Source organism: Zootoca vivipara, chromosome 17 (genome assembly GCF_963506605.1).
Source record: "Zootoca vivipara chromosome 17, rZooViv1.1, whole genome shotgun sequence".
NCBI classification, from domain to species: Eukaryota; Metazoa; Chordata; class Lepidosauria; order Squamata; family Lacertidae; genus Zootoca; species Zootoca vivipara.
In genome coordinates, this window is record NC_083292.1 from 9094573 (window position 1) to 9380508 (window position 285936).

Here is a 285936-nt window from a genome sequence, read left to right on the forward strand (position 1 = left end):
CTAGTGTACAAAAGTAAATTTTGCAATCATAGTGAAGTAAAATTTAAGCTGGTTCCTATGAACCCAGAGAAATGGATCCTGACCCAGGGAGAGCCCAAGGATCCAGGCAAACAGACGAATTTAAGCGTCTCCTGCCCACCAAATAACAGAGACCAAACCAGGACGTACGAAGCAAGGCACTTTTATTTCGCTGTTGCAACAGGGTCCTTCCTCTCACGCAGGAGAACAAGGAAGGGACCCCAAACAAAGATGTCTTGCCCTTAAAAAGAAATTTGAAATTGGTTTCAGCCCACCCCCCAGAAGCATCATCCATATGTCACAGAAGGGGTGTAGCCCAAGACCGCTCTCCCTAGATTCATCATAGGTACATCATGAACGGGGAGGTCTGGTGGCAGTAATCTGAGCAGTCTGGACCCTGCCCCCTGCCCCCAAAACCTAATCAACAAAATTGAGAGATATTTACATTTCCCTGTTTCCCAGCCAAGTTAATCACACCCTTTTGTCTGGCACTCAGGTATCAGGATGCCAGGGTTATCACTTTAATTCCTGAGACAATGAGAAGGTTCCCCCCACCCCACTTCTTCCTTGCAGAGGAATGCCAGGTCTGAGAGAGTCAAAATGGTGTCAGTCAGGCCTGTTTTCCTGTGCTGCTTCAGACATGTTTCTGTACATTCATGTACATGTTTTATGAACAATTATTATATATATATATATGACCTCAAAATTCTTATAACAATAGCTTTACCCATGTTTGCCCCTGGCCTTGCCCCCTTCTGGCGTGTCACAGCTTGTGCAGAAGGGAAGGCACCCCTCAGGCTCAAAGGGGTTCCCCAGCCCTGGCCTGGTTCACAAAACAGGAAACGAGAGGGCATACTATCCATTTAAAGCATATCTCCCTCACCCACCTGCATTCTGGGAACTGTGGCTTACCCAGATAGCTACAATTCCACCACCCTTAAGCAAACTACAGTTCCCAGGATTCCCAGGATTCTAAACGCATGGTACCCATGGCAGGCTTTGCAATATCCCCTAAAAGCTTCCTCTTCCTGCAGTTCCACAGGTCGGTTTGGAGGTTGCAGGCTGCCCTCTGCTGCTCAGTCCTAGCACTTTGGGGAAAGAAGATAAGATTCTTGCAGTAGCAAAAAACCCGCTCCATCTAACAGCCTCTTTTTTCACTTGCTCCTTCAGTCTTCTCAGACGAACCATAGGATGTTTATGCTGATCGGATTACATGCTGATTACCAGGGGCGGCTTGCCCATTGACTCTAGTGGTGCGGGGCAGCAGGGCGGAAACCATGCTGTGCCCGCCCACCAGCCGCGGGAAGAAACAGGGCAGGGCGGGGGCGCCGGAGCGATCTGCGCGCCACGGCGCCTGACCTGCTTAAGACGGCCCTGCCAATTACATGAAAAATCCACCTTTCTACTAGCTGGCACAGTAAAGGTTTCACAACCAATTAGAATAGGTGCCGATTTTCTTGACCATATGCCTTTGGGGTTATGCAATTTCCCCCGTCTCTTAAGTGCACTTTTGTGGTGTTCCCCATGCCCCCTCCAGCTAGGGTAATCTGCCCTGCTTGCCTCGTTTCTTTTATGTTGCTGCTGTTGATAATTTCTGGGTGCAACTTTCTCTCCTATCTGAGGGCAATTTACTTGGAAGAAAGTCTCTTTGCACTTCGTGGGGTATGCTTCTGAGTTGGAGTGCCTGAGACTAAGGAATACAGGCTGGAATTCTGGGCTGCATCAATAGGAGTATAGCATCTAAATCAAGGGAAGTAATAGTACCACTGTATTCTGCTCTGGTGAGACCTCACCTGGCGTACTGTGTCCAGTTCTGGGCACCACAGTTCAAGAAGGATACTGACAAGCTGGAACGTGTCCAGAGGAGGGCAACCAAAATGGTCAAAGGCCTGGAAACGATGCCTTATGAGGAACAGCTTAGGGAGCTGGGTATGTTTAGCTTGGAGAAGAGAAGGTTAAGGGGTGATGTGATAGCCATGTTCAAATATATACCATAGAAGAGGGTGAAAGGTTGTTTTCTGCTGCTCCAGAGAAGCAGACACGGAGCAATGGATTCAAGCTACAAGAAAGAAGATTCCACCTAAACATTAGGAAGAACTTCCTGACAGTAAGAGCTGTTCGGCAGTGGAATTTGCTACCAAGGAGTGTGGTGGAGTCTCCTTCTTTGGAGGTCTTTAAGCAGAGGCTTGACAGGCATATGTCAAGAATGCTTTGATGCTGTTTCCTGCTTGGCAGGGGGTTGGACTGGATGGCCCTTGTGGTCTCTTCCAACTCTATGATTCTATGATTCTATATGCTTTATTCACTTGTAGGATCACTGATCGTCGAGGCGCATTGTTAGCTACATGCAGAAGTGAAGTTTATCTTGCAGTAGCAATCTAACGATGCCCCGAAACCACAGGCATTTCCCTTATTTTAAACAGGAAACAATGATAAAAGGATGCGTTAGCTGATTTTATGCAATATTTAAACATTGAACATGGGCTTTTTATAAAAAAAATGAGCATCATGACTCTAGATCTGAAATACAAATACTGTAGGTAGAATATGTGGTCCTGGTCTAATGATAGGTGAGAACAGTGAACAGGCCCTCCGTAGTTCTACACTTGAGGGTGTCTGAAGGCAAAACGGATTTCAAAAATGTGTATTTTCAGCTGTGGTGCAGACGTGCCTAAATTGATTGTGGATCAGGGGCGTAGCAACATGGGGGCGTGAGGAGCGCTGCGCTCCAGGTGTCATTCCTAAGGAGGGTGATAAAATCCCCCCCCCCGGGCGGATCAGAGTTGCGGTGCTCACACCCCCGGAGGTCGTATTTTAGCAATCAGCATGATTGTCGCCGTGAAAATCTGCCCGCAATCGTGCAAATGCACGCGGCAGGTGATGCTTTCACCCCCTGGCGGTCGACACTTGCACCCACAGCGGGCGGGGGGCACTCCCCCGGCGCCACGCGAGGATGGCAGCGGCAGTCCCCAATCAAGAATCGTGGGGGCAGCCCCCGCCGCACTGGGTACCAGAGGAGCTAGCTATGCCCCTGGCTGGACATTTCCTCCCACTTCTGGTTACAGGTAGGTAGCCGTGTTGGTCTGAGTCGAAGCAAAATAGAAAAAAAATCCTTCAGTAGCACCTTAAAGACCAACTAAGTTTTTATTTTGGTATGAGCTTTCGTGTGCATGCACACTTCTTCAGATACTGAAGAAGTGTGCATGCACACGAAAGCTCATACCAAAATAAAAACTTAGTTGGTCTTTAAGGTGCTACTGAAGGATTTTTTTTCTATTTTGCTTCGACTTCTGGTGAGCCAGGGCGGCTCAGCATCGCAACTGGTTGTCTCAGTTCACAGAGCAGCCATCCTTCTAGGCGATGGGAGTCTGTGTCCGGCCCTGGGATTCTCTGAAAGGCTCTCAGCTTCCCCTCAATCCATTAACATGGCTCGTTAACATGGGTTCGAGGATCTCTCTTTGAGTTCTGTTTCTTCTTCCTGTCACCAGATCTAGCCTCACCAATGCCTCTCTGGAGAAGAGCGTTAAAAGCAAGGAGATCCACTCTATAGTCTCTGTGATGGGCAGGCAAGCTGGATGCCAGGGTAGGAACAGGAACCTGACCTGGAAAGGATGAGGGGAAGATTGGGTCAGGTAGGACCAGGAAAGGAAGGATTCAGGAAGGATGGAAAACCCATGGGGTCAAGAGCACCAAAGCAGACCAGCCTCCCTGAGAAAGAAAGGCTCTCAGGGATCATTCTGCATCCTTGTGGGCAGTGCTATTTTCTAAAAATATGTGGGGGGTACTCTCCTTTTCCTGCTCATATTGAAATATTGCCCCTCAATGAGGCCAAACTTAGATTCACAAAATGTTTAGGGGTATACGTGTCCCCCCCATGTGAGGGATTCCCTGTTTCCCACCCCTCACTGCTTTAGCTCTCCCTGTGCTTCTCTACAAACAGGAGAAAACCTCCAGTGTCCAAATTGGTCTTGTCTCCAGAGTACCTCAGGCACCGCGTTCGAAACCTACTGCCACCAGTGGGGTCTCCCTCCCATGGATCCCTACTGCTCCAGTTTGCCTCTCCCTTAGGCAACAAGGTGGCTCCCTTGGCTTCACTAACCAGCCCTTTGTATGACAGGAGAAAAAGCAAACAGTTTCCTTTTCCACAGGAAAGCTTTGTTCTCGCCTCTTTGTCACACCTCTGAAGGTACTGAAACACTGCCGAGTCAGTGAAGGTTTAAGCACATTTAACTTTATTATTTAACTTATAAACATGAATATCTCTGGTTCTTAGAAGCACATACAGTGGTGCCTCGCTTAACAAACGCCCCGTAAGACAAAATTTTCGCTTAAAGAAAGGATTTTTCTAGCGGAGGTTGCCTCGCTAGACAAATTCATTTTACGAAAAATTCGTCTAGCAAATCACGGTTTCCCATAGGAATGCATTGAAATTCAATTAATGCGTTCCTATGGGCAATTTTTTTAAAAAAAAAATATCAATGGCATTCCTATGGGATTCGCTAGACACATTTTTCGTTATAAGAATAGACCCGTGGAACGAATTAAATTCGTCTAGTGAGGCACCACTGTATCTTCTTTTCATATAACACAGACTTGTTAATACAGCTCCTGCATCCCTCTCTAACACTCTACTCCAACTGCCAACTCCCAACTGCCTTTCAACGGTTCTTCCCCCTCCATTTAGAATGCCATCTAGTTCCGCCTCCCAGGGACAGAGGGTGGAAAGAGGCCAAGGCACAAACAGCTTTCTCTAGATCTCATCCGCTCCATCTGCCGGAGCCTGTTCTCTGACAGAGGGGAAAGTCCCTCACTCACCGAGGGTTTGAGACCCTCCCCTGGTTCCCTGGCCTCTTCTCCCTCTGACTGCTCAGCCTTGTGCCCCCACCCCTTGGCCTCTGTCCCTACAAGGCAGCTTCCCCCTACCTGATCTGGGCCCACAGCCACTGCTTCCCTTCTGCCCCCACGAAAATATGGAAAAGGAGGTCCTGCTGCCATCATTCTGTCACCTGCAAGAGAAAAAAGGACGCCAGGAGTGCCTGCTTCTCTCACAAATGAAACAGGGCATCTCTAACTACAGATGGGCTTTTGAGAAAGTCCTACCTGCTGAAAGCCCGAAGTCCACACTACCTATAAGTCTTCGATGATGATGTCATCTGGATGGAAGAGAATGAGAATGAAAATGAGATTTTCCCACAGGCCTTTCCTGCCCCCATCCTTCAGTCAAAGGTCCCAGGTTGGAAATGTAGCTGGAGTCAGTCCGGACGCTGCCCTCCCAGGCCAGGTGGGAAAGGCCTGCCAGGTGGGCTTTTGAGAAAGTCTTACCTGCTGAGTTCATTTGGATGTTGGCCTCTCTCTGGTGTCTGCACTGCCTATAAATCCTCAATAACAATGTCATCTGGATGGAAGAGAATGAGAATGAAAATGAAAATGAGATTTTCCCACAGGCCTTCCCCCCCCCCCTCCTTCAGTCAAAGGCGGGAAAGGCCTGCCAGGCAGGGAGCAGGTCCTGCAGGAGTCCCAGCAAGAAGACCTCAGAGGTGGGTCTTGGGCAAATAAAGGGACAAGGTAGTTTGCTGTCTCCAAGGTGTAGGGCTCACCTTCTTCCGGATTCTGTCGGAAGCAGGCCAGGTCCGGCCGAACTACCGTCATCTGCAGAGGAAAGAAAAATCAGGATCAGTTGGGAGCAAGAGAGCACAGAAGCAGCGCCAAGCCAGGAACGACAGGTCTCCCTCTGTCTTGGGCCCAATCCCTTGTTCCAGAGGACCTCCAGGGGCCCTGCAGCCTCCTGGGCAGAGGTGGAAGGGCAGCAGCAGGAAAGGGGGCAGGAAAAGCCTCTGGCCTCACCCTGGCCCCCAGGGACACACACCGCATCATCTGCGTTAAAGGTCTCTCACGGATGTGCTCTTGGAGGGATGGAAGAAAACAAAGGAAGGAATAGAAGAAGGCGAGCTACTTGCTCGGAGGCGGGGAATTTTCCGGGCAACGACCAGCAGCAATGAAATGCTGCTGGCCGCTAGTTTTTGAGCCTCCCCACTTTCCCCCAGGGCGTATCCTCGCAGGTCCTGCAGGAGGAAAGAGCGTCTCAGAGTCAGGGACCAGTCTGGGCCAAAGCGGCTCTCACTGTCCCCACCACAGAGTTCCTGGCACTTCTGGACCATGAGGGTTTGCCAGCTTTGGTCTTGGACCAAATTGAGGGCCAAACAGGCTCTGTGCCCCAGAAATGGGGCAGCCCATTGGGTAAGGGACGGGGGGGGGGCGAGCAACCCTAAAACCACCCCTGATGCCATCGGGACACTTATGCTTAAAAGTTGCAGGAGGGTGCCAGGATTGGGGGCTTCCATAAGGAGACTTCCAAGGAGGAGACGGAAGTGGCGCTTCAGCTCCTGCGTGAAAAGAGAGAAGAGAGTTTGAATGTTGGTGAAATATGATGATGATGAAGAAGAAAGAGCCATGCAAAGGGAATTCAAGACAAAGGACATACCTCTCTTTCCTCCTCCTTTTCTGGGCCCTGAAGAACTGCCTCCATGGTCCTATGGAGGATCGCACTGATCATGTCACAGCTGAATTTGGGCCTCATGGTACTGCAGAGATGAAAGCGAGAGGGTTAGACGCTTCCTCCTCCGAGTCTCCCCTGGAGTTCTGCCCCCCACCCACCCTCCATCCCAAAGACCCCACTCACCTTAGCTGGAGGAGGGCCTCCAAGGCAAGGGCCAGGGTCAGGGGGCGATCCCTGAAGTGCTCCAAGGGCCCCAAGATGTCCTGGAAGAGAACAGAGGAGGAAAATCAGCTCTTTCCGGGGCCTCCGGGGGACAGCTCCGACCCCAAACACCAGGCTTGGCTTTCCAGGGGACCCTAAGCCGGCAGGGTCCTCCTCTCCGCAGATGTACAACCCCTTCCCTAAAACCCCTCCTTCCCCCCACCTCCCCGCGGGGGTCCCTCACACCACCCCTCACTCACTAGAATGGCTTTGGCCGTCTCCTGCTTGGAGCACTTCAGGGTTCGCAGCCCCCTGAGCTCAGCTGCCTGGCAACTCTGGATGACCCCGAGGATTTATAATTGCTCATGATGATGAAGAAGAAAGAGCCATGCAAAGGGAATTCAAGACAAAGGACATACCTCTCTTTCCTCCTCCTTTTCTGGGCCCTGAAGAACTGCCTCCATGGTCCTATGGAGGATCGCACTGATCATGTCACAGCTGAATTTGGGCCTCATGGTACTGCAGAGATGAAAGGGAGAGGGTTAGACGCTTCCTCCTCCGAGTCTCCCCTGGAGTTCTGCCCCCCCACTGAGGGATCCAGTCCCTGTTCTTGTTTTCTGCAATACTCACCCCTGGGGAAGGGATGTGGAACCGCAGAACTGCAAAAAGAAGGACATGCGAACAGGTGAGTCCGTCCCTGAGCCCCTGGCAAGGCTATTCCAAGAGTTTTCTCCTGGATTCCAAGTCCTACTACAGAGGTGGGACACCCCAGGCCTTGGTGGCAAATTGTGGCTTCCCAGGGAAGGTGCCCCTCCCACTGACAATTGCCCCCCAGCCATGCCCCTCAGCCCAGCCCCCTGCTTCATTCATTGGACTCCACAAAATGGGTTGGCCGCTGGGGGGAGGGGATTCCAGCCACTGGCCCAATGGACCCAATGCACCATCTGGCTCTTTCCATCTTTTGACTAGCTCCCCCCCATGCCGATTCCTGCCCTCCTCTGTCCCAAAAAGGAGGGCCACTTGCTCACCTGGCACCACGGGCTGCTCTGGGCCTTGCTGGGGGGCCACCCTGTGGCAGCGCCTGAACAGGCGCCTTAAGCACCTCATCCTAGAAGAGATGAGCGGAGAGAGCTACTCAGATGCCGGCAGCCCCAATTCTTCGGGGGAATGTTTGTGTGTGTGGAGGGGTGTCTGGAGAAGACAGGGAACCACCGCTGCATTGGCAGAACAGAAATATGTATGTGGAGCCTAATCAATCCTTGCCAGCCCACTGTGACAAATTCCTTCCATCTCTCTGCAGTTCAGTGACCTGAAGGGGCATCACCAGAGCCCGGAAGAGGCAGCCCAGAACATGAAGGGCTGGCAGAGAGAGAAAGGAGCTCTGGGTTCAAGAGCTACGGCCATGCCAGGACCTAGAGAGCCAGACAGTTAGCCATCTCAAGGACAAGAGTGGATCCAACCTATATGGATTGGGGACTTGGCCAGGACAATAGGGGGCACTCAACTTGGCTAGGAAACAGGAACATATCTATATATATATATATATATTCCTTTGTTTTACTTAATGGGTGTAAGGTGTAAGGTGGAGGTCAAGGGAGGGACTGGGACAAACCTGATACTCAGGTTTCCACCAGAAAAACCTCCCAGTTTGTGACACAAATGTGATGTATGTAGGGCGTTTTATTTAAAGGCATTGTGGAGACGAAGAGAAAGGGAAGGAATGCTACTTACAGCCTGCCCATTTCATCCACGAAAAGATCCCACCCTCCTCACTAAAGTAACTAACTATCTAAATTCGTGTGTGTGAGGAGGGGTGTCAGGAGAAGACAGGGAACCACCACCAAATGGGCAGAACAGAAATACGTATGTGGAGAGGGGAGAGCTTTGGGTCATTCATTAACAATGTTACCAGAATTTATGGAAAGGGGGGGGGTTTGCCCTCCAACAGGAACCGTACCCCCCTCCAACTGTAGCCCAAATCAACAGCTTCACTTCTGCAAATGTCCCCACAAAACACATCATCCTGACACAGTCCTTTCCTTTTTCCATTCCAAAGGCTCCCGTAAATAAGGCGCTCAACCAATCTGCTCAGACTATCCAAGTAACTGTCCAATAGCAACCAAGGAGCGCCGCTAAACAGCGCCCCCCCAGCACAAAGCACACAGGCACTGCAACTGCCGACCAGCCGTGGCCTCTGCTCTACAAATAGGAATTCCCACTGGGAAAAGGGAAAAGTCAGAACCAGCCATGAAAACCGTTCTTGGTCCATTGAAACTAGTCTTTTGCGTTTCAGTCTAGGCTCTTGTACTACCAATCCAGCTGTAGGCTTCTGAAACATGAACCACTTATAAACGCCATCTCCAACGCCTTGAAAGATTCCATCAATGGTGTCCCCACGACTCACCCCCACCCCCACCCCCCGGAGATGAAGAGAAAAGGAAGGAATGCTACTTACAGCCTGCCCATTTCGTCCACGAAAAGATCCCACACTTCTCACTAAAGTAACTAGCTATCTAAAATGCCCACCCAAGCCTAAATCTGACCCCAACCCCAACCCCTGCCCTAAGTCTACACCTAACCCCCGCCCTAACCCTACACTTAACCCTAGCTACTCTATGTACAAAATATATACAAACTATGCACAGATGTGCACAAAAAACAAAGAACAAAAAATAATATAATAAAGAACAAAAAATAAAAGAAAATAAATAAATAAAAGTTAAAATCAAATCAAATCAAAATAAATCAAATAAAGGTAAGAAATCAAATAAAAGTAAGAAATCAAATCAAAATAAGAAACCGGAAAAATATCAACAAACCAAACTCCTCTCCTCTCCTATTCGCCACCAATCACCACCAACCACCACTAACTCCTCTGTCTCTCCTCGCCTCACTACAAACCCACAATGGCCGCCTGCAAGTCAGTGGCTTTTAAAGGAGAAGCAAGAGAAGTCACAAGGGAGGGCTGCACCAATATGAGATGAGGGACACCTGGTTTGCTGGTAGGGAAAAGGATGTAGGGATCTTAGTGGACCATAAGCTTAACATAAGTCAACCGGAAAGTGATGCAGCAGCAAAAAAATGCTAATGCTATTTTAGGCTACAACAACAAAAGTGTCCAGATCAATGGAAGACAATAACACAAGGAAATTCAAAACAGTAACAATTTATTGTGCAATTATTCAAAATCCATTAAAAAATATTTGTTTTTATTCCATGCTCTTCCGGTTCTCTTTCTTCTTTTCACCAATCGGTGAAATCCCGTCTCTGCCTTCAATCAGCTCAAGACTCAAGCACGTGGAGTTACACAGGGAGTAGATAATATATCCTAAGGAACGGGAAACCCAAAATTCCGTGAGATCTTTTGAGGCAAAATAATGTTAACAATTTTCGGATCTTTCTCTGTCCCCTGCCCTGCCCTGTCTTTTGCCTGGCCCCTCCTGAGTGGTGATGCTCCTCTGTCAGAACTCGGAGGCACCTGCTGTTCCGCCTGCAGCTGGGCTGCATCTTCCTTTCACATCCCTCTTCCTGCAGCCCCATTCCCCAAGGGAGACCACCCCCACATCCTTCAAGGCAGGCTAGGCATCTCTATAGCGCAGGATTGGACCATCTGCTTGGCATGCACGTCTTCCGTCCTGGGGGCTGGGAATGTGTCCCCCCCCCTGAAATCCTGGAGAGCTGCTGCCAGTCGGTGCAGGCTAGTGGAAGAAAGATATTGAGCAGCTGGAAAGTGAGCAGAGGAGGGTGGCCAGGATGATGAAGGGCCTGGAAACCAAGCCTTATGAGGAGCGGTTGAGGCAGTTAGAAACCAAGCCTGATCCATATTATAGATAACATTAAACAGAAGTGTGCGTGCAAAAGGAAAGAAAAAAGAAAAAGGGAGGGAAACTATTTTGCAAAAGGTTTATGATGGAAACGTAGAGCTGACTCTTCCCCATCCTTAGATAGATTCTTTATTGCGGCTAAAAGCCCACACAAGTGAAGTACATCAAACACAAAAAGTAAAAAACTGCAGTTCAGAAACAAAACAAAGACAAACAGAGGTAGCATCTCTGTAAAAGTTACACCACAACCATTTGGGGTGAACGCAGTCGAATATCTATATATGTGTGTAAAATTGCCGAGAAGTAATAGAATAAAATAATATATTAAAAGGTTTCAATAATCGTGCAGCATTCCGGTTCGTCTCTTGTGGGAAAGACCTGAGGTTACGAACCTTGCCACCGGCAGAGTTCTGTTTGAGTCATTCATTGTCTTGCAAAAGGGGTGCAAGATGGGACTCTGATGGTTTATCCGCAATTTCCTGAATTATTGAATTCAATATATTTGCACGGGCCACACTGTATAAGGGGCAGTGGAACATTATATGCTGGAGAGATTCTGTCGTTCTTTTGTCGCAACCACATAAAGCAGAGACATGACCTTTGGAAAATCTGTGACAAAACATTTGAGGGCAAAGCTCTTCCCCATCCTTTTATTATTTATGGAGTGAATATTGCAGTTGTTTTATAAAGGATTTTTTTTTACCTGAATGTAATTGAAATTCATAAGATTTTGGAACACAGAAATAAAATCGTCAACCATCAATTCTAGCACATGGGAGGCCACCTAAATTATAGAATTTTGTATTTGAACAATTGGTATTAGTAATTGTATTATAATTTGGTATTGTTATAATGAGGCTATTATTGGATTGAAACGGAAAATGAAAAAAAATTGAATATGTTAGTCCCTTTTATTGCTTTGCCAGTGCTTGCCATTTGCTAATCAGCATGCAAATCATATCCAATTGCGAATCATTCAATCAGTCCTATTTTACTGGATTTTGTGTGAATTACCATATATTCAAATTTCTATTTCCCCTTTTCTGTATACATTCTGTATTGTTTGTAATTCCATTTCATATCATCTCCATTTATCATTTCTATTAAGCTTTGTATAGCAACAGAGCCAAGAGATTTGTTTTTTCTGCAAACACACACACACCCCAGGCTGAAGGGGGGAGGGGCATCAAATTCCCCACAGATTGATTGGGGGGAACCCTGTGGATTTGTGCTTTTTATCAGATGTGCAGAATGCTCTAATCCCAAACTCTCTAGCCCTACGACTGGTTCTGCCATGATAAATCCATTGGTTTCTAAGGTGCTTGGTGGCTCTTTTTCTACGTTTGCTGCCGGGGGTGGGGGGTGGGGCTTAATAATATCACTACCCTTCTGCACTCTGTGAATTAAGCAGGGCATGGATTTGCAAGCATTTGTAACTTCTGCCACATGATTTTCAGGTGGAGCTCAAATTGGGAGAGAAAAGGGGAAATGCAGCCTGCTCTTTCTGCCGTATGTGGATGGGACATTTGGTCCTGCATGCAAGTTTAATGGTGGGCCATAACATTCAAAGCAGGCACGTGGGGGACCTGTCTGGCCTAAGTGGGGAAAGGAACCATCAAATTTGCTCAGCAGTGAAATTGACCTCATAAAACCTCTCTGGCATGGGAGCACATGAATTCCAGAGCCAGGGGCGCATGGGGCACATTAATGCTTCACAGTCTGTTGTTTTTCTGCTGAATTCACATTTGGAAATATGCCCAGTTGCAAAGAGCACATACCTGCTTGTTTCCAAAGGAGTGCTCAAATAAATTAACAAGTGCTCAAACAGGCAGGCCTTTTCCAGTCCCCACATCAGAGAGTCTCAAAGCGCGAGGAAGCCAGGGCAAATTTATCAGCAATTTCAGCAGAAGTGTCTAAAGAGTGCAGCAACTACCTTTTGGCTGACAAAAATTCTGGCAACTTGGCTGAGTGTCCTGGAGCATGCACAGAAATCCTTGACCTCCAAGGGGGGGTGTAGCCTTTCAAAGACCGCAGGAGAAATGTGTTCCTGAGCATATGCAGAATCCTTTTCCTCTAGTGAGGTGCTAGATTGCAACTCCTGTCAACTCCAGCAAGCAGGAGTTCAGCAACATCTGGAGAGCCAGAGGTTCCCCACACCTGAGCTAGAAACTGTGCAGGTATCTGTGGATTCTGGAGTCCCAGAATTTGCTTTAGGCCCCCCCCCCGGATGTTAGTGACTTCACCTGGTTGATGCTCGGATGAGATGGCAGGCAGGTGCTCATGCTATGGCCTGGCTGACTTGCTTACACAGTAAACGGGAAATGAGTACTCAGTGTGTAATCTTATCGCAGTGAAGAACGGTAGCAGCTTCCCCAAATCTCTTGCTAAGCAGCAAAACTCTGTATTACTGTGTCTGCCTGCTGGCATTTACAGCAGAAAGCCATTCGTACTTCTGCCTCTCTTCTGGTCTCTGAATGGAAGCATGTTTCGTAAACTGGAATGGGTAACTTAGCATCATTTTAAACTGCTCTTGTAATGTTGGAAAGGACCGCAAGGGTCATCTAGCCCAACCCCCTGAAATGCAGGAATCCTTTCGCCCAACATGGGGCTTCCACCCTGGGATTAAGAGTCTCGTGCTCTACAAACTGAGGTGTATGATCTGGTTTAAAATTAAAATAAATTCAGCTGATCTTAAGAAAGACCCTCAGCTGTGGGTTGTTGGTTGACACTGCAGGGGTGTGTGTGAGAGAGTACAGGACCTCCAAGTGACTCTACTTTCCAGGGACAGTCCTGGATTTACAGGCGCCATTCTGGTTTCTGATTTAATCCCGGAACGTCCCGCTTCTCCTTACGATGGTCCCTATTTTCATCGGAGAAATGTTGGGAGGGCATGGAGCCAAGAAGAGCAAGTAACTCTGCAACCTTTAGAAAGCAGCTGAAGGCCGCCCTTTATAGGGAAGTGCGAAATGTTTATTGTTTTTATGTATGTTGGAAGCAGCCCAGAGTGGCTCCGGCAGCCTTAAGTCAGATGGGAGGGGTATAAATAAAATCATTATCATTATAACATCATCATCATAATTTATACCCCGACCATCTGGCTGAGTTTCCTCAACCACTTTGAGTGGCTTCCAACAAAATATTAAAATACAGTAATCCCTCAAACATTAAAAGCTTCCCTAAACAGGGCTGCCTTCAGATATCTTCTAAAAGTCTGGTAGTTGTTGTTCTTTGACATCTGGTGGGAGGGCGTTCCACAGGGTGGGTGCCACTAACGAGAAGGCCCTCTGCCTGGTTCCCTGTAACTTGGCTTTTCCCAGCGAGGGAACCGCCAGAAGGCCCTCGGCGCTAGACCTCAGAGTCCAGGCAGAACAATGAGGGTGGAGACGCTCCTTCAAGTATACTGGACCGAGGCCGTTTGGGGCTTTAAAGATCAGCACCAACACTTTGAATTCTGCTCGGAAACGTACTGGGAGCCCACGTAGGTCTTTACAGTGGTGCCTCCCTAGACGAATGCCCTGTTAGACGAATTTTCTGCTAGCAAGCGGCTAGCAAGCCTGCTGTTGCAAAGGGGGGCGGAGGGAGCAGTGCCCGAAAGGAGCCCTTTTGGGCCCTGCTCCCGCCGCCCACCCCCTCACCTGGGCAGGCTTTCTAGGCGCTGTTGGAACGGCGGCTAGCAAGCCTGCTTTTGCAGGAGGGGGGGCGGCGAAACAGAGCCGAAGCGCGCCGATGCGGGGATGTTTTCGCTGGCTGCCTTCCCCAAGCCAAGGGGAACGCAGCCTGCAAAACACCCCCGCACCGGCGGATCTGCGGGCGGGGGGAGGGAAGAATGGAGGATCCGATGGGTCCTCCGTTCTTCCCTCCCGCTGCCTGACAGAGCCAAAGGCCGGATCTGTCAGGCGGGGGGAAGCAAGAACGGAGGATCCGATGGGTCCTCCGTTCTTCCCTCCCGCTGCCCGACAGAGCCAAAGGCCGGATCTGCCAGGCGGGGGGAAGGAAGAACGGAGGATCCAAGACTTGCTTCGAATGGCAGCCTCAGAGAGAACTACACCCTACACCTTTTGCGGCAAGGAGGGCATCCTGAAGATTCACGGCGTAAGATTTGCAGCAAGGGACTCCCTTCTGCCTGTGATAGAACTGCCAGCTGAGGGATCAGAATGCTTGCCGTCTCTCCATCTCTCTCCATCTTCTCTCCATCTCTCTACTACCTCCATTCCGGTTAACATATTGAGTGTTTGCGCTCTGTGTGCTCTGATATGCAGATCAAGCACAAGTTCTGCGAGGACCTGGACCAGGATGTCAGGAGCCTGCAAACACTTTCTCGGTAGTGGTGCCCGCCCTGTGGAATGCCCTCCCAGCAAATGTCACAGAAATAAACAACTATCTGACATTTAGAAGGCATCTGAAGGCAGCCTTTTTTGGGGAAGTTTTTAATGTTTGCAGTTTTATTCTGTTTTTGTGCTCTGCGGGGAGCTGTCCAGAGTGTCTGTGGAAACCCAACCAGATGGGTGGGGTATAAATAATGAAATTATTACTATTACTATTCCTGCTGGGAGAGTTCATCACAGCTGGGATAACCGCAGAGGCCCCCTTGGAATCGGGAGCCTGAACAAGAATGGAGAAAGGCTACCTGAACTGTGCTCATACCACAGCCTCTGCGTCACGAACATGTTATGCTCTACCAAGGCAAAACACTCAGTGTCCTGGAGACATCTTAGATGTCAGGTCACTGGCACCAGCGGGACTGGATTGTCACCAGGCGATTGCACTGAACTGTGTTAATGCCACACGGAGGGACCACAGCACTGACTGCGATGTGGTCACTCCCTGGTGGCGAGCAAAGAGGACCTCTAGCCAATCGTTGGCAGTTAGAATCAGCTGCACCAATATGAGATGAGGGACACCTGGTTTGCTGGTAGGGAAAAGGATCTAGGGATCTTAGTGGACCATAATCTTAGTGGACCATGAACTGATGCAGCAGCAAAAAATGCTAATGCTATTTTAGGCTACAACAACAAAAGTGTCTAGATCAATGGAAGACAATAACACAAGGAAATTCAAAACAGTAACAATTTATAGTGCAATTATTCAAAATACATTAAAATATTTATTTTTATTCCATGCTCTTCCAGTTCTCTTTCTTCTTTTCACCAATTGGTGAAATCCCGTCTCTGCCTTCAATCAGCTCGAGACCGAGACACGTGGAGTTACACAGGGAGCAGATCATATATCCTAAGGAATGGGAAAACCCAAAATTCCGTGAGATCTTTTGAGGCAAAATAACGTTTACAATTTTCGGATCTTTCTCTGTCCCCTGCCCTGCCCTGTCTTTCGCCAAAACAAAGGTGGCCACCCTGTGCCCAGGCAGCAAGACAAGACCCCCCTCTCTCTCGGCCTCCCTGAGGTGGTCCAAAGGAAACAAGAGCAAGGCATAAGGCCCCAGCTTGGCTGCAGAAGGAGGTCTACAAAATGCCATCCAACCATCTTAGGGACTCCACACTGCCTCTGTGGAGGGTTTACTCTGGAGCCTTTCCTTCTCCTGAAGCCATCCCATGAGGCAGCAGAGGTTTAGAATCAGAGTTCTCCTCCATGGGCTCCCTTCTGGGGGGATGAGCCCCATCAAACCCATGTGAGGGATCCCCTGTTTCCCACCCCTCACTGCTTTAGCAACAGAGGCTCTCCCTGTGCTTCTCTACAAACAGGAGAAAAACCTCCAGTGTCCAAATTGGACTTGACTCCAGAGTACCTCAGGCACTGCGTTCGAAACCTACTGCCGCCAGTGGAGTCTCCCTCCCTGGGATCCCTACTGCTACAATGTGCCTCTCCCTTAGGCAACTATGTGGCTCCTCTGGCTTCGCTAACCAGCCCTTTCGCTAACCAGCCCAGGAGAAAAAGCAAACAGTTTCCTTTTCCACAGGAAAGCTTTGTTCTCGCCTCTTTGTCACACCTCTGAAGGTACTGAAACACTGCCGAGTCAGTGAAGGTTTAAGCACATTTAACTTTATTATTTAACTTATAAACATGAATTTCTCTGGTTCTTAGAAGCACATATCTTCTTTTCATATAACACAGACTTGTTAATACAGCTCCTGCATCCCTCTCTAACACTCTACTCCAACTGCCAACTCCCAACTGCCTTTCAACGGTTCTTCCCCCTCCATTTAGAATGCCATCTAGTTCCGCCTCCCAGGGACAGAGGGTGGAAAGAGGCCAAGGCACAAACAGCTTTCTCTAGATCTCATCCGCTCCATCTGCCGGAGCCTGTTCTCTGACAGAGGGGAAAGTCCCTCACTCACCGAGGGTTTGAGACCCTCCCCTGGTTCCCTGGCCTCTTCTCCCTCTGACTGCTCAGCCTTGTGCCCCCACCCCTTGGCCTCTGTCCCTACAAGGCAGCTTCCCCCTACCTGATCTGGGCCCACAGCCACTGCTTCACTTCTGCCCCCACGAAAATATGGAAAAGGAGGTCCTGCTGCCATCATTCTGTCACCTGCAAGAGAAAAAAGGACGCCAGGAGTACCTGCTTCACAAATGAAACAGGGCATCTCTAACTACAGGTGGGCTTTTGAGAAAGTCTTACCTGCTGAAAGCCCGAAGTCCACACTACCTATAAGTCTTCGATGATGATGTCATCTGGATGGAAGAGAATGAGAATGAAAATGAAAATGAGATTTTTCCAAAGGCCTTTCCCGCCCCCATCCTTCAGTCAAAGGTCCAAGGTTGGAAATGTAGCTGGAGTCAGTCCGGACGCTGCCCTCCCAGGGCAGGTGGGAAAGGCCTGCCAGGCAGGGAGCAGGTGCTGCAGGACTCCCAGAAAGAAGACCTTGGAGGTGGGTCTTGGGCAAATAAGGGATAAGGTAGTTCGCTGTCTCCAAGGTGTGGGGCTGACCTTCTTTCGGCTTCAGGCGGAAGCAGGCCAGGTCCGGACAAACTACCGTCATCTGCAGAGGAAAGAAAAATCAGGATCAGTTGGGAGCAAGAGAGCACAGAAGCAGCGCCAAGCCAGGAAGGACGGGTCTCCCTCTGTCTTGGGCCCAATCCCTTGTTCCAGAGAACTTCCCTGGGTCCTGCAGCCTCCTGGGCAAAGGTGGAAGGGCAGCAGCAGGAAAGGGGGCAAGAAAAGCCTCTGGCCTCACCCTGGCCCCCAGTGACACGCATCGCATCATCTGCGTTAAAGGTCTCTCACGGATGTGCTCTTGGAGGGATGGAAGAAAACAAAGGAAGGAATAGAAGAAGGCGAGCTACTTACTTGGAGGTGGGGAAATTTCCGGGCAACGGCCAGCAGCAACGAAATGCCGCTGGCCACTTGTTTTTGAGCCTCCCCACTTTCCCCCAGGGCGTATCCTCGCAAGTCCTGCAGGAGGAAAGAGCGTCTCAGAGTCAGGGGCCAGTCTGGTCTTGGACCAAATTGAGGGCCAAACAGGCTCTGTGCCCCAGAAATGGGGCAGCCCGTTGGGTAAGGGATGGGGGGGGGGCAACCCTAAAACCACCCCTGATGCCATCGGGACACTTATGCTTAAAAGTTGCAGGAGGGTGCCAGGATTGGGGGCTTCCATAAGGAGACTTCCTAGGAGGAGACGGAAGTGGCGCTTCAGCTCCTGCGGGAAAAGAGAGAAGAGAGTTTGAATGTTGGTGAAATATGATGATGAAGAAGAAAGAGCCATGCAAAGGGAATTCAAGACAAAGGACATACCTCTCTTTCCTCCTCCTTTTCTGGGCCCTGAAGAACTGCCTCCATGGTCCTATGGAGGATCGCACTGATCATGTCACAGCTGAATTTGGGCCTCATGGTACTGCAGAGATGAAAGCGAGAGGGTTAGACGCTTCCTCCTCCGAGTCTCCCCTGGAGTTCTGCCCCCCACCCACCCTCCATCCCAAAGACCCCACTCACCTTACCTGGAGGAGGGCCTCCAAGGCAAGGGCCAGGGTCAGGGGGCGATCCCTGAAGTGCTCCATGGGCCCCAAGATATCCTGGAAGAGAACAGAGGAAAATCAGCTCTTTCTGGGGCCTCCAGAGGACAACTCCGACCCCCAACACCAGGCTTGGCTTTCCAGGGGACCCTAAGGCGGCAGGGTCCTCCTCTCCGCAGATGAACAACCCCTTCCCTAAAGGCCCTCCTTCCCCCCACCTCCCTGCGGGGGTCCCTCACACCACCCCTCACTCACCAGAATGGCTTTGGCCGTCTCCTGCATGGAGCACTTCAGGGTTCGCAGCCCCCTGAGCTCAGCTGCCTGGCAGCTCTGGATGACCCCGAGGATGTATACTTGCTCATCCTCGAGCAGCTGAAATGCAAAAGTCAGGCTGTCAGTTCCTTGTGAGGGGAGGGCTTCTCTGCATCTGAGAGTGCAGAGTGGGGGGCAGGTCTGAGGGATCCAGTCCCTGTTCTGGTTTTCTGCAATACTCACCCCTGGGGAAGGGATGTGGAACCGCAGAACTGCAAAAAGAAGGACATGCGAACAGGTGAGTCTGTCCCTGAGCCCCTGGCAAGCCTATTCCAAGAGATTTCTCCTGGATTCCAAGTCCTACTGCAGAGGTGGGACATCCCCAGGCCTTGGGGGCCAATCCTGGCCTCTTTCCCCCAGAATGTGGCTCCCCAGGGAAGGTGCCCCTCCTGCTTTCAATTGCCCCCCAGCCATGCCCCCCAGCCCATCCCCCTGCTTCATTCATTGGACCCCACAAAATGGGTTGGCCGCTGGGGGGAGGGGGTTCCAGCCACTGGCCCAATGGAGCTTGGGTCAGATTCAGCCATCTGGCTATTTCCATCTTTTGACTAGCTCCCCCCCCATGCCAATTGCTGCCCTTCTCTGTCCAACAAAGGAGGGCCACTTGCTCACCTGGCGCCACGGGCTGCTCTGGGCTTTGCTGGGGGGCCACCCTGTGGCAGCGCCGAAACAGGCGCCTTAAGCACCTGATCCTAGAAGAGATGAGCGGAGAGAGAGACTCAGACGCCGGCAGCCCCAATTCTTGTGTGTGAGGAGGGGTGTCAGGAGAAGACAGGGAACCACCACCAAATGGGCAGAACAGAAATACGTATGTGGAGAGGGGAGAGCTTTGGGTCATTCATTAACAATGTTACCAGAATTTATGGAAAGGGGGGGGGTTGCCCTCCAACAGGAACCGTACCCCCCTCCAACTGTAGCCCAAATCAACAGCTTCACTTCCGCAAATGTCCCCACAAAACACATCATCCTGACACAGTCCTTTCCTTTTTCCATTCCAAAGGCTCCCGTAAATAAGGCGCTCAACCAATCTGCTCAGACTATCCAAGTAACTGTCCAATAGCAACCAAGGAGCGCCGCTAAACAGCGCCCCCCGCACAAAGCACACAGGCACTACAACTGCCGACCAGCCGTGGCCTCTGCTCTACAAATAGGAATTCCCACTGAGAAAAGGGAAAAGTCAGAACCAGCCATGAAAACCGTTCTTGGTCCATTGAAACTAGTCCTTTGCGTTTCAGTCTAGGCTCTTGTGCTACCAATCCAGCTGTAGGCTTCTGAAACAAGAACCACTTATAAACGCCATCTCCAACGCCTTGAAAGATTCCATCAATGGTGTCCCCAGGACTCACCCCCCCCCCCCGGAGATGAAGAGAAAGGGAAGGAATGCTACTTACAGCCTGCCCATTTCGTCCACGAAAATATCCCACCCTCCTCACTAAAGTAACTAGCTATCTAAAATGCCCACCCAAGCCTAAATCTGACCCCAACCCCAACCCCTGCCCTAAGTCTACACCTAACCCCCGCCCTAACGCTACACTTAACCCTAACTACTCTATGTACAAAATATATACAAACTATGCACAGATGTGCACAAAAAACAAAGAACAAAAAAATAATATAATAAAGAACAAAAAATAAAAGAAAATAAATAAATAAAAGTGTTAAAATCAAATAAAATCAAAATAAATCAAATAAATCAAATAAAGGTAAGAAATCAAATAAAAGTAAGAAATCAAATCAAAATAAGAAACCGGAAAAATAACAACAAACCAAACTCCTCTCCTCTCCTATTCGCCACCAATCACCACTAACTCCTCTCTCTCTCCTCGCCTCACTACAAACCCACAATGGCCGCCTGCAAGTCAGTGGCTTTTAAAGGAGAAGCAAGAGAAGTCACAAGGGAGGGCTGCACAAATATGAGATGAGGGACACCTGGTTTGCTGGTAGGGAAAAGGATGTAGGGATCTTAGTGGACCATAAGCTTAACATAAGTCAACCGGAAAGTGATGCAGCAGCAAAAAAAATGCTAATGCTATTTTAGGCTACAACAACAAAAGTGTCCAGATCAATGGAAGACAATAACACAAGGAAATTCAAAACAGTAACAATTTATTGTGCAATTATTCAAAATCCATTAAAAAATATTTGTTTTTATTCCATGCTCTTCCAGTTCTCTTTCTTCTTTTCACCAATCGGTGAAATCCCGTCTCTGCCTTCAATCAGCTCGAGACTCAAGCACGTGGAGTTACACAGGGAGTAGATCATATATCCTAAGGAACGGGAAACCCAAAATTCCGTGAGATCTTTTGAGGCAAAATAATGTTAACAATTTTCAGATCTTTCTCTGTCCCCTGCCCTGCCCTGTCTTTTGCCTGGCCCCTCCTGAGTGGTGATGCTCCTCTGTCAGAACTCGGAGGCACCTGCTGTTCCGCCTGCAGCTGGGCTGCATCTTCCTTTCACATCCCTCTTCCTGCAGCCCCATTCCCCAAGGGAGACCACCCCCACATCCTTCAAGGCAGGCTAGGCATCTCCATAGCGCAGGATTGGACCATCTGCTTGGCATGCAGGTCTTCCGTCCTGGGGGCTGGGAATGTGTCCCCTCCCCCCTGAAATCCTGGAGAGCTGCTGCCAGTCGGTGCAGGCTAGTGGAAGAAAGATATTGAGCAGCTGGAAAGTGAGCAGAGGAGGGTGACCAGGATGATGAAGGGTCTGGAAACCAAGCCTTATGAGGAACGGTTGAGGCAGTTGGAAACCAAGCCTGATCCATATTATCGATAACATTAAACAGAAGTGTGCGTGCAAAAAAAAGGAAAAAGGGAGGGAAACTATTTTGCAAAAGGTTTATGATGGAAACTTAGAGCTGACTCTTCCCATCCTTTCTTATTTATGGAGTGAATAGTGCAGTTGTTTTATAAGGGATTATTTTTTTGACCGGAATGTAATTGAAATTCATAAGATTTTGGAACACAGAAATCATCATCATCAACCATCAATTCTTGCACATGGGAGGCCACCTAAATTATAGAATTTTGTATTTGAACAATTGGTATTAGTAATTGTATTATAATTTGGTATTGTTATAATGAGGCTATTATTGGATTGAAACTGAAAATTAATAAAAAATTATTATCGAATATGTTAGTCCCTTTTATTGCTTTGCCAGTGCTTGCCATTTGCTAATCAGCATGCAAATCATATCCAATTGCGAATCATTCAATCAGTCCTATTTTACTGGATTTTGTGTGAATTACCATATATTCAAATTTCTATTTCCCCTTTTCTGTATACATTCTGTATTTGTAATTCCATTTCATATCATCTCCATTTATCATTTCTATTAAGCTTTGTATAGCAACAAAGCCAAGAGATTTGTTTTTTCTGCAAACACCCCCCCCCAGGCTGAAGGGGGGAGGGGCATCAAATTCCCCACAGATTGATTGGGGGGAACCCTGTGGATTTGTGCTTTTTATCAGATGTGCAGAATGCTCTAATCCCAAACTCTCTAGCCCTACGACTGGTTCTGCCATGATAAATCCATTGGTTTCTAAGGTGCTTGGTGGCTCTTTTTCTACGTTTGCTGCCGGGGGTGGGGCTTAATAATTTCACTACCCTTCTGCACTCTGTGAATTAAGCAGGGCATGGATTTGCAAGCATTTGTGACTTCTGCCACATGATTTTCAGGTGGAGCTCAAATTGGGAGAGAAAAGGGGAAATGCAGCCTGCTCTTTCTGCCGTATGTGGATGGGACATTTGGTCCTGCATGCAAGTTTAATGGTGGGCCATAACATTCAAAGCAGACACGTGGGGGACCTGTCTGGCCTAAGTGGGGAAAGGAACCATCAAATTTGCTCAGCAGTGAAATTGACCTCATCAAACCTCTCTGGCATGGGAGCACATGAATTCCAGAGCCAGGGGCGCATGGGGCACATTAATGCTTCACAGTCTGTTGTTTTTCTGCTGAATTCACATTTGGAAATATGCCCAGTTGCAAAGAGCACATACCTGCTTGTTTCCAAAGGAGTGCTCAAATAAATTAACAAGTGCTCAAACAGGCAGGCCTTTTCCAGTCCCCACATCAGAGAGTCTCAAAGCGCGAGGAAGCCAGGGCAAATTTATCAGCAATTTCAGCAGAAGTTGTGTCTAAAGAGTGCAGCAGCTACCTTTTGACTGACAAAAATTCTGGCAACTTGGCTGAGTGTCCTGGAGCATGCACAGAAATCCTTGACCTCCAAGGGGGGGTGTAGCCTTTCAAAGACCGCAGGAGAAATGTGTTCCTGAGCATATGCAGAATCCTTTTCCTCTAGTGAGGTGCTAGATTGCAACTCCTGTCAACTCCAGCAAGCAGGAGTTCAGCAACATCTGGAGAGCCAGAGGTTCCCCACACCTGAGCTAGAAACTGTGCAGGTATCTGTGGATTCTGGAGTCCCAGAATTTGCTTTAGGCCCCCCCCCCCGGATGTTAGTGACTTCACCTGGTTGATGCTCGGATGAGATGGCAGGCAGGTGCTCATGCTATGGCCTGGCTGACTTGCTTACACAGTAAACGGGAAATGAGAGAACGGTAGCAGCTTCCCCAAATCTCTTGCTAAGCAGCAAAACTCTGTATTACTGTGTCTGCCTGCTGGCATTTACAGCAGAAAGCCATTCGTACTTCTGCCTCTCTTCTGGTCTCTGAATGGAAGCATGTTTCGTAAACTGGAATGGGTAACTTAGCATCATTTTAAACTGCTCTTGTAATGTTGGAAAGGACCGCAAGGGTCATCTAGCCCAACCCCCTGAAATGCAGGAATCCTTTCGCCCAACATGGGGCTTCCACCCTGGGATTAAGAGTCTCGTGCTCTACAAACTGAGGTGTATGATCTGGTTTAAAATTAAAATAAATCCAGCTGATCTTAAGAAAGACCCTCAGCTGTGGGTTGTTGGTTGACACTGCAGGGGTGTGTGTGAGAGAGTACAGGACCTCCAAGTGACTCTACTTTCCAGGGACAGTCCTGGATTTACAGACGCCATTCTGGTTTCTGATTTAATCCCGGAACGTCCCGCTTCTCCTTACGATGGTCCCTATTTTCATCGGAGAAATGTTGGGAGGGCATGGAGCCAAGAAGAGCAAGTAACTCTGCAACCTTTAGAAAGCAGCTGAAGGCCGCCCTTTATAGGGAAGTGTGAAATGTTTATTGTTTTTATGTATGTTGGAAGCAGCCCAGAGTGGCTCCGGCAGCCTTAAGTCAGATGGGAGGGGTATAAATAAAATCATTATCATCATAACATCATCATCATAATTTATACCCCGACCATCTGGCTGAGTTTCCTCAACCACTTTGAGTGGCTTCCAACAAAATATTAAAATACAGTAATCCCTCAAACATTAAAAGCTTCCCTAAACAGGGCTGCCTTCAGATATCTTCTAAAAGTCTGGTAGTTGTTGTTCTTTGACATCTGGTGGGAGGGCGTTCCACAGGGTGGGTGCCACTACCAAGAAGGCCCTCTGCCTGGTTCCTGTAACTGGCTTCTCCCAGCGAGGGAACCGCCAGAAGGCCCTCGGCACTAGACCTCAGAGTCCAGGCAGAACAATGAGGGTGGAGACGCTCCTTCAAGTATACTGGACCGAGGCTGTTTGGGGCTTTAAAGATCAGCACCAACACTTTGAATTCTGCTCGGAAACGTGCTGGGAGCCCACGTAGGTCTTTACAGTGGTGCCTCGCTAGACACATGCCCTGTTAGACGAATTTTCCGCTATACGAATAGGTTTTGTGATCGGAGGTTGCCTCGCAAGACGAGGTTTTTTTCTGTGGCCGCCGCTTCGTCTTGCGAAGCATGGCCATAAAAACCTTCAATCATAAAACCTACAGGGCATTCCTCTAGCGAAAGGGGAACGAGCTGCAGCACAGGAAGAAGGCAAAGGAAGATCAGCTGAGAGGCGCTGACAGCTGTCACTGCCTCTCAGCTGATCTTCCTTTGCCTTCTTCTTGCGCTGCAGCTCATTCCCCTTTGTGTTCTGCTGGTCTCTGCCGGTGAGGGGCAACCGGCAGAGACCAGCAGAACACCAAGGCTGTAGCGCGGGAAGAAGGGGGGGAGAAGTGGATTCTTCCTCCCTCCGCCTGGGGGGGGGGGAAACGGAGGATCCTCCGCTCCCCCCACCGCCCGACACTGCGAGGATGGGACAAGGCTTCTCCAGCCTCGTCCGATCCCCAGGCGGGGGGGGGGAGCGCAGGATCCTGCGCTCCCCCCGCCTGACAGGGGCTTGCTAGGCGCCATTGGAACGGCGCTGCTCCCGCCGCCCACCCCCTCACCTGGGCAGGCTTTCTAGGCGCTGTTGGAACGGCGGCTAGCAAGCCTGCTTTTGCGGGGGGGGGGCGGTGAAACAGAGCCGAAGCGCACCAATGCGGGGATGTTTTCGCTGGCTGCCTTCCCCAAGCCAAGGGGAACGCAGAATGCAAAACACCCCCGCACCGGCGGATCTGCGGGCGGGGGGAGGGAAGAATGGAGGATCCGATGGGTCCTCCGTTCTTCCCTCCTGCTGCCCGACAGAGCCAAAGGCCGGATCTGTCAGGCGGGGGGAAGCAAGAACGGAGGATCCAATGGTCCTCCGTTCTTCCCTCCCACTGCCCGACAGAGCCAAAGGCCGGATCTGTCAGGCGGGGGGAAGGAAGGACGGAGGATCCAAGACTTGCTTCGAATGGCAGCCTCAGAGAGAACTACACCCTACACCTTTTGCGGCAAGGAGGGCATCCTGAAGATTCACGGCGTAGGATTTGCAGCAAGGGACTCCCTTCTGCCTGTGATAGAACTGCCAGCTGAGGGATCAGAATGCTTGCCTCCTCTCCATCTCTCTACTACCTCCATTCCGGTTAACATATTGAGTGTTTGCGCTCTGTGTGCTCTGATATGCAGATCAAGAACAAGTTCTGCGAGGACCTGGACCAGGATGTCAGGAGCCTGCAAACACTTTCTCGGTAGTGGTGCCCGCCCTGTGGAATACCCTCCCAGCAGATGTCAAAGACATAAACAACTATCTGACATTTGGAAGGCATCTGAAGGCAGCCTTTTTTGGGGAAGTTTTTAATGTTTGCAGTTTTATTCTGTTTTTGTGCTCTGCGGGGAGCTGTCCAGAGTGTCTGGGGAAACCCAACCAGATGGGTGGGGTATAAATAATAAAATTATTACTATTACTATTCCTGCTGGGAGAGTTCACACAGCTGGGATAACCGCAGAGGCCCCCTTGGTATCGGGAGCCTGAACAAGAATGGAGAAAGGCTACCTGAACTGTGCTCATACCACAGCCTCTGCGTCACGAACATGTTATGCTCTACCAAGGCAAAACACTCAGTGTCCTGGAGACATCTTAGATGTCAGGTCACTGGCACCAGCGGGTCTGGATTGTCACCAGGCGAGTGCACTGAACTGTGTTAATGCCACACGGTCGACCACAGCACTGACTGCGATGTGGTCGACCGTGTGGCGAGCAAAAAGGACCTCTAGCCAATTGTTGGCAGTTAGAATCAGCTGCACCAATATGAGATGAGGGACACCTGGTTTGCTGGTAGGGAAAAGGATCTAGGGATCTTAGTGGACCATAATCTTAGTGGACCATGAACTGATGCAGCAGCAAAAAATGCTAATGCTATTTTAGGCTACAACAACAAAAGTGTCTAGATCAATGGAAGACAATAACACAAGGAAATTCAAAACAGTAACAATTTATTGTGCAATTATTCAAAATACATTAAAATATTTATTTTTATTCCATGCTCTTCCAGTTCTCTTTCTTCTTTTCACCAATCGGTGAAATTCCGTCTCTGCCTTCAATCAGCTCGAGACCGAGACACGTGGAGTTACACAGGGAGCAGATCATATATCCTAAGGAATGGGAAAACCCAAAATTCCGTGAGATCTTTTGAGGCAAAATAACGTTTACAATTTTTGGATCTTTCTCTGTCCCCTGCCCTGCCCTGTCTTTCGCCAAAACAAAGGTGGCCACCCTGTGCCCAGGCAGCAAGACAAGACCCCCCTCTCTCTCGGCCTCCCTGAGGTGGTCCAAAGGAAACAAGAGCAAGGCATAAGGCCCCAGCTTGGCTGCAGGAGTTGCCAGAAGGAGGTCTACAAAATGCCATCCAACCATCTTAGGGACTCCACACTGCATCTGTGGAGGGTTTACTCTGGAGCCTTTCCTTCTCCTGAAGCCATCCCATGAGGCAGCAGAGGTTTAGAATCAGAGTTCTCCTCCATGGGCTCCCTTCTGGGGGGATGAGCCCCATCAAACCCATGTGAGGGATCCCCTGTTTCCCACCCCTCACTGCTTTAGCAACAGAGGCTCTCCCTGTGCTTCTCTACAAACAGGAGAAAAACCTCCAGTGTCCAAATTGGACTTGACTCCAGAGTACCTCAGGCACTGCGTTCGAAACCTACTGCCGCCAGTGGAGTCTCCCTCCCTGGGATCCCTACTGCTACAATGTGCCTCTCCCTTAGGCAACTATGTGGCTCCTCTGGCTTCGCTAACCAGCCCTTTCGCTAACCAGCCCAGGAGAAAAAGCAAACAGTTTCCTTTTCCACAGGAAAGCTTTGTTCTCGCCTCTTTGTCACACCTCTGAAGGTACTGAAACACTGCCGAGTCAGTGAAGGTTTAAGCACATTTAACTTTATTATTTAACTTATAAACATGAATTTCTCTGGTTCTTAGAAGCACATATCTTCTTTTCATATAACACAGACTTGTTAATACAGCTCCTGCATCCCTCTCTAACACTCTACTCCAACTGCCAACTCCCAACTGCCTTTCAACGGTTCTTCCCCCTCCATTTAGAATGCCATCTAGTTCCGCCTCCCAGGGACAGAGGGTGGAAAGAGGCCAAGGCACAAACAGCTTTCTCTAGATCTCATCCGCTCCATCTGCCGGAGCCTGTTCTCTGACAGAGGGGAAAGTCCCTCACTCACCGAGGGTTTGAGACCCTCCCCTGGTTCCCTGGCCTCTTCTCCCTCTGACTGCTCAGCCTTGTGCCCCCACCCCTTGGCCTCTGTCCCTACAAGGCAGCTTCCCCCTACCTGATCTGGGCCCACAGCCACTGCTTCACTTCTGCCCCCACGAAAATATGGAAAAGGAGGTCCTGCTGCCATCATTCTGTCACCTGCAAGAGAAAAAAGGACGCCAGGAGTACCTGCTTCACAAATGAAACAGGGCATCTCTAACTACAGGTGGGCTTTTGAGAAAGTCTTACCTGCTGAAAGCCCGAAGTCCACACTACCTATAAGTCTTCGATGATGATGTCATCTGGATGGAAGAGAATGAGAATGAAAATGAAAATGAGATTTTTCCAAAGGCCTTTCCCGCCCCCATCCTTCAGTCAAAGGTCCAAGGTTGGAAATGTAGCTGGAGTCAGTCCGGACGCTGCCCTCCCAGGGCAGGTGGGAAAGGCCTGCCAGGCAGGGAGCAGGTGCTGCAGGACTCCCAGAAAGAAGACCTTGGAGGTGGGTCTTGGGCAAATAAGGGATAAGGTAGTTCGCTGTCTCCAAGGTGTGGGGCTGACCTTCTTTCGGCTTCAGGCGGAAGCAGGCCAGGTCCGGACAAACTACCGTCATCTGCAGAGGAAAGAAAAATCAGGATCAGTTGGGAGCAAGAGAGCACAGAAGCAGCGCCAAGCCAGGAAGGACGGGTCTCCCTCTGTCTTGGGCCCAATCCCTTGTTCCAGAGAACTTCCCTGGGTCCTGCAGCCTCCTGGGCAAAGGTGGAAGGGCAGCAGCAGGAAAGGGGGCAAGAAAAGCCTCTGGCCTCACCCTGGCCCCCAGTGACACGCATCGCATCATCTGCGTTAAAGGTCTCTCACGGATGTGCTCTTGGAGGGATGGAAGAAAACAAAGGAAGGAATAGAAGAAGGCGAGCTACTTACTTGGAGGTGGGGAAATTTCCGGGCAACGGCCAGCAGCAACGAAATGCCGCTGGCCACTTGTTTTTGAGCCTCCCCACTTTCCCCCAGGGCGTATCCTCGCAAGTCCTGCAGGAGGAAAGAGCGTCTCAGAGTCAGGGGCCAGTCTGGTCTTGGACCAAATTGAGGGCCAAACAGGCTCTGTGCCCCAGAAATGGGGCAGCCCGTTGGGTAAGGGATGGGGGGGGCAACCCTAAAACCACCCCTGATGCCATCGGGACACTTATGCTTAAAAGTTGCAGGAGGGTGCCAGGATTGGGGGCTTCCATAAGGAGACTTCCTAGGAGGAGACGGAAGTGGCGCTTCAGCTCCTGCGGGAAAAGAGAGAAGAGAGTTTGAATGTTGGTGAAATATGATGATGAAGAAGAAAGAGCCATGCAAAGGGAATTCAAGACAAAGGACATACCTCTCTTTCCTCCTCCTTTTCTGGGCCCTGAAGAACTGCCTCCATGGTCCTATGGAGGATCGCACTGATCATGTCACAGCTGAATTTGGGCCTCATGGTACTGCAGAGATGAAAGCGAGAGGGTTAGACGCTTCCTCCTCCGAGTCTCCCCTGGAGTTCTGCCCCCCACCCACCCTCCATCCCAAAGACCCCACTCACCTTACCTGGAGGAGGGCCTCCAAGGCAAGGGCCAGGGTCAGGGGGCGATCCCTGAAGTGCTCCATGGGCCCCAAGATATCCTGGAAGAGAACAGAGGAAAATCAGCTCTTTCTGGGGCCTCCAGAGGACAACTCCGACCCCCAACACCAGGCTTGGCTTTCCAGGGGACCCTAAGGCGGCAGGGTCCTCCTCTCCGCAGATGAACAACCCCTTCCCTAAAGGCCCTCCTTCCCCCCACCTCCCTGCGGGGGTCCCTCACACCACCCCTCACTCACCAGAATGGCTTTGGCCGTCTCCTGCATGGAGCACTTCAGGGTTCGCAGCCCCCTGAGCTCAGCTGCCTGGCAGCTCTGGATGACCCCGAGGATGTATACTTGCTCATCCTCGAGCAGCTGAAATGCAAAAGTCAGGCTGTCAGTTCCTTGTGAGGGGAGGGCTTCTCTGCATCTGAGAGTGCAGAGTGGGGGGCAGGTCTGAGGGATCCAGTCCCTGTTCTGGTTTTCTGCAATACTCACCCCTGGGGAAGGGATGTGGAACCGCAGAACTGCAAAAAGAAGGACATGCGAACAGGTGAGTCTGTCCCTGAGCCCCTGGCAAGCCTATTCCAAGAGATTTCTCCTGGATTCCAAGTCCTACTGCAGAGGTGGGACATCCCCAGGCCTTGGGGGCCAATCCTGGCCTCTTTCCCCCAGAATGTGGCTCCCCAGGGAAGGTGCCCCTCCTGCTTTCAATTGCCCCCCAGCCATGCCCCCCAGCCCATCCCCCTGCTTCATTCATTGGACCCCACAAAATGGGTTGGCCGCTGGGGGGAGGGGGTTCCAGCCACTGGCCCAATGGAGCTTGGGTCAGATTCAGCCATCTGGCTATTTCCATCTTTTGACTAGCTCCCCCCCCATGCCAATTGCTGCCCTTCTCTGTCCAACAAAGGAGGGCCACTTGCTCACCTGGCGCCACGGGCTGCTCTGGGCTTTGCTGGGGGGCCACCCTGTGGCAGCGCCGAAACAGGCGCCTTAAGCACCTGATCCTAGAAGAGATGAGCGGAGAGAGAGACTCAGACGCCGGCAGCCCCAATTCTTGTGTGTGAGGAGGGGTGTCAGGAGAAGACAGGGAACCACCACCAAATGGGCAGAACAGAAATACGTATGTGGAGAGGGGAGAGCTTTGGGTCATTCATTAACAATGTTACCAGAATTTATGGAAAGGGGGGGGGTTGCCCTCCAACAGGAACCGTACCCCCCTCCAACTGTAGCCCAAATCAACAGCTTCACTTCCGCAAATGTCCCCACAAAACACATCATCCTGACACAGTCCTTTCCTTTTTCCATTCCAAAGGCTCCCGTAAATAAGGCGCTCAACCAATCTGCTCAGACTATCCAAGTAACTGTCCAATAGCAACCAAGGAGCGCCGCTAAACAGCGCCCCCCGCACAAAGCACACAGGCACTACAACTGCCGACCAGCCGTGGCCTCTGCTCTACAAATAGGAATTCCCACTGAGAAAAGGGAAAAGTCAGAACCAGCCATGAAAACCGTTCTTGGTCCATTGAAACTAGTCCTTTGCGTTTCAGTCTAGGCTCTTGTGCTACCAATCCAGCTGTAGGCTTCTGAAACAAGAACCACTTATAAACGCCATCTCCAACGCCTTGAAAGATTCCATCAATGGTGTCCCCAGGACTCACCCCCCCCCCCGGAGATGAAGAGAAAGGGAAGGAATGCTACTTACAGCCTGCCCATTTCGTCCACGAAAATATCCCACCCTCCTCACTAAAGTAACTAGCTATCTAAAATGCCCACCCAAGCCTAAATCTGACCCCAACCCCAACCCCTGCCCTAAGTCTACACCTAACCCCCGCCCTAACGCTACACTTAACCCTAACTACTCTATGTACAAAATATATACAAACTATGCACAGATGTGCACAAAAAACAAAGAACAAAAAAATAATATAATAAAGAACAAAAAATAAAAGAAAATAAATAAATAAAAGTGTTAAAATCAAATAAAATCAAAATAAATCAAATAAATCAAATAAAGGTAAGAAATCAAATAAAAGTAAGAAATCAAATCAAAATAAGAAACCGGAAAAATAACAACAAACCAAACTCCTCTCCTCTCCTATTCGCCACCAATCACCACTAACTCCTCTCTCTCTCCTCGCCTCACTACAAACCCACAATGGCCGCCTGCAAGTCAGTGGCTTTTAAAGGAGAAGCAAGAGAAGTCACAAGGGAGGGCTGCACAAATATGAGATGAGGGACACCTGGTTTGCTGGTAGGGAAAAGGATGTAGGGATCTTAGTGGACCATAAGCTTAACATAAGTCAACCGGAAAGTGATGCAGCAGCAAAAAAAATGCTAATGCTATTTTAGGCTACAACAACAAAAGTGTCCAGATCAATGGAAGACAATAACACAAGGAAATTCAAAACAGTAACAATTTATTGTGCAATTATTCAAAATCCATTAAAAAATATTTGTTTTTATTCCATGCTCTTCCAGTTCTCTTTCTTCTTTTCACCAATCGGTGAAATCCCGTCTCTGCCTTCAATCAGCTCGAGACTCAAGCACGTGGAGTTACACAGGGAGTAGATCATATATCCTAAGGAACGGGAAACCCAAAATTCCGTGAGATCTTTTGAGGCAAAATAATGTTAACAATTTTCAGATCTTTCTCTGTCCCCTGCCCTGCCCTGTCTTTTGCCTGGCCCCTCCTGAGTGGTGATGCTCCTCTGTCAGAACTCGGAGGCACCTGCTGTTCCGCCTGCAGCTGGGCTGCATCTTCCTTTCACATCCCTCTTCCTGCAGCCCCATTCCCCAAGGGAGACCACCCCCACATCCTTCAAGGCAGGCTAGGCATCTCCATAGCGCAGGATTGGACCATCTGCTTGGCATGCAGGTCTTCCGTCCTGGGGGCTGGGAATGTGTCCCCTCCCCCCTGAAATCCTGGAGAGCTGCTGCCAGTCGGTGCAGGCTAGTGGAAGAAAGATATTGAGCAGCTGGAAAGTGAGCAGAGGAGGGTGACCAGGATGATGAAGGGTCTGGAAACCAAGCCTTATGAGGAACGGTTGAGGCAGTTGGAAACCAAGCCTGATCCATATTATCGATAACATTAAACAGAAGTGTGCGTGCAAAAAAAAGGAAAAAGGGAGGGAAACTATTTTGCAAAAGGTTTATGATGGAAACTTAGAGCTGACTCTTCCCATCCTTTCTTATTTATGGAGTGAATAGTGCAGTTGTTTTATAAGGGATTATTTTTTTGACCGGAATGTAATTGAAATTCATAAGATTTTGGAACACAGAAATCATCATCATCAACCATCAATTCTTGCACATGGGAGGCCACCTAAATTATAGAATTTTGTATTTGAACAATTGGTATTAGTAATTGTATTATAATTTGGTATTGTTATAATGAGGCTATTATTGGATTGAAACTGAAAATTAATAAAAAATTATTATCGAATATGTTAGTCCCTTTTATTGCTTTGCCAGTGCTTGCCATTTGCTAATCAGCATGCAAATCATATCCAATTGCGAATCATTCAATCAGTCCTATTTTACTGGATTTTGTGTGAATTACCATATATTCAAATTTCTATTTCCCCTTTTCTGTATACATTCTGTATTTGTAATTCCATTTCATATCATCTCCATTTATCATTTCTATTAAGCTTTGTATAGCAACAAAGCCAAGAGATTTGTTTTTTCTGCAAACACCCCCCCCCAGGCTGAAGGGGGGAGGGGCATCAAATTCCCCACAGATTGATTGGGGGGAACCCTGTGGATTTGTGCTTTTTATCAGATGTGCAGAATGCTCTAATCCCAAACTCTCTAGCCCTACGACTGGTTCTGCCATGATAAATCCATTGGTTTCTAAGGTGCTTGGTGGCTCTTTTTCTACGTTTGCTGCCGGGGGTGGGGCTTAATAATTTCACTACCCTTCTGCACTCTGTGAATTAAGCAGGGCATGGATTTGCAAGCATTTGTGACTTCTGCCACATGATTTTCAGGTGGAGCTCAAATTGGGAGAGAAAAGGGGAAATGCAGCCTGCTCTTTCTGCCGTATGTGGATGGGACATTTGGTCCTGCATGCAAGTTTAATGGTGGGCCATAACATTCAAAGCAGACACGTGGGGGACCTGTCTGGCCTAAGTGGGGAAAGGAACCATCAAATTTGCTCAGCAGTGAAATTGACCTCATCAAACCTCTCTGGCATGGGAGCACATGAATTCCAGAGCCAGGGGCGCATGGGGCACATTAATGCTTCACAGTCTGTTGTTTTTCTGCTGAATTCACATTTGGAAATATGCCCAGTTGCAAAGAGCACATACCTGCTTGTTTCCAAAGGAGTGCTCAAATAAATTAACAAGTGCTCAAACAGGCAGGCCTTTTCCAGTCCCCACATCAGAGAGTCTCAAAGCGCGAGGAAGCCAGGGCAAATTTATCAGCAATTTCAGCAGAAGTTGTGTCTAAAGAGTGCAGCAGCTACCTTTTGACTGACAAAAATTCTGGCAACTTGGCTGAGTGTCCTGGAGCATGCACAGAAATCCTTGACCTCCAAGGGGGGGTGTAGCCTTTCAAAGACCGCAGGAGAAATGTGTTCCTGAGCATATGCAGAATCCTTTTCCTCTAGTGAGGTGCTAGATTGCAACTCCTGTCAACTCCAGCAAGCAGGAGTTCAGCAACATCTGGAGAGCCAGAGGTTCCCCACACCTGAGCTAGAAACTGTGCAGGTATCTGTGGATTCTGGAGTCCCAGAATTTGCTTTAGGCCCCCCCCCCGGATGTTAGTGACTTCACCTGGTTGATGCTCGGATGAGATGGCAGGCAGGTGCTCATGCTATGGCCTGGCTGACTTGCTTACACAGTAAACGGGAAATGAGAGAACGGTAGCAGCTTCCCCAAATCTCTTGCTAAGCAGCAAAACTCTGTATTACTGTGTCTGCCTGCTGGCATTTACAGCAGAAAGCCATTCGTACTTCTGCCTCTCTTCTGGTCTCTGAATGGAAGCATGTTTCGTAAACTGGAATGGGTAACTTAGCATCATTTTAAACTGCTCTTGTAATGTTGGAAAGGACCGCAAGGGTCATCTAGCCCAACCCCCTGAAATGCAGGAATCCTTTCGCCCAACATGGGGCTTCCACCCTGGGATTAAGAGTCTCGTGCTCTACAAACTGAGGTGTATGATCTGGTTTAAAATTAAAATAAATCCAGCTGATCTTAAGAAAGACCCTCAGCTGTGGGTTGTTGGTTGACACTGCAGGGGTGTGTGTGAGAGAGTACAGGACCTCCAAGTGACTCTACTTTCCAGGGACAGTCCTGGATTTACAGACGCCATTCTGGTTTCTGATTTAATCCCGGAACGTCCCGCTTCTCCTTACGATGGTCCCTATTTTCATCGGAGAAATGTTGGGAGGGCATGGAGCCAAGAAGAGCAAGTAACTCTGCAACCTTTAGAAAGCAGCTGAAGGCCGCCCTTTATAGGGAAGTGTGAAATGTTTATTGTTTTTATGTATGTTGGAAGCAGCCCAGAGTGGCTCCGGCAGCCTTAAGTCAGATGGGAGGGGTATAAATAAAATCATTATCATCATAACATCATCATCATAATTTATACCCCGACCATCTGGCTGAGTTTCCTCAACCACTTTGAGTGGCTTCCAACAAAATATTAAAATACAGTAATCCCTCAAACATTAAAAGCTTCCCTAAACAGGGCTGCCTTCAGATATCTTCTAAAAGCCTGGTAGTTGTTGTTCTTTGACATCTGGTGGGAGGGCGTTCCACAGGGTGGGTGCCACTACCAAGAAGGCCCTCTGCCTGGTTCCTGTAACTGGCTTCTCCCAGCGAGGGAACCGCCAGAAGGCCCTCGGCACTAGACCTCAGAGTCCAGGCAGAACAATGAGGGTGGAGACGCTCCTTCAAGTATACTGGACCGAGGCTGTTTGGGGCTTTAAAGATCAGCACCAACACTTTGAATTCTGCTCGGAAACGTGCTGGGAGCCCACGTAGGTCTTTACAGTGGTGCCTCGCTAGACACATGCCCTGTTAGACGAATTTTCCGCTATACGAATAGGTTTTGTGATCGGAGGTTGCCTCGCAAGACGAGGTTTTTTTCTGTGGCCGCCGCTTCGTCTTGCGAAGCATGGCCATAAAAACCTTCAATCATAAAACCTACAGGGCATTCCTCTAGCGAAAGGGGAACGAGCTGCAGCACAGGAAGAAGGCAAAGGAAGATCAGCTGAGAGGCGCTGACAGCTGTCACTGCCTCTCAGCTGATCTTCCTTTGCCTTCTTCTTGCGCTGCAGCTCATTCCCCTTTGTGTTCTGCTGGTCTCTGCCGGTGAGGGGCAACCGGCAGAGACCAGCAGAACACCAAGGCTGTAGCGCGGGAAGAAGGGGGGGAGAAGTGGATTCTTCCTCCCTCCGCCTGGGGGGGGGGGAAACGGAGGATCCTCCGCTCCCCCCACCGCCCGACACTGCGAGGATGGGACAAGGCTTCTCCAGCCTCGTCCGATCCCCAGGCAGGGGGGGGGGAGCGCAGGATCCTGCGCTCCCCCCGCCTGACAGGGGCTTGCTAGGCGCCATTGGAACGGCGCTGCTCCCGCCGCCCACCCCCTCACCTGGGCAGGCTTTCTAGGCGCTGTTGGAACGGCGGCTAGCAAGCCTGCTTTTGCGGGGGGGGGCGGTGAAACAGAGCCGAAGCGCACCAATGCGGGGATGTTTTCGCTGGCTGCCTTCCCCAAGCCAAGGGGAACGCAGAATGCAAAACACCCCCGCACCGGCGGATCTGCGGGCGGGGGGAGGGAAGAATGGAGGATCCGATGGGTCCTCCGTTCTTCCCTCCTGCTGCCCGACAGAGCCAAAGGCCGGATCTGTCAGGCGGGGGGAAGCAAGAACGGAGGATCCAATGGTCCTCCGTTCTTCCCTCCCACTGCCCGACAGAGCCAAAGGCCGGATCTGTCAGGCGGGGGGAAGGAAGGACGGAGGATCCAAGACTTGCTTCGAATGGCAGCCTCAGAGAGAACTACACCCTACACCTTTTGCGGCAAGGAGGGCATCCTGAAGATTCACGGCGTAGGATTTGCAGCAAGGGACTCCCTTCTGCCTGTGATAGAACTGCCAGCTGAGGGATCAGAATGCTTGCCTCCTCTCCATCTCTCTACTACCTCCATTCCGGTTAACATATTGAGTGTTTGCGCTCTGTGTGCTCTGATATGCAGATCAAGAACAAGTTCTGCGAGGACCTGGACCAGGATGTCAGGAGCCTGCAAACACTTTCTCGGTAGTGGTGCCCGCCCTGTGGAATACCCTCCCAGCAGATGTCAAAGACATAAACAACTATCTGACATTTGGAAGGCATCTGAAGGCAGCCTTTTTTGGGGAAGTTTTTAATGTTTGCAGTTTTATTCTGTTTTTGTGCTCTGCGGGGAGCTGTCCAGAGTGTCTGGGGAAACCCAACCAGATGGGTGGGGTATAAATAATAAAATTATTACTATTACTATTCCTGCTGGGAGAGTTCACACAGCTGGGATAACCGCAGAGGCCCCCTTGGTATCGGGAGCCTGAACAAGAATGGAGAAAGGCTACCTGAACTGTGCTCATACCACAGCCTCTGCGTCACGAACATGTTATGCTCTACCAAGGCAAAACACTCAGTGTCCTGGAGACATCTTAGATGTCAGGTCACTGGCACCAGCGGGTCTGGATTGTCACCAGGCGAGTGCACTGAACTGTGTTAATGCCACACGGTCGACCACAGCACTGACTGCGATGTGGTCGACCGTGTGGCGAGCAAAAAGGACCTCTAGCCAATTGTTGGCAGTTAGAATCAGCTGCACCAATATGAGATGAGGGACACCTGGTTTGCTGGTAGGGAAAAGGATCTAGGGATCTTAGTGGACCATAATCTTAGTGGACCATGAACTGATGCAGCAGCAAAAAATGCTAATGCTATTTTAGGCTACAACAACAAAAGTGTCTAGATCAATGGAAGACAATAACACAAGGAAATTCAAAACAGTAACAATTTATTGTGCAATTATTCAAAATACATTAAAATATTTATTTTTATTCCATGCTCTTCCAGTTCTCTTTCTTCTTTTCACCAATCGGTGAAATTCCGTCTCTGCCTTCAATCAGCTCGAGACCGAGACACGTGGAGTTACACAGGGAGCAGATCATATATCCTAAGGAATGGGAAAACCCAAAATTCCGTGAGATCTTTTGAGGCAAAATAACGTTTACAATTTTTGGATCTTTCTCTGTCCCCTGCCCTGCCCTGTCTTTCGCCAAAACAAAGGTGGCCACCCTGTGCCCAGGCAGCAAGACAAGACCCCCCTCTCTCTCGGCCTCCCTGAGGTGGTCCAAAGGAAACAAGAGCAAGGCATAAGGCCCCAGCTTGGCTGCAGGAGTTGCCAGAAGGAGGTCTACAAAATGCCATCCAACCATCTTAGGGACTCCACACTGCATCTGTGGAGGGTTTACTCTGGAGCCTTTCCTTCTCCTGAAGCCATCCCATGAGGCAGCAGAGGTTTAGAATCAGAGTTCTCCTCCATGGGCTCCCTTCTGGGGGGATGAGCCCCATCACACCCATGTGAGGGATCCCCTGTTTCCCACCCCTCACTGCTTTAGCAACAGAGGCTCTCCCTGTGCTTCTCTACAAACAGGAGAAAAACCTCCAGTGTCCAAATTGGACTTGACTCCAGAGTACCTCAGGCACTGCGTTCGAAACCTACTGCCACCAGTGGGGTCTCCCTCCCTGGGATCCCTACTGCTACAATGTGCCTCTCCCTTAGGCAACTATGTGGCTCCTCTGGCTTCGCTAACCAGCCCTTTCGCTAACCAGCCCAGGAGAAAAAGCAAACAGTTTCCTTTTCCACAGGAAAGCTTTGTTCTCGCCTCTTTGTCACACCTCTGAAGGTACTGAGACACTGCCGAGTCAGTGAAGGTTTAAGCACATTTAACTTTATTATTTAACTTATAAACATGAATATCTCTGGTTCTTAGAAGCACATACAGTGGTGCCTCGCTTAACAAACGCCCCGTAAGACAAAATTTTCGCTTAAAGAAAGGATTTTTCTAGCGGAGGTTGCCTCGCTAGACAAATTCATTTTACGAAAAATTCGTCTAGCAAATCACGGTTTCCCATAGGAATGCATTGAAATTCAATTAATGCGTTCCTATGGGCAATTTTTTTTAAAAAAAAATATCAATGGCATTCCTATGGGATTCGCTAGACACATTTTTCGTTATAAGAATAGACCCGTGGAACGAATTAAATTCGTCTAGTGAGGCACCACTGTATCTTCTTTTCATATAACACAGACTTGTTAGTACAGCTCCTGCATCCCTCTCTAACATTCTACTCCAACTGCCAACTCCCAACTGCCTTTCAACGGTTCTTCCCCCTCCATTTAGAATGCCATCTAGTTCCGCCTCCCAGGGACAGAGGGTGGAAAGAGGCCAAGGCACAAACAGCTTTCTCTAGATCTCATCCGCTCCATCTGCCGAAGCCTGTTCTCTGACCGAGGGGAAAGTCCCTCACCCACCGAGGGTTTGAGACCCTCCCCTGGTTCCCTGGCCTCTTCTCCCTCTGACTGCTCAGCCTTGTGCCCCCACCCCTTGGCCTCTGTATCTACAAGGCAGCTTCCCCCTACCTGATCTGGGCCCACAGCCACTGCTTCACTTCTGCCCCCACGAAAATATGGAAAAGGAGGTCCTGCTGCCATCATTCTGTCACCTGCAAGAGAAAAAAGGACGCCAGGAGTGCCTGCTTCTCTCACAAATGAAACAGGGCATCTCTAACTACAGATGGGCTTTTGAGAAAGTCTTACCTGCTGAAAGCCCGAAGTCCACACTACCTATAAGTCTTCGATGATGATGTCATCTGGATGGAAGAGAATGAGAATGAAAATGAAAATGAGATTTTCCCAAAGGCCTTTCCCGCCCCCATCCTTCAGTCAAAGGTCCAAGGTTGGAAATGTAGCTGGAGTCAGTCCGGACGCTGCCCTCCCAGGCCAGGTGGGAAAGGCCTGCCAGGCAGGTGAGCTTTTGAGAAAGTCTTACCTGCTGAGTTCATTTGGATGTTGGCCTCTCTCTGGTGTCTGCACTGCCTATAAATCCTCAATGACAATGTCATCTGGATGGAAGAGAATGAGAATGAAAATGAAAATGAGATTTTCCCACAGGCCTCCCCCCCCCCTGCTTCAGTCAAAGGTGGGAAAGGCCTGCCAGGCAGGGAGCAGGACCTGCAGGACTCCCAGCAAGAAGACATTGGAGGTGGGTCTTGGGCAAATAAGGGACAAGGTAGTGTGCTGTCTCCAAGGTGTGGGGCTCACCTTTCGGCTTCAGGCGGAAGCAGGCCAGGTCCAGACGAACTACCGTCATCTGCAGAGGAAAGAAAAATCGGGGTCAGATGGCAGCAAGAGAGCACAGAAGCAGCGCCAAGCCAGGAAGGACGGGTCTCCCTCTGTCTTGGGCCCAATCCCTTGTTCCAGAGATCTTCCCTGGGTCCTGCAGCCTCCTGGGCAAAGGTGGAAGGGCAGCAGCAGGAAAGGGGGCAGGAAAAGCCTCTGGCCTCACCCTGGCCCCCAGTGACACGCATCGCATCATCTGCGTTAAAGGTCTCTCACGGATGTGCTCTTGGAGGGATGGAAGAAAACACAGGAAGGAATAGAAGAAGGTGAGCTACTTACTTGGAGGTGGGGAAATTTCCGGGCAACGGCCAGCAGCAACGAAATGCCGCTGGCCACTTGTTTTTGAGCCTCCCCACTTTCCCCCAGGGCGTATCCTCGCAAGTCCTGCAGGAGGAAAGAGCGTCTCAGAGTCAGGGGCCAGTCTGGTCTTGGACCAAATTGAGGGCCAAACAGGCTCTGTGCCCCAGAAATGGGGCAGCCCGTTGGGTAAGGGATGGGGGGGGGCAACCCTAAAACCACCCCTGATGCCATCGGGACACTTATGCTTAAAAGTTGCAGGAGGGTGCCAGGATTGGGGGCTTCCATAAGGAGACTTCCTAGGAGGAGACGGAAGTGGCGCTTCAGCTCCTGCGGGAAAAGAGAGAAGAGAGTTTGAATGTTGGTGAAATATGATGATGAAGAAGAAAGAGCCATGCAAAGGGAATTCAAGACAAAGGACATACCTCTCTTTCCTCCTCCTTTTCTGGGCCCTGAAGAACTGCCTCCATGGTCCTATGGAGGATCGCACTGATCATGTCACAGCTGAATTTGGGCCTCATGGTACTGCAGAGATGAAAGCGAGAGGGTTAGACGCTTCCTCCTCCGAGTCTCCCCTGGAGTTCTGCCCCCCACCCACCCTCCATCCCAAAGACCCCACTCACCTTAGCTGGAGGAGGGCCTCCAAGGCAAGGGCCAGGGTCAGGGGGCGATCCCTGAAGTGCTCCAAGGGCCCCAAGATGTCCTGGAAGAGAACAGAGGAGGAAAACCAGCTCTTTCTGGGGCCTCCAGAGGACAGCTCCAACCCCCAAGAACAGGCTTGGCTGTCCAGGGGACCCTAAGGCGGCAGGGTCCTCCTCTCCACAGATGAACAACCCCTTCCCTAAAGGCCCTCCTTCCCCCCACCTCCCTGCGGGGGTCCCTCACACCACCCCTCACTCACCAGAATGGCTTTGGCCGTCTCCTGCTTGGAGCACTTCAGGGTTCGCAGCCTCCTGAGCTCAGCTGCCTGGCAGCTCTGGATGACCCCGAGGATGTATACTTGCTCATCCACAAGCAGCTGAAATGCAAAAGTCAGACTGTCAGTTCCTTGTGAGGGGAGGGCTTCTCTGCATCTGAGAGTGCAGAGTGGGGGGCAGGTCTGAGGGATCCAGTCCCTGTTCTAGTTTTCTGCAATACTCACCCCTGGGGAAGGGATGTGGAACCGCAGAACTGCAAAAAGAAGGACATGCGAACAGGTGAGTCTGTCCCTGAGCCCCTGGCAAGCCTATTCCAAGAGATTTCTCCTGGATTCCAAGTCCTACTGCAGAGGTGGGACATCCCCAGGCCTTGGGGGCCAATCCTGGCCTCTTTTCCCCAGAATGTGGCTCCCCAGGGAAGGTGCCCCTCCTGCTTTCAATTGCCCCCCAGACATGCCCCCCAGCCCACCCCCCTGCTTCATTCATTGGACCCCACAAAATGGGTTGGCCGCTGGGGGGAGGGGGTTCCAGCCACTGGCCCAATGGAGCTTGGGTCAGATTCAGCCATCTGGCTCTTTCCATCTTTTGACTAGCTCCCCCCCCCATGCCAATTCCTGCCCTTCTCTGTCCAACAAAGGAGGGCCACTTGCTCACCTGGTGCCACGGGCTGCTCTGGGCTTTGCTGGGGGGCCACCCTGTGGCAGCGCCGAAACAGGCGCCTTAAGCACCTGATCCTAGAAGAGATGAGCGGAGAGAGCGACTCAGACGCCGGCAGCCCCAATTCTTGTGTGTGAGGAGGGGTGTCAGGAGAAGACAGGGAACCACCACCAAATGGGCAGAACAGAAATACGTATGTGGAGAGGGGAGAGCGTTGGGTCATTCATTAACAATGTTACCAGAATTTATGGAAAGGGGGGGGGGTTCACCCTCCAACAGGAACCGTACCCCCCTCCAACTGTAGCCCAAATCAACAGCTTCACTTCTGCAAATGTCCCCACAAAACACATCATCCTGACACAGCCCTTTCCTTTTTCCATTCCAAAGGCTCCTGTAAATAAGGCGCTCAACCAATCTGCTCAGACTATCCAAGTAACTGTCCAATAGCAACCAAGGAGCACCGCTAAACAGCGCCCCCCCCCCCAGCACAAAGCACACAGGCACTGCAACTGCCGACCAGCCGTGGCCTCTGCTCTACAAATAGGAATTCCCACTGGGAAAAGGGAAAAGTCAGAACCAGCCATGAAAACCGTTCTTGGTCCATTGAAACTAGTCTTTTGTGTTTCAGTCTAGGCTCTTGTACTACCAATCCAGCTGTAGGCTTCTGAAACATGAACCACTTATAAACGCCATCTCCAACGCCTTGAAAGATTCCATCAATGGTGTCCCCACGACTCACCCCCACCCCCAGCCCCCGGAGATGAAGAGAAAGGGAAGGAATGCTACTTACAGCCTGCCCATTTCGTCCACGAAAAGATCCCACCCTCCTCACTAAAGTAACTAGCTATCTAAAATGCCCACCCAAGCCTAAATCTGACCCCAACCCCAACCCCTGCCCTAAGTCTACACCTAACCCCCGCCCTAACCCTACACTTAACCCTAACTACTCTATGTACAAAATATATACCAACTATGCACAGATGTGCACAAAAAACAAAGAACAAAAAAATAATATAATAAAGAACAAAAAATAAAAGAAAATAAATAAATAAAAGTGTTAAAATCAAATAAAATCAAAATAAATCAAATAAAGGTAAGAAATCAAATAAAAGTAAGAAATCAAATCAAAATAAGAAACCGGAAAAATAACAACAAACCAAACTCCTCTCCTCTCCTATTCGCCACCAATCACCACCAACCACCACTAACTCCTCTCTCTCTCCTCGCCTCACTACAAACCCACAATGGCCGCCTGCAAGTCAGTGGCTTTTAAAGGAGAAGCAAGAGAAGTCACAAGGGAGGGCTGCACCAATATGAGATGAGGGACACCTGGTTTGCTGGTAGGGAAAAGGATGTAGGGATCTTAGTGGACCATAAGCTTAACATAAGTCAACCTGAAAGTGATGCAGCAGCAAAAAATGCTAATGCTATTTTAGGGTACAACAACAAAAGTGTCCAGATCAATGGAAGACAATAACACAAGGAAATTCAAAACAGTAACAATTTATTGTGCAATTATTCAAAATCCATTAAAATATTTGTTTTTATTCCATGCTCTTCCAGTTCTCTTTCTTCTTTTCACCAATCGGTGAAATCCCGTCTCTGCCTTCAATCAGCTCAAGACTCAAGCACGTGGAGTTACACAGGGAGTAGATCATATATCCTGTTGTTGTTGTTGTTGTTTAGTCGTTTAGTCGTGTCCGACTCTTCGTGACCCCATGGACCATAGCACGCCAGGCACTCCTGTCTTGCACTGCCTCCCGCAGTTTGGTCAAACTCATGTTCGTAGCTTCGAGAACACTGTCCAACCATCTTGTCCTCTGACGTCCCCTTCTCCTAGTGCCCTCGATCTTTCCCAACATCAGGGTCTTTCCCAAGGATTCTTCTCTTCTCATGAGGTGGCCAAAGTATTGGAGCCTCAGCTTCACGATCTGTCCTTCCAGGGAGCACTCAGGGCGGATTTCCTTAAGAATGGATAGGTTTGATCTTCTTGCAGTCCATGGGACTCTCAAGAGTCTCCTCCAGCACCATAATTCAAAAGCATCAATTCTTCGGCGATCAGCCTTCTTTATGGTCCAGCTCTCACTTCCATACATCACTACTGGGAAAACCATAGCTTTAACTATACGGACCTTTGTCGGCAAGGTGATGTCTCTGCTTTTTAAGATGCTGTCTAGGTTTGTCATTGCTTTTCTCCCAAGAAGCAGGCGTCTTTTAATTTCGTGACTGCTGTCACCATCTGCAGTGATCAAGGAGCCCAAGAAGGTAAAATCTCTCACTGCCTCCATTTCTTCCCCTTCTATTTGCCAGGAGGTGATGGGACCAGTGGCCATGATCTTGGTTTTTTTGATGTTGAGCTTCAGACCATATTTTGCGCTCTCCTCTTTCACCCTCATTAAAAGGTTCTTTAATTCCTCCTCGCTTTCTGCCATCAAGGTTGTGTCATCTGCATATCTGAGGTTGTTGATATTTCTTCCGGCAATCTTAATTCCGGCTTGGGATTCATCTAGTCCAGCCTTTCGCATGATGAATTCTGCATATAAGTTAAATAAGCAGGGAGACAATATACAACCTTGTCGTACTCCTTTCCCAATTTTGAACCACTCAGTTGTTCCATATCCAGTTCTAACTGTAGCTTCTTGTCCCACATAGAGATTTCTCAGGAGACAGATGAGGTGATCAGGCACTCCCATTTCTTTAAGAACTTGCCATAGTTTGCTGTGGTCGACACAGTCAAAGGCTTTTGCATATATCCTAAGGAACGGGAAACCCAAAATTCCATGAGATCTTTTGAGGCAAAATAATGTTAACAATTTTCGGATCTTTCTCTGTCCCCTGCCCTGCCCTGTCTTTTGCCTGGCCCCTCCTGAGTGGTGATGCTCCTCTGTCAGAACTCGGAGGCACCTGCTGTTCCGCCTGCAGCTGGGCTGCATCTTCCTTTCACATCCCTCTTCCTGCAGCCCCATTCCCCAAGGGAGACCACCCCCACATCCTTCAAGGCAGGCTAGGCATCTCCATAGCGCAGGATTGGACCATCTGCTTGGCATGCACGTCTTCCGTCCGGGGGGCTGGGAATGTGTCCCCCCCCCCTGAAATCCTGGAGAGCTGCTGCCAGTCGGTGCAGGCTAGTGGAAGAAATATATTGAACAGCTGGAAAGTGAGCAGAGAAGGGTGACCAGGATGATGAAGGGTCTGGAAACCAAGCCTTATGAGGAACGGTTGAGGCAGTTAGAAACCAAGCCTGATCCATATTATCGATAACATTAAACAGAAGTGTGCGTGCAAAAAAAAAAGGGAAAAGGGAGGGAAACTATTTTGCAAAAAGTTTATGATGGAAACTTAGAGCTGACTCTTCCCATCCTTTATTATTTATGGAGTGAATAGTGCAGTTGTTTTATAAGGGATTATTTTTTTGACCGGAATGTAATTGAAATTCATATGATTTTGGAACGCAGAAATCATCATCATCAACCATCAATTCTTGCACATGGGAGGCCACCTAAATTATAGAATTTTGTATTTGAACAATTGGTATTAGTAATTGTATTATAATTTGGTATTGTTATAATGAGGCTATTATTGGATCGAAACTGAAAATTAATAAAAAATTATTATCGAATATGTTAGTCCCTTTTATTGCTTTGCCAGTGCTTGCCATTTGCTAATCAGCATGCAAATCATATCCAATTGTGAATCATTCAATCAGTCCTATTTTACTGGATTTTGTGTGAATTACCATATATTCAATTTTCTATTTCCCCTTTTCTGTATACATTCTGTATTGTTTGTAATTCCATTTCATATCATCTCCATTTATCATTTCTATTAAGCTTTGTATAGCAACAGAGCCAAGAGATTGGTTTTTTCTGCAAACCCCCCCCCCCAGGCTGAAGGGGGAGGGGCATCAAATTCCCCACAGATTGATTGGGGGACGGGACCCTGTGGATTTGTGCTTTTTATCAGATGTGCAGAATGCTCTAATCCCAAACTCTCTAGCCCTACGACTGGTTCTGCCATGATAAATCCATTGGTTTCTAAGGTGCTTGGTGGCTCTTTTTCTACGTTTGCTGCCGGGGGTGGGGCTTAATAATTTCACTACCCTTCTGCACTCTGTGAATTAAGCAGGCCATGGATTTGCAAGCATTTGTAACTTCTGCCACATGATTTTCAGGTGGAGCTCAAATTGGGAGAGAAAGGGGGAAATGCAGCCTGCTCTTTCTACCGTATGTGGGTGGGACATTTGGTCCTGCATGCAAGTTTAATGGTGGGCCATAACATTCAAAGCAGGCACGTGGGGGACCTGTCTGGCCTAAGTGGGGAAAGGAACCATCAAATTTGCTCAGCAGTGAAATTGACCTCATAAAACCTCTCTGGCATGGGAGCACATGAATTCCAGAGCCAGGGGCGCATGGGGCACATTAATGCTTCACAGTCTGTTGTTTTTCTGCTGAATTCACATTTGGAAATATGCCCAGTTGCAAAGAGCACATACCTGCTTGTTTCCAAAGGAGTGCTCAAATAAATTAACAAGTCCTCAAACAGGCAGGCCTTTTCCAGTCCCCACCTCAGAGAGTCTCAAAGCGCGAGGAAGCCAGGGCAAATTCTGGCAACTTGGCTGAGTGTCCTGGAGCATGCACAGAAATCCTTGACCTCCAAGGGGGGGTGTAGCCTTACAAAGACCGCAGGAACCCGGAATCCCCTCCCCCCCCGCGGCGCGCTCCACCCCGCCAGCTGCGGGCTCCTCCCCTTTGCGAACCCGGCGCGCTGCTATGCTCTGGCAACGTTTCGTCCCTCCGCGGCTGCCGTAGTCGGGCGCCGCCCCTGCCGCCCCTTCCCTTCGCTCCCACGTGGTTCCAGGGCAGGAGCAGCTGCGGCGCCTGAGTAAGTGACCGGAGCGGAGGGCAGGCGTGGGGATCAGGGCGTCCCTCCTTCCTCCCTGCCTGCCTCCCTCGGTGGAGGAAGGAAGAGAGAGGGAGAGGGACCTCGGCTGCGCCAACCGGATGCATGCGTTGCTCAGTCGTATGCCTTCCTTAGCCTGGCTGGGGTCGGGGCGTCTGGCCGCTCATTCCCTCGGGAGACCAGCCAGGGGCTGGCGGCTGAACGGCATGGCTAGCGTAGGTATCTCTCTGGATCTTCGTCCCTTGGAGGTGGTGGCGGCGGCGGCGGCCCGGGAAAGCTTCCTTATAATAGGGCTTTTATCAGCTGGCGATTCTTAGGAAAGGAGTTAACTTCAGGGCGTTGGAAACGGCCTTGATGCGGAGCTAGCTCAGGACTGCCTCCTCTTGTAAGGTTTGAGAGAGGGGAGCTGGAGATGCCACGGGGGGGGGGCGTTCTGCACCGTCGTCATCCTTCTTGTTGTTGTTCATTAAATTTCTATACCGCCCTTCCTCCGAAGATCACAGGGCGGTTTACGAAGATACAAATAGTCCTACCGCATAGCTGCCAAGTTATCCCTTTTTAAAAGGGATTTTCCCTCATGCTGAATAGGCTTCCTCGCGAGAAAAGGGAAAACTTGGCAGCTATGCTACCGTAATAACAAACCCAATCCATACAGGGGGGAAAAGATTCCGTACAGCTACAAAGATAACATGCATGCCAAGCAGATGCTCATGTCACTGGGCTAAGCTTTTGCCTATGCAACGTGGTGTTTCCGTTGGTTTATATTCAGTTCTTTTTTAAAAAAGTGTATTTTTAACTCTTCGTCCCCTGAATTGCAGGGATTCTTCTGTTGTTGGTGCATTACCTGATCTTCAGAGATGTGCATTGTGAGCTGCGCCAAAGTTGCTCGTTTTAGCTCGGCGTATGGCATTGCATTGAATGATGGTGTCTGTATACTGTACTGTACATATCTATATGTGAAGCAGAATTCAAACTCCACCAAGCAAAACTGGGGCTCTTGACACTGTTGGCTGCCAGGTCTGCGGAGCGAGCTTCATGGCAAAGTCAAGGATTCATTGCTCCAATATGGCCCTTAGGGATTCTTATTCTGAGCAATCTTTGCCAGATGAGAGGAAAAATCCAGCCAAGGGGGGAAATGTATTGATTTTGAGTGATTGATTCCATATCTGTGTAAACAAGGTTTCTATGGCTGACGTGCCCGTTAAATGAAGGACTTAGTGAGCTTTTGGGTGATCTCTTCTAGTGCTTTGCAATGGCCGAGGAGTTGAGGACCGTGGCCAGCAACCAAGCCAAGAGGCTGAAGAGCAGCTGCAGCAACAGCAACATAGAGGAGGCAGCGGAAGAAGTTGGGAAGCAGGAGGAAAACGGGCATGAAACGAAACGGTTCAAGACCAGTGGGGAGGAGGTGGAGGACGGGGTGAAGAGGTTCCCCAAAAGGAAGGTTGTGCTGCTGATGGCATATTCAGGGAAAGGCTATCATGGGATGCAGGTGAGTGGCTCAGGCACTTTTACCTGTGAAATGGCCTACCATAGGGTGTGTGTGTGTGTGGAGTTGCCAGGCTAATTTGTCATTGGCCTTTGCTTAGGCATGCATGTATGAGAAGAGGATGGGGATTGGTGGTCTTGCTGTTGCTGCTGCTCTGTTTTGTTCACCTATTTATTTATTTATTTATTTAAAGTGGTGGGGAGCCACTGGCCCTGCAGATCTTTGAGGCTGGTGGGAATCGTAGTCCAACGACATTTGGAGGGCCAAAGGCACCTCACCCCTGCCCTATGATTCACACAGGTGAATACCACTTGCTTCCCTCTGTGCTATAGAGGGAGCCTTCACTGCCTTTGTGACAGTAGAATTTGAACCCAAGGCTGCAGAGCGGAAGAGAAGCAGGGCCACTCCCATCTCGCCTCCCTTGGGAGACCATGTGCCTTTGGGTCCCCTCTCAGCCCCCACTTTTAAGACTTGGTGTCTCAGTTTGCTTTCCTCCCTTCTTCCTCTCCATTACTCTCCCCCCCCCCCACGTGCCATGTCTTCTAGATTGCAAATCTGAGGGCAGGGACTAGCCCACTACTGATGTTTGCAAGTTCTTCTTTTTAGCGTAAGGGCAAGCTAAGGAAACCAGGCCACTTGCCACGTTAACTCTTTTCTTCGATCCATCCCAGGCGCTTGTACCTGGGCTGACGTCTTGATCCTTAGCTCATCCTTTGTAGCAGCCAGGCAGCTCCAGCTCTGGTGAGTGAGGTGCATTCAATCTTCTTTTTCATTCCAGCGCAATGTGGGGAATGCTCAGTTCAAGACGATTGAGGATGACTTGGTGTCAGCCCTCATTCGATCCGGCTGCATCCCGGAGAACCACGGTGAAGACATGAAAAAGATGTCTTTCCAGAGATGCGCCCGGACAGACAAGGTGATGCGGTTTTGCGTGTGCGAATGGGAGTTTCAACAGCAGGGAGTGTTGGCATTGTGGATTGCAGCCCTGGGAAGCTCCTGCCACACAGTGTAGAAAACACTGAGCTTGGTGGGCCAATGGTCTGACTCTGTATAAGGCAGCTTCTTATGTTTCTATATGTGGCACGCTAACGCATATGTAAGGTTCATGGTCCCCAGGTTATGGTTCGGCATAGAGACCCTTGCATTCTTCAACTCAGTTCCGTTTTGTTTGCTTTCAGATTATACTAACTTCCTGAATCCGTGCTTAGGACCATTAGTCCATCACTGTCTGATGGAGACTTTTCTGGTTTCCTCCCCCCTGTTGATTTTAATCCCTACCTGTTGATCCACGCAGGGTGTATCTGCAGCTGGGCAAATCGTGTCGCTGAAGGTCTGGTTGATAGAAGATATCTTGGAAAAGATAAACCACCATCTTCCTCCTCATATACGAATTCTAGGTAAGGGAGTAAATAACAGGAGCTGTTGGTTGTGGGCCTCAATCTTGGTGATCTCACCTTTCAATCCTTCATAAGCAGAGCAATAGGGATGAGTCCTTCTCGCCAGCTTTTAAATGGATAGGCGAGGTGGGCCTTAGTGTTGCGGGTGCTTTGAGTTAAGCTCTGTGACATCAGAAGACCCCCTCCTGTCCCCCAGGTGCAGGAGTAGCCAACCTGGAGCCCTGCAGATGTTGGACTCCAGTTTCTATCAGCCCCAGCCAACATAATCAGTGGTTAGGGATGATGGGAGCTCTCATCCAACTCCTTGACTACCTGGCTCTTCTGGAAAGACTTCAGAAGGGACCTAAAATTAATTAGGAACACCACGTTTCCTCATTGGTATCCACATGAGAACAGGGCATTTTAGAGCTCGTTAGATGACCAAAATCTTGCCAGCTTTCTTAAGAAATGCCTTTACTGAGTTGCGTTTCCAAGTGATGCTCGCTGCAGTCTTGGATGGCCGCTATAACTAAGTTCCCATACACAGACAGACTTTGTGTTTGTGGTCAACCACAGGTGGAAGACATCACTCATTCTCTGTTAACCTGCCCCCTTCTATAGGTTTCTGAAACCTTGGTTCTCAGGGACAGCTCAGTCGGTAGAGCATGAGGCTCTTAATGTCAGGGTCGTGCGTTTGAGCCCTCTGCTGGGCGAACAGTTGCTGCAATGCAGGGGGTTGGACTAGATGACCTTCGTGATCCCTTTCAACACTGAAAAAGCAGAAAAAAACCCATCATGGCAGAAAGGGTTTGGTTTCTTTTTAGTGACAGTAATATCTTCGTCAGCGACACAGGTGGCACTGTCTAAGCCACAGAACCTAAGGCTTGCCGATCAGAAGTTCGGCGGTTCGAACCTCCGCGATGGGTTGAGCTCCTGTTGTTCGGTCCCAGCTTCTGCCCACCTAGCAGTTCAAAAGCACGTGAAGTGCAAGTAGATAAATAGGTATCACTCCGGTGGGAAGGTTAACGCTGTTTCCATGTGCTGCTCTGGTTCGCCAGAAGCACCTTAGTCATGCTGGCCACATGACCCGGAAAAACTGTCTGTGGAGAAACGCCGGCTCCCTCGGCCTATAGAGCGAGATGAGCGCCGCAACCCCAGAGCCGTCCGCGACTGGACCTAATGGTCGGGGGTACCTTTACCTTTATATCTTTGTAACACACAAAGTAACCTTTTCTGCATTGTTTACAAAAAATATCAGGAAAAGGGGGTTAGATAAAATCGCTATAAATTGTTTTGATGATTCGGAGTTTCAATCTGAGATATAAGCCTCTCTCTTTTACATCATTGAATGTTTGTGTATGTATTGCATTATTTTATTAATCCTATTGCTGCAAGTTTGTCATGGCCTTTGGCTAGAACAATAAACTACTGAACTGAACTGGCTACCCATGGCCCTTGAAGGTTAGCAGAGGCAGGGTCTTTGGCAAGCAGTCTCTCCCCCCTCCCCCGCTTTCCCCCACCAGTACCAATGTTACCCATGACCTGGGGTGAGTTGGAATTTATAAGTAGGCCCTTCCACTTAGATGGGAGAAGCTTATTTGCCAGGCCAAAATGATAATTGTTGATTGTGAACAGCGCAGCAGCCAAGAGATGCCCAAAGTTGTGCCAAGCAGGATGCACTTCCTTGTGTAGTCAGTTCCACCCCCTCCTCCCCGCTAAAAATAAACCCCAAAGAAGCTGGAATGTGAAAAGGTTTGCCACCTGTACATTTTGAAGCCTCGGTGTACTGAGAAATTGCAGAGTTCCATTAAGCCGAAACTGTGGACCCCTGAACCTAAAGCAGGTCTGGGGGAGCCTGTGATCCTTCTGATGTTGGGACTCCAGCTCCCATCGTCCTCTGCAAGGATGGACAATGGTCAAGGATGATGGGAGCTGAGCTTCAGTGACATTCGGAGGATGACAAGTTCTGCCCCCCCATCCCCGTGCTTAGGTATCCTTGGTCCACGGTTCACCTACAGCTTGATGGGATTGTAAAGATTCTGTTAATAGAACATGCGTGTTTTAATCTAGGACTGAAACGGGTCACAGGAGGGTTCAATTCCAAGAACAAATGCGATGCCCGGACATACTCTTACATGTTGCCAACTTTTGCCTTGGCACACAAAGACTGTGACCTTCAGGACGACACGTACCGCCTGAGCACTAAGACGCTGGAGACTGTCAACAGCCTTCTGGCTTGCTACAAGGGGACGCACAACTTCCACAACTTCACCTCTCAGAAGGGACCCAAAGACCCCAGCGCCAAACGCTACATCATGGAAATGTACTGCGAGGAGCCCTTTGTGAGGGAAGGCATGGAGTTCGCCGTGATCAAGGTGAAAGGGCAAAGCTTCATGATGCATCAGATCCGGAAGATGATTGGGCTGGTGATCGCCATTGTGAAGGGCTTCGCTTCCGAGGCCATCATGGAGCGTTGCTGGGGGGAGGAGAAGGTGGACGTCCCCAAAGCCCCGGGGCTGGGCCTGGTTTTGGAGCGGGTTCACTTTGAAAAGTACAATAAACGTTTTGGGAACGATGGGCTCCACGAGGCCCTGGAGTGGGTGGAAGAAGAAGAAAAGATTGCTGCTTTTAAAGAGCAACACATCTACCCCACAATCATAAGCACGGAGAAGGAAGAGAAGTCCATGGGGAGGTGGGTGGAGACGCTCTCCAACCACGACTTCAATTCCACTGTCTCGAGGGCACCGGTGGACAACAGAGATTTGAAGGTAACCCCGTTGGTGGCCATCACTGCATTCCAAAGTTTAACAATGTGCAGTGTGAAGAAGTGTTTTTTTCCACCTGCCGTGTTTTACCATGAGTTCATTGTTTTTCCATGAGTTCAAGTTCTATGAGTGTGGGAGGAAAACCTCCCTGGATCCACTTTCTCCATGCATTCTGTAATTTTTAAATCCGTGTTTATGAACGCCACTGACAGTTGTGCTTACGCTGTTTCTTTCTCTCCCTTTTCCAGAGTGATGATCCTGAAGGCAGCGATGGATGCGGAGATGACTCGGACTGAACTGAAATCCGCTCCAGAGGGCAGAAATATACCGGCACGTGGGTTGCCCCACACCATTCTGGGAAACTTCTGCTCGATAACCTTGGGGTCATCTCTCAACTGGTGGTGCTCATCTGCTTGGTTGATGAGCATTGCCCATGACGGAACACCAGGTCAAGCTGTGAGAAGAGAAGAAAAAGGACCTTTAGAGCAACTCTGTCTACAGTTACTGGATGGGAAATAATGTCAGCTGGAGCCAATAGTGCATTAATTATGCTTTACAAAAGAATTATGTCATTTTTACTATGTCCAATGCACAATGGAAAGTAATTAATAATCGGACTCTTAAGACAATGGAAAGGTTTTTTAAATATCATTTCCCCCTCCTTTTTAAAATGAAGGCCAAAATTTCTTCCTTCTTTCTTTTGGGCTTTTTCTGATTGTACTTCATTCCAGCTCAGCTTGCGGAAGGGGAGACAACCCCTTCCCTTCCTTAGCTTGCTATGTCTTTGCCTCTGGTGTCCCAGGAGACAAAATAGATTCTCTGAACAAAATCTGACTGGAATATCAAAATTTTCTCTTTCTCTCCTTAAAAAAATGAGCTACTTGTGTCAGAGGGCTTTAAATTGTCTCTGGTTTTTGTTTCCTTTTTTGAAAATAAAATAAAGACTTCTCGTGGCACAATTAGAAAAGAAAAATCATCCCTATGTTTTCTGTGTATGAAATAAAAGACCTTAAGATTGTGAGAAGAGCCATCATCCTGTTCTCACTGTGGCCAGCCAGACTCTTGTGAGAAGCTTAAAACTAGGACCCGAATGCAACAATGCTCGCTCCACTTGTGATTCCTAAAAACTGGTACCCAGCAACACATTGCCTCTGACAATGGAGGGAGAACATTGACATGACATGTGTGTGTAATAATAGTAAGAATGGAAAGCTTTCCTGCCCTGATCCTAGGTCTGCAGTCATATAGTGCCTGGGTCAGTGACTTAGGGGTCAAAGTTCTGTGTAGATCTCCCCCTCCATGGGCAGAGAGGGGAAGTTGCATCTGGAGCGACAGGTGCCCCATCTTCCTTTATTTCATCACATGAACACCACACCAGCTTTAAAGTGGGATACGCGGTTCTCCTCCAAGTTAAATCGTTGCAACAATGCTGAGAGACAATGGCTGTCCCAAGGAGACTGTGAGCTTCCTGGCTTGAGTGCAAATTTGGACTCTGGTTTCATAGATCCTAGTTCAGCATCCTAACTGCTACACTGCACAGGCTCTCAGTGGGATCTTGCTTCAATACTGGCAATGGGGAAGCTTCCTCCTTGACACCTGAAGGCAGAAGGCTTTGCACAAACTTTGTGACTGTATCACTAACTGCTAAGCTGCAGTGGTCATATACACAAAGCACTCTTACACAACCTGAACAGTCACCCTAAGAAGAATACTAAGAACCAGTGGTTTCCCCCCCCCTTAAAAATGTTTAGGGCTACTCTCCTTTTCCTACTCGTATTGAAATATTGCCCCTCAATGAGGCCAAACTTAAGATTCACAAAATGTTTAGGGGTATGTGCCCCCCCCCAGAAAAAAAACAACTGCTGAGAACTGTAGTTTACTCCACAGTGCTACAGTTCCCAGGATTCTTTTGTAAGGCTTTAATATTGTGTGCTTTAAGATTGTGCTTTGCATGCAGCCAAAATATGTTTTCTCATTTATATGTGCGACTTTCACTTCAGAGGAGGTAGGGATCTGTGTCTGAAAGTGAAGTGTGGTGTCGAGGTTGAGGATAGGTTTGCAGAGGCCCACGTTTAAATTGTTCTTTGGCCAGCGACTCCACTGAATTTTTTGGGGTTGGTTGCTATTTCTCAGCCTGTCCTTCCTCACAGAGTTGTTGTGGAGGACAGCAGAGTAGTTAGTAGTAAAGTGGGTGGGTGGGGGATTAGTGGTCCACCTTCAAAGTTTGCTTTTCAAAGATTTCCCAAGCAGCCTCACAATAATTACAACTCCCATGATTCTTTCTCTCTGTGAAATAGCCCTGTCAGTTGTTTTTCATCTGAATATATACTGCAGCGGCATTCAATTGCTGCCAGGTTTGTTTATTATGCATTAAAGAGAATTATACCCCACCTTTCCTCTTAAGGAGCTCAAGACAACTTACATAGTTTTTAATAGATTATAACTATCTATATGGTTTCAATTGTATCAATGTCTGATACTTTTTTAAAAAAATTGTTCTGTGTTTTTAGCAGTTCTTATTTTTTTTGTCTGTAAGCAGCCTTGACTCTGTCAGGGTTCAAACAAACAAACAAACAAACAAACAAACATATGTATGTATGTATGTGATAATATGGTTCCTATTTCTTCCCTCACCCATTTTATCCTCACAAGAACCCTGCTAGGTAGGCTCAGGCTAACACTGAGAGAAAGCAGCTGGCTCAAGGTCACCTTAAGCCCAAAAGCCTTAATAGCTGCACCTCGTTGGTGTAAAAGCCAGTTCTGAGAGGGGGGATTTAGGGGGGGTGACTTGTGACGTAATACGACGTCCCAAACGTCATGGTTCATGGCTTCCGAACCGTCATGCATCTTGAGAAAGAGAACGCGCACCGCGCATGACCCTCCTTATTGCGTCCCTGCTGGGTTTCCGTACCCTTACTCGCGCGCCCGCCCCGCTATTTGACTGCTGAGCTTGTGATAGGCGGGCCTGTGTAACAGTCACTACCGCTTGTCCAATACCGCGAGAGCTCTCGCGCGGCGCCGGCCAGTGGCACCTTTAGGTCGCGCAGCCCCTCCTTCCCGTGTCAGTACCGTATATGTATTGTGGAAGGGGAGATCTTGCGCGCGCACCTCCCCATGGTGTCCTTCAAGTGGCGTCGCCCACCGTGGATCCTCCGCGCGGGGCGGTGGCAGGACAGACCAAATGCAATATTTCGAGAGGGGTGATCGTGTTTAATGGGTAGGTAGGCTTGGTGCAAGGGTGGGTGGGGTATTTAATGTTAGATACTGAGGTGGTATTAGCATATATTTGCATGACGGCCTTTTCTTTTCCCTCGGCAGGAAGGTGGGGGGACACGACGTCAGCAGTTGGTGTGGCGCAGGCTGAAGTTCCACTGGGAGAGTTTTCCCCCAGCCTTGCATTCACTACCCAGAGGACACGAAGTGACACAGAAGCGAAGACGTAACCTCTTCTGTCTTAATCAGGATCTCTGTTGGGCCTTCTGCGTGGAAAGCAGGTGCAATCCCACTGAGCTGCTTTCCTTTCTGCGTGGCGCTTTAAAAATGCAATAGGAGCAGGAGAGGTAAAGTGATTAAAGGAAGAGATCAAAGCCACATCTGTGTGCATGTGATGGTGGTCTCAGCATCTTTATTCCTTGCAGCATTCCAGTGTGGTGGTATCTAAACTAACAACGCTGAATTTTGAATTGCATTTTTAATGCTTGATGTTTTGTTATGTTTCTGTATATGCTGGAAGCCACCCAGAATGGCTGGGGCGACCCAGTCACATGGGCAGGGTACAAATAATAAAATTATTACTATTATGGTAATATAATCTACCAGTACTGTGGTGGGTAATTAGTCCTGAGCGCCTGTTTTAGCACTTGTTTTCCTCTACCTTACTCCAGAGGCTCTCTAACCCGTAGAGTGCTTTGGCATTGCCTGAGGATATAGTGAAATCATGCTCATTTCCCTCCCCAGTAGGGTGCTTGGTTCCCTTTGGGGTCTACAATTTGAGCAAACATTCATCTGATGGTAGGTACTTACAAGACTTTGGGCGCAGGCGCGCAGGCATGTATACAGATTGTATACAGTGGTACCTCGGTTTACGAACCTAATCCGTTCCGGAGGTCTGTTTTTACACCGAAGCCGTTCTTAAACCGAGGCACGCTTTCCCTAATGAGGCCTCCCACCACCGGTGCCCTTCCACTGTTTGTTGACCGAGGTAAAGTTCACAAACTGGAACAATACTTCTGGTTTTGCAGAGTTCATAACCTGAATAGTTCGTTAACAGGAGTGTTCGTAGACCGAGGTACCGCTCAATTGGCAAATTATGGCAATGGATTGCAGCTTTACAGCATGCCCAACCTCTCTGTGAGCAAAATTGGGGGATGGGGCATGAGATCTGGGGCTTAGCACAAAAGCACTCATTAATAATTATCCCACATCTCTGCAGTTGGTGGTGCTTGTAGTGGCGACCATGTTGGCTGACAGTGCCTTTGAGAGTGTGGCGGGTTTAAAAGTTGATTGATTTATTTGATGCAGCTTTGTAAGGAAGCGCAGGATAGCTGATTAGCTTAAAGGCTAGCAGAACAATCTGCAAATAGGCTACTGTTGTGTGTTTCCATACTGGCTGCAGAGGAACGTGACATCCAGCTAAGTCAAACTTGGATAAGAAGAACCATTGAAATAAATGTGCTTAAATGGGTCTACTCTGAGCATGAGTTACATCGTATACTGCAAGTGTCCCTGCCCAATCTGGTAGAGATGATATGATAGTGAAAAAGAAAAGAGGAGCACCAGAGTAGCAGGAAAATTCAGGCACTAATACTTCATAGAGTATTCCCCAGTATCAACCGTATTGGGTCCTAAGATTGGCAGGGGCCCCCCTGATGGTGCTGCTGACACTGGATGTTGCCCAGTTGGTGTTGACCTATGTCAGGGCCTTTTTGGTGGTGGTTTCCCATTTTGGAATGCCCTCCCTGGTGAAACACATCTGTATCCCTCACTATTCACTTTCATGAGGAATTTAAAGATCTTCTTGTTTACCCAGGCACTGGATGGCTGAAAGATACTGTTCCTGGCAACCATGAAAATGATTAGCTTCAAGAGTATGTGACTGCTTTTAGACAACTTTTTAAATTTACTTTTAATTGAACTGTTTTATCCCTTTTCTGTGTTCTGCTGCCCTAGGTCCCCATGGGAGATAAACTTAATAAACGAATACATAAAGTTAGTTATATATGTTTATTTTATTTATTAAATATCTATTCTTCCCTTCATTTGAGGATAAAATGTCAGTTTACAATATAAAAACACAAAAATACATACCATAGTAACAAAAAGAAACAATACCCCACAGTTTTAAAGATTTATTTTTATATGGCGACAAAAAGATGTGGCGTTTTGATTTTCTATTCATATATAGTTAATACTCTTCTGTTGTTTTTTAAATATTATTTCTTTAGGAACTTTGATCACAGCTGCGGTATCCATGCAGAAGAGAGATTGTGGCTCAGCATCATGTTCAGCCATAGCAACCCTATTTGTACGATTGGACTCATTCTGCAGTTAAGCCAAGTTTCCAACACACCTGCTAGAAATGGAACCTCCTGGAGGCATCTAAACTCTGAACTTTTTAAGTTTGTAAAAGGAACAAAGGTTTCGTTGAAGGAACCATTAGTGCTGTTCTTGTAATTAGCCACACAGCCGTGAATAATTTGTATGCATCTATGGCATTGCCTATTAATGTTCATATTTTTCATTCATCCACACTTTGTTAGATACAGTATTTATATAGATATAGATACATATATAATTTTTGAACTTTAAAGCTCTTTAATTTTTTAATGCTGTGTCTGATGTAATAGATTATTATTTGTTAATTGAATAAAAGTTAGATAGTTATTCATATTGAATATTATATTAATATATTATTAAATAAAGCATACCTTTGCACAATTCTTCTTGAGTCTTTGGTATTTTCCTCATCTCATCCTGTTTATTAATATAATCAATAAAGCAGAACCTGTTTCATAAAATGAATCCATTTCCTGTTTTTGTCTTTGATTTAGTTAAGTTTTTCTGCTGATATAAAAATCCAAACTTTATTATACCAAGCTTCTAACGATGGATCTTTAGAGTATTTCCAGCATTTTCCAGCCAGTCAATACCATGATACCCTGATAAAAATAAGAAAAAACATTTCCTTATACAGTATAGGATGTGGACATTTTGGCAATTAAAGATTTGATAATGATGCTAATTTTGGAGCCCTCTGTATTTCCTTCTTTACAATAAGACCATACAGTATTTTATTTTTTTAAAGATACCCTGTCAAAACCCATGCAGCATATGTAGGAAATATGCCTCCCATCCCTTGCATCTCCTCCAACAAGTTTTGTGCCCATTATTCTTTTAAACTTCGGGCTGTTCCCATTGTCCCATTGTAAATGTTTGATGCCAGAACTTTCATTGTACAGTGGTCCCTCGACTTACGAAGTACTCTACTTACGAAATTCCGAGTTAGGAATGGAGGGAAAATGGCCGCACGCTTACATTTTTTTTGACATCCAAAAGGAAAACCATTGCGGTTTAGATGGGGTTTTCTCGTCTTATGAATTTTAGATGCGGTTTACAGTACTCGACTTACAAATTTTTCCGTTTCCAATGCATTCCTATGGGAAACAGCTTTTTTCGACTTACAAACTTTTCGACCTACGAATGTGCATTCGGAACGGATTAAATCCGTAAGTCGAGGGACCACTGTAAAGTCAAAAGCATCAATTGCTCAAATGCTGTTAAAGTAGCCTGATTCCTGCCATTTTGGTTTGAGATAAAGAAAAGACTGATGTAACTGGGACCAGTTTGCTCATATTGTACCCAAGTTGACCTACAGTAATTTGGGAGCTGCCCCTTCAAACAGATCACGTATAGAAACTATGCCGCACATTTGCCACTGGCTTAAGTACTGAATTTTGCTCCTCCAAAAGAAAAAAAGTATTTAAAAGGGAGTAACCTTTTAAATAAGCATGTAACTGAGGTAGGGATTATCTGTAGTTTCTAGATCCCACCCCCCTAAATTTGTAAGGTAAACTGCACTGCCCAGTACTTAGTAAAACCCACAGGGAGACTCACCTGATACCATAATTGTATAGTGTACTTTTTTTCTGGGAAAAAGTGCTGGAAATACCATAGGTATCCTTCAGTACCCCTAGAAAAAAAAGCACTGATTATATACAGCTTTAGGTGCCAGGTTTTTGGCTCTGAATTCTGTGGCCTCCTTTTGAGTGGTTGTGAAGTTTCAATCTTGCCTTTTTTTAAAAAAAAAAGATTGCCTTTAAGATTTTTCTTTGTTTTTCTTCGATGCCGGTTTTGAGTTATAATAATGATAATAATTTTATTATTTATACCCCGCCCATCTGGCTGGGTTTCCCCAGCCACTCTGGGTGGCTTTGGGTTATCACAGTAAAAAAGAAAGATGAATAAATCCAATAAATAAAAATAATTGAGAATTTATTATTCTCCCTATTTTAGTGGATTGCTGTTTATTCATGTCCTTTCAAGTTGGATGGTTATTATGGATGATTACGTATTTTTGTATTTGATTGAAGTGGTGCACATCACACTCTTAAAAATTTCTGGCATTTATTGCTTGAGTTTACAATTAGGAATTATAGCAGATTTTAAAAATGGCTATTTCATAGCTGCCAAGTTATCCCTTTTTTACAGGGATTTTCCCTTATGCTGAATAGGCTTCCTCGCGAGAAAAGGAAAAACTTGGCAGCTATGCTATTTTAATTTTTAAACCCGAGTCTAAAATTATGCAGAAAATAACTAGTGCGCATGTACCAATTCAGATTCTCTCTCCCCACCCCTCTCCCCCCTTCACGTTCCTTTTTATATCTCACTTTGGCGCATGCGCCGTCAGGGCCGTCCCTTCCCTGCGCCTAGAGAACGTACTTTACGTTCACGTTGGGCGGAGCCTCTATTCGCATGCGCATTTCTCTGAACCGAAGCCAACTAGTGGAGCTGGGAGGACGAGGTTGGAGTAAGAGCGCTTACCCGGGTTGACAGGCGCGACGTTCCGCGAATTGACCCTCACCGGCGCCCGTACAAACAGCGGATGCGCACGCTTCTCTTTTTTTTTGTTTTGTTTCCCCCTCCTCTTCCTCCGCCAGTTTCCTGTCAGGAGGCGGATGGCAGAAGCAGGGCCCGGCTCGGAGCGGGAGGGACGAGTTGGGGAGGCGCCTTGACTGGAGCGCAGCGGCCTGACACCTCGCCGGAGAGACAAGGTAGAGCCGGCCGGTCGGGGGAGTGCTTGGCGGCTTGTGTACGAGGGCCGAGGTGCTTAGGCCGCTCTAGGCCCGGCCTGAGAAGCGAGCCAGGCCTCGAACTCGGACCTTCCTCCCCCCCTTTTTTCCTCTCCCGCGCGCCTGAGAGAGTTAACGGGCGCCGGGAAGGGCCAAGAAGGGCCGGTTCCGCCGGCAAGAGAACGCAGACGCCGCTCCAGGCTCCCGAGGGGGAGCTTTTTCTTTCCGTTCTGCAGCTCGGCGCTGCCGGCTGGGTTACTCGGGCGCTTCCGCGACAGGGTGACGGGACTTCGTTCGCCCTGCCGGATCGTGCCAGCGGCCCCTGTATCCCCAGCATCCTGGTCTCAACAGCGGTAGGGAGGGAAGGGTTGTGCCGGTCCGTGGCCCCCGGTTTTGGGCATCCGCTTTGCACTCAGGATCAATCCAGGTAGGCTGTGAGGAGAGGAGCCAAACTGAAACCCTGGAGAACCACTGCCAGTCATTGCATTTGTTTGTTTATTGCAGGCACCCCCAAACTCAGCCCTCCAGTTTTTTTGGGACTACAACTCCCATCATCCCTAGCTAACAGGACCAGTGGTCAGGGATGATGGGAATTGGTAGTCCCAAAACAGATGGAGGGCCGAGTTTGGGGGTGCCTGGTTTATTGCATTTACACCCCGCTTTTCTCTCCCCAAGGAGCTCAAGGTGACACATAGTTCTCATTTAACCCCCTGCAACAACCCTGCGAGGTAGGCTAAGCCGAGAGGCTGCAGTGGGCCAGGTTTCGTGACTGGGGATTAGACCGCTAACACTAACCACCACACCACACTGTAGAACAGCCTTTTTCAAGGCTAGGGTGTTGTTGGACTACGGCGCCCATCATCCCTGGTTAGCAGAACCGATAGTCAAGGATGATGGGAGTTGTAGTCCACAGACCCCAAGGTTGAGAGGTGCTGCTGTAGTTGTACCAAGCAAGATGAACCCAACTGTATGACTTGTTTAAGGGATTTTCTTGTGTTTCTATGCCTATTTTTTTGTACTGTATTGTTGTTAATATTGATATATTATGGGCACAGAGAGCTCTCGCTTTGGGTGTCATCACTTCTCACGGCCAAACCCTTACACAATGACTTGGAGAAATAAAAGTAATAGAACCATTCATACAAGAGTACAGATTTATGTGATTCATTTTAAAAGGATCATGAACTGCTTATTCAAATAGATCTTTTAAGTGCTATGCATAATAAAATTGTCAATAAAATACAACTAAACTCCACCAAAAAAGTATGCATAGAATAATTTTTAAAATTCAGATTTAATTTGTAAAATGTTTGAAACAAATGTAAGTAATTAAATTACATGTCTGGATAGACTTGTGGAAGTGCTACTTGGTGCAAAGAAAGAGATACTGTACTGGATTAAGACACCAATACTTTTTTCCTTAAGGAAAGGAAATTAGCAAAAATAAGGTTTTAATTCCTACAATGACATTTATTTTAAGTTTGTTGCAGCAAAAACCTACAGAGAATCTCGTGGCTCCAAATTTATTATGGCACAAGCTTTTGTGGGCTACAGTCATCTGTATCAGAAGCATGAGATTTTTAAGGCTTTCCTGAATATTAGAACTGATGTTAACTAGAAGGGAGTTCAATAGTTGCAGAGCCACCACCTGGAAATAACTTACTAATTAAATATTTAAGAATTATTTTATTTCTATTAGCACTTTGGGAACCTGCTGCTATTATTCAGAGGCAAGTGAATGTGGTTCTCCCTCTCCCACTTTTTAAAAACGCCCACAACAACCCTGTGAAGTAGCAAAACAACAAAACAATAACAGATGTATTATGACGTAAGCTTTCAAGGTCTGCTAGAGTCCTGTGCTTCGGATGTGTGAGGTGCTGCCCTGAGTTGAAGGGGAAAGCTTGTAGACATTGAGGTTAGAGAGAGAAAAAATGCTGAATAATTATGCTAACGGTGGCAGTTCCTAAACCCAAGTTATTAGTAACTTGCATAAGACTTCATGCATCATATTGTCCACATACATGAAAGTCATAATAAATGTGTTTGGTTTTAAGATGCCATTTCATGCTTCTATTTAAGTTTCACATCATAAAAATGAGACAGTAACTGCAGAAAACAATTTTAATCCTTCTATTGTGGTTCAGCATAAAACATTTAACAGAGCAGTATGCAGTACTATCCAGGAGAATATTAACCTTTCCTTTCTTGTCTTACACTTGAAAGGCGCAACTAGTCGTTATAGATCTAGTAGCAATCAGGTGGAGCACATCTGCTTAAATAATTTGGAAAAGTTGGAAAGAAATTAAATACATTTATTTCTATAGTTCCTTCAAGGTACATACGTGCATTTCCCAGGGTAACACAAAAAGCCTGGACTGGAAACTCGGGGAAATCTTTAAAAACCTCTCACAATCATTTAATCTCATAAGTGGTAGAGGGCACAAAGGGAGTGGAAAGACAAGCCTGACAAAACATTGGAGGAATGCTGTCTTTACTGTGTTGCTTAATGAACTTTTCTAAATTTCCCTTTAGGCACTGAGAATATTAAAAAGGTGATAATGCACCATGGCAATGGTCCTCAGAATGCCCAACGCCAGCTCCAAAGGTCCCGCTCCTTCACTGGCAGTGAGGGTGAAGACCAACAGGCGAACCTGCCCCAGTCCCCAGCACCTTCGTTTGCTCCTTCAGCAAGCCCATCAGCACCACAGTCTCCCAGTTACCAAATCCAGCAGTTTATAATGAGCAGAAGCCCAGTCACTGGGCAGAATGTGAACATCACCCTGCAGAATGTGGGACCGGTTGCGACAGGAAACCAGCAGATCACGCTTACTCCGTTGCCGATCCCGAGTCCGACCTCCCCGAGTTTCCAGTTCAGCCCTCAGCAAAGGAGGTTTGAGCATGGGTCCCCCTCCTACATTCAAGTTACTTCGCCGTTGCCACCACAGGCTCAGTCTCAGAGCCCCACACAGCCTAGCTCTATGCCAGTGCAGTCCATATCAAATGTTCGGGCGGGCACCCCAGGGCCTGGCTTGGGGATGTGCAGCCAGAGCCCAACACGAGGCTTTGTTGATGCAAGCGTTCTCGTGAGACAGATTAGTTTGAGCCCTTCAAATGGTGGACACTTTGTGTATCAGGAAGGCTCTGGCATCACCCAGATATCTCAAGGCACCACAGCTCAGGTGCAGCTTTCATCTTCTGGAGCACCTGCTGCGGTTAGAGAACGTAGGCTGTCACAGCCCCACTCGCAAACCGGTGGCACCATACACCACCTTGGACCACAAAGTCCCGTCGCTAGTGGAGCAAATATCCAACCTTTACCTAGCCCTGGTCACATTGCAACAAATAACCTGCCACCTCATATCAGCAACATCATCCAAGGGATGCAGCAACAGCAGCAGGTTCTCCAAGGTCAGCAGTTGAGCAGATCCCTGGGATATGACCGGACTTCTAGTGGGCTGATAGCTGGGGTTGGAGGAGCTTCTGCTTTTGGAATGACATCACCGCCACCTCCCACAAGCCCTTCCCGGGCCAGCATGCCCCAGGGCCTGACAAGCCTCCCTCTTGCTCCTTCAGTAAGTGCTGTGGTGAAAAAAACAAAGAAACTGGAAGAGATCCCCCCAGCCACTCAAGAAGCCGCTCAACTGAGAAAGCAATGTTTGGACCACCACCTCAAGGAAATGGAGGTGTTGAAAGATGCTTTCAAAGAGTATTTGATTGAGTTGTTTTTCCTGCAACACCTGCATGGAAATATGATGGATTTCTTAGCTTTCAAGAAGAAGCCTTGTGCGGCGTTGCAAGCATACCTCAGGCAGAATGACTTGGATTTGGAGGAAGAGGAGGAAGAGGAACAATCTGAGGTTATCAATGATGAGGTAGGAACTTGCTGTTCCAATAATTTAGAAACTTACTGAAGCCTAGAATTTATACCAGTTATTTGATTACTAATTCTGTAGTCTGTAGCGTGCATACTTGGAACTCAGTACATTTGAAATCAGTTAGATTTGCATTGGAGTACGAAGTATGAGTGGGTTGCAAGCTTTATTAGGCCAGTAGGTAGCACAGCATATCCTGCAGCATTCGTCTTTCAGGTTTGGTGTTTTGATGTTGAAAACAGATTTGCTGGACTTATGTTTAGGATCTTAAATTTAGCTGTTAGTTGTAATTCCATCTGATCTTATTTGTGGTTTTGTTCATGGATTGGTTATGGTGTAGCAGGTAGAATGTTCCTCTTTGATCAAGAAGATGCGAGTTCAAGTCCTGTTCTTACTTTAGCCATGAAGTCCAGTTGGTGACTCCAGACAAGTAGCCGTCTCTCAGCTTAACTTGTCTTGCAGTGTTGTTATGATAAAATTGGAAAGTGAGGGAAATGGAGAAAATTCCTATGCAATATTTATAGAGGAAGGGCAGGATACAAATACAAATATGAACATGATATAAAGCTATGATGTGCTGGCTTGCAGTGTTACAAAAATAATGGCATAATCCTTAGGGGACCCCTTAGGGAATTGTCACTTTATGATATAAATATTTTCTTCTAGTTGTAACCAAAGTGTGTCAGAAAAGCTGGTTTAACATGGAAGCAGAAGTTGTAGGGCATTTTTTTGTTTTTTGTTTGCTTGCTTTCTCACCAGGCATACTCACACAAGAATCTTAAACTTGAGTATAAATTTGCACAGTAGGTTTACTGGCACTCAGCTAAAATGGCAAACTTAGCTGTCAGCTAAAAGAAGGTTCAGCTCTGTAATTTGTGGTGAATCCAGTGTGTGGTTACTCAGAAGCAAGTCGCACTATGTTCATTGGGGCTTATACCCAGGTAAGCGTGCATAGGATTGCAGCCATAATTTTGTAATAACATCAAGTGAAAACTTAAAGCAGGCTTAATTTAGGACTCCACCAATTTCTCTAAGTTTCACTGTAGTGCAAAATAATGATAAAGGCTGTAATGATACAAAGAACCCCATAATTGTAAATAATGATACAAACTGTAAATAATGATACAAAGAACCCCATAACTCGTGCCACATGGGCAAATAATACACTCTGGGGCTATGTTTTTCAAATAGCTTCCTCCTTCTCTTGCTGCATAGCAGAGTTTGAAACTGAACTTCTCAAGCAGGCTCTGGTGTCTGCTGTTGAAAAATGTCCCCCCATGTGTCTAAATTTGTTAAATTTTTAAAAAGTGCAGTCCAAAATAATTTTAACCTCTTCATTATCTGTAACTATCTGGCACAAACACCACTTTCTGTTGTTGTCTTGCAAAAAACTGTCAAGCCTAAAGTCTGTGTCTTGTTTATAAAAAGCAAATTAATAACACAATCTTATACATGCATACTCAGAAGTCAATTCTATTGAGATTTGCAGCTTGAATGGTTTTGCAAGCTTAGCAGTAAATTGTCTAATACTTATACTGTACAAATGTTTACTGGTACAACTTAGGTATAGGATTTCTGGAGGTCCCATATTTTCAAAGGGGTTCATTCCAATTTATGATACTTTTGATTCTAAAGACGATGTTTACCTACTTTAAACTTCCAAATACTGTAATGTGTTTATTTTTTAATTTAAATAATTTATTTACCACTTAACTACAATAGTCTCTAAAGATACAAGACAAAGAATAAAAATCAGTCAAAATTATAAAATCAAACTTCAATTAAAATGACTGCTGGAATAAAAAAAGCCTTCAGTAGACACTGGAAGTTCAATAGGTGGCTCTTTACGTGATGCCAGATCCCCAAAGTGTTTCCTTTTGTGAAGGGTTGGAAGCCTTTGGAACTCCAGTTTGGAATAAATTGGTCACTCACATAATGGGAGCTTGTAATGTCATGAGTGAGGCATATAGCACTTGTATGCAGGGAATACCTCTGAAACAATTTCAGGACTGAGACCTTGTACAGTAATAGGTTGAAGGATGTATAGTTGCTGACTTGCAAACTACCATTTCCAAAGAGCCAGTCTCTTCTTCCAATTCAGTATTGTATATATATTGACATTTTCAATACTATCTTGATTACCTATTTAATGGCAGTTGTTAGTACTCAAATTACCTATTGCTTCCATCAAAATGGTGGGGGCTGTGTGGTCTCACAAAACCATAGGGTGGAAAGCAGGTGAACATCACTTTGAAATTCATTTTAATGAAAAGTGACATAATCAACAAAACAAAAAGGACAACAAATAAAAACAAACAAAAAGGACAACAGGTTCTTGACATAAAACTCCTTATCGCAGCTCAAGGGGTTTCAGAGTAAGATGCTCCTCCTTCAGGAGCTTGAAATGCTTGATAGTTCTTAAAATTCAAGAATATAATATAATTCTTAAATATAACCAGCTCAAGCTTGAAAAAATAGTACAACCAGGGCTTTTTTTCAGCCAGAAATCACTGAAACTCAGTTCCAGCACCTCTCAGGTGGGCACCATTGCCATTCTAATGAGAAACCTCGGCCCTCCAGATGTTTTGGACTACAATTCCCATTATCCCTGACCACTGGTTCTGTTAGCTAGGGATCATGGGAGTTGTAGGCCAAAACATCTGGAGGGCTGCAGTTTGGGGATGCCTGATGGTTAGTTTCAGTGCCTCTTTTTCTAGAAAAATAGCACTGAGTACAACTATGTTTATTTAATTCATAAAATTTATGTACTGCTTGACAGTAGAAGACCTCAACATGGTTGAACCTAATCAAAGTGATACTACTTAGGACCAGTGTTTCTATGTTTTACAGGAGTGCTTGTCAGGCATGATGAATACCCAGAACACTAAATGTGGAATCAACTCTTGCTTGTCAAACAAAATCAAATATGTTTCCCCTGCAGAATCAGTTCTAATGAAAAATAGAGCAAAAAGCTCTATCATTGGTGTTGTGCATCCCTTTGGTTTCAAACTTTTGCTATGAAGACAGAAGCTCCTAATTTTCAAAATAGTTACGTACTCTTCAGAAAGTCTTTCTGAAATTCATTATAGAGGTTGGGTAAAGGCATTTAAGCTCACCTGAGTAGGTCTGGTGGCATGGCACATAAAATAAAATGTATCACTTCTTAAATTTTGATAAAGTACATTCCTTTCTATAGACAATAATTTTTAAGGAGACTGATTTTAACCTATATCCCCCCCCCACAGTATATCATGCCCCCTTTTCTTTTTGAATGGTCAAAATGATTTATACCTGCTTAACCGGTCCTGTGTGACATGAATGGATGTTTAAAGCCTTTCACTTAAATTTATAACAGTTTTGTAGGTATGCCTATTTAACACTCAATTTAAGAAAACTTTTTTCCCCTTCGTAAAAAAATAAAATGGACTTATGGAAGACGTTTGAAGAAACAAGGAATAAACTTCTAGGAACATTGACAATGTTACATTTCCTTTTGAAAAACAAGGCACTTTGGGGGTACCTCCTTCTCTTCGTATTTTGTGCATTTCCTCACTCTTATTCCCCCTTCCTTTTATCACCTTCTGCTAAAGCAATGCAACTTCATCCCTTGCCTGGGTGGGCTGATTATTATGGGAGTTTGGGGGAGGGTGCGAGGAGGGGAGAGAATGCAGGCTATGCTCATTGCTTAATAAATGTTGGGGCTCTTCTGAGTGTGAACTGTCTGTCATGCTAATTTTGTTGTCTGCTAGAAAGCCAATATCTCAAGTTAACCCATGTTATTTGCCTATTCTAAATTTCAGTGGAGACTTTAGGTGGCGAGTGGTTGCAAGTAGCCTGTGCCTCGCCCCATTCTGCTGTCTATAAAGACAAAGCAGAACATCTTGCTACTTTTCTTTTTTCTTCTTAAAAAAAGTGGATTCAAGTCCCATCACACCTATGGGCCTTTTCCCTAAAATCCCCTCTTCAGCGAGGAACCATCAATGCAATGCAAAGTGGAGCGTGTTGATCAGATTTTTTTAAAACAGAAGAAAAGAAAATGATTTCCCTTTTTGTTTCCCCCCAAAATATCTTCTCTCAGGTAAAGGTTGTGACAGGAAAGGATGGGCAGACTGGTACTCCTGTTGCTATAGCAACCCAGCTTCCTCCAAATGTTTCTGCTGCTTTTTCATCCCAGCAGCAACCATTTCAGGTACTTTTTCAATGGTTCTAAACTTGTAGTTTCATCCCAGGTGATTATTACTATTCCTTTTTTTCTCATTCAGATTTGGTATTTGAAAATAGAACCTGCATTTCCCGACCCCACTCCCCGAGAGCCCATCCCTTTTCATCTAAAAAACAGAAATGAATAGTAAAACCTCTTAAAATTTCAGATGCATGAGTGTTTATGGAGCTTTGAGCAAGTTACTTTTCCCCACCTCTTGTCTCAAAGTTGCTGGCTTATTTCATTAACTTTCAGCTTTTGATGTGTTCTGCTTTGGTTTGCTTGTCTTTGGTTCCCTTGTGCGTTCTGCCTAGTAACAGTGTGGGTCTCTGTGTCTGTGGAATATGACTGTGGATTCTTTCTGAAATTCTGTTATCTCTCCCCCCCCCTTTTGTCCTTGATTTTGAAGGTTTTGAATACAGATACAAAAAAGGGGCAGAACTGCCACCGCACCTTTTCTCTTTCTGATGCAATTTAAGCTACCACACTTTACAAATGCATAATAAATGCCTTGCTGTTTAATAGTCAAATGTATGCACAACAGACCTTATGAATTGATGGATTAAATTGTGGGTGGCAGAAAATAGAGTGAAAGAGTTATCATGCCCTGCGCTGAAGGGTTGTGCTCGAAATAATGGTCTGGTTCAGATGTAATGGCAAACCATGATTGATTGTAAGGTGAGAGAGCCTAACTCACACACTGTTTTCTCTCTCTCTTTCTCCTGAGAGGACAGCTTCTGCTTTGAACTAAGCACAGTTGTGGGACCACCTGTAGTCTGCTGTAACTATGGCTTGTTATTCACAAATCAAGCTGTGGTTTGGTGTCTTGGTTTGTTAACTAACCGCAGTTAGAGCAAACCATAGCTCTCTGAGTTCAGAAATAATGGAATTGTGGCTTAGTTCAAAACTGAAAGGTTTTGATCATAGGAACATAGGAAGCTGCTTTATACTGAGCCATGTCACTGATCCATCTAGCTCAGTATTGTTTACACTCCTGGGCAGCATCTCTCTTGGGTTTCAGGCAGAGAAATGGGGAGCTCATTCTAATAAAGACAAAATACTGTAGCTTTTTTTGTTTCTTAAGCAGGCCATTATGACTGACTAGGGTGCCTCCTAGGCAGAAAGGCAGTTCAAAAGATTGTGTACAGAAAATGTCAGTGTGTGTGGGACATAATTTTAATGATATTTTAATTGCATATATTCAAATATTAAGAACTTGTTTTGTGTTCCACATTGTTTCGAGAGAGGAACACTTTATTTGATATTACAGTTTCTTTTATTATTTTGTTCTAAACCATATCTTTATGGTTTATGGCAAGCATCAATTCTTTACACAGGGTGAGGTTTTCCCCCATCTTTGCCTGATATATCATATGTGCATCAGGTATTATCTCCTCTAAACAAAACGAAACAGAAACCTAATGTCTACAACTATATCTCAATCTGTAAATCTAAATTTCATATATACCTAAAGTGTACATTTTTAAAAATTGCAGCCTCTATTATAGTTATAATTCTGAAGCCATTTGGTAGACCTTGATGAAACTCTGCCGTCTTAGGCTGCTATGCCAACACACTTACCGGTATGCCAACACACACATTCAAAGGAGAATTCAAAGTAGGACTTGCTTCCAAATAAATGTGCTTAGGTACAGGTGCTAATGGTAATACACAATTTGTAGCAATGTTAGATCATAATCTTAGACACTCTTACCTGGGAATGAGGCTACAGTCCCATATCCCTTTATTTGTGAGTAAGCTCCTTGAATTCAATGGGACTTACCTCTGAGTAGGCATATGTAGTGTTGCACTGTTAGTTGGGTTCTTTCCATTTAACATTTTACACTATATTGACATTTTCATTGGAATCGAGATGAGCTCTCCGATGGCAGCAGTCTAATGACCAAGACAGTGGTGGCTATGCAGTTCCAGAGAACTAGAGACACTGACTACTGATATCTGCCCAACCTGCTGCCCTCCAAGCAGTTTGTACTTCATCTCCCATCAGCCCCAGCCAACATAGGCATGTTCAGGGGTGATGGGAGTTATAGTCTGAAACATTTGAAGGGCACCAGGTTGGGAGGAACCAATGGGGGAGGTTTCTTCTCCTGCCAGTGGGAACTACAAGCCAGTCAATAGGCCTATAATAATGATGGACTTTTTGGATTAATGAATCACTTTTACTGGTACCCACTTTGTTTTCAGATTTCTGCCTCCAGTATCTTGATGACTGGCCTGTCCTAGCATTGTTGTTTCTTGCAAACATTGGCACCTACTATTTTGGGGAAAGTGGATGGTCCCTGAAAACTAGGGGTGGCAGGAAGGGCACAGAATCTTGGTGGGATTGGTTGAGGTATTGAAAGCACAAAATTATTGGTGTCTCTATATGTGAAGTAAAAGAAGGTTATGATTTCATTCCAGGATCAAGCAAATGGATTTTTCAGTTGTGGGGGATAAACCTTTTACCTTAACTCTGCTTTGCTAGGAAAGAGAGAGAGAAAGCTGCGTAGATTTCCCTTTATGTAGCATTAACTGTGTCATATAAAAATATTTTTTTTGTAAAATGGATTCAAAATCATCTTTAATAACAATCATTGAAAGCTAAGAGGTAAGTATATTGGAGTTGCTTTACATTCCTTCATTATAGACATGTTTTAAAAAATAGCCAGCAGCTCTTGGACAGGTTTTCCCCTAGATTTTCTCACGCACCATTTTTCTTATTTAAAAAAGGGTTCGTGCATATAAGGTTCTGTCAAAGAAGTTGAGGATTTAATTGAATTCTGACTGCTCTGTTTTTGTTTTATAATAGCAGGCGCATGCAGGGACTCCAGTAACAGGAACTGTGAATACCATAGAAATTGAAGCTTTTAAGAGACAACAGGTGCTTACATCAGCAGGTATGGTTCCTTTCAGTGGAACTTTGACCATCCCTTTCGGCTATTAACACCAGGACCATCTTAAGTCTAGTGCTTACTTCTTTTTAAAAAGCGTGCTTCAGTGTGACCACGTGGCCTGTTCATTGCGATGGGAGTTTTGGCTTGTGCCACGTGCTCCTCCCACAGCCAGTAAGCTGGACTTCACGTGGGCATGGTGTGCATTTGAGGCAACTTAACTGCTGTGATGCTGTACTATTCCACAGTAGAGTTGTAGATAAACAGAAAGCCGAACTTAAAACTCACGGGGCATCTTTTTTAAATACTGTAACCTGAACCCCTTCCACTATACCCTGCCGTAAATGGAATTTGAATATCACCAGATTCGTCTAAGAGACCCCGAATTGAAGTGGGCCGTCATGGGATGGTTTTTCAGCATCCAGGTGTGACTTCAGGAGTCCCTCTTCAACAACTCATGCCAACAGCACAAGGTACTGTGTTGCCACATGCCAACTGCAGATTAATTTGGCAAGGGGGGGCCGTTGGCGCCCGAAGCAGAAACCTCACAAAACACAGCCCTTCTGAGATCTCTGGTTCTGCCCCATGCTTTCCCCTTGTAAATTAATATTTGGTGTGAAATGCCTCGTTCCCTTTGGAGGAGCTGTGTGGTGGGCTCCAGTAGTGCATGTGGGCCTGGAAAACGGTCACGCGAGTTGATGCAGAATCATTCCCTTGGGAGCTTTCCAGTTTGCAAGAAGGGTGGTTCTCTTGTAGACGTTTTTCATTTTAATTCCACATTAGTTCTTTCGCTTGTGTGTCCTTTGTTTTTTTTTGCTTACAGTTACTGTGTCAACAACATTTTAAAACCATAGGACATGTAGTTCACCATTTAATAAGTTCGTGTTGTGTTGTGTTGTGTGTACGTGACTCATGATTGGAAAAAAACCCATAGGTTTTTGTGCATGGTAGATTGACGTTGGCCGAATTTCTTATTGTGGTTTGCCAATGCTAATCTTATTTTAAGAGATGCTGTAGTGTGTCAAAGTAAGTACAGTTGAACCTCCGCTTACGTATCCCTCCGCTTACGTATCCCTCCGCTTACGTAAACTTCAGTAAGTATATTTCTGAATTTTTGCCACATGCGCAGAAGCGGTCCCTCCGGTTGCGGAAACCTCAGGATCCAACCGGAGCTCCGGAATGGATCCCATCCACAACCGGAGGTACCACTGTAAAGAGTTAACTTTTTTCTCCTTGTCATGCTCCGGTGTCCTATGAGTCCAAAAGCCTTGCCTTTTGTAGTTCAGCTTTTCCCATTTTTCTTCTTGCTTGCAGGTGGAATGCCTCCCACCCCTCAAGCGGTACAGCTCACCGGGCAGAAGCAGAGCCAGCAACAGTATGACCCCTCCAAAGGGCCTCCTGTGCAGAATGCGGCAAGTCTCCACACTCCCCCACCTCAGCTGCCTGGGAGGCTGCAGTCAAGCAATGTCCCCCTCCTGCCTCTCCCAGCAGCCCTGCAGCTTACGCAGCCGCCACAGCCGCCGATCACAGACTCTCTGGCGCAACCTCAGATTCACGTGAAGGCCCAGCCGCAAAGTGTATCCGTTGCCGCTGCCATGCCGCATGGCCAAGTTCAAGTGCCGCTTCAGCAGCAGCTTCAGTCAGCGGCACTTGTACAAGGGCAGATAACAGCCCAGGTATCCCAAGCACAAGCTCCAGCACAGCAACAGGTATTTTGGGCGGGAGCATGTGAAAATGTAGCCTTGGTGAAAAGTATATCCCAGATGTTTATTTATCTATCTATCCGTGCAATCTCAGGAACTTCAGCCTGCACTTCTACAGGCACCACACTGTTTCCGTTCTGCATTTGCAAGAAGTCATTCCTTTGGTGTGGTAGCACCTGTACTTTGCAACTCCCTGCCTATTGATATCAGGCAGGCACCACCACTGTACTCCTTTAGACTTGCCTGTTGAAAAAAAAATCTCTCAGCAGGCCTGTTAGACACATGATTTCCTAAAAAATCAGATGTTTTATTGTGTTATTTTTAGACGCTTTTTACAGCTTTAAAATGTTTCAAATGTGCACTCATTTTATTTTTTTGCTGCTCTGAACCCCTTTGGGAGAAAGGGCTGGGTATAACCTGAATGAATGCACAGAAAAGTAAGGGGCTGGCAGGTCCCATCTAGAAATATATAACTGGCCAGTCGCATGTGTGTTTTGCAGCTGACCAGCTTGTTCCCTTTTATGGAGGGTAAGTGGTCATGCAAACAGGCTTCAACACAGGAGTACCACTAACAGAATTATTTTCTATTCAAGTGTGATACCAGGATACAAAATGCACAGGGTGCACACATGTGGAAATGCACACGTGTGATGTCAGCTGCTTGCCTTCTTAAAAACATATGCAAGATGGGCAGCTGATAATTGCCCAGTCACTCCTAACATCAGGAGAGAACTAGCTAAAATGCACAGGCATTCATATCGGATACAATATATAACTTGCATACTTTGTTCTTACACATCATAACCAATGCCTATCAAGGTGCTCATAGGTGGTCTAGATTTGAACATTCCTTGTGGTTTGCTTCCCCCCCCCCCATGTGAAAGCTGAAGTTTCTTAGAACCAGGAGATTTATTGGGATGTGTGTGTAACTGACATTGTCCCCCAACACTCCCCTGCTTTTCATGTTTTATGGTACAGTTTCAAATGTTAGAATCTAAGCCATGTAGTCTGAACCCCCGAATTAGCAGAGAGTTTCAGTTGCAATGCTTGTTGCACCTTAAAAAGCTATAAATGAATAAATTCATGAGAACAAATGTCTTTAAGGTGAATTGACATTTGATGTTTTATGATCTTTTATATTCTGCTGGAAGCCACCCAGGGTGGCTGGGGAAACCCAGCCAGATGGGCGGGGTATAAACAATATTATTATTATTATTATTATTATTATTATTATTATTATTATTATTAATTTTGCTTACATGTGTATATTTGTGCACCCAGAGTGAGGCTAATCAAGATTAAGGATGTCTCAGTTCTCAGTGGCTTCCATTGACTTCCATAGAACAAGGAAAAAGGATGAGATGGATGTTGCTTTTGGGGACGATGAATGCAAAGACTACCCTCAGTTTCTGACATTGGGTGGCATGGCCTTTACTTGTAGGTAAACTGTAGCTCTTCAAGCTTGGGATGGCGCTTGCTTGTGTGCTCATCTTTGCAATACAAAGGCATCACACCAGGCACCTCACAGGCTAAAACAGCTGGTGTTTCCTATGTGCTGTTGTAACTGGTTACAGTGGTATTTTCGTTGAAACAGCTTGGTTTGCATAATTAGGCCAATATTTGGTCGGTGTGTCTATGTATCATACTGTAATACAAATGGCAGCAGTGTCTCACTGCTGAACCCCTTTCATTTGGTCTTTTTAACATGGATGTGTGCCTTTAACAGGCAGTGACCACAGCACGACCTTCGGCAGACACCGTCCAAAATTCCCAGCGTCTTCCAGCAAGCGTGCTTCCTCCTACCTCATCCAACCCACCAGCAACTGTTTCCAGCATGGCACCACAGCCCGCTTACCCGGCACAAACCAGTCGAACTTCGCCAGCGACAAATAAAGCAACTTCTCCCATTGCTTCCAAGCCCCCAGGTTTGGCTGTGACAGCAGCACCAAAGATTCAGAGTCCGGCTCAAAATACAACAGTTCTAGCACAGGACAGCTCCCAAGAGAAGCTGGCAGAACAAGTTAAGCTGGTAAGAAAACTCACCGCACAATCCGATGCCAGAATTCCCAGTATGCACACAGATTATTCATTTTTTAAAAAATAGAATCTCTGAGGTGATGGCTGGATTCTTTTGCTGCTACATGAGAATATTTGCAATATCATGTGCCTTACGATTAGCGGTAATGAACAAGGAGCATCCTTTGTTAGCATTGTTGAGTTTCTCAGAACAACCATCCCTGATTGCAGATCAAAAACAGAACTTGGGTTTGTCCTCTAGCCGTGATTTGATTCCAGATAGTCCACAGGTTTCCTGATCTTTCAGATAGTGCCTAACCACAGGGCACCCATTCTCAATCCTGATAAACTGATAAGTCACCACAGATGCCAGTCTGATGCGATGGGGCATAAACTGCCTAGAATAGATCTTGCAGTGTGGGAGGTGTGTTCTTTCTAGGTATCCAGGCATAGCATCAGCTGACTGGAAGTCAGAGCAGTGAACCTTGGCCTATGTGCCTTTTAACTCTTTCTCTACTAATGCCATGTCCTGGTGAGGATAGACAATACAACAACCAAGGCCTGTGTGAACAGACAGCAATACCAGGCCCAACACCCTAAGCTTCCAGACCAAATCCTTTCTCATCTGAACAGAAGCCAACCTGTTACCCATCTTGGCACAGCTCATAGGACAAATTTTATTACTTGAGTTTCTAAACTATGGATCTAGGAAAGTGGGCCTTGCCTCAAGAGGTACTTCCGACCCTTAAAGTGTACTTCTGTCCTCCCCTCTTGATTTTTTTTTTCATCTCCAGAAAATGCAAAACCACCTTACTTTCCCATAGTACCTTTTCATTTGAGCATAGAGCATAGATGTGTTTCACTCTACTGGGCTGAGGGGCCTCCTGTATGTCTTTATACTCATCCTCTCCGCCTGTCCAGAGTGCTGAGAGATAAAAAGCTGGAAAGGGCTACACTGTGTTTCTGGTTGCCCCTCAATTGACTGAGGAGGTCTTAGTTTTCAGAAATCTCTGGGAGTGTGACATCTCCCCCAGTCCCACTTTCCTAGGGGCGAGTACTGCTCCCAGATCTCAACTGACTGCATCCTGGTGACTGAATAATAGGCTCTCCTCAACTTTGGAGGTGTATCCTGAAAGGTACATATAATGTTGTTCTCTAGGTAGCATTCCACTGATGAGACAACCTGGAAGGCCTTCATAAGGTGCTTCTGCTGAAAAAGCCTAGACTACTAAGATCTCTTCAGGGTGGCCTGGACCAGGGACTTGAGCCCAACAGCCTACATGGGCAGGCTTCATCTCCCTCTTCCATGCTGTGAAATCAAGGAATCCAGCCACATTTACAACTATTATGTAGTCCATAGGTTCTCATGGAGTCTTCAGAGGGTCCTTAAAGCTCTCACATTCACTTTCTTTGAACCTGATGAGGAGGCACCACGTGATAAGGAGGTGGCCAATAATTGCAGCTCACAGAATATATGAACTGGGGGGTCCTACCCGTGAGCAGTCTACACTTACGGAGCCATCCTGTGGATGTATTCCTGAGGTGACCTTGGCCATCCATTGCGTGTAGGAGCTGATTCTTCCATATATTGCACCTGATACATCATAGAGCTTTACAATATGGTTTATTCCCTACTTTTCCTGGGCAGAAGGATTACTTAACCCATTACCTACTGAAAGTCTTGTTCAATCCAAAACAGAAAGGTCAGACAAGTGCCCATTGTGCCTTTTTATTTAAGTGGGCCTTTTAATCCAACTTGTTTCCATTCTTGTTAGTGTTAAGTACTGCCCCCTTTTAGACTTTTGCAGTTTTCAGTTTCGTGTTAAAATTGGATGGTTTTCTTTATTTTACTCTTTGTGTTTTATTATTATCAACATCACAGACCCCGATGGGTTTTACTTCTCTGTGCTTCAGATTTTCCTGAACTTTTGCCTGCTGCATGTGGAGAAATAGAATGGGGGTGGGAGCAGCCTCTCTCTTGCTTCCTAACTCTTTATGTGTCTTAATCACATCCCTCCTCTTAAGCCACACCAGCATGTGTGTGGATTCAGTGAGCTGTAACCCCTCCACCCCCCTGAAATATATTATGTGACAGTGCTTCAGGTAGCTGAATTACCTTTTCACCTGTTGCTGTTGCTGTTTTCTTTGGCCTATTGGAAGTGCAACTTATTTCCAACAACACTCATTTTTATTGCTTGCTTGCTTCAATAAGGAAAACCAAGTCCATCAACGAATAGCAGAGCTGAGGAAGGAAGGTTTGTGGTCTCTGAGACGGCTGCCCAAACTTCAAGAGGCTCCCCGACCCAAATCTCAGTGGGATTATCTCCTGGAAGAAATGCAGTGGATGGCGACAGACTTTGCTCAAGAAAGGAGGTGGAAGATGGCCACTGCTAAGAAGGTATTGTTGTCTTTCATTTGTACTGTATTGGCAAAATGTTGTTAATTAAATTTATGTAACCCCCTTCATCTAAAGATCACAGGGCACATAAAAACTCAAAATAAAACCACAAACTACTTAACATTATAACCAAAACAATAACAACCCCAGACACATTTAAAAGGCCGTAGATCAGGGGTCGGCAAAGTTTTTGTGGCTTGGGCTGGTTCACGGTCCGGCAGATGCTGCGGTGGGCCGGAGTGTGCTTGTGTGTGCGCATGCATGCGCAAATGCTATTTTCGTTGCTCCTTCTGGCGTGGAGGAGGTATGCACAGTTTCCCAATGTCTGTAGGAGCCGTCTGAGTGGGAGGCAGGGGTCTATGGGGCGGTTAAATGACCTGTTAAATGACCCCCATGGGCCACTTGTGGCCCATGGGCCTTAGGTTGCCGACCCCTGCCGTGGGAGCGGATCCACTGTATAACAGTGCCCCCAGCTCCCAACCCCTCTAGACGGTCCAGAAGGATGTTATGGTCGAAGGTGTCAAAAGCCGCTGAGAGATCCAGCAGGACTAGGAAGCAGCTCTCACCTTTGTCTCTAGCCCGCCGGAGATCATCAACCAGTGCGACCAGGGCCGTTTCAGTCCCATGATGAGGCCTGAATCCTGACTGGAAGGGATCCAAATGGTCCGCTTCTTCCAGGCATGCCTGGAGTTGTTCAGCAACCACTCGCTCAATCACCTTGCCCAAGAATGGAAGATTTGAGACTGGGCGATAGTTGGCCAAATTAGCCGCATCTAAAGATGGTTTTTTAAGAAGCGGTTTAATGACAGCCTCTTTCAGCGCGTCTGGAAATACTCCCTCACAGAGGGAAGCATTTACTACCTCGCGGAGCCCATCGCCCAGCCCTTCCCGGCTCGCTTTTATTAGCCAGGATGGGCAAGGGTCAAGGAGACAGGTGGTTGGTTTCACTCGTCCAAGCAGCCTGTCCACATCCTCGGAGGTAACAGATTGAAATTGATCCCATGAAACGCGACTAGACAGGGCTCCAGCACTCTCCTGCCCCGGCCCTGCTCCCACGGTGGAGTCTACCTCCCTCTGAATCTGAGCGACTTTATTTGCAAAAGCATTACAGGAGATATTGGGGTCCCTACCAGGCCCCGATGACAAAGGTGGTTCAGATAGATTGTGAACCACCTGGAATAGTCTCCTGCTGCTGTTTTCTGCAGATGCGATAGAAACGGCGAAGAAGGTCCTCTTCGCCGTCACCATTGCCACTTGGTAGGCTCAAAGTTGAGCTCTAGCCCGTGTTCGGTTCTTAATGCTGGAAAAGCTTAAGTGACAAGGAGGGCTTGGTGTCCTCCATGCTAGGGAGCTTCTGTTACAATATCAGAAGTAACAGTAAAAAGTTTTGGTTTTTCCTTTTCCAGAAATGTCCTATTTCTGGCTTCACTTTTGACAGTTTGCTTTTCAGTCCCACAAAAGTGGAGTCCATTACCCACCCCCATTGTATATAAAAGCTCCCAGGTTCATTCCCTGACATTGCCAGTTTAATATATCGGGTAGCAGCTGGTGTGAAAACCTTGTGCTTGGGACCCTGGAGAGCCACTGCCAGCCACAGAAAACCAGCCTCCCCCAAATTGGTGCTCTCCAGATGTTGCTGCACTCTGAGCTCCCATCAGTCCCAGTCACTGTGGCTTATGGTCAGGAGTGATGGGAGCTGTGGCTCAACAACATCTGGAGGGCACCAGTTTAGGAAAGTCTGGAGCAGACAGTACTGAAATGGATGAACAAATAGGCTAACCTGCAATACAGCAGTTATCATGGAAGCTGGCTACTCGATAATTAGATATGCTAAAATGGTCACACAAGTAGTTGTAAAAAGCAAAATTGTATTGGCATGGAAGAATCCTTTCTCCTTGCCTGGTGATTTTATTTTTATTAGATGGTTCGGACTGTGGCTCGATACCATGAAGAAAAGAAGCTTAATGAAGAGAGGGCCAGGAAAGAAGAACAGAACAAGCTGAGGCGCATTGCTGCGACAATTGCGAGAGAAATAGAGTATTTCTGGTCTAATATTGAGCAGGTAGTGCTTTCCTTCTTTTCCTTTGCCCACTCAGCAATCAAACGGTATTGGTTTTTAAAGCCTTATGCCACAATCCTTCAAAATAAAACCTTGCCTGGAAGTAAGTCCTGTTGTGAACCCAGTGAAACTTAACTTCTGAGTAGACATGCAGTAGACATTGCATTGCATGTCATGTTTAATTATTGTGTATTTAAAATATAAAATACTTCATTTAAAGCATTTTAACCTCCTATTTGAAGGCTCTTTGAGTGGCTTCCAGCAATTAGCAGTAAGGCAGTCTCTCTTACTACCTTGGCTCTCTTAAATTTTCTCCATCTCTCGTTGTTTTCTTCACTGCCTCCTGAAGGGGGGGGGGAGCAGAGTGAGCTGCTGGCAGCTGCTCCATTGCTGGTATGGAGGGTTGCAATAGGTGGAGCACAAGTAAAAATCGGATGCCCTGAATTGTAGGATACAATCACCGTATCTCCACTAAGATACTGTAGTTTTATGATCTTCAATGTTAGTTGATTGTTCTGTCTGTCACATTTCATATACCCACCTTTAGGTTGTGGAAATAAAGCTTCAGATTGAATTTCAAGAGAAAAGGAGAAAAGCGTTAAATTTAAAGAGACGACATTCCAGGAGAGGTAAGAATTTCTACTTTTGGATTGCTTCGTGCAAACAAGGCCGCTGCATAAATTGCAGGATGTGTGTTGTTGCTCAAAGATAGAATGCCCATTGATAACTACCTGTAGTATACCGAGAATGGTGTAAAGACCTTTGCATTCTGCAGTGCATTTGGAGATGCCTTAACTAAACAACTACCCTAATCTTCTTGCTCTCCATGCTGGTCCTACTACTGCTGCTGTAATCTTTGTTTATTAAAGGGTTTTAAAAATGTTAATACAAGCTTTACAGGACAGGCGATGCTAAGTGTTTCACTTACATTGCAAGTTAAAAACAGTTTTTATTCTTCTATATTTATTTTAATATTTTATATTTATTGTATTTGCATTGTGAACTGCGAAAGGTTCACAGTGAACCCTGAAAACAGTACCTCCCTGTGATCTCTCCATGAATATTCACCTGTTCTTCTTTACTGTGCAAGAGTACGTAGCGTTGGATCCTTTATGATTTGATGTATTTATTTTCCCCTTGTTTCTAGGAAATATAAATGTTAGGCCAATAAATACAGGAAGTGTTTAGTGATTTATAAGAGGCATAACACCTAACCATTTTACAGGTAAAGATGCAAGACATTTAGAAGATATTCTTATGGACAAAGAAACAGACTTGGTAAGATTATAGGTTAATGGCTTTTGCAAATAACAAAATGTATCATAGAGTCCCCTAACTAAATCCCGTGGGATGCCAGGTGACACAGTTTTTGCACACTGTTTCCCAAGCACTGACAATCAGCTGATCATCAGTGCTGATGAAGCCCTGTGCACAACCCTTCTCACCCAAACGCTACCTTTAGTGAGCCAGTGTGGTGTAGTGGTTAAGAGCGGTAGACTCGTAATCTGGGGAACCGGGCAGCTGCTGGGTGACGTTGGGCTAGTCACACTTCTCTGAAGTCTCTCAGCCCCACTCACCTCACAGAGTCTGTTGTGGGGGATGAAGGGGAAAGGAGATTGTTAGCCTCTTTGAGACTCCTTTGGGTAGTGATAAAGCGGGATATCAAATCCAAACTCTTCTTCTTCATCTTCTTTACCTGCCCTGCATCTGATCATAAATTCCAACCCTGATTTATAGAGAGAGGTCCATATAGAAATATATCTTTTTTTATGTCATAGAATCATAGAGCATAGAGTTGGAAGAGACCACAAGGGCCATCCAGTCCAACCCCTGCCAAGTAGGAAACACCATCAAAGCATTCTTGACATATGCCTGTCAAGCCTCTGCTTAAAGACCTCCAAAGAAGGAGACTACCACACTCCTTGGTAGCAAATTCCTCTTGACCCATAGAAACAATGTGTTTCAATAACATGGTTAAGATCCTCACCAAGTTTGATTTGGAATAGTGAAATGTAGTAACCCCCAAGAAGCATGAGCTCTGTCCGTGGCTCTCTTAGTTTTCCACCTGTCATTCATGTCATGAAGTTGGCCCACTTTATGGATGGGGCTTGGATCTTACAAATACCAGGAAATATGCCTGGGTTGTAGGAATCTCTTTCTCTTCCCTTTGATGAAATGAGCAGGAGGAAGTAATTGCATTTTGACTTTAAACTTAGGGACCCTTGTTCCAAATAGGAAGTGTTAGATAAAGGTCTCCTCTAGATTTTACTGTGTGTTTGGCATGTATGCCAGTAATTCCCTTGCTGTTTTTAAAATTTATTGGAAACATTTATATGTATTTTCAGGGGCCATGGACATCTGGAAGAAAAAGAAAGGCAAGCACATCATTGACAGATGATGAAGGTTGGTCACTTAAAATAGTAATTTTCAGCTCCACTGCTTTAATCTTAGCTTATCTCACCCATTTCTCTGTAAATCTGATAAAACAGACGGGGCCCACACAAAATGGTGAGGTGTGGAAAGCTCCTGTTCACGATGCTTCATTGCATTCCCCTTATCTCTAGGTTCCCCACCACCCCACACAGGTGAGTCAGCGTTCTGTGGCTACTGAGCATGCTCAGCCCTCACTGGGCTCTTATAGGGGATGGGGATTGTCACCTCAAGGTATTCTCCCTAAAGATCTGTTGGTACTTCTGCAAACCTCGTGAGTTCCCTGACCTTGTTGATGCTTCCCACTTGTCCATGAATGGTGTCATTTTGGCGTTGTAAGGACTGGAACTCACATAAGCTGCTTTTCAGCCATACAGTTCCCAAGGGTGGCTTAGTACAGGGGTCGGCAAGCTTTACCGGATGATGGGCTGGGCCACGCTCCGTGCGCCGGAGGATGGGTTGGAGCCTGTGCGCACATGCGCTCTTCTGGGTCGGAGGAGCACCTGTGCGCATGCACACACGCTATTTCTGGCACTCGTCTGACCTGGATGTGCGCCGAAAATAGTGTGTGCGCATGTGCACAGGTGCTTCTCCACCCCACATGCGAACAGGTGCCATCAACCCATCAACCTGGAAGTTGGTCCCTGCGCTGTGCCACACCGTGCTGGGAAGAGCGGGCAGCAGGGGGCAGCAGGGGTCACCATGGGCCGGTTAGACGAGCCTGGGCCTTAGGTTGCCGACCCCTGGCTTAGTATAATTTAAATCACTATCACAATGGAAAAACCACGCCAGAAACCCAAAGGGATTAGTGAATTTTTAGAGTGGAGAGAAAAGTACAGCTTAAAAATACAGAAATTGGTTAAATGCCACTAAATTATTGCTTTGGAAACTTCAAGCGGTGCAGAATTCAGCGGCCAGTTCACAGGGGCAAGACGGTTTGAGCATATAACTCCAATCCTGGCTCTGCTGCGCTGGCTGCCAATTAGTTTCTGGGCCCAACTCAAAAGTGCTGGTTTGGACCTATAAAGCCTTAAACGGCTCAGGACTGCAATACCTCAAGGACCACCTCTCCCCGTATGCGTCATAACCCGATCCTTCTACACGTGCCCTCTCCACGAGAGAATGGGTGGTGGCTCCCCATTGTGGAATGCTTTCCCCAGGGAGGCTTGCCTGGCACCTTCATTACACCTCCTTAGGCGTGAAGCGAAAATTTTCCACTTCAAACAGGGCTTTGGCTGATTAAACAATCTGTGGCCTTTTAAACGGTGTGTGTGTGTGTGTGTGTGTGTGTGTGTGTGTGTGTGTGTGATTGTTTTGTTTGTTGTTATGGTATGGTTTTTTGTGTTTTTATATTTTAAACTGCCCTGGGATCTTTGGATGAAGGGTGGTATATAAATTTAATTAGATGATGGTGATGTAGTAGAAGATAGAATATGACCGTGAAGAAGGTCCTGTCATCTCTGGTAGCTGCCTGCCTCATCTCTGAAGGCACGAAGACCCAGATCAGGTCCTCTAGTGAAAGTCTTGATCCAGGTGCCCTCGCCCTTTTTGGGGCCTGGTGGCACATTAGGAAATAATGAGAAACTGTTATAGGCACCACACAATGCCCATTTCACTTAAAGGAATACTCCTCAGAGAGACACTCCTCAGCAGGCAAAATACCACATGCGCTCCCCCACATAACCACAGGCAACTCCCTTTGCAGCAGCTAACTCCTCTGAAACAAACCAACAATATACACACTACCACCACATTCTCAATTAAAATAGGCATACACAAAAAGCAGGAAGCATCCCTTCTTAAAAAGCAGCAAACGAAAGGTCAGGGAAAAATGCTACACCCTAGTTTTCCCTCCATTTCTCAAACTTACTGGGTAATGGCAGCATTACTAGGAGTTTAAGCAGGAGGGTGGAAAGCTCAGATGCCTCTCCAGCTGCCCCACTTTCTCCTTTTCCTTTTAAAAACGTGAAGGGAAGAAGGAAAGGCAGCTTAATGCCTACATATTGTTTTCTAGCCAGTGCAGTTGTTGCTCAAGTTTAAAAATAAAAAAGTTCCGAACTTTAAAAGGTTTCAGACTTAAAGAGAATATCAGCATCTTAGTTGGGACGAAGGGTAAGAGTGTGTATATATCTGGGGGTGCTGTGTGGACCCCAGCTCTTGGAGATGGAGCCTACAATAGATGCTGGTCCCTATTAATGGCAGCGCAACTTAGGTGAATGTATTATGAATGGGTGTATCTTTAGCACTATGTTTGATTTTTAGTTCTTTTTACAGGGGCAGGGTGGGAAAGCTTTATATTGTAATGCTAAAGGTGGCCAGCTGAATCTTACACCAGCAACATGCAGCTTCCTACACTCAACTTGATACATTGAATATGTGTTGTCTTCTAGTTGAAGATGAAGAGGAAACCATTGAAGAGCAGGAAGCTAAAGAAGGCAATGTCAACCATCAAAGTGAGCTATCCAATTTGGCAAAGGAAGGTGAGTCCAAAGATTTCTGAATAGAATTTCCACTGAATGACTGAGAATATATGTCTGGTTCTCTCCCCCCCCCCTTCTCTTTGCATACTGTTTTCAGCCGTAGCATCACTGATATTCTTGTTGACTTCATATATATTTGGAGAGGTGGTAGGTTAGACTCTTGGATTTCAAAATGCTTTCCAATTCATATGTTGGAACATGGCACAGATAAGAAATGCATGATGGTCTGGTTCACACATAGCGAATGGTTTACTGTGAACACACTGATATTTATGTTGTTTTATTCCTCCCTGCTAGTACACGGAGAAACAAACCACAATCCTTGGCTTAGTCTTCCATCTGTACCAGTGAATTCTGGTTTGTTTTGCTCCAAACAAACCATGACTGGCAAACCAAGAACAAACCTTGACTTGTCACTATGGTTTGTTTTGTCTGTGAAACAAACCATAACCTCCGGTTTGGACATAATGCGAAGTTATTGTGTGTGTAGCGAAGGAGGTTAGTCAGGATCAGGAGTCTTTCTCTCTACCCTCCCCCCTCCACTTCCCATCATCCATAGATGCTCCTTTGGTTAGACTTGGTCATACTACTCCATATTGGTTTGAGCACTGATGAGACCAGCTGTGGAAGGAGCATGGAGATCCAGTTGGAAAAACCCAAAAACCCAAGAGAGGTGATAGGGAAGGAGTGGTGTGACATACTCAGAATGCCCCTGTGGCTGGGAAAAAGAAATCCAAAAGGAGGCTGAACCACCTTCCCCCCTGGTGAGAGACTGCATCTGTGAATGAGTCCTCTTTTTCCTCTCCCAGCCCTCCCAATGCCTGTGGGAACTCTGCTCCCTGGTGAGCCTGGGCATATAATCTCATTTGTGATCTTAATTAAATGGAAGCTTGAGAATGCAGACACAAAAAAAAGGCCTTTTCTGCTCTAAAAACAAATACCTTCCAAAATGATACCGCTCCATCAATCTGCGAAACATTTTTTTTAAGTGCTCTGTTGATGTTAACATGAAAGCCTCGTGTGGATGTTAATTAGGAAGTACCCTTTTACAAATAACATTGTCCCGTCTGAAATGGTTTTCGGCGTGCTCTGCTTTGGTGCTAAGTAACTGCAGTGGCATCACACTTTGCTTTTTCAATCTCATTCAGCTGAACTGTCTTTGGATGATTTGGTGAAGATGTATGAAGGTGCCTTTGCCGATAATTTTCACTGGCCCCAGCCGAAGCTTGAAGAAGAGACTAGTGAAGAAGGTATATTTTGGTGGCCTTTCATTCCAGAATGCGACTGGGCTGCTCCCACCTTTTTAGGGAGAATGTTTTGCATCCACAGTACCACAGATGTTTTATTTATTTATTTATTTAAGTAGCCTACCTTTTTTTTGTTAAAGTTCTTTATTTCAATTATTAAAACATTACATACCATAACATCGCGCTCAAAGAAAGGAAATATAACATAAGATAATCTGAGAATATAAAAAGAATATCACAAAAGAAACATAACGTAATCAAATAATACATAACATAACATAACTTAACATAACACAACTCAAATATAACTCTGATAACTCAAATAACTCAACTAACAACCGAACACAAAAGAAAAGGTAAGGTAACCTTCATCCTGTGTCCCTGGGATGGTTAATATAATAATACTTCATATTTATGTAGATCTTTATAATTTTCAGAGGATGCTGTCGAGCAATCTGTGCAGCATAAACTTCTACAATACACCAACAGTGTATTTGCTCATGCTTTAATGTTAGGAAGGTTGCAGGGGAGGAAGACAAAGGAGAGAACATAATTCAAAGCATGTGTAAACAATTAGCAGTATTTCCTCAGTTACGCATGCTAACAGGGATTGGACGTACTCATGTGCACAGGATCCCTACAGTCAGTGTGCATTTGTCCCATGCATTTTTGTATGGTTGGTGGCTGCCACAGGAGGCGATCAGGCTGCATTACTTAATAAAGCATGATTTCTTCCTTTCCCCCCCCTCAGCAGTAGGGCACTGTGGGGTGTCTGAATGCGCTGGCCTTTTCCAAAGACCCTTTCACAATTCTGTTTAATTTTTATTTTGTTCTCTTGACTGTTTTGTTTAGAAGTGCAGCAACTTGTAAGAGGTGGGTTTGTCTGAGAAAGACTGACTTTCTCAAGGCCCCCCGGTGAGCCTTGTGGAAGAGCGTGGATTTGAATCTAAGACCAGCTCTGCACTATATTTCCTGACAGTGGAACAGCTGCGTGCTGTCTCCTGAAAGCCTGCATGCTGAGATGGAATGCCATCTAAACCAGGTGGGGTAGATAACCTGTGGCCCACTTTTTGGGCTCCCAACTTCCACCAGCCCTGCCTATTGGCTGTGCTAGTTGAGCCATATATGGAAGTTGGTCTCTTCAAAACATCTGGAGGGCCACAGGTTACCCTTTCCTGATCTAGGTGGTTCTTCTATTCTCACCTGGATTCGCTGTCTTGGATTCTAGTATGTGCAGAAATATTTTAACGTGTCAGGTTTTGCCTGTGCAAAATTGATTGTTTGGTCTTTCGTTTTGTCAGAGATGGAAGACCACACAGCTGAAAGGGAGAGTGTCCAGAAGGAAGTTATCCTGATCGACTCTCTCCTTAGCATTGATCAGTATAAGGGTGCCGAGAGAGCAGTTCCTACTAAGAAACACGGGAGGGACATTGCGGAGGTAGCGGCTGCAGCTGAAGCACTTTTGCCAAAAGGCAGCGCCCGAATCACAACTTCGGTAAGTATTTTCTGTTCCATTTGTGAGGAACGGTTAACTGCATGTAGAGATGTCCCCACCGCATTCTTGCAGTGCAATTCTAAACTCATTGGCTCAGAAGTGAACTCTGCTATGTTTAACGACACTTTCCCCCCAGATAAGTATGCACAGGATTGCTGTCTTAACTGCTCCTATCTGCTGCCTTCTTCTTGCAAACCCTGCCCCCCACAATCCATAGTTTTACAAGTGATCTTTAGTTTGAGTGCTCAGCAATCTTACAAAACTGTTTCCTCTTTGGAAGCCTAAGAATTGATATGAAGGTGTCATTTTTGTTCAATTGACCATTTGAGTGCCCCTGGAATTCCTTTAACATTTGTATTATGAAAGGATTCTGCAATGGTGGGGGTAATGCTGCTAGATAGAAAGTGGCGGTGGGCTAAACAGAATTACCCCATAGAGTATTTTTAAAAAGAAATACCCACCGGCATCCGAGACAAGTTCTTTGTGAACTGCTCTGAGATCTGAGGATGTAGGGCGGTATACTACTACTAATTCTGTTTTGAGAAGGGGGAAACTTGTCTAGATCTATATAAATAAACTTTACTACATTAGTAAAAAGCTGCTGGTTGTCCTGTGAAGGAAACTTTGAAGTTTCTGAAGTGTGTGTCTGCATGTCATTTTGTTGCAGGTCAAATACAACACTCCTCCCCTCTTGTATGGCTCCCTTCGAGAGTATCAAAAGATCGGATTGGACTGGCTTGCCAAGCTGTACAAGAAGAATCTCAATGGCATTTTGGCAGATGAAGCTGGGCTTGGCAAAACAGTGCAAGTTATTGCTTTTTTTGCACATCTGGCGTGTAATGAGGGTAAGCCTGCCCTCTGCTTTGTGGCTACTAGTTAGTGAAATTGGAAATGGTCAAGGGCTGGCTTTCATGCCAGGGTTGGGCTCCTCAGAAGTGAACAGCTCTCCTACATCCTGCTGCTTCTCTTTCCTTTGCCAGGTGACTGGGGCCCTCATCTCATTGTTGTTCGGAGTTGTAATATATTGAAGTGGGAGCTTGAACTGAAGCGATGGTGCCCTGGGTTGAAAATCCTGCTCTACATTGGCAGCCAGCAAGAACTTCGAATGAAAAGAAAGGTACAGCACTCTGTAGATTTTTTTTAAAAAAATAGTTCAACTTCTGACAGCTCTGCAAAATTCCACCTATATTCATTATAGTGATGCCCCACCTTCCAGCTGAGATAGGCTTAGCAAGCAAGTGGTTTACAAAAATTTTAAGGCCAAAATATATGTTCAATATATTAGGAATAGTGTATGTGCACGTCAGGGTCTTTTGGCTCCTGGAAGTTGGATGTCATACCCCAGGTCCCAGGCTTTTGCCTATAAAGGAGGAGGGAGGGAGCATCAGACCTAGCAGACAAAGGCATCTAGTCTTTGGAAATCTCCGCAGGTCAGATCTCCTTCCCAGGGTTCAATCCTTAACTGGATCACTATGTAGTTTTCCTTAACTGGAATGTCTCCTTGAACTCTGATAATGCCCCCTTGCTTGTCTGGATAGAGGATACAGAGGGGTAAGTATGTGTAGAAACTAGCATGCTGTACAAAGGCAGAAATTCACATTCATTGCCCACTTTTGCCTCTGGCCATGCCCGCTGCATGCATTTTGCCCCCAGAGGATTGAAAAGAAGGGAAAGTAGCCCTTAGGCAGGTTCCCTCCCCATGCAACAGAGGGGTGAGGCAGATTGACCTGGGCTGTTGGATGGCAAATGGTGCCAACTCAGAGATAACCGCGTTCCATTGACCTGAAGGCCTCTTCTGACCCCTGTCATGAGACATAGTCCACTCCACAATCTGTGGCTACAGACAGTGTGGCCGTGAAGCTCACTGGGTGACCTTGGGTCAGCACTGCCTCTCAGCCTAACCTACCTTGCAGGGTTGTTGTTGAGGATTAAATGAGGAGCAGGAGAACCATGAGATCCTTGGAGAAAAAGGTGGGATATAAATGCAATAAGTAAATAAATTGGTTGCATTTATATCCCCTCCACCACCTTCCTTAGAGTTGCTCAGAGCAGCACTTACCGGTAATTCAGTATTGGAGGATTTGGCTCCTTGCAGGAGATCCCCTGTAATAGTTTAGACCAAGAGGAAGGGCCAGTAGTTCAGTTGTAGAATATGTACATTTCACGCAGAAGGCCTGGAGTTCAATCCACAGCATCTCCAAGGAGGGTTAGGAAGGTCTGAAAACCCTGGGAGCCCCTGTGTGTCGGTATAGACAAGACTGAGCTGGATGGACCCAGCAGGGCCGTCTTAAGTGCCCCTGGTGCCGTGGAGTGACGGATCCCTCCGGCGCCCCCCCACCCCGTTTCCCAGCATGGTGGGCACCGCGCGGCTGCCACAGGCGCTGCTGCACGGCGGGCGGGCAGGCAGGCACAGCGCAGTTGCCGGCGCAGCTGCGCGTCGAACCGGCGGACCGGCCGGCCAGCGGGTGGGCGCAGCTCGCGGCGCCCTCCTGGCGGGCTGGCACCGTGGTGCCCTGCGCCACCGGGGGGCTACCTAGAGCTGGCCCTGGGACCCAGTATAAGGCAGTTTGGTGTAAGGTATCTTCCCATGTTCCTGTTTTATCTATGGAGCTGCACACCTCACCAGGGACTTTGATTTGGGCTTACAAGCTTATTTAACAACAAATTATTTAGCCCTTGAGGTAGTCAAGACTCTTCCTTGCTTTCAAGTCAGAATCTTGAGAAGACAGGCAAGATGGGCATGATTTCTAGTCCCGAATCTGGATGTTTTTCGCTTTCCTTACATTCGTGTGAGGGTCCTTTGCAAGAAAATGCAATATGAACATATGAAGGCGCCATTATCTGTAAGACTTAGCAGTTCATTACTGTGATTGGCAGTAGCTCTCTTCAAGAGCCCCAGCAAAGGTCTTTCCTAGCCTTGCTGTCTGGTATCTTTTCAGCTAGGGAATCAATTTGCAATCAGTTCGCAAAACTTGTTCTCCTATCCCCGGGCTCAATGGCCCCCTTTGCCGGGCAGATCCTGCTTATTTGTTGTTGCCTGGAGAAGCTGCAGTTCATTGGGAAGGAGCTGCTGCTGCAAGAATTCCCCATCCCTTTGCAGAGTCTAAACAGGGTAAGGGGCAGGGACCTGCCTGAGGGAAGAAAGTGTCCTGTGTGCTGATGGGTATTTATTTAAATGAACATCCTCAAGGCAGCTTAGAACAGAGCAATAAAATGCAATAATAAAAACCAGTGAACATTGTTTATCGAATCCAAAGGGACCAGTAAAAATAGAAATAAAAAAACTGTTACTCTAATAAATGCTTAGTGGTTTAGCAAGTATGCTGTAAAGTGCCAGCAAAGCAGTGAGGTTTCTGGAAAGAACACGCCAGGGGAAATCCCCAAGTTGTCTCAAAGGGGGAGTAGCCAAGAGACTGATACTTACCACCCCCTTGCTCTTCATCCACCTTGCTTGCCTGCTGCCACACGTATAACTGTATGAATGCCCTTATTTTGAATAAAGCCATAGGCTTGGGAAGGTCTGTTTTCTGCCTGTAAGTTTTGACAAGTTTAGTCATCTCCCTCCCTCCCTCGTTTTTTTGCAGGAGTGGATGGAACCCAACAGCTTCAATGTGTGCATCACATCCTACAAGCAGCTCTTCAAAGGCCACCAAGCCTTCACAAAGATGCGATGGAAGTACCTCATTGTTGATGAGATGCAACAGATCAAAAACATGACGGAGAAACACTGGGAAGCACTTTTCAGTCTCCGCAGGTCTGACATATGTAGAAGTCTTGCACCTTGCACTTCGTAGTGCTTTATGTTGGTCTAGGGACAGTGGTTGGTAGCCTGTGGTTCTGCAGATATTGTCGAACACCTACAGTTCTCATTATTCTTGACAGTTGGCCTGGTGGCTGTGAGATCCTTGTTTGGACCAGGAAGAAATCTGTAGGTTGAAAGGGGGTGAAATTGCTAAATGGGACACCCCAAGTACAGGTGAACACAGCATTCAGTGGCAGATGGGCATAAGCTGAAGACTTGCTCCATCATACTGAGTTCTCAAAATAACACCAAAGGCCAGGGCCAGATTATATCTTTGCCATGTGATTGTCTGTTGTGAAGACAGCTGCAGGGAGATAGATCTGGATCACAGCATGCAGAGAGGGGGCGTGTTGGCACTTTTGCAGTCAAGTAGCAGCTGGGAAGTGTAATTTTTGCCAAGAAAATGGGGGTAGTTGTTGTGTTAGAATCATGCCCCCCCTTCAGTTCTAATTGGGGAACCCAATTGCAGTTGCTTTTCTAAGGGAAACCTAAGCCAGGCATAGATAATCACATGACCACTTTATTGTTAGTTCCTGGTCTTAACTGGGGCCTGAATGTGTTTCCTTTTTACTTGTGTGGGGTAACCTCTTGTGTGGGGTAACCTGTGTGGCTACGTTTTGATTTTATTTACTAGTTCTAGTAAATTGCTAGATGGACAGCAATGGGATGACTGTCCTTCATAGCATTTTTAACTATTCTTCACAGCCAGCACCGCTTGCTCCTAATTGATACACCTCTGCACAACACATTGATGGAATTGTGGACCATGGTGCACTTCCTGATTCCAGGAATCTCCAAACCTTACCTGGATTTCCCAGTAAAAGCAGCCAATGAGGAGAATCAGGATTACTGCCACAAACTTGTCATCAGGTTACACCGAGTGAGTGGCCTACTTTTGTTTGAGCGCATGCATGGCTCTCCCAGCTTCGCTTTGGTAATATGGTTTAATTTAATGAAGACAATATTTATATTAACTTTGGTTTCTCTATTTTCACCCCCCCAGATGATCCAGCCGTTTATTTTGCGAAGATCGAAAAGAGATGTTGAAAAGCAGTTAACCAAAAAATATGAGCACGTGCTCAAGTGTCGGCTTTCAAACAGACAAAAACTTATGTACGAAGATGTCATTCTGCAGCCGGGGTATGAGCTATGCAACTTGATGAACATGTCGGTTATGCAGTTCACAATGCAGAAATTTCAGATTGCGTTTAACATGCTAACCAACCCTTTAGCCACCTTCAAATAATAGGATGTAGTTTAGTTGTAGGCACCTGCACAAAAAGCACCTTGTTGCTGCTTTATTCCCGCTCCTGTGCAAGCTGCAAAATGAACCAGGAATCATACCTTCATGTTGGATTCAAACTAGGAAGTGTGGTTGAGGACTTCTAAATGAGCCAGATTCAGAACCATGGTTTAAAAATTGGCTTCTGAATCTTGCTTATTTGTGAAGCCTTAGTTTAACCAAACCTAGGTGGTTTGCATGTAGCAGGAAAGTATGGTTGACTAGTGGGTTCCTGTTACAGGTAGTGGGTTCCTGGTTTGCTTAGCTTCTTGCGTGAAAGGAGGAACAGACTGGCTGCAAAGACCACACATAACTCATGTATATTCTGGCATATTAAGTCAGGATTTAGTCAGTGTATTGTAGCAAGGGTTGGGGTGGGGGGAAAGAGGCCTAGCTACAATTTTAACGTAGCTTTTAGAACTAGAATTGAATTGTGTGAGTTCTGGTCAACACATGCTCAGAATGAGGTAGAATGGGTTGTATCTCTTCAGTCATCAGGTGTGGAGACTTGCAGTTTGGAATGTGTCCCTGTGTTAAAAATGCTTTCACTACTGATCTAGGAAGAGTGCCCACTGTTGCAGAATTGCTTAAGCTAAGCTGCTGTGGATCTGATTAGTGTTTTGATGGGAGGCTGCCTTGTGTCTCATGTAAGCTTCTTTGAGCTTTCCAAGGAAAAGTGGGATACAAGTTGTTGTTGTTTAGTCGTTTAGTCGTGTCCGACTCTTCGTGACCCCATGGACCAGAGCACGCCAGGCACTCCTGTCTTGCACTGCCTCCCGCAGTTTGTTCAAACTCATGTTCGTAGCTTCGAGAACACTGTCCAACCATCTTGTCCTCTGTCGTCCCCTTCTCCTAGTGCCCTCAATCTTTCCCAACATCAGGGTCTTTTCCAAGGATTCTTCTCTTCTCATGAGGTGGCCAAAGTATTGGAGCCTCAGCTTCACGATCTGTCCTTCCAGGGAGCACTCAGGGCTGATTTCCTTAAGAATGGATAGGTTTGATCTTCTAGCAGTCCATGGGACTCTCAAGAGTCTCCTCCAGCACCATAATTCAAAAGCATCAATTCTTCGGCGATCAGCCTTCTTTATGGTCCAGCTCTCACTTCCATACATCACTACTGGGAAAACCATAGCTTTAACTATACGGACCTTTGTCGGCAAGGTGATGTCTCTGCTTTTTAAGATGCTGTCTAGGTTTGTCATTGCTTTTCTCCCAAGAAGCAGGCGTCTTTTAATTTCGTGACTGCTGTCACCATCTGCAGTGATCAAGGAGCCCAAGAAAGTAAAATCTCTCACTGCCTCCATTTCTTCCCCTTCTATTTGCCAGGAGGTGATGGGACCAGTGGCCATGATCTTGGTTTTTTTGATGTTGAGCTTCAGACCATATTTTGCGCTCTCCTCTTTCACCCTCATTAAAAGGTTCTTTAATTCCTCCTCACTTTCTGCCATCAAGGTTGTGTCATCTGCATATCTGAGGTTGTTGATATTTCTTCCGGCAATCTTAATTCCTGCTTGGGATTCATCTAGTCCAGCCTTCCGCATGATGAATTCTGCATATAAGTTAAATAAGCAGGGAGACAATATACAACCTTGTCGTACTCCTTTCCCAATTTTGAACCAATCAGTTGTTCCATATCCAGTTCTAACTGTAGCTTCTTGTCCCACATAGAGATTTCTCAGGAGACAGATGAGGTGATCAGGCACTCCCAATTCTTTAAGAACTTGCCATAGTTTGCTGTGGTCGACACAGTCAAAGGCTTTTGCATAGTCAATGAAGCAGAAGTAGACGTTTTTCTGGAACTCTCTAGCTTTCTCCATAATCCAGCGCATGTTTGCTATTTGGTCTCTGGTTCCTCTGCCCTTTCGAAATCCAGCTTGCACTTCTGGGAGTTCTCGGTCCACATACTGCCTAAGCCTGCCTTGTAGAATTTTAAGCATAACCTTGCTAGCGTGTGAAATGAGCGCAATTGTGCGGTAGTTGGAGCATTCTTTGGCACTGCCCTTCTTTGGAATTGGGATGTAGACTGATCTTCTCCAATCCTCTGGCCATTGCTGAGTTTTCCAAACTTGCTGGCATATTGGGTGTAGCACCTTAACAGCATCATCTTTTAAAATTTTAAATAGTTCAGCTGGAATATCATCACTTCCACTGGCTTTGTTATTAGCAGTGCTTTCTAAGGCCCATTTGACTTCACTCTCCAAGATGTCTGGCTCAAGGTCAGCAACCACAATACCTGGGGTGTACGAGACCTCCATATCTTTCTGGTATAATTCCTCTGTGTATTCTTGCCACCTCTTCTTGATGTCTTCTGCTTCTGTTAGGTCCTTACCACTTTTGTCCTTGATTATGGTAATCTTTGTACGAAATGTTCCTTTCATATCTCCAATTTTCTTGAACAGATCTCTGGTTTTCCCCATTCTATTGTTTTCCTCTATTTCTTTGCATTGCTCATTTAAGAAGACCCTCTTATCTCTCCTTGCTGTTTTTTGGAAATCTGCATTCAGTTTCCTGTATCTTTCCCTATCTCCCTTGCATTTTGCTTGCCTCCTCTCCTCAGCTATTCGTAAGGCCTCGTTGGACAACGAGTCCAACGAGGGATACAAGTACTGTATAATAATTTAACCTTTGAGAATTTGCACCACAGCACTGGTTCAAGCGACAAAGGATGTTTCATGCTTCTTTCCTTCTTTCCTTTGGCAGAACCCAAGATGCTCTAAAAAGTGGGCATTTTGTCAGCGTTCTTCATGTTCTGATGCAGCTGCAGAAGATCTGCAACCATCCTGATCTGATAAACCCTCGGCTCTCCAGTTCCTCCTATGTCTCAGAGACACTGCAGTATAGAACTGCTTCGCTGGTCTTCAGAGCACTTGAACGTGACCTTTGGAAGGTGAGTCTGTGGACAGGGATGGGGAAGCTGTGGCTCTGCAGATGTTCTTGGACTCCCACCAGTCCCTGCCAGCATGGGACAAGAATGATGGGAGTTGTTGTTCAGCAACATCTGGAGCAGGGTGGTCCAACTTTTCATACCAAGTGGACTGCAAAAGTACTTTGACATGGAACCTGCAGGCCACATACTGCCTTGTGTGCGCAGCAACGGGAGGGGAGAACAGCAAGGCCAAACTTTGACAAGCTTGTACAGTGGTGTCTCGCTTAACGAATGCCCTGCTTAACGAAATTTCCACTTAACGAAAGGTTTTTTCTAGTGGAGGTTGCCTCGCTAGACGAATTCGTTTTACGAAAAATTCGTCTAGCGAATCACGGTTTCCCATAGGAATGCATTGAAATTCAATTAATGCGTTCCTATGGGCAAAAAAAAATCCCCCCAAAAATCAATGCATTCCTATGGGATTCGCTAGACGAATTTTTTGTTATAAGAAAAGACCCGTGGAACGAATTAAATTCGTCTAGCGAGGCACCACTATAACTCTATTTTAAAAGAAGAAGAAGATAGAGTCATCTGGCATGACTTGTTTTTGTGCAACCCATGCTGGATCTTGGTAATCTCAGCATCCTTTTTTAAGTGCTCACAGGCTGGCCATTTAATTATCTGTTTTATGACCATTCCTGGTTTACTCCAAGGGCATTGTAGAGGGTGATATTTACAAGCCTGCTTCTATCTACACAGAACAGCATGGCATCTTCATCAGATAGTTAGTAGTACAATGTTGTGAACTGGCCTGATCTATAGAATTCAGTGGCAGCCACTCGGAGATCAGGATCCAGGACTCTCCCTGTGAAGATTCACAGTTGCTTTTCATACAGAAATTGAAAACAATTTTGATTCAGGCAGCCTGGATAATTTTAATTAGGCGCATCATTGACTGTTTGAATTTTTGAATGTGTGGAATTGTAATGGTTCTTCATATAATGTATGCTGCCTTGACAACTTTATCTGGAAAGGTGCCACCCAAAATACTTGAAGTAACTAACTTGGTGGGTTTTTACCATATAAATTATTATTTCATTGTTGTTTCTTGGGTTTGTTTTGTTTTGTGAACAGAGGAGTAGGTTATAAACAATAACGATAGGATGAGTGGTGCTAATGCTTTAAATTTCTCTTTGTCTGCCTGTAGGATACGGACCTGAGTCTCTTTGATTTGATTGGGATTGAGAATAAAATGACTCTGTATGAGTCACAAGTGCTTCCAAAGCAAAAAGTGACCAGAAAGCTAATTGAGGAAATATACACCTCTCCTCTACCTCCCCCAAGGCCTAATCCAGTGAAGTTGAAGCCAAGCAGGTATGCAGCTTTTAAAACAAGCCTTGAAAACCCATTTACAGTGGTGCCTCGCTTAACGAATGCCCTGCTTAACGAAATTTCCGCTTAACAAAAGGATTTTTCGAGCGGAGCTTGCCTCGCTAGACGAATGCGTTTTACGAAAAATTCGTCTAGCGAATCACGGTTTCCCATAGGAATGCATTGAAATTCAATTGATGCGTTCCTATGGGCAAAAAAACATTCAAAAAAATTTCAATGCATTCCTATGGGATTCGCTAGACGAATTTTTTCGCTATAAGAAAAGACCCGTGGAACGAATTAATTTCGTCTCGCGAGGCACCACTGTAATTTGAGCAGCTATTCAGTTGAGGCATTGAGCTGGGCATTCAACTGTTTAATGACTTATGTTGCTGCTGGTTTGAAATTATTTCTGAAGGGAGAACCCCCCCTCCCGTGTGTGCCCCCAAAATGTACTCCAGAGTGCTGGGGGGGGGGAGTCTTGTGGAGCAGATGCAGAGGGTGAGATACAGATCGGAGGAGAAGAAAGGGAAGCTAACATTGGGAACAATCCAATTTGTTTACATAGGTTTTACTGAGCGTTCTGCAGGACTGTGACATGTTTTAGACTGCTGTTTCTAATGGTTTAGTTTTATTGGAATGAGGCTTTGGGTTTGTTTGTTTTTAATGTTTTATTTATGTTTGCAAGCTGACTTCAGAAGTGCTTTGCCCTACAAGGCAGTATGGAAAAATGTTCTAATAAACTGGGACTCAATTGCACATATTTTTCATTGAGAACGGTAAAGTGGCGTCTTTTCCGTTCTTTAAAGTTTATATGTTTCTTGCGCACTGCCTTGAGTGCCCTGTGGCTGAAAGGTGACTTGTAAAAGCTACTTTTAAAACATTCTATTTACTGTGATAATTACCACGCCCCATGTTGCACTTTGTTTCTGTTCTGTTGTCCAAAACTGTAATTCAGAATGAGGTTTTGCTCTGTTTTGTTAGTGTTGTGCTTGTGGGAGAAGGTAATAATGAAGTAACGCCCAACATTTTCAGGTTGTTCCAAGCCGTTCAATATGGGCAGAAGCCTGAAGGCAGAATTGCAGCTTTCCCCAGTGCTCAAGTGCAGCAACGCACAGTGACAACGGCTACAGTGGCTCAACAGGGGCAAGTGCGTGGAAGGTCGCCTGTAGCTACAGTGTCTGCAAATCAAGGTACGAAAGGTATTGCCACTCTAGTTTTCTTCTGGGTCTTAGATTGTCATATACCAGTCTGATAAATTGAAATTGTCCACCCATCTGACTACAAGTATGGCCATTTCTTTCAACTAAACTGCCAGGTTAAAGCTGTGCACTGAGTGGATCAGGGTGAAATTTAACACAGTTGTGATGGTGTAAGTGCTTTCTCTCTAACTCTGTTCATCGCTCTTACCTGTGTTTACCACGCCATCGGACAGCTGCCCAAAATAGGTTGACGGGGATTTTTTTGCGTGTGAAATGCGAAGTATTTTTGTGACTTAGTTTGCTGCCTTCCAACCTAAGCAGGGTCCTGTTTTAGCGGTTTGAAATTGGCCCTTAGTTGCATGCAGTTGTGGTCCTCAAAATGTGAGGTGAGCCTCCCTGAGAAGAGATTTAAGCTATGTCCTGACCACACCACTTTTTGTGGGTGCTGACCTTTTCTGCCACCTGAAAAATGCTGCACCGTAGGCGTTTGCCTACACAACAGTTCGTTTTGAGATCAAGCGGGGACCACTCCACGATTTTTCACGAGCGTCTCTCTGAAAGCTTTTGAACCAGTTAATGGGAAAAACATACTACTATGGTAACAGTTCTTTGGGGTCTATGCCAATATTAGGATATGGTTAGCGAACTGTGTTTTTTTTTTTAATGCTTTCCCATGGGCAAGAGCTCCTTGTCACATTGAGAACAAGGATTCTAGCCTAGTCTGTTTGCTGATGTGCTTGTTTTCCATGTGCAAGGAAGCCTTGAGGTGGGAAGAACATTAAGGCCTCTGAATACCCGACGCTGGGAAAGGAGTTGTTGTGCTCAGGTCGTTCTTGTGGGTTTCCCATAGGCACCTGGATGGCTGCCACGAGAACAAGGTGTTGGACTAGATGGGCCTTTGGCCTAATCCTGCAGGGCTCTTCTTATGATGCTCATCTTAAGTGTGCTGTTTTCACCTTCACTGCCCTGGGAAGGATAATACCATATGCATTTTTTTTGGGGGGGGGGGAGAGATTTCTAATGCGGGATATTCAAGCCAGCACTCTTTTTGCTTGCAATGTCCTTGCACCATATTCATCCACTCCCCCAGCATTTCCATCAGCTCGGAGAATGAGCATTGTAAGATTTTATCAGCCTTAGTTATGCTGGCAGGGGGACAGGGGCATTATCCCGATTTGTTCATCAGGATCTTTGATTTTTGTATTGGTTTTTGTCCGAGCAGCTCATCTTTGGCACAGCTCGAGAACCCCACGTCCTACAATACTAACGGCTGTGGAAACAAACTAATAGCCGGCTGATGATTTTGTGACCACCTAAAGTTGTGTGTATGTGTGTGTGTGTGTGTGTGTATAATGAGCAGGCGAGCCTAATTGATAACACATGGAGTTTTTCCATGACTTCTGTGACACAGTTGGTATTTACGTTGCTGGTTGTTGTTGTTGTTATACCCTGTGAAAACAAAGGGTTTTGCAGCACTTCTGTACCTATAGCTGTTTTTTTCCTTAATTAAAAAACAAACAAACTCCAATGCTATAACCATTAAAAAGCGGACTGATTCTAACAGCTTGCACAACCCAACCTTATTGATTGCAGCCTCCGCAGCCGTCTCCTCCGCAGCTCCACAGTTTCAGACAACTCAGTCTTCCATCAGTGCTCCTCCAAGACAGCAGCCAGCAGTGACCTTCACAGCAGCAACTAGCCCAGCCAATCCTGCGAAACTGCGGGGTCAGACCACTGTGCAGGCCTTACAGCTAGGCCAGGCCCAGCCACAGGCCCCCCCGCACACCATCCAACAGAGTGTGCTGCCTCAGAGGCTGGTATTGACCTCTCAGGCACAGGCACGGTTGCCTAGTAAGTGCCCCACCTCCCCACCCCACCCCACCCCACCTCCCCTTTACAGGTTTCTCCCACTTTTTTATTTTTTATTTTGTTTTCAAAGCTTCCCTGAGGTTAAGTTATTAGGCACCCTAAAAAAAATGTGTACAGAATGATTTTGTGGTGGTGGCTTGTTTTGTGGTTTTTTGTTTTTTGTTTTAAACACAACTCCACCCCCCCTCACTCTGAGTAGCCTTGCTCACTGTTTCCCAAATTTGGATAAGGAAAAAAAAATAGAAGAATTTTTTTTTTTGCTGTGGACATAACATTAGTGGTGTCAACTTAATCTCGTCATTTCTGCATGTTTCCTTCGCTGGCCAGACTTCTTTTGGACCCGGAAACAACTTCTACTCCCCCTGCCTTTTTTCTTTCCTGCAAAGCTCTCCTCTTCCTAATTTGACTCTTTTCTTTCTTTTCTTTTTCTTTTTGAAAACACTAACTCCATCCTGCTAAGAAGGCCTCTCGACTTCCTTGGAGGCGAAAACTGCAACTGTTAGGTGGAATGGGGAGGGGAACGGTTCAGATTGTATGTGCACTGCCTACAAGCATGTCTAGAGATTATTGAGCACTGATATACTAATGTTTTCATCCCTGGGGGAATAAACTGCCTTTGCAAAAGTTCAAAGATCCATGGTGACTCGGATCCAGAAATTCAGGTGCAATTTTTATTTGAAGCTTTCTCAGTGCATTGAAGCACAGAGCTATGTTTTCAGGTTTTAAAAACCTGTTGCGAATATTTTTCCAGTTGACCTAAATTCTTCTATGATTGGTGTCATCATTACTTAAATCTGTTCTGAGACACCCTAATCAACTGCTAAAAAAAAACCCCAACAACCATACCTTAACAATGCAGTTTTTTGAATTAAGTAGATCGTGGAACTGATGTGAAACAAACTTAGCACATTTTGAAAATCCATTATAAAATGCTTTCAGTGGACGTTCTACCACAGGAACGATAGTGACTTATTATTCTTGATTTGCTACCTTCCTTCTTTCTGTCAAAAAAGGCTTACAGGCAGGGAGTACAGAAAACAAAATTGCTTCATTCAGGTCACTAAACACTGACAGTCCTGCTGAAATTCTTGGTGTCCCATGAATGCGTTTTGCTTTTGAAAAGGCAGTGGAGTCCCACTTAATGACTTTCTACTCTCTGGTTTACAAAGTGTCACATGAGTTTTTTCAGGTTGCTGTTGTTTCCTGCAAAAATGGAAGGGTAACTTCTACACACCGCAACCCCCTGCGTTGTTCTACATTAAAACAAAACAAAAGAAACATATTTGTCCACCCCCTGTATGCAAGCAGTACCTGTGGAACTTTTATATGACACTTTCCCCCCTCTGCACTATGTATAATTCTGCATGGGAGCAGCTTCAGCATCAGTTTTACTAACTGGAGTGAGGACAAAGACTGTTTGGAAGGCAGCCCCTCCCCTCAATGTGTGGTTCTGTTTCCTCCCCCTCCAGGTGGCGAAGTGGTAAAGATAGCCCAGTTGGCATCCATTGCAGGAGCACAGGGCAGAATTGCTCAGCCAGAGACTCCTGTGACGCTGCAGTTTCAGGGGAATAAATTTACTTTATCTCACAGTCAGCTTCGCCAGCTCACCGCAGGACAACCTCTGCAGCTGCAAGGTAGTGTACAAACCTAATTTCAGAAGAGCACATCTCTCTCTCCCTTTCCAAATACACTCTCTCTCATGCACACAATATATTTAGGTTGGGTATGATGGCTTGCATCATCTCTGTCCATTCACTATGCTGTCTGGGGCTGTTGGGGTCCAAGAACTTGTGAAAGAGCCACAGCTTATGGCTCGTCCATGGGCTAAGAAAAGGAGTTGGATTTTTTTCCCCGGGGGGAGGAGACATTGTCACTTTTATTACCTGCATTTTAAGGATAACTTGAGATGTGGAAGGTTTAGGCTTGCCTGCTTTCGCGATGCATGGTGCAAAAAGAAAACCGGGGGTGGGTTTTTCCTTGTTAATTTTTGGATCTTTAAAAGTCAGTTTATGACCTTTTATGTTTCAATTTCTACCAATGCAGGCAGCGTTCTACAAATTGTGTCAGCTCCTGGGCAGCAGTACTTGCGGCCTCAGGGCCCAGTAGTCATGCAGACAGTGTCTCCAGCTGGGACTGTTCAAAATGCTCTGAATGCTTTGGGAAACCAGCACCCAGCTGGCTTGCCAGCTCCGGCAGTAGCACAGCAAGGTAGGGGCTCTTTCCTGCATGTCTACTTCTGGGGCATTTTAAGAAGCAGATTTTTTTTAAGCATATGGGGATTTCCTGGCCTTTCTGCCTTCCTATGTTCTCCCCTACCCATCCCATAAGTAAGTAGAGGAAAGGATTTCAATTAGATGAAGCAGATGGGATTACTTCCCCATCCCTAGCCTTGCATCTGCAGCCTGCAGGGCTCTCAACTGGAGCTGTTCCTCTGTGGCCAGCTTTTTACATCCCTTACTAGAACTCCTACACCCCAAAATTTAGGAAACAGTTGAGCCTTCCTGCACCCTTGCCCCTTTCTCCCTCCTTGGTGAATACCACCTCCCCCAGGTAATCATTTGCCCCCACCACAGAAACTGTGTTTGGAAATCGCCATAAACTATGGTTTACTCATGACAGGAGTGGTCTCCCAAGGGCTAGTACAAATAAAATAAAATTGCATGCTAGAAATGCAGTGGGCGGGCAGAGAAGTAGAGTATTTTGCACCTCTTATAGCAGCTCATTTAGTTTCCTACACCTGGTGTGCTGCAGGAACAGACCTTTTCTTCTCCCCAACACAGCGTCCAAACGAAGTAGGCTAGCTAACGGTAGAGGAGGCACAGAATGCTCTGTCCTCTCGTCTGCCGACCTGGACGGTCTACAAATCCTTGTCCCCTATGGCGACCGACCAGGCATGTGGTTAAATGCAAGGCTGGCCTTGGGATTGCCTTGGGTGGGGTGTGGCATGTTACCGCTTGTAGTAGCTTGAAGTCCTTTGTAAAGAGTGTATTTGGGATGTATAAACACATGGTTTATCTTTAAGTGTGTGTTCTAGGTAGAACAATGGGTGGTACTAATTTAGCTTCGGGGGACTCGGCGTCATCTTTAAAACCCGGCCTTATTCTCGGAGGACACTCACAGGTACTCTTACTGATTTTTACTGTGTGCGTTCAGTTGTCAGATGAAATAGCTTCCCTTTCAATTCCTTTGAACACTGAAAAGTGAAAATAAATGAAGTTGCAATATTTAGCTCTTTGATTTTTTTACTTTATTTTGCTTGTTAACAAAGTTGTATGTTGTAGCTTCTACTCCCCAAGTGGTGTGTGTGTGTGTGTGTGTGTGTGTGTGTGTGTGTGTGTGTACACACACACACACACAGATACAGATGCCCTCTTGCAGGTGAATTACTTTTGATAAAATTTAGGGCTTGTAAATAAGTGAACCCCACCTTTAATTATGTAGAAGCAACTTTTGGCACGTTGGAGAGGTTATGAACATATTTTAAATGTGGAGAAGGAAAAATGCTGCTTGGCTCACTTTCAAAAATTAAATGGTGAAATTTAATTTGTGAAAGAGGGACAATGAAAGGTATCCACAGAAATATGAAAGGGAAGCTATGTATTAAAAAAAAGGAAAATATCTCCTGTCTGATTTGGAAGCTGTATAATGTTCATTATGCAACAAAATAGATGATTGTAACAAGCTACCTTTTATACTGTACTGTTAGACAATCTGGCTCAGTATTGTCTACAGTACTCTGACTGGCAGCAGTTTTCTGGGGTTTCAGGAAGAGTTCTTTGCCCTTCCCTTTTTCCTATGACCTTTTTTTTTTAATGGAAGGTGCTGGGAAACTGAATCTGGAAGCTTCAGTATGCTATGCATGTACACTGCTACTGAACTATGCCCCCACCTGCTAAATTTATGCTTAAGACTAAAATGTAGACTATAACCTTACAGAATTTAATTTAATAGAAGTAGAGAAGAATGGGGGGATTTAATTGATTATTTTGGAACAGAATCTGCAGAGCGCTGCAGTAGTGATGCTAGCATATAGCTGTATGAATCAGAACTATTTTGTTGGATGTTGTGCAAAAAAAGGGGGGGGGAGGAAGGAAGGAAAAAAAGATCCCTTTGCCTTGGGCAAAGAATGCAGTTGCATTCTTATGCATCTTTACTTGGAATTAAGACCCATTGAATTCAGTAGAACTTACTCTGGGGTAAGTGATTTTAGGATTGTAGCCAAGTAACAGACTTTGAACTCTATATAGTTCTGACTTTAAAGCATTCTGCCCATGGGTATACACTTTTTCTTGTGGTTTTTTCCAATTTTTTATTGCAAAGGAGTCGTTTGAGGAAAAAAACAGGAATCTAAAGGAGCGCCTTGACCGGATCTTTTCTTGCAATGAGCGTCGCTGTTCCAGAGCACCAGTGTATGGCCAGGACCTTGTGAGAATTTGTTCTCTAGTTGGGGACAGAAAGATGAGCCCTCAGTTTTCCACTGGAGGCAGCAAATGGAGCTGGGCTGGTTTTGCAAACTGTCTCCTCTCGTCGAATCCCTCTTGGGACCACAGTGATCCACTGCAAGGGCTGACACGGACACTGGAGCAGCAGCAGGGCTCTCTGAGGGATGCTGTTAACAGGTGATCACTGGAATGTTTCCCTTGCTCTTGATCCTGAGGCTGCAGTTGGAGCAGAAGCCTGCCTTCAGCCACCTCTCACATTCCTCTTCCCCAGCCATGCCACCCCTTTGAAAGAGACCGGAATGAGAATCTAGGCTCTTTAAGGAGTGTCATTCCCAAGCTGCCGGTTCTGTAGTTAACATGGCCACCATGTAATGTTTAATACATCCAAGGTACTTATCCAGGTGTCTGCTTTTTGTTTCCCAGGCTGCTCTGTGTGCTGCCATCTGCAGTGGCTGCTTCTCCGTCTTTGCACATGGCGAGGCTTCCTCCTTTGTACAGCCATAGAATGAAACTACTCAGGCACCGTCTGAAAGAGGCGGCCTCACCTTACTTGAGTCAGCTGCAGCAGCTCACCACCCCACAATTGCTTCAGTTTCCTGATCTCCGACTTGTTCAGTACGATGCAGGTAGAGGAGAACCTTTTTTTTCTCTTCTCTTCTCTTCTCTTCTCTTCTCTTCTCTTCTCTTCTCTTCTTATCGACTGGATTGCGTACAACCTGGAATCAGGCAAATGTTATGTGGGAAGGCTTTACACTTTTTTTATTTTCCAAAATTTAGGCAAGCTGGAAGCCCTGGCGGTCTTGCTTCAGAAGTTGAAGTCGGAAGGACGCCGCGTGCTGATCTTGTCCCAGATGATCCTCATGCTAGACATCTTGGAGCTCTTCTTGAATTTCCACTTCTTCACCTACGTGAGGATTGATGAGTGTGCTAATCAGGAAGAGCGGCAGGTAAACTTTACTTGGAGCAATCCCTCCATCTCATTCTTTATACGAGGGGTGACTAACCTGGTGCCCAATGGATGTTGCTGGACTCCCAACTTCCAGCCAGCATAGTGAATGGTCAGGGGCAATGGGAGTTAAGTGGGTTAAGTCCATTCCCACTTGCCCAAGAGAGACAATGAATCATGAGCTTTAGCATCTATCCTGCTCCGTGGTAGCTCCTCATCGGTTTAATGCTTTACCTTGCCCAGTAAAGAGCACTTCACTCCTTCTCTAAATTGTTTGCTATCACTTTTGATTTCTTTCTTGCTTCTGATTTTCAGTTTGTTGTTCATTTGTTCTCAAAATCTACTGGGTGGGTCTGGGTACTTCATCACTTTTCCCACAGGGAGGAGGGGATCCTTGGATGGTTTGCCCCTCCCACTTGTTCCACTTGGCAGGTCCTATGTTAAGTGTACTTACTGTACATCTACATGGGTGGGGAACCTATCTCCAGTTCCTTCCTGTCTAGCTCCCTGTGCAGGCCAGGTAAAAGGGATCCCTGTACGCTCAGAAACTGAGAAGAGGCCTGGTTGTTTTTTGGATTTGGAATGTCACATCCAATCAGATATGGTGGCCCAGCACTTGATCCCATGTGTGACAGAGGTGTCTGCTCTGAGAATGAGTAATGTGATACTTGCCATCTCAACCAGTGATTGCTATATGCCTTATGGTCTGTGATGCTTTTCCTCCCCACCCCTCTTTTCTGATCAAGGAACTGATGAAGACTTTCAACAGAGACAAGCGCCTCTTCTGTGCAATTCTGTCTTCACACAGCCGCTCCACAGGCGTCAACCTTGTGGAGGCTGACACCGTTGTGTTTTATGACAACGATTTAAATCCAGTGATGGATGCTAAGGCTCAGGAATGGTGTGACAGAATTGGCAGATGCAAAGACATCCATATCTACAGGTGATGCTTGCAAAGTAGCTGTTCTACAAATAGGAAATGGTTCCTCTAGTGAGTTTGGCAACATGCAGCCTTGGTTTTGTAGCCCATGGTAGGAGCATACCTGCCAAGTTCCCGATCTGAAAAATAAGGGACCGGACCGGAAGTAGCCTACCGGAAGTAGCGCGACGGCCATTTTGGAACTGGGCGGAGCATGCTCAGAAGTGACTTTTGATGCTGCTGTGCCCAGTTCCAAAATGGCTGCCGCACCAGAAGTCGCGCTGCAGCCATTTTGGAACTGGGCAGAGCAGCATCAAAAGTCGCTTCTGAGCATGCTCCGCCCAGTTCCAAAATGGCCACCACGCCAGAATAAACAGGGAAAAAACAAAAAAAATCTGTTTTTTCGGCTGGGGACAGCTGGAAAAATGGGGGTTTCCCAGGGAAAATGGGAGACATGGCAGCTATGGGTAGGAGGCATGACAGAGGCTATTTGTGCTCTGGAGATTCCTGATACCATAACTTCATCATGTCGTCTGAAGAGGGCAGGCGTTGCCCATATTTTGTGAAAATCTTAACAGATTTGCACACACCATCACTTGGGAATTCTAAGGAAGGAAGGAAGCAGTGCAGTTTTGAAAGATTAGTCTGTCAGATTGATTCAATATGACATCAGTTTGTATTCAAACAAAGAAGAGGACCTGCTTCTTGATCCCAATAATCATGATGCAAAATTTGGTTGTGAGGGGTGTCCATAGTGAACAAAGAACTTTTCAAAATATGTAGTAGATAAATGATGATGTCCTAGTGCAGTCAACTTTGCTCTACTAACATGCCCAGCAATAAAACATTGCCTAAAAAGCATTTTCTGATATTGACTACTCAGTAAATTCAGCCTGTTCTAGCTATTCTCATTTTGCTCTCAGCTTTAAGGTTTTGGTACATCTCCTTGGTTTCTTCTCTAGGCTTGTCAGTGGAAATTCAGTAGAAGAGAAGCTCTTAAAAAATGGTACTAAGGATTTGATCCGAGAAGTAGCAGCTCAGGGAAACGACTATTCTATGGCCTTTTTAACACAGGTATATATAGTTTTAATAAGTATAATAATTTTATCAAGAAACCTTCCTTGTTTCCCCAAATACTTTATACCCTTTGTTTCAAAGCATCAGCTCCTGAGCCTTTATTGTTGTCTTGAGACCCAATTAAGAGGACTTCTAATTGGCTTTCATCATGGAGGTTATTTAGGATTGGGCTGCTCCAACTTGGCTTTAAAAGGTGGGAGGACTATGCAAATGTATTTGTGCTTGAGCCCTCCCAGTAGGAGGAGCCTCCTAGTCCTGCCAGCTTCAAAGCAACTGGGACTTCATAGCTGATTGGGTGGAGAGTGTTGATCATGGTGTCTGATGGCTACAGCTTTTCTATTCTCCACCCACATAGTTTAATCATAAGAAAGGAATTGGAGTAAAAGATGCACTTATTAGTTTGACCTCAATGAGGAGTGTTTCTGATTGTGTGAATCCTTTGGAGGAGAAAAGGCTGAGGATACTTCGCACAGTGCCTCATAGCAAGGTGTCTCTGTGGTGTCAGGTTTCAAACCCACCCTCTCTGGTCCCCTCTGAACTGGTTTCCCAAATCCTGGCCAGCAGCAGCAGCAGCAGCAGCAGCAGCAGCAGCAGCAGCAGCAGCAGCAGCAGCAGCAGCAGCAGCAGCTGTATTTTATTAATGAGTGAAGAAGGAGTAGGTGTGTCAATTTTCATTTCTTTTGGCCACAAATACCATCCCTTCAAAGAGAGCTGAAACTGTTCTGCAGAGTTAATGGAGTGCTGCGGGGTGGGAGGCATTCAACTTTTGTTCCTCCTTCGGATAGAAGTCTAGCCCTGAGATAAGTTAGATTGGGGGAAAAGCCCATAAATTGACACTTTTTCAGGAGCTTGATATGAGATGTATTTCCCCTCCTTCCACAGCAAACGATTCAGGAACTCTTTGAGGTTCATTCTCCAATGGAGGACTCTGGCTTCCGCGTGAAGGCTGAAGAATTTGTGATGCTTACACAGGAGCCCTCCCCAGCTGAAACCATATCTCCTAAGGTTGCAAGACCTTTTATAGAGGTAATTAAGCACAAATAATTTGAACAGAAATAAAAGAGGCAGGATATATAACTGTGCGGCAGAACTGTTGTGATTGCCTTTTGGAACTTTCCAAGTGCTCCCTTCAGAATAATCATGCCTTTAAAAAAAATCTTCTGAATCATTTCTTTTAAAGGTTTCTTGAAAGCTTATAAACTATTCATATAGGTAATACACTACTTCCCCGAGAGCTATTTAAGCCTTTTAATAATACATACATTCTCTCCTTTTTCTCTGGGCGCAGTATTTCAGCACGTTTAGGAGATGAATAGGGTGAAGTATTTGCATGATGCAAATGTTTATTGGTTTTGCAACTATTTTGACAGAAACCTAACATGGGATGTACTAGTTAAACCACAGGTGGGCTGTCTGCAACTTGGCTGCATTTTATGCAGCCTCCTACACCTCTTGAAGCTGCCCCATTCTCCCATCCCATCAGAGTTCCTCCCTCCCTGATTTGTCGTGCCTCTTTGATGTCTCTCCCCCCCCCCTATATAGTTTGAGAACAACTGAATGCCATAGCATTTTATTAAATAAAAGCATACAGCTATTGATAACCGCCACCATCATCATTTAGCCGTTGATCTCTTTCTATACAATCATCTTAAGGCAACGTACAATAACAACTGCAGGAACCAGTTGAAAGCTTAGAGACAGCAGATGCATTTAAGATAAAACGAAAACCCTATGGAATAGATACTCACAGCTAGGACTCATTTATCCAGCTGGGAAAGCCTGTGGGAACAAAAACGTCTTCCAGTTGTTTCCAGAAAGCCCAGATAGTGGGTGCCTCTCATATCTTGATATGGATTCTATTTCACAGATCAGGGGCAGCAGCAACACTAAAAACCCTGCTTTAGTTACTGCAAAGTGGGCTTCTGAGATTTTTCTAGTTGCGTTTTGGGTTTTTATAAATAAGATTATTTTTAATGGGGCTTAGTTTTGAGTAGACCTGCATCGTATTAGGAGTCTGAGGGAGCCATGGTGAAGGCTGAAATGGGGAGGTCTTTATCCTGGATTAATTATTCCAACTCCGGACAGATTACTCTCAAGGGAATGCAGCCCTTGACTAGGGTGGAGTTGGGGAGGTTGTATGCCCTTTAGTCAAAGCATCACATTCCCCCCCCCCAATTTCCTCGTTATTACTGCAAAATCTAGAAGGCCCTTTCCATGCAACATGCTAAGAATACTTACAAAATAACCCAAGTGAATAGTTCACTATCCAACAAACAAGTGTCCTGTACATATCTACCTTGAGAGCCCATGTGGCACAGTGGTGAAGTGTTGGACCAGAATGCTGGAGACTTGGGTTCAGATTCTTCCTGAACCATGAGGCTTACTGAGTGACACTAGACCAGTCAATATCTCTCACCCCACCTACCTCACAGGTAAAGTGAATATGAGATTTCCATTGCTCCGAGTGGCGGGCTGAACAATGTCTTGCAACTTCCTTACCTATGAATAGCAGCAGAAATTGCCTTAATTTGCTCAGTTTATATAACTGATAGAAATTTGGTTTTCTCATCAGAATAACTTTTTTTAAAAAATGTGATGGATATGCTGCTGCATTTATTTTGTGTGTTTCAAAAAGGCTCTCAAAAGTACGGAGCGAGAAGAGGAGGAGGAGTTGAACACATGCATTCAGGTCTCAAAGACTGAATCAGCTTTGGAACCTCTCATTTCTGAAATCGGCAAGTCCCAGTATCTTGATGAGCCTTCTCAGCTGCAGGAGTTGGTTGCTGTTGTGGATCAGGTACACTTGCTTTATATTAACAGTTGAAGGTATCTTTAGAACATTGCAAGCCAACCTTCCACAATGTGGCGCTTCCCAGGTATAGTTCATTCCCAGCTCCCATCAGCCCCTGCCAGCATAGCCAGTGGTCAAGTGTGGTGGGATCCGACAGCATCTAGAGGGCACTAGGTTGGGGAAAGGCTAGTGTAGATAAAATCAGTTAGATGGATCAATAGCTTTGACTGTGTACGCAGTAGCTTCCTAGGGAAAATGCCAACTGTACCTAAGTTGTCTGAATTGCTTTGGAACTTATTATTATGGCTGTTAGTTAATTCAGGGAAATGACAGCTGATTGATTAATCATTTTCCAAATGAGCAGAAGCAACCGTTTTGAAGCAGGAAGCACACTTTAGTTTGTGAGATACACATTCGTCATCTAAAAACAAGAACAATCTTAGAAAAGCCTTCTGCCCTGGACAAGAGAGAAGGAGGAGGGGTTCCTTTTCTAAGATGATTCTCGCCATGTGCTTTTTCTTTCTTCCTTTTTTTAACAAACACATATGTTAAAAATAATGCATTTAAATCTGTTAGCTGGTCAGTTGGATGTGCTTATTACATTTATGGTTTGGTAGTCCCTGGAAGAAGCATTGACGTACTCTTTGTCAGATAATTACTTATTTGTATCTTCTCTCAGCTCACCCCAATTGAAAAGTACGCTTTGAATTACCTAGAGCTCTTCCATATTTCCACTGATGAGAATGAACTGAAGGAAAATGAGGTATGGCATGTATATGCAGTTACTGCCACAGTAGTAACCTTTTGGGGGGTTGGGGGTGCATGCCCTTGTTGTGTGTGGCCAGACATACCGCGCTCCCCATCCAGGCAAGCAAGAGGTCTTACCGCAGTTCAAAGACACATTACAGCCTGGTAGGAGGGCGGCCACTGAGAGATCTGGCCTGAGCAGAATTCCTAAGGGCAGATAAAGTACTGTGGGAGGGCTTCCTCTGCTCTTACAGTATTATGCAGCAAAGTATCTGTAAGGATTTCATGTGAACGGAAGCAAAATCTACTGAAGATGCTTAGCAGACCCAGGATTCTTTAAAAATAAATAAATAGTGGGAGGGTGACATTTCCACCCCGGTAGCCCATGAAAGCTTATGGCATGGTACATCTTGTGGCACCTAGACCAATATATATAAAGGTAAAGGATTCCTGACAGTTAAGTCCAGTCACAAATGACTCTGGGGTTGCGGCGCTCATCTCGCTTTAATGGCTGAGGGAGCCAACTTTTGTCCGCAGGCAGTTTTTCCGGGTCATGTGGCCAGCATGACTAAGGCGCTTCTGGCGAAACCAAAGCAGCACACGGAAATGCTGTTTACCTTCCCTACCTATTTATCTACTTGCACTTTGATGTGCTTTCGAACTGCTAGGTTGGCAGGAGCTGGGACCGAGCAACAGGAGCTCACCCCGTTGCGGGGATTCAAACTGATTGGCAAGCCCTAGGCTCAGTGGTTTTTTAGACCACAGCGCCACCCGCGCCCCATATATATATAAATACACACACACACACACACACACACATACTGTATATAAATAAAATAGTTATTTCCTCCCTGGAAATCATTGCCTCTGAAATAATTAGCTCAGGGGTGGGCAAATTTGGTGGATCTACTTCATTGGGCTTTATTGTGGCAGAACCTGGAGATCCACCAACTGGCCATTGGTGTTCTGAGCCCACAGGATTGTTTTGAATACCAGAACGGAGCTTTCAGTCTTTCCACACTAAAGTCCCCTCCTAATTAATCCAGCCTAGTATAATTTAGAATGCAGGGAGTTCATTTTGTTGTTGCTATTGTTAAAGTAATATTTGGGGTCAGAGATCCTGATCAGTCTACTGCAAGTCACCCAGAGATTTATACCTTCTGCTGATTCCTGAGTTAGTTTTGTAATTGACCTTAATACATTAAGTTTTTCCTTTTAAATATATATAAATATATCTTACCTAGATGGAAGTAAGAACTGCCAAAAAGGTGTGGGAAAATCATCACCTGAAGTCGCTGAAAGAACAAGAGGAGAAAATGCTTTTGGATGGGGAGGAGGAGGAACTTCTCACCTACACTCGGGAAGATGCATATAACAAAGTAATAATTTACCTGCCAGCTTTTATGAAGTTCTTAAAACATTAGAGGGAAACCTGCAGGAAAACAACACTATGTCCCTTCATCTCCAGCAGAGTGCCAGCTTAGCTTGCCTCCAGGATACTAGAAGCTATAAGAACCTCAGGCAGGGCTGTCCATTTCTTCCATTCCATTCCATTCCAAAGTTTTTCAATTTTTCTGATATTTCATTGGGTACTGATCCTTAGTTTTCATTGGACTTTTTTTAAATTTAAGGGGGGGGGTATTACCTACCCTTAGCTTTTTCTTTTTTTTAAAAGGGTTGTATCCACTGTTAATCCTAGACGGATTGAAATTAATGGACCAAAGGTAGATGCATAATTTCAATGAGTATACTCTTAAGTAGGACCACCATGGGGATAAAACCCATAATGAATTGTGCTTCTCATAGATTCTTGTAGAGTTGGAAAGCATTCTGAAGATCGTCTAGTCCAGGGGCGGCCAACTCGCAAGAGACTGCTATCTACTTACAGAGTTAAAAACTGCCAGTGATCTACCCCCTTTCTTGAGGTTCAGGTCAATGTTGTTGAGCTTTTTTAGGGAGGGGGAAAGCCCCGTTTGTGTGTGTGTGCAGGACAAAAAAGTTGAGCTTTTTTTAGGGGAGCCAAAGTAGCTGAGCTTCTTTGGTGGGAGCCAGTGATCTACCAGTGATCTACCACAGACATCCAGTGGATCACGATCTACCTGTTGGACATGCCTGGTCTAGTCCAACCCCCTGGAATTCAGGAATCTCAACTAAATCATACATGACAGGTGGCCACCCAACCTCTGCTTAAGAACCTCCAAGGAAGGAGAGCACACCAGCCCTTGTGGAACAGCTCTTAACTATCAGAAAGTCCTTCCTGATGTTTAGTTGGAACCTCCTTTCTTGTAATTTGAATCCATTGGTTCAGGTCCTAGCCTCTGGAGCAGGAATAAACAAGCTTGCTCCATCCTCCATGTGATAGCCTTTTAGATATTTGAAGACAGCTATTTCGTTCTCTGGTTTAATCAGAACTAAGTCAGTCTCTCTCTCCCTCTCCCTCCCCCCCCCCCCGGCCTGACTCCAGGAATATATTTATGAAGGCCCAGATGGACAAACTGAAATAATGCCGGTAAGTCTGTATTGATTTTATTACCTCCTCGGCGTGGGGGTGGATGTGTGGTTGAGGCGAAGAAAACACATAGACACACACTGTATGCAGAGGGGCAGTATGCTCTTGAGTACCAGTTCGTGGAAACTGCAGGAGGAGAGATTGCTATTGCACTCATGGTCCTGCTTGCAGGCTTCCCACAGGTAGCTTGTTGGCCACTGTGAGAATAGGATGCTGGACCAGATGGGCCATTGGCCTGATCCAGCGGGCCCTTCTTATGTTAGTACAGTCGTACCTCTGCTTGCGTATCCCTCTGGTTACGTAAACTTCGGGATGTGAACGCGGCAAACCTGGAAGTATTTTTCCAGGTTTCGCTGCTCACACATGCGCAGAAGTGGTCCACCAGGTTGCAAAAACCTCGGGATGTGGCTGGACCTCCGGAGCTGATCCCGTTCGCAACTGGAGGTACCACTGTACACACTCTTTTCTCTTTCTCTTCCACACGCACACACACCCTCTGCTTATCCAAGAGCACAAAGCGAGGTAACTCTCTTCTAATGCTTTGTACAGCTCTGGACTCCCCCAACTCCACCTCAGGATGACAACGACATCTATATCGACTCCGTCATGTGCCTGATGTATGAGAGCACCCCGATTCCGGAGTCCAAACTGCCCCCCGTGTATGTCAGGAAGGAGCGTAAGCGCCACAAAACGGATCCATCTGGTAAACATTGGGTTTTTATGTAGGATAATATACATTGCCAGCAACCTCCCGGCTTTGCCTCTGTGGGTATGGAACTCCTTTGTTGCAGGAAGCCCAAGCTGAGAATGTTGCTGTTATGGCTATGGAACCTGTCGTAGGCTTTCCAAGGATTATTTGAAATGTTGAGAAACCGGCTTTGCCTATATGGGAAGTGGGGTTGTGCTGTTGTCAGGCCCAGTAGGAGGAGGCTCCTCAGGCAATTAGGTTGTGGGAGGGTGCTGGTGGTCAGTCCGAGGCAAGAGGCAGGCATGGATCAGATTCTGAGCATTCCAAGATAGGCAAGAGATAAAATCAGAACATGTGCTTTTCACGGTTCACGGTTCAACCTGTGGCATCTCCAGTTTGTTTGTTGAAGTAGCTGATGATGCAGAAGACCTCTCTCTGCGTAAGACTCTGGTCAGAAGACCAGGGATAACCAGTGTAGTACTCTGGATATTTGTTGGACTACATCTCCCATCATCCCTGGCTGAGTCTGATGGGAACAACATCTGGAGCGCACCACATTGACTACCCCTGCAGTAGACAACCTTGGGCTGGGTGGACAAACAGTCTGACCTTACACAAGTTTCTTACGCAGAAGTCCCAGGGCCAGAGGCAGGGAGTGCAAACCAAGGCAGACAGGAGGAGGTGGTATTACAAAAGCCAGCAGTATAAGGGGATGGAGAAGGAGATTAGAGAGGTCAGGTTTTCTGAAATGAACAGGTGGGTCAGGTTGAGGAGTCTGTGGCCCTCCAGATGTTTGTGACCTTCAGCTCCTGTCAGCCCCAGATAGCATAGCCCAGTGTTTCTCAACCAGTGTGCCTCCAGATGTTTTGGGACTACAACTCCCATCATCCCTAGCTAGCAAGACCAGTGGAATGATGGAAGTCCCAAAACATCTGGAGGCACACTGGTTGAGAAACACTGGCATAGCCCAGTGGTCAGAGATGATGAACCTGAAGTTGAACCCGAAGAGCCCCCCTTTCCCCATCTCTGGGCTAGAGCTTTTGCGGGAGATGTTCAAGGATTGACTGTTACGGTCAGCTGACAAGGTGCTCAGGCAGGTGATGACACTTCTGGTACTGCAGCCCAGGGGGCACCTACGAAGCACAGAGCTCAGTCTGCCAGGTTTGTGGATGATACATCACATGAGTGGCAGAGGGGCTAAAGCATTAGAGCCTACTGGGTGTTTGCAGTGGCACAAGTGCTCTTTGCCCCTCATTTGTCTTATGGCTGTGGGTCTCCCCCTGCCATCCATATTGGGACAACTAGTTCCTGCCCAGACCACTGAATTTATGACCGTGTTTGGGATTTTGTTTTGTTTTTATTCCCCAGCAAACAGCTCAAAACCTCCCTGATGTGCCAGAGTACCATAGGCGTTGGGGTGGAGCAAAGCTTATTACGCCTTTGCGGGCTTTGGGAACACTTTCATAACTTTTAACATCCTTGCGTAGTTTGTATGCCCATTGCCCCTTCCCACTCCCCCCCCCCATCAACTGCTTCACTGAGCCCAGCATCCCTCTTTCCAGCTGCAGGAAGGAAGAAGAAGCAGCGCCACGGGGAGACGGTTATCCCTCCCCGGTCACTCTTTGACCGAGCCACTCCGGGGATGCTGAAAATGAGGCGGGAAGGCAAAGAGCAGAAGAAGAACATCCTTCTGAAGCAGCAGACCCAGTTTGCAAAGCCGCTCCCTACTCTTGTGAAGCCGGCTGCAGAGGCGGGCCAAGACAATCCCGAGTGGCTCATCAGCGAGGACTGGGCGCTCCTCCAGGTGAGATGGCGCCTGCAACACTGGGTTACGCTCACCTCTGGCTTTACTCTGAACAGACCCATTGAAACTGATGGGCATAAACAACGTAGGCCGGTTGATTTTCAGTGAGTCTGCTCTGAGTAGAATTTAGTTGGCTAGAACCCCATTGCTGAATAGATGGATGTGCACTTTTCCCCAGTTTGTCGCCATCTGGCAGTCTGGAAAGTTTGATGCTTTCCCACTCCACTAGGTGCCAGGTATGTTCCAATAAAGGCTTGGCCAGAACTGGACTCAGGGGCGCCTCCCACTTCCAAGTTCTTCACCTGCCTCTGTGGCGAACAGGCATAAGGTCTGGCGGGGTGTGTGCTCGCTGCTTATGTGTATTTATTGAGTCCCTTGTGCCTCCTCCCAATAAGAGTATTCCCAGGGTGGTAGACATTGCTACATGAAGTCATTTAAAAGGCAAAGGCAACAGAATAAACCACTGCAAGAATAGGTGGATTTGGTTGCAGTATAAACCAGCATCCTCAGAAGTTGTAAAAGACTTTGAAAAGAATAACTAAAAAAGTGCCACACTTTCATTTGATTGCCTTTCTTGGAATGTCCTAAACTACAACCGTTAGCCACTATTTTTCTTTATTTTCTGTGCAGCTACTAAGCTCTGTATTCTTTGTATGGGTATGTTTCTTACCTGAAATTAAAAATCGGTTTAAAAGCTTAAAAATAATAATTGGTTGAGTGGGATGCCAGGTAACCCTCCCAGGTGGGGGTATTCCATAGGCAGAGCTCCCCATCTTACCCCGCTTACCAGAGACACTCAGAGGGGGTGTGTGTCCAAAGATGACCTTATATTGATTTATCTGGTATGTGTTGTGCCTTTTGGGATCGCGCTTGGTGGACATAATGGCCAACCAGTGTTGAGCCAGTTTTGCTTCAACCACAATGACAGCCTTGCTAATTTTGGAGAAAGTTAAGGAGACACCAGTGGGGTGTTGACTAAACCTACCCCACTGCCCTCAGTTAATATGGAGGAGTCAAATTTTCGCAGTTGTGTCGATTTTGTTTTGCAAAACTGCAGCCCCACTCTGCATACCCCATTCTTTCATTTACATAGTCCTCACTTGCCACAATGGCAATCTTCTGCTTCCACTGTCAGAGGCAGTGCAGCTCTGATTACCATTTGCTGGGGGTCAAAGGAGAGTGCTGTCTGTTGTGCTCATGCTCTGCTTGCAAGCTTCCCATGCGTATTGGCCACAGTGAGAATAGGATGCTGGACTAGATGAGCTTTCAGCCTACACAGGTCTCTTCTTACATTCAGTTTTGTGCTGATAAAGTGTGATAAAATATTGAGTTCTGCTTAACGTGCAACATACTAACCTGTAACATATTTTATTAAGTGGGGCCTGCAACAAAGTCTTGCAGCGTGGGGTGCTCTTGTTCAAGTACCCAGAAAGCAGCTCTGTCTCTCTGGTTACCTCATTCCATTCCCCTTCTCCCATCCTGTTTTTCCGGGTCCTCCACTCCAACAGATACTCCACATTCTGTGGCCACTGACAATGTGTAGTCCTGTTTTGTCACACACACCTCAGGTTTGCGTTGTTTTTTAAAAAATATTATTTCTGTTGTACTGCTGCGAACCTTGTGTTCCTCCCAAGGGCCTCCTCTTAGGGAGCCAGAACTGGACCACCCACACATCAGAATCAGCACTCACTCCCCCCAGATATTACTAGTGAAGAGGATAGCAATAGAGTCTTACTTCCTGTCTGTCCTCCCCCTTCTTTGCAGGCGGTCAAACAGTTGCTGGAGCTCCCTCTCAACCTTGCAGTCGTGTCCCCGGCTCACACGCCCAACTGGGATCTTGTCAGCGACGTAGTGAACTCCTGCAGCCGAGTTTACCGCTCCCCGAAACAGTGTCGCAACCGCTACGAAAACGTCGTCATTCCAAGAGAGGAAGGGAAGGTGGGTGTAAGCCGAAGTAGGCAGTTTTTTTGCACACGCTTTAGGGAGTCAGAAGCATAAGCAAATCCTTATGAAATTTGTAAAGAGAGGACCCGTACTTGTGATACTTTTCTCTTTTGGATCGTTTTACGTGGCACTCTTTTTCCTCCTTTTTTTTTGTACTTGAAAATGAAATAAAATTCGGCAATGTGCTATAGAGTTCTCGCAACAGCCCTGTGAGTTAGGCCAGCATTTTGCCCGTTTTACCAATGGGGAGTTGAGACTGAGACATAGTGGCTTGTCCAAGGCCTCCCGGCATGCGTTCCCCCCTCCCCTCCCCCTTTTTTTGGGTTGATCAGGGTAATGACCTCTGATCTCCTGGGCCTTAAGCCTCACCCTCTGTCCACTTGTACCACACTGGCTCTTATAGAGACTTTCTATTTATGTCACTAATCTAAATCCAAACCCATCGCAGAAAGTCAAACTTTGCTTCTTATTTTACAGCTTATGTATGAAGCGAACCCTAAGAAGAAGACAAAAAGCATTTATAAGGTGTGCACTTACAAATTGTTGTTCCAATTCAGACAGTCTGGTATCTTAAGCATCAGCAGAGGTGGACACAAGATGAAGTAGGAGATCCATATTTGAGTCCTGATTTGAACGCTCAACCAGCCATTTAAAGCCTTCCCATCTATTTCGCGTTGACGCAATAGATTGTGGCGCCAGGCGACTTTTGTCTCAAAGATGTGATTTGAAGAGTGATTTCTCACACTTTAGCCAGCTTGAATTAAAAAAATTAAAAAGTGTTTTGTCCACCTCCCAGAAATGCCACCTCATTCCGCATGATTATTATAATTAGTACTTCTTTTTTTTTGGTTTTTGGTTTTGAAAAAAATGTTTTGTTACTAGCTTTTTTTTACTTTTCATTTTGAAATCTGATTGCTTTGCAGACATTTAATGAATTAATCCCTGCAACGCCCCATCAGGTAATGTATCACCCCCAACTTAACAGCTGCAGAAGCATAGTTGTAAATCAGTTGTAGTAGTATTAGAGGTGATAGCAGCAAATATAAACAGCTTTCCAGAAACCAGACCGCAAAGGGGCAAAGTTGGGTGCCATGGAGGAAGAGCTTTTGGCCTCAAGTTACAGTTCCTGCTAAACTTCTTCTGACCAAGATAATCAGATTTGAGGAAATATTTGGGATGTTGCCGATTAACATGGCATTTGTCGAGAGACCAGTATTACAGTGAGCGTGTGTGAGAATGCACATGTGCATGTTTTTATGTGCACCTGGTGAAGGAGCACCTGAGGAAGTAGCATCACCGAAGTCAAAGAGCAGGGTTAAGTAAGTACAGGAAGCAAATTAGTGCTAGCAAGTCCACCTGGCAGTGTGTGGCCGATATGGTCGGATGTGACGGTATGGCTGGTTAGGCAGAGTAACTGCCCTAAGCTCTCTGACTTGACTGCTCTGATGTCTTAGGAGCCCTGGGTACGTGAGCGCCAAGGGGGGCGGGGACCAAAACAGGGGGAATGAGCCATTTTGTAAAACAAAAAACCCCGGCACCAAACCAAAACCTTTGGCTCTTAATCAAAGAAAGGGAGTTGTGGAGCACCCAGACAAGCTGCTTCTCAGTGGTGCAGTTTGACTGGTCAGGCCAGGTTCCTTGTTTCTGGTCCCAGTCAGCCCAGTGTTCCTACCTGCCCCATGGAATAGGGGGGGGGGGTCAATAAGGAGAGTTATTCAGCTCCTCAGCCTTAATCTTCTGGCAAGCGGGAGAGGCTTGTGGTGGGAATGGGGACGAGTGAGGGTGGGCTGGAGGAGGAGAGGGAAAGAGGAGAGTAATAAGAAAGGGGGTGGAGATGACACAGAATCATTTTGAGGCTGGGGGGATAAGAAGTAAGTTGTTTCAGGTTTGTGGGCACTTCAGAAATACTACCCACCAGTATCTCCCAAGTGTTCCTAGTTCTCCAGTCTCCATTTTCATGATCATATAAAATCATAGCTGCCAAGTTATCCCTTTTTTTAAGGGATTTTCCCTTATGCTGAATAGGCTTCCTCGTGAGAAAGGGGAAAACTTGGCAGCTATGTATAAAATGGGAAATTAATCTGGTATTATTTTTCTTTCCCTACATTTCTGACACTTGAATTGGCAGCTTATAAACTTGGTACTGATGCAGTGTTTTGCATAACCTGTTAGCCATGGTTATAAGAGGGAAAGCAAGCCTCATATCCCCCTTTGCCTCCTGCCCATCTCTTACACATGCTCTCTCTTCCTTTTCTCTTTCACGGCTGTTTATAGAGCAGGTTTATCTCTGCACTGATGACAGCGCTAACCATGGTTGGCTTTAACCAGGGTTGTAAGCCTCCTTCAATCTTTGCATACAAAGCTAGTTTGAAGCCAGCCATGTTGAGCAATAATACAGATACTCATTTGTTCATTCATTAAATACATCTGTACAGTGCCCTTAATTCAGTAGATTCCCAATAAAGCCAGGAACCATCCACCCACACCATGTTTCGCTCTGAAAAGCAAAGGAAGAGGGACAAATGTGAGAAATGGAACATTCAGATCCATGGATCACCCTGCTATTGGGATTAAGCTCTAGTAGTTTATAATTGTAGTTTGTGCTTTACTTAGTTTCCTAGTATTTGCTTACTTAGTATACAGTAAGCCTGCAACTTACGTATTTAACTTGTGCGCATTCAACTTTATGTGCTTGGCAAAAAATAACAAATTAAAAGGAGAGCAGAAAGGCAGCGGACGTTGGCGGGGGGGTGGGACTTTGGCAGTCCCACCCGTCATTGAATCAAATGCGATTTTGGCGTTAGGCGTAATCCCCGGAACAGAACCCCTACGTAAGTTGCAAGCTTACTGTACCGGATCTCTTACATGGGTAGGAATACAGGCAGAAACATTACAGAGTCTTGTATTGCGCCTTGTAAAACTTTCTTGTTGTTTGTTCATATTTAGACAAAGAATAGCCGACCACTTCGAACGAATCAGCTGTATGCCCAGGATGAGGGCTCCACGCACACCCAGCTTTACACTAATCATTTTGAGATTATGAAAATCATTGCTGGGAAGAGAAGCCCACCTATCAAACCCTTGTAAGTTCATAGGGAAGACGCTCCTCTTGCAACCACTGCAGTAAAACTATTCTACTGTACTGTATATGAAAGCCATTTGCAACAGTTTCCAGAAGGGGAGCTATGCAAGTCCATTGCAACAAAAACAACAGAGGCTTGTGACACATTGCAAGTGGATTTTTATGGCATAACCTTTTTGTGGACCCTAGTCCAGTTCATCAGGTGCATGAAGTGCTATCCTTGAGTTAACAGGTGTTGAATTGGGTGGATGTGAATTAATAGCAATCACATGTGAAAGAAAATAAATAAATAAATAAAAATCCTTCCAGTAGCACCTTAGAGACCAACTAAGTTTGTCATAAGTCATGTGAAAGAAACTTCATCCAGTGATTATTCCATATTTCATATGGTTAGTTCCGAAGACAGCTGTTGATAACACAAACGTCGCGGCATCGGGAACCCAATTAACACATGTAGTTGACAAAAATTCCATGTGTTGATTTAGTCACTGAACATCTTAATGTATTGTAATTCAGCTAAAATGCCTGACCTAACCCTAAGCCAGGCCAAATTAAAACAAAGTATTAATCTTTCTTCCTGGTGCTAAATAGTAAGGGTGCCAGGTGAATCTCTCCAGAGAGGGCATTCCATACCAGTGCCAACACTGAAGAGGCCCTTCACCTCTTTAATACCCAGTTCATCTCTGAATACAGAAGTGTTGCGAGAAAGGCACATGGTGCTTATCTTAATTCCTGGGGTGGCTTGTACCCTGGTCCCAATCCATGTATGGCTTTAAAGTTTGATGACCAGCACTTGCAAATGTGCCGAGAAACAAAGAGGAAGGCAGTGCACCCATTTTAACACTGGTGACAAATTCCTGATAACTCGTTCCAGTTAATCATCTTGCCACTGCATTTTTCACCAGCTGGAAGTTTTCATATAGTCTTCAATGGCAGTTATTAATATACAGTGGTACCCCGCTAGACGAATGCCCTGCTAGACAAATTTTTCGCTAGACGAATGGGTTTTGCGATCGGAGGTTGCCTCGCAAGACGAATTCGTTTTGTGAAAAACTCGTCTAGCGAATCGCGGTTTCCCATAGGAATGCATTGAAATTCAATTAATGTGTTCCTATGGGCAAAAAATAATAATAAAAAAAAATTCAATGCATTCCTATGGGATTCGCTAGACGAATTTTTCGCAAAATGAATTGACTCACAGAACGAATTAAATTCGTCTTGCGAGGCACCACTGTACAATGTATTTCAGTAGCCTGATTGCAAACAGAATATAAATCTGAAGTCCACTATATAATTCCTCCTTGGGGTTCTTTGCCAAAGGCAATTATGTTGTGTTTTCTTAAGGTCAAAAAGTGTTCTGGTGAATCTGTCAGTGTATGTGTTGGTGCCGTGACTTTAGAATATACTTCATGGCTCCTCTCTTCAGGAGTATTCTCTCTCCCCTCCCCACTCTGGCCACCTTTAAATAAAGGGGCATCCTGGAAATGTGTTGCTTTGACAACAAATGTCCTCTTGGGTTGTATTTCAGACTTGGTATGAACCCTTTCCAGAAGAATCCAAAACATACTTCAGTACTCGCAGAAAGGTAAGAAACTTCAGGTGGGAGGGAGGGGTGTGACAGGTCAAGATTAGCACCCGCCCCCCCCTTCTTTCTCCAAGCACTTTAAGCAAAGAACAGGGAAAGGATGGAGTTGATCAGGGGTCAGCAAACGTTTTCAGCAGGGGGCCGGTCCACTCTGCCTCGGACCTTGTGAGGGGCCGGACTATATTTTGGAAAACAAATAATGAAATAATTCCTATGCCCCACAAATAACCCAGAGATTTAAAATAAAAGCACACATTCTACTCATGTAAAAACACGCTGAATCCTGGACTGCCCACGGGCCAGATTTAGAAGGCGATTGGGCTGGATCCGGCCCCCGGGCCTTAGTTTGCCTACCCATGGAGTTGATCTTTTTTGCAGAGACACGCACAAACACAGAGAGAGGCTCTGCATTGGGTGCAATATAGCTGAAGTGAAATGCTTCTAAGTCCTTGTTGATATTGCTAGAAGAGATTTTAAGCATGTGCTCAACTCTTCCATCAAAATCAGTAGGCCTTAATAAAAGCTCTGGACTTTTAACCAAATGGTGCCCCAGTTCTTCCCACTTCGTAATTTCTAATTTAGTTCGTTCCTCTTCATTCCCAGCGGCATCAACTACGACAAGCCACTTCCTCCCATTCAAGTTGCATCTCTCCGAGCAGAGCGTATCGCAAAGGAGAAGAAGGTACGTTGCGAAGGAGATTCCAGTTCCTGCGCCGAAACAGTGAGTCAGGGGATGTTGTTTGGTGATAGGTCCAGTCTCACCCCTCCCCCTCCATAATGGGGATGAGCTAATGTATACGGTATGCTGCAGCTAATTGAAATATGTGACATAAAGGCTTTGTATTGGCACTGTAGGGACTTTATTCACATTCTAATCTGGACTTAGTTCATTTATGAAAATTATTGTTTTACCAGCATGGCTGGTCTCTCATTGTGTTACTAGTTCGGGTTTTTTTAGGGCAGGTTCTCACGTTCATTTTGCCAGTGCGGCTGGGGCAGTAATATTGAAACTTGGGAATAGCATCATGAGTGTATCTTTCTAATGCTATAATATAATTATATTCCTGCTTCTTTTTTTATTATTATTTATTTTTTTATTCAATTTTCTTTTTCTATCATTACATACATCTCATGACCATAACATTTACATTACATTCCCTCTTCCCTCCCCTCCTGGGCTTCCCCCAACTTCCACTTCTGATTTGTTTTTCCTTTATTAGACACTGCTGTTTCTTAAAAATACACTATATTATTTCTTTATCTTCTACATATTTTTTGTTAGTAAAGGTGTGAGTGTTTATTTAAATCCTGCCATCAAGTCTATAGTCTTCCTTTGTTTCTGCAAGTACTATAAATGATTCCCATTCTCTTTCAAAGTCACTGTTGTCTTTTTCCTGAAGTCTGTCCATCAATTTTGCCAATTCTGCATAGTTCATCAGTTTTTCTTGCCATTGCTCTTTAGTTGGAATTTCTCCAGTCTTCCAATTTTGTGCTATCAAAATTCTCGCCGCTGTAGTAGCATACATGAATAGGGTCCTCTTCTCTTTTGATAGATCTGGGCCTAAAATACCTAGCAAGAAAGCTTCTGGTTGTTTAGCAAATGTTATTTTCAACATTTTCTTCAATTCATTATATATCATTTCCCAGTACATTTTTACCTTTTTGCACTCCCACCACATATGATAAAATGTACCTTCTGCCTCACATCTCCAACACTCTTTTCTATTCATTTTTATACATTTTTGCCAATTTAACCGGTGATACACACCATCTATACATCATTTTCATATAATTCTCTCTCAATAATATAAAATCGGCGAATTCCAAATTTCAATTTTTCGTTCCATAAGGCGCACCCAACCATAAGACGCACTTAAAGTTTTTACAGGAGGAAAACAAGAAAAAAAATATTCTGAATCAATGCCACTGTTGGTGGCGGTGGCAGAGGGAGGAACAGCCCGATTTCGGGCTGCTCACCCCTCCACCGCCGCTGGGAGCCATGGCTCCTGTGGCAGAGGCATCCCTCCACTCGAGGGATCCCGCTGCTGTCCAGCGCCTTCGCTCCATAAGACGCAAAGACATTTCCCCTTCCTTTTTAGGAGGGAAAATGTGTGTCTTATGGAGTGAAAAATATGGTAAGTGCAGTTTAAAAAGTAACAAAAGACTGATATGTCTCCGAAAGTCTTTAATCCGATTCAAAAAGTCTATGCTGCAGAACCTGTCCTTCAAAAGACGGAAATTGGCTTCCTTTTTGAATTCCGTGTTTGTCAAATTTAATTTAATTTAAATCCAATAATTTTAGCTTTTAAAGTCCAAAATGTTTCCCAATAAATACCTTGTTTAGAAAGTCTGCTGCTTCAGGTGACGGTTCATGGTTTCAGCCTTTTTGAGCTGCGATAGAGCCGCAGGCAGAATCAAGCTGCTTCTCTCCCCCCCTCCACTCACTGCTGATGCAGCAGCGAGGATCTGCAAGCATAGCGAGTCTCTCTTTTTGCCCAGCTGGTCCCCTCGAGATCCCACTCATCCGTGGGGTTTTTTTTTAAGGGGGGGTGCCTAACCCTGGCACACACCCTGTCGCTCAAAATGCCCGGCAGCGGTCGTCTCCTAGTTGGACGATCCACGCCGTGCCGCCTTTCCCCTTCGCAGGCAAACGAAGGTGTATCTTTCATTCATCATGTGATAAGTGTCTCCCATGCTTCTTATTTTGTTTAGAAACAGAAGCTGAAGTTGGGTGGTGGTGTGAGGTTATGATCCAGATTGGGAGAGCAGTGCGTGGGGTTGATCCTGTCTCCCTGCACCATTATTTATTTAAATATTTGGAAACCACACTTCCATACATAATAATCAAAGGTGCCATGCAGGCTAAAGACACAGCATTGCAATAAAAATGCCAAACAGATTAGTAGTAGTAGTAATAATAATAATAATAATAATAATTTATTTATACCCCGCCCATCTGGCTGGGTTTCCCCAGCCACTCTGGGCGGCTTCCAACAGAAAAATAAAATAAAACAATCTATTAAACATTAAAAGCCTCCCTAAACAGGGCTGCTTTCAGATGTCTTCTAAAAATCTGGTAGTTGTTTTTCTCTTTGACATCTGATGGGAGGGCGTTCCCTGTAACTTGGCTTCTCGCAACGAGAGAACCGCCAGAAGGCCTTTGGCGCTGTACCTCAGTGTCCAGGCAGAACGATGGGGGTGGAGACGCTCCTTCAGTAAGAGCGGGTTGGCAGAGAATCTGAGATTTGAAAGCATGTGGGGGGCAGGCTTTATGGTTTTCTTGGGCAGAACTGAGTTATTATCTCTGACATGATTGGTCAAAGAAGTATTTTTTTATTATTTTCTTGAGGGGAGGGGGCAGCTGCCCCCCCTGCGCCCCCTGATTATGCCCATGTTTGAAAGGTCCGTCTGAATAATACAGTTTTTAGAAGACATTAAAAAAAATGAACAGGGATGTCTCCTGCCAAACTTCTATTGGCAAGGAGTTCCACGGGGCAAAACATGCCACACCAAAGACTTGGTCCCTGATTAGGGCAAGCTGAACCTCAGGGGCATGTGGGACCAACCAAAGTGTCCCAGGCCTCAGTGACCAAGGTGGAGCAGAAAGAATTTCTTGCGGTAAATCCCCCAAATCTCAGCTATTTACCCCTCAAGTAAATTCGTATTTTGGCGCAGCTCAGAGGAAAATTTTATTGGGAAATGGCACATAGAATTTTTCTGTACCACAGTCCCAAGCTGGATTGGTGGTTTCTCTGAGAGACTATCCTGTGACTAACCTGTTGCTTGTTTGGGGCCACTAGCGCTGCGGTATATAATGGGGTAGAAGAGGCACCTTAACAACTATTCCCAAGTCTTTATGTATTCTCCCCCCCCCCCGCCCCCGCTTCTGCGTTGGGAAAGGTAATGTGAAGATCTGCCCTAAAGAACTGACATGAAATGAAGGGACTGGACCTTGTATATAAAGATGTCAAGTCTAGGCAAATTCAACATATCCACCTGTTCAGAGCCAATTGAAGAGAGGAACGTGAGAATGGCTTGCCTTGTTCGGGATGCTTTTATCTGCCCTTTGAATAGGAACCAACCGCTTTTTCTCCTTCCTTATTCTCCAGGCTCTGGCTGAGCAGCAACGGGCCCAGCAGCAAGCTGGACCTCAGCAGCAACAGCAGGCTGGCCAGCAACAAGCACAGCAGGCAGCAGTACAGCAAGCCCAGCCTCAGCCCCAGGCTCAAGCCCAGGTAGTCCAGCAGCCCCAGGCTGTGGTGCAGACGGCTGTCACCACTGTGGCAAACACTGCAGTGCTGGTAAGACACTCTCGAGGGCTTGCAAATAGCCACTGGCCCGGATGCCAGTGGGGAGTGGAGAGCGTGTCCAGATTGACGCTGCAGTTAAGCTATGCGAGAGTCTCCTCTTATTTCTAAAAATCAAAGGACGCATAGCATCATCAAAGTGCGGGAGGGGCAAGCTAAGAATTGTCACTTAGGCATGACAAGCCACCTTTTCAGGGGTTCTTGTGGGCTGGTAACTTTCACGGGCAAAACTGTGTGGCTGCATTCTTGTTTTAAGACCAGTATCCTGTAGCGCTACAGGCACAGGGAGTGACCACCCTTAACATCAGGCACATCCATTTATACGCTGACTACTGTTTGACTGGTGGCAGCGAAGATGTTACCCATTATAGGCTGGAAACTGTAACCCTGATTTTCTGTAGGGAGGGAATCAGATGGTTATAGGCTAAATTCATGTTTTGTACTCTTCCCCCGCCCCCCAAAAAGAGGACATGTTATTTTTAAAATAAGTTTTGGATTTATAAGCAGCACAAACCCACTTCATTTTTATTTACATTTTTTGGTGTGTATTCTGCACTAAATCCTTCTATTTCTATTTCCTTCTGAGGAAACTGTTAATCACAGTGAAACGAGGTTTGTAGCTGGCATCCCGTCAAGGATTCTGATTATTACTTAAGTTATTTCTGCATCGTTTAGTTTTGCTCTAGTAGTTTTTGATACTCATTTGTTTAAGTGGTTATTATTATTTTCAGTTAATCTCTATTATAGTCGATCACTTCTTGTTTCAGGGAATTTCACGGTTGATATTTAGTTTGTGTTTATTCCTATCCCTGTGACTGTCTTTCTTGCCATTGCTTCTGAAAATAGGGCTAATGTCTTCGAAACAAACCAGGGTATGAAGCCATCATTTAAACTTTGCATCATATACTTGCTTGTTTGGAAGGCGTCAACCATAGGTTTGGGGTTCATGTGCAAAGGGGAACTTTCATTAAAATGCCAGCTTTTTAATTAACTGCCAGCTTCAAAGGTTTGCGGAGAAGTTGTGTGCAGCTGCACACAGCTCGTGCCACATCCTGGCCAGCATTGCATGCCAAACCCTTACACGTCCCGGTATGTTTCTCTCTTTAACCAAAATTATCTCTTGACCAGGCTGGCACAATGAAAACCTCGGTGACTGGGACAAGCATGCAGACAGGTAAGTTGCACCTCCCGTAGTAAAGCATTGTGGGTGATGTGGGGGTGGAGAAATGACCATTGCAGGCCCAGACTGACCTTTTGGTTTTGTTTCTCAGCTACAGTGAGCGGGAACGTTATTGTAAATACAGTGGCTGGAGTTCCTGCAACGACCTTTCAGCCAATCAACAAGCGGCTGGCTTCGCCCGTGATACCGGGATCACTGGCGGTGAGTATTTTCAGACGCCCAGTGTGGCACTTTCAGCTACCCTCCACATTCCATACACTGAAGCCACTCTCCTAGACTGGAAAGTGCTGTTCCACTCAGTTCCTGCTTGTGGGTTTCCCATGGGCATCTAGCTCACCCCTGTGCAAAAAGGATACATTACTAGGTGGGCCTTTTGTTTGATACAACAGGCCTCTTCTCATAGTCTTATGTAAATTGAGAGTTTAATATCGCTTCAACTGTGGTGGCAGGATAATGCCCTCCAGGGCACCTTAAGACACATACCGGGTATCTGCACCCCAGCGTAGGGGAACGCTGTCTCATGCCACAGAATGGTAGGTCTGGATTTGAGCAGAGTCTTCTGCTGGTTGCCTTAGACTCCCTTTATATAGGGAGTCTGGCAAAGGTGCCAAATCAGTCATGTCATCCCCACTGATCACTTTCAGCTCCACTTTCACTGCCCGTGAGGAAAATGGAAATGGGATTCTTAACTACGGCGAGGACAAACCTTGGTTTGCCAAGAAGTCTGAATTTGAGCCATTTGGTCAAGGATAGCCTTAACTCGAAAGCTGCAACAATTTACACCTTTCTTCCTTTCCTTTAGACCACAGGAGGAACGGCTACAGCCCAGGTGGTACATACTCAACAGAGAGCAGCTGCCCCATCTGCTGCATCTGCCGAACTGGTGACCATCGCATCTACCCCAGGGGTCCGAGCAGTGACCTCGGTGACAGCGCCAGCGGTTGTCACTACTAACCTGACCCCGGTCCAGACCCAAGCAAGATCCTTAGTCACTCAGGTTACGCCAGGTAAACAGTGTACATTTTGCATAGTCTGATTTTTTTATTATTAAAAAAAACAATGTTTAAACCTTACCTATGGGATCCTTTCCCAAACTGGTCGTAACAACACCTGCTTTTTGTTTCTAATCCTCTGCTGACTTGGCCTTGCATGGGTTTAATAATAATAATGATGATGATGATGACTCAATATATGCCATTGACTTAAAGTGACTTACGTATACAGGTTTTCAGCTTTTTAGAAATTTGTTTCTAATGTTATCATTTATAATAATAATAATTTATAATTTATACCCCGCTTGTCTGGCTGGGTTTCCCCAGCCACTCTGGGCGGCTCCCAATAGAATAATAAAAACCACGATAAAACATCAAACATTGAAAACTTCCCTAAACAGGGCTGCCTTCAGATGTCTTCTAAAAGTCAGATACAGTGGTACCTTGACTTACGAAGGCGATCTGTTCCGCGGCGCTCTTAGTAAGTCGAATCCTTCGGTTGTCGAAGCATCCATTTTGCGCATGCGTGAAGCGCGATTTTGCGCGTCTGCGCCGAACGCGCGTGCGGCAAAAAGACTTCCGGGTTTGCCGACTTCGTAAGTCGAAACCTTCGGAAGTTGAGGCATTCTGATGTCGAGGTACCACTGTAGTTGTTTATTTCCTTGACATCTGCTGGGAGGGCGTTCTACAGGGCAGGCGCCACTACCGAGAAGGCCCTCTGCCTGGTTCCCTGTAACCTCAATTCTCACAGTGAGGGAACTGCAAGAATACCCTCGGAGCTGGACCTCAGTGTTCAGGCTGAACGATGGGGGTGGAGATGCTCCTTCAGGTATAATGGGCCGAGTATATTATATTTAGCCCATGGATGGGGAACCTGTGGCTCTCTAGATCAGGGGTCAGCAAACGTTTTTTGCAGGGAGCTGGTCCACTGTCCCTCAGACCTTGTGGGGGACCAGACTATATTTTGAAGGAACCCCCCCCCCCCACGACTCTCCCCTCCCTTCTCCACAGCACTGGACGAGCCCCAGTGCTGCTTAATGTGTCTTGCGAGTGGCAGGGGCTGGCAGTGGCGGTGGGACAATGAGCGGCACAAAAGGGCTGGCTCTGGAGAGGGGCTGCTTAAAATGGCACTCAGCCAACTGCGGCTCAACAAAGCCCAGCCCCCTTCCTCCTCTAGGCAGGGCAGGGAGAAGCCAGGAGGAGGGAGGGAGGAGGCACTGCCGCGGTGTGTGTGTGTGAGGAAGGGGAAATGGCACAGCCCGAATGATCAGAATTCCCACAGTGATCCACGCGGCGATTGATTTGTGAAATCTTTATCAATTGCATGCTGCAGTTTTGTTTTTTTTAAAAAAACTTACGTTCCTTAAAAATGTTGCAAGTCACTTGGAGGTAGTGACGAATGACCAGGAAGTGTAATAAATCTCATTTTCTTCTTCTCCCCCTGCGTCCAGCAGCTCCAGCAGGTGTGCAGCTGTCGGGGAAGGCTATCAGCCCGGCTCACTTCCAGCTCCTGCGGCAGCAGCAACAGCAGCAGGCAGCAGCAGGCCAGGTCCAAGTCTCACAGGCCCAGTCACCAGCCCAGATTAAAGCTGTGGGGAAGTTATCCCAGGTGAGGGAGAGGCTCCTCGATTTGTTAGCACTAGCGTCGGTCGGAGCGCTGCATTGCAGCCCATCTGCACTATGCATGGAAAGCAGCACCATTCTGCTTGAAGAGCCAGAAAACCCTCCAAGACCCACAGCAATTTTCAAGTGTCCGGGGAGTTGGGGTGGGAGTTTGAGGTACTCTATAGCTTGAGAAGAGTGGCATAAATTGGGCATATTTGCATCATGGAGTTGCAGGGAAGGGCAAGGAGTTTGCCTGAGTGCTGAAGCCCTGGCTCTCGACCCCTAGAGATTTAACCTGATCCCCTCTCACTTCTGAGATGCTTTGCCCATGCACACCTGTCAAGCATATCTTTACAGTCGTGAGAACTGGAAACCTGCTCTTTGAAACCAAAAGATAAAAGCAGGGGCTCCGGGAAAGGAGGCTCCCGCTCTCAACATCAGATTTTGTATTTTTATCTCCGTCACTTCCATGGAATCCTAGCATACACATAGCGTTCATGTATTTTTGATAAGGTGGCATTTGATTTTACACGTGCACCTAATATAGCAGCCTTCTTCAACCTTGCAGTCCAAAGCATTTGGAGGGCGACATAAGAACCTGCCTTATACTGAGTTGGGCCCTTGCCCTGTCTAACTCAGTTACTCCCTGTGTCTACTGGCAGTGCCTCTCCATGGTTTCAGGCACAGGCTCTTTCCCAGCCCTACTTGGAGAAGCCGGGGATTGAACTTGGGACCTTCTGCACACAAGGCAGAGACTCTACCACTGAGAGCAACCCAGATGGGGGAAGGTGCAGTGCATTACGTAACATGCACTGTGTTTTGAGATCTATACACTCAGCTAGGGTGGATGAAAATAAATGATTTTTTTAAAAAAATAATAAACAAAAAAATCAGATTTTTAAAAATTGAAATCGGATTTTTAAAATAGAATGCTTTTGTAGGAGAAATCTTTCTAAAGATAGTTTTCTATTTAAGTTACATTACAGTCCAAAGGCTACTCATCAGGAAATAAGGATTTGTTTTACGTTTTTCCTGTGTGCTAAAACTCAGTTTTTTTTTAAAAAAAAGCTATTTAATCACTTCAGTTAACAAACATGGATACATATGCTATAATGTTATTGTTTTAGTTAAATAAATTGTTTAAATTGGTATTAAGGAAATGATTATTTTTCTCCTTCCAATAAAGTACAGCAGAAAAGTTGTCCAAATATAAACAGTTAACTTATTAAACCTCACAATAATTTCATAATCTGTCTATGTATTTCTAATAGTATAACCAAATCAGTAATTTTTATATAACTGTAAAAACTAATCTGAAAATTTATTATTCCAAAAATGAAACCTTCATCTGGTTGTAAATATTAAGATTATACCAGCAAGAATGAGTCTTTCTGTAAAAAAAAAAAGAGAGAGAGAGATTTAAATCAAGTCTTACTGACTAGTGATTTAAATCGTGATTTAAATCGATTTGGTTTAAATCAAATCCACCTGGCGCTCAGTAAATCTTGGTACTGTATCAGAAAAGCAAAACTTTGGTTCCAATACTCTCCTGGTGTCAGAAGCCATTTAGCAGAGCCAAAAGTCGTGGTGGTGGTACGATGTTGTGTTTCTCTCTCTCTTTTCAGGAACAGCTCATCAAGTTACAGAAGCAAAAGATGCAGATTCCCCAACAGCAGGCTGCCCAGCAGCAGGCCCAGCCCGGAGCCCAGCAACAGGCCTCTCAGGTTCAAGTGCAGCAGCAGCAGCAGACCCAGCAACTCACGGCTGTCGCAGCACCAAGGCCAGGGGCTGTCCTCACTGGCACCACCGTCACAAACCTCCAGGTTGCTCGCCTTGTAAGTCAGCCTTGGGGATCCCGCAGAGGCTAACAAGCCAGGAGAAATTTCAGCTAGCCTGGCACTGGTGGGGTGGTTGGCAAAGAGGAGAGACTGGGCACAAGCCTTTTCCTCTCTCTCTTTTGGCTTGGCTAAACGCTGCCTGCTGCAGAGGGGGTGGGGTGGGGTGGGGGGGGTGGAGAGCTCCGCCCTTCCTCTGCTGGCTCATTCACTCTCCTGCATAAACTTCTGCACTGCATTTAAGCACTGGACTGGCAGCCGCAGAATTCTGCTCAGTTAGAGCACTCTTCATTGTGAACGCAGGATGAAAGTCTGCCTGGAACAGCTGCCTTCCTTCCCACAGACAGGATATATTTGGGAAGCAGACCGTTCCCCACTGTTGACCGCTAAGCAACTGGCCTTTAGAGGACACTGCTTCTGAACACCAGGGCTCCATTCAGCCCTCAATAGAGCCTGCCACTCCTCCATGGATTTGTCTTAAGCCCCATTTGAAGCCATCTGGACCAGCCTTCTCCAACCTGTTGTCCACCAGGTGTTTGGGACAACCACCATTCGTTCCTGTCCATTGGCCAGTTGGGCTGATGGGTGTCATAGTACAAAACCTCTGGAGGCTGCTGGTTGAGAGTTAGAGTGTGGCAACATCCTGAGAGCCACAGGTTCCCCATCCTGTTTTAATCCAGGGGTGGGGGACATTTTTAAAGCTGAGGGCTGCATTCTCTTGCAGAGAACCTTCAGGGGGCCACATGCTGGTGACGGGCAGGGCCAGGGGAGAAAGTGGCCGAAGCACTTCGTACGGACACTCACGAACCTTTCTCTGTTCTGCAAGCAGGGCAAGCGAGAGGCATCATCAGAGTTCAGGGAAACGTTGCAGACAGGCAGAGTGACTCGAGGAGGGTGTGAAGCAGGGCCAGTGAGGGCCTGAGTAGAGTTCCAAGGGCCAGATAGGTTTCTCGTTCCTGCCTCATTGCGTTGCCGTTCTGTGGAGCAAGATTGCATTCCACCCAAAATAGGCATGTCTCCTCTCATGCTTGTGCAATAATCCCAATTCCTTACTGCTCAGACTCGTGTTCCTGCTTCCCAGCTTCAAGCGCAAGGCCAAATCCAGGCCCAGGCACCGCAAGCAGCCCAGGTGGCCTTGGCGAAGCCTCCGGTGGTGTCTGTTCCAGCTGCCGTGGTGTCATCTGCAGGGGTCACCACACTACCTGTCACAGTCGCTGGGATTAGCGTCGCTATTGGACAACCACAGAAAGCAGCAGGTGTGTCAATCATTATCCTTAACCTCTGTGTGTGAGAGAGAAAGCGAAAGTGAGAGGGTGCATATCAAACTTTTGGGGGGACCGGGACCCGGACCCTGAACTTTCATTTTAAGCCTCTTTTTTCCCTTTCCCTCTCTGAGTGATGCCCAAGATGTCATTTTCTTTTTCTTTCTCTTTTTTTAAAATCAGAGACTTACTAATGCCTATACTGTACCATGATTGTGACAGTGAATTCTCCAGTTGGCCAAGGACTTGGGAGATTCAGTGGGTCAGGGAATCAAACAGATTGTAGACTTGCTTCTCTGAAGCAGAAGGAAAGCTGTCGGTTTAGCTGTAGCACAGGAGCTGGTGGAGAACTGGCAAGAAGCTTTATTTATATATCAAAAACTTGCCCCTTGCTTCATCCCATGGTGATTTACGTCAAGATATGAAAACAGTAAGAGATAAAAACAAACAAACAAACAAAACACAGCAGTAGAATAAATACATCCCAGCAAGAACAAAAGAACAGAATGAATGCAAGTCTTTGAAATGCAAGTCCATTTCAAAGACTTTCCTGAGGAACTATATTTCATCTTGGCACCTGAGGGACCATAGCTTCCCAAAATAACCCTCCTCCTCCCTCTCTCCAAAACCACCCCACTTTGTGTTGTTCTGCGTGCACGCAAATTGCTGCCCAACACATTGCGTACAGTCATCCTGCTCCTGTCAGGTCAGCAAAGTTGTGGGGACGTGTTAGTGGAGGGCAGGAGCTGCAGTGCCAAGGAGGAGGAGGGTGCTCAGGTTTGCAGTGCTTCGGAAAAGCCCCTCCAAAGCACAGGTGCTCCAGAAACTTGGAAGGAGATGAGTAGGATCATCAATGGGCATCAGAGGCACTTGCCTCCAAAATTCAACAAGAACCCGGGTGAAGGCCTCATCCTTTTGGAAGCAGGCTTGTGTGGCTACCACAAATGTCAGGTTTGTTTAATAGACAGGACTACTGATAAAAGAGCAGTAGTGGGGAAAGATATGTTGAAAGAGGAAGGTCTTCAGCAGGCACCGAAAACACAACAGTCTAATATTTAACAGGAAGGGATTCCAAAAAGGTATTGCGGAGCATCACTGTGAACAATGTCTCAGAACTTGCAGTGTCCAGTCTTTTAGTTCCGTCCTTCATATCCTGCACAGGAGGACAGACTGTGGTGGCTCAGCCACTGAATGTCCAGCAGCTCTTGAAACTCAAGCAGCATCACCAGGCAGCCCAGCAGCAGAAAGCCATCCAGCCTCAGGTTGCCCAAGGACAACCTGGTGTTCAGCAAAAGGTACCCCTCTATGTTCCTGTTACTGCCTTTGCAAACGCTGCATTACCATTAAGGTGGGATATGTTGGCCATTAGAAGCATGCTAAAGATGGAGGAATGGCCTGCTGTTATCACCAGTAAGTAAATTGTCGCATAGGGCAAAGATTTGCATGTACTTAAACGGCGTTTCCATGTGCTACTCTGGTTTGCCAGAAGCGGCTTTGTCATGCTGGCCACATGACCTGGAAGCTATACGCCGGCTCCCTCGGCCAATAATGCGAGATGAGCGCGCAACCCCAGAGTCGGTCACGGCTGGACCTAATGGTCAGGGGTCCCTTTACCTTTGGGACCCAGGTGGCGCTGTGGGTTAAAGCACTGAGCCTAGGGCTTGCTGATCAGAAAGTCGGCGGTTCGAATCCCTGTGACGGGGTGAGCTCCCGTTGCTTGGTCCCAGCTCCTGCCAACCTAGCAGTTCGAAAGCACGTCAAAATGCAAGTAGATAAATAGGAACCGCTACAGCGGGAAGGTAAACGGCGTTTCCATGTGCTGCTCTGGTTTGCCAGAAGCGGCTTTGTCATGCTGTCCACATGACCTGGAAGCTATATGCCGGCTCCCTCGGCCAATAATGCGAGATGAGCGCGCAACCCCAGAGTCGGTCACGACTGGACCTAATGGTCAGGGGTCCCTTTACCTTTTTAGCCGTGTCCTGGATTCAGAGAACTCCACTGTTTGTTACGTTCCATATCCTGCCTTTCCCCGAAGAAGGTTAGGGCAATGCATGCTTCCACACACCTCTGTATCCTCTAAGCAAGCCTGTGAGGTAGTTTGGGAAGAGAGGTCGTGATTGGCAAAGGTCACCCAGTGATTTTCCTGTGGGAAATGGGGAATCGGAACCTGGTTCTTCCAGTCTAATCTGACATTTTTAACCAGTGTGCTGACTCGAAGAGGTTGAATGCCCTATTTTGCCCTTTCAGATCAATGCCCAGCAAGTCACTGTCCAGGCCCAACAGCAGACATCACAGCAGCAGAAAGTCTACGCTACGCAACCGGCCATCAAGGCACAGTTCCTACCAACGCCGATTTCTCAGGCCCAGAAACCTGGTGGAGCCCAACAAGTCCAGACCCAAATACAGGTAAGGCTACTGTGCCTCTTCCCCTCTCTTTGACGAGGATCTGATATTGGTACTCACACAATAAGAGCCTTTCCCGTTTCCCTGCTGGTTGTTCGGTGACTGTTTCCACCCAGATCATCCCCAGATCAGTCGGGTGTGGAGCCCACAGACACCGGCTGAAGTCAAACATTGGCAGAATGCTGGATACTTTTTAAATGACAAACCCCTTCTCCCCCAATGTGTTGTTCTTAAAAGGTTGCAAAGCTCCCACAAGTGGTCTCGCAACAGGCAGCGGTAGCCAATATTCAGCAGGTGGTGTCTGTTTCCCAGCAGGTAAGGTTTGTGGAATTCCACGTTTCAAACTTGGATGCATTTTTTCAAAAATCTTAAGCGGGGAAGTGTAACTTCTGAAATTGCCTTTAGAAAGGATCGAACACTTAACAAAGTGTGATGTTCACTAGCAAACATTTCTGTTGACCTCTTCCCCTTTTCCTCCCTCCCCGCACCCCCCCCCCAAGGTTCAAGCTCAGCCACAGACGGTGACTTTGTCCCAGACGACAGCAGGACAGCACCAGGTCCAAGTCATCCCTGCCACCACCGCCACTGCTCAGGTGGTTCCACAGAAACTGGTCCAGCAGCAGGTTGTCACAACAGCATCTCCCCAGATTCAGGCAGCCGGCGTACAGAACCCATCCCAGGTTCCGGCATCGTCTGACAGCCAGACTCAGCAAGCAAAAGTGCAAATGAGGGCTCCGGTCAGGATAAAGGCACCCAACAAACCCAGCTGAGTCCACGGTGACCTCACAGCAGTGAGCAAAGGAGGACACGCTGTTTGTGCTTCCTGCAAATCTGGAGCCTGCAGACCTGTTTGCACAGGAAAAGCTTTGCCGGCAGTCCCTTCACCAGAGAGCCTCTCCCCAAAAAGCTGCAGGCGCACTTTGTGATTCTGACCCTGTGTGAAGTTCCCAGGAAGGCCGCACGTTCAAACCATACGCCGTGTAAATATTTAAAGACTTGGATCTCTGCTTGTTTTCATAAGAGAGATAAGCGAAGAGGTTGCTCTCAAGTATCCGTAGAAATCTGCATAGTCTAGCATATCACCATCACTGCCATAGGGAAATCCTCTTTGAGTGGGTTTCAAATGACTAAAAGGCAATGCTCAGTCAATGGCTGGCAGAGCAGGAGTCCTCTCCACTTGTTTTGAAGTTGAGTTGTGACAAGCCCTTCATAAGTTGGCTGGGAGTGGGGCTTTGATTGAAGCTCTCTCCAGAACATTTAGCCAATGCATGTGAAGGTTTGTAAGTATCTGTAATTATGAACCATATTTCAGTCTCCATTTTTGTAAGTCCTTTTTTTAAAAAAGAAACATTTGCTAGCTGTGTGTCAAGTTGTGTGTCCTGTTCCCCTCCCCACCTGTACAGTTTTTTTTAAAGCACTCACCCATAGGCTTTCACTCTCATTTTTTCCACTTTTAAGGTAATAATAATCCAAGCATGTGTCTTTGGGGGACATAAATACTACGTGATAGTATCCGTTTGTTTAATTATAACCCATTGTTTCTCTTCCTACCCCACTTAATTTGTAAAAAGAAAGGTTTCATTAACGATTGATAAGCAAAAACGGTTCATTGCCCTTATTTCTCTCATGGGGCAGCCAGACTGGGAGGATGCCCTGGTATTTTTTCCACTGTTGGGATCTGTTTTAATTGTCTCTGCTTTATAGGAAGAGGAACTAAAAAAATTCAGTCTAAATTCTTTAGTTGAGTAAAGAACTGGATCAAAATGTTTGGGGCTCTTGTTTTAGCAAACGATAAGAAACGAAATCTTCATGTGGGGCATTTGTGGGTTGCTAATTTTGCAAATTTCGCCTGCCTTACTAATTTTTGAGTTCCTGAGCAACTGTGAAACAATCAGGGACAGCAGCTTCTGACTCCCTCAACCCCCCCCCCCCCAAAAAAAATTCATGGCAAAATGTATTTGCCATGTGTTAAAAACTGACACTGCTTCTGGAACCTCAGATTGTCTGCTGTTTTGGCTACTATGCTGCACAATGTGCCATGAGAACAAAATGAGATAGTATTAAATGGTAGAAAGAGGACCATGGTTCGCAGGGTGGGGGTTCTGCCGTTCTTCTCAGACTGACGAGCCAGCCCATGACTACAGAGTCTGCCCAAAGCTTGTGGGTCACAGTGGGCTCTGTGCTAAGCTCTCGTGGATTGGGGCCAACATAGATTCCTGTTCTGCCTACAGTACATGAATTATTGGACTGCAACTGTTAGAGAGCACAGGCAATGTTTTGAACCTGCAGAGCCCTTAGCCCTTTCATTTAAATTCATTTCCCTATTGCAACATACCTGCTTTTATTGGAGCATCAGTTTTTACAATTGTCAGTTGTGTGTGTGTGTTTGTTTGTTTTTATAAAAAATAAGTGTTTGTACATAAAAGAAGTAGAGACAGATCAACCCTCCCTCGATAGCTTTGTACTATTATGTTTGTTGGTTTGTGTTTGTGAGAGCTGCTATTACACAGGCAGCGGAAGAATTAAAATGCAAGCTGAAGGCAACGACAACACACACAAAAAAGATGGTTGGGAGCCACTTTGAATGTCTCTTGTGTTAGCAGAGGGCTTGCCAAACTAGTACCCTCCAGATGTTATGGACTACAACTCCCATGAGCCCTCACCCGCAGAGGTGGCTGGGAACCACCCAGAATATTTCTTGCGTTAGCCTCTGGAGATGAGTGGGTCATGCATAGACGCTGGTTCCTGGGAGATCATTGCGCCTATTTCATACCATATACTGATTTCCACCACCCCCCTCCAAAAAGTGTAGTTAGTTCTGGTTTTACTTCTGGAAAAAATGTTTATATCTTTATTATGTGTATAAATGCAGTGGGGTGTAAATGTAAACAAAAAAGAAAACGTAAAGGTCCCCCCCCCCCGCATTTTTTTTGACAGCCTCTGTGTTTGGTTTTGATTGTGTCAGCAGAAGCAATGTCTATTTCTACAGACAGTGAAGATGAAAATTAGACTCTTCCCCTCTGTCTCTCCCTCCTCTTCCCTCTCTCTCACAAAAAGTGTGTTAGAAAGCCAGTCTAATTTGTAAATATCTTTATGAACATAAAACATTTGTACTTGACCAGTAGGATTGTAAGGACTTGTGATGTATCCTACCTGAAGGTGTAATAAAGTGTACATTTTTATAACACACGGCTGCCATTATTTCTTGGGACTTTTGTATTTTGCATTGACCCCTTAGGATCTGCTTCCTTGCCACAAAATGTTAGTTCCTTCCCCCTTGGAAACCATGAGGGGAAGGGGAGGCTAATAAAACTCCATAAACTTTAAAACAGCTTTGCAGGTTCGACCTTTTATCAAGATGCATCATCCTAGAGGTGATAAACAGGAAGAAGCTGAAATTAGAACTCCGTGTGCACTAATGTCAAAACAGAGACACCTCCCCTGTCTCCAAAATAAATAGGGAGAGCGAGTCTTGAAACAAAAGGAACAGTTGCAGTATAGGCTAAGAGCAAGACTCTGACACTGATCTAGGCAAGAAGGAGAAGTTGCATTGGGTACTTAACCTGGGAGTAAACATCACTTGAGAGAGAGGAAGGCAGACCTTGCCTTGTCGAGGGGGGAGATGCTTCTGGAGGGGCAGTTGCCCAAAGAGCTGAGGGTTCTGGTATTTTGAATGTAGGTATAAAATAGGGTGGGGGGGCAGTATGTTTAGTTACCTAATTAATCACTGAGCAGGGCTTTGAACATGATTCACCCAAGTCAGAATCAATATTCTAGCCAAGGCACCAGAGTGCAGGGCAGATGGGGCTTGTCAACCTGGGAAGGGAGCCCACTTGGGAGGAGAAAAACTCTGACTCTAAACCTCCGCTTCCTTGAGGGATATCTTTGGGGGAGAAAAAGCTAAGGCGTAAAACTTACACATCTGGAGTGGAGTCCCTAAGATGGTTGGATGGCGCCTTGGTGCCAAACGTCCCCCCCCCCGCCCCAGTTTTCAGGTTTTTTTTTTTTTACTATTATTAGCTTTTATTTTAAAAGATTTTCATGGATAACAAAGGTACACATAACATCTCTGTTTTCAGTTCATAGAGTCCTTTCTACATGTCAGTTACAATCTGTGTGAGACATTGCTGTCAAAGGGGAAGGTATCTACAATATAAGAAGTACTCCAAAAGTATTGTTCTGCTGTCCTTTGGACCTTCTTATCAGTGAAGTTGAGAGGGGGCTCTTGCCATCTGCACTTTTGAGTTGCTAACACAGCAGTTTGACTTCACCTCCAGAGGCTTACTCCATTGTCTCTGAGACACATGCCGAAATGATAGCCTCCTACCAGGCAGGGCTAGATCCCTTAACCCAGAGGAAAGTAATTCTAATCATGTGTGGCCATGTTTTTCCTATGCTTTTGGTGCCTAATGATGCCAAACCTCCAGGCTGCCTATGCAATGTCTCTCAACTTCTGTCAACACTTACTGTAGTAGCCCTGAACAACCTGAGAGCAGGATACCGGAAAGACCAGCTGAGTTCTTACATCCCAGCCTGGTCACAGAGGTCATCCTGGTCACAAAAGCCCAATTGGCTTCACTTTTTAAGCGTAGCTTGATAAATCTCCCCAAGTGCGACAGGGATGCATCCTGACACACTTTTATTTTTAGTACGTAAAAACTCTTATACAGCATATACTTCAGAACTGTGGAGTTGGAAGGGACATTGAGGGTCAGTCATCTGATCCAACCCCCTTATTGTTGGGGTTATAAGATAAAAGGGATGGGTTGGGGAACATTATTATTTTAGTACTATTTATTGAATTTATATACCGCCCTATACCCACAGGTCTCAGGGCAGTTCAAAGGATAAAATCAGAATTATAAAACCCCAAAGCACATAATCAAAATAAAAACAACCACCCAATAACACCCCCATAACACACACATTTTAAAAAGGGCATACCATTCCAGCTTAGGAAAACAAGTTCGCAACATTACTGTCCAGGCAAAAAAAAAATCTGATCAAAAAAACAAAGTGTAAAAATGCACGTGTTGAATCACTTTAGCATCGACCTGACCTCTATTGGCAAATCTTCCCCATGGCCACTTTATCTCTTCGGCATCCGGCGGATCCTCAACTCTTTACGCGCGCCTTGGCTTGGGGCGTTTCGCCGCGATTTGCGCTTGCATCTAATGGAACCTCGTGCGGCTTCCTCGCGAGGAAGGAAATAAAAGGAACATAAGGATACACACTGCCAAGACTGGCGTTCGCTGCCGCGGAGCCGGAGCCGGGCGGAGTCTCTTCCCCAACCCCGGGGGCGGAGGAGGAGGATCGGCTCTGGAAGGCGGCGCCTGGCCGGGTTTCCTTCCGCGCACGTGGGCTCCCGGCCGAGCCCCGGAGGAGAGCAGAGAGCCATGTCGGGCCGTGGGACCGGAGGGGAAGGCGCCGCCGCCGCCGAAGTCGCGCTGGGGGACTGCCTGGAAGCGGTGCTGGGCAACCGGAGCAGCGCCAACCGCGTCTTCGAGATCCTGGAGCTGCTGCAGGTGAGCTAGGCGCACGGGCGCCGGCGGGGGAACCGGGCGCCCCGGCACCTCTTTCTCTTTTTTTGGGGGGGGGAATCCCAGGAGCCGCACGGCCCGAACCAAAGAGGATGGAGAGAAGGAGCCATGTGCAGGAAAGGCGTTTGTATCTCCGGCCACGAGTGGCTAGATGGATGCTGGGTTTAAATCAAAGGAGAAGCACCACTGAGTTCGCAGGCGCTTACTTCCTAGCAAGTGTGGTTCACGTTGCAGTCTTTGGCAGGACACACACACAGGCACACATAAAGAGCCAGAAGCTCCCATAGTCCACCAGTGCCGTATGTACATATAAGATAAACAAGCTATAGTTTAGGGCCCCACTTTCTTGGGGGACCCCAAAAAATTAAAGGAAAAAAGCCCTGGATGTACATTTCCAAAATATACGGTAAAATGCAAACAAAACAAAACCTACGGTACATACAGCAACAGTGTTTTGTGTTGTGTAGCCTCCTATGATGTAAGTAATGGGCCCCGCCTGCTAGCCTGCTCCCTAAAACATGGGTGTAGGCAGGGGGGGGGGCAGGAGGGGGCAGCTGCCCCCCCCAGAAGCAAAAAAATTAATGTATTTTACAGACCATAATCAGCACTTTTCCCCTCCAAAAACTGAAGTGGAAAGGGCTTTGCTTTAGCAAGAGCAGCTAAGTCTCCGCTTGCGGGGGGGGGGGGGGACACAGCAGTAACAAAAACACATCAAATAAATAAAGCAAAGTGGCTACCAGTAGTTAAGCAGTTAAGACAATGGAGCATATATCCCCAGGCAAGATTCGATAGCTGACCATTTCACCCTATTGTTCTTAAGTGGGAGCTGTTAATGAGCATTCAGGAGCATTAAGAGTTCTATTGGCGATTTAATGAGGGTGCAGACTCAGGGGATTCAATTTGACTAAGGTGGCTCTGCAAGGCTAAAAAGAAGTGAATAAGAAAGGGGGGGGCTGTAGCTTTGACAGACACAGTGATGTTTATAAAAAGCATTGGTGTTCCAGTCTGCCCCTCCTCCTGCATCTGTATACTGTAAATCAGGGGTGGCCACCTCCCAAGAGACTCTGATCTACTCAGAGTTTAAAACTGGGGGTGATCTACCCCCTTTTGGGGGGTTCAGGTCAAAGCTGTTGAGTTTTTTTAAAAGGAAGGGAAGCCCTGTTTTGGGGGGTTTAGGTCAAACTTGTTGAGCTTCTTTTAGGAGGGAGGGAGGAGGTCCATTTTTGTTTAGGGCTTCAGGTCATAGTTCAACTTTTTTGAGGGAGGAGGAAAATTTTGGGTGAGCTTTTTTTAGGGGTGCCAGTGACCTACCAGTGATCTACCACAGACATCCAGTGATCTACTGGTAGATCACAATCTACCTGTTGGACGTGCCTGCTGTAAATCAAGCAGAGAGAAAGCTGCTTACAAGGCTCCTGTACATGCAGAGTTCCAGCATCCCAGCGTCACCCAGAGGCACCCACAAATATGAGTTATCCCTCTCTCTATTTCTTCCTTCCTTCCCTCCCTCTTCCATCTTTAATAAAATACGGGGGGGGCAGATAAGCCCCACATAGAAAGCCCATCAACATGGGGGGATGACTCTTTCAAATACGGTATTTACCAGTAATTGGGGGGGGGGAGAGAGGCACCTAGGCCTCTAGGAGTTGGCTGCTATGCCTAGGAGTAGGGCAATTCAAGAAAGCAGAACGATGCATATGGTATGGTAATATATCAATAGAATCGTAGAATTGTAGTCGGAAGGGACCACAAGGGTCATCTAGTCCAACCCGCTGCAATGCAGGATTTTTTTTCCTAAGGTGGGGCTTGAACCATGGTTGAAATATTATGCTGATATGCAGCAACGCCTCGGAGCCGTCGTGGCTGCGGCCATGCCTTGCCCCGCCCTCGCCCGCCCTTCCACCCCCTCTCGCCTGCCCGACCCTCCTGTCCTCTTGCTGCAGAGTTCCAGCATCACAGCGTCATCCAGAGACACCCACAAATATGAGTTATCTCTCTCTCTATTTCTTCCTTCCTTCCCTCCCTCTTCCATCCTTAATAAAATACGGGGGGGGGGCAGATAAGCCCCACATAGAAAGCCCATCAACATGGGGGGATGACTCTTTCAAATACGGTATTTACCAGTAATTGGGGGGGGGCACCTAGGCCTCTAGGAGTTGGATGCTATGCCTAGGAGTAGGACAATTCAAGAAAGCAGAATGATGCATATGCTATGGTAATATATCAATAGAATCATAGAATTGTAGTCGGAAGGGACCACAAGGGTCATCTAGTCCAACCACCTGCAATGCAGGATTTTTTCCTAAGGTGGGGCTTGAACCATGGTTGAAATATTATGCTGATATGCAGCAACGCCTCGGAGCCGTCGTGGCTGCGGCCGTGTCTTGCCTCGCCCTCGCCCGCCCTGCCACCCCCTCTCGCCTGCCCGACCCTCCCGTCCTCTCCAGCCAAGCAGGGTAGCCGCCAACGCTACCAGCCCCAGAAGCACAAGGTGGCCGCTGCTGCCACCGCCACGATGTCATCAGGCCCGTTGGCCCTTTAGCCCCGCCCACTTTGTGGCCCCTCCCCTTCTGTGCCTTGGCCCCGCCCTTGAATGACCATGGCTTGCCCCCCCCTAGTTTTGATCCTGGCTACGCCCCTGCCCTAAAATATCACTGGTTTGCTCATTTCTAGGGCTTGCCAATCAGAAGGTCGGTGGCAGTGGTGTTGCAACGTGGGGGCGGTGCACTCCCGATACCACGGCTCTGTGGGTGAAAAGGTGGCACCCCACTGTGGAGGTGCAAGCAGTGGTTTGCCAGCGCCACCGCTCCAGCGCTGTACGGACGGTGCCAGTGGAGCTGCCGGCAAACTGCTACGTAGCAACGCCCTGCCCCCAGCTTCACGCCGCTCTGTGTGCCCGAGCGGCTTTCTCCGCCACTGGTCGGCGGTTCGAATCCCTGCGACGGGGTGAGCTCCTGTTGCTTGGTTCCAGCTCCTGCCAACCTAGCAGTTCAAAAGCATGTCAAAGTGCAAGTAGATAAATAGGTACTGCTCTAGCGGGAAGGTAAATGGCGTTTCCGTGCTCTGCTCTGGTTTGCCAGAAGCAGCTTAGTCATGCTGGCCACATGACCTGGAAGCTGTACGCCGGCTCCCTCGGCCAATAATGCGAGATGAGCGCCGCAACCCCAGAGTCGGCCACGACTGGACCTAATGGTCAGGGGTCCCTTTACCTTTACCTTTATTTATTTATTGCTGTAAGTTGCTTTGAGTTACTGGTTGTAAAAGGTAATTTAAAAAGCAACTTAGGAAGTTTATTGCATAACAATGCCTAACTTTCTCTTTTTCAGTTGGGAACATTACACTACAATGGATTTAGTGTTGTGGCTAAACCAGGCTTTTGACCCACCCCCACTGTTTTTTTTAGAAAAATCTTACGTACGGATTTTTCACAAAAAAACACCTTTACAGGTTTTAACACAGATCGTACTTTAGCCATTGACTTCCAGTTCCTCCCCTTTCCATGGTTTGCATTTTTAACCTTAAACGCTTCATATTTCACATATAATATTCAGTGCATCCATTTTAACCTATTTATCTTAATAATTAGAGCTGTTGCTCTTATTTCAAGTCCTGCTCGCATTCTAATCTCACTGTAGTAGTTCTTTGAATACACACTCTTAATTCCCTGTTCCTTGCCCCTTTTCTTGCCCCACCTCCTTTGCTCATCACCCCAAACCCTCCTTCCCATTCCCTGTCTGTCTAATTTTTATGACATTTTCTGTTTTACAATTTAAAATACTCATTTTTAACATCCTTAAAATATCAATGACTTCCCTTCTTCTCTTTCCATGGTTCATTTTGCATATCATAAATCCCTGCATATTTTACAAAAGCTAAACCATGACGGGAACCCCAGGGGGGACGGGACGCAGAGCCCCCCGAACTCAGAAACCTCTTTGGTGTCTTCCCTCTGGAGTGCAGCACGGGACGTTCCGTAACTCTTCAGTCCCGGTGCGCAGCAGCGACACATATCTGAAAATATGTGCACACTCGGAACAGCAGAGTAAAGCTGGAAGCTGAGGTTGTGAGGTGTGGCATCTAAGTTTATTAAGTAATATACAGTGGTACCCCTACTTACGAATTTAATGTGTTCCGGACGCACATTTGTAAGTCGAAAAAATTGTAAGTCGAATCCCATAGGAATGCATTGGGAGAAAAAATTCGTAAGTTGAAAAAATCCTATCTAAACCGCATCCAAGATGGCGGACGGAGCTCCGTTCGTAAGTAGAAACATTTGTAAGTAGAGTTATTCGTAAGTGGAGGTACCACTGTATACAGGACAAAGCAATCATGACATCCCTTTCACATCTTCTCCAAGAGAGAGTGAGTACAAAAGTACAATACAACGGAAGAGATAGGACTGGCTTCCGTTTCCCACACTTTCCAAGCATGGAATGTAAACACAGACATGCAATGTAACAATCACACATCTAGCAATGGGAGAGAATGTAAATACTGACAAACGTTCATTATTCCATTATTGAAGGGGTGGCAAACTCCGAAGAGACTGCAATCTACTCACAGAGTTAAAAACTGGCAGTGATCTACCGCTTTTTGGGGGGTTCAGCTCAAAGTTGTTAAGCTTTTTTTAGGGAGGAGGAAAGCCCCGTTTTTTAGGGGTTCAGGTCAAAGTTGTTGAGGTTTTTTTTAGGAAGGAGGAAGGCCCATTTTGGGGGGTTCAGGTCAGAGTTCTGCTTTTCTGAGGCAGGAGGACAGCCCTGTTTTTTGGGGGGTGAAGGGTTAAAATGTTGAGCATTTTTTAGGGGAGCCAACGTTGAGCTTCTTTGGGGGGAGCAAGTGATCTACCACTGAAGAAGTGTGCATGCACACGAAAGCTCATACCAAAATATAAACTTAGTTGGTCTTTAAGGTGCTACTGAAGGAATTTTTTTATTTTGATCTACCACAGACGTCCAGTGATCTACTGGTAGATCACGATCTACCTGTTGGACGTGCCTGCATTATTGCATTCATCAAAACTTATTTACACTGTTGAATTTATCTTAATGCTGCTAGTGTTTTCAGCTGTACACAATTATGTCCCATATAAACGTTTCCCAATCTTCTCTAAACGTATGTCCTTCTTGTGTCGTTATTCTATATGTTAAGTTAGAAAGCTGAGCATTTTCTTCTTTGGTTGAGACCTTGCTCGTTTTCCATTTTTTCTCCTTCCCATTCCCGTACAGGATGAGCAGAAGGAGATTGTCCTGTGTGCCATCCGGACCTGCAGCCGCCTCTTTGGGTCTTTGCTTGAAAGGGGAGAGCTCTTTGTTGGGAACCTGCCTCTGGAAGAGCAATCTCTGCAAGGTAAGGATGAGTATCTGTGCAGGAAAGTGGTCTAGGGGGAAAATTGTGATGGGCACCACTGGTATTTATTTATTTATTGCTTGCCTGCCTGCCATTCACCCTAAGGTCCTAGGGCTTTGTTGTTGTTTAGTCGTTTAGTCGCTCTTCGTGACCCCATGGACCATAGCACGCCAGGCACTCCTGGTCACAACATTAAAACATAACATTTAAACCAGTTTAAAACAACTCTGCGGTTGATCCGCAACCAGCTGAAGACAAGTGACTCCTTCTAGTTCTGATATACAGGTGTGGGTGCCAATACAGTGGTGCCTCGCTTAACGAATGCCCTGCTTAACGAAATTTCCGCTTAACGAAAAGATTTTTCGAGCAGAGGTTGCCTCGCTAGACGAATTCGTTTTACGAGAAATTCATCTAGCGAATCGCGGTTTCCCATAGGAATGCATTGAAATTCAATTAATGCGTTCCTATGGGCAAAAAAAAAATCAAAAAAAAAATCAATGCATTCCTATGGGATTCGCTAGACGAATTTTTTCGCTATAAGAAAAGACCCGTGGAACGAATTAAATTCGTCTAGCGAGGCACCACTGTAGTTGTCATATGAAGCCAGTCTCCATGTACCCCCTCCCGGTACAGTGATGCCTCGCAAGACGAAATTAATTCGTTCCACAGGTCTTTTCTTATTGCGAAAATTTCGTCTTGCGGTTTTCCAATTTAAACAAAGCAAAGCAAAAAAAAAATCGTCTTGCGAAGCACGGCCATAGAAAAATTCGTCTTGCGAGTCAACAAAAAGATCACAAAACGCTTTCGTCTTGCGAGTTTTTCGTTGCGCGAGGCATTCGTCTTGCGAGGTCCCACTGTACTTTAGTTCTCAAACTTAATCCGTTCCGGAAGTCTGTTCCAAAACCAAGGTGTGCTTTCCCATAGAAAGCAATGCAAAATGGATCAATCCGTTCCATACTTTTAAAAACAATCCCTAAAACAGCAGTTTAACATGAATTTTACTATTCAATGAGACCATAAAATGAAAGCAATAAGCAATATACTGCAGTCACACAATCAATCAATCAATCAATCAGTAGCTGAACTGGGTTCCACACAGTCACAAAAAAAGAGCTGCAAAAACAAAAACACAAAATAAATAGCAAAAACAGACAGACCTCAGCATAACCTCAGCAAAACTTTCAAATCGGAAGCATAACACTCAAAACGGAGCACATTCGGCTTCTGAAAAATGTTCGCAAACCGAGCACTTACTGTATATTCCTGCATATAAGACTACTTTTTAACCCAGGAAAACCTTCTCAAAAGTCAGGGGTCGTCTTATACGCCGGGTCGTATTTCTTATATGGTGAGTATATCCCAAAACTCTATATTTTAACTGGAAAAGTTGGGGGTCGTCTTATACGCCCAGTCGTCTTATACGCCAGAAAATACAGTACTTCTGAGTTTGCAGTGTTTAGGTTCCAAGTTGTTTGAGTACCAAGGTGTTTGAGAACCAAGGTACCCGAGGAGTGGCAGACAAAAATGATGGACTATGCTGAACTGGCAAAGTTGACCTGTGGGATCCGAAACCAGGGAGAGACAAAGTTCCAGAGAGGATGGAGTAAATTCATTGACTATATGGAGAAAAACTGTACACGTTTAAAGACACTTGCAGGACTGAAATAAAACCTACGAAATTGGACTGAGTTTGCAAAAGGAACTGTGAGATAAGAGTGAAATAATAAAGCCGTATTATGGGAGGGAGGGAGGTCACAGCTTGGCAGAGCGAAAGGAGATGAGATGAGGAATATATGATGTAATTAATAAGTTTTATTTTTGTGCATGTCTGTGTGTATGTGTGATTTGTTTAATTGGAAAATTGAATAAAAATTATTATTATTTTTAAAAAAGAGAACCAAGGTACCACTGCACTTATGCAGTCAACACAACTCTATCTGAAATTTTCATCCATAAAGACAGTTGGGGATATAAAAGAAAATGTTGCAAGCATATTTAGGTTCTTGTCAATTAAACATCTTTGTGGTTTAGGTTTATTAAATTTCCATAATGCCTCCCTTTAGGAAAGTCTGGAAGGGATTTGCAGTCAGTGGGAAGTACTGTACGACAATAAAGTCACATCCATATCACACGTTTAAAGCACTTTTATGACACTTTTAAGAGCCATGAGGAATCCTGGGAGCTGTAGTTTGTTAATGGCACTGGGAACCATAGCTCTGTGAGGGTCAGCACCCTTCACAAACTACAGTTCCCAAGATTCTTTGGCAGAAGCCACCAGGTAAATGTGTGGTTTGGTTCTGACCATTACTAAATATCACCATCATAGCCGTTTATTGTGAGGACCAAGCCTTTACACAAATATCTACACGACAGTAATTACCATTACTAAATAAATAATTGCAATAAATTACTTACAAATAAATAGGTAAAATACAATGATAACTACCAAATCACATTGTAATGTGATTCTGTGTATCTGAAAAAGTGTGCATGCACACGAAAGCTCATACCTATGACAAACTTAGTTGGTCTCTAAGGTACTACCGGAAGTATTTTTTATTTTATTTTTTGTTTCGACTACGTCAGACCAACACGGCTACCTACCTGTCACATGTAATGGATATTGAATAACAGTATCCATGAGTTTTAAAAAAACATGTATAATTAAAGAATTCTCAGACTCATCTAATGTACAGTAAAATAGGTGGAGAACTCTTTCCCTCGGAGAAACACTCAAAAGTTGTTCAGCAAAATAAAATAACCAAACAAATTCCTAACAAGAGAGGTCATAGATAGAACGAGGTTGTTGAAAATCCTGACAAAAATCTGTTTGCTTATTTCTTTCTTTCTTGACTATAACCTGAACTTGGTTGACCAATAAACATTTGAATGACAAAAACCCCGTTCGTCATTCCCATCTGCCTTCTCTCTTTTCTCCCTTCCCGCTGGGCCCACATCACCATTTTCTCATCCTGCCCCACCCCAAGAGAGTTACAGTGCAGAAGACAAGTACAAAATTTGGATGAGGCATCGATACAACAGTTGCGTACATTGCTTGGGGGAACTGATGGGCCACGAGTCTTTCCAAGTCCAGGTGAGTTTTGCTGGGGTGATGAGTTTGGCTACATGACTCTACTGTCAGGGAGAAAGGTGCGGTAGAAATAAATATACAGGCAGCCCCCCCGTTTACACAAGTTTAATATGTGCACAACCGTGTATACGCTCATCGCTCCGAACCTGGAAGAGACTCGGGGATGTCATAAAGACATCACTGGAAAGGGTGGAGAGGGGTGTTTGCAGACTTTTTCAGTGGGTTTCAATTATACGTGATTTCACTGGTGCGTGGAATAGCCCCTGCATAAAGGGGGGGCTGCCTGTAATGAAAATGAAGAATGCTTGGGAAGGAGGCTGGGCAGAATGACCCCTGACATTGCCAAGGGTCTAGGGCAGCTGCTATCACGGCTTAGACTAGGCATCCCCAAACTGCGGCCCTCCAGATGTTTTGGCCTACAACTCCCATGATCCCTAGCTAAGAGGACCAGTGGTCAGGGATGATGGGAATTGTAGTCCAAAACATCTGGAGGGCCGAAGTTTGGGGATGCCTGGCTTAGACTGACTGCATTTGCACGTGGGGTTTATTGCATCAGTTTAACTGATTATAAGGCTAGCTCTTCCATCCTGTTTCCTAATGTTCTCTTTCCCTCTTCCCTCGTTTATTTAAAGGAATCTGCCCTCTGCACCCTGATGAAATTTGTTGAATTGGAAGCAAAGCACCCTCTGGTCAAGAACGAGTGGCGGTTTAACTTCCCGCGGGAACTTTTAAAAGTAAGTCGCACTTTTGATACCATTGACCGTGACATCCTTCTGGACCGTCCGGGGAGCTGGGGGCTCTGTTATGCAGCGGTTCCGCTCCTTCCTCCTGGGCCGTGTCCAGAAAGTGGTGTTGGGGGATGAGTGTTCAGACCCCATGGGCTCTCCCCGCCCCCATGATTTCCAACATCTGCATGAAGCTGCTGGGAGAGATCATCAGGGGGTTTGGGCCAGGGTGGATATGAAATCAAATCAATTTAAATCATGATTTAAGTCACTAGACAGTAAGACTTGATTTAAATAAAAAATTTTTTACAGAAAGACTCATTCTTGCTGGTACAATCTTAATATTTACAACCAGAAGAAGGTTTCATTTTTGGAATAATAAATTTTCAGAGTAGTTTTTGCAGTTACATCAAAAATTACTGATTTGGTTATACTATTAGAAATACAAAGACAGGTAATTATGAAATTATTGTTTATATTTGGACAACTTTTCTGCCGTACTTTAATGGAAGGAGAAAAATAATTTCCTTAATAACAATTTAAACAATTTAAACCCGTGGCCCTCCAGATGTTGCAGAACTCCTAACACCCATGCTGACAGGGACTGATAGGAGCTGGAATCCATCAACATTGTTGGATAGCCACACGTTTTGTGGCATAGGTAAAGGTCCATTGGGGCCAGCATTTTTGCTCCGGCTAACCAAATGGCATGTAGGAAGGCCTTGCTTTGCTTGGTTGCTTGTTTCCATAGTACATGGCATTCAGAGATACACTGCCTCTGAAAATGGAGGTTCTGTTTGAGCAAGAAACTGCATCTCGGTGAAATGGGGGGAGCATTGAGTGAAAAGATATGGGGAGGACGATGGTTCAGCTGATCTTGCCTGCTGGGCTCCTGGCTTCCTTTCCTTGTGTTTTTCTTTTTTAAAAACCATTTTCTAAAAATTATTTTTTTACTAGTTGGTTGTGGACGGCTTAATCCGGGTGGAAGATAATTCTTCGCTCTTGATTTCCCGCTTCCAAGAATACTTGGAACATGACGATGTCCGGTTCTTTCTGATGAAGTCAGTGGCTGAAAACGTGGGAGGCGTCATGCAGAAGACCAAAAAGGTACTGGAAAATGTCAACCGGCTACAACGAAGAAGCTGAGCCCAGGGTGGAGCCTTGTAAATGGTGAGGCATGTCTATATAGAACGGGTGGCGCTCATCAGATAAGGCCCAGTCTCCAAAGTCTGCTGTCTCCAGGAGCAGAGAAGAATTGCAGTTCCTTAAATCAGTGGTGTGTCCCCCGTCCCCCAGACGAACTGCAGTTCATCTGGATCAGGCCAATGGCCCATCTAGTCCAGGATCCGGCTCCCATAGTGGCCAACCAGATGCCTGTGGGAAACCTGAAACTACGACCCCCGAGCACCACAGCCCTCTCCTCCTGTGGTTTCCAGCAAATAACATTTGGAAGCATTGCAGTTGAAGACAGGATAATGGGTATCCTGGATCTTGTTGACAAGAGGGTGTACTGAAATGCATCTCTGTAGAGGCATCTTGCCATCCCTTCCAGCCCTTGCAATATTATTATTATTATTATTAGTAGTAGTAGTAGTAGTAGGAGTACCCTACCCATCTGTCTGGGTTGCCCCAGTCTCTGAGCAACTTCCAACATATATAAAAACATAAGGTAAAGGTAAAGGGACCCCTGACCATTAGGTCCAGTCGTGACCGACTCTGGGGTTGCGGCACTCATCTTGCATTATTGGCCGAGGGAGCCGGCGTACAGCTTCCAGGTCATGTGGCCAGCATGACAAAGCCGCTTCTGGAGAACCAGAGCAGCACATGGAAACGCCGTTTACCTTCCCGCTGTAGCGGTTCCTATTTCTCTACTTGCATTTTGACGTGCTTTTGAACTGCTAGGTTGGCAGGAGCTGGGACCAAGCAACGGGAGCTCACCCCGTCACAGGGATTCAAACCGCCGACCTTCTGATCAGCAAGCCCTAGGCTCAGTGGTTTAACCCACAGTGCCACATTAAACATTAAAAACTTCCACATACAGGGCTGCCTTCAGATGTCTCCCAATGGATTTTTGTTTTGGCTTCTTTCTTTTTTACATGCACAGACTACTTATTATAATGATGGAAAAATTCAGCTTGGAGAAATGCGCTAGGAAAGCATGATTCTAAAGCAACGGTAGCATGAAATCATATTATTGCTCTTACTATTATTATTATTACTACTACTATTACCAGGGTTAATGGCTTCTAAGCAGTTCACAAATTTTTTTAAAAAAACAGTTGCAGATTGGAAAGACCCCTTCACCAAAACACCGGATGATTCTCGGCACATGGTAACATGGAGGCAGGCTTTTTACATCAAGAGAGGAAGATGTAGCCCTCTCTGAGCTAGGGAGAATTTTAACCACTCATTACAATAGATTGTGAGAAATGTTTTTGCCAGTTCAGTTAGAAATAACGAGGGGCATTTTGCTCGTTGCCGGGAAAAGATTCCACATCCTGCTTTTTGGTGCTTGTGATCACTGCCCAAAGCGGGGGACTTGCGCAACACCCTAACCTTGAAAGCGGAGGCTTCAAGTTGGGCGATATATATATTCTCCATTTTTAACAATATTATAACATCATATCACCTTTTACCAATTTTACCTCTGTAGAGCTTTTGACTTCCCTCCGTTCCATGATCTGGTTTTTATAGAACACAACTTAAATCCGCACATTTATACTGTCTAAATTCTACATTTATCTTAAATTATTTAAAACCTAAAGCACAAGTAGAAGGTTTCTTCTTTTAAACGTTGCAAGCTTTATCACAGCAGGCATCCCCAAACTTCGTCCCTCCAGATGTTTTGGGACTACAATTCCCATCATCCATGACCACTGGTCCTGTTAGCTAGGGATCATGGGAGTTGTAGGCCAAAACATCTGGAGGGCCGCAGTTTCGGGATGCCTGAGCTAGTGTCTTTATATGTTTACAATGATTGTCTATGTATTGAACAAATTTACTCCACTCTCCCTGGAACGCTTGGTCAATCTGGTTTCGGATTCTCCCCGTCAGCTTTGCCAATTCCGCATAGTCCATCATCTTCGTCTGCCATTCGTCTACTGTCCGTAATTCTTGCTTCTTCCCCTTCTGGGCTAATAAAATTCTAGCTGCTGTAGTGGCATACATAAACAATTTCTAGTCAAATTTTAATATTTCCACTACTGTCAGCCCCAACAGCAATGCTTCCGTTTTTTGGGGGGAAAGTATATCTAAACATTTTTTTTAACTCATTATAAATATTTCCACCACATATGATAAAAATCACCCACTTTTTCTTATTACTCATTTTATACATTTTAGCTAATTTAGTTGGTGTTAAATACCATATATGCATCATTTTCATTATATTTCCTTTCAATGCCATGCATGCAGTAGTAGTAGTAATAATAATAATAATAATAATAATAATAATAATTTATTTATACCCCACCCATCTGGCCGGGTTCCCCCAGCTACTCTGGGCGGCTTCCAACAAAACACTAAAATACAGAAATCCATCAAACATTAAAAGCTTCCCTAAACAGGCTGCCTTGAGATGCCTTCTAAAGGTCTGGTAATTGTTATTCTCTTTGACCTCTGGTGGGAGGGCATTCCACAGGGTGGGTGCCACTACCGAGATCGCCCTCTGCCTGGTTCCCTGTAACTTGGCTTCTCGTAATGAGGGAACCGCCAGAAGGCCCTCGGCGCTGGACCTCAGTGTCCGGGCAGAACGATGGGGGTGGAGACGCTCCTTCAGGTATACTGGACCAAGGCAGTGAATTTAATAACATCATTCCATAACTTTGACGGGGCTTAATATCGAATATTATGCCCTTCTCCCCCCCCCCATAATCTCCTCTTTAACCCCTTCATCTTCTGTATGCCATTCTAATAGTCATACATTTTTGATAAGATTTTTATTTTTCCTCCCAACAATTCGGTTTCTAGCTTAGATCTAAAAGTTTCAAAGCCATTCTTCCTGTTATCTTTTTTAAATACATTTGATGATATTGCATTCAAGTTGGGTTCTTTGTGTGTCTTCCACATTACAACAATGTGGGGTTTTCTCTTCCTGCAGGCGCCACTTCCAGTGTACCAGAAAAACGCCTTTGCCCTCATGTCATCTATTTCCATGCCAAGCAAGGAGAGCGAGATGCAGAACTTCCTAGTGAGAAACAGTGAGTGAAATGGGACAGCTGCTCGTTCGGACATATTTTGCTTTAGGACTGGGGCGCTTTGACCCACGTGGCTCCCGTAAAGCGCTCAGCAACTCCGCCTGGTCAGTGTTGTGTTGGAGATTTCAGGGAGGCAGCCCCGAGGGCCACATTCCTTGTGAGCAGCTTTCTGGGGGCCGCAGGCAGGGTCAGAGGCAAAAGTGGTCAGCAAGCTGCATCCCATCCTCACGAATGTCGAGAGTTTTCTACCTGTACAGATGCCTCTCCTCTCTAAGCTCCCTGGCCTAGGAAGGGCCAGAGACAAATGTCTGCACTAGACATTTGAAACAATATCATGGTACTTTCAACAGCCATGGCTTCCCCCTGAGCATCCTGGACGGAGGGGGGGTGGCTGTCATAGCTGCCAAGTTTTCCCTTTTCTCGCGAGGAAGCCTATTCAGCATAAGGGGAAATCCCTGTAAAAAAGGGATAACTTGGCAGCTATGGTGGCTGTCATTTGCTAATGGTGTTAAAAGTTGTTGTTTGGGGGGGGGGCAGTGGCCTCACAGAGCTAAAATTCCCAGACTTCTTTTTATTATGGCTTATTATTTATTAGATTTGTATACCGGCCTTCATCCATAGATCCCAGCATAAAGATACAGTGGTGCCTCGCAAGACGAATTTAATTCGTTCTGTGAGTTAATTCGTTTTGCGAAAAATTCGTCTTGCGAATCCCATAGGAATGCATTGAATTCCCCCCATAGGAACGCATTAATTGAATTTCAGTGCAGTCCTATGGGAAACCGCGATTCGCTAGACGATTTTTTCACAAAACGAATTCGTCTTGCGAGGCAACCTCTGATCGCAAAACCCATTCGTCTAGTGAAAAATTCGTCTAGCAGGGCTTTCGTTTAGCGAGGTACTACTGTACTAGATCAAAACGCAAAATGCATGATAAAAACCAAGAACGAAACAAAACAATAATCCTCCCTCCCACCTGGGGAGTTCCCTGGGAAGAGGTGTTGATTGCCAAACCACCTCCTCCTCTTCTTCTTCTTTCAATTTATATACCCTGTACCCAGGGTGGTGTACAACATTTATTGAAGCTCTGTGAGGGGAGTAACAGTTCACAGCACCCGTAACAAACTACACTTCCCAGAATTCTTTGGAGGCTGTTTAAAGTGGTATGATACCGCTTTAAACGTATAGTTCATACTGTACTATACCGAATTCTGTGTGTCCAAATGTGTACAAAACGGCACACATGTTTACTGAACGCACACAGGCGTCATCATATGAAAAGCACCATTATTCTCCCTGCCCATCAAGCCCTTTATTGTTTACTCTGGCATGGCAGGATGTATCTCATAGCTGTTGGCACAAGTCAGCAGTCCATCTAACCCAGTGTTGCTTGCTCTGACTGGCAGCAGTGCTTCCAGCACAGAGTCATCCCCACCAACTGCTCCCTGGGGTCCTTTGCTGGGGTTTGGACTTTCTGCAGCCTGAACGTGGGCTCCACTGCAGAGGTGGACTCGCAGACTTGCATTTTTGTTTACCTGACTCTTTCCTTCTTTTCCTCTCCCCCTGCAACAGCTAACCAGGAAGAATGGAAAGTCTCAAAGCTGAAGGTAGGCATTTTGAGGGAGCTGAATGGAATTCTGTTTCTGCTCTTGTCTTACATGTCCTGTTTTGTTTACAGCAAGGCGGGGAGGGTCGGCCCCAACTAGCACGTCCCGTGATTGGGGGTGGGGTGGAGGGCACCAGGTTGGCTAACTGGGTTCGGGGTTGCTCTCTGATGCAATCGTTTTGCACCTGTGGAGGTGGCTGTCTGGGTGTTTCTGTCATGAATTCATAGCTGCCAAGTCTCCCGTTTTCCCCGGGAAACCCCTGTTTTTACTTACCTTTTTCCGGTGGTCCCCTGTATCACTTTGTCTCCCATTTTTCTCCGTTATTTTCTCCTGCCGGCGGCCATTTTTTTCCTTTCTGATTTGCCCTTCTATGGGCACAAAAAATGGCCGCCGCCGGCTTCAAAAGTCGCATCTACGCATGACCGGAAGTGCGTTGATGTGACTTCCGGTGTCGGCGGCGGCCATTTTGGTGCCCATAGATGGGCGGGGCGACACCGGAAGTTGCGTCGACGCACTTCCGGTCATGCGTAGAAGCTACTTTTGAAGCCGGCGGTGGCCATTTTTGGTGCCCATAGAAGGGCAAAGCGACACCGGAAGTTACGTCGACGCAAGTTCCGGTGTCACACGGCTGCCGGTCCCGGTTTCTGCAGTCCGGGACTTGGAAGGTAAGCATGAATTCTACTCATATTGACCCAAAGCGGATTCCAACATGTAGTTAGCAGAGTAAAAAACTAAACACGTTGCAGGATTCCCAGAAAATAGAGCACAATTCAAAGTGTTGGTGCTGACCTTTAAAGCCCTAAACGGCCTCGGTCCAGTATACCTGTAGGAGCTTCTCCACCCCCATTGTTCAGCCCGGACACTGAGATCCAGTGCCGAGGGCCTTCTGGCGGTTCTCTCACTGCGAGAAGCAAAGCTACAGGGAACCAGGCAGAGGGCCTTCTCGGTAGTGGCGCCTGCCCTGTGGAACGCCCTTCCATCGGAGGTCAAGGAGATAAACAACTACCTGACATTTAGAAAACACCTAAAGGCAGCCCTGTTTAGGGAAGTTTTTAATCTGTGATATTTTAATGTATTTTGCAATTTGTTGGAAGCCGCCCAGAGTGGCGGGGGAAACCCAGCCAGATGGACGGGGTATAAATAAATAATAATAATAATCCAATTCATTCAGGATTGGCACTGCCCATAAGAAATCCAATTGCAGCAGACTTAACTTAAACTTACAATAACTTATAATAAGACTAAAACCTTAATGCTAAGCGTACTATATACAGAACACCACACCAGAAGGAAAGAGGAATAGAAAGTGAGGCCCAGGCTCCTTCTGGCCTTATCATTCTAGTTAGCATGACCTTGACAGGAAGAGATAACAGGACCAGTTTAAGCCAGCCGTACCCAGCTTCTCTGAAGGAATAACCCAAACATCATGAACCTTTTGCTTGGTTCCAGTTTGTATCACACAGAGAAGCTTCCAGAACCCTTTTGAATTAATTAGAATTGGGAAGATCTCTACACGCCAGATTGATACTTTCTGTACCAAGAAATGCAAACTGACAGTTTCTTCCCGGAAGTGACGAGGGAGCAGGGATGGTGGCCGTCATAGGCTCCTTTTGTGGTCTTGTGTCAGTAGCCACTGACCGAGGTCCAGGCTAGCCATTCTCAAACTCTCTTCCTTCAGAGGGACTGCTCTGCCTATATTCCTATCCTAGCCAACCCCTGAGCATCAGCTGTAGGACCGCCTGTTGCAAAGCAATCTGCAGAATGTTCTAGGGTCTTCCGGAATGTTCCGGAATGCGTTGTGGAATGCTCCTCCCGTGGTTGGAGGTTGCTGGGGAAGAAAATGTGCTTGCTCTTATAAATCCTCTTCCACTGATGAAATCCGAACCCCCTGAGAAGCTTTCAAAGGGTCTCCTGGGACGAGAGTGTGAAGACTGTAATGTTTGATCCATGAAGCCCCATTTGGCGTGAAAACGCTTTCCAACATGAGCCCACTAAAGCCCAATGAACGCAAGATGATTTCAGAGGAGACCTACTTCCTCCATGTTCTTTCTGCCCTTTCTGTTTACAGGAGCACAGACGAGCTTTTGAGAGGATGTGGCTCGTATTTCTCAAGTACAAGGTGAGTGGCTGGTGCTGTTGAAGGTTTTCATAGAATCGTAGAATTGTAGAGTTAGTTAGGGACCACTAGGGTCATCTAGCCCAACCCCTTGCAATGCAGGAATCTCAAATAAAGCATCCGTGCTTTTTGCTTTAATGCCACGCTAAAAAACAACAACTGCACTCTTCATTGCAGTAGGTTTTTTAATGATTTCTTCCAAGCGGTTTTACCGCAAAGCGGGCTCCCAGAGTGGTTTGCAGTGACCAAATATCGTACTGGCCCCTCAGGCTAAAAAGGGATAACGCAAAAGGGGACGGGGAAGGGGGAATAGGGAGGAAGGAACGGAAATGCAAAAGGTGGTTGCCAGTTCTGAAGTTCTTCATAAAGATCAGCTGGAATAAGAACGGTTCTGGGAGAGGAGGATAGCCATGTTCAAATATATAAAAGGATGTCATATAGAGGAGGGAGAAAGGTTGTTTTCTGCTGCTTCAGAGAAGCAGACACGGAGCAATGGATTCAAACTACAAGAAAGAAGATTCCACCTAAACATTAGGAAGAACTTCCTGACAGTAAGAGCTGTTCGGCAGTGGAATTTGCTACCAAGGAGTGTGGTGGAGTCTCCTTCTTTGGAGGTCTTTAAGCAGAGACTTGACAGGCATATGTCAAGAATGCTCTGATGGTGTTTCCTGCTCGGCAGGGGGTTGGACTGGATGGCCCTTGTGGTCTCTTCCAACTCTATGATTCTATGAGGAGCCGGAAGTTGTTATTCTTCCAGCAGAGCTGATGGTGTGGCCCTGCTCTGCTCTGCTTTCCTTCCTTTCCTCTTCCGCAGCCATATGGATAATCATCGATGGTGGATGATGCTGGAAGGAAAACCTGCTTGACTGTGGCCATCTGACTATCCTTCCTCTCTCCTCAGCTACCTGGCAGCCTCTACAAAAAAGTGCTGGTAATACTTCACGACTCGATCCTCCCTCATATGAATGAGCCAACCCTCATGATAGACTTCCTGACGGTCGCCTACGACGTAGGTAGGTCGAGAGGTTGCGTTCTCCAGGTGTTGGGGAGTGGCGATGCTGGGCTGGCAAGTCACCTGTGGGCCAAATGAGCTTAGGGCTGAACCTGAGTGGCCAACCTGGGGGCACAGGGGCTGTGAGAGGCCGGAGGAATCTGGGTCTTTTGCACACCTGGCTAGGGAGGGTCTCTGGCATGGCTCTGGCATATAACCAGTCTGGCCTACAGTGTTTTCTGCCTCTCTGCTAGCATGGAACTCTATGATGCTCTGTGTGGGCCTCTTGGTAGTCACCCTTCCATGCTGGGCTGCATGCAATGGGCTTGATGTAGGGCTGCCCCAGGAGACCGCCTGAAAGCTGCGGTGAACACAGGATTTGGCTGCTAAGTGGGGCGGAGGGCAAGAATAAAAACGGAATTAATAATGCAAAATATATAATGATAATAATGAGCTTCGGCAAGGCAGCTGCATCATGTGCCTTCATACTGTGACAACTTGGTAAAACATTCTGACTCCCACACAAGTGGACAAACGAGGATTTGTGAGCCGATATATGCTGTTGACTTATGTATATAGGTTTTCAAAATTTGTTTCTAATAATATAATATAATAATAATTTATTATTTATACAGGGACACAGGTGGCGCTGTGGGTTAAACCACAGAGCCTAGGGCTTGCTGATCAGAAGGTTGGCGGTTCGAATCCCTGCAACGGGGTGAGCTCCCGTTGCTCGGTCCCAGCTCCTGCCAACCTAGCAGTTTGAAAGCACATCAAAGTGCAAGTAGATAAATAGGAACCGCTACAGCGGGAAGGTAAACAGCGTTTCCGTGTGCTGCTCTGGTTCGCCAGAAGCGGCTTTGTCATGCTGGCCACATGACCTGGAAGCTGTACGCCGGCTCCCTCGGCCAATAACGCGAGATGAGCACGCAACCCCAGAGTCGGTCACGACTGGACCTAATGGTCAGGGGTCCCTTTACCTTTACCTTTATATGCTATTGACTTATGTATACAGGTTTTCAGCATTTTCAAAATTTGTTTCTAATATAATAATTTATTATAATAATTTATTATTTATACCCCAGCCACTCTGGGAGGCTCCCAACAGAATATTAAACACTGGATCAAACATTTAAAACTTCCCTAAACAGGGCTGCCATCAGATGTCTTCTAAAAGTCAGATAGTTGTTTATTTCCTTGACATCTGATGGGAGGGCATTCCACAGGGCGGGCGCCACTACCAAGAAGGCCCTCTGCCCGGTTCTCTGTAATCTCGCTTCTCGCAGTGAGGGAACTGCCAAAAGGCCCTTGGAGGAGGACCTCAGTGTCTGGGCTGAATGATGGGGATGGAGACATTCCTTCAGGTTTAAATAATACCATTAAGTCCACATGCATGGGTAGTCTTGTTCAGAGCCCAGTTCCTACCCATTTGTTGCTTCCACAATAATGTTTTCCCCAGGCTTTCCCTGATGCATACGATTGAACCCTATTATTACAGAATTCCTGCTTTTATAATATGTACTGTTTTCGGTTGTTGTTTTTCTGGTGGAAGGTGGTGGACTCTCTTTGCTGGAGGTTTTTTAAACAGGTTGCATGGCCATCTGTCGGGAATTCTTTTGCATTGCAGGGGGTTGGACTAGATGACCCTTGGGTCCCCTTCAAGCTCTACTACAATTCTGTAGTGTGCTCCTGTTTTTTATGGTTTTTTAAAAAATGGTGTATTTCTGCATATTGTGTAGAAAAAAATTAAGCAGTTTGGAATTGCTTTTACTTTAAGTAAACGAATGAATGCTTCTCTCACAGGTGGAGCAATCAGCCTCCTTGCCTTGAACGGCTTGTTTGTCCTGATTCTGCAGCATAACCTGTAAGTTTCCACGGCTCCCTGGGATGTGAGCCACTCTTGGGATGCCGCCAGTTGGGATAATCATGCATTGAACCGTATGCAGAATGGGCAGTGCTTGGCGGGTGAATCTTGGTGAAAGATCTTGGTTGTTGCCATCTCACACAGAGATAGGGAGGCCAGCTCAAGATGCTAAATGTACAGGGACATTGCGCAGGGAATGTGCAGGTCCCTCGCTCTGTATCTGTGTCAACCCCACGCAAAACTCCTCTTCTGCAAGCTGAGTTGCGCCCAAACATCTATCGACGACCATATTATAGAAGCACCATAAGTAAAACACAGAACAACACACTAAGCGACGCAATATAATCATTAAGTGATTGGCTGGCCAAGAGAGTTTTAGGCAGCTAGATAGGGGTGCCTGCATGTAAAAAGTCTCCTGGAAGACAAAAGCGAGAATTCCTACCAAATCTCTGCTGGAAGACTGTATTCCACAGCACGGGGAGCAGTGAGGCTAAATGTCCAATCTCTGTAGCACAGGGGACAACTAACAACCCTTATCCAAAATATTTTTGGTGATCGAGCTAGGCTTTATAAGAGCTCAGGCAATCCTCAAGAGCTTTGTGTATTTAGAGCCTTGATCCTGGCTGGGTAGGCATAGTTTATTTATTTTTTAAGAGATGACTTTGAGGTTGGCTTTCAACCAAAGAGCCACTTCTGGTTGTTCTTGCTGGAGCTCCTGCATGTTGCGCTAAACCGTGGTTTGGTGTGAAGTGCAAACGCAGCTGCTGTGTTAAATGAGAGTTTTCACCATCTTTGGAGTCAGTAGTCAGCTTGTCTGTCTGTTTTGGTCTCCATAGGGAATATCCGGATTTTTACAAGAAGCTCTACAGCCTTCTGGACCCATCCATCTTCCACGTGAAGTACCGTGCCAGGTTTTTCCGTTTATTGGATTTATTCCTGTCTTCCTCGTAAGTACGAACATGACCAAAATGCCACAAGGCTCTTTTGTCTCCTGCTTGTTTAGGCTTTGATCAAGTAACCTGAAGGCTCATTTCCACTTTGTCTGTTTTCAAAGGCTGGCCTAGCCCTCCTAAAACCTTCTTCGTTTTCTCTGGGAACAGAGATTAAATGAGACAGCTTTGTGGATATCTTTTCAGTAGGTTTTAAATGCAGAAAGAACCTCTGAAAACTCACCCACCTCCTCCAAAAAACTAAACACCCCCCCTTCAATTACTTTGATTTTAGGTGCTGGAGTACATTTGAAAGGCATGCTTTTCTCTGCAGCGTGCCTTAAACATAAATTGCAATAAGCAATTGGCAAGACAGGTGCTGAGATTCAGAGGCAGGGGAGAAAAATATATGCAACAAGGGAAGCTGTGTTCTGCATCATGTTTAAATTATGTCAATAAGCAGATTTGCATATTTGTTTTATTGGGTGAAATTTATACCGCGCTTGATTGTGGCAAAAAAATATATAACAACCCTTCAAAGTGGTTTACAATTTGAAGAGTTGCGTGCCCGAGTACAGTCATACCTTGGTTCTAGAACGGAATCCGTTCCGGAAGTCCACTCGACTTCTGAAAACATTTGAAAACAAAGCCACGGAAGCCCCGCCAGATGTTCAGGAACGTTTGCAAACCGGAACACTCACTTCTGGGTTTGCGGCGTTCAGGAGCCAAAAGGTTCGAGTTGCAAGCTGTTCGACAACCAAGGTACGACTGTACTGATATTCGGAAGCCTTTCTTTGAGTGACCTTGAACTGGGCTTGTGTGATGGTGGGGAAGAGAGGAAGAGAGTTTTCACCACCTTCTCTTCCCTTCCAATAGGCACTTGCCTGCATATCTGGTGGCCGCCTTCACAAAGCGACTCGCTCGCCTGGCACTCACAGCACCGCCTGACGGCTTACTGATCGTCATCCCCTTCATCTGCAACCTCTTGCGGAGGCATCCTGTGTGCAAGGTCCTCATCCACAGGCCCGAAGGCCCTGCAGGTAAGAGGAAGGTGGCACAACCTTGAACCACTTCTGGACAAAGGCAAAGGCAGGGCTGAGCTTTTCTCTGGGCAGTTTTTTTGTTTTGTTTTTTGTTTTGCCTCTGTCCAAAATTGTGGGACATGGACATGCACATAGCCTGCATCAAAGGGTCGCCAACCTTTTGAACCCTATGGAACAGGGGTCGGCTTACCAGGCATGAGCCGGATCACTCCAGCGGATCTCCAGCAATGTCTGCAGTGCTGGAAATCGTTTCTGTACATGCCAAGACGCTGAAATTCGCACCTGCGCAGAAGCGATTTTCAGCATCTGGGCATGCGCAAAAGTGATTTCTGCGCATTGCAGTCAGGCGCAGACACGATTTCCGGAGCCACGGAAGAGAGTCCCCACGCCGTGCTGTGCCGGTTTAGCGATTTCCGCGCACCGCAGTCAGGCGCAGACTCGATTTCCAGAGCCACGGAAGAGAGTCCCCGTGCCGTGCTGTGCCGGTTTAGCGATTTCCGCGCTCTGCAGTCAGGCGCAGATGCGATTTCTGGAGCCACGGAAGAGAGTTTCCGCGCACCGCAGACAGGCGCAGATGCGATTTCCGGAGCCACGGAAGTGAGTCCCCCGCGCCGTGCCGTGCCGGTTTAGCGCAGCGCACGGGGACTCACCAAGCAGGCGGTTCGGTTTGGGGGCAGCTTGTGGGCTGGTTAAACGGCCTCCATGGGCCACTTCCAGCCCATGGGCCTTAGGTTGCTGACCCCTGCTATGAAAGTAGGAAAGCTTGGAGGTTTTTTTAAAGTACTGTTTATTTGATATTACTGACAACAAAAAAGCATTTTCAATCTTAATGCTTCCATGCCATGCATTCAGATATTCAACAAAAAAACTGCCCCACCTTTCCTCAAAATCAGCATTCCTTTTCTTCTTTGAAGGAGTGAACTTATCCATTTCGGCCACTTCCAAACGTTTTATTAGCTGCCAGAGCGTGTTGGCGCTTCTGTTTTCTAGGTACCTTTCAAGGGAGAAGAAGAGAACCCCTTTCACCACATCAGAAATAAGGGAGGCAGTTGGGGTGGGGACCTCAGAGGCTTTGTCGGCATCGGGAAAGACCTCAAGAGAGTTCTGTTGTGCCTGAGGGTACCAGGCCCTCTGGCCTAGATGAAATATATGCCAAATTGTCTGGGCAACCTCATTATGCCAGCTGGTGGTGACCATTGAGACTGGTAGGGTGGAAGGCAAGGAGCCCAACAACAGCAGGGAGAGCCAGAGTCGATGACACCTAAAGGTGTAAAGCAGGGAGGCCAACAGTAGGTGGCGCTAGAGCCGGTTCTGAGGTGTAGCCTCTTGTGACGCGGGCCTCACATTTTTGCTGGTAATGGCGTTCTGTGTTTCCTTGTAGAGATGTCAGAAGATCCCTACTTGATGAGTGAAGAAGAGCCTTCGGAAAGCAGAGCGTTGGAGAGCTCCCTTTGGGAGATACAGGTACGTTTCTGGGTATCTCAGTGACTCCCTTGTGTGCTGGTGCCAGGTTCCAATGAGGGAGCCTATCGTGGGGGGGCCTGGTCACACTCCCTCCCAAAAAATGGCCCTGGGGCCACAGCCTCTCCCCTTGCTACGCCAGTGACAGGCTGCGCTAAAAGTGATGCGGAAAGCGCTGGTGGGATTCAGCCCTGTGTACCTCTTCAGCTTGGCCTGAATCTAGAAAGCCAGGTCACCGGGGAGAAAGGTTTTGCAGAGACCTGTCCCTGATGTGCTTGTTCTCTGCATGCAGGGAGCTCTTCGCATCGAGCAACATTCGAAAGCATGACTGCATTCCCTACTTTCAGAAGTGGAACAGTCCAGAATTTCGCCACTTCGTTTTGTCTAAGATGTAGAAAATGTCTAACACTTGCCTAGGGAGACACAGGCAACTGCAAACAGGAGCGGGTAGCCCTTCTCTCTAACAAAAGGGGTGAGGAACATTCTTCACCCAAGAGCTGGATTCCCCTTGGGGCAACAGGCAAAAAGTGGGTGCAGCAACTGATGTGAATTCTATCTTTGCACAACGAACCCATTTTGCAGGTGGAGGCTGAGAGAACAGTGGCTTCTGTAAGGCCACCATTAATTTTATTTTTTTTAATTGAAAATATTTCAGTTGAACAAAATAAAGTGAAAAATAAATGAAAAAAGTAACAAGTAGTACGTAATTTAAAAAAACCCCAAAAAATCCCAAAAGCAAAACAACACTATCATTCTATACCTACTCGTCTAGTACAAAGGTATACAAATGTAAAAAAATAAATTCTAATACATATCCATTTATTTATAACCTACTATATTTTTTATAAATGTTTTCCAAATATAATATTTGTCCATACACCGTCTATATCTATACGCTCTCCAATCATATGTAGCAATAGTTATCATGTCTTCTATCCATTGACTAAAGGGAGCCATAGATTTATGTTTCCAGTGGATCAATATCAGTCTTTTAGCTGCAGTGAGGGCATGTAGAATCCTTTTATGTTAGCCAGTTGTCACATTCCATGTAGTAGGTAGATAATTTAAAATAATAGTACCCTCTGACGTTAACTTTCCCCCCAAAGTAATATTTCTACAATCTAGTACTCTCTCCCAAAACTTCATAGGCATAGGACATTGAATAAACATGTGTCAAAGAAGCATTATCTAGATCAGTGTTTCCCAACCAGTGTGCCTCCAGATGTTTTGGGACTACAACTCCCATCATCCCTAGCTAGCAAGACCAGTGGTCAGGAATGATGGGAGTTGTAGTCCCAAAACATCTGGAGGCACACTGGTTGGGAAACAGTGATCTAGATAGTCATAGATAGTCCCTTTCTGGACAAAGCCACTGTGTGAATTTGTGGCAAAATTGAGGTTTGGACAGGGGAGCCTATCCCAGCTTGCTGACAGAAGTGTCTGTCAGAAGCAAGTCAGCAATAACTCACACGGTATTAGTGAAGTTAAGTCTTTTTTCAAATAAACAAAACGGCTCAGGAGGCCAGGCCTAGTGAGCACAGCAACCGTTCCCCTTCCTGCAGTTGTGAGGAGGACTGCCTTCCTACCGCTCTCTTAAGTCTCCTTCTCCAGGTCCTTCCCAAGCAACCCGAGACTTCTCTACCTGGTCTGTCTTTGCTGTGCCTTCTTCATACCTCTTTGGGAACTGGGAGGAGGGGAAGACAGCCTAGTTTCCTCACCAGCCAGACATCTCTGTCTCTTGGTCTCCCTCCTCTCCAGCCTCTGCTTCTGCCTCTGCTTCTAGACTGCTCCCCGCCACAGACTCATCCTGCTCACTAAACCCTGTCACCTCTCCAGCTTCCGGCACGTCCTCCTCCCGGTCTGCTCCCTCTTCTCCCTCTGACCACTCCTCGTCCCCCTGCCCCAATCCCCTGGCTCTGAGTCTTCTTCCCCTGGGGGTTCCCCAGCTGGTGCCTCCCACCGCTCCTCTGTGTCCAACCAGTCCATGACACTTGCACACTTAGCTGCCGTATCTCACCAGGGATTTGCCGGGGCCACTCTAACAAGGCCTTGACTTAAGCTGACGGTGTCTTATGTTCTTCCTGGGGGCCTCAGACCCTGCAGAGCCATTACCACCCAGAAGTGTCCAAGGCTGCTACCATAATCAACACGTCGCTGTCGGAGATGGAAGATGACTTATCAGAACTCCTGGAGCTGACGGCCTATGAGGTAACCGATGCTCTTTGTGTGAATGCAGCACTGTGTGTGTGTGAATGAAATTCCAGGGGCCCCCTTTTAAAAACAAAGAAGCTGTGCATCTCCAGTGCTTTCGTTTGCAGAATCGCTAGAAACGGGAATAGCCATTTTATTTGCTAACTTAAGGAGTGGAGAACTTTTTCCAGCCTGAGGGTCCCACCTGGCCAACCTGCCTCTGGCCATATTCCAGTGGTGAGTGTGGCCAGAGTCAAAAGTGGGTGGGGCAATGGGATGCAAATGTTAGCATTGCACATTAGGCTGGTTTCTTCACATGCACAGATACACCCTTCTCTGTCTTATATCTAGGCAGGGAAAGTCAGTGTTCAAGCTGCCCCACTGGTGCTGTTTTCCCAGTCAAATTTGCCCCACCAGGGTTGGCAGTGGGAGAAAATCGGGGGCCACCGCAGCATTGGTGAACCAAATTGCAAAAGACTGATATTTTGCTTGCCTTTCTCTCTCTGTGTCTCTCTCTCCACCGCTACCAGATCTTTGACAGGGATATAAAGAAAGAAGCCACAGACATCCCATTGGAATTTCAACAAGCCCGAGGTCTGTTTGGCAAGAAGGATGATATTTTTGCTGAATATTTTACATTGGGATGATTAAAAAAAAGCAACAACACATTGTAGTGTTAGAAAGACTGTACAATAAAGCTTTGCTTTCGTTATTTAAGAAATTGCACATTGCTTGTTTTTTTTAAAAAAAATTTTTTGGCACACCTTTGCACCCAGAACACACCATGTCTGAATATAGTTACAGGTAGGTAGCCGTGTTAGTCTGAGTCGAAGCAAAATTAAAAAATTCCTTCAGTAGCACCTTAAAGACCAACTAAGTTTTTATTTTGGTATGAGCTTTCGTGTGCATGCAGATACCACACTTCAGCAGGTATCTGACTAACACCTTGAATTTGGCCCAGTAGCTAAGGAAATAATTCAGCCCATGTTGCTGTAAAGAGGGGCGATAAAACTATTACATGACGTGGGATTGTCAGTGTCCTGACCGCAAACAGAATGGGCCTTTCAGAACGCTCCTCACGATTTTGGGTCGCCGCTGATTTATGGGGACCACAAAGCCACCTCTCTCTTCTTTCTGACTTGACGACTGTCTTGTCCTTGAAAGCAGGTGTGTTCTTGTCCGCTCAAAGAGCTGCTTATCTTTAAATCCTTACCCCAGGATTTCTGGGGGCTGGTGAGGCGGGGGGGGGGAGGTTGCTCTGCCCATTCTCCGCTGCGTTGGAAAGCTGGCTGTTTATAAATATTAAAAGTGCGAGTCTCTTCCTGGCCTTATCAGCCTGCACACCCGCCCTCCCACGAGACTTCCCGGGGTCTCTGTAGGCATGAAGATTAGAGATGCTTTAATCAGTTTTGGTATTAACTGCAAGGCGAGATGGAAGCGGTAATGCAGAGGGGAGCATAAATCATTTCAGCCGTGATTTGATTTTTATCAGTCTTTTAAAATAAAAAAATTAAATAAAAAAATAAAGTGTGATTTCTGAAAGGAAGGCACCTCTCTGGAAACACAGGCCTTCGCCTCCATCTCTCTAGGCAGCTCATAGGAACACAGGAAGCTGCTTAATACCTAGTGAAACCCTTGGCACATCTAGCTCAGCATTGCCTGCTCTGACTGGCAGCACCTCTCCAGGATTTCAGACGGGCCTCTCCCAACCCAACCGGCAGATGCCAGGCATTGAATCTGGGAACTTTCTGCATTCAGAGTTTAAGGATTAACAAGAACCGATTCCATACTTTCCAATATTTCTCTGATGAAAATAGGGGTGTCCCATTCAATAACAACAACCACAACAATAGTCATAATAGTTGTAGTAATAATTTTATTACTTATACCCTAGTCATCTGACTGGGTTGCCGCAGCCACTCTGGGCGGCTTCCAACATATATAAAAACATAATAAAGCTTTAAATATTAAAAAAAAAACACTTCCCTGTAAGGGGCTACCTTCAGATGTTTTCTAAAGGTTGTATAGTTACTTAAGTCCTTGGCTCATGGGTCACATACCAGGCAACCCCAAACTGCGGTCCTCCAGATGTTTTGGCCTACAACTCCCATGATCCCTAGCTAACAGGACCAGTGGTCAGGGAAGATGGGAACTGTAGTCCAAAATATCTGGAGGGCCGAAGTTTGGGGATGCCTGCTCTATACCCTCCCAACATTTCTCTGATGAAAATGGAACATTCCAAGGAAAAGTGGGACATTCCAGAAACCAGGACGGCTTCTGTAAATCTGGAACTGTCCATGGAAAACAGGGACACTTGGAGGCATAGCTGCCAAGTTTTCCCTTTTCTTGCGAGGAAGCCTATTCAGCATAAGGGAAAATCCCTTAAAATAAGGGATAACTTGGCAGCTATGCTTGGAAGGTCTGATCCAATTCACATGTAAAGCAAGAATGGAGAAAAGGAATGATGGGCAGAGCAGGAGATGAAAATAAATCTGGTTTACCTTAATCCAGATGGCAGGTGTCAGTGGATTCCATGTGGAGATGTAAGGCGTAAGCGGAATCCACTCCACTCCACTGCATGAGGGCATTACTTGGTACTGGATGCCAAGAGTTCCCTGAGAGCTGAAACTTTTGCAGAGTGCTCAGATCAGAATTCCTGTGCTGGTGGTGTTCACCAACATTAATCTGGATCTAGAGATTGGACACTAGAGGTCAGTAACGGCTTTTGCAAAGAGCAAGGAGAACTAGCAAGCTGTGGTTAAGTGCAAGGAGAGGTTGCAAAGCAGAGATGTGGCGTTACTTACTTTGGTGTTTTGCACGTACATGGGTGTTTGTATGCAGCATCACTCTTGAGGTACCTGGAACCTGGTGGAGGCATAAAGGTGCAGAAGGTTGTATGCAGTGTGCCTGGAAGAACGTTGCAGGGGGTTGGGCTAGATCAGGGGTGTCAAACTCAAATTCATCGGGGGCTGCATCAGCAGTTTGGTCACCCTCAAAGGGCCGGTTGTATCTGTAGGACAATGTGTCCACTCTTTATTATCATAAATTATTGTCACTGCATTCAATTATTACTGTTTTTTGTAATAATGTAAGTAATAACTAGCTCTGAAAGCAGAAACATAGTCAGAATAATGGCAAGTAGATATTCAAATGTACAATTATTGTACAATTTATTGAAAAATGATTTTTGGTAACTGCACTGCGTGGTGGAGGCTCGCTAGGGTTTCATGCAGGACCTTTGCAGAGCTACTAGTACCTGGAGGTGCTGGGGTCCTTCTGCATGCAGGACAGATGTTCTGCCAGTGAGCCACCACCCTTCACCAAAGGGACTGGCTGAGGTTGACTCATTGGAGCTGCTCTCCTGGTTCCAGGGTTTAGGGCCAGAAGTATAAAGCAGCATCCTATGTTTCTGAGGAGTGGGAGAGGGAGAGGGAGAGGGAGAGGGAGAGCGAGGGGGAGGGGAGGAAGGAAGGAAGGAAGGAAGGAAGGAAGGAAGGAAGGAAGGAAGGAAGGAAGGAAGGAAGGAAGGAAGGAAGGAAAGGAAGGAAGGAGGGAGCAGGAGGGAGAGAGGAAGGAAAGAGGTGAGAGAAAGAAGAGTAGGAAAGAAGGAATAAAGAAGGAAAGAAAAAGAAAGAGGGAGAGAAGACAGATAAAGAAGGAAGGAAGGAAGGAGAGGGAAAGAAAGAATAAGAACGAGAGAGAGGAAGAAAGAAAGGGAAGGGGGGGTCGTCGCCTTGATTCAGCACCCGAAAAGAGCGCGAAGGGACCCAGGGGCAAAAAGCATTTCCCCGGCCCCAGCTGTTTGTCAGTGCTTTGTTGGCGCGGCGCTTCAGCAGCAAGGTCCCACTGCTGGGTCCCGCTGGCTGGGGCGCTCGGCGGGCCACATGACGAGGTCTGGCGGGCCGGATTTGGCCCCCGGGCCTTGTGTTTGACACCCGTGGGCTAGATCAAGCATCCCCAAACTTCGGCCCTCCAGATGTTTTGGACTACAATTCCCATCTTCCCCAACCACTGGTCCTGTTAGCTAGGGATCATGGGAGTTGTAGGCCAATACATCTGGAGGGCCGCAGTTTGGGGATGCCTGGGCTGGATGGCCCTTGGTGTACCTTCCAAGTCTACTGCTCTATGATCCTGCAAGCCATTGCATTGAATTCTTCTGTTGCACAACATTAAAACTCACCAGAGCCCTTTCCTTAGTGGACAGAGAATGTTGCATGCAGCCCAAAGTATTGGCAAGCTGTTGCTCACAAGAGCCTTCATTTTGGGAAGAGCAAATGGTATATTCCCAGGTATATTTGTTTTTGGAGGTGGCTTAGTTTCCATCTGCCAACCTAAAATAGTGGGACAGAGCACGGCAAAGGGATCAAGCTGTGTCAGGTGAAATCGATAGGGCTTCTTTGGAGAAAGACTGCCTCTTCCTGCCATTAGGAAGCTTCTCTGTAATGTTTAGCCAAAATCTCCTTCCGTGCCATTTCCACCAAGTGGTCCCAGTTTGCCCTCTGGAGCCACAGAGAACAGATCGCCACTTTCTATGCAACAGGCCATTCGAAATTTGAAGGTGGCTCTCTCATATCTCCCTTTCAACTTCTCCAGGTTAAATAGATAAATAAATGCTAATAAATATTCTCCTGCCCCCCCCCCCCCCGTGTAATGGCATTGGATATATGTGTATATGTGTGCACACACGTGAGTAAGAATCTCATTTGTTAAGTAATTAAAGTTATCTATTTTGACCCAAGTGTTCTCAATGGTGTGTGCATTGCGGAAAGCGGAAGGGAGTTCGTTCTTAACGTGATAAATTTTACAAATGAATGAAAAAGCACCAAATGGGAGGGAGGTGTATTGAGGCAAGGAAACGAGGCTTTAATTTGATCCAGGGCTGAGCCAAAGACCCTGACGACTTAAAAATACTAATTTATATAGCATTTTCCCCTCCAGTGCTCTGAGCCCTCTGCGTTACAATATCTCGCTTTTCCCCACACCACGGCATTTTCCAAGTTTATCTTATGGACTTGACTGCAGTGGAACCCCAAGTTCCTGGGGCAGAGTCCCGGAGATTTGCTGAAGATTCTGGGGAAAGAGGTTTTATCTCAATGACTGCCACATGGCTGTCACCTCTCCTGTGAAACCTCCCATACACTTGAACCGTGGCTGCCTTGTTCTGTCCTTCCGCATCAGCTGGAAGTGCTGGAAGTGGCTATGTGAAAACAGAGTCTTTTCCGTGGTGGCGCCGAGGTTGCCCAAAAGGGCTTCAACTTGCCCCCTTTTTTTGTATGTTTGTCATCGTTGTGCAAAAACAAGTTTGGGGTGGGTATTTGGATGTTTTCCCAGTAGTGATGTATGGAAGTGAGAGCTGGACCATAAAGAAGGCTGATCGCCGAAGAATTGATGCTTTTGAATTATGGTGCTGGAGGAGACTCTTGAGAGTCCCATGGACTGCAAGAAGATCAAACCTAACCATTCTGAAGGAAATCAGCCCTGAGTGCTCACTGGAAGGTCAGATCGTGAAGCTGAGGCTCCAATACTTTGGCCACCTCATGAGAAGAGAAGAATCCTTGGGAAAGACATTGATGTTGGGAAAGATGGAGGGCACTAGGAGAAGGGGACGACAGAGGACGAGATGGTTAGACAGTGTTCTCGAAGCTACGAACATGAGTTTGACCAAACTGCGGGAGGCAGTGGAAGACAGGAGTGCCTGGCGTGCTATGGTCCATGGGGTCACGAAGAGTCGGACACGACTAAACAACAACAACAACAATTTGGATGTTGCAAGTTAGTGATGTTGGTAGCTTCCCAGTAAGAACAGGAAGTGCCAACAGGGCTGGAGGATTTGTGGGCAGGGGAAATGAATTCTCAAAGATATGCAGGAAATATGCTCTTTGACCCAACAAGTTTTGGAAAGTTCTTTCTTGGGGGATATAGATGCAAGGCCGGGTTGGGCAATTTTTTTTCTTTGTTTATGCCTTCCCAAACCTTATGGTTCTCATAAACTCACCCCCAGTGCCCCGTAACCTATAAGAATCACTACTGTATTTGGAATAGCGGTTTGCATGACCCACTAAGGAACATAACAACGCAATAAAACTCCGAATAGTATAACAATAGCGCATTTGTTCAAAATTCACTTAGAACTATTTTGTTCAATTAATCCAACAGAAATGATAACTTTGATACAGTGAGACCAGCTTAGTCACTTACACCCCCAGCTGTCCCTTGCCTCTTAGAGCCCCCTAAGGAATCTCACACTTAATACACTTTAAAAATACACTTGCTTGGGTAAAGGGTGCATGGGGGGGGGTGCAGTGCTACCCACTTTGGCAACCACTGGTTTGACTATTTATAGACTGCCATTCAGAGCAGACCTGGGAGGGCCAAATATTTACCGCCTACACACACACACACACACACACACACACACACACACACACACACACCTACTTTCATCTGTGAATGGTCCGATGTTACAATGAAGTCAGGTGGCTCCTTTTCACTTGCTCATATGCTTTGGAATCAAAGCATGCTGGCAAAGGGAATAATAATAATAATAATAATAATAATAATAATTTTTTATTTATACCCCGCCCATCTGTCTGGGTTTCCCCAGCCACTCTGGGCAGCTTCCAACAGAAAAATAAAACACAGTAATCTATTAAACATTAAAAGCCTCCCTGAACAGGGCTGCCTTCAGATGTCTCCTAAAAGTCTGGTAGTTGTTTTTCTCTTTGACATCTGATGGGAGGGTGTTCCACAGGGCAGGCACCACCACCGAGAAGGCCCTCTGCCTAGTTCCCTGCAACTTGGCTTCTCGCACCTGGCAGGTTGAACTAGGGCCAGAGGACCTGTTATTGCCACTACTCAGTAGACAATCTTGGGCCAAGCAAACAACATTACCTGGTCGGAGGCAGCAGCTGCCCCCTGCCCCCCCCCAAAGATCTCCTAAGCTCCTGAGATATATTTTGGGGAAGAATCCACTCACAGAGATTAAACAGCTGAAATCTGGTTGAGCTCAACCAGCCTTTGGTTATCAGCAGGCCCGCAGGCAGCGGAGAATGAAGCCGGACTAATGATAGATGGCTACCATTTCTGATTCCCTGGCATGTACTTGAAGATTGCATCGGGAGCCGGTCGCTGGCGGAACATGATGAATGTCTCTTTGCTAAGCCGTGCTATGTACTTTCTAGAGCTGGCGAGGCATAGCCAGCCGGTGATCTAGCCAAGCGAGGCCTGTTTGTCCCTGTTGTTGGCGTTGCTTTGTTTTGCGTGAGTGATGGTGCCATATCGACATTCAGTTTTGCTCTTCCTCCTTTCGGCCATGCTGTGCTATGGCACAGGGATGAGGGGCTGGGGTTCGGCGTTGGAGCTACCAGCAAGTTTGGCCCTCCGTATTGCATTGCTCCCACTCCCTCTTGGGGAAAGGAAAACATTATATATCTTGCAGTACTGGATTAAAGCATAAACGGTTGAGGGAGCCTGAAGACTCGAGAGCAAGGGGTTGAAAACAAAACTGAGCCGTTGGGCAGTGGTCAAGAGAAGACTGTCTGTCTGCAGTGTGTGTCGTCTGTCTGTAGGGCCGGCCCTAGCGTTAGGCAGAGTGACAGATGCTGGGGAGGCAAGGAGCAGTGAGGTGGTGCTGGAGAAGAGAACTTTGTCTGCTGAGCAACCCTGCCCTGCTTCCCTTAAGCTAGCCAGCTGCCCACAGGTATGGGGGAAGCAGGGTTGGGGCAAGGCGTTTCGGCGCCTGAGGCAAACCACAAAATGGCACACACACCCCACAGCCAGGGAGGAAGGGTCGAGTGAAGACCTACACTAGGAACAAGAGAGAGGAAATAACAACATACATCAGCAATAAGGGGGTGAGTGACGATCTACATTGGGAGGAAGCAGGGAATCAAACCAGCCTTACCCAATGGTTGAAGTGGGAATCAATAGCCATTGTAGTGAGGAAATGGGCTCAGTCTGAGTCATGCCAGTTGGCTGCAGAGCCCAGGAGACCCCAGAGGTTAGCCCTCATCATTTACTCCCTAGGTGTGGAAGGAGACCAGTAATGTCTCCCGAAACGCAGCCACCCCACCCTTCAAAAGTTGCACCTTTCCTGGATTTTGCAGTGCAGCTCTACTGACAAGTCATGTGTACCAAGATACACTTGCTTGGGTAAAAGGTGCATAAAATGTGTATATCAACACCATCGTTTTGCAAAAGAAATGTGGATTCTGGGCAAACCTGAATGTTAAATTTTGTAGATTTAGAGGAAAGGGCACCAAAATGCTGGCAAATTTTCATGAGGATTTAAAAAGAAAAGAAAAGAAAAGAAAGCCCATGTAGCCCAGACAAGGAGCAGCTCTCCAGGCTCTCCCCCATCACTAGGGTTGAGCCAATCAGGCAGCTTTGGGCTCTCTGAAGTTCTCCTTTTTCCAATCTTAAGCCCAAAACTACCTGATTGGCTCAACCCTAGTGATGGGGGAGAGCCTGGAGAGCTGCTCCTTGCCTGGCCTACATGGGCTGACTCACTATAAAACAGCTACCATATCTTCTTTATAAGGAGAAGGTCCATAGCTGAGTGGTAGAGTGTCTGCCTTGCATGCAAAAGTCCCCAGGTTCAATTCCTGACATCGCCATGTAGGGCTGGGAAAACCACACACACACACACACACACACACACACACACACAGCCTGAAAAGCCTGGGGAGCTGCCTGCCCATGTCAACAATACTGGGCTTGGTGGACCAATGGGCCATGAACGAGTAGACATTGTTAGACCACTCCTCCTGTTATCCTTGGCTGGCAATGATGGGAGTTCAACAGCATCTGGAGGGCCTAAAGCTTCCCACCTTTGATGTATGTGTTATCTGCATCTATGCCTATCAGTTGGTTCGCCTGCAGGCATAAGCAGTGGGCAGGATCTTTGGGCCTGTCCTGTCCTGCCTGCACACAGCACTACCCCGATAGGAAAAACCAGCGCTATGATCTCTGCTCAGCCCTCTTTGGGGACCTGCTTGGATCATTTCTAACCTGTTACGTAAGTTTTATTTGAGCCTTTAGTGTGATTTTGTTTGTAACAAAAATAAAGAATAAACCAGGCTTCTGAAATTGGTTTGATGGCAGCCGATTGCACTTTCCAGTTGTTAAATTCAACAGCCATATGTCTGGAAGTAAATCTCACAGTGATTCTCCGATGCTTACTCCCCAGGTAAGTCTTAGAAATTCAGCACATTAAGATGATGCCAAGGGTTGCTTTTTAATGACTGATTCCCAGGTGTGTGTTTTTTTTAAAAGCATTTAATGGTATGGTTATGAATGCAACATACCAACCACCAAGCCCATGCAGTAAAAATACATGAAATGATGTTCATTGCATGTCTTCACCATATGCGCATTAGCAAAGGTTTCCCATTACATGATATATTTCCCATGTGGCCTTCAAAGCTCAACAAATCATGCCCCTCCGTTTCTGGTGCTACCTGCTCTCTAACTGATGGATGGAAGACACACATATGAAAAATCTAGATTAATTTGCAAAGGTGTGCATGCATTTAAATTGCTCATTCCCTCCTTCTTTTCAAAACAGTATTATGTGCATGTGAATTATGATATTTTTTGCATTTATAATGACATGGATTAACAGATGGCAGGAGCTTCTTTTGAATCAACGTGATCATAAAAATATCTCCTTAATAGCTCAATTTGTTTCAGGTAGGAGGCAAGAGAGAGAGAGAGAGGAAAGAAATGAAAAATGTTTTTCTCAATAACATATCCACATCCTGACTCAGCTGATGCCATACATAGTGCTATGAGTTTGCAGGTGAGTCTGGCTGGTGCCCCTTCCACACCTGTGATCTTGCGTACAAGTGGGGCTTACAGAGCACAAGAGCAAGCTTAGCAAACCAGTTCCTTTGTCTAGATCAGGCATCCCCAAACTTCGGCCCTCCAGATGTTCTGGACTACAATTCCCATATTCCCCGACCACTGGTCCTGTTAGCTAGGGATCATGGGAGTTGTAGGCCAAAACATCTGGAGGGCCACAGTTCGGGGATGCCTGGTCCAGATAATGGCTTTGGCTGGCTAGTTAAGTACCATGATCAGCGTAACCGAAAAAGTTGCTCTGTGCCATAGGAAAAAAATGAATGGGCTCTCCCTCCCAGAGAGTTGTTGCTAGGTAGGGAAACAATAGCAGAGGAAGCGTGTGAGGGCTGGGCTGGAAGTGCGAGACACAGAGGGCTCAGCTACATTCGTAAAGATAAAGCGCTTTATATGCATTATAATATTGTGACACCAGATGGTGCTGTGGAATCCCGTCTTTCGCCAACGGGATTTCCCCGTATGAAATTTACAACACATTTAACTGAATCGCTTTTTTTTTTTGAGGTGTCTGGGTTAAGCCAGAGACATGTTTTGCTGTGTGTTGGATCTAAAACTGACTCATAAAGAAGTAAGACCTTTGGGGGGTGTGAATGCAGAAGAAGAAGAAGAGTTTGGATTTGATATCCCGCTTTATCACTACCCAAAGGAGTCTCAAAGTGGCTAACAATCTCCTTTCCCTTCCTCCCCCACAACAAACACTCTGTGAGGTGAGTGAGGCTGAGAGACTTCAGAGAAGTGTGACTAGCCCAAGGTCACCCAGCAGCTGCATGTGGAGGAGCGGAGACGCGAACCCGGCTCCCCAGATTACGAGTCTACCGCTCTTAACCACTACACCACACTGGCTGCAGTGAGGCTCTCCATCTTATGCTTGGGTTGACTATACGTATAAGGAAAAATCTGTACCCACTGCTATGCGGGACACCTTCGGAAGCAGAAAGACTACACTAATCGAGGGGAATCCCTAAGATGGTTGGACGGTGCCTTGTACACCTCTTTCTGACAACCCCTGTAGCCAATCTGGCGCCCATCGTATTGCTCTGCTTTCCTTTGGATGATCCTAAGAGGCGGGTCTTGTCACCTGGGCAGCCTAGAACCTCCATACACACTGCCCAGGCTTGTGTCCTGGAAACAATGCAGGAGGCAGCAGATGCAAGTTACTAGTCTCTGCAGCCACAGCAGGCGCTGTGATTCTCCAGCTTTTTTACTTCACCTCCAGTGGCACACTCCGTTGCCTCTCGAGACAGATGGATGCCAACAACATATCCTAAAGACACCACTGACCTACATTCCCAGGAAACTGAGTCCTGGATAAGTGCTTGGAACCCCCAGGGTCTCTCACCACTCTGAGATTGGGGTGTTGTCTCCCAAGTGGACCACCTTGTTTTTCTGTGTACACATAATTCCCCAGCCCCATCCATTTCTGCGCATGGTTCCCCAGGTGCGTGACCATGCACACAGAGCATTGGATGCTCACTTTTACACGTTGCCAAGAAAAGAAAAGGCTGCAGTTTTGTTTAACTGATCAATAGGCGTGGCTGCAAATTTAGAAATGATTACTGTAATTTTAATAGTGAGGCAATACAGCTCCCCATAGTGGAGATGGCTGTGGCCTGTGCGCCTGCTTAATGAATGTCCACTTACTGTTGCTGGACAACATCAGGGCCCCTGCTTGCTCTCCCTTCTTATGGTTCTTGACTGCTAAACCTGACTTGGACCAGATTCAGTTGAATTGCCTCCACTGAAATGTGGAATGGCCGTAGCTCAGTGGGAAAGGTTTGCAAGCAGAAGGTTCCTGGTCCAATTCCCAGCATCTCCAGGTAGGGCTGGGAGAGACAACCTTGTCTGAAATCCCAGAGAGTCGCTGCCAGCAAGTGTCAACAATAGTGAGCTGGGTGGGCCAAAGACCTGACTCTGCACAAGGCAGCTTCCTGTGGTCCCATGAATGAAGCAAAAGTATGGTGATTTAGCCACACCTCACTCGATAATTTCCACCTTGAACACTGTTGCACGATGGGATTATCTTGGCCCTTCGGTAGATTATTTTAAAACAGGCCAGGCGCGAAGCTAATCAATTTTCTTACTGACACAAATCTCCTTTCCTTATCTGTGTTTACAGGCAGTAATCCCATATTTACATAGAAAATGCTGTCATGCTAACCAGCTATCCCATAATATAATAGCTAGGCTTCAGGGATCAGAGCAGGATGATAGGAACTGCTGAACATTCAAATGCTTTGCCTCGTACACAGCCCCAATATCTACAGCGTTAGCACTCTGGGAGAAAAATAAGCAGAGGTGCTCGTATGCAGTGGGTGGAGGGTGGGTGCTGGGGAATGGGAAGAGAAACATCCAAAAGGAAATGCTCATTAAATGTATCACAAAGCAATGTTCTAATCAGAAGTTTCGAAATGCAGTAAGTTGCCTTATGCGGAGTTAGAGCAGGGGGGAGCCTCTCCCAGCCCTGACTGGAGGTGCCATTGTGGATTGAATTTGGGACATTCTGCTTGCAGATGCTTTACCACTGAGCTACGTGCCCATTCTCCAGCAAAATACAGGAGAGTGGCGGCTGATTCATCCCAGAGAGAGAGAGAGAGAGAGAGAAAGAGAGTTAGTTTTATGGGTTTGGCAGGGTTATTCTGAAGGATGCTCTGCAACCCTTCCAATTCTTGATAAGTAAAGGTAAAAAAAGAAGATAAAGCTAAAGGACCCCTGGATGGTTAAGTCCACTCAAATTTGACTATGGGGTACGGCACTTATCTACACTTACAGGCTGAGGGAGCCAGCGTTTGTCTGCAGACAGATTTCCGGGTCATGTGGCCAGCAGGACTAAACCGCTTCTGGCGCAACGGAAACACCGTGACGGAAACCAGAGCGCACGGAAACGTGGATTCAAACTGCTGACCTTACTTGGCACCACAGTGCCACCCACGTCCCACTGACAACTCATTCTTGATACTTGCATCCAGCGAGGGTTAGAATCTAGTAGAGGAAGTTGCTGAACCAGTCAGGTAAGTTTCTTCAGAAGAGAATGACCTTAGTTGGCCACTTTAAGTGCCCTGGTCAGCAACTCAGAGATGAGCTATGTGGCAATAACTGCAGCTAAGTGATGGAGAACGAAAGGCCCAAGGAGGCCTGAGCTAGAGAGGGCTGTGTGTGAGAAAGGAAAAAGCTGAATGCTAAAAGCTGCAGGCAGAATGTGGCCACCAGACTGGTGACTGGGAGCAGCCGCCGGAACCATATAACTCCAGTCCTAAAGGATACACATTGGCTCCTAGTATGTTTCTGAACACAATTCAAAGTGTTGGTGCCAGGGCCGTCTTAAGGAGCCCTGGCGTCGTGGTGCAGCGGATCCCTCCGGTGCCCCCCCGCCCCGTTTCCCAGCGTGGTGGGCGGGCTCAGCGTGCAGCGTGGCTGCCGCGTGGTGGGCAAGCAGGCGCAGCATGGCTGCCAGGCGCTGCTGCGTGGCAGGCGGGCGGGCTCAGCGCGCAGCGTGGCTGCCGGGTGCTGCTGCGTGGTGGGCGGGCGGGCGCAGCACGGCTGCCGGGCACTGCTGCGTGGCGGGTGGGCTTAGCGCGTAGCGCGGCTGCCGGGCACAGCTGCACAGCGCCCCCCCCTGGCGGGAGGGCGCCCTGGCACCCTGCGCCACCCAGCCTGGCCGTAGGGCCGGCCCTGGTTGGTGCTGAACTTTAAAGCCCTAAACGGCCTCGGCCCAGTATACCTGAAGGAGCATCTCCACCCCTATCGTTCAGCCTGGACACTGAGAGCCAGCGCCAAGGGCCTTCCCTCACTGCGAGAAGTGAAGTCACAGGGAACCAACCAGGCAGAGGGCCTTCTCAGCAGTGGCACCTGTCCAATGAAACACCCAATCAGATGTCAAGGAGAGAAACAACTATGGTGCAACCTACACGCATATAAAAAACACTGTGAAAATGCTTTTTAAAAAATGTTTTGAAAAATACATTGAATTTTGCATAAGACATTTAAAATGTTTTATTTGCAACTGTGTAGCTGAGTCCTATGGGACACAGGTGGCGCTGTGGGTTAAACCACAGAGCCTAGGGCCTGCCGATCAGAAGGTTGGCGGTTTGAATCCCTGCGACGGGGTGAGCTCCTGTTGCTCGGTCCCAGCTCCTGCCAACCTAGCAGTTCAAAAGCATGTCAAAGTGCAAGTAGATAAATAGGTACCGCTCCGGCGGGTAGGTAAACGGTGTTTCTGTGCGCTGCTCTGGTTCGCCAGAAGCGGCTTTGTCATGCTGGCCACATGACCTGGAAGCTGTACGCCGGCTCCCTTGGCCAATAACGCGAGATGAGCGCCGCAACCCCAGAGTCGGTCACGACTGGACCTAATGGTCAGGGGTCCCTTTACCTTTTTAGCTGAGTCCTATATGACTTTTAGAGGACATCTGAAAGCAGCCCTGTTTCAGGAAGCTTTTAACACTTGATGTTTCATTATGTTTTTGAAAATATACTGTTGGAAGCCACCCAGAGTAGCTGGGGTGACCCAGTCAAATAGGTGGGGTACCAGAAAAAGCATTATTATATTATTAGACTATTAGACATGTCTTTCTCTGTGCTGGATCCCAAGCTATGACCAAATGGAGGAACAGGATCTTTTGGGCTGCTAATGCTGCAAGCCCCTCCAATCTTATGCTCAGGTTGTACAAACATGCAAATTAAACTACAATATCCTATAGGCTCCAGGCCTTCATTCCAAGGACACCGAACGCTGGTAAGCACTGGAGTTTCTCACAGCTTGGAGATCAGGGTGGCTTCAACAATGCCTTAAATATGCCCCACTCTCCCCTTCTCTCTCTAGCTATATATATATATATGCAGTGACTGTTCTTTTTTTTAAAAAATGTATCTGATTGATTCACAACCTCATTGTTGTACTCTCGGTGAGAAAAATAGTAATAAAAAAAGCCACCATCCACAACATACTTTGAGGGTGATGAATGGACTGTCGCTGGCTGACAAAGAGACAAGACAAGCCATTTCATACCCCACTGAGTCCTTGCAGTGGGCCTTATGCTTTCTCTTTTTGCAGAGCCTGCCACAGTAATGGGGTGTATCCCTTATGAGCAGAAAGCTGTACAACTGAGCAGGGAGAAATCTGTAGCAAAGGAGGGTTTCTGCACATTCTGCTCTTCTTTTCCGCCTGGCACCTGTGCTTAGGCAACCTTCGGGTATGCTGCTCTTTTTCATTGAACATTCATTGCCATCAGCAGGGTGTGTGTGTGTTTTTTTTAAAAAGGTATGTTTATTAAGTTTAGTAAACAATAACATACAACAATAAAGAAACAGGCATCTACAGAAAGCAGTTTGGCTGCCTGAAGGAGCATACACACGAGCTAAGATTAAAAAGGAGTGCGCATAAGAAGTGGATGGTGGGGGAAATCGCCAAGGAAGGATATAAATGAGTTGCCAAAAGTAACATGCAGAAGATCAGGCAGACTAAAGTTCAGAATCAGCTCAGGCTACCAAGAGGAAGAGAAGACTCTTGGGCTTGCTGATCAGAAGGTCAGCGGTTCGAATCTGTGCGACGGGGTGAGTTCCCGTTGCTCTGTTCCAGCTCCTGACAAGCTAGCAGTTCCAAAGCATACCAAGTAGATAAATAGGTACCGCTGCGGTGGGAAGGTAAACAGCATTTCCGTGTGCAGCGCATTGATGGCATCTTGACTTCCTTGTGTCTATGGTGATACACTCAAATGTCAGTTCTGAGCTGCGGTGGGGGAAATGGCCCACAACTGTCTCGTCACCCCACACATCTAAAGGGGAGCCTAAAGGCGACCAACGCTGCTGGGAACCTTAGGAAGGGCTAGTGCTCTTGCACTCACGGGCATCTGCCTTCTAGCCTTGGAAACCTGACAGTTGGGAGAAGCCGTTGGTGGCAAACTGGCGTTGGTGGAGCCAGTGTGGTGTAGTGGTTAAGAGCAGTGTACTCGTAATCTGGGGAACCGGGTTCGCGTCTCCGCTCCTCCACATGCACCTTGGGCTAGTCACGCTTCTCTGAAGTCTCTCAGCCCCACTCAGCTCACAGAGTGTTTGTTGTGGGAGAGGAAGGGAAAGGAGAATGTTAGCCGCTTTGAGACTCCTTCAGGTAGTGATAAAGCGGGATATCAAATCCAAACTCCTCCTCCTTCTCCTTCTCCTCCTCCTCCTCCTCCTCCTGAAGCTGGATGATAAGCTCCAGGACTCTGTCCTTGGCTGACATGAGCAGGGAGCTGTCAGTTTGCAGAGGTGATGATCACCAGTTATCTGATGGCCTAGAGCAGGCATCCCCAAACTGCGGCCCTCCAGATGTTTTGGCCTACAACTCCCATGATCCCTAGCTAACAGGACCAGTGGTCAGGGATGATGGGAATTGTAGTCCAAAACATCTTGGGGGGGCAAAGTTTGGCGATGCCTGGCCTAGAGCTCTCTGTTGAAACCCTACCAGGAGTGTTGTGGTCCTGTACTGGGCCTTCCCTGGAGGTTATCTACTGTTCTTTGGCCTCTGAGCATCATTGGTCATCCCACAAGTTGGTGAGTCTTGATTGACAACAATGGCCTTTAATGCCACTAGAGATTCAGCGAGTACCTTCTGTTGCAACATTTAAACCTCTGCCCCAAACTTAATCGCCAGGCTGATGTGGACAATTAAGAAGGCACCTTTCGGCAATCGTTAATTGGCGTCTGTTTTAAACCTCTTATTGCAAGGTGTTAATGGTTTTATCAAACTGCTTTGATGTATTTTTCCCCCTCTTCTACAACGGTATACAAATATTATAAATAAATAAAACAAATATAAGTCCCATCTCCTGCCGGCTGCTGCTGTTGCTTATGTGGCCTCCTCCTTGTCATCCTTCACAGGGACAACTCAGCGAATCCCCCGGTATAGTCCTTGCAGCATCTCTATTGCATGTTTCCAGTTAACCCGTTTATTGTCCTGACCTTGCAGCTGCTGCTGCTGCGGCTGCTGTTTCATACAAGCCCTGCAAGTTCTGTGCTTCATTTCCAATGCCTCTTCAGTCTTGGGCATGGATCATGCCCCTCCCTGTATGTCCTATGCCACGGGTCAGCAAACGTTTTCAACAGAGGGCCATTCCACTGTCCCTCAGACCTTGTGGGGGGCCGGACTATATTTTGAGAAAAAGAAATGAACAAATTCCTATGCCCCACAAATAACCCAGAGGTGCATTTTAAATAAAAGCACACATCATGTATTTACATTCAATTATAAAGAATAAACATATACTCGAGGAATTAAGTCAAAAACTTTTATTTTTACTTTTATTATACATACATATTTTTATTTTACTCTTTAGTTTTCATTTTATTATATTTACTTTTTACGGGTTTTTTTTTAAAAAATTTTTCTTTTCTGGTTTTTTTTGGGGGTATTCAAGTTTATTTAGTGGAGGAAAAAGATGCCTATTTTGTATAATGTATCTTATCTTATATATATTTTGCAGTTAAAAACAAGCAATAAAAAGGATTTTTTAAAAAAAGTGTGGTGAGGACTGTTTCTAGCCAGATCCCCCATCTTGATAGCCACATAAACTGAGGCAAAAGGGCTGCCTTGAGCCTACTGGACAGTTCATGAGTTCAGATTGTCGACAGCTCAGTAGAGGGTCTCTGCGTTGCTGCTCCACGGTCGCTTGATCTTCTCAATGTTCTTTAGGATCGTGTCGTGCAGAGTCACATATTGATTTCTGAGCTCCGAAATGATGAACCGTAGGCTGATATATTCCTTTTCCTCCATCTCAGTCAACGTGCGACGGTAATCCTCCACATGGGGATATTTAGCTATTTTAGAAACCAGCTTTGCCCTTGTGGTGTAGTATCTAGAGATCTGGTCCAAGTAGGAAGCTGCTTCACTCTCCACAGTTCAGAGCTCAGCCACAGTCGCTTCCTGAATAGAAACGCCAAAGTTGTTGCCGTCCTCTGTCCTGGGAATCAGCAGCTGCACCCACATTTTGACGGTGTTGCATTTCTCAATTAGCAGCCGGATCCTTGGAAAGGCCCTTTGCCCCCAGATGTTTAGATGCCGTGGTCCCCTTAATCCTCTCCCGATGACTCCAAGCCCCCAAAACCACGAGGGGATCTTGGTCCACAGGCACGACTCTCAGGAGCCTGCAGAAGTCCAGGGCGCTGAAGAAACCTTGGCGCCTTGGGCATGCCGAGCTGAGAGTCCTGCCTGGGAAGCAAGATCCCCTTCGTGGTTTGGAGGCATCGGGAGAGGATGAAGGGGACCATGGCATCTCGGGGGACTGCCTCTTGGGGGGCTCGCTGGCTTTGCCTCACACCCTCGGCAGGCGGCTCTTAAGCCATAGAATAAGAGGCAACAGGATTCTCCGCTGCCTGACTGAGGACACAGGAGGCACCGTGCTGGGGGCCGGCGCTGGCAGTTCTGCCTCTGGTGTGGTTCCTGGCTGAGGGATGGGCCTTCGGATGTTTTGTATCTGACGGCTCAGGTCCATCCTCTCAGCCAGGACCTTCCTGGGCAGGCGGCCGGTTTTTGGTGGGTACCGAGGCTGGGGGGCGGCTGCCTTGTTGGCCCACTGTCTCTCTTTGAATCTGGCCAGCCCCTCCTTGCCCGGGCCCATCTGGGAGGCGTCTGGCTTTGTGCTGGGGCCTGGCATTGGTGGTTCTGCCTCGGGCTCCTCTGGGTCCCCGCTCGGGGCAGTAGGGGGTGCAGCGGCCGCAAAGCAGGAAGACAGGAAGCCGGCCATGCCCCTTCTCCAGCCCCTTGGCCAGGGCCCGGTGCAGGTCCTGCGTGGCTTCTTCGTGCTCGAGCGACGCCACCAGCGGTTGGGACAGTCCTGGGGTCTTGCTGGGCAGCACAGCAGGCTGGCACACCACCTCAGCAGGCTGGCACGCACTCTGGTATAGCTTGGCTGGGCCGAGGGCCCAGCAGGGCATCTCCAGCTGCGCCTGGCACATGAAGATGGATAGAACCAGGACTGGCGGGTGGGTGGGCGGGTGGTTGCCAGCGGCTTCAGGGCTTCCAGCTCCTGGGATGGTTCCAGTGGGTGGGCCGGGTCACTGTTTTGTTTGCTTGTGAGGTTCCTGGAGGGGGTCAGGTGGGAGAGGCAGAAAGGCAAAGGAAGGAGGTCAGAACAGGCCTTCGTTCACTTTGTCTTGTTTGTCACCAGCAACAGAATAAGACTGTTAAGGTCTCAAATATAGATGAATACTGATACATGAGTTTTGGGACACGGGTGGCGCTGTGGGTTAAACCACAGAGCCTGGGGCTTGCCGATCAGAAGGTCGGCGGTTCGAATCCCCGTGATGGAGTGAGCTCCCCTTGCTCGGTCCCAGCTCCTGCCAACCTAGCAGTTCGAAAGCACGTCAAAGTGCAAGTAGATAAATAGGTACCGCTACAGCGGGAAGGTAAACGGCGTTTCCGTGTGCTGCTCTGGTTCACCAGAAGCAGCTTAGTCATGCTGGCCACATGACCTGGAAGCTGTACGCCGGCTCCCTCGGCCAATAATGTGAGATGAGCATCCCGACCCCAGAGTCTTCTGCGACGGAACTGACGGGTTTCCTTTACCCTTTACCTTACTCATAAATGCACACCTATCTAATTATATGAACCATGTGTCCGAAATAGTATGGGAGAGCAATCCTGAAGCCATTTTGACTCTCCCAATGACCTCCAATATTCCCCTGCAGGAAGGGAGGCAGATGGGGGAAGCCTTCCCATTCTCTTTTTGCTTGCAAATCCTGTCTTAAGGGTTAGGGTGAGCCTGTGACCTGGACTCAGGAACTAGAGTATTGACCATCACAAAAGAATGGCCAGGCTGCCCAGGCAATGCAGTCAGTGACCATTATTAGGTATCCTGGTAGGCAGGCAGTATGTATGATGTTTGGGGTGGAGGTCTTGGACTACAGGGTAGGCAATTTCAAAAGTCTATATAAGGGCTTGCGCACCATTGTTCAGGGTTCTCCTTCCTCCTGCGTGTGGGGAACAGGGACCCTGTTGCAGAAGCTGCTTTGCTTCTCAATATTCTCTGGTATCCTCTGTTGTTTTCCCCTACCGACAGAGAACCTACAAAAGGACTCTATACGGCAGGGGTCAGCAAACCTTTTCAGCAGGGGGCCAGTCCACTGTCCCTCAGACCTTGTGGAGGGCTGGACTATTTTTTTTGGGGGGGGGGAGAATGAAATCCTATGCCCCACAAATAACCACAAAGATGCATTTTAAATAAAAGCACACATTCTACTCATTTTAAAACACCAGGCAGGCCCCACAAATAATCCAGAGATGCATTTTAAATAAAAGGGCACATTCTATTCATGTAAAAACATGCTGATTCCCAGACCGTCCGCGGGCCAGATTTAGAAGGTGATTGGGCCGGATCCGGCCCCCGGGCCTTAGTTTGCTTACTTATGGGTATAAGGGATCTAGAATATCCCATAAGTCTTATTAGAACAACAAGAAGAACATTGTGAAAGAAAACAAAAAGAAATTAACCAGAAAGGACCCTTGCCCAGAGGGACAAAAGTGCAAAGATAATAAAATGTTTTTATCAGTTGGCATTAGGCTGAAAGCCTTGGCATCCTTCTAATTCTCAGAATAGCCAGGCCAGCTTCCTGGTGAGGTAATGGGAACTTAGATAACTGAGCTGGTAGAGCACGAGGCTCTTAATCTCAGGGTCATGGGTTTGAGTCCCACGTTGGGCAAAAGGTTCCTGCATTGCAGGGGGTTGGACTGGATGACCCTTGGGGTCCTTTCCCACTCTGTTCTATTATTCTGTTCCATGAGAGAAACAGAGCGATGCTTGATTTCTCTTTGACTCCAAGGCTGTGGCTTGGCGAAGCAAGGCCCTTTGGAGATGTTAATGCTGTGAAGCCCTCCATCGTAGCCTCAGCTTGTATATATGTGTGAATAAACCATATATCTGTGGTGTTTTAATGTGCCTCATTTCCAGAAGCAAACATAGGCCCTGTGCCTGGAACCCCTGGAAAATTGATCCACTCAGTGCAACAGCAATGAGTCACAGGGGGTAGATAGGTTTGCTACATCTCCGAGAATTCTGCAGGCGGCAGTAGCGTCTGGGTGGAAATTGGGGAAATTCCTGGGAAAAGCCAGACGTATGGCTGCTCATGTTGGCAATGCCGTTTTTGCCGTTTCCCCCTAAAACGGCATTTTTAAAAAGCGGTTTTGCCCCAAAAGCTCTGTCTGAATTTTCACTGTTTGAAATATAGGAGCCCTAGGTGTAGAGAGTGTGTGTATGACCTTAAGAGTCCTTAGCTTATGTTGTTAGTTGCTATTTTGTTAACATTGTTAAACATTGTTTTATGGGTTGCTGTGGCTCAGTTTGTTAAATGGAGGCTCAGAGACCCCCTTCAGACTCCCCTGACCGTCAGAGTCCCCCTGTTTTTCGTGTGTTATGTTTAGATAGGCATATCCCTGTGTCTCCCCCCACCCTGCACCGACCCATTACCTATCCCAGTCTCCTATTCTGGCCTCCCGTACCCCACCCAGGCAAGGCTTGACCTATCCCTGACTCGTATTCGGTCCCACCCCCCACCCCACCCAGGGAAGGGCTTAGCTATCCCTGCCCCCTCTTTTGGTCGCCCCATCCCACCCAGGCAAGGTCTTACCCATCCCTGCCCATGCAGTCCGTCTCCTTGGGCGGGCTTGGTCCTGGGGCGGTCTCGGTCTCGGGCAGCACTTTGACCTGTGGAGAGGCATAAAGAAGTTCTAAATTAAGGGGAAGTGGGGGAAAAATGGGGAAACATAATAAAATTGGGATCAATCATATGTATTTGTGTAATTTTAGTAGGGGGTGTGTTAGGTATAGAGGGTATTGGGGAAGTTGTGGTGGTTAGAGTTATGTGTGATGGTGGGGATGTTGGGGGGGTTGACATGATAGGAGATGGGAGTTGTGTATGGGGGGGGGGAAATGTGGACTGTGTAAAGTTATGGAGGGTGTGTCCGATATGTGTCATCTTACCTCGACAGTCAATGCGGTCTCCCTGGGCGGTCTCCCTGGGCTCCCTGGCTCCTGGGGCGGGTTGGCTCCACAGGTGCAGCGTATCCTTGCTCTGTGAAGAAAACAACAGCCAGGCTGAAGTTTTAAGATATTTTAAAAACCTTTTCCCCAAACCAGGACTTTAATTGATTGTCGGTTTTCAGGCCTCCATACACTAGCATCCAGAACGCTTTGTTGTTTTTGCTTTGAATGGAGTCGAGTAATTGTAACCATTTTTGAGTAGCATATTTTTTGGGGTTTTCCGGCCAGAGTATGGTGAAATTTTTCTTTTTTCATCTAAATAGGAGAATTCTAATTCAGTACGATTAGTTTTGAAGGCTTGGCACAATTTTCTTTTAAGTTGAAAGCATTCATCATCAAACCAAGGGCTAGCGCTGTATTTAGGTACCCAGATTTTAGGTGGAGTGTTAAGCTCTGCGAAGATTTGAAAAATTTCATTATAGATTTTCAAAATGTTCCTATGGGGATTAGTGTTCTTTAAATTTAATAGCACCTGTTTTCTCAAGTTAGCTGTAAGTTTTTGCCCCACTGCTACACTCATTTCCTGGGACCATTTTAGTTGGGTCATTTGTTTATATTGGCAAGGTCCTAGGATGTTACAATTAGTTATTTTAGTTTCCAACTTCAAGTTCATAGACAGCAATAAAGGTTGATGATCGCTTTCAGTACGCATTCCAATTTTGAAATCTGTGATCAAATTTACAATATTATAAGGGACAAGGATACAATCGATTACACTGCATCCTCGGGGGGGGGATATGTAAATTCCCCACTTCTATCCCCTCAGGGGCATAGCCAGGATGAAAATTAGAGGGGGACAAGGGGCAGGGCCATGGGGCAGGGCCAAGGGGCGGGGCCACAGTGGGGCAAGGAAAGCTCCCTTCTCCCTTGCTGGCTGTGGGGCGGGCAGAGGGAAAGCCAGGCAACCGCTTTGTGCGGCTCTGGGGCTTTCCCTTCACCCGCCCTACAGCAAGCCAGGGAGAAGGGATGTCTCCCTTCTCCCTTGCTGGCTGTGGGGCGGGTGGAGGGAAAGCCAGCTTTCCCTCCACCCGCCCCGGCGATCGCGGAGGGGGAGGAGGGGATCGGAGCAGCCCGATTTCCGCGATCGGCAGGGGCGAGGTGGCGCCAGGATCAGCCCGAAATCGGGCTGCTCCGATCCCCTCCTCTCCCTCTGCGATCGCCGGGGCGGGTGGAGGGAAAGCTGCTATCAAACAGGCAAAGAGTACCTCCTCAGTTGTTGCTGGGTGAGACGCTTCACCTTCTTGTCTAATTTGCGGAGATATAACATCAGGATCCTGCGTGACCTAAGAAAAACAAGAGAAGCAGGGCAACATAAGAACATAATAAGAGTCTTCTGGATCAGGCCAGTGGTCCATCTAGATGACCCTCAGTGTCTACAATTCTATGACCTTTGGGGAACTGGGACAGATGATGCTGCCTGTCTGATTTTTAATGGAATCATAGAATTGTAGAGTTGAAAGGGGACCCCCAAAGTCATCTAGTCCAACCCCCTGCACTTCAGGAATCAAGACTCACCTGCATGCTCGGTGCTTTTTCTCCTTTTTGATACAAAGAAGAACCTGTAGGAGAACAGCAAGGCAAAAAGAACAGAGCTGAAGGCAACAGAGTGACGTCAACAGAGGGGGGTGGGGAGGTGAACGGGTCTGAATCCCTTTCATAGTCTGCAGGGCCTGTTCAAGGCTTTCTGCCACCTGAAGCAAAGGGCAAGGAGTTTCCTCCTCCCAGGCAGATGGCTGAATCTTATGTCAACATCCTCCCTTACACCCCGAGGACAGCGGCTTGGTTTAGTGGGTGCAGGATCTGAGCCCAAGAGCACCCGTGCCTTCTGTGGATCCCAACAACTTGAATTCACAAGCCTTCCTGCCTCTGAATGTGGAGGCAGAGCAGAGCCATAGCCTTCTCCTCCTCCATGAACTTGTCCAATCCCCTTCTTTAAATTGGCCCTCACTGCTTCCTCTGAAAGCATCAGAACAGCACAGAGGGAGAGAGGGGAGGGAGGGGGGTCATTTTGTCCAGGCAGGAGAAATGCCCATACAAAGAGAGTGCGAAGATGTGTCTGTCCCTCTGCCTCCACTGTCAGAGGTGATCTGCATCTGAAAGCCACTTGCAGCTACTGGTAGTAATCACAAGCGAGTAGAGGGCTAAAGGTAAAGATAAAGGGACCCCTGACCATTAGGTCCAGTCGTGACCGACTCTGGGGTTGCGGTGCTCATCTCGCGTTCTTGGCTGAGGGAGCTGGCGTACAGCTTCCAGGTCATGTGGCCAGCAGGAGGACTAAGTCGCTTCTGGCGAACCAGAGCAGCACATGGAAACGCCGTTTACCTTCCCGCTTGGAGCAGTACCTATTTATCTACTTGCACTTTGACATGCTTTTGAACTGCTAGGTCAGCAGGAGCTGGGACCGAACAATGGGAGCTCACCCCGCTGTGGGGATTCGAACTGCCAACCTTCTGATCGGCAAGCCCTAGGCTCAGAATTGTAGAGTTAGAAGGGACACCCAAGGGTCATCTAGTCCAACCCCCTGCGAGGCAGGAATTGCAACTAAAAGCATCCATGACAGATGGCTGTCCAAGCTCTGCTTAAAAACGGGCTGCGGCTTACTTACCGACAGGCAGGAAAGGAGCAGCAGCAGAAGAAGCATCGACAACAAATGGTCAATGTCCTCCATCATGGCAACTCCTCCACTGCTCTGACTGGACTTCAGGCAGGGAGTTCTGTTGTTTCCCATGGTAACGCCTGCATCACAAATGTCTTCTGTGACATTCTGTGATGCTCAGGACCTCTCTGTGATCAGTTAGCCAGCAGCAGAATGGGTGTCATTCATCCAGCCCTCTGAGCTGGGCTGGGCTGAGAGGCAACTGCCCCCCTGACCCTGAGAATGAGGTTTCAATTCTGAAATGAGAGGACCTGAAGCTCAAGCCAAAACAAAATAAAAAATAAAAAAATTCCTTCCAGTAGCACCTTTGTTGTTTAGTCATTTAGTCGTGTCCAACTCTTCGTGACCCCATGGACCAGAGCACGCCAGGCCCTCCTGTCTTCCACTGCCTCCCACAGTTTGGTCAAACTCATGTTGGTAGCTTCGAGAACACTGTCCAACCATCTTGTCCTCTGACGTCCCCTTCTCCTAGTGCCCTCAATCTTTCCCAACATCAGGGTCTTTTCCAGCGAGTCTTCTCTTCTCATGAGGTGGCCAAAGTATTGGAACCTCAGCTTCACGATCTGTCCTTCCAGTGAGCACTCAGGGCTGATTTCCTTCAGAATGGATAGCTTTGATCTTCTTGCAGTCCATGGGACTCTCAAGAGTCTTCTCCAGCACCATAATTCAAAAGCATCAATTCTTCGGCGATCAGCCTTCTTGATGGCCCAGCTCTCACTTCCATACATTACTACTAGGAAAACCATAGCTTTAACTATACGGACCTTTGTCGGCCAGTGATGTCTCTGCTTTTTAAGATGCTGTCTAGGTTTGTCATTGCTTTTCTCCCAAGAAGCAGGCATCTTTTAATTTCGTTACTGCTGTCACCATCTGCAGTGATCAAGGAGCCCAAGAAAGTAAAATCTCTCACTGCCTCCATTTCTTCCCCTTCTATTTGCCAGGAGGTGATGGGTCCAGTGGCCATGATCTTGGTTTTTTTGATGTTGAGCTTCAGACCATATTTTGCACTCTTCTCTTTCACCCTCATTAAAAGGTTCTTTAATTCCTCCTCACTAAGTTTGTTATTGGTATGAGCTTTCGTGTGCATGCACATTTCTTTAGATACCAACATCCAGCATGCTTTTGCAGGATACTGCAGACCCTCCAAGGCTCCCTCTTCCCCAGATAGACAGACGCCATCCCAGTTTCTGATTTGAACCTGGAATGCCCCGCTTTTCCTTAGGACGTTCCTATTTTCACCGGAGAAATGTGGGAGGGTATAGAATAGGAGTCTCTGTTTTCACAGAAATGGAGAGGCTGAAGACTGTGAAGAAGTTCAGAGAACTGCACCAGTTCCTGGAAGAACAAGAACAAGGTCTGCTGACTCATGTGGAAGAGGTGGAGAAGGAGATTGCAGGGAAAAGGGATGAGCAGCTGGCCAGCCTCTCCAGGAAACTCTCCTTTCTTGAGAGGATCATCCAGGAGATGGAGGAAAAGTGTCAGCAGCCAGCGAGTGAACTCCTGCAGGTAACAGTGGCAGGAACAGCCCAAGGCTCCAGGAAAAGGCTGCCTCCCATCCTTTATGTGCCCCTTTCATGTATGCAAGGAGTGCAGGGGCTCAGATGATGGAGCCGCTAGTCAGGTTTGTAATGGACAGGAAGACTCAGGAGACCTGGGATGCTTAACTCACCTGAATGCAGACTAGAGATTCTTCTGTGTTTATTGATGGAGCGGGAGGTGATTTTCTGCTCTTTGCTGATGATTTGTCTCCGAATGCCTTCCAGCTGTGGGGGACTTCACCTAGGATCAGGGCCGGCGCGTCCATTAAGGCGAACTAGGCAGTTGCCTAGGGTGCCAAAATGGAGGGGGCGCTGGCATGACGGGGAGCACTGCTGGCTTCGCAGGACTCGCTCTGCCGCGCGGCCGCTATGCCCCGACGCCACCTGCCCGCGTTCAGGGAGGGCGGCAGCAGCGGCTCTGGTGCAGCCCAGGCGTGCCCGGAGTGCCGAGGGCAGCAGCGTGTGGAGGACACGTGGGGCGAGAGCAACCCCTTCCCGCGGCGCGGGTGTGCCAGAGCCGGGCCTTCAGCTCCAGGCGCCGTCGCTGTGCTCTACTTCTTGGGTAGGCGGGAGCTGCCGTTGCGCCCGGGGGTCTGCGGCTGAACCCCGAGGGCGGCCAGAGCAACCCAGCCATCGATGTCACAGGTAAGCGGGAGGGGCACTGGGAAGGGAAGGGGGTGAAGGCTGGGCCAGGCCCACAGGGAGGAGGCGGGGTGCCAGAAGGTGATATCGCCTAGGGCGCAATAAACCCTTATACTGGCCCTATGTGTGCTCTGGCTTCCATCACGGTGTCCCGTTGCGCCAGAAGCTGTTTAGTCCTGCTGGCCACATGTCCCAGAAAGCTGTCTGCGGACAAATGCCAGCTGCCTTGGCCTGAAAGTGAGATGAGTGCCACAACCCCATAGTCGTCTTTGACTGGACTTAACTGTCCAGGGGTTGTCTTTGACTGGACTTAACTGTCCAGGCGTCCTTTACCTTTTACCTTTCCAAGAGGTTAAAAATAAGAAGAAGGGTTTTTCCAGCTATGTTTGAGACCCTGTGGAGCGTCCTGCCCTTCCCCTCCCCTCCCTGCCCCACGGGTGACTGGCCTCGCCTCTGGCTGCAGGGCGCACATGCTGGCCCAGGCGCCCGATTGGCTTGCTCCGCCGCTGAGTAAATCAAGCGTCAGCTCCAGGATCCAGGGAGGCAGAGAACAAACCACAGGATCCCAAGTAACAAGTCAGCGTTCCCCAATTTGGTGAGTGAGCCATTGCGGTGCTGTAGAGTATGTGTGACTGATGTCTCTCCCTCCTGTTCAGAGCCATCTGCAGCCTGGCAGTTCTCTAGCCATCACCTGCCCGTGGATGGCTCGGCAGAATGGAAATTACAGTGCAAGCAGGAACCAGTGGCTTTTACAGGAGGAATCATTATTATTGCCATGTTTTATGGGGGAAAATAACCCTGAAGAATGTTTTGTAAGGCAGCTGTTGAGACGGGCATATGATAACATCGTAAACCATAAGGGGAAAGGCGGGGAGGGGTGATTCAGAGTCGTTGCGGAGCAGGGAGGGGGAGGCGGGAGACAGGAATGAATTGTGGCTGCCTGTCATTGTCCGATGCCCTGTTGTCCTGTACAATGCATGCACACAAATACAGGAGTTTTGGGGGCAAATCTCACTGCTGTCACTGAGTTGCTGCTATTCTCAACTCCCCCTTTAGAATGCCACTAGAATGGGGGTGGGGGCTCAGGCCTGTGGACCAAACGCTTCCCCAGGTCTCTTCATCACAAGGCCATACTCTCCCCAGACCCTGCTCTGTGCCCTATTTGAGTGTCTTTCCCTGGCTGGAATGCTATGCTCCTGAAGGGTAATAATGCACAGGTGCCCAGAAATCTCTGACTTTTGCACGAAGCCGCCGTCTTCTGTGTCAGACCACCGGCCAACCGAGCTCAGCATTCCCTACACCGACCGGCAGTCTGTCCTGATCCCCTGGCCTACCTGGCAGCCAGACCTGAGACCAAAATCCAAGGGTCGATCAGCGTCTGCAAAAACCACACTCCAAGATCCAAAGCTGAAAGTCCGGAAACGAGTTTCAGGGTCAATCCAAGTCAGGATGCAGTCCAGCATCACGGCTGCTGGCCCGGGTCTGCCTCTGCTTCCTGGAGTGCCCTGCCCGCTGTTCCCTATGTCTCAGGACCTGCCGTGTTCGTGGGGATGGGGGGTCTCTCTGGCTCTGGGTCCCACTGCTTGGCTCTCTGTGCACTGTCCCCTGGCCCCTCATCATCCCCTGTCACCCCACAAATACCTACAACAACCTCTCCGTCTTTCCCCATCCCCAGCTTGCCCCTGTGTGACCCAGTCAGCTGCACCCCTCGCTGGGATCCTCTCCCTCCTCTTCGTCCTCTCCGAAGTCCTGCCATTTCATGACACAGTCCCTCTCCCTCTTCTTCAGCTGATGCAGTGACATCTGACATCCCGGGATCGCTCCAGGCCACTGCTTTTAGCTTCTTTGCAGGGGGTTGGGCTAGATGTCCCCTGGTGTCCCCTCCAACTCTACAATTCTGTATTTCATTTTTGTTACTGGATGGTGATAGACTGCACACCATGTACAGCAGTTCATATTTGGGCTGAGCTGAGTCCATCAGCAGAAAGAGAAATCTCCAAGCAATTGTAGAAGCACACCGGGATCCTGTCCCTCTCTGAATGTATCAATGTGCAAAGCACTAATACACATTCGTAACATGTACTGGGGGGTGGGGTGGGGGGCAAGAGGAAATTTGTCGTGAACTGATGTGTGCATGCACATCAATATAATAATAATAATAATAATAATAATAATAATAATCGATTAAACATTAAAAGCCTCCCTAAACAGGGCTGCCTGGATCTAGGGTGGATCTAGATCCTTTATGCAAAGGATCCGGATTCCGGAAATTTAAATGGCCAAAAGGGTTTGATTACCAACACATTGTTCCTGCTGTTCTGGAAGCAATATTTGGCACCTGAAAGTTTCGTAAGCATCCTTGCTAAGCCATGCACAAGAGGAAGGGCCACAGCTCTGTGACAGGCAGAGCACCTGTTTTGCAGAGCAGAATGTCTCAGGTTCAGTCTGTGATGTCCTCAGTTAAAAGGATGGAGTAGCATCTTCTGAGACCCTGGAGAGCAGATTCCAAATACTGGGCTGGATAGAATGTAAGGCAGCATTCTGTGCTTCAAAACTCCAGCCCATTCTCTTAAGGTTTGATCTCCACCATCTCCTGTGAGATCTCTCAGGGAGCAGTTGGTGGTGGGGAAGTCCATTTGCTGCAGAGAGCTGCTGCCAGAGAGTGGGCAACATGCAGCACTCTAGATCCAGTTTGATTCTGTATCACAGCTGTCATCGCCAAGATCAGATTCTGTAGCAAACGCATAGAGTTGGAAGGTACTCCAAGTGTCATCTAGTCCAACCCCTACAATGTAGGAATCTCAACCTGTGGTTTCCCACCCAATCTGAAACCATACCGGACCCTGCTTAGCTTTGCAAAATGTGCATGCAGTTTTTAATTCCTATCTGTCCCAGCCAGCAAGACAAATGGGCAGGACCAATGGGAATGCCAGCCCAACAATATTTGGAGAGTGTCACAGGTTCCCTGTCCATGCCTTACAAAGACCCCAGTTCTACGCCATATCAGGGGAGGGCCGTAATTCAGTGGCAGAGCATCAGCTTTACATGCAGAAGGTCACAGGTTCAGCCCCCAGGTTAGGTCTGGGGCAGATCCCCTGCCTGGAAGCCCAAGGGGCCGCTGCCAATCAGTGTAGATAACACTGTACTAGGTGGACCAATGGTCTGACCCAGGATAAGGTGGCTTCCTAGCCCTGCGCAGGGTTTGGAGCAGAAGCTTCCCCCTCACTGTGCAACAGCATCCTCACTCCCTGTCATTCCTGGGAAGCAAGCTCAGAAGTGCAGGCTCCTTGGAAGCAGATAAAAGGATCGGCAGATAGATGCAAAAGGTCACAGAGCAAGGCGCTGGAAACCCGGAACTTCCATTCCATCGCAATCGGTTCCTCGAGGACATATCAGCCAAGAACCCAGGAAATCAGAATGGCAGCATATAAAGACCATGGCAGCCTATTTTGGGGACTGTAAATGGAACTCCTATATCTAGGAGGGTCTGCGCAAGCAACCTCAGCTTCGACGTGATCTTGCCTGGTAAATGGAAGCCCTGCTGCTGAACGAAAAAACACACACAAAGTATTTATTTCTTTTGCCTGCTCTTCCAATGCACTTTTGTCCCTCAAGGTGGCTTACAACATATGTTGAAGACATTGCTGCTTCGCATTCACTGTATATTCCTGCGTATAAGACTACTTTTTAACTCAGGAAAATCTTCTCAAGAGTCGGGGGTCGTCTTATACGCTGGGTCGTATTTCTCATATGGCGAGTATATCCCAAACTCTATATTTTAACTGGAAAAGTTGGGGGTCGTCTTATACGCCGGAATATACATTTTTATTTCATTAAAATTTATACAACGTTTGATTGGGAAAAAGAAAGAAACCCTCAAAGAGGTTTATTGAAAAGATAAAACAATAAAATTATTGATAAAAACCATGGACAAGAATAATCGAAAAAGTTCAAAAATTAAATAATATTAACAATAAACCATTACACTGGTCCTTAAAGACCTACATTGGCTCCCAGTATGCTTCGGAGCACAATTCAAAATGTTGGTGCTGAACTTTAAAGCCCTGAACAGCCTTGGCCCAGTATACCTGAAGGAGCGTCTCCACCTCCATCATTCGGTCCGGACACTGAGGTTCAGCTCCGAGGGCCTTCTGGTGGTTCTCTAACTGTGAGAAGTGAGGTTATAGGGAACCAGGCAGAGGGCCTTCTCAGTAGTGGCGCCCGCCTTGTGGAACGCCCTCCCACCAGATGTCAAAGAGATAAACAACTATCTGACTTTTAGAAGATGTCTGAAGTACTAGTTACAGGTAGGTAGCCGTGTTGGTCTGACGTAGTCAAAACAAAATAAAAAAATCCTTCCAGTAGCACCTTAGAGACCAACTACGTTTGTCATAGGTATGTGCTTTCGTGTGCATGCACACTTCTTATCTGAAGAAGTGTGCATGCACACAAAAGCTCATACCTATAACAAACTTAGTTGGTCTCTAAGGTGCTATTGGAAAGATGTCTGAAGGCAGCCCTGTTTAGGTAAGTTTTTGATGTTCAATGTTTTATTCTGTTTTTAGTCCTTTGTTAGGACCCACCCAGAGCGGCTGGGGAGACCCAGTCAGATGGCGGGGTATAAATAATAAAATTATTATTATTATTATTATAAACTAAAAGCAGATTAAATGATGCACCAAACATGTCTCTCCACTTCATTAACAGGGAAACCGTAAGCTTCTGCAAAACTTGCCTGTTTTCTTTCTACGAACAATCTCTCTGCAGCAAGGAACAGGATGTGACAGATAACTTCAATAAGGTCTTTCAGTCCACCCATGATAGATGAAAGGTGTTTGTGGGAAAAGTCACCTGATATAATCCATTGTCAAACCATCTTTCTGATTAACACGTATGACCCTTGTGGAGCACCACCAGTCGTAAAATTGTCACGGATGATCAATGCTTCCAGTAAAAAGCTCCTCCACCCCCGCCCCACATTTTGTGAAGACAATGCTCTGTTTATAAGTTATAGGTGCCTTTCCCTCCTAGAAAGATCATCATAGGAAATCAAAGAGATCTGATCTTGGCTTAACTTTTACAGTCAAGCCTTGTGATGTGCCTGTAGTGTTCTTTCTGTAATCTGAGCAGGCGGCCTGAGTTACTGCATTTGCAGACAAGGCCAGCCCTATTGTTGCGCCCTCCTTCCCTCGGCCAGCCAAGGAGCAGGGGGCACATGGGGACACTTTTGCCAGCCATAAGGAGAAGGAGATGCCCCCGCTGCCCCAACCCTGAAAACCTGTCCCAGGCGGCATGGCTTCCTTCCCTGTGGCTCTGGCCTCGATGAGGGAGCCTGTTGTGTGGGGACCTGGTTGTGCCCTGTAAAAAACCTGTGCCTGGGGCCACGGGTACCAGCACCCCATGCTATGCCACTGACCACAGGCATAAGTGGGGGGAGCAGCAAATGCCAATTCTTCTTTAAAGCAAGCTTGTTTCTACCCACTCCCTCACATGCCCCTCTACAGCCTCCATCCAGGCAGGCAGGTGGCATTGTCAGAGTTCACCTGTAGCTGTATGGTGAGATGTGATTAGGGACAACCCAGTCTCTGAAGGCTTTTTTTTTAACCTGAGAGCTAAAAATACTAAGAAAAGATTATTGTTTTTTTCATGTCTGCCTACCAAAACACTTAAAAAACCTGCCTCGTCACAATATTGTCACCCTCTTTGCGGTGATTTCCTTCTCTGAAGCATTTTTCTTTCTTTCTCTGAAGCATTTTTCATTATTGATTGACGTCCCTTCTTGGGGCAGTTGAGGCGGCATGCGGAGAAGGGCATGATTAAAGAACTGGTTTGAAACTGTAAAAGCTCTGATGATTCCTAACAAGTGTTTGGGTTTGTTAGAATCATAGACTTGTAGAGTTGGAAGGGATCCCAAGGGTCATCTAGTCCAACCCCCTGCAAGGCAGGAATCTCAACTAAAGCATCTGTGACAGATGGCCATCTAAACTTTTGAGGCCATGAGTTGGTGGAAAGGGCTGTATTTATCAATTTAATAGGAAGCTGAAAGCCAGGGAACCCCCTTCGATTGGTTGGCAAGGGAGGTGGGGGTGGGGGGGTGCCTGAGGTTTGTGAAGCAGCCCCCCATTTGTGACAAAGGACCAGCATCCACCGAGCAAATCTCAACAGTCTGCAAGCTATGGCACACCAGAGACTTGCTTAGCTAGGTTGCAACAGATTCCCCTAACCTTTCAAGTGTTTTGCAATGCATTTGACGACGCACCCGTTCTTGCTGGAGCTGCGCGTATTGCTGAACTTGACAAATTCGCAACCTGGATCAGTTTGCCAACTGTGCTGCGGAACAGCAGGTAAAGGTCAAGCTCAAGAACGCATGACAGATTGAAGCTTGTTCCCTCCAATGTAGCAATCCCCCCCCCTTAAAATGCTGTTGTAAATCCGGCATGACACTGTGCAACATGAGACTATTCTTAAATATATGATTAGACTGCCAGAAGGGGAAACTATTACAAATGTGACCGATTTGCAAGGCTTAGCATACTAATGTCGATTCCACCTCCCCTTCTCATACTTCTGCTGCTGCAAGAAATTTTGTTGTTCAGCTTCTCTCCCAGTTGTGCTGGGAGACAGACTGAAGCAACCACCTTGGGCAGCGAAATCCCAAAGAGCACTGCCCTATGGGTGCCCTGCCCACCCCTGCCGCCAGGGCTGCGTGGATGTGGCATCTTCTAGTGGAATGTCATCAGAACTGGTAAGTGATACTTCCAGGAGTGAGCCGCACCTTCCCCTTTTGCTTCAGGTGGCGAAATGGGATGGGTCGCCCCTGTCTCCATGTGTAGCCATGACTCCATCGGCCTACCACTGCCTGCCACTGTCAATCAGCTTGTGCCTTCAGCCCCCCCCCCCAACATTAGTCATAGCATCATAGGAAAAGGTAAATATTGAATTCTGGTACTGGAGGAGACTCTTGAGAGTCCCATGGACGGCAAGAAGATCAAACCTATCCATTCTGAAGGAAATCAGCCCTGAGTGCTCGCTGGAAGGACACATCCTGAAGCTGAGGCTCCAATACTTTGGCCACCTCATGAGAAGAGAAGACTCCTTGGAAAAGACGCTGATGTTGGGAAAGATTGAGGGCACAAGGAGAAGGGGACGACAGAGGACGAGATGGTTGGACAGTGTTCTCGAAGCTACCAACATGAGTTTGACCAAACTGTGGGAGGCAGTGGAAGATAGGAGTGCCTGGCGTGCTCTGGTCCATGGGGTCACGAAGAGTTGGACATGAGTAAACAACAACAAAGGTAGATAAAGAACCCCTGGACACTTTAGTCCAGTCAAAGGCGACTATGGGGTTGTGGTGCTCATCTCGCTTCTGGCCGAGGGAGTTGGCGCTTGTCCACAGACAGCTTTCCGGGTAATGTGGCCAGCATGACTAAATCGCTTCTGTCACAACAAAACACATGACGGAAACCAGAGCACACGGAAACTCTGTTTACCTTCCTGCCGCAGTGATACCTATTTATCTACTTGCTCTGGTACGCTAGGTCCTTGCTAGGTTTGCAGGAGCTGGGACAGAGCAATGGGAGCTCACCCCATCACGTGGATTCAAACTGCCGACCTTCTGATCAGCAAGCGCCCAAGAGGCTCAGTGGTTTAGACCACAACACTCCCCATAGAATCATAGAATCTTAGAGTTGGATGGGACACCAAGGGTCATCTAGCCCAACCCCCTATAATGCAGGAATCCCAGCTAAAGCATCCATGACAGATGGCCATCCAACCTCTGTTTAAAAACCTCCCCGGAAGCAGAGTCCACCATCTCCTTCAAGGAGCTCAGGGTGGTGTGTATGATTCTCCTCCTTTCCATTTCCACATTACAACAACCCTGTGAGGTAGGTTAGGCTGAGAGATGTTGACTGGCCCAAGGTCACCCAGTGAGCTTCCTAGTGGAGTCGGGATTCAAACCCTGGTTTGACACTATACCACTACACCACAGTGGCTCATTGTTGGCTGGGGAACCACATAAATAAATGTCCTACACTTTGCCTTCTGTTTACAGACATACTCATTTCCCTCCTCCCCTCCCCTGTTTTTGTTTTCCATCAACATGCACACACACACAAACCACTGTTCCATCTTTTATTTTCACGCTGTGCTCCGACCAAAGAATAATTAGAGCTGAATCGATGCTGGTGGAGTTACAAGAAGGTAATATTTCTACAGCAAAAAAACCTGCAGAAATAAAAGGATCTTGGAAGTGGGGGGTAGTTGTGGAGTGTGTGTGTGTGTGTGTGTGTGTGTGTGTGTGTGTGTGTGTGTTTGTGTGAAGCATAAGAAGCTGCTGGAAGGCAAACTAATGATCTCTTGGGATGGCCATTATTCTATCTCTGAATTCTCCTGTCCTTCTTCCCTTGCTCCTTTCCCTTTCACCATCTGCATCTCCCCTTGTACTGAACACAACTCTGTTTTTTCTTTTCCCAGGGAAGGTGAAACACAGATCAGAATCTATTTAAAGCACTGCGGGCTCTACTCCCCCCTCCCCCATTTCCATTTTTGCAAAAATGCCATGGAGATATTAAAAGATATTAGGACAGATTAGGACATGCTGTAGCAAAACTGGGAGGTAGGAATGGGCAAAATGTCAAATTTGGATTCTCCCTGTTTCTCATTTTGCCAGTCTTAAATTCTCCACATTTCCACATCAGTTTGTAATGATGATTATTTTTTGTATGAAAATGTATCATCACGAATTTCTGCTAATATACATGTTTGTAAGCACTTTTGCCCAGACATCTTTGCATAGCAATTTTGCCTAATGTAAATGCATTTTTTGCAAAGCAATTTTAATACAGACATTTTTGCAAAGCAAGTTTTCCTAATATATAGAAAGGGGAGTTGTTTCCCAGAGGGATACAAGGGGCCACAGAGCATAGCTGCCAAGTTTTCCCTTTTCTCGCGAGGAAGCCTATTCAGCATAAGGGAAAATCCCTGTAAAAAAGGGATAACTTGGCAGCTATGCCACAGAGCACACCTGGCTTGAAGTGAATATGTAGAAGCCCAATTGTGCTGCAGAATCGTACAAGCATGGGAGCTCCCTCACCTACAGGGAATCTCTGGTCTGAGGTTAGCATGCAGAAGCCAGTTTATGCTGGAGATACATAAACACCAGGGAGCTCCTCCAGCCTATGATTTTTTACTGGTGGTCTCCCTCCGTATTCCCTCAAGTGAAAAGTAAATAAAGGATCAAATCCAAAACTCCTTTCTCAGGCCTAACTTCATCTTTACATGTGAAGCATCCAAGATTAACAGCTCTGGGATTTCGCCTCGTCCATGTTTTAGCCATTTATATAGCAGCTGATTTATAGATGCCATTAGAACTGAGAGTGCTATTGATCAGTCTGAACTGCTCAAATTGGTAAGTAGATATTGAAAAAAGGCAGAATGCCGAGAGAGACAGAAAGACATGGTCTAGGGGGAAACTCAAGTTTTGCTGAATTCATTCTGCGCCCCAACTGGGGCACTGGGGCGTAAAGCAGCTTTCCCTGAAAGTTTTTGAACTCAGGTTGTCTTTCGAAACTTACTGTACCTTTCTGTCTGTGCCAGCTCAGCATTAATAGTCATGCAGCTATCCAGTGCTATTTTTCTAGAAAAAGAGGGGCCAGAACTCACCATGAACACCTCCCTTGTTCTCTTAGAATGGGAATGGCGCACACCAGAGAGTTGGCAAAACCGATTTCAGAGCATTCCAGGTGAAAATCAGGCCTGCGGCTATCTGAGTACATACTCAGATGTGTGTGGTTTTATTCTGCAGATTGTGGCAGAACTTGATCTCTGCTTTGAGCCACCAATCTTATACTTCACTAGCTGGCCCTGCCACGCGTTGCTGTGGCTTACTCTGTGAAATGGGCCCTCAGAGTCCCCCTTCAGACTCCCCTGTAGGCCCCACTGGGCTGTTTCGTGTCGGTGGGGAGATCTCCGCGGAGGGCAGGGATTGTGGATCGGGCGAGATATGAGCGGAGGGCATGGATTGTGGATTGGGTAGGATGGTGAAGGCCGAGACCTATGGGGGGGGATCTCTGGGGTACGTACCTCCGTGGCGGGAGGGGGTCCTTGGGGAGCGGGCTACTGTTGGGGTGGCCTGGTCCCTGGCAGAGGTCTGTTCTCCGGGGTGGGCTGTGTCCCGGGGTGGTGGGGTGGATGGAGAGTGGCCGTTATTTTGCCAGTGGGTGGGATTTTGGGTGTATGTTTGATTTTGTTTGGTGGGGTGGATGGGGAGTGGGCGGGATTTAGGGTGTATGTTGGATGTTGTTTGTTGGATGTCCACTGGAGGGGGCAATATTTTTGTAATCAAATCCAGGTTTCTACCTGTCCTAGGTGTGTGTATGGACAATGTAAGTGGATAGAGACACTCTCACATGCACTCCCGATGTTGGGGGCAAATTTGAGGATGATCGGGTAAGCGGTTGTGGAGAAAGGTTCGTTGGAACAAACATGCACCCTCTACATTTTTATATATATAGGTGAGAGATTATGGCATAACAAATATGCTGGATTTTAGGGTTCCACAAGACGCTTGTTGCTTTTAATCTGCCGCTGCCTTTATTTAATCTGACCGCAGGCACTAACAGCACCTTCTCCCAGCTTCAGCTAGTACGCCAGCAACAGTAATTCTTGGACTGGGTTAGTTTAGCCACAATGACTCAAGGCTGGATTGCCGCCAGGTGCTCTATGTGGGCCTTGTTAGGAAAGTCGCTTAAGTAATGCAGGCGGAGTCCAGAGAGAAAAGAAATCCCAATAACGTTTCACTGAGGAAAACTGAACAAAGACAGCGTATAATCTGAGGAGAAAGGGGGCATTGTTGTGCTTGGGTTCTGCTTGAGATCTTCCCCTGAGTACCTGTTTGGCCAGTGTGAGAATGGGATGCTGGGCTAGGTGGAACTTCCACCTGGCCCAGCAGGGCTTTCCTTGTGCTCTTAAACTCACTGACGGGAACAGAGAGATGCATTGCTTCTCTGGGGGCCTTTGCTATACTGTATCTATTTTTTCTGTCCATACACTGTGTGAGTGTGGTCATATGCAAAGGGATCAGCAACGCCCCCCCCCTCCAAGAGCGATTTTGAATTTTGCATTCTAAACGGTTGAATTAACTTGCCACCACTGTGATATATAAGAGGGTTGGCATTGTGAATAAAGATTAGATAAACTGTTTAAAAGCTCGCAGGGCTGAATCATCGCGTTTGTTAATTGTTCTGTCTCCATTTATCTCTGCGCCTTATTTATTAGGAAACAGGCCCTGAAACTTTAATAAAATAGATCCACAAAGGGGGGGGGAATGCAAACCTACCACCACCAACAACCCCATACCAACCTATTTAATTAGTTTCATTTAATTGAGCTTACAACTTGGCTCCTGCTACAACTTACAGCTTGGCTTCTTCCCTGTCTCTCTTCCAGCAGAAATAGCTGCGAGCATTTTGCCTGTCATCGCTCTTTGGTGGAGGGCCTCCGGAGGAAATGCGCCCCTCCGTGACTCTCTGCCTGGCCTCCAATGCTCTCTCCAGGCCACACACCCCATCGGGCCTGTTTCACACCCCAAGTATTTCCTCCTGGTTGGAATGTGTGCTTGAACTTTGATGCTGCATTCTGCTTCCATGGATGGAGGGTAGAGATACGTTTTTGTGTTTAAAAACTAGTCTGCTTCATGAAAGAAAACATTAGCATTCATTGCATACCCGCCAACATTCCTCACATGAAAATAGGAACATTCTATTTCAGGGGTTGACAAGGCTTACCGGCCGTGAGCCAGATCACTCCCGCGGAGATCGTCCGTGGGCCAAACCAGCACAGCATGAGGCTGGAAACCGCGTCTGCGCATGTCCGTGGTGCCAGTAATCGCTTCTGCGCATGCCCAGATGCCAAAAATTGCTTCTGCCCAGGTGCGATTTTCGGCGTCTGGGCACACGCAGAAGCAATTTCTGGTATCTTTGCATGCGCAGACACGATTTCCAGCACTGCTTGGTGAGTACCTGCACCGCGCTGTGCTGGTTTACCTCAGCGAGCAGGGGACTCGCCAAGCGGGCGGCTCAATTCGGGGGTGGCTTGTGTGCCGCTAAAACGGTCTTTGTGGGCTGGATACAGCCCACGGGTCACATGTTGCTGACCCCCATTCTATTCTGTATCAGGAACCTTCTCCCTTGTTTGATTTCCCCCACACATAGATGCCATATGCATATGTCACCTTGAGCCAACGGCAATCTCTCAGCCAAACCTACCTCACAGGATTGTTGTAAATATAAAAAAAAAACCATGTGAGGGACGGGATCCTGCACAACCCCTTCAACAGATAAATTGAATGAAATGAAATTTTAGCTGTAAGCTGCCTAGAGTTCCTGTCAGGGAAAAAGGCAGAATATGATGATGATGATGATGAAGAAGAAGATAAATGGAAACTGTGGGAATGATTGGGTACATTTGTTTAGTCGTTTAGTCTTGTCCGACTCTTCGTGACCCCATGGGTACATACCAGAGAGTAAATTCTATTGAACTGAGTGGGACGTACTTCTGAGCAAAAATGTTTAAAATCGCAGTGTAAGACTACACAGTTACCTGGGAGTAAGCTCCATTGAATACAGTGTGTCTTACTTCTGAGTAGACACGTAAAGGCGTGCAGCGTAAGACTCTATTTACAACAAAGGAACAAACACGCCACACGTTTTCTAAAAAACTGCTGGCTGCTGAACTGTTGAAACTCAAGAGTTTAAAGTGGATTGGTTACATTTCCCTTTTTAAATTATAGGACAGCCTTCATATGTCAGCTTCACCATTTATTTCATTTGGTGCAGGAATTTCATTTTCAGTATAAACAGGAATCCAGTTTTGCTACCTACACCTTCATTGAACTAGAACTGAACTAGAACCTAACCTAGTTTTAATAATCTTCAAAAAGACAACCATAGCAAAGGGTATTCATCAGCAATGGGAATGAGAAGTTAGAGATGGCTTCTGTGCATAGGGACAGCAGGAGCACACATTGCTTTCACATTGCTGTGGGCCTTCAGATTTCCCCTGCTTCTTCATCTCTCTAGTCTTTTTATTATTATTTTTATTGAATAATCTCTACGGATCTATTATGCGCTCCCAGCTTGCAGTGACATATGACTGAAATTGGAGAGATACATGGCAGTGCTCTCTCCAGGGGGGCGCACATGGCAGAGCCAGCTTTTCACTGTCAAACACATCATTCTTAACAGGATGTATGAAAACGGAAAGTGTCTGTCGCGTTGATGGATGCTCGGATACATTCTCAAAAGCCAGGGCATCTAGGCTGTAGTGTTTGAGGGAAAGAAGAAACTGGGGGGGGGGGGGAGAGAGAGAGAGAGAAAAGATACCCAAACAGGGAGATGTCATGGTTTAGATATTCTGGCCTAGTACCTCCTTTGGTTTCAATAGCAGGGACTTTAAAAAGGGCAAAATGGCAATAGCAGGGATTAAAGAGGGCAATAGCAGGGATTTTAAAAAGGGCAAAATGGAAGGTTGCAACTAAGGCAACTAAGGTTAGTTTTGCATTGTTAAGCAAAGGGCTTGATTAACACACACACGCACACACACACAAATGTATGAGATCTCACTATTTCTAATGGAGAGGTTCTTTCAATACATACCTGTGAGGGACAGGGGATATCGCGAAGTCCCTCCCCTCCTGAGTTCAAGCCCGTCCCCGAGCAAAGGGGAAAGCAGGGAGAGTTCCGATTCCAGTGGGGAAGCAGGAAGTCGTGTCCGAGGCTCAGGCAAGGTAGAGGAGCCAGGGTCCCAGGTGGGACAGGAAGGGGCAAGCAAGGGGGGAAGACCCATCCCTCCAACTCCAGAATTACGCAGGAAGAGGAGGGGCAAGAGGATGGGTCTGCCAAAGCTTTTGTGTTGGAGAAAGACGCGCCAAAAGCCATTAGGAGGTTCTGAAACCGACTGACAACATCGCTCCGTGTAAATAGCAATGACTTGAGCACTGTAAATACGCAGCACCAATAAAAGAATAAAATGCAGAGCTGCGTAGCGTCGTTACTCTGAAGTAGTCCACTCCGGCCACTGTGACAGCAACCTCCTAATCATTTTTGGGCTACTTCGGAGTTGCCGGGATGAGCGTGTCCGAGGCGGAGAAGTGGCGGCAGATCGCTGAGCAAGCCCAGCTAGAACTGCAACAGCTGTCGCTGCAGGCGCAGGGAGAATTGAAGGCAGCTAAAGAGGAGACTAAGAAGGTCCAGGACGACCGGCTACAACTTGCGGAACAGGTGAGAGAGCTCCAGGAAAAAGAGCAGCATTTAAGGGCGGTGGCGGTAGACCTCCAAAACAAGCTGGATGCAGAGAAAAACAAGGCGGGAGGGGCTCCCCAAGTCCAAGTGCTGCCAGGAAGGAGAGCAGGGACCCTTGTAAGCAAGTTCAATGGAGACCCGAAGGAGTTTCAGGGCTTTGAGACTGAGATCGTGTATGCTCTTGAGCTGCACCAGAATGAGTTCCCCGATGATGAGCACAGAGTAGCGTTTATTGTGGAACATCTCACCGGAGCAGCCAGGGAGTGGCTAAGACCATTAATCGCAACCAAGAATCCTTGCATGAAAAATGTCCAACAATTTCTAGAAGGTTTGAGGACGATGTATTCGTCCGATAGTCATTTGGACCAGACTAAGGAGGAACTGCATAATTTACGCCAAGGAAATATGACAGTTCGCGCATATTGGGCGAAATTCACCATGCTGGTGCACAGACTGGGGTGGGTTTTGGATTCGCCTCCCATGCAAGCTGCGTTTTACTTGGGTTTGAGCGAGGAGGTGAAGGATGAACTCTCGAGAGGTCCAAAGCCCAGTACTATGGATCAGCTGAGCAAAGCAGCTCTGGCGGTGGGGGTGAGGCAGGAATCCCGGTGGAACGACAAGCAAGCGACGCGCGCAAAGCGGGCTTGGTTCCCACGGTCGCAGGAGAAGCCACTCCCTCAACAACCCTTTCAGGCCACGCCTGGAGCCAGCCAGGACCAGGAGCCCATGCAGATTGATAGCGCGCGCGCGCGGGCTTTTCAAACCCCAGCGGCGCCAAGACGCAAGGAGGGAAGGGGCGGGAATTGCTTTCTCTGCAACTCACCCCAGCATCTCGTCAGAGACTGCCCACATCGCAGGGAGTGGCAAGGAAAGGCGGGAACGGTGGTGCCCTCCCCCACTGACGCAGCACCACAGCAGGGAAACGGGAAAGCCTGGCTGCAGGAAACAAGGGGCAGCAGCCAGGCACAGTCAGCAGACAACAGCCCCAGCCCGCCCACCCGCACAGAGAGGTGCAGAGCCAGCCCACCCCTCCCAGAGCAGGAGTGGTTCTAGAAGTGACGCTAACGCTCCCAAATGGCTATCCCCTGACGGTCCTCGCCTTAATTGACAGTGGGGCGTCCGCCAACTTCTTCTCGAGAAGCTTTGCAGAAGAGCACCAAATCCAGCTTTTGCAGTTGGATTTTCCTCTGCACGTAGCAACCATTGACGGCAGGGAGCTGCTGGGAGGGGCCATCACACATCAAACCCCCCCCATGAGAATGACGGTGGGAAGGCACTCAGAGACACTGGCGTTCAACGTCACCACCATCTCAGACCCCCCCATCGTCTTGGGCATGAGCTGGCTGGCGCGCCACGACCCCTCCATCAGTTGGCACCAGAGGTGCATCACGTTTGGGTCAGACTTTTGTCTGGAACATTGCATGCAGCACCAACCAGGGGAGGGGCCTCCGATAGCCACGGTGGCCACCATGCATATCAAAGGGGGTGAGGCAATACCCAAGCAGTACTGGGACCTGCAGGAGGTCTTCAGCGAAGCGGAGTCCGACCACCTACCCCCGCACAGGCCTTTTGACTGCCAGATTAACCTGGTGCCAGGGGCGACGATACCCCCAGCCAAGCTGTACGCCATGTCAGACCAGGAGCTGGAGGATCTGCGCGCTTTCATCGACAAGAACCTCAAGCGGGGGTTCATAAGGGAAAGCAAGGCAGCAGGGGGCAGCCCGGTCTTCTGGGTGGACAAGAAAGACACGCAACAGCGCCGTCTTGTGGTGGACTTTCGACGGCTGAATTCGGTGACAGAGCCAGTGGCTTTCCCCATGCCCAGAGTGGATGATCTCCTGACAGCGGCACGCAGGGGCAAGATTTTCACCAAGCTGGACCTAAGGGGGGCGTACAACTTGATCAGGATCCGGGAAGGAGATGAATGGAAAACCACGATGTTCACGCCTCTGGGCTCTTTTGAATATCTGGTGATGCCCTTCGGTTTGCAAGGGGGCTCAGCATGCTTCCAGGCCTTCATGCACCACGTCCTGGGGTCCCTCCTCTTCAGGAAATGCTTGGTCTTCCTAGATGACATCCTTATCTACTCGAATGACCCAGTGCAGCACGTGAAAGATGTCAGAGAGGTGTTGCAACGCCTGAAGGAGAACCACCTGTATGTGAAGCTGGAGAAGTGCAAGTTTCACACCAAAGAGGTGGACTTCCTGGGCTACAAGCTGTCAGACAAGGGGCTGGCGATGGACAAGGACAAGGTGCAGGCCATCCTGGACTGGCACAGCCCCAGGACGCGCAAAGATGCCCAACGCCTACTAGGCTTCGCTAACTTCTACAGGAAGTTCATCAAGAACTTCTCTCGCGTTACGGCTCCCATCACGGACTGCCTGAGAGGCAAGCAGAAGTTCAAGTGGACACCAGAGGCGCAAGCAGCGTTCGAAAGCCTCAAGAGAGTGTTCGCCTCAGACCAAAACCTGTTCCATGTGGTGCAGGACGCGCCCCTACGCATTGAGACAGATGCTTCTGAAAAAGCTGTGGGCGCAATTTTGTTGCAACTGGACGCCAACAGGGAGTGGAGACCCTGTGCCTTCTTCTCCAGGAAGCTGACACAGCCTGAACGCAACTACACAGTGTTTGATAGGGAACTTCTTGCGATCTACGCTGCGTTCCAGCACTGGCGACACTTCCTGGTGGGCGCAAAGCACCCCATCCAGGTGTGCACAGACCACAAGAACCTGGAGTTCTGGAGAACTGCCAGGGTGCTCAACCAGCGGCAGATACGGTGGGCAGAGTTCTTCTCGAACTTCAACTTCTCCATCCACTACATCCCGGGGGAGCAGAATGTCAGGGCGGATGCCCTCTCCCGCAAGCCAGAGTACATGGAGGAGGAGGCGCCACCAGCCCCAAGGCACATTTTCCCCCCGTCGGCATGGTCCTGCGGAGCAGCTGTGGTGAGCGAGGCAGAACTCACAGCACTGACGGCAGCGGATGAATTTGCCAACCGCATCTTCAGAGAACTGAGAGGGGGGAGGGAGCAGGCAAAAGACTTTGCAGAACGCAGAGGGCTGCTTTTCTACAAGGGTGCGCTGTACCTACCCACCACCCAGCTTCGACGTACGGTCCTCAAGCAGATGCACGACAACCCTACAGCGGGGCATTTTGGAAGGGACAAAACCGCTCACCTAGTCATGAGACACTTCTGGTGGCCAGGGGTGCGGGAAGATGTTCGAGACTATGTAAGGGGCTGTACCACCTGCCAGCGGGCGAAGGTGGTCAGAGCAGCGCCACCAGGGTTGCTGGAGCCCTTAGCCACACCACACAGGCCGTGGGAAGTGGTGTCCATGGACTTCATCACAGATCTGCCTTCGTCCAGGGGTAAGACTGCAGTGTTGGTGGTGGTGGACCTCATGTCCAAAATGTGTCACTTTATACCGTGTGCCAGGGCAGTCTCGGCAGAAGAGACAGCCAAACTGTTTGTTGATCACATTTTCAGACTGCATGGATTACCTTTAAGGGTTATTTCGGATCGTGGCCGCCAATTTGTTTCCAGGTTCTGGCGGCGGCTCATGAACCTCCTGCAGGTGGAGGTCAGCTTGTCGACGGCTAGACACCCGCAGACCAACGGACAAGCGGAGAGGGTCAACGCCATTCTGCAGCAGTACCTGAGATGCTACGTCAGCCAGCGGCAAACGGACTGGGTGGATCGCTTGCCACTAGCAGAATTTGCCTACAACAATGCAGTGCACGTCTCCACAGGGGTGTCGCCCTTTAAGGCCAATTACGGGCGCGACCTCAGATCTTTCCCAGAGAGGGAGAGGGAGGAGGAGGAGGAGGAGGGCCCACAGGCTGAGGATTGGGCAGAGGAACTGGAGACGGTGCACCGGCAGCTCAGAGAACACTTGGAGAGGGCCAAGGAAGCGTACAAAAAGGGGGCAGATCGCCACAGGCGACAAGGGGAGGTCATCAGGGTGGGGGACAAGGTGTGGTTGTCCTCGGAGGGCCTTCCCACCAGAGGGAGGTGCAAAAAGCTGGCACCCAAAAGGCTGGGCCCCTTCACGGTCACGCAACAGGTAAACCCGGTGGCATACAGGCTGGCACTGCCAGAGGACATGAGGGTGCATCCAGTGTTTCATAGATCGCTGCTGTCGCCGTACAGGGAAAGCAGCAGGCTCCGAGACAGCGAACAAACCCCCGAGGGAGGGGGGGAGAGGGAAGGCAGGGAGCAACTCAATGAGGCCACGGCCATCCTGGATTCAAGGTGGGGGGTGGGGGGACTGGAGTACCTCATGGCATGGGAGGATGCTCCACCGTCCCAGAATGAATGGGTCCCAGCCACTCAGATACAGGAGGAATTCTTGGTGGAAGAATTTCACGCCCTCTTTCCCCACAGACCCAAGCCCTGGCACATGGAAAGGGAGGGGGAGGAGGAGGAGGCACGGGAGAGCAGCTCACCATGGCGCTGGGAAGCGGAGTTTGAGGAACCAGAGGATGAGGTATGGGTGTCACCGAGATCCACCCAGTCAGAGGAAGGAGCAGATTGGCAGAACGTTTTTACCCCCACCAGCTCTGACGCCACGGACTTTTTGGGATTCCCGTCCGCCCAGGCGGAAGGGGGGGGCTCGCAGGACTGGGGGGAGGTATTCACACCAACGGGCTCGGAGAGCACTGAGTTCTTAGGCTTCCAGTCGTCACCGACACATGGGGGGGGCCTGGGGAGGGGTGAAGGAGAGCTTGGGAGGGGGGTGGATGTGAGGGACAGGGGATATCGCGAAGTCCCTCCCCTCCTGAGTTCAAGCCCGTCCCCGAGCAAAGGGGAAAGCAGGGAGAGTTCCGATTCCAGTGGGGAAGCAGGAAGTCGTGTCCGAGGCTCAGGCAAGGTAGAGGAGCCAGGGTCCCAGGTGGGACAGGAAGGGGCAAGCAAGGGGGGAAGACCCATCCCTCCAACTCCAGAATTACGCAGGAAGAGGAGGGGCAAGAGGATGGGTCTGCCAAAGCTTTTGTGTTGGAGAAAGACGCGCCAAAAGCCATTAGGAGGTTCTGAAACCGACTGACAACATCGCTCCGTGTAAATAGCAATGACTTGAGCACTGTAAATACGCAGCACCAATAAAAGAATAAAATGCAGAGCTGCGTAGCGTCGTTACTCTGAAGTAGTCCACTCCGGCCACTGTGACAATACCTTTCTCTTAAGAGAAACCTAACTACCACTTCTTTTCAATATGCCCTCGCCCTTGAAAAAGCAACGTATATTTAAAATGGCATTCATGTCGAGGTGTTTTTGAAGCAGGGCATTCAGCAAGGATAAAGAAAGGCCACTGTCTACAATTGCACTTTAAAAGCTGAATAGCACAGGGATGTCAAAGATCACGGACTCAACATCGCTTACTATTTAAAGCGGGAGGCGTTCACCTTTCTGTAGCCAGAGAGCACGTTTCACCCCAATCGCAAAGCGCAACTCACTTTTTCATCTAGCTCTGTGCCATTGCCTAGAGGAAGCTGTCCTATATTGAGTCAGAACATCAGCCCACATTGCTCAAGATTGTCCACACTGGCTCTCCAGATTTGCAAGACAGGGGATATTCCCAGTCCTATCAGGAGATGTTGGGCATTGGACCTGGAACATTCTGCAAAGAAAACTGATGTCCTGCCATTGAGCCATGGCCCTTCCACTTTCTCTCTTGCATGCAGAAGATCCCAGGCTCAATCTATGGCTAAACCAGGGTAGGAAATCGTTTGCTTTCCAGATGTCCTTGGGTTCCAACTCTCCTCAATCCCAACCTGCTGGAAGAGACAGTCCAACCACATCTGGAGGGCTGCAGAGTCTCTATCCCTCTCGAACTCCCTCCCCACCCCAGCTGCTTTTTCCTAAATGAATTAGATGGCAATCTTAGTGTCTAATGCCATATTCCCAATAATGAAAATCTGGACAAAGTTGTTGCCATACTACTTGCCATACATCAAGGTTTCCCCCAGACATTTTCCGATTTGGTAAAAATCTGCCGAAACGCCATTTTGCTGAGTGATTCCCGTATGTGTCCAGGGAAACCCAGATGTATGACAGCCGTACTACACACACCTACTTGGGAGCAAGTCCTATTGGACTAAGTAGGGATTACTTCTGAGTAGGGATTCAAAGGGGCTAGATCTTACCATGGTTGCTTGGATCCTAGCCATTTTCTCTGATATCACCATTCATTGTTCACTTTCTCGTAGACAATTGAAATGCTCATCGTTACTACGCAGTCCAGTGTTTTCTATACTGTCTTCTGCTTTTTCAAACCTGATTGCTCATTATAGATATATTTTGCAATAAAATGCAATCATGGTACAAAACTATCAGTGTGGACAGGTGAAGCACTAATGAAGCTCCTAAGGCAAGAATAGGCAACCACTGGCCCATACGCCAAATGAGGCCTACAAAACCTCCCTATATGGTCTGTTAGCGTGGGTTGGCTCAAGCCACGCCTACCTGCCCACCACCAGACATCAGGACCCACACTGAAAAGAAAGAGTTGAGAGCAAGCAGTGGTAGAATTAGGCACTTATTTTCTGCCTTTTGCTTTTGCCAAAGTTCAACCGGAAAGGAAGAATTGGGAGTGCACTTAGACTGTGCTCCTGATTCTTCCTTTGTATCCGCAGCTGATGGTTGAATTCAAACCATGGTTGCAAAGGAAAATTAGGCACAAAAAGGGGCATGGTGCCAATTCTTCCTTTGCAAACATCAGATGATTGATAGGTGGTTGGCCCTGCCAACCTGTCAAAGGGGCCTGCAGAGGCTGGGGGATTTCTGGATATGTCCTCCTATCTGAATCCAGTTCCCCACTGCTCTTCTATGGGCTACTGTGCTTTTAATTAAAAGCTTCCTGCTTGTAGGTTCTGACTACATTATTTCTTCCTTCTCAGAATGACTGTGTGTGTGTGTGTGTGTGTGTGTGTGTGTGTGTGAACTGTTGCTTAATTGGCTGCTGTTTTCCAAGGGGATGGAGTTAATTACAGGTTTCCTTTAACCATTGTTTCTTTCCTTTATAGTGAAATAGCACAAATTCATCGATTATCCTCCAACCACGCTGCAATGGTAAAGTCTTCCAGGAATTGGAGTAGCTTCCCCTATCTTGTTTGGTCACTGGGTGTTTTCAAGAGGAAATGATATCAAGGCTTACTATTTCAATTTGCACCTGGACAAAAATAGTCTTGCCTTGTTTTCATTTGTTCTGATTCTGACCTCTCAGTCCTGACACTTGGCTCTAGGGATGGAATGATCTGTTAATTTTGGTTCTCCCAGTTTCTCATTTTCCCAGTCTTAATTTCAGCCCTCCCCATTTCTCAAGGTATTTGCTTTAAAAAAAATATCCTCATGAAAATTCTTCAGCATTTTAGTGCAAATTTCTCCCAATAAACAATTTTTTGTATGCAGCTTTTGACCAATGTACACTCTTGTGCAAGCATTTTCTCTTGATACCATGCATTCCTCCGTGTTATATTCACTAATACATTCATTTTTATGGACATGTATGCCCAATTTATGCATTTTGGTACACATTGTCTGGTTGGAGAAGGGCATCAGAAAATTCAAACAAGTGCAAATTTTCAAGTTGGGCTGTGCTTTGGTTCTCATATTCTTTCAGAAAGTGCAAATTCGATAGGTTCACCTTTAAATCTGAACTGCATCAGATTTCTCCCCCATCCTTGCCTGGTTCTCCCTTAGCAGCTCATCTCCAGCCAGCTCCAGTCAGGATGTGCCCTAGTCATGGATCACAAGGCATCAGTTGTAGATGAATACCATTGATTAATTGCCTCTTAACGCTCTTGCATATAATCAGAACTGTTACATCCACAAAGCCAGAGAGAAGGAGAGAGGAAAAGAAACCATTCCTGGCAAACCCCATTACATCCTGGAGTTAATTTATGTTCTTGCAAGGCACTTACATTGAGGATGAGCGATTGCCGATATCCATATACATGAGGCCTCAAGTGCAGTTGGAACACACTTAAGCAGCTCACACCTTTTCTTTTTCTTTTTGCCTCGGAGAGATGTCAAAACTGGTTCGCCATTGTTCTGTCTGAGTAATTTAATTTCCTTTGCAGTGTTTATTAGGGCAAGAAAGAAGGGACGTTCTATGGCACAATTGAAGCAAATCCCAGCAGGATGAGGGAGAGAACAAAACCCTCCCAGTTACGGTGTGTCAGATCCTTACCTACGGTGTACCATGAACAAATGCATTCTTTGTGGGTAAAGCCAGCTTCCCCACTGAGCTCATTAGCTTGTGAAGTTTGACAATCCTATGATTGTGTGTGTGTGTGTGCGTGCGTGCACACACACAAACTCTGTAACTTTTCTTAAAGGAATTTTAACTTTGGGTGGGCAGTTGGGGCAAGGATTCGCAAGGCATGGGGTTGCTCTGATATTTAATATGTCTTCTTTACTCAGTACAGGTAGGTAGCCGTGTTGGTCTGACGTAGTCAAAACAAAATGAAAAAATTCCTTCCAGTAGCACCTTAAAGACCAACTAAGTTTTTTATTTTGGTATTAGCTTTCGTGTGCATGCACACTTCTTCAGATAAGAATCCAACGTCTCTGTGCAAACCAGGTCTCTCCATGGTTTTAAGCTTGGATTCTTAACTCATTATACATGATAAAGCGATCTTCAGCCATCTCACCCCTTGCTTTTTCATGCAAGACCATTTGCAGTTGTTTACAGTCGTCAGCAGCTATCAGTCAGCCAATCACCCATTTCCACCACCCTTCTGAGTGATACCCCCTCCCCACCCTTTCTCTACATATAAGCGTCTGGGGACTTCTATTTCAGTGTATCTGAAGAAGTGTGCATGCACACGAAAGCTCATACCAAAATAAAAAAAACTTAATTGGTCTTTAAGGTGCTGCTGGAAGGAATTTTTTAAATTTTGTTTTTACTCAATACATTGAGTCCTTGCCTTTTCTGCAATGAGCTCAGGGCGGAAGAAAGTGCCTCCCATCCAAGCCGACCGGCTGTCCTTGAGGAGCCCAACTTGGCAAGCGAGCGAGCAACATCAGAACTGTGAGGGCATGGGGGGGGGGGAGGTTGAAGTAGAACATAAGAAGATCATTCAGCAACCTGTTCTCACAGTAGCCAACCTTTGAGAAGCCTTTGAGAAGCCTGAAAGCAATGTTAATTTCTTTATGTATGCCACAACGGCAGTGTTCACGCGGGACACACACTTTGATAAAGGGATTGTACTACTAGCTAAGAACTGGAAGACTCATGAATTACCAACAGTGGATGATTGGCAAATGAAGATGATGGAGTACATGGAAATGGCTGAGATGACCGGAAGAATTCGCGACCGGGGAGAAGAAGCGACAGAAGAAGAATGGAAAGATTTCAAAATTTATTTGAAAAAAATATGCTAAAATTGTATATTAAGATTAGATTTAGAATTGTAAAGAAACTGTGGATTCAGTGAATATGTGAATTATATAGAGGTACGAAGGACTTGAAACCCAAAGAAATTTTTATAAAAATGTATTGGAAATTGCTAAAGATGAAAATGAAATGAAGCGTAGATGGAGGGAACTCGAGGAGGTCCCTATATATAATGCTAAAATAATTTGGAATTGTATTTAGATTTTTGTGTTCTTCGTTTATTTTAGTGTGTTTTATTGTGTTGTATGTTTTTGTTCATGTTTTTTCTTTTCTGTTTTGTTTTTGATTTGTTTATAAAATGAATAATTATTTTTAAAAAAGAGAAGCCTGAAAGCAGGACCTGAGTACAGCACTGCTCTCCCCACTCACGATTCCCAGCAACCGGTAACATGAAAGTCCATAACAACATGAAGGCTGGGGAAAATGAAGGTCTATAACAAGCTACTTTTGATTCCCAACAGGTAACTTGAGAGCCCTGCTGGATCTCGCCAAAGGCCCATCTCACAATTGTGTCCATGGTCAGCCTCCAAGCGTGACACGAGTGAACAGTGCTCTCCACATTTGGGATTCCCAGCAGCTGGCATTCACAGGAAGGCTGACTCTGACAGTGGAGATACAGGAGATAATTGGCACTAAAGATGGAGTGGCAGTCTTTACCTGGCCAGGTGAGAGATGGGGAAGAGAATGAGATGGAAGACCCTGATGGGAGCTGGATAGGAAGGCTGCCACAAGAGGTGTGGCTACCACCCTAAGAGTGTAAATTAATTGCGGTGTGTAAGCTTTTGTGGAATGTCCTTTGGGAGTAGTGGCCTTTCCACTATTTTATTTCTATGCTGGACAGTTTAGTCTTAAGTTGTTAAAGCGCATTACCTTATTTGTATTGTTTTATATAAGGATTTATTTTGGTATTTATTGACATCTTGATTATTGTCGAATACTTAGATATTTAATTGTTCTATTTATTATTACTCATTTAGAATGTTGTGAGCCACTGTGGGAAATTGGAATACAAATAATACAGAGGGATCCCAAGAGAAATCTGGCCCACCCCCTGCAATTCAGGGATCACAGTTAAAAATACCTTTGGCTATTTGAACAGCTGCAACAGGAAAGAGACTGGGTCAGGTTGATTCTAGATTTAGAACACATGTTTAGCCCCTTGTTGAGCATTTCTCCTATGTTCCCACCCCCATTCCCCAACAATTTATGAGAAAAGAATTTCCATTAGAAAATGATCAAAGGGGCAAGAAGAATTCAGATAGATTCTCATGGGTGGAGTTGCTGTTTTTGTTGCTATTGCACCCCTCTTTGACATGTTAAAAGTAAATTGTGTTCAGAGTTGGAAGGGTACCCCAAAGGTCATCCAGTCCAACCCCTTGCAATTCAGGGATCACACTTAGAGAGTCCCTGACAGATGGCCATCCAACCTCTGCTTAAAAAAACCTGCAATGAAAGAGAGTCCACCACAATGCCAGGTAGCCCATTCCACAGTCGAACAGCTCTTAACGTCATAAAGTCCTTCCTGATGTTCAGCTGGAATCTCCTTTCTTGTCATTTGAATCCATAGGTTCAGGTCTTACCCTCTGGAGCAGCAGAAAACAGGCTTGCTCCATCTTCCATGTGACAGCCCTTCAGATACCTGAAGATGGTCCAGGTCATTGGACTGGATGGGTCTTTTGAGCCTGTTTTGAATTTGACTCGGGACTCAGTGACGTTCAGTCTGAAACGGTCCATTTCAAAGTACATCATCAAGCAGAAGTAGGCTTACCCAGTGACCTCTGAGTTCTTCTGCCTACATGCCCATTCAGAAACTTCAGCTCAGAGAAGGAGTTGCTGGAGCAAACTATTGAATGTTACAAGGGAGAAGTTAATAGATATTGACTATTCTTTGATAAAAGTAGGTCATATATTGCAGGGAAATGTTATGAATGCTGTCTGAGCTGGAATAAGGCAAAGAGAGAAAAATCTTACCATTTGCTCAAAGCTTCGATCAGTATGGCATCAAGCGTAAGAGCCACCCATTGTTCTCACAAACTATATCAATTAACAACCGGCTTGCTGCTAGCCTACATTATATCTGGGAGCTGTAGAGAATTCAGTTGATGGATGAGCATCGACGGACTTCTTTTGGAGATGACAGCCCTTCGACGTAAAATCAGCACAACTTGATTTTTAGAAATACAGATTTCAAGGGGACTGCGGACATCAAGGCCAAACATGGCCTGCATCATGCACATTAACGGTTAAGGTCCTGCTCATAGGCATGAATGATCAGCACGGCAACAGTCGTCTTCATGAGTTGGTGGTTAATATTTGGTGATGGAGGCTTCCTGTTTCCGGCGGTGAGAAATGGCTGACTCCCATATGATCAGACCTCAGCTGTGCCGGTAATTCAGGGCTGATGGGGGGGGGTAATTAGCCCTGGCAGACCCCCCCCGGGTGGGGGAGGACTGTCTCGTAGACCCGCAGATTGTCCGAGATTGTCAGCTTGCATTAAGGTGCAAGCAGCAGGACACTGGGTCCCAGAGCATGGCACTCTCCGAAGCCACGCTAATAGCTGGAAATATCTGTTTGATAAAATTATTAGATTTGGACAATAAACATAGTCTGGACTGAAGAAGACTGAGAAAAAACCTGCAGAATTGCACAGTCCCTGGTGTTTAAGCTCGGACTTCAAAGAGATTCTCATCATGGTGTTTGGATTACGGAGGTGATTGGTACATTCTTTTTCTTCTTCTCAATACCTACAATTGTTTTTCTACGCCAAGCCTCATTAAGAAGCCTTTAAAAAAAGTACAGATGGACTTCTATTTATAATTAAGTATTCAATTGCACAGCTTTACTTAGACTTGAAAGACTGGATAAAGATAAAAGAAGAAACAAGATGGCGCTTGTTAATATGAAGCAACACAGAAAAATGAGAGTTCCTCCCTTTTTCGAGGGAAGTGGGAGATGCTTGCTGGGTGACTTTGTAGTGACTTGAGACAATAATTTGGGATAACATACAGTGCATCTGTTTGCAGAATTTTTTTCATTATGAGCGAGAGAGAAGGCTAAATGGATGTCTAGCAGCCCCCCTTCTAGGGCCCAGAAGGGGGGATTGTGTGGTCTCCGAAAGCTGATCGATTGCCAAATGACTTATATCTGTAGAATACAGTTCATTTACTTTGCAATATTGCAAACAGTATGCTTAACAGCAAACGACAGGCTTGGACAACAGCCCGGATTGGAATAACTTAACAACATGGGAGTTGCTGCATCATCAAACTCTAAATGATAGACTTGGACAACAGCCCAGATTGGAAGATTGGAATGAAGTCAGGAAAAGCAGTGCTGGCAAATAGACAGTTGGAAAAATACATATTTACAAATAAAGCTGCATTTGATGGATGAAAATATATGTATATGATTTCTGACATGACTGAGAATCGCATAGCCAGGGACGGAGAACTTTAAAGTGTTAAGATCGGAATGTGGAAAATATGAGAACAACAAGAAGAAGGCAGGAACGAAGATATTGGATATATACTTCAAGAGGTCCAGACTATGGGGAGCCCAGAAAAATTAAAAAATTGGACTGTAATTTGGTTTTTTAATTTTAGTTTATTGTTTTTAATTGGATTATTATTATGGATATGTTAATTGGCTGTTTTTATTGGAAAATTAATAAAAATGATTAAAATATATATATTTGGTGATGGGGCCACCTTGAGGTTGTTAAGAAAGTTGTCGGGTTTAAGGTCATTAAAGGCACAGGCTGCAGTGGCGTAAATCCATAGATTATTGGTATAGGAACTCAAGAGGCTTGTGAAAGCCATGTGCTTGAGCTAGAACAACCAGCTCAGACGTCTTCACACTGTGAGCTTCTCACATAGACTGGTGTGGGAACAAAAGGCTTGATTACCTATTTCCTCCCAGGGTAAGGGAAGTGACATAGCTGTCCTGGCAGGACAGCTTTCTCTATGGTCTTAACCCCTTCATGCATTAATTAAAGCATGTTGGTTATATAGGGATTTCCTGCAAGTCAACTTCAACTTTATTATCAACACAAACAGCAAACAAACTCATAAATGAATATGATCTGGCAGGGGGAATCAAGGGTTTCCTACACTCTGGCCAGCCACTTTGGCAGGTGGCCTGGACTCCACCCACCTGTCAATCAACTGATGTTACTAGGACACTAGAAGACCCAATTTTCCTTCATAGTGGAGCTTGAGTTCAAGGCACAACAGAAAGTTTGCCAGGGTGACTGGATGTGGGGTGATAGGAAGAAAGTCCTAAGCAAGGATTGCTGGGAAGAAGAGGGGGAAGAAAGAAGACTGGGATCCATCTTGGGCAGGCTGGCAGCAGGCTGTCTGGGAAAAATGCCTTGGACTCCAGGGCTGCACTGCTGTGGGGTACAAGCCACACTTGAAATGACTATGCTGAAAGATTCAGTCCAGGCAACTGCCCTATAACGGCAAGACCTGTTGGGAAAGGTTGCTGAGTTGTATGCCATTTCCTTGAATAAACAGTTAACTCCACTGCCTATTAACTCTGCCTCTGCATGTCATTCCAGCCCTGACATACTGGCATAATGGGTTGTATCCAAGTGAGCTCTGCTCAGAGTAGAACCACTGAAATGAATGCACCTATGTTGATTATGTCTATTAACTTCAATGGATCTACTCCAAGTAGGACTAAGCATGGAACACAACCCAGTATTTCTGCTTAAACTATACTAATCATTTCTAATTCTGCATCTCCCTCTCTATAAATTAGCATATGCAAGATTTATGCAAATGCACGCTGCCTTCTGCCCTCCTTTTGGAGGGCAAGTAGAATTTGGAATCTATCATTTATGCATTCATTAAAGCCAGTGAACAGCAAATCTCTATTGCTGGTAGGAGAAAGCTGACTTTAAAAGCATTCTGTTGGCACAAGTGGGGTATACATTTAGTTGCATGTAATTATGTGTAATGAGATTTGGATAATAATAGAAGGAGGCGATAAGAAATGTTCACGCTCCTAATTGGCATTGAGCAAATTAACTGCAGCAAATTAGATATCAATGAACACGGACATTTCACTGCAAATGTCAGTTATTCATCGGAATATTAATTCATGCCTAATCAATTTTCATTTTTGGTGGGACGTGTTGACATTTACCACTGTGACCGTGATGCATATTTCATGAGAAGTTCATAAACTGCTACATGGAGCAGAAAATAGGCGCATCCCTCCCCATCCTAAAAGATAGGGATATGAGCAAGAAAAAAACCCCAAGGGAAAACGCTGAATTGGTCCTTCTGTTTTAAACGTGTGGAAGTGACTGTCGCAGTCAAAACAGCACCACCAACACCCAAGATCAGGCTGCAGGAAATCCCAAGAGTTGCAGAAGGACAAAAGTCTTCAGGGGGGCAGCATAAGGAGAGAGGGACCCCCAAAACAGACTAGTGAGGACTGGTATGCTGGTGAGCATCTAATATTGACTGCTGGGATTAAAAGAGAAAACTGGGTAGGAGGAGAAATGGAATGGAGTGTCCGGGCACAGGGCATGACTCTGACTAGAACAATGAGCAAGAGCTCCTAACACGGCAATAATTTGGTGGGTTCTCCCTTGTAACATTTAATTGATTAGTCTCATACTTGAAAGGTCTCATACTTGAAAGGTCCACAAGTTAGACCTACCTAGAAGCTGTATGATCTGACTGTTCAAGACATTGCGGGCTGGGAGCAAGCCTTCCCCATGCACACAGGGCGAGATAGCCCCTGCACCATTGAAGGGTCCACAGCCACACCATCCCTAGGCCATTCAATCCGGACGGTCTGGGGCCATGGCACGGGCTATTTAAACTCCCCGTGGCCGAGGACTCACCCCTTTTTCTCCCTGCTCAGTCAGTTCTCCTGCCCTCCCTCCCTTAGGTTAGGCTCTTTATCTTTTGACCTTGCTATGGACCTTGGTTGGTTGCCTGTTGAAGGGGCCTGGTAGGAATTTTTTCCACTTGGCAAATTTGGTTTTTCGCCTACCTCATAGCAAATCCTCACAACTTTGTAAGGTTTGGTGTTTAGGCATTGGAGTATTCAGTTGAAGGAGATAGTGGCCATCACCTACCCCTCCTATTTCAAGGTTATTCCGTTAAAGGAGGGGTGTGGGCTCTGTCCGATGCCCCAGACCGGGGCGGGCGGGGCCTAGGGCCATGGCATGCCCCCTAGCAGTGACTCTGGGGAGTTCCTAGTTGATGTGCATTAGCAGGGCTCCCTCTACTGGTGGTTAACCCTTCCAAGACTCCTGCAGAAGGGCAGGAGTCAGATATAGTCGTGTGGTTTCCAATGCCTAAGCAATATTGCTCACATTCTGTAACCAATAAAGTTGTGGCCTTTTTCGCCCATTAACCTAAAATACTGTTTCATGTGTCTTTATTCCACTTCCCGGGAGGGTTTGGGATCTTGCTACGCAAGGAGCCTTATATTTCAAAAAAACAAAAATGTACAGGGCGATCTGATCAAGCAACAAATAACTATGGGATCTAATAATTCATAGATTCAATAAGTCAGACACATCGGTAGTTAACATCTGACAATCTTCATCAAGGCAAGAAGAAGCCGTTGGTTTGGGAGGGGGGAGAGAGAGACTGTATGCTTTTCAAACAATCTTTCTCCAGGGCTCACTACACAAAATGAAAAGAACTGGGACCCTGGGGTCTTCAGGTTCTGGGAAACTGCACAAATGTGACTTCTTCAAAACAGCAGCTAGCCCCGAGTGAATTCCTAATTTCACACATCTAGAGAAGTGGCATGGCTGTTGAAGCTGTCTATGCGGCGGTGTGACCCGTCGGCATCTCATCTTAATTTCCAAAAGGTTACCATCCCATGTGCACACCCAGCCGCGCTAAGTTTCACGGAATCAAAGATCTCCATCTGTGGCCTCCAATTCCCCCGGGGAGCACACGAGACGAACACTGTCAGGTTTGAAGGTTGAGAACTTCTACAAACACGCCAGGTTCAAAGGCAGCCACAAGTCCCAGAGTGAATCTGTAATTAGGCGGCGATTGCAGCAGCCCATCTCTGTTTCAGACTTACACATTTCCCCTTAATGAAATGTTTTTCTCAACTCCTCATGATCCATGTCATTGTCCTGCCTGCTTCGGAGACCTGCTTATTTTATTATCTTCCTACTGAAGATTCTTCCTACAAAGCATAGTGCCTTCCATTTTGGGAGCCAGGCTGCTGCTGCTGCTGCTGCTGCTGCTGCTGCTGCTATTATTATTATTATTATTATTATTATTATTATTATTATTATTATTATTATTACTACTACACAATATTAGTGTGCACAGCGTAGCATGCCCTGCCTCAGGCACAATTTCATAGAATTATAGAGTTGGAAGGGACACACAAGGGAGCCAGTGTGGTGTAGTGGTTAAGAGCGGTAGACTCGTAATCTGGAGAACCGGGTTCATGTCTCCGCTCCTCCACATGCAGCTGCTGGGTGACCTTGGGCTAGTCACACTTCTCTGAAGTCTCTCAGCCCCACCCACCTCACAGGGTGTCTCTGTTGTGGGCGAGGAAGGGAAAGGAGAATGTTAGCTGCTTTGAGACTCCTTCGGGTAGTGATAAAGCGGGATATCAAATCCAAACTCTTCAACTACTTTAACAGCCTGCGGTGCAATTCCAATCCATTAGCAGTTCTGTGCATAGCATAGGGTGCTCTCCACAGGCCTTGTGTTTCAGATTGTGCATTGTTTTGGAACGTGTGAATTAGGTAGAGCTCTGTTGGATCAGGAAAAAAGGCCTATCTTCTACACCAGGCATGTCCAACTCCCAAGAGACTGTGATCTACTCACAGTATAGAAAGACTAGCAGTTATCTACCCATTGTCACTGGAGGATTGACCAGAGTTCTTTAGCTTTTGTAGACATATCAGGGGGTCCAAAGATCGACCAGGGATCGACCAGGGACATCCCGCAATCAACCACTTTGACATGCCTGTTCTATATATCCAATAATAATAATGATAACGACGACGACAACAACAACAACAACAACAACGTGTGATTTTCTATTGTGTTTTTGTATAGTCTGTTGGAAGCTGCCCAGTTTGGTTGAGGCAACCCAGTCAGATTGGTGGGATATAATAATAATAATAATAATAATAATAATAATAATAATAACAACCATTGATAGCATTATCCTCCATGAATTTGTCATAATCCTGCTTTGAAGGCATCTAACTTGATGGCCAAGCAAATATATATATATAAATGCTTTCTATTTATTTCACCCAAATAATGGATAAGAACCCCCTGGCATTTTTCAAATGCCCCCATTCCCATTATAACTCTGTCTAGCATTCAGGTTTATATAAGATCAGGAGACAGAGAGCGATATAGATACACCAGCTCTGCAGGGGCTGAGTTTATGTGCAAAAGGTAGGACCCAAACCAGTGGATTGAAGCTACAAGAAAGGAGATACTGTCTAAGCATCAAGAAGAACTTTCTGGCAGTAAGAGCTGTCCGACAGTTGAACACACTCCAGCAAGAGGTGATGGACTCTATTGTTGGAATGGGAGACAAAGAATGAGCAAGTAAATTCCTCAGTGATACATTGGGCAATATATATTGGTCATAATATAGATATGGAAGCATGGGAACAATTGTGGAATATGGATATAAAATTTACAGCATGTTATAGTCTAAGAGAAAATTATATGAAAATGATATATCGATGATACCTAACACATACCTTCCAAGTCCTGGATGGAAAAATCCGGGATCGGCAGCTGCGTGACACCGGAAGTTGGACACACGTAGAAGCGACTTCCGGCGCCACCATTTTCTGGTGCCCATAGAAGGGCAAAGTGGCACCAGAAAAATGGCCGCCAGCAGGAGCGGATTTAAGGGAGAATAACGGGATAATAACTGTTCTGAGCACAGTTCAAAGTGTTGGTGCTGACCATTAAAGCCCTAAATGGCCTTGGTCCAGTATACCTGAAGGAGCGTCTCCACCCCCATCGTTCTGCCCGGACACTGAGGTCCAGTACCGAGGGCCTTCTGACGGTTCCCTTGTTGCGAGAAGCCAAGTTGCAGGGAACCAGGCAGAGGACCTTCTCGGTGGTGGCGCCTGCCCTGTGGAACGCCCTCCCATCAGATGTCAACGAGAAAAACAGCTACCAGATTTTTAGAAGACATCTGAAGGCAGCCCTGTTTAGGGAGGCTTTTAATGTTTAATTATTTTATTTCATTTCTCTGTTGTAAGCTGCCCAGAGTGGCTGGGGAAACCCAGCCAGATGGGTGGGGTATTAATAATAATAATAATAATAATAATAATAATAATAATAATTTATTACGGGAGACCGCCGGGAAACGGTAGGAAAAAAGGGGGTTTCCCGGTGAAAACGGGATACCTGGCAGCTATGACCTAACACCAAGTAAATTGGCAAAAATGTATAAAAATAAATAAGTGTTGGAAATGTAAAGAGAAATATGGTTCTTTTTTATCATATGTGGTGGTCTTGTAGTAAGGTTAAGACTTAATGGGAAATGATATACAATGAAATGAAAAAGATGTTTAGAATAACATTTGTAAAAAACCAAAAGCCTTTTTCTTGGGAATTATAGGGACAGAACTACCTAAATTGTATAGAAATTTATTCATGTATGTGACTACAGTGGGAAAAATGTTACTTGCCCAAAAATGGAAAGAAGAAGAAGTCCCAGCAAAGGAAGAATGGATACAAAAACTTATGGAATAAGCAGAAATGGCAAAACTTACAGGAAGAATAAGAAATTAAGATAACTTTTTTTAAAATAAAAGAATGGAAATGGTTTATTGAATATTTACAAATAAATTGCAAACAGATAAAACAGATAAAAACATTGGCAGTATTATTGTAATAACCTGCAGTTACATAAGAATAAATATTCAAAGAAGATAACTAAATGAGTAAATTAAGTTAATTTGGATATGCAGAAGATATTAAAAATAAATAAATAAATTTAAGGATGCGCCGAAAGAGGAGGAAGTCAAGTTTTAAAATGTCAAAATGATTGTAAAATCAGTGAAATGTATATATCTGAAAAGTATGTATATATATATATATATATATATATATATATATATATATATATATAAAGAAGAAGAGGTGATGGACTCTGCTTCCTTGGAGATTTGTAAGCCTAAATTGGATGGTTATCTGTCATGGATGCTTTAGTTGAGATAAGGTAAGATAAGATAATCTTTATTGAAATTACTCAGCTGCTCCATCCACTCAGATAAGGCACTCCACATAAATTTAAAATACACTTACAAATTTAATCCGCTCCGAAGGCACCTTCGTAGGTCGAAAAATTCGTAAGTCGAAAAGCGCCATTTGAAGCGTGATTTCCCATAGGAATGCATCGGAAATGGAAAAATTCGTAAGTCAAAGCAACCCCATCTAAAAATTCGTAAGTCAAAAAAACCCTATCTAAAACCGCTGCGGTTTCCATTCAGATGTTGAGAAATTCGTAAGTGTGCGGCCATTTGCCCCACTCATAAGTTGAAAAATTCGGTTGTCAAGTCGTTTGTAAGTCGAGGTACCACTGTAACTACAAAACATTAATTAAACAATACAATACAAAATGGCAAGTATTGCATTGCAGGGAGTTGGACTAGATGACCCCTGGGACCCCTCCCAACTCTACAATCCTATGATGCTATGAAAAGTTACTTGCAAATAAAAACTGATTCCACAAATAACACTTCTTCGTTTTTTTTATTGGCAGTTTCCAACTCGGTCAGAATGTGGTCCCTACAGCTCTGCATCAGGTTACTGGCAGCAATTTTGTAAAAGTAACAACAACTCATTGCCCATGCAAATGAATTCAGAGCTTGAAGAAAGGAGTCTTGATTATGAAATGCTGCAATCATACCATTGCTTCTGGCCAGCTGAGTGTAAATTCATCAAGCTTTTTTTTTATTTAAAAAAGCAACAAGAACCAAAAATCCTAGTGATGAATGAATATGTGCCTTCATATATAACTGTAAGCTAAAGACAAAGCAGCATGTGTGGAACACTGGTGAATAAAGGAGCAAGGAGCTGATTGACTTCTTGGTTAAAGTTTCTGGATATGGAGGCTGCCATGCAAAAGCTGGCTACCTAGTCCAACACCTCTTTGATCTAGAGTAGAGTTTCCCAAACTCCAGCTGTTTTTGACTACAACTCTCATCAGCCCTAGCTGAACCAGTGGTCAGGGATGATGGGAATTGTAGTCCAAGAACAGCTAGAGACCCAAGTTTGGGAAATCATGATCTAGAGCAGGCATCCCCAGACTTTGGCCCTCCAGATGTTTTGGACTACAATTCCCATCTTCCCCAACCACTGGTCCTGTTAGCTAGGGATCATGGGAGTTGTAGGCCAAAACATCTGGAGGGCCGCAGTTTGGGGATTCCTGATCTAGAGCTAAAGGATCTTCAACAGGTGGCTGCCTAGCCACTGCTTGAAGACCTCCTTCCATTACTGAACTGCTCTTAGCAAGATGTTTCTTCTAATGTTCAACTAATGTTTGTGTAGCTCATGTGTGGGGCCATAGGTCAGCAGTCTTGCCTGATCATCCGGATGGAGGATAGAGATGGGAATGGAAGTGTGTACAGAAACTATCCTATAGTGCAGGCATATCCAACTCCCAAGAGACTGTGATCTACTCCCAGTATAAAAACACTGGCAGTGATCTACCGATTGCCATTGGAGGGAGGAGGAGAGTGCGTGGGGTGGGTGGATTGCCCAGAGTCGTTGAGCTTTTCTTAGGAGGGAAGTGCCCAGAGTTGTTGAGCTTTTTTGGGGGAGGATTGCATAACTTTCCCCCATAACTTTCCCCCCATAACTTTTTGTACATGATAAGGATCCTGTGATCTACCAGGATCAGCTGGGGATCTACCGGTAGATCACAACCTACTGGTTGGACATTCCTGCTATAGTGCAAAAGGTGAAATTTTCATTCATTGCTCCTCCTTTTTTTCCCCTTGTTCTCATGCTATCCACACTGGTGTGTGGCCTCAGGGAGGTCCCCCAGGTGGAATGTGGCCTTCTGACCGAAAACATTCCCCCCCCCTGCTCTAGAGCAAGCATGACAGAAATGATTGTTCTCTGGTCCTTGTGCAATGTCTGTTGTTTCTAATTAAAATGGGACACCTATAGGTCTGGGTGCAAGGCAGCGGCGGAGGAAAGGGGGTGGCGGACCCAGATGCCAGCACTGAGGGGGGTGACAAAATACCGAAGTGTTCATAAACCGAGGTTCCACTGTACTTAGGATGGGCCAGAGGAAGCATTCTAGATGACAGCACTAGATGGTGACATTCTATACAATCACCTTTGTCTGCACGCCACACCATTCCCCAAATTTTGTGTTACAGTGGAACCTCGGTTTATGAACACCTCGGTTTACGAATTTTCGGTTTACGAATGCCGCAGACCCATCTGGAACAGATTAATTCACTTTCCATTACTTTCAATGGGAAAGTTCGCTTCAGTTTATGAACAGACATCTGGAACCAATTGTGTTCATAAACCGAGGTACCACTGTAGTTACAAAAAAATCTTAAAGAAAACCTGAATGGGAGGGATGATCCAAAAACAGCCAAATGAAGAGACAATGGGTCAAAGGCCGAGTTTGCCCCCCCCCCATGCATTTGCATACACACACACAGGCTGGGAGCCTCAATGGTGCCCCTCTAGAGGCTTCACCCGGGGCAATAAACCCTGTTAGACCCCCCCCCCCATTGTAGCTACAGCACTGGTTCCCAAGATTCTTTGGGAGAGGTCATATGTTGTACATGTGCTTTAAATGTATGATTTAAATTCAGATTTGTGGTGATGGTGGGGAGAACATAAAACTCTTCAGAGCAGAAATGGAATGTAGTAGTCTGGAAAAGAGCTTGGCTGATTGGCTGGAACAGTGAGCAGGACACTCTACATTGCAACATTTTGTTCCAATGACTGGAAGCATTTGATGTGAAGTGTAGACTGTGCAACAATGCAATTGCCACTGAGACAAGTTTTTAAAGTGGAAGAGTTTAGAAAATAATATATAAAGTGGTAGACTTTTTGATTGCCCACAAAAGACAATTCAGACAGAAAAAAAGAGAAAAGGCAACATGATTTGCAGATCGTTTCAATGTTATTCTGTTTGGGGCAAAAAACAATCCAGGTTTTAGTGGCGCTTAAGAGAAAATACTGGTAGTCCTAATGTGGGAACCTTTTAAAATTTCATAAATTGATTAACCATTATGATAGTGAACCATTATGATTTGTTCAGCTATAAAAGATGGGCTGTGAAGTATTTATTACATAAAATACAAAATGAACTCCTCAAATTATCAGGGGAAAATGCTCACGGTGAGATGATTTTTTGGGAAGAGTTTTACTCACTACTATTTGAATGTGTTCCAGACATTTTTCATCACTAGGCAAAATGTCAAAATTATCATCTGCCTCCATATTGATGCTGGGAACTTTTTGATCTAGGAAATTTTCTGTAGAGTTCACTGAAGTAAAACAGAGAACAGGCAGTGATTTAGCAGACAAAATAATGAAGAGATTAAAACAAGATGGCACTGAAATTTAAAAGGGCCAAGGATACAACAATGGGACAAATATGTCTGCTGTGTGCAAAAGTGTTCAAGCTTTTAGATTAATACAAAACAAATTCAGCAATGTTTGAGACATAAAATAGGGAGCTGGCTTAGGGGTGCATTTCGTGGTGCTTGCCCCAGACAACAAGATACCTAGTTCTGGCCCTGAGTGGAACCATGGAAGGTGGAATGTTCATAGCCACTCAGAAGGTCAGCAAGTCCTTTGGAAAGATTGTCCCAAGTCCTTATTGGCCCAAGTCCATCTGCTTGGCCAACCCTCTCAGCAATGCGTTTGCTGTGTTAGGCGGCACTGGCAACATGTTCTTGCACCCTTGGGCTCCCCAGCCTTAGCTGTCAAGTATCCAGTTTTTCACAGGAAACCCCTGGATTTTAATCCATTTCCCGCTGTTCTCCCGAATGGAGAAAGATCCCGGAAATCCCCCGGATTTCCTAGCTGCCAGGGAGCCTCCATTTTGGGTGCCGCTCTTCCCATGTGTGGGCACTGGAAATTGGGCAGAGCGGCACCGGAAGTTGCTTCTACGCATGCCCGGCAGCCATCTTGGCGGCGGCTGTCACCAAGATTTTCAGAAATCGGGCAGCGCTGGCACTGGAAGTTGCTTCTACACATGTCTGGACTTCCGGTGCCGGTACTGCTGATCCCGTATTTTTCTAACCGGGACTTGGCAGCTATGCCCTGCACTCAGCTCCCACCTGTGGCTCCTGGAAGCTGTCAGCATGTGACAGTGGCCATACCCTGGGAACAGCTTTGACTGGCTGGCTAAACTAGGTGAGGGTAGCCGATGGGTCTCAAACCCTCAGAGAGTCAAGGACTTCCCCTGCATGCGAAGGCAGGCTCTGGTGGATTGATTGGATGAGACCAATAGTGCGCCCAACAGTCAAGAAGGCGGTTTCAGCCCATGCTGCAGGGACAAGTGAGGAGCAGATGGGGCTCATCAACCTGGGAAGGTAGCTCATCTAGAAGAAGGAAACTTATGGTCCTAAACCTCTGCTGCCTTGTAGGATATCTTCAGGCAAAGAAAAGGCTAAGGAATAAACTCTACACAATTCTAGAGTCCCTAAGACGGTTGGATGGTGCCTTGTACTCCTGCTTGTGGAAACTCCAGCAGACAAGCTGGTGCCAAATGTATTGCTCTGCTTTCCTTTGGACCACATCAGTGTGGCTGAGAGATAGGTCTTGTCATCTGGGCAGCCCAGGACCTCCAGACACACTGCCCAGGCTTGTGCTCCAGAGAGGTCACTTCGGTGTTGCTAAAATTTCAATTTGACTTCACCTCTGGAGGCTCACTGCATCATCTCTCTAGAGCAGGCATCCCCAAACTGCGGCCCTCCAGATGTTTTGGCCTACAACTCCCATTATCCCAAGGTAACAGGACCAGTGGTCAGGGAAGATGGGAATTGTAGGCCAAAACATCTGGAGGGCCGAAGTTTGGGGATGTCTGCTCTAGAGTGACAGATGTCAGCAAAAACAGCCATGCAGTTGCTTAGAAAGTTTGTTTGAGTTTTAATTTGTTTCAGTCTGTTCTATTGTGGTTTTAACTTTCTGTATCTTTTAAACTTTGGATTTTTTTAATGATAATTTTATTGTTTTATCTTCTTTTGCAAATTGCCTTGTGGTATACAGTGGTGCCTCGACTTACGAAGACGATCCGTTCCGCGGTCGTCTTCGTAAGTCGAAGCAGTGCATGCATGAAGCGCGATTTTGCACTTCTGCGCATGCGGCAACCGTGCACGCCGCTCTGCGCAGGTGCAGAACGCGCGGCCGGGCGCGCCTGCCCAAAAAACTTTCGGAGGCTTTGACTTCGGAAGTCGAATTCTTCGGAAGTTGAAGCCTTCGTAAGTCGAGGTATGACTGTATAAAGTTTGAGGGATGCGGGTGGCACTGTGGATTAAACCACAGAGCCTAGGGCTTGCCAATCAGAAGGTCGGCGGTTCAAATCCCCATGATGTGGTGAGCTCCCGTTGCTCGGTCCCAGATCCTGCCAACCTAGCAGTTTGAAAGCATGTCAAAGTGCAAGTAGATAAATAGGTACTGCTCCAGCGGGAAAGTAAATGGCATTTCCGTGTGCTGCTCTGGTTCGCCAGAAGCGGCTTAGTCATGCTGACCACATGACCTGGAAGTTGTACGCCGGCTCCCTCGGCCAGTAAAGAGAGATGAGCGCCACAGCCCCAGAGTCGTCCGCAACTGGACCTAATGGCCAGGGGTCCCTTTACCTTTGTATAAAGTTTATGAAATAACCCTCCTCCCTGCATATTTGTACATATTATCTGCTTGGAGAACTGCATCACAAAATTTGGAAACATCTGAATGAACCGCATTGCGGTTCGTCTCTAGTTTCAGGAAGTGTAAATAAGGTAGGCTTCTCCCCCCACTTTAAAGTTATCCAGGGACCCAGATAGGGCCCACAGATTGCCTGTTTAACATCATGGGCTTTATCTCCCCATGCCTTTGGGTGAAGATCCTGACAATGATTCTTGCAACAGCCCCTTTGAACCAACCAATATTAAGTGACATTCAACTTGCTCAGATGCAAGAAACCCAGCTCTCCAACCTACCATCCCACAAGAAAATGACAAGAGCGTTCCAGGGGGAGGAGTGAAGAGGAGGGACCTCGCTTTATTCATTTATTTACCAAATTTATAATCCACGCTTCACCGAATGGTTCCAGGGTGGAAATACATATAACATTAAAACAATAATTAATAATGTCTCTAAGGGTTGAAAACCACAAAACATTAAACCATGCGTGAAACATCAATAGCAATCTACATAGCAGTGGGTGAGCAAATAAAATGAAATGATACCATTGCAACAGGAAACTTCACCCCCTCCCAAAAGCCTGGGCACAGAGGTACTTTGTCACCTGCCAACGAAATGCCAGTAACATTGGTACACGATGCACCTTGGAGGAAAGGTCGTTATACATTCTTTATTTGCATTAGATAATTGAATCCATCCAGATTTGTGCATTTCGCCCCCAGGAGATAACCCGGAGAATTATGCTTCAATTGACTTTCTCTAGACCTTTGTTATTAGATGAACTTTTCAGAAAATGGGAGCGTTTAGTTCAAATAGGCTCCGAGTCAATATATTTACTATGGACAGACATGCGTTTCTTTCATCTCTCCTGGGTGTTTAGTGCCTCAAGAAGTGATTGGTCCATTCATCTTCTGTATGCACAGGATAAAGCGCTAGTGGCTCAGATGCCCAATTGCCAAAGGAATGGAACTCTGCAGGAGTATTAAAATAACTTAGAATCATAGAATTATAGGGTTGGAAGGGACCTCAAGGGTCACCGCCTAGTCCAACTCCTTGCAACGCATGAATCACAGCTGACAGGTGGCCATCCAACCTCTGTTTAAAAACTTCCAATGAAGGAGAACCCACCACCTTCTGAGGTGATTCATTCCAATTTCAAACTGCTCTTGCCATCAGTTCTTCCCAATGTTTAGTCATAATCTCCTTTAGTGTAGTTTAAATCCTTTAGTTCAGGTCATACGCTGTGGAGCAGCGGAAAATGAGCTTGCTCCATCTTCCACATGACCTGATGACCTCCCTTCTTATATTTAAAGGTGGCTATCATATCACCTTGCAGTGTTCTCTTCTTCAGCCTAAACCAGGCCCAACTTGACTCTCAACATCTTTAAATCCAATTAAAGGTCCTCCATTAAATCCAGTTAAAAGTCCTGTCGTCCAATTGCACTTTCTCACTGTCCTCTGACAACCAGGGCCAGTACTAGGATTTTTGGCGCCCTAGGCGAGATCACCTTCTGCCCCCACCCCCGGTATGTATATTATCAATGCATGCCTGGTGGTTCCACTGACTTACTTTAATTGGAAGATCAATGGTTCAGCTGATAGCTCAGACGTGAGATGGTGCAGTGTGAATGGCAGGAGGAGGGATGAAAACTTTGTAGAGCACATGGGATGACTGAAGCTCTACGGGGCGCAGGGCCCATGCTGCTGGCCTGGGCAGCGGACGCTGTCTCCGTGCCACTGCCGGCGCCGCTTCCTTCCTGCTCTTGGCTGCTTCTGGCTGCTTCCTCCCGCTCGGCCCAGAGGCACCCGCAGCTTCTGATTGGCTGCTTCCTGCAATCAGAAGCTGCGGGCGCCTTTGGGCCGAGCGGGAGGAAGCAGCCGGAAGCAGCCAAGAGCAGGAAGGAAGCGGCACCGGCAGCGGCACGGAGACAGCGTCCGCCGCCCAGGCCAGCCTCCAGAAGGCGTGCACAGAAGTGGCAGCCTCAGAGGAGGACCGCCTCCCGCGTCCTCCTCCCCACAGTGCCCCTGTTCGCCAGGCGCCCTGGCGCCCCCCAGCCCGAGCCTAGAGATGGCTCTGCAGGCAGCGGCGGGCAGAGGCGGATGGCGGCGGGGGCGGGTGGGCTGGCCAGCGCAGCGCCCCTCAATTTCGGCGCTCTAGGCAGTGGCCTAGTCCGCCTATATGGACGCGCCGGCCCTGCTGACAACGCCAGTGCCTTAAGCTCCCCCTCTAGTGGCCTGCAAAATCCAGTGCCTCCCATTGCCTCCATGCCTTTTGCTCCTTGGGTGGCATTTGATGGGCCCAGTAGCATTCTCCGAAAGTCATGTTTGGCATAGTGGCTTCTACTTGCCAATTCACCATCCTAGTGTATTCCATTTTCCACTGATTGTCTCCAGTTACATTTATTTATTTTACAAGATTCATGCGCTGTTTATTTTTTAAAGAGCCCGCCTTGAAATGATTTATACAAAGTAAGGATTTCATACGAAAATACCAGTAAAATCAACAGGCTTTAAAGACAAGTACAGTCATTCCTCTTGTTACAAATGCTGCGGGTTGCGTACGACATGGGATACGTACGCGCTGAACCTGGAAGTACTGGAACGGGTTACTTCCAGGTTCAGCGGTTCGCGCATGCGCAGCTGCGATGAATGACATCATGCGCAGATGTGCCGCTTCATGCTGCATACTGCTCATGTTGTGTACAGGGCTCCGGAACGGATCCCATACACAACATGAGGTACCACTGTAGACATAAAATTAGCCAGATGTATGTAAAAACCAACAGTTTTAGAAACAAACATAAGAAATTGACATTTCTGGGCAGGCTTGCTTAATCTTTTTTTTTTTTTTTGCAACAACAACAACAACAATAATGTGATAAAATATCAAACATTAAAAACTTCCCTAAACAGGGCTGCCTTCAGATGTCATCTAAAAGTCAGATACAAGTGGTACCTCTATTTATGAATTTAATGCGTTCCGAACGCACATTCGTAAGTCGAAAAAATTTGTAAGTCGAATCCCATAGGAATGCACTGGGAGAAAAAAATTCGTAAGTCGAAGCAACCCTATCTAAAAATTCGTAAGTAGAAAAAATCCCATTTAAACCGCATCCAAGATGGTGGATGGAGCTCCATTTGTAAGTAAAAACATTCGTAAGTAGAGTTATTTGTAAGTAGAGGTACCACTGTAGTTGTTTATTTCCTTGACATCTGATGGGAGGGTGTTCCACAGGGTGGGTGCTACTACCGAGAAGGCCCTCTGTCTGGTTCTCTGCAGCTTCACTTCTCGCAGTGAAGGAACCGCCAGAAGGCCCTTGGTGCTGTGTCTGGTCTGAACAATGGGGGTGGAGATGCTCCTTCAGGTGCCTGCTTAATTTCAACAGACAAGGAGTTCCAAAGAGCAGGAGCACTAAAAGACTGATTCCTTGCAAGTGCCGAATGGATGTTAGGTGGCACTTGTAAAAGTGCTGGTTTTGCAGCCTGGTGAACAACAACAACAACAACAATTTATTTATACCCCGCCCATCTAGCTGGGTTTCCCCAGCCACTCTGGGCGGCTTCCAACAAAAAAATGAAATAAAATAATCTATTAAACATTAAAAGCCTCCCTAAACAGGGTTGCCTTCAGATGTCTTCTAAAAATCTGGTAGCTCTTTTTCTCTTTGACATCTGATGGGAGGGCGTTCAACAGGGCGGGTGCCACTACCGAGAAGGCCCTCTGCCTGGTTCCCTGCAACTTGGCTTCTCACAACGAGGGAACCGCCAGAAGGCCCTCGGCGCTGGACCTCAGTGTCTGGGCAGAACGATGGGGGTGGAGACGCTCCTTCAGGTATACTGGACCGAGGCCATTTAGGGCTTTAAAGGTCAACACCAACACTTTGAAGTGTGCTCGGAAATGTACTGAAGCGGTTGAGTTGGGGAGATTGGTGGCAAGGTGATCCTTGCAATGCCATTAATTCAATTTGCTGTCTTCTGTTTCCAGATGTTTCTTGGATTTTCTCTCCCCAATCCCACAAAGCTCTTCCCAGTTTTTGTTTTTGTTTTGCATCTCAGATCGCCAATGGAAGATATTTAGTTTTAAATGGCACTTTTGCACTCTCTCTTGTCATCAAGTGCTGTAACAAACCATCGGCTGCTGAGCGTTTACCACTGTTAAAGCTGATGATGCCCAAATTCCACACTGCCGCATTTGTCTGAGGTCCTCGCTTGAGATGAAGCGAGCCATTACTTTCCATTGACCTTTTGACAGTGCAATCTGCACAACACTGATAACTTTGGGGAAATGGGGCGGCGGGGGGTGGGGTGGGGTGGGGAATCCCTCCCCTTGCTAAAGTAACGGATTGCATTCAAGGCATAAGGGACACGAGAGGAGTACAGCAGAAGCTCGTCTGCTCTGTCATGGCATTGTAAGCCCTTCAAAGACATGTGCCATTATTCTTGGAGGGCTCAGAGTCCGTGTCTGGCCATGTATTCCAGAGAAAAGGGGAGCACTTGTTAATTTTGCTGCTGTTCCACAAGAAGAAGGAGGGAAACTCATGCTATGGTGCTACATTCCTGGCCAAAGTAGAGCATCTGATAGGCTATGATACGCTCTTACAGGGCAAGGTGGAACACTCCTTAGACTGCTGTAATCTAAGGGGTGAGGGAGCATTAGTTAGACCATGGTCCTCTTTTCCAGGGTAAGGAGAGTACTTGCTACATAGCTGCCAAGTTATCCCTTTTTTAAAGGGATTTTCCCTTATGCTGAATAGGCTTCCTCGCGAGAAAAGGGAAAACTTGGCAGCTATGACTTGCTAGGTTACCGTGCTGTATTCTGTTCATTAGGCTATGGTGCTGTTTGTATGTTGGCAGCCATTTTTAATCAAGATGGCAGACCCAATGTTACGGTAGGAGTCCAGGTTCCCGGCTTGATAACACAGTAAGCATATGTAATTAAAAAGGAGGATTTATTGCAAAAAACCAAGCAATTATCTCCGGACGGCTCTAGCAAGCCTCCGGCCCCCATCACTCAGTTGACCCTTTCGAGGAGTTCTTCCTGTGTCAACAGAAGAGATTGAACCTTTGACCTTTACGTTTCTTATTTTCCTTCCTGTCTAGCAGCCTTCCTAGCAGTTCGAAAGCACGTCAAAGTGCAAGTAGTAGATAAATAGGAACCGCTCTGGCGGGAAGCTAAACGGCATTTCCGTGCGCTGCTCTGGTTTTGCCAGAAGCGGCTTAGTCATCCTGGCCACATGACCCGGAAAACCTGTCTGCGGACAAATGTCAGCTCTCTCAGCCAGTAAAGCGAGATGAGCACCACAACCCCAGAGTCGTTCGCAACTGGACTTAACTGTCAAGGGTCCTTTACCTTTACTGCTACTGGCAGATGTGCTTTTACTACTGAGTTAGAATTCTAATACTAATTGGTTAGAATTCTGGACCTGTCTTCAAATCCTTGCTCAGCCATGAAGTTCGCTATATGACCTTGGGACAATTACTGGCTATCAGCCCAAACTATCAGGGCTGTTGTGAGGTTAAAACAGGAATGGTGGAGGTCTATGTATTGAGCTCCTTGAGGGAATGGTGGGGTGTAAATAAATGATGTGTCAAAGGAAGAAGAAGAGTTTGGATTTGACATCCCGCTTTATCACTACCCGAAGGAGTCTCAAAGCGGCTAACATTCGCCTTTCCCCTCCTCCCCCACAACAAACACTCTGTGAGGTGAGTGGGGCTGAGAGACTTAAGAGAAGTGTGACTAGTCCAAGGTCACCCAGCAGCTGCATGTGGAGGAGCGGAGACGCGAACCCGGTTCCCCAGATTATGAGTCTACCGCGCTTAACCACTACACCACACTGGCTCTCTAAGGAGCATTCCTTAAAGCAATCTACCTGTAGCACAGTCTAGGATTCATTTCCTTCCCTGCTCTCTTTTTCAAGAGATTTACAAAAGGTCAAAGATTCATTTGCAATGCCCCTGCCCCCCAGCAACAATAAGGTTACTGCCTCCTTAAAAGTGAGCAGGTTAATGGCACATTTATAATCATGCTTTATAAAGATTTTATAAGAATGGACTGAATAATATTAATGATATGCGAACATGTGGCAAGAATGGATTTATGTTCCAAGCGATTACATTTTACAAGCCGAACTTGAGCACAGACATAATGAACACGGTTAGCAGAAAGCAGTGCCTTGTTACGAATCATTGTTTAGATTTTTAGGAAAACAGTAAATAACAAGAAAAGAAGGGGTGGGGGTGGGTTATGAGCTGATTATTCATCTGCCCAAGAGGGAAAAAGTGGTTTCACTAGTGAAAAGATGGCACCCGCAATTTTGATCTGCAGAGGTAATCTTGAGAGTTCCAACCATTAAGGGGGACAAAGGGGGACATAATGCAAATTGCATTCTCAAAATTGCAATCAGGGGAGTCAATTTTTAATGAAATGATGGAGATCATTTTTTTGTTTTGTTTTGTTTAGCAAGCCTGTTGGATGTGGAACAAGATTCTTTGCTGGTTATGTTTCTGCTTCGCTCTCTGACTGCAGTATTGTAGTAACCACTTCACACAGAGATGGAGGGTGGTGAGTTTTTAGCATTTAGATGAGCAAATGGTCAACTGGTATTGATGGGCGTAAAGCCGAATAAACATCCTGTAGACTCACCTGGTTTAACACAAGGCTTTGATACAAAGTCTTCTTGGTAGGATGTTCTCCAGCCTCTTCCATGCTGAGGCCTTTCACCCAGCTGGCTCCCCAGGGCCGTCTTAAGCGTATCTGGCGCCCTGGCGTCGTGGTGCAAAGATCCCTCCGGTTTGGCGGGTGTAGCGCGGCTGCCGCAGGCACAGCAACGCAGCACCCCCCTGGCGGCCCGGTGCCCTGGCACATTGCGCTGCCCAGCCTTGCCTTAGAGCCAGCCCTGTGGCTCCCACAGCAGTAATCCTCCTGCTGCATGTCCTTTGAATTCTCCTCTCAGACCCTACTCTGCCCCTCTGCCAGAAAGAGTCTGTTAAGGAGAGTCACAAGACACAAGACAGGAACTCGGTAGCTGGACCTTAATTACATCCCCCTATTTCACTGCTGTTACGCTTAACTCCTTAATGCATGATGTGGCTTTAAACATATGGCACAGATGCAGCCAAATGAATGCGTTCTTGCGCAGCTCCTGTTCATTTGGGGCTTGTGCAGGAGAATGATATGCAGGGTGAGTCCGCAACACGTAGTTTATGCCTTTGTGATTCCAAGCATGATCCTATTTTCTTCTCTTTAATAACAATTTGTAAGATTGGTCCATCCACCCCACACACCTTCGCCCACTGCCGGCTGAAATGTATGTGTCTCAACTGGTCGGAGTCTAATTATGTCTGTGTTGTTGCGACTGACACACAGGCAGGACTTCATTATGTACTCTGCAGTCACGCCTGTCAGCTGCAATCCATTTGTCACTACAAGTTAGATTTCCATAAGAGATGACACGATGTCTTAAATTGGATCTCATGTGGATAACTGCAGCAGGAGTCTTGGAGGAATTGGGTGCAAGCTCAGATAAGCCAAACCATTTTTACAGCTCATGCCTGAAAATTCAAAGGCGGAGGTAGAAAGTGATAAACACACAGGGCCGTCTTTAGCATATGCAGCGCCGGGGTGCAAAGATCTGCCCAGCGCCCTCAATTTTTTATTTTTTTTACGGGGGCAGCTCAAAGTTGTTGAGCTTTTAAGGAGGAGAATAGCGAAAACCGCTAACATGAAAAATAAATACAGTGGTGCCTCGCTTAACGAATGCCCTGATTAACGAAATTTCCACCTAACGAAAGGTTTTTTCTAGTGGAGGTTGCCTCGCTAGATGAATTCGTTTTATGAAAAATTCATCTAGCGAATCGCGGTTTCCCATAGGAACGCATTGAAATTCAATTAATGCATTCCTATGGGCAAAAAAAAAATTCAAAAAATTTCAATGCATTCCTATGGGATTCGCTAGACGAATTTTTCGTTATAAGAAAAGACCCATGGAACGAATTAAATTCGTCTAGCGAGGCACCACTGTAAATTGGCAGCGATAACTCCTTCTTTCCGTTTTTGCGTTCATGCGAAAATGAAAGACACCACTAGGCATAGCTGCCAAGTTATCCCTTTTTTAAAGGGATTTCCCCTTATGCTGAATAGGCTTCCTCGCGAGAAAAGGGAAAACTTGGCAGCTATGCCACTAGGGGGTGCCGCCGGATATGTTGATTCTGCAGCTCTTCTGCAAAAGAGAACGGAAATGACCCATCGACCGCAATTACCCAGGGGTTGCAGTTAAGAACTTAGGCGGCTTCAGCGGCGGGCACCCCCCCGAATTCGGCGCCCGGGTGCACCGCACCCCTTCCACCCCCGCGTAAAGACGGCCCTGTAAACACACGGTCTTTTTCTCAACCTTCATACCCAGTGATTGACCTATATGTACAACTGAATCACACAGTACAGTAGAGCAGAGTAGTGGGCTCCCAAGTGCTTTGAACTACAACTCCCATCATCTCTGACTACTGGGCCATGCTGGGGCTGGGGCTAATGGGAGTTGGAGTCCCAGAGCACCTGGAAAGCCACAGGTTCCCATCTCTGTTTGATCTGCAGTGCCTGATTCACACATGCAAGCTACCGTTTGATCAGAGGTGGGGATCCTCAGGCACAGGGTCTAAATCAGGGCCTTTCCACCTGGCCTTTGGTACTCTCCCTAGGCCCTACCTCTCCCTGGCCCTCCTCAAGAGCTTTTGCCTGGCTGGAATGTGCCACTGAACTCTGATAGCACCTTTTGCTTAACTGGATGGGAATCCATTGAAGGGCATGGGAGTTCATGTAGAAATGAGCCTGCTGTACAAAGGGAAAAACTGCATTTGTTGCTCCACCAATTTTTGGCCCTGGCCCATGTGGCTGTGGGAATTTTGCTCAGAAGAGAATGTGGCCCCTGGACTGAAAACCCTGCTGTTGATGGTGCAATCAGGGGGCAATAACCAGGGGTGTAGCAAGAGGGTTGCGTTGGGGGCAGGCCGCCCTGGGTGCCACCCTGGAGGGGGGTGACACTTGGTGCGCCCCCCGTGACTCCCAAGCCGAGCCCCGCTGCTTTGAGGGTGCGGCGTCCGTGCGGGCTACCGCTCTCTTGCGCCGTCTGTACGGGATGCCGCGCGCGTGGTGGCATGTGCGACACTCCATATGGAGTGTGCATGCGCGGGATGCTGCACATGCGCAGTCCGTACAGGGTGCCACACAGGCACCACACCGGGTACCGCCTGGGCTTGGTACGCCACTGGCAATAACACTCATGTGAGAACTCTCCCTAAACCATCCTTTTCCAAAACAAAACCCAGCCATGTGCATTTCCCCGTTTCTGTTTAAAATATCCTTGCCCTCACAAGCAACAGAATGAAACAGGCTGTGCAATGGGAGACCTGCCAGCCTGCTAACACAGCGTTGAATACGCCTAATAAATAGAGGGAATTGGAAAATTATGTCGTCGCTTACATGACATCTTCTGTTAACCCGGCGCTGTTCTTTTCACAACTTGCTGGCTCCCCCTTTTTTCTGGTAGAGCAACAAGTTTCCACACAAGCATCAACCCTGCAATCATGGCGTATTGTTTCCGAAGAATCCCATCTGGCAACCAAGCCAATGATTACTTTATTCCAACAGTGCGTCTTGGAAGCGACCTCTTTATCTGTCCTCTTTCTGCATTCTGAAGTAATCAACTGCGCCCTCTCTTCCCCCAATTATTTCTCAACTATGGTAGTAATCACTGGGAAACAGTTCTTCTTTCTTAAAAGCTCTCTCTTTGAAAGAGCCTCATAATTTTCTCTAATGCTAGTAGTCATAAACAATATCGGTAAGTCGTAAAAACATAACGGCTTGCAATTAATACGAGGGGAGGGGGTTTGACACGAACACAGCCTAAGTTTAGAAGCACACATTTGGCAGAGATCCCCGGGCTTGGGGATCAAGATTTCTGCTGAAGTGCGCAAGGCTGCAGGATGGTGGTGTAGGGTTCAGGAATTTTGTTTGCATTTTGAGGAGCGCCGTTAGCATTTCCCAGAGTTGGTGAGGCTCATTTCACAACAATGAGAAACCGAACCTTTGGCATCACCATCCCAGTCTTGTGAAACACCCTGCCAATAGAGATTCAGCGGGCGCCTTCTATGCCAACTTTTAAATGCCTGCTGACGTATTTTCTATTCCACCAGGCCTCTGCAGACTATTAAGAGTACGTCCTTCCACAATGGTTGACAGGTATCTGCTTTTATCCCTTTTAAAAATGGTTCAATTGTGTGGTTGTTGTTGTTGTTGCTGCTGCTGCTGCTGCTATAAACCACACACACACACACACACACACACACACACACACACACACGAGATATAGTGCTATATACATACTATTATAAATAAATAGCATAAATAAATATAAACTACTTAATTCATGCTTCTTGAACCAATATGTGAGCTGAAACGCAACCATCCATTTAAATTTGCATTTTTCTGAAAGTTGTGAAGCCGTTCTCCGATCAATGCATACAAAAATTGCATTGCACATTGTGGGGGGGGGGGGAAATGCTTGGGGGAAATTGGATAGATCAAAATGTGTTTATATTAGGAGAGATTTGCACTAAGATACTGACAAATTTTCAACATTATTCCCCCCCTCCAATGCAAAACTGCTATGAAAATGTGTAGAATTGAATTTAAGATGAGAAACTGAAAGCAACAGATTTACTCATCCCATAGTATGGAGTGGAGAAATAGTAGGCAGGAAGAAAGAAAGGTGCTTCGCTTGTCTTTCCAGCACCCTTGATCATTGACTATGCTGGCTGGGACAGATGGAAGTTGAAGTCCCAAGAGCATCTGCAGGGCATTCTGTCAGCCCTGCCCCTTGAAGCAAATCACTTTTTGTAATGTGACTTAATGCCTTCCAGGAAACCAATGCCATAGAACTAAGCAGCCTATGTGGCAACTCTCTGGCCTCCACCTGTCTTTGTAATAGCAATGGTTTAGTACAAGTTGGACAAAGTGGATTTTGGTAGCCCATGATTAACTCTGTGCAGAAGCTAATTACAGTGGTACCTCAACTTACGAACGACTTGACAACCGAATTTTTCGACTTACGAACGGGGGTAATGGCCACACGCTTACGAATGTCTCGGTATCCGGAAAAAAACCGCGGCAGTTTTAGATAGGGATTTTTTTACTTATGAATTTTTAGATAGGGTTGATTCGACTTACGAATTTTTCCGTTTTCAATGCATTTCTATGGGAAATTGCGTTTCCAATGGCGCTTTTCGACTCACGAATTTTCCGACTTACGAAGGTGCCTTCGGAACGGATTAAATTCGTAAGTCGAGGCACCACTGTATTTGCTATTCTGTAATATTGCCCATCAAGCCATCTTACATACTGTGTTAATAAATATTATTGTGTTTTTACATGCACATACTGCTTCTCCTGCCTTCTATGCACCCTTATAAGCCTCTCTTCCCTTTTCCCTTTTCCTCCTCCCACCCAGGATGAAATAAAGCAGGGGTAGCCAATGTAGAGCCTTCCGTTGTTTGGATTCCAGAAGACTGTGTGGTAAGAATTTACTTCTTCTACACTACCTTGTTCTTATCCAGGTGTGGGAACTCCCTTAAATAAAACGCAGAACTAAGAGAATAAGAACAATCTCAGTGTCCTGTAGGAACCCTGTTTATTAGAGGTATTGCAATAGGACAGCCTTGCCAACCAGCTGCTCAGCTGCAAGTTAGCAGGACTGCTATGAGGTACATCGGAACAAACCTTAAATAGGCTACTAGTACACAGCACACAGGTGGCGCTGTGGGTTAAACTACAGAGTCTAGGGCTTGCTGATCAGAAGGTCGGCGGTTCGAATCCCTGCAACGGGGTGAGCTCCCATTGCTCGGTCCCAGCTCCTGTCCACCTAGCAGTTCGAAAGCACATCAAAGTGCAAGTAGATAAATAGGAACCGCTCTGGCGGGAAGGTAAACGGTGTTTCCGTGCGCTGCTCTGGTTCGCCAGAAGCAGCTTTGTCATGCTGGCCACATGACCCGGAAGCTGTCTGCGGACAAACGCTGGCTCCCTTGGCCTATAGAGCGAGATCTGCGCCGCAACCCTAGAGTCGGACACGACTGGACCTGATGGTCACGGGCCCCTTTACCTTTTTACACAGCACACAAAGAGTTACCGAGACATCTTTGAACATCTTTCTACATACATCAAGAAAGGTTACAGGTCACAGGATGTAAAATATGCACGGCTTCATACTGATATCAACTTCCTCGGGGTGCCCCAAAACAATTGGTCTCAAAGGTCGCACTTCTATCATTGTTCCCCAGTAACCAGGCCTTTGGCGGGGCTGTTGACATTCCTTCCTTTATCTCCCTTCCCTTGCTTCTCCTTCCCCCCAGAAAGCTTCAAGGATAGCTGTTTTTACTTCCCAGTGCTGACTCGTGATAAACTTACAGTACAATAACATCCTGGAGGCATTGGGGGGAGGAAGAAGAGTGCGGGGTGTGTGTGCCATCGTGGCTGCCCACCTCCCACGCTGGGCGCCACGCCCCCAGGACGCACGCCACGCCCCTGTAAAATGCAGGCCCACAGGAACCTCACACAGAAATCAAACCTTTCCCTTTGTGCAACTATCTAAAAGGTTAAATGTGCTTAAAAGTGAAACATTATTAAAATTTAAAAAAACTATGCACCTTATGACTCTAATTCAAGGCTTCCCCAAACTAAGGCCTGGGTGCCGGATGCGGCCCAATCGCCTTCTAAATCCGGCCCGCGGACAGTCTGGGAATCAGCATCTTTTTACATGAGTAGAATGTGTCCTTTTATTGAAAATGCATCTCTGGGTTATTTGTGGGGCCTGCCTGGTGTTTATATATGAGTAGAATGTGTCCTTTTATTGAAAATGCATCTCTGGGTTATTTGTGGGGCCTGCCTGGTGTTTTTACACGAGTAGAATGTGTCCTTTTATTGAAAATGCATCTCTGGGTTATTTGTGGGGCATAGGAATTGCTTCATATTTCCCCCCAAAATATAGTCCGGCCCCCCACAAGGTCTGAGGGACAGTGGACCGGCCCCCTGCTGAAAAAGTTTGCTGACCCCTGATCTAAAAGGTTACATGTGCTTAAAAGTGAAACATTGAAACATTATTAAAATTTAAAAATATATACACCTAATGTCTCAACTAGAAGCAGAATATATTTTTGTGTTTACACATGCAGGGCATCACTTGTGTGAACAAGCCCTAAGAATCCCAACATTTCACTTTGCATGCAGTTAGACACCAGCGTGCACCAATGTAATGAAACACTCTTTTTTTGCAGACCTAAAGTAGCCTGTTCAGTTTTGCCTGTGTAGAATTATCCTTCCCCATCGAATATGGAAACAAAGCAGGAGAAGTTTCCAAATGGTTCCATAAAGCATCTTTTGGTTGATAGGGAAGGGGGGCTGTTGACCAATGGAGGATGTTGAGAAACAACATCCCAAACAGCTTTCTCCTTTCATAAAATTAATAAATGGCACCTCCAGTGTGCCAAGGAAAATGCTGAAAAGATGCAAACTTTAAACCACCGCCTTAGTGTGAATTACTTGCAAAAAATAAAATAAAATAAAAAATGCCTCTTCTGCAGATGAATGCCTTCCCATATATCTGCTCCATACATTTCACAGACACCGTGAAAATTGCTTATTTCTAATAAAATGTAGCAACTGTACCCCGAGGAAAAATTACAGCATTATGAAATTTTTTTTCTCCGCCTTTTCCCTCAGTCAATTTAGTTTCCATTTAAAATTCAATAACTGCATCATACTCAGAATCTTCCAAAACCGCTGTAATGATTCTGAACCAAAAATGTGAGCAGTAAACAAGGAAGATTAGAAAGCCATTATGAAGGCAATTTTTCCCCTTTAACCATGCAGATGCAGAAGAGGATAATCTGGAAATGAAGTAAATGGAATAGAGGAGGCCTATTTATTATCCCAAAACTCATGGAATCACAGAATTATAGAGTCGTGAGGAAAGGGGAAGGGAAGAGATCATGTAGTCCAACGCTCTTGCTTCAATCCAAGATTTACAGTGCAGGATGCAGCTGTTAGTTCATGTTACTAGTTTGGGTGTATACAACCTGGGACCAAGATACCTGAAAGATCAGCTAACCCCTCATGTAAATGATTGATCATTGCGCTCTGCTGGTGAAGTCCTTCTGCAGATACCATCTTATTAAGAGGTTGATTCCATACAAAATAGGAATTGGGCCTTAATGTGGCGGGACTGAACCTTTGGAATTTATTCCTGTTTCATATTAGACAGGCGCAATTTTTGTTGTCTTTTCAGCACCTTTCTCTTTCAGCAAGCCCCTTGAGCGAAGATCTTTATCCCAGTCTCCATCTGTGTTGGGATTGTTTTAAAGTTTCCCTTGGTTTGTAGATCCAGTCTCCAGATTTCAGAGAATGGCAAGACTCCTTCATTGGTTCCAGGAGGGTCCCATCATCAGCAAACAAAAACGGTCTTCTTTGATTTTTTTTTAGCAGCAAATCCTTTTTCACCAGCTTGCAGTTTTCTAGCCTGTGCACCCTGTTCCTTTTTTTTTATTTTTACAAAGTTCTTGGCCTTATGTCACTTACAAGTATGTTATTGATTGTATTGCGGGTTCTCCTTCCTGGAGAGCACGTGTTGCGGTGGAGGCCAACAAACTACGCCCTTTGTCTTGTTGGGGAGCCATACCGGGGTGAAGCCATCTTCTTCTATTTGTCCCTGTGTCAGCTTCAACTTATTGATTAATTTTTCTAGTAAGGCTGTTTCCCATACTGTTTGGTACCATTGGTCCATGTTTACTTCTGACAGGTCTTTCTAGTGTCTGGTTATGGTGCTCATGGTTGCTGCAAGCGGTAACATCTTAAGGGTATCCAGCGCCGTGGTGCAAGAATCCTCTGGCACCCCCCCCACGGCGGCAGTAGCGCATGGCTGAGGGGTGGAGATGGAGGATGGCGGAGCCTGGACGGCACGCACCACCTTGCAGGGGGCTGGCCTGGGCACATAACCCACCTCCTGCAGAGGGGGCTGCTCAGCCTCCCGCCCTGGACTGGCCCCTCCTTGGCACCTCCCTCCAGCGGCCGCTCTGGGACGCTGCGGTGGCGTGCAGCCATTAAGCTTCCTCCATGAAGCAGAATCAGTGAGACTTCTGCCTAGAATGGCAGCAGGCGTGTGGTGCCACTCTAGGCAGGAGTCTCGCTGATTCTGCTTCATGGAGGAAGCTCAATGGCCACGCGCTACTGCCGCCGGGGTGGGGTGGGGTGGGGCATTTCCAATTGTTGACAATGCTGGATGTTTTAAGGAATGGCAAAAGGTATTATCGAAGTTTATATGGCAAGGGAAAAAAACTAGAATTAAATATAAACTTTTAACGGATGCAAGAATTTTAATGGCCAAGAATTGGAAGAATGAAGAATTACCAACGGTGGATGAATGGCAGAAGAAGATGATAGAATACATGGAATTGGTGGAGCTAACCGGGAGACTCCGGGATCAGAGGGAAGAAGCGGTGGAAGAAGAGTGGAAGAAATTTAAAGTTTATTTAAAGAATAAGCATATTATTGGATAGAATTAATTGAAGTGAAGGAGGTACAGAGAGGTTGTAGAAATATAAAATGTAGAGGAGTAAATATATTTAGATGTAGTATATTTAGATGTAGTTATAAGTTTGGAAAAGGATTTCAAAAGGATTTCAAAAGTTTGGAAAAGGATTTCAAAAGGATTTGAAATATATGTTAAGTTATAATAATAATATAATATAAAAAAGGCTTAGTTAAAATGGAAAATAAGTTTAAGGTCAAGATGTAGAAATTACTAAAGATGATTTACAATGTAACCCAGTTGGAGGAGGAATGAGGAAGTCAACAGTGTTATATTTGAACTAAGATATAGAAGGTGGGAATTTTATTTTTGTGTGTTTTTGTATTTTGTATTCTGTATGTTTTTGTTTGCTATAAAATCAATAAATATATTATTAAAAAAAACAAAAAAACAAGCAGCTAGCAGCTGAAACAGTATCTGCAAAGTGGACTAGGGGCTGGCAATGTTAGCATGCACCCATAACATTGGTGACAACCCCTGGTGACTGTCCCATTGTGCACACACAAGCTGGCTCCCGTCTACATGGCTCTGAAAGCGTTTCCATATATGGCACTTTGCTATACAGAGATTTTAATTCTACTAAACTCACTAAGGCATCTCATTTTAATTTTCCTGCCTGCTGCCGTTTCCTATGTGGGGACACATGGAGGCAAAATGAGATAGTCAAGATCCAGAACAGAGCTGGGGGGGGGGGGAAAGACTGAGTGAGATAGAAAGAAAGAGAGAAAGCAAGCAAGCAAGCAAGCAAGCTATATTCTCCCCAAACTCAAGCATGTCAGGCTGAATCAACAAGCAGTTAATATTCCAGGATAACGGAAACCTGTTCCATTAGATTAATCAAACCCCCTTCTGCTTGCCAAAGCCTAATTATCCTTTGATCCACATTAATGACTTCCAAAACCACAGTACACCTGGTGGGAGGACTCAGCATGGAGCATTGAAGGCTAAAAGGGAAGAGCCCCCCCCAAAAAAAACCCCAACTCTAATTTTCTGGTCTCACGTGCTATATTCAGATCTGCTGGTCTCCCAGAGGTGCAAAGCTAGGGCACCCCAGAGAATACACACATGCCATTTAATCAGCATTGCAAAATGATGTTGCTGCAAATAGCAAAGTACATACTGCGGCAGATTTAAGCACCCTGTTGTGTTGTTGGTCATATCGTTTATTGTTATTTTTTTTTACGGAAAAACACCACAGCATTAATCTACACACAGTGGAACCTCGGTTTACGAACACCTCGGTTTACGAACGCCGCGGACGCATCTGGAACGGATTAATTCACTTTCCATTACTTTCAATGGGAAAGTTCGCTTCAGTTTATGAACAGACTTCCGGAACCAATTACACCCATGCTTCGGGTTAAGTACGCTTCAGGTTGAGTACTCCGTGGACCCGTCTGGAATGGATTAATCCACTTTCCATTACTTTCAATGGGAAAGTTCGCTTCAGTTTATGAACGCTTCAGTTTATGAACAGACTTCCGGAACCAAGTGTGTTCATAAACCGAGGTACCACTGTACAGAAAACCTTTCTTGTGCTTCAATTCCACCAAGCGTGCACTATTTTGAGGCAGTCTCCAGGCATCCTAGTACAGCTCACCATCACTCCTGCCTGCTCTGAGCACCCCAATCAGGGCTGGGTGATGAGTCACTGTATACATTTGCCCACAATGATCCAAAGGATTCTGGGGGATTAAAATGGCTGCTTTGACTTGCAGCAGATGAGCCTTCCTTGGACCACTCTGATGTAGGAAGAAGAAGAAGAAGAAGAAGAAGAAGAAGAAGAAGAAGAAGAAGAAGAAGAAGAAGAGGAGGAGGAGGAGGAGGAGGAGGAGGAGGAGGAGGAGGAGGAGGAGTTTGGATTTGATATCCCGCTTTATCACTACCCAAAGGAGTCTCAAAGCGGCTAACATTCTCCTTTCCCTTCCTCCCCCACAACAAACACTCTGTGAGGTCAGTGGGGCTGAGAGACTTCAGAGAAGTGTGACTAGCCCAAGGTCACCCAGCAGCTGCATGTGGAGGAGCGGAGACGCGAACCCGGTCCCCCCAGATTACGAGTCTACCGCTCTTAACCACTACACCACACTGGAAGGGGTCCAATAAACAGAACATAAGAAGGGCATCCTGGATCAGACCAGCGGCTTGTTTAGTCCAGCACCCTGTTCTCACCGTGGCAAAAAAGATGCCTATGCGACACCCACAAGCACACTCTCCCCTCTTGTTGATACCAGCAACTGGTTTTCAGAAGCATTCCTGCCTCCAACTGCGGGAGCGGAGCATAGCCATCATGGCTAATGATATTGTAAGACATGCTTAAACTTGTGGGTGGGTGTGCGGAAAGGAGGTAAGTGGCGCATTCAAGGTGACAACGAAGTGCTTAATGATGCTATCAAAGCCATGCCTTTCAAAAGAACCACACATATCTCTGTGTGACACACACATATACAAGCAGCGTACTGAGCCATTCAGGCTCTTCTCTGAATTCATGAGCACCATGCAAGATGGATAGCTCTGTTCTTAATGGAATTATTCCACTGGGGCTGGTGTTCCTGGGTATCCAGTTAGAAGCTTGGTATAATCAAATTTCTGCGTGCTTTGCTGTCTTTGCAAAGTAGGGCTCAATAATAATTCAAATCCCCTGTTAAGCTAAGATGAAAATATTGGCAGATGCCTGAAAAGTCATTTGCTCTCAAGTTTTCCTTTTTGGAACACTTTGCAGGCAAAGAGCAAGAGCTTTTGTTGATTGGAAAAGATGTGATTTTGAGAAGGGTCTTTGAAAGAGAATTCAAAAGGAGCCTCTTTCATCTCATATCAGGCTGTTGCTATCAATGTTTGTATTTACATCCCCAGGAGCCTGCAGGCATGTTGCTCATGTTATTGGGATGGAGGGGGAAGAAGAAAACTAATCAGAACAATATCTTAAGAACCATAGTCTCCTCTATTACATTGTCCTTTCTTTAAGATCGTCATACGACCTGGGCTCCCCAGTCTGTAGATCAGGTATGAAGAACCTTTGCCCTCCAGATATTGCTGCAAATCCCATCACCCCCAACAAGCATGGACAACGTCCAGGGATGATGGGAGTTGTAGTTCAGCAGCATCTGCAGAGCCAGAAGTTTCTGTAGATGCGCCAGGAACTACAAAATAGAATCACAGAATAATACAATTGGAATGGACCATAAGGATTATCTAGTCCAACTGCCGCAATGCAGGAATCTTTTGCTCAATGTGGGAAGATTAAGAGTCTCATGTTCCACCAACTGAGCTATCCCAGGCTTCCTGTAACGTACCTCCCCGATTCAGGGTACCACTGAATTACGGAAGATTGTACCTTTTTAGGCTTTAATTTAAATAGACCTCTTTTATTTTTATCCTGTACGCTGTGTCATTTAGGGTTGCACACAGGCTTGAAGACCTTGTAGCCAAGCTGGATGCTTGCTGAAGCAAAGCCCACACCACTTTATGACATGCCATAAGTCCAAAGGCCCAGTCACAGGATAGAAGGGCAGTGCTGATCAACAGACCACTGTATTGACAACAGAGGCAATACAATGGAGGGAAGAAGCAAGTCAATGGGTCAAGGCTGCCTTGTGGTGACAGAAGGCTGGCTACTTTGGAGACTGAGAGCCAATTCAGGTGCCAGCTTGGCAAGTGCAACAGTGGTGTTGGGTCTGTTAGAGTGGAAAGGGACATGACCCATCCACCTCAGCCAGCCTCCACCTGCCCATATTCTTACATCCAGTCTAGAGGATAGCATTGGCTGCCAGCTTCCACCACCTCCTTATTCCATGGTCTTAATGTATTTCTGTTTACTACTAATAAAATAATGGAAAAGAAGCTCTCTGCATGTCTGGTTTCTGTTTGAAGTCTTGTAGAGTCTCCATAGAAGTCTTGTAGAGAGTCATAGAACCATAGAGTTGGAAAGTACCCACAAGGGCCATCTAGTCCAACTCCCTGCAATGCAGGAATCACAGCTAAAGAATTCCTGACAGATGGCCACCCAACCTTTGCTTAATGAAGGAGAGTCCACCAGAGATCTGTAAACAGCCTTCTTACTCGATCATGCATAGGGTGAGATCTGAAGATCACTTCCAGGTGTATGGAGGCAACTCTTCAGAAACTTAATCTTTTGCTAATCTTGATCAGTGGTGACTCGCTTGACAGATTCCATTGACAGCAGGCTGTCGGAAGGTGATGGAAGGTTCTCCTCTCAGAGGACCATGTCTCATTCTGTTAATGAGATCTTGTTTGAAGGCTTGACAATTGAGAAACGCCTCGGATGATCAGAAGCTCTTCGTCAAGCCAACAGGTTAGATTAGAAGGCAGATCTATGTGACAAGATTCAGGTACTTCCAAAGAGCTCCGTCTCCCTCCAGTATACGTGTTAGAAGCATAACCAACCTCGTTACTCAATGTCCACTTTTATAAAGATCCCCATGGAAAAATATTTGTCAGCGTTTAGTGGCAGGAAGGACATCATTCCACATAGTGAGTCTGTATGTATTTTGCTGTCTAGGTTTGTCATTGCTTTTCTCCCAAGAAGCAGGCGTCTTTTAATTTTGTGACTGCTGTCACCATCTGCAGTGATCATGGAACCCAAGAAAGTAAAATCTCTCACTGCCTCCATTTCTTCCCCTTCGATTTGCCAGAAGGTGATGGGACCAGTGGCCATGATCTTGGTTTTTTTGATGTTGAGCTTCAGACCATATTTTGCGCTCTCCTCTTTCACCCTCATTAAAAGGTTCTTTAATTCCTCCTCACTTTCTGCCATCAAGGTTGTGCATCAGCATATCTGAGGTTGTTGATATTACTTCTGGCAATCTTAATTCCAGCTTGGGATTCATCCAGTTCAGCCTTTCACATGCTATAGAAACTAGCCTGCCATATAAAGGCAAAGTTCACATTCACTGCTCATCCGCTTTTGCCTCTGCCCCTCACAGCCACTCTCATTAGCCTCCCCAAGGTTGCCCAGAAGGGAATGCAGCCCTCAGGCTGAAAAGTGCTTCCTACACTTGAGACAGATGATCTATATCAAAGGCAGTCTCAAGCTTTTCAAATCCTCAGTTGCTCACGATTAACATATTTCTACAGACGAGAGGAGCCCATTAGTGGTTGCTCAACCCCATCACATACGTGAATATAATATGCAAATTGCACTCAAATTGCATGCAGTTATATATAATTCTTACATTGGCTGCACCTTTTCTTCTGATGCACTGCGTATTTACAAAGGGGGCGGGGTGTCCTTTGGCACTGAATGAGGAGCCAATCCTTGGATTAAAAGTTGTAGCAAAATTCATTGGGCAAATCTTTGTGGACGGTGCAGTATATATTTCAATAATGGGTTTCTCTGGACACTGCTAACCTTAATGACTGGGTTTCTTCCGCTTTCTCCTTTTGATGACCACTTCTTACAGATTATGATATGCAAATTGCCTTAATGCCTGCGCCGTCCCCAAAGAACACCAGCGCTTAAACATATGATGCTAGTTGGCTTTGATGTTCACATCTGTCTCATGAAAAAATCTCCATCTAAACTCTCCACAGGGGTGGGGGTGGGGCTCAGACAGTTTGTCATTATCGGAACGTGATATTTGAAAGCACCTGACTTTTTATGAGTGATTGGAACAGACGGCATTTGGGGGTCCACATCGCCGGGGTGAATCTGCATTCCTACCTGTCTGCTCTGGTTTTCATCTGGGTAAGACACACTCAGAGTTCACCTGCTTCTCCCCCGGGTTGCCTCCAGACTGCCAGTATACAGTATTGTGAAGGGATATAGGGAGAGGATTTCCCTACTGGAAATCTAGGTTTGTTCAACGAAGAAGTGGATTAATGTTCAGTTTCTGATAATTGGTTCTCATGGGAAATTTACATATTCTTGCTTCACACAGTTAACTCAAGGCAGTGTCAATTTACTCTTGGCAGGAAGCCAAGGTCTGCCTGGCCTGGCAACAGCACTCTGATTGGTTAATGACCAGCACTGAACTCTGTTATCTAGGAATGCTAGCACAGTTGTTTCTTGTTGGGTGTTAGGAGTAGGAGTGCTGTGTGTGGTTGGAGAGAGAGAGAGACAGAGAGGATTTATTTTGCTTTGCTTTGTATGCAGAAACTCTGCTGGTTTTATTTTCTTTTAATAAATCCTGTAAATAGTTATTCTGCGTCTAGCCGACTAGGCATTTCCACCTCAACTAGCTTCTGCGCTGTGCAGGAAAACTCTGCTACGTTTGGGCTAAAGCCACTAGAGCTATGCCTGACACTTCAAAATTCTAAGAATTAAAGCACTCTGGCTCAACAAATCCACTTTACAACAACAACAACGCAGATTTTACCATTAGGAAAGTGATGGGTGAAAGCCCTAAAAGCTTGGGATAAATGACATAAATAGGAAAATGTAGAACCTCAATGCAAGCAAATCAGGATGAGAACCCATTGTTCTATATATAGCAGCAATTACTCAGCAAAGAGCAGATGTAGCCTAACGTCCGAGTAAGTTTTTTAAATTTTATTTCATTTTCATTTGAAGCAGAGTCTAGATCAGGGGGCGGCAAAGTTTTTGTGGCATGGGCCGGTTCACGGTCCCGCAGATGCCATCCATGGTGGGCCTGTGTGTGTGTGCACTATGCACGCATGCACAAAGGCTATTTCTGGCACTCCTTCCAGTGCGGAGGAGGCGTGAGCAGCTTCCCATTGGCTGCAGGAGCTTCCTGCAGCCAATGGGAAGCTGGCCTGCATCATGGAAGGCGGTCCCTGCTCTGCTCCACGCCGGTTTAGCGTGGCATGCGGGAGCCGACCGAGCGGGCGGTGGTGGTCCATGGGCCGGTTAAATGACCTCCATGTGCCGCTTGTGGCCCATGGGCCTTAGGTTGCCAACCCCTGGTCTAGATGAATCATTTCAGGGGGGCGTGCATTGGGTGGGGCTGCTTCAGAGGCAGAAGGCAAGAAAGTGCTGGATTGGTACAATTCCCGATTCCATTCCAGCAAAGTCCCTTTTGATTCTACCTCCAGGGCAGTCCCCTCCCACCTGCTTCCTGCTGAAATAATCCAGTTTGGAACCATAAGAACGGGCATAAGGAATCGCTTTGGAAATGGGGGGGGGGGGAATAGTGATATAAGAGCAGGATGGGCCATGGCCTAATCCAGCGGGACTCTTCTTAGGTTCTCCTTAGGCACAGCACAGCCCTCCTTTCCCAGAGTAGCTTGTGAACTGTCCAGTTCTCAACTCAAGTGCTCCTTATTGGTATTCAGGTCCAGCTGGCTTCACTAGAAACTGAAAATGGCATGATTGTTATTTTTACATGTTTTAAAAGGCCTGCAGCATTATTAGTTTTCTGAAACATTGCCAGACTGTCTGTCATGTTGCGTCAAGCCATTGATCGGAGCTGGCTCTAGAGCGAAAACATTAGACCACCCTAATCTCTGTTATTTCCCAGTTAGTGTGTGTATGTGTTGCAAAACCCAGCAACAACCCAAACCCAAAGAGTGAGGTATGTTTGCAGAGTTTAGACAGGCAAATAGTGGCACAGAGCCATCAGTCATCAGTGGTGTGTGTGTGTGTGTGTGTGTGTGTGTGTGTGTGTGTGTGAATTTGACACATGTTCCCTTAACGTTGTATGCATACTTTTAGGCCACTAGAACTTAATCATAAAAGGAGAGGCTGTTATGCCCATAAGCCAGTTGCCAAGATTCTGTCAAATGTTGGCCTTGTTCTCCCAGAAGTGGTAAAACCAATGTCACTTCAGGCTATGGATGAGGAACGATTCTCCATGCGACTCCTCTCCCTGTCCCCAGTCAGGTTATTTCAGAGAAGAAGCCAGGCCCAAATGGTGGCTTAACGGAGGAGCAGCTTCATTCTAAAAAGAGCAGATTAGAACAGCAGCATGACTCACTTCCCTGTTGGACACAGTGTCATCTATACCCTGTTTCGGTAGTTGAAATAGCAGTACTACGTCATGCTTTTCCACCCCCATCCCCAGTCTCTGCACATAGAACTGGATCATGTCAGGAAGTAGGTAAACCTAAAACCCATTTCTCTAACACTCTTGTTTTTTGTGTGCAGCGATTTGTGTGTGTGTCTGTGTGTGTGTGTGTCTGTAATATTCTGTGAAGGCTTGATGGAAAGCTCCCGGAAACAGTGTCAGAAACTGCCGGTAATAATAATAATAATAATAATAATAATAATAATAATAATAATAATATAATAATAATAATAATATTTATTTATTTATTTACACCCTTGCCCATCTGGATGGGTTTCCCCAGCCACTCTGGGCGGCCCCCAACAGAATCTTAAAAACACAATAAAACATCAAACATTAAAAACTTCCCTAAAGAGGGCCGCCTTCAGATGTCTTCTAAAAGTCATATACAGTGGTGCCTCGCTAGACGAATTTAATTCGTTCTGTGAGTCAATTCGTTTTGCGAAAAATTCGTCTAGCGAATCCCATAGGAATGCATTGATTTTTATTTTTTATTTTCCCATAGGAACGCATTAATTGAATTTCAATGCATTCCTATGGGAAACCGCAATTCGCTAGACGAATTTTTCACAAAATGAATTCGTCTTGCGAGGCAACCTCCGCTCAAAAAAATCTCTTCGTTAAGTGATAAATTCATCTTACAGGGCATTCATCTAGCGAGGCACCACTGTAGTTGTTTATTTCCTTGACATCTGATGGGAGGGCGTCCCACAGGGTGGGCACCACTACCGAGAAGGCCCTCTGCCTGGTTCCATATACATCTCCCCCTTCTGTTGAACCACTGAACTTCTAGCAGCAGCTCCTGAGTGAAGAAACTATGTTCACCCAAGCAGACCATTAGCTTCAACTGAGCATTGCTTGAGCAATCAAGTATTCTTCAGTTCTTGTGTACTGACACCCTTGAGGTTCTGCATCCTGTGCATTCGTGCTCCCCTAAATTCACCTCTGCCCTGAGAGCATCCCGTGAGTTGAATTTAGCCCCTGGGACTGAGGATTATAAAATACAGTGGTACCTTGGTTCTCAAACTTAATCCGTTCCAGAAATCAGTTCCAAAATCAAAACATTCCAAAACCAAGGCACCCTTTCCCATAGAAAGTAATGCAACATGGACTAATCCATTCCAGACTAAATCACCCCTAAAACAGTGATTTAACATGAATTTTACTATCTAATGAGACCAATAATCCATAAAATGAAAGCAATAAACAATGTAATGCAGTCACACAATCAATCAATCAATCAGTAGCTGAACTGGGTTCCACACAGCCACAAAAACAAAACAAAAAGGAGCCACAAATACACAAAATAAATAGCAAAAACAGCGTAACACTCAAAACGGAAGTGTGGCACTCAAAATGGAAGTGTGGCACTCACATCGGAAGCATAACACTCAAAACAGAGCACATTCGGCTTCCGAAAAAAAGTTCTCAAACTGGAACACTTACTTCCGGGTTTGCAGTGTTTGGGTTCCAAGCTGCTTGAGTACCAAGGCGTTTGAGAACCAAGGTACCACTGTAATAAAAACATTTGCCATTTGTCTATTGTTAAATAATATATCAGTTAAATAAGGTATTTTAAAAGAGCAACAATGCATTTCAAATACAGCAGTACCTCGGTTTGCGACTGCAATCCGTTCCGTGGAGGTGGTAGCTCGCTGAAGCGGCCAGTTGCCGAAGGGATGCTTCTCTGTGTGTGAGAAGCGCCGATAGAGCGCTTCTGTGCATGCATGTGCTGCGCAGATCGCATCTGCGCATCTGACGTCGCGGAACCCGGATGTAAACACTTCCGGGTCCGCGGCGGTTGCTCGCCAAAGCAGTCGCTCGCCGAGGTAGGTGTAAACCGAGGTTTGACTGTATATGTGCACACTTCCTTTCAAGTCTGGTTTCCAACTATGCCTTTCATTCATTGGATGGCCATCTGTCATGGATGCTTTAGTTGAGATTCCTGCATTGCAGGGGGTTGGACTAGATGACCCTCATGATCCCTTCCAACTCTACAGTTCTATGATTCATTCCTTTCAGATTAATCATAACCAGCTAATAAAAAGCATTCGTTGGTTTGTATGTCCACAAAGTTCCCCTTTCAAGCCCATGAAAAATTTGGCTTGGCCCTGTTAATTACCAACCACCACTAAAACTCTTATGGGAATTAGCACATTATTTCTGTTATGGGTTTCATTGTTGATTCTCCTGCCCTTCTAAAGTTCTGCACCCAATTAACTTGCTAGATGAAACACATTTCATCAGGAGGTCTTGGAAGGCAGCGATGTATGTGAAAATGGTTTTCGTAAATGTAATATGCAGATTTTGTGCCCAAATGAGAGACGAATGAAAGGGGGGGGGGAACCGATGAAGGGAAAACGTGTGCATAATATATATATATTTAAAATAATGTGTGCATTCTTCACCCGAAATGCAATTCCTCTGGAAGCTCATCAAATAATTGCTTTATTTTAAACAGATGCCTGCGCAAGACAAGTTGCTTATCCCGGTTTTTAAAAATGAAGTTAATTTTTCTTTGGGAACAGGAGTGCAAAACCAATATTCCCGAAATGCTGGAAACAGGGATGTGCTGCAAGACTTTGAAGAGAGCTGGCTGAGTCTAAATGTGACAGGCATTCTTTTGTGTTTTTCTCTGATCCTTTCAAGCATGACGGCTGCCATGAACGTCTTTTAATGCAGAAATCCAGCTTCCCAAGCAAATGTCACTCTGGTAGGCCCAAGGCAGAACATCACACTGAATTCTTTCGTGGGTGAGAGCGGGGAACCTCAACCCTGGGACCTCAGTGTAGCCCTCCAGGGTTTTCTGTGTGGCCTTCAGGACTTTTCTCAGGCATAGTAATGTAAGTTGAGCCCTGCTGGATCAAGCTAAGGGCTCATCAAGTGCAGTCCTCTGTTTGCACAATAGCCAGCCAGATGCCCATCGGAATCCCACAAGTGGGACACAAGGAAGGCAAGAATCTGCCTTCAGAACTTAGGTCCCCCTTGTTCAGCCCTGTCTATGTTGACTAGCAGCAGATCTCCATGACCTCGGTGAGGGGTCTCTCCCACCTGGGGATGGCAGGGATTGCTCACTCTCTGTCAGGCTTTGGGGAATCGGTTTCCGCCCCTGAAATATACTCGGAGTCAAGAGTGAATTTCATGCTCTTTATTCAGCTCATAGTCATCAAGGAGGAGAAGAGAAGACGAATGGCTCTTTTCCCAAAACCATCTGCTTATATACATTATTTACACAATGGGCCTTGCGTGATTGGCTACTTCAGGGCTACACCTGTGGGCCAATTATATTGTGGATTGACTTTTGCCTGCAGCCTGATTGGCTGCTCCTACAGGCCAATCAGGTAGCAGATTCACTTCTGCCAGCCGCCTGATTGGCTGCACCAGCAGGCCAATCAGGTTGCGGATTCACTTCCACCTGGAGTTGGATTGGGTAGCTCCCGCTGATTCTGAATCCTATTGTTCTAGGATTCAGCTCAGTACATAACACCCCTCCCCTCTAAGTTCCAGTCCTGCCCGGGAAGTTGCATTCGTAGTCCCCAAGGTCTGCTGGCCGCCTCCGTGTGCGTTGTGGCCTGGGGTGTTCCTTGGTCAGGGGTTCTGGTTCTGGCTCGTGTTCCGAGGCTGCTGGCTGTGCCGGGGCTGTCTGGTCTGGCGCCACTGAACCACTAGGTTGTAGCTCTGGTTCCGGTGTCCTTCCAGCCTCGGGGCGCCCCTCTGTGCCTACTGCTTCTGCTTCCTCTGCCCACCCCTCTCGCTCTACAGGCCTCACTGCCCTGCTGTCCCCTTGGGACCCCTCTGTCCCGCTCTCCTCCCGGGTTCCTCCTGGGAATCGTCGCCGTATCTGGTCGCAGTGGCGGCGCCAACATTGCCCCCCTTCCGTTAGTACCTCGTACGACACGGGACCGGTCACCTTGGTGACTGTGGCGGGTACCCATGCTGGGCCTGCCCCAAAATTCTTTGCATACACTGGGTCCTGGGCCACAAATGTCCGGGGGTTCCTGCCTTTCCCCACCACTACCTCATCCTGAGCTCTGTCGGGGTGAAGTCGGTCCAGTCTAGTTGCAAGGCGCCGGCCCATTAGTAATTCAGCTGGGCTCCGGCCCGTCGTTGTGCTTGGGGTGCTGTGCTGTGCTAGAAGAAATGCGGCAAGGCGGTATTCCCAGTCCCCTTGTGTCATGCGGCGGAGGCTGTCCTTGGTGGTCCGCACCATGCGCTCCGCTTGGCCATTGGTGGCAGGGTGGAATGGTGCTGAGCGGATGTGGCGGATGGCGTTCTGCGCTGTGAAGGTCTGGAACTCCTCTGACGTGAATGCGGTTCCATTGTCCGAGACGAGGGTGTCAGGGAGCCCGTGGGTCGCAAACAGCTTACGTAGTACCCGGATGGCTGCCGCCGTAGAAGTGGATGGTACCAGTGCGACCTCCAGCCATTTGGTGTAGGAATCCACCACTATGAAGAATGTTTTTCCCTGGAAGGGGCCAGCGAAGTCCACGTGCAAGCGTGACCATGGATGTCGGGCGGACTCCCAGGGCTGGACTGGGGCCCTTGGGGGATCCGGGCGGGATTCTTGGCAGGTCTGGCAGTGTTGGACCCAGGCCTCTATCTCTCTGTCAATCCCCGGCCACCACACATAACTCCTGGCAAGGGCCTTCATCCTCACTACCCCTGGGTGTGTCTCGTGTAGGGCTGTGAGGACCCTTTTGCGGAGGGGCTGGGGAACAACAACCCTGCTTCCCCATAACAGGCACCCCTTGTGGGCCGACAGTTCATGTTTGCGGTTTGTGTAGCCAGCGAATTCTGGCCCGGGGCTGCTGCTGGGCCATCCTCGCCACACCCAGTCCAGGACCCGGGAGATGACCCTATCTTTTGTGGAATGGTGCGCAACTTCTTGTGCCTGAATGGGTCGGTCGGGAAGCAGCTCCAGGGTCATAACCTCTTGCGCAGGCGCTGGGTCGGGGCCTGTTTCTGGTAGTGGTAGCCTGCTGAGGGCGTCTGCGTGGCCCATCGCCTTCCCAGGGCGGTGGATTAGTGCATACTGGTAGCCGGCAAGGAAAATTGACCACCTGAGGACACGTGGAGACAACACTTGGGGGGTCTGCTTCTCAGGGGCAAACAGGCCAAGCAACGGCTTGTGGTCAGTCACTATGGTAAAGGGCCGCCCGTACAAGAAATCATGGAATTTTTTTACGCCCTTCACGATTGCCAGACCCTCCTTGTCAATCTGTGAGTAGTTTCGTTCGGCTGCAGCAAGCGTCTGGGAGAAGTATGCCACCGGCACCTCTCTTCCATCCGGGAGTTGGTGTCCCAGGACAGCGCCAATGCCATAGGGAGAGGCGTCGCATGCCAGCACCACTGGCAGCCTCTCGTCGAAGTGTGCTAAGACCGAGTTCGAGACGAGCAAGTCCTTGACTGCCTGGAATGCGGCCCTTTGTCGCTGGCCCCACACCCAAGGGGCCCTTTTATCTAGGAGTCTGTGTAGGGGCTCCGCTACCGCTGCCTTATGGGGAAGGAAGGCATGGTAAAAGTTCAATAGTCCCAAGAATGACTGAAGTTCGGGCTTGCTCTTGGGCGCTGGGGCCTCACAAATGGCCCGTACCTTGTCACCGGTTGGATGGACCCCTTCTGCGTCCACCTTAAATCCCAGAAAGTCCACCTGCGGCACTCCCAGTAAACACTTTTCCCGCTTCACCTTGAGGCCCGCCGTCTGGAAACGGTGCAGGACGGAGCGGAGGCGGTCCTCAAATTCCTCTGGTGTGGGCCCGGCGATCAGTACATCATCGAAGAAGGGGGTGACACCAGGAATCCCTTTAAGGAGAGAGTCCATTAGATTCTGGAATATGCCTGGTGCCACGCTAACGCCAAATTGCAGCCGCTTTACTCTGAATGCCCCTCTGTGCGTCACAATCGTCTGAGCCTCTGCTGTGGCTTCGTCCACAGGCAACTGTTGATACGCTTGGGCCAAGTCCAGTTTGCCAAAGATTTTTGACCCAGCCAGGGTGGCGAGGACATGGCTGACCACTGGCACTGGGTATGCATGGGCCGTGAGAGCCTTGTTTATGGTGCATTTGTAGTCTGCACAGATGCGGACCGAACCGTTAGGCTTGACGGGTGTGACAATTGGAGTTTCCCAGGGGGCGTTGGGCACCGGCTCCAGCACTCCTTGCTCCACGAGCCGGTCCAATTCCTCGTCTATGCGGGATTTCAGGGCAAACGGGACCCGGCGGGCCTTGTGCCTGATGGGTCGTACAGCGGGGTCTAGCTGTAGGGCAATGGGGGGTCCTGTATATCGTCCCAATGCCCCATCGAAAACCCTTGGAAACTCTTTGCATATGGCGTCCACGTCCACTTGTAAGCTAGTGCGGTTCACCCCGGTAACGGCTAGCCCCAGAGGTCCAAACCATGCCAGTCCCAGTAAGCTAACGTAGGGGCCCTTAACTACCAGCAAGTCCAATTGTTGCTTTCGCCCTCGATATTGCACCCTGAAGGTCCCCACCCCCATTGTAGGGACCTTACGTTTCTGGAAGTCCCGGAGGGTGAATGGGGCCGGCCTTAGTTTGGGACCCCCATTAGGGCACAGTTCCCTTAATGTTCGGGCCGAGATTATGGATAGAGTTGAACCCGTGTCCAGCTCCATGCGGCATGGGGCTCCCTCTATCTGTACCTCTATATAAATTTTCTCTGTGCTGGGATGGGGCAACTGGAATACCTGGTAGTCCGTGATCTCCGTCGAGTTGCCTTGGTGCATGGTGCCGTGTGACCTGGGGCTCCTGGGTCGGTCATCTGATGCTTGTCGACGGGTGAGTCGAGCCCGACACACCCGGGCGATGTGTCCCAATTTTCTGCACTGCCTGCACTCTGCGTTGCGGAAACGACAGGTCCTCCTCTCGTGGTTCTCCGCGCAGCTTGCACAGTTCCCTCCTTCTCGTCGAGGCTGCTGTGGTGTGTGTGCTGCTTGAGTGCGCCGCTGTACTCGGTGTACTTCCTCCCTGTCAGATTCGGATTCGTCGGTGAGGTCTTCGTGGTAGACCCTCGGTTGGGATGGCGGGGCCGGTCGTGCCTCTTGCGTTGACCTCTCGGCGGCTTCGGTTGCCAGGGCTTCCTCCAGAGCAATCTGGAACGTGAGGTCTTTTTTGGCGTAGAGGCGTCGTTGCAACATCTCGTCCCTCAGGCCACCGACGAGGCGGTCACGAAGCATGTTCTCCAATTCTGAGAAGTTGCATAACCGGGCGGCTTGGCGGAGGGAGGTCACAAACCCAGTTATGGTTTCCCCCGGGGCTTGCCGTTTTGCGTAGAAGGCATTTCGGCGAGCTACCACCGAGGGCTGTGGTGAGAAGTGCTCCTTCAGCCGTTCCATTATTGTTTTGTAAGAGACGGTAGCGACATCTCTAGGTGCAAGGAGAGCCCGGGCGATTTCAAACGTCTCCTCTCCACAGACGCTGAAGAATGTCGCCCTCTTCATGGCATCGTTGGTGACTTCTTTCGCTTGCAGGAGGAAGTTGAAACGGGCGGCGTACCCTTCCCAGTCTCCTGATGCTGGTTTGAATGGCGAGAAGCTGCTGTCGGTTGCCATTCTGGGTTCCTTGGGTCCTGGAGCTGAAGCCTGGATGCACGGTGCGATGCAGCGGTGCAGCAGGTGGCGGTGCTGCGGTGCAGTGCGTGGTGGCGGTCAGCTCAGCAGGATCCCACCTTCGTCGCCAGTGAAATATACTCGGAGTCAAGAGTGAATTTCATGCTCTTTATTCAGCTCATAGTCATCAAGGAGGAGAAGAGAAGACGAATGGCTCTTTTCCCAAAACCATCTGCTTATATACATTATTTACACAATGGGCCTTGCGTGATTGGCTACTTCAGGGCTACACCTGTGGGCCAATTATATTGTGGATTGACTTTTGCCTGCAGCCTGATTGGCTGCTCCTACAGGCCAATCAGGTAGCAGATTCACTTCTGCCAGCCGCCTGATTGGCTGCACCAGCAGGCCAATCAGGTTGCGGATTCACTTCCACCTGGAGTTGGATTGGGTAGCTCCCGCTGATTCTGAATCCTATTGTTCTAGGATTCAGCTCAGTACATAACAGCCCCCATGGCAATAAATAAGCAGATCAAATGAAAGGAAAATCTTATCAGTTAGTTTCTTTAATAAACACAGCAAGAGACAAAAGAAGGCGTCTCCCTAGAATGGTGGTGCTCCCAATTAAGGCTCACCCCCCTCTGTCTCTATTAATCTACGTCACTCCTACGTCTTTTAATCTGAGTTTGTACCATCTACACTTTCTGTTCTGGCACTCTCTGAGCTCTCTGTGTCCTTGGGGATGGGGCGCGGGGGTGGAATGCTGTCCAGAGACTGTGAATCTGTTAACCCTCTCTCTTCCAGTGTTTCTTCTGCTAGCTGTTCCCCATCCAGTATTTCCCAACATCTGCCTCCTGAACTATGCCCCTCTGCAAACAACTGTTCTAAATCTATACCGTCCTCCTGCTCCCGGGAAAATTCAGGGTCAGGGGGAGGGGGCAGCTCCCACCATTCCTCCTCATTATAGTCCTCCTCAGACACTGTGTCTACAAACAGCGGGGCCCATCTAATAGCATGGTCCTCCACCTAAGACTGGCAACTAGCATTCAGAGGCATAGTACATTTGGCAGTACATAGGAGAGCATGGCTAGCTATCATGGCTAGCAGCCAGGGAGCTTTATCTTCCATGAATTTGCTTCATCCTCCTGTGAAGCTAGCCAAGTTAGTGGCCGCTGCTGCATCTTGCTCCATCTTGTTCCATCTGCAGGACATGCCTTTCACAGGCCCTGCTCCACACCCTCCCTGAGTGCTTTTGCCTGGCTATAATGCCTGCAATATGGCCTTGATCCGGTCCAGAGGCTCCAGCCGCTGCAGAAGGCAGCAGCTAGACTGTCGATAGGAGCAGACCTTCGCTAAAACACCTGCACTGGTTGCCCCCATGCTACAGGGCTGTGTTCAAGGCTCTTGTGTTAGCCCTGAATGATTGGGATCCGGGATAACTTAAGGCAGGCATTCCCCAAACTATGGCCCTCCAGATGTTTTGGACTACAATTCCCATCTTCCCCGACCACTGGTCCTGTTAGCTAGGGATCATGGGAGTTGTAGGCCAAAACATCTGGAGGGCCGGAGTTTGGGGATGCCTGACTTAAGGAATGTTTAAGCTTTTATATCTCAGCCTGATCACTGAGATCATCTGGAGGAAGTTAGTTAGGAAGGCTGAAGCAGCCCTGTCTGCTAATGCCTGTGTTGGCATCTCCATGACCTGGGCGATGAAGATGACTGCCACCTCAGAAGCAGGTTGGGCCACAAACCATTCTAGGGTGGCGGGACTGGACAGGGTTTCTGGCAACTTTGGAGGCAGAGTTGGGGGCATAACTGGCAAAGTGGATGAGCCAGAAGCAGCCACTGACAGATCTGGAGATGGAGGTAGAGTGCTTGCCTTGTGCTGTGGGGTGAGGTGACAGAAATCCCCCCCCCAACAAGGACCTTCCTTGAGCTCTCCCAACCTTGATAGAGACCTTCCCAGCCCACTGGATCCCACCTGGTGCCATCTAGTGGTTGTTCCTCTTCTCTGGACCTGGACGGCCCCTCACTCAGGGAGCATGACATTTAGAAAACCAGGTCTAGCCAAGATCTCCTGCAGAGCACAATGATCGACCGATCATTGTGCTCTGCAGGAGATCTTGGCTAGACCTGCTTTTCTAAATGTCACGCTCCCTGACCATATAGGTGATGTGGTGACCCTGATTACCATCATTTTATATTTAAGACACGTGTTGGCTTCCCAACAGGAGCATCATTCTGCTCATTTATGCGCAGCAGCCGCCTTGGCTCATGTGCATCAGTGCCCTTGGCGGAGTTTGGTGTGATGACAGCGGTTTCAGAGTGGTGACTCACTTCTCACAGCATGAGCCCTGAATAAAAGTATGCTTGGTGTGTAGAAAGTGAACAGGCAGAAGTTTCTCTCCCTCTCGCGTGTTATGAGTCATCCACCGAAGCTGAACATTAGAAGGCAGACACAAAGGAAGCAAGGACTTCTACACACAGCCCAGAGTTAAACTGCATACTGGTAATTCACTGCTCCAGGGTGTAGAAAGGGGCACCAATCTGGATAGCTTTAAAATGGGTTTAAGAAATATTCATGAAGGAGAAGGCTATCAAGGGCAATTGGCCATGAAGGCTGTATACTTGGTTGTATGCCTCTGAATGGGTCTTGTATGGCTCTGAATTGGTTGTATGCCTCTGAATTGGTCGGCGCCTGTAAATCTGGGACTGTCCCTGGAAAAAAGGAACACTTGGTGAGTCTGTTAAAAAACTTCTCTCTACAGGGGTGCCTTCAGATGGCTTGGGAGGTTGGACAACTCCAGTGCTTCTTTCTGGGGGGTATGCAGGGGTACGCATACCCCTCAATATTTTGTGAAATATTTATACCCCACCTATCTGGCTGAGTTTCCCCAGCCACTCTGGGCAGCTCCCAATCGAGTGTTAAAAACAATAAAGCATTGAATATTAAAAACTTCCCTAAACAGGGCTGCCTTCAGATGTCTTTTCAATATAGGATAGCTGAGAAGAAGAAGAAGAAGAAGAAGAAGAAGAAGAAGAAGAAGAAGAAGAAGAAGAAGAAGAAGAAGAAGAAGAAGAAACTGAAGAAATTATTATTTTTTAGTTTCTTCTTTAGCATGGTGAATTGTCAGTTCCGTTGCTCCCCCCCCCCCCCCGATGGCAGCCTCATTTCCTGTCAGAGTATTTCCTGAGTCTCAGATGGAAGTGAGCATTTAATGTGTGAAGTAGGAGTTGGAAGTAGGAGGGAAGATGCTAGTGAGGTTACAGGGAACCAGGAAGAGAGCCTTCCCAGTTGTGGCACCCGCCCTGTGGAACGCCCTCCCATGAGATGTCAAGGAAATAAGCAGCTATCCTATATTGAAAAGACATCTGAAGGCAGCCCTGTTTAGGGAAGTTTTTAATATTTAATGCTGTATTGTTTTTAACACTCGATTGGGACCCACCCAGAGTGGCTGGGGAAACTCAACCAGATAGGTGGGGTATAAATAATAAATTATTATTATTATTATTATTATTATACTGCATACAACCTCATGCCAATGTGGAAGTTACTGTAAAAGGCGAAAGATTTATACGCTCTGAGGTGAAACCAGTTACTGTGAGCTGTCAGCTGTGTAATATGAGGTAATGTTCTTTGTAATTTTGTCTATTTACTATATTTATTTTCCCCAGTTTGAAGTATAAAACGGTGCTTTTCTTGAGTCAAAATGAGAGTACCTCTAAACATTTTTTAAAGAAAAAAGCACTGGACAACTCCATACCCTCCAACATATCTCCAATGAAAATGGGACGTCGAGTCTACGGCCATACTACCCTGAATACGCCCGATCTCGTCTGAAAATGGGACGTCGTAAGGAAAAGTGGGACATCCCAGGATCAAATGAGAAACTGGGACGGCTTCTGTAACTGTGGGACTGTCCCTGGAAAATAGGGTTTTGGGAGAGGGCCTTGTCTGTGGCAGCCTCTAAGGTGTGGAACTCCCTCCCCAAAGAGGTGCACCTGGCACCGTCATTGTACAGCTTTCAGTGACTGCTGAAGACATACCTCTTTACTCTGTCTTTTGACACTTGAGGTGTGCATTTTTTGACCCAGCTTTTTGCTCTTTTAAGTTCTTTTGAACTGCTTTTAATATTATTGTAAGATTGAATTGGGATGTGGGTGGCACTGTGGTCTAAACCACTGAGCCTAGGGCTTGCTGATCGGAAGGTTGGCGGTTCGAATCCCCGCTACGGGGTGAGCTCCCGTTCTTGCCCAGCTCTTGCGGTCCCAGCTCTTGCCAACCTAGCAGTTCGAAAGCATGTCAAAGTGCAAGTAGATAAATAAGTACCGCTCTGGCGGGAAGGTAAACGGCGTTTCCGTGCGCTGCTCTGGTTTTGCCAAAAGCGGCTTAGTCACGCTGGCCACATGACCCGAAAAAACTGTCTGCGGCCAGTAAAGCGAGATGAGCGCCACAACCCCAGAGTCGTTCGTGACTGGACTTAACTGTCAGGGGTCCTTTACCCCACCCTTTTAAGATTGATTATGAATGTTGTGTTTTAATTGTTGTAACCCACCCAGGGACCTTAGGGTGAAGGGTGGTTAGTAACTTATACCACCACCACCACCACAGACAATAATGGACATGTCCTTGCAGCTGCCTGAATTATGAAAAGTTATTCTGACCTCATTGACCTGAGGAGAACAGCAAATGGTTTGGTGCTTTAATAACAAGAAAACTTTCATGCCCGGAAGGCGGAATAATTCCACTTCTTCAGCTGAGAATATTATTGTAATAAAAGAGGAAGATATGAAATCGGAGATGAAATGTGGTAAAGCAAACAGTGATGACTGCAGGGCACGCTATCCTGAGGGAACGGGACAGAAAAGAGTCTTCTCTTTCAGGGCTGCCTTGTCATCCATCTCACGTTGCTCAACTGTAGCCTCCAACACTTTGCAGATAAAAATAAAGGGAAGTTTGTAAGCCATAGTTTCATAACAAGGATTGCTGTCTGACTCCTCTCCCATTACAACACACCACTAGAATCTCCATCTGCTATCCTTATGCCATTTTAAACAGCCATGGCTTCCCTCAAAGGATATTGGGAACTGCAGTTTGTTAAGAGTACTGGACCAACCAATTGCTCTTTCCAGAATACTCTGGGAATTGTAACTTTCACCACCCTTAAAAAACACATGCACATCAAAATTCGCTGTATTTATTTATGCATTCCTTTATGGATGTATCTTATGTACATACGGTATTTCTCTTTTTAATTCCCTCTCACAGTGAGGGAGCCATCAAAAGGCCCTTGGAGGCTGAATGATGGGGGTGGAGACGCTCCTTCAGGTATACTGGGCTGAGGCTGGTATAGGAATGGGTGAATCTGTTCCTTTCAGTTGGTCATTTTCCTAATCTCCACTTCAGTTTTCCACAATTCCACATCATCTTGAGCATTTTTTTAAAAAAGAAAAGCCTTCATGAAACGTCATAAGCGTTTTGGGTGCGATTTTCTCCTGAAAGATACAGGTTTCTATGCAACTTTGCCTAATGTGCTTACTTCTTAATTTTTATAAGCACATGTAGTGGGACTGAGATCTCTTTGTTATCTAATCAAACTGTTGCCCCATCTTTCCACATAGCACCTTTGAACATGTATATGGAAACAGAATGGGATTTAAAAAGCAAAGAACTTATCTTTCATCTCTTAACAGCAGCCCAGGGCTCTATTGCCAACTCCTGGAAGACCTCCAGTCTTAATAATTTGGATTGGTGGTTCTCTAGGGTTGGGCAAATTGAAAAGATATCTCATAAACTAAAAGTATCTAAAGGGCAGAGCTGCAATGACTGTGGATGGGTTGTTGTTGTTGTTGTTGCTGCTGCTATATTGCGTGATTTTATTTCTAACATGAATATTGAGCCATATGGTCACTGACATAGCTGCCAAGTTTTCCCTTTTCTCGCGAGGAAGCCTATTCAGCATAAGGGAATTTCCCTTAAAAAAAGGGAGAACTTGGCAGCTATGATGGTCACTCTGTGCCAGTAGTTGTTATTTACCCATCTTCACCCTAAGTTCCAACTCCAAGGGTGAGTTGCAGAATTAAAACACAAAATAAAAACAGTTTAAAACAACTTACAATCACAACAATAAGGTGGGTCCTAAAACTATACACCTCAATATATACGCAAACGTCTCACTCATCTAAGACTTTGTAGAACCTTTGTAGAACCTTTGTTCTCCACGATGTATCACTGATATTTGTAAGGGGAATCTTTGCATGGGTTAATGCTTTATTATCCCTTTGGAGCAGAGCTGTATCTTTGTACATTTGTCCTTCCAGGCTATGATGCTTCATGGTTTGCATTTCTTTCTTTTTCTTATGTTTGCACTTAAAAAAAGAGCCCAAATCAAGAAACTCTGAGATATGGAAAAACATACATTTTTGCAAAGCAGTATCTCTAAAATTAAACATTTTTGGATGTAATTTCCATTGATATTTCCAATTTTCATGGACATTTTACCTCCTCGCATTCCTTTTTATACACATTTCTTGGCTGGAGAACAGGATTGCAAAACCGGGAGAGGTGCAAATTTGCAAGGGCAGTAGTGTTTTGCCTCATGCATCGTTTCAGAAAGTATGAATGAGGTACCGTAGGTTTGCCTTTAAATGCGATCGGATCGAATTTCTCCCCAGTCCCTGGTGTTAATTGGCTGATAGACTGAGTGCACTTGGTTAGCCAAGAAGCGTCTATTCACTCACACCATGACGGCAAGACGCCTTGATGATCACGGAACATTTCATGTACTGATGTCCACGGAATTGCTCCTATGACTTGCCATTAATATCATTGCACAGGCCCAGCTGGGGAAGAAACCCATCGCAGTGTCTATCCGACTGTGAACCAGAGAGCACTTCATCCCGTTTTTATCCTTCAGTTCCATTTATGACCCTTCCGCTGCACTTCCAAATGGCCGGCTGTTAACGACCTTTGACAATGTGGTTCAGATGCTTCCTGAGAAATATACTACGCTGTAATGAGCAGACTGTCACAGTGAGACCTGAAGGATGCCGGTTTGCCCCAGTGTTAGAATGATTCAGACATTACCACAATCTTCAGAAACCCTGCTGTCATGTTATGGACAATGAGGAAGTTGGAAATGATCAATGTCTCTCTCCAGAAGCACTCGCCGAGATCAGAACCTGGAGCAAAGGCAAGGGATGTGGGACACAATATAGAACTAGAATGATAGGGAAAGCTGTGTATAATAATAATAATAATAATAATAATAATAATAATAATAATAATTTATTATTACAGTGTAAATCTGGGTTGAAATTTACAGCATGTTATACTTTGAGGGGAAACTTTGTGAAAATTATATATGGGTGGTACCTAATTCCGAAGTAAATTAGCAAAGATGTATCAATCAGTGTTAAAACAGTACAACGCATCATCAGAGATCTACAGCCTCTCCTGGACAATGACCGCTCCCTTTCTCAAGCTCTGGGAGGAAGACCTTTCATTGCCTACAGACAGCCACCCAATCTTAAACAACTCCTCACCCACAATAATACCACCACCAGACTTAACATGGGCACTGGTACCAGAGCCTGCAATAAACCCAGATGCCAACTTTGCTGCCACATACACCCGGACAACATCATTACTGGCCCCAACAACATCCAACATACCATCTCAGGACTATTTAATTGCTCATCTTCTAACATTGTGTATGCCATCAAATGCCAACAGTGCCCTTCAGCTCTCTATATTGGACAAACAGGCCAAACCCTACGCCAAAGGATAAATGGACATAAATCTGACATCAGGAACCATAAGACAGAGAAACCAGTAGGAGAACACATCAGTCTCCCAGGACATTCTATACAAGATCTCAAAGCAGCTGTCTTATTACAAAGAAATTTCAGGAACAGACTGGAAAGAGAAGTTGCTGAATTGGAACTCATTACCAAGCTTAAAACCATGGAGCCACCTGGGATGAATAAAGACATCAGATTCTTATCTCATTATGCATGATCAAGCTTTCTTTAGCGCCTCAGCCCTTGCTCCCGCCCCCAGGACTAATTGCAGTCATCAGCAGTCGTTAACAGCCATCTACAGGTTTACCACTCCCATCAGCCCATCACCCATTCCCACCCACCCCCACAACCCTCTGTATATATATAAGGGTCTGACACTTCTGTTTCCAGTATATCTGAAGAAGTGTGCATGCACACGAAAGCTCATACCAAAATAAAAACTTAGTTGGTCTTTAAGGTGCTACTGAAGGAATTTTTTTATTTTGTGTCAAATCTTTGTTGGAAATGCAAAGAAGTACAGTGGTACCTTGGAAGTTGAACGGAATCCATTCTGGAAGTCCGTTCAGCTTCCAAAACGTTCAAAAACCAAATCACAGCTTCTGATTGGCTGCAGGAAGCTCCTGCAGCCAATCAGAAGCATAGCTGCCAAGTTTTCCCTTTTCTCGCGAGGAAGCCTATTCAGCATAAGGGAATTTCCCTTTAGAAAAGGGAGAACTTGGCAGCTATGATCAGAAGCCGCAGAAGCCCCATTGGACATTTGGGTTCCAAAAGAACATTCGTAAACCGGAACAATCACTTTCGGGTTTGTGGCGTTCGGGAGCCAAAACGTCCGTGTTCCAGGTCATTGGGGATCCAAGGTAGCAGGTTCGTTTTACCACATGTGGCGGACGTGCAAAGTGGCCAAGGATTTTGGGGAGATGATTTATAATGAGATAAAAAAATATATTTAAAGGAACTCTCCCCAAAAGACCAGAAGCATTTTTATTTGGGATAACTGGAACAGATGTCGCCCAAAACAGACAAATGTATTTCTTTATGCAACAACCGCTACACAAATATTATAAATGCATGAAAATGGCGTGAAGAGGCAGTACCAACTAAAGAAGAATGGCAGCTGAAATTGACAGACTATCTAGAATTGGCAAGCTTGACTTGTAAAATTAGAGGTAAAAAAGAGTTTGAACTTAAGGAGGATTGGAAAATGTTTGTAGATTATTTAAAAACTCATTGTAAATATGTTAAAATGCAGATAGGACAGGCATCCCCAAACTGCGGCCCTCCAGATGTTTTGGCCTACAATTCCCATGATCCCTAGCTAACAGGACCAGTGGTCGGGGAAGATGGGAATTGTAGTCCAAAACATCTAGAGGGCCGAAGTCTGGGGATGCCTGAGATAGGATTTGATTAAGAACAGCAATGGGATGGTGGAGTTTCTTTTGTGTGTGAGGAAGTGAAGGCATATAGAGTATTTATAATATACAGCAGTGGGGAAACCATGGAGGGCAGGAGGGGAAGCCTAAGGTTGATTGAACGTTAAATTTGAAATGTTGTTGAATTATTGTTTATTTATTTTTAAAATATATTAATAAATTAAAAAAACAACAACAGCAGAACCTGGAGCAGAGGTGAAACCCCAAACCAAGAAGATAATGCTACCCCCCCCCCCGGTCACCAAAGACATGGAAATGCCAGCACAGTGTGAACAAACCTTTGAGGCCCAACCCACTTGCTTGCCCACTTCTGGGATTCCAGCCCAGGTATTCAGCCCACCCACCCCAAACTCATGAGAATAGTGAAGGGGGAAAATGCTCACATTTCTTCTGATTTCCTGCATGCAATTGTCAATGACATTGGGATTACTTCCAGCCCTTTCTACCGTATCACTCAGTCACTTCACAAAGGATAAGGCACTTGGATTTAGTTACACACCCACTCAACTGGCAATTGGCTCTATTTTTGAAAGGAGGGAAATGGAGCAAAGGCAAGCAGCAGGAAAGGCTGTCAATTTGCTTTTGATGAAGTAAAAAGTGTGCATTGCCATTACAGAGCTTCTTAGGCAAGGGTTCCCGAAATTGTCTGGAGGTAGCAAAAGCAGGGCTTTGCCTAACACCTAACAATTAGCTCCTGGTGACTTCCATCAATAAATCATCCATTTGTCTGAAGATTACAGGCAACCTTCCTCGGCCTCAAATGATTTTTTTCCCCACCCACCATGCTGAACATGGACTGAAATTGATAGAAGAGGTTTAAAAAGTTGGAGGAGCATTTGGATGGGAAGACAGGATGGGGGCCTAAGGAATGGAGATGAGGATCTCTAGGTGACACCTATTTATGCTCTAATTTGATCATTCATTGTTCTTATAATAGTCTCGATAGGTCTACCATAATGTATTCTTCTCAAGGACAGCTGGGCTCCCATTCAAAGTGGAGGGAATGGACTGGCTTGCTTTATTTGCAGCAGGTGGGTGATAGATCAGTGATAGAGCATCTGCTTTGCATGTAGATGGTTCTAGGTTCAGTCCCTGCCATCTCTAGGTAGGGTTGGGAATGTTCCTTGCCTGAAACCCTGCTGCCAATCAGTGTAGGCAATGCTGAACTGGATGGACCAATGGCCTGACTTGGTATAATGCAGCTACCTTTGTTCTTCCTCATCATTGTGAGTGCTTTCTGCTTTATAAGTCGGTAGACATACTCGGTAGGCTCCATCCAATGGGGAAGAGCCGTAACTCAATGGTACAATGAATGACTTCTTTGTAAAAAGCACCATCTTCAATACCTGGTATCTCTAGATAGGGCATGGAAATACATTTGCCTGGAATCCCAGAGAGCTTCTCCTGGTCAGTGAAGACAGGGGTAACCTCAGGATTATGTTGAACTTCAGCTCCCATCATTCTTGAGCCCTGGCCATGAGGGTCAGGGCTCCAACAACTCTGGAGGATACTACATGGGTTACCCCTAGTGTAAGCAATACAGAGCTAGATGGATCAGTGGTCTGTCTTGACGTTAAAAAAAGATCTGATACCCCATAATTCAGTGACAGAGCATATACTTAGCATGGTGGCCAGTCTCGGGTTCAATCCCTGGCACCTCTAGGTAGGGAAGTCAAAGGCCTGGACTGATTAGGTATAAGGTCACTTCCTATTTTGTTATGGCTCAGTGCAGGTGGCTGTGTTAATTGATCTGACTTTCAAGGTCCACTCTTGAAGGAACAGCTAGGTTGAGAAAAAAGTTATGTGCTCTATTGGAACTCCCCCCACCCTCCGACTGCTGAGAAAATAGAATTTCTTCAAGGATAAGCACTGGAGCAAGTGTCAAGCCCCCCATCTGGCTTGTCATCACCTTCAAGCAACTCATCTCTTTGCAGATGGTCATCTCCCTCCTTAGAATGGTGAAAAGCAATTCACTCACTGGGGGATTCGGGGCAAAAGGTTTCCATCACTTCCTAATGAATGTTGATCTTGGGGGAAAACGCCAGCAGAAAGGATGCTCTCAGTCTTAACCTCATCAGTGGGAGCATGACAGCCCAAATGTTTTTCAGCCTGGCAAGAATAAGGTGTTCTGCATGGCCAGTGAAGGGAAGAACTGCAATTCATGGTCTCTTTCTTGGCTTTTGCTGTCATCTGGATGTCAATTGTACTGGCACACCTTATCTGTTGTGTATGGTTGCATGGAAAAATGGGGTAATTAAGTGAGGTCACTTGAGTGTCATATTAAATATTACTCTCGGGGACTTGCAGTGCTTACCTCAAATATGAGCCAAGCATAATGGTCCTAGAACAGGCATGGGCAAACTCAGTCCTCCAGATGTTTTGGGACTACAATTCCCATCATCCCTGACCACTGGTCCTGTTAGCTAGGGATGATGGGAGTTGTAGTCCCAGAACATCTAGAGGGCTGAGTTTGCCCATGCCAATCCTAGATTATCTTGGGTTTTAAGTCAAGTCCTCTTCCCCACCTTTGCCTTTCATTAGCACTGGGAGAACTGCATTTCCCAGCATTCCTAGCACATGGCATCCTATGTGATGCCGTGTGTGGGGAAGGTAAAGACAGGCACCATTGATCAGCTGATTGATAGTGCCTTCAAAACCCTGCAGTTTGCAATATCAAGGCTCAGTCGATTACAGGGGCTTGTATAGAGCTGTGTCCTAAAAAAACCCTCTTATTAAGCAGAGACTGCTTGATATTGAACTCCAGAAACTTCATCCTGCCCAACCTCTAGTATGCTCGCCTGCCTTCTTGGGGCTGCCGCCACACCAAGGATTGTTACCTAATTATATATATGACCTAGTATCTCCTTTTTATCGCAGAGTATTTATGTTGGCCCGCCTAAATGCTTTTCTATCCTCTGTGCTATCCGGAAGACTCAAAGGCATCCCCTACTGGAATAGTTTATGTCCTTGTGGCCAGAAAGAGGTAGACTCTATGGCTCACATGATTCTGGACTGTCCCCTTTCTAATTTTTTTTGATTCCCCCCCCTTATCCTTTATGAGACCTGGAACCCTCCCCAACAAGGAAACAGTGGTCCAGCTCTTGCTGAGGGATGACTTCCCCGAAATTACCAGAATTATGGCCCACTACTTGTCCAGAATTTATGTAATTAAAATCTAGCCTTCAACAATGATAGCTGAGGATCCCTTGTGTGCCTCTTCCTCCTCCTGCTCACCAATATTTCTGTACGATGTAGAGTCACTATTTATACTAATGACCTATATGTTTTATATGTTTTGTCTTTGTTTTTATATTATATATATATGCCAATAAAGGTGTTGAATTGAATTGAGCTGTGTCCTGTTGCATCATCAAATATGCCTGAAATAATTCTAGGTGGAGTGACTACAGGTCTCCAATTGGATTCCTGGCCTCTTCAGAGAGTTTCCTTCTCCACTGCCTCCCAGGTGAATTCAACTATTGGTTCCCTGCCTCCTCTAAAGAACTTTTACCCAGAGATGAGCTTAAGAAGCCACGAAAACTTACAAGTGTCCCAAGGCACTCAAATTTAATCTTAATTTTGAAAACGTATCCTAGGCATAACGACTCCTGCCTTTAACAAGGTGCTTTATATGAGGAGCTTGAGGAATGGCAGCTCCCTGTCCGCCTCCCAGCTAAAGGTCAGACTGCATTAAATCAGAATATAGTGAAGTCAATCTGGGAGCAGGGATAAGTGACACCATTTCAGCTGTGGTGCTTACCATTTCATTTCCTTGGTATTTTGTGTTGCACACCAATGCAGGAAATGTGAAAAGCTGCATTGCAAGTGACTCTCTTCTTTTGGTTGTAGCCTTCCCCAACCTGACTTCCCTGCAGAGTGCAGACATTGTTGGACTACGTACAATCTCCATCACCCCTGGCCATGGGCCACGAGAGCTGGGGCTGATGGGAGTTGTAGTCCAACAACATCCAGAGCGCACCAGCTAGTGGGAAGGACTGTAACATGCAATCTCAGTTCTCTGAATGCTGGTCCTTATGCAGCCAAAATAGCACCACCCAATCACAAGCTGCCCACTTGGTCTAGCAACTTCTGACCCACCTTGCCCTGTGGCTTTTGGCTTCAGACCTGAACTTGACTTGCTGTATGTAGGTCCCACTTCTTACCTAGGCCCTAGTCAGGGGTGTCCATGGAAGATGGAGCAAGCTTGTCTTTTGCTGCTCCAGAGGGTAGGACCCTAATCAATGGCTTCAAAGAGATTCCTGCTAAATGTTAGGAAGAACTTTCTGACAGCGAGAACTGTTTGAGAGTAGAACTTGGAAGTGGAACTTAGAAGGCAGTAGACTCTTCTTGGAGGTATTTAAAGGGAGGTTACATGGTCATACGTCAGGGGTTCTTTAGCTGTATATCCCTGCATTGCAGGGTTCTTGGGACCAGGGAGGGAGGTACAATGCTGGATGTTCCCACCCTGCCATGGCACATAACTCCTGTGTTTTTTGCCCTTCCAGTTTTGGAGCCAGAGGCGGATCTCGGGCAGTGTGAACGGTATGGTCGCATCAGGCACACAGCCAAGGACAGTGCCTGCTCAAAGCTTGGTAAACACTTGCCTGGCTTGGGGAATAAGGTGTGAGGGCTCTGGCAGGGTCCTAGAGTCCTCCTTCCCCTTTCCCAAAGCCAAGCAAGTCCTTAGCAGGCTTTGGGAATACGGTAGGAGAGCTGTAGGAGACTCTGCAGAGCCTCATGCCACCATCCCAAAGCCCAGCTTAAACCAGTTCTGCGAGGGCTGGGGGGTGGGGTGGGGTGCTAAATGGCCTCCACTGGGTGGCATATTACCAAGGTCTGCCCCTGCCAGAACTCTTGTGTCAGTAAGAGAGAAAATGGGGATGTTCTGGAGCGGCTTGTGGGCATGCTGGGGGAAGTCATGAGTCTGTTGGCTTCCCAATCTCATGGCATTCCCTGAAACCAGGGTGAAAACTAAGACAGTCCTGGAGCTGGTGGAGTTTATTCCCTTCTTCCATTGTGGGTCATTAAGAAGAACAAAAGAACATATTCTCAGATGAGTTGACTCCATAAGAACAGTGGCTGTTATCCTTATTTTAGCCTTTTATTTAAAAATATATAGGTTATTGTGTATTCATAAAACAGGATGGACCAAGAGGTCAGAAGTCCATGCAAATATAATACATTCATTCATCTCACATATGGTTCAAAAATTCATTTCTTTTCTCTTTTAGAATACCAAAATCAAGCTCGCTAGCAAGCAAGCAGGCATAGTGCCGAGTTTCAACTCCAAACAAAAGAGCATTTAATTTCTGAGTTATTTTCACCCTGCTCCTTCACATAGCTTTTCTTATCCACAATTCTGGAGTGCTTGTTCCTTCAGGTCACAGTGGTGGAGAAGCAAGGCTCCAGCGTTATCACTGCAGCTTGCAAACCAAAACTATATTTAGCTCTGAAATATCCCTGAGAAGGGTCTTTAGCCTGAGTCCCCTTACGCCTTGCAGGCAGGGGCGTAGCAAGGGGGGAGCGGAGGGGGTGGCCCGCTCCCAGCACTGTCTTTTGGGGGCAGCGTGAGCGCCGTCGACGGCACCCCACTACATAGTGCGGATGCACAGTGTCGTACGTAGCGACGCATGCATCGTATGTAGCAATGCTGCGCATGCACGCTACATAGCAACGCCCCGCCCCTGGGTGCGTGTCATGTTTGCCGCTCCGGGTGCCCGAGCGCCTTCCTACGCCAGTGCTTACAGGACCAATAAAGATACATTTCTGCTTGCTTCAGTCTAGCTGGCTACAAGGAGGCCAGTCTCCTCTATGGTTTGTTGCAATTCCTTTGACCATCTTGGTTGCCCTTTCTGGCAGCTCCCAGGCTGGAATCCTGTCAAGGCTGTTATGTGGTCCTTCAGTGCCATTGCTTCCTACAGGCAGGGGGGCACCTGGAATGTCAGTCTGAGGCTCTTTCCAGTGAGATTTTAATTCATCCCCATCCTGAGCCGAAGTCCATCATACGTTCGTTTTGCTTCTCCTCCTCCCAGAAAGTCTTATCAGACTTTGATGCCAGGCCCAGTGGATCTTGACTGGGGCTGAGCACACATTCCTAACACCTCTGGTTTGGGAAAGAGTATACATTCATTAGCTACAACCCATAGCTATTCTGTATCTATCCTGTTGTTTTTCATGAAAACGCTGTGTTTTGATGCGTTCCCCCCCCTAAACCAGCTTCAATCTGCATTGAGAAAAAGAACAACCTAGATGTGTTATGAGCCAGTAGTGTGTACACAACCCCAGGAATATATGAATATATACGTGTGTGTGTGTGTATCAGGTCTGTTAAAGAAATGAAAAAATTGATTTTCCTTTCAAAAAATAGGTGTTGATTTATTTTATTTTTAAAAAGGTATTTGCTCACAGTGAGATTGTGGAGACCTATAATGTAGCACCATTTGTTCTGCCTTTAGCAAAATTTCATGCTAAATTTGTTCACTGTTGCATTAGAAATTGTGCTGCAGGGACAGAAAAATTCCTGGCTCAAGCCATGGGCTGCTGGTGTGTGCGTGGCCAGCACTTTGTACAGGGCTGCATATTGCTATGGCCAATAATGTACTCCCAGTTCAGGGGGCTCTTTAAACGCAGCCCCAACAAATGGGGGTTTCATATAGTCCTCTCCCAACTTTTGGCAACAGTGGTAAAAAGGGGAAAAAATAGACACAGTGTTAGGCTACTGGACCCTAATGCCCTGGTGGCAATGCAAATTATTTTCTCCCTGTACATCAAAGTGATAATCTGATGAGCCCTCGGGGCTCTTCTCCCTCCTCCAAGGGAGGGCGACAGGCACGGCAACGGAGCAAGCAAACCCCTGTTCTCCTTTGCCTTGTTTTTCCTTCCTTTCTCCCTCCTTTCTGCGGTGGTAGCGGAAGCGGGGCCGGGGCTTCCTTTTTCCTCCTCTGGCCTCCGGAGTGCCTCGAGGCCGTCCATCAGGTTCGCAGGGTGGGGGTGGGGTCCGGCAGCTCCCCAGTTGCTGCACTGGTGGCCCCCAGTGTCCGGGCGGTTTCGGTGGCGGTTTCGGTGGCTAGGGAGCCCATCCAGCAGCTCCTGCAGCGCTGGTCACTTTCAGGAGCTCCGCAGCTCCGTGCCGACCACCATCTTGCCTCGCCAGAAGTCCACAAGGCCTTCAGAGATGTGTCGCCGCCGGCCGGAAGTGAGGTCTTGGCATGCAGCCGCATGTCACCGAAAATGGCTATGTGTGTCAGTGCTGGCACGCGTGTCATAGGTTCGCCATCACTGACGTAGTCTAACTGCCGGTTAGACTGATCTGATCTGGGAGAGGAGCGAGCTTCAGCGGAGGAAGTATTCTGTTCTGGCAAGACAGCCAGAACTGCCACCGACATCAGCTGCAACTTTAAGAGCTGTAATGTTAAGAGCTTGAGCTTGAGCTTGTTTTGCCCTCTTCCCTCCCATTCTTTTTTCCCCTTGTGTGCCATGCCTTTTTTAGATGGTGAGCTTGATTTGGGGTAAGCCTTTTTGGTCAAGGCATAGATGCTGAAAAAAAAAACCCTAATACTTTTTGGGCGTTTGGGACTACGAGTCCCATCATCATTGACAATTGGCTACGCTCTCATGTTTCTGTAGGGATTAATAGAGGCAACTCAGTGTTTGTCCTCGGAGGACCTCCTGCCCTCCTTGTAAACTGACAGTACAAAACAAATCACTTCCTGGGGTGCAGGAAAAGATTTCCTTGATAAATATTCTGCTGTACTGCTGACATTCTGTTTGACAGGGAGATTATCTTTTTGTGATCATCTGAGCTAATATTATAGCTCCAGCTTGTCTATCAAGCCCAAGGTGGCTCTGAGCTGTATATCAGTCCCCCCCCCCCGCCTGCAATCTCTCTAGCACCATTGATTGAAAATTTCAGAGGCTCCCCCCCACATTTAGCAGAAGGTGACCCTCACAAAAACAATGGGAGCAAATCTCAGAAAATTTCTCTGATTGCTTAGGAATTTCTTTTTTAAAGATCAGCACTCATCAGGACTAGACTTGTGCTTTTATTACAATGGAAGCTGAATCATGGGATGCCTGGTTATAACTCTGCAAATGTGGGGTGGATGCATTAAGCCAGGCACCCGCAAACTGCGGCCCTCCAGATGTTTTGGCCTACAACTCCCATGATCACTAGCTAACAGGACCAGTGGTCAGGGATTATGGGAATTGTAGTCCAAAACATCTGGAGGGCCAAAATTTGGGGATGCCTGGAAGAAGAAGAAGAAGAAGAAGAAGAAGAAGAAGAAGAAGAAGAAGAAGAAGAAGAAGAAGAAGAAGAAGAAGAAGAAGAAGAAGGGGAGGAGGAGGAGGAGGAGGAGGAGGAGTTTGGATTTGATATCCCGCTTTATCACTACCCGAAGGAGTCTCAAAGCGGCTAACAATCTCCTTTCCCCTCCTCCCCCACAACAGACACCCTGTGAGGTGGGTGGGGCTGAGAGACTTCAGAGAAGTGTGACTAGCCCAAGGTCACCCAGCAGCTGCATGTGGAGGAGCGGAGAAGTGAACCCGGTTCCCCAAATTACAAGTCTACTGCTCTTAACCACTACACCACACTGGCTCTCTTAGAGGTCCTTTGGGTTCATGCACACTGCATGCATGATGGATTCCAGCTAATTTGAATTACACACTTCTAGTCCTAGTGAGATAGTCATAGCTAGCTGTGATCTTAAGCTTTTGGTCCCCAAATGTGCATCCCTTTACACTTGCTTGCACTGAAGCACATTTGCCATTCAACTACATCTCTCATATTGAAGGGCCTACCGCTTCCGGCTGCAAAGTCTTGCCAGGGTAGCCTGTGTCTGAGCCTTTCTCTGCCTCTCCCACCCGATAAATTCCTGCCGTACACAAACCCTCCCTTCTATATACGCGCTTCCCACCCCTCATAACGATAGCTGTTTTTGCTAGTTCGTAATATTAAGTTGTAAATCATACAACACTATTAATGCTCAAAGTGGTGTGAGACTGTAAGCTTGCTGATGCAAACTGTGGATTTAATTTTCTGCAACAGAGCATTTCTGTAAACTTTATCATAGTCCCCCCCCCACCTTTAAAAAAAACTTCTTTTTTTAATACTGTTACTGGATGGGCCATTAATTATCACCTGCTTTTATAGGAATAGTTAATTAGCCTTGCATTTTATTTTATGTTTCACTTTAGGCACATTTATCGTAAGAGAGCCTTAAACTAAAACTAAAAATAAATTTTCCCCAAACAGCCCCAATCAATAAGTAAAATTATGAAGAGTGTAATCTATTTCCCTCTTCTAATGAGCTGATGACTAAATAACTGTGAACCCTATTGGATGGGGCTATTGACTGAGGCTTCCCACTGAGGTGCTGTGCATCTTTTAAGAAGGGGAGGTCAGTAGGTACTCTCAGTAGGAACTCTCAGTAGCAGAATAACAACAGATTTCTCATCCTGTTTTGGTTCTCTTTGGGCACCGGTGTGCCTTTATTCGTTATAAGGATACAAGAAGAGTCTCGAGGAAGTATGTAGTTTCCTAGTAGGGCATCTATTTTTCATGCAGAAGGTCCCAGGTTGAAAAGTGCCCAAGTCTGAACCTCTGGATAGCCACTGCCAATCAGTATAGAAAATATTAAGCCACATATATTTGTATATCACTTGCAAGTGCTCAAAATGTTTCAAATGCATTATGTAGAAACCGCCCTGAAAGCAACCTGGTAAGGTAAGTGAGGATTTAATTAATTGTTCCCCCAGGTGGCGATGTGGGTTAAACCACTGAGCCTAGGGCTTGCTGATCAGAAGGTCGGCAGTTCAAATCCCTGTGACGGGGTGAGCTCCCGTTCCTCGGTCCCAGCTCCTGCCAACCTAGCAGTTCGAAAGCACGTCAAAATGCAAGTAGATAAATAGGAACCGCTACAGCGGGAAGGTAAACGGCGTTTCCATGTGCTGCTCTGGTTCGCCAGAAGTGGCTTTGTCATGCTGGCCACATGACCTGGAAGCTATATGCCAGCTCCCTCAGCCAATAATGCGAGATGAGCGTGCAACCCCAGAGTCAGTCATGACTGGACATAATGGTCAGGGGTCCCTTTACCTTTACTACTACTATTACTACTACTACTACTACTACTATGCCCCCATAACGTAAAGGTAAATGGTAAAGAACCCCTGGAATGGTTAAGTCCAGTCAAACGTGACTATGGGGTTGCGGCGCTCATCTCGCTTTCAGGCCAAGGGAGACGACCTTTGTCCACAGACAGCTTTCCAGGTCATGTGGCCAGCAGGACTAAACTGCTTCTGGTGCAACAGAACACTGTGACAGAAACCAGAGCGCACAGAAACAGCGTTTACCTTTCTGCCGCAGCGTGAAAGCCACTGGCGTGCTTTCGAACTGCTAGTTTGGCAGGAGCGGGGACAAAGCAACAAGAGCTCACTCCATCACAGGGATTCAAACCACCAACCTTCCAATCAGCAAGCCCAAGAGGCTCAGTGGTTTAGACTGCAGTGCCACCCGTATGCCCCCATATTGTGGGTGGGGCAACTGAGGCTGAAGAGAAGCTGTGTGTCTAAGCTGTGGATTGGTTAGCTTGTCACACAAATTGCCAGGGTGGCCTTCTGCTCTGGATTGGGACCCCCCTCTCTCTCTCTCTGTGTGTGTGTGTGTGTGTGTGAGAGAGAGAGAGAGAGAGCATGAGAAAATTAGAAAATTTGCATGAGAAAAACAACCACCTCCCATTGAAATGAATGGGCAATGTAAATTGCTAATTTCAGGGAAGCTTGATTTGGATCCAGGGTATAGTGGGGGTAAAAGGTTCAGGTTCTTCTCATTGCCATGTTAGGAACCCATTCTAGATTGGGGAAGCTGCAGCGGCCATTTATACGCAAACACAGACCTGTACTTAAAGGCTGTGTAGCTTGGCTCTAAGGCTGCTCCAGTCAGTTCCTGGGCAGAGGTGAGGTTTGGCCCAGGGATGTCCTGATGGGTAGCTTGCCTTTCCTCCACCATTTCTTTTACACTAATTTCTTGGGGCGGATCTACACTCATGGTTTATAACGTTAAAATGCGTTACTAAAATGTGATCCCCAGAGGGCCCTGCAGAGCCGCGAGCCACCGGCAAAGGGAAAATACATTTAAACACTATACAATGTTATATCCAATATTGTTAATGTAGATCCAGCCTGGGTGAGTTTCCCTTGGATTCATTCCAAGCTCGGTTCTGAAATCAGGGTCAGGAGCTTTTCATAGTCCAGGGGATGCTTTGCTTTCTGGATAGCCTTTCAAGGGCCACATGCTGGTAGTGGGCAGAGCCAGAGGCAAAAGTGGGCGGAACAGCACTTGTAGAGTTTCCCTTTATACAGCAGTCTAGGGTCTTCACACTTACTCAGTCGTTTCTGTCCTCCATCTAGCCAGGCAAGAGGCACCAGCAGAGTTTAAGGACACAACCCAGCCAGGCAGAAACTTTCAAAATTGATGGGCAACAGGGCGGCTGAGGGGTTTGATTTGGCAGGAGGCATGGCCTTGGGAGAGTCCCAAGGGCCATGTAACAATAAATGGGGGCCACATTCGGCCCACATACCTGAGGTTCCTATAATAATAATAATAATAATAATAATAATAATAATAATAATAATAATAATAATAATAAATTTATTATTTATACCCCGCCCATCTGGCCGGGTTCCCCCAGCCACTCTGGGCGGCTTCCAACAAAACACTAAAATACAGAAATCCATCAAACATTAAAAGCTTCCCTAAACAGGGCTGCCTTGAGATGCCTTCTAAAGGTCTGGTAATTGTTGTTCTCTTTGACCTCTAGTGGGAGGGTATTCCACAGGGTGGGTGCCACTACCGAGAAGGCCCTCTGCCTGGTTCCCTGTAACTTGGCTTCTCGTAGCGAGGGAACCACCAGAAGGCCCTCGGCGCTGGACCTCAGTGTCCGGGCAGAATGATGGGGGTGGAGACGCTCCTTCAGGTATACTGGACCGAGGCCGCTTAGGGCTTTAAAGGTCAGCACCAACACTTTGAATTGTGCTCGGAAACGTACTGGGAGCCTAATCCCTGTCTTTTCCCCCTACAATACCAAATACTTCAGAAGCAAAAGTGGAGCTGACAAACAGCTGTTATTAGTATACAGAACTTTTTTTCTTTTAAAAAAATAAATGCTTCTTCTCTGTATCCTGTTTTTCTTTTACAACAACGTGTAGCAATTTTTCTAAAGATAGGGAGTTTATTATCATCGGGAGAATTACTAGAATCTTCTACAGAGAGAGAGACACTTGTCACTCCTTTGTGAAGCAAAGCCCTTTAAGCGGCTCAGAAGCAAATTCATAAGTGTCATTTTGAGCAGAGAGTGCCAAAAAGAGAGAAATAGTTCAGATTTCATCTTGGGTTTTGGCAGCTGATTAAATGTCTGAAATTGCAGTTGTATTCATTGCGTGAGGAAGAAAGCAACGTCTCTCTATTCAAAGAACGATGCGTTTTTGTATTCTTGATTATA

General features: G+C 46.7%; 5 protein-coding genes, 5 long non-coding RNA genes and 1 other non-coding gene across 34 annotated transcripts; 5 read left to right on the forward strand and 6 right to left on the reverse strand.

Annotated features, from left to right (window-relative positions):
* Positions 1–4940: 4940 nt before the first annotated feature.
* LOC132591320 (uncharacterized) lies at positions 4941–5415 on the reverse strand. The gene is made up of 3 exons (XR_009556906.1): positions 5341–5415; positions 5119–5171; positions 4941–5024 (listed from the first exon to the last, which is right to left on the reverse strand). It is a non-coding gene; the product is annotated as an uncharacterized LOC132591320 (long non-coding RNA).
* An 876-nt stretch (positions 5416–6291) lies between these two features.
* LOC118078545 (uncharacterized) lies at positions 6292–6790 on the reverse strand. Its single transcript, XR_009556897.1, has 3 exons — positions 6698–6790; positions 6500–6599; positions 6292–6401 (listed from the first exon to the last, which is right to left on the reverse strand). It is a non-coding gene; the product is annotated as an uncharacterized LOC118078545 (long non-coding RNA).
* Positions 6791–15620: 8830 nt separating this feature from the next.
* LOC132591293 (uncharacterized) lies at positions 15621–17169 on the reverse strand. Its single transcript, XR_009556900.1, has 3 exons — positions 17114–17169; positions 16941–17023; positions 15621–15768 (listed from the first exon to the last, which is right to left on the reverse strand). It is a non-coding gene; the product is annotated as an uncharacterized LOC132591293 (long non-coding RNA).
* A 102-nt stretch (positions 17170–17271) lies between these two features.
* LOC118075723 (uncharacterized) lies at positions 17272–22866 on the reverse strand. The gene is made up of 8 exons (XM_060269806.1): positions 22756–22866; positions 19369–19448; positions 18940–18968; positions 18700–18816; positions 18425–18504; positions 18227–18326; positions 17783–18131; positions 17272–17474 (listed from the first exon to the last, which is right to left on the reverse strand). Exons 1-8 carry the CDS (start codon positions 22827–22829, stop codon positions 17272–17274), a joined length of 1032 nt encoding a protein of 343 aa, XP_060125789.1. The 5' UTR covers positions 22830–22866.
* A 3584-nt stretch (positions 22867–26450) lies between these two features.
* LOC132591399 (uncharacterized) lies at positions 26451–28020 on the reverse strand. The gene is made up of 3 exons (XR_009556956.1): positions 27965–28020; positions 27792–27874; positions 26451–26609 (listed from the first exon to the last, which is right to left on the reverse strand). It is a non-coding gene; the product is annotated as an uncharacterized LOC132591399 (long non-coding RNA).
* Positions 28021–28273: 253 nt separating this feature from the next.
* On the reverse strand, positions 28274–33714 carry LOC132591345 (uncharacterized). Its single transcript, XM_060269644.1, has 8 exons — positions 33604–33714; positions 30218–30297; positions 29789–29817; positions 29549–29665; positions 29274–29353; positions 29076–29175; positions 28634–28980; positions 28274–28325 (listed from the first exon to the last, which is right to left on the reverse strand). The coding sequence occupies exons 1-7, from the start codon at positions 33675–33677 to the stop codon at positions 28765–28767; spliced, it is 696 nt and encodes a 231-aa protein (XP_060125627.1). The 5' UTR covers positions 33678–33714; the 3' UTR covers positions 28274–28325; positions 28634–28764.
* A 12670-nt stretch (positions 33715–46384) lies between these two features.
* PUS1 (pseudouridine synthase 1) lies at positions 46385–54375 on the forward strand. 2 transcript variants are annotated; one of them, XM_035099284.2, is made up of 6 exons: positions 46385–46437; positions 47699–47944; positions 48720–48857; positions 49236–49338; positions 51388–52085; positions 52331–54375. In XM_035099284.2, exons 2-6 carry the CDS (start codon positions 47708–47710, stop codon positions 52376–52378), a joined length of 1224 nt encoding a protein of 407 aa, XP_034955175.1. In that variant the 5' UTR covers positions 46385–46437; positions 47699–47707; the 3' UTR covers positions 52379–54375. The 2 variants fall into 2 exon arrangements, with proteins under 2 accessions (XP_034955175.1, XP_034955174.1); XM_035099283.2 differs by lacking the exon at positions 46385–46437 and adding an exon at positions 46444–46670.
* A 782-nt stretch (positions 54376–55157) lies between these two features.
* LOC118076559 (uncharacterized) lies at positions 55158–58095 on the forward strand. Its single transcript, XR_004691509.2, has 3 exons — positions 55158–55299; positions 55401–57169; positions 57527–58095. It is a non-coding gene; the product is annotated as an uncharacterized LOC118076559 (long non-coding RNA).
* On the forward strand, positions 55947–56084 carry LOC118076635 (small nucleolar RNA SNORA49). The gene has a single exon (XR_004691537.1). It is a non-coding gene; the product is annotated as a small nucleolar RNA SNORA49 (small nucleolar RNA).
* A 2016-nt stretch (positions 58096–60111) lies between the features above and the next one.
* EP400 (E1A binding protein p400) lies at positions 60112–138857 on the forward strand. 23 transcript variants are annotated; one of them, XM_035097685.2, is made up of 56 exons: positions 60112–60352; positions 62903–64242; positions 68321–68431; positions 71253–71340; positions 71700–71807; positions 72649–73043; positions 74764–75066; positions 77266–77451; positions 79373–79513; positions 80058–80139; positions 80736–80788; positions 81856–81913; positions 84331–84420; positions 85569–85670; positions 86969–87162; positions 87830–88007; positions 88143–88279; positions 90747–90916; positions 91670–91844; positions 91968–92104; positions 94947–95133; positions 96320–96486; positions 97519–97685; positions 99279–99536; positions 101024–101188; positions 101598–101762; positions 102577–102674; positions 103875–104173; positions 104420–104622; positions 104774–104943; positions 105689–105885; positions 106824–106935; positions 107821–107964; positions 109574–109735; positions 110409–110492; positions 111721–111855; positions 112941–112985; positions 113535–113688; positions 115236–115477; positions 117242–117415; positions 117899–117946; positions 118345–118380; positions 120368–120504; positions 122032–122088; positions 122692–122809; positions 126198–126389; positions 127524–127569; positions 127667–127776; positions 128378–128582; positions 130019–130176; positions 131798–132007; positions 133089–133263; positions 134431–134564; positions 135517–135675; positions 135910–135987; positions 136173–138857. In XM_035097685.2, the coding sequence occupies exons 1-56, from the start codon at positions 60184–60186 to the stop codon at positions 136440–136442; spliced, it is 9678 nt and encodes a 3225-aa protein (XP_034953576.2). In that variant the 5' UTR covers positions 60112–60183; the 3' UTR covers positions 136443–138857. The 23 variants fall into 23 exon arrangements, with proteins under 23 accessions (XP_034953576.2, XP_060125609.1, XP_034953572.2 ...); XM_035097681.2 differs by having other exon boundaries at positions 60113–60352; positions 133068–133263; XM_035097682.2 differs by having other exon boundaries at positions 60113–60352; positions 130022–130176; positions 133068–133263.
* A 2170-nt stretch (positions 138858–141027) lies between these two features.
* NOC4L (nucleolar complex associated 4 homolog) lies at positions 141028–167488 on the forward strand. Its single transcript, XM_035099242.2, has 15 exons — positions 141028–141197; positions 146438–146558; positions 149546–149652; positions 150282–150383; positions 151332–151481; positions 154474–154573; positions 156143–156177; positions 158246–158296; positions 159195–159306; positions 161088–161148; positions 161985–162095; positions 162954–163117; positions 164502–164584; positions 166676–166789; positions 167302–167488. The coding sequence occupies exons 1-15, from the start codon at positions 141069–141071 to the stop codon at positions 167416–167418; spliced, it is 1557 nt and encodes a 518-aa protein (XP_034955133.2). The 5' UTR covers positions 141028–141068; the 3' UTR covers positions 167419–167488.
* The last annotated feature ends 118448 nt before the right edge of the window (positions 167489–285936 follow it).

Coding starts and splice junctions, on each gene's coding strand:
- LOC118075723 (XM_060269806.1), bottom strand. CDS start 22,829: ATGTGGGGACTGGAAAAGGCCTGCCTGTTTGAGCACTTGTTAATTTAT. Junction 18,327..18,424: donor GAGGCCCTCCTCCAGGTAAG/GTGAGTGGGGTC, acceptor TCATCTCTGCAG/TACCATGAGGCCCAAATTCA. Junction 17,475..17,782: donor GGAAATTTCCCCACCTCCAA/GTAAGTAGCTCG, acceptor TTTCCTCTGCAG/ATGACGGTAGTTTGTCCGGA.
- LOC132591345 (XM_060269644.1), bottom strand. CDS start 33,677: ATGTGGGGACTGGAAAAGGCCTGCCTGTTTGAGCACTTGTTAATTTAT. Junction 30,298..33,603: donor ACTCCTTTGGAAACAAGCAG/GTATGTGCTCTT, acceptor CATCTCTTCTAG/GATCAGGTGCTTAAGGCGCC. Junction 29,176..29,273: donor GAGGCCCTCCTCCAGGTAAG/GTGAGTGGGGTC, acceptor TCATCTCTGCAG/TACCATGAGGCCCAAATTCA.
- PUS1 (XM_035099283.2), top strand. CDS start 46,557: ATGCATGCGTTGCTCAGTCGTATGCCTTCCTTAGCCTGGCTGGGGTCG. Junction 48,858..49,235: donor GATGCGCCCGGACAGACAAG/GTGATGCGGTTT, acceptor TGATCCACGCAG/GGTGTATCTGCAGCTGGGCA. Junction 49,339..51,387: donor TCCTCATATACGAATTCTAG/GTAAGGGAGTAA, acceptor GTTTTAATCTAG/GACTGAAACGGGTCACAGGA.
- EP400 (XM_035097681.2), top strand. CDS start 60,184: ATGCGCACGCTTCTCTTTTTTTTTGTTTTGTTTCCCCCTCCTCTTCCT. Junction 104,623..104,773: donor ACTTGTTCAGTACGATGCAG/GTAGAGGAGAAC, acceptor TCCAAAATTTAG/GCAAGCTGGAAGCCCTGGCG. Junction 110,493..111,720: donor ATGAACTGAAGGAAAATGAG/GTATGGCATGTA, acceptor TATCTTACCTAG/ATGGAAGTAAGAACTGCCAA.
- NOC4L (XM_035099242.2), top strand. CDS start 141,069: ATGTCGGGCCGTGGGACCGGAGGGGAAGGCGCCGCCGCCGCCGAAGTC. Junction 150,384..151,331: donor TCCCGCGGGAACTTTTAAAA/GTAAGTCGCACT, acceptor TTTTTTTACTAG/TTGGTTGTGGACGGCTTAAT. Junction 159,307..161,087: donor GACGGTCGCCTACGACGTAG/GTAGGTCGAGAG, acceptor CTTCTCTCACAG/GTGGAGCAATCAGCCTCCTT.